At 51.6% G+C, this 285,196-nt stretch overlaps 2 protein-coding genes across 6 annotated transcripts; one reads left to right on the forward strand and one right to left on the reverse strand.

Moving 5' to 3' along the window:
* The first annotated feature begins 40,225 nt into the window (after positions 1–40,225).
* ZNF609 (zinc finger protein 609) lies at positions 40,226–161,846 on the forward strand. Of its 5 annotated transcripts, none has more exons than XM_073363228.1 (10): positions 40,226–40,397; positions 59,978–60,859; positions 125,482–125,707; positions 146,572–146,659; positions 147,958–150,307; positions 154,409–154,775; positions 155,568–155,743; positions 156,914–157,130; positions 157,706–157,784; positions 158,248–161,846. In XM_073363228.1, exons 2-9 carry the CDS (start codon positions 60,113–60,115, stop codon positions 157,777–157,779), a joined length of 4,245 nt encoding a protein of 1,414 aa, XP_073219329.1. In that variant the 5' UTR covers positions 40,226–40,397; positions 59,978–60,112; the 3' UTR covers positions 157,780–157,784; positions 158,248–161,846. The 5 variants fall into 5 exon arrangements, with proteins under 5 accessions (XP_073219329.1, XP_073219333.1, XP_073219332.1 ...); XM_073363229.1 differs by lacking the exon at positions 40,226–40,397 and adding an exon at positions 58,861–59,193; XM_073363232.1 differs by lacking the exon at positions 59,978–60,859.
* A 14,315-nt stretch (positions 161,847–176,161) lies between these two features.
* Positions 176,162–204,400, reverse strand: OAZ2 (ornithine decarboxylase antizyme 2). The gene is given in 6 exon segments (XM_073361542.1): positions 176,162–177,865; positions 180,441–180,526; positions 182,804–182,979; positions 193,883–193,954; positions 193,956–194,031; positions 204,060–204,400. Coding segments are annotated over 6 exon segments (885 nt in total). The 3' UTR covers positions 176,162–177,731.
* Positions 204,401–285,196: the final 80,796 nt, after the last annotated feature.

The raw sequence follows: 285,196 nt of genomic DNA on the forward strand, positions 1-285,196 counted from the left end.
GCTCCAGGCGCCTTTTCAACACGGCCTAAGTGTTACTGATTCCCAGCCGAACTTCCCCCCCCCACATTCCAACGACGACAGCGCTAACCCGGAGCGATGTCACTTCGCATCGCCACGCTGGGCAGAGCGGCAAATCCCCCGGGAGGAGCGCCAGAGTCCCAAGGTTCAGATGCATTCAGTTCATTATGCGGATAATGGTTAAGTTGCCCTGATCCTGCTGCTCTGTTTGTCTGTTACCACAACACACCGGGAGCCAGGAGGGCTTGGAGCATTCTCAGCAGAAGGCCCAGCGCATCACTTCAGTATTTGGGAGGTGAACAGCCGGAGCCATAGGCAGTCTCAGCTAGAAGGGAATTAGCTCAGGCGACATGCAAATGCCATCCTCAGCCTCGGCGCCATCTCCTGGCTCATCCTTTGCTGGGTTTGTGTTGTGTGTGTCACTCTGTGTCTGAGCTTCTGTGTCTGGTTGTTGTGGAGTCAAGTACATGTAGATCTCAGCCAAGGTGTCCAAGCTCTGCTCTGCCTGGAGCTGGCTCTGAGGTTACTGCAGGGAAGCTGCTATTCCCTAGGATGGGGAAAAACGGGGGCGTTTCTCCTTTCCTTCCGCAGCTGGTCCTGCCCAGCCTGTGAAATTCCCCCTTCCCATCCTGGCCTTGCTCACCCATTGGTAAAATCCCTCCAGCTGGACGTTGGCCCCAAGCCCTTCCTCCCGACCTGGCAGCCCTGCACCCTCATGCTAACTGCTTTCTTGGTAACTTGTTTCTCCTCCAGAGGCAGCTATGGCCTCCACTCCAGTCAGGGCCCCGGTTTGCTGGATGCTGCCCAAACCTCACCTGCTGCCTGCCCCAAAGTATCTGTGCTCTAAGATTAAGCCAAGCATCTCCAGGGACTGCAGAGATCTGAGCTGGAGGTGGAGGGGTGGATCAGAGGGGTTGAGAGGCAGTTGCTCTGTAGTGATTGGGGATAGACAGCTGATGGGCCTGTGAAAGGAGGAGAGACTCACCTGTACTGGCTGAGATATAGACTGCTCTGGTGGTAGGTGCAGGAGATCTGGTGCCCTGCAGTGCCCTGCACTGACTCTCTGGGTGTATGTGGTTAATACAGCTCTCACGAGGTGGTGTGGTGCTTCCAGAACAGGCCTAGACCAGCCCCCAGTGGACTACGTGCTGAGCAGCTCAAGCGTTGGTGAAGAACTCTGGGAGGCTATTCGGGGATGCAGCATGACTCCATGGGGAGCCGCCAAGCAGGCCCCGCTGCTGCTCTGGCCTATGCTGCTTCCCGCTGTGCTTGCCATTTATGAGTCCTTGAGTCTAGCGGTAAAGGTGGCAAATCGCCTCCCCGCTGGCTGTGCTGGGCTCTGGCCCCTATCCCTGGCTCTAGCTTGGGCAGGTCATGTGGTCTCTGGGTGCCTCTGCTTTCCTATTTGTAAAGTGGGGCTAGTGCCCCACTCAGGGGTGTGGGAAGGCTCAATGGGCCAGCAAGGGATCTCACAAACCAAGGGAAGCCAGCATGCCCTCTAGCCTGCGGCCTCAGCTGCACTGGAGTAGTGATGGGCATGGGCCGCGGTTCTGGGGTGAAGTGTGGACAGGCCGGTTTGCACCCCGTGAAGCCCTGGGCTCCCCAAGGCACTGACAGGGGCCAGCTTGTGTCCAGGGTGGACATGGGGCCCCTGCCTTGGGCCTCAGTCTGTGCTGGCCTCTTGACCATCCCTTGGGCGTGTCCATCCCATAGCAAGGATCTGACCTGCCCCTGCCCCACTATTGCCCTACAGGACTGTGCAAACTCCTCTAGGAGACAGTGCTCTGCCCTGATTCCCCCACCCCCATCTGGGGCGGGCACCTGGTCCCATCTGTACTTCACCAGCCTCACACACAACCCCCACCAGTGCTGCACCCGCAGCCGACTGAGTGTTACCTGGCAGCCAGCGAGTTCCCCCACAGCACAGCCTGCCCGCCCATCCCCAGCTCCTTGGTGAGGGCAGAAAGGGAGCCAAGGCTGGCATGAGGTTTGGGGGTGCTGCCTTGGGGTGGGGGTGCTGCTCATGGTTTTTCCATGCAAGCAGCCTATGCTCTCGCTCCCATCTAGTACCCCCAGGTCCGTGGTGCAGCCCAGCTCCTGCGTGGTGGCTGAATTTCGATGCTGAGGGAAGTGAGCCTTGTCTAGGCAGGTAATATACGTGCCAAGCCACGCCATCCAGCCCAGTGCAGGAAGTTAGAGCAGAACTGGGCACTATTTACTGCAAAGGCTGAAAGGTACTCGGGGAATGGAGCCAAGATTCCCAGCCCTTCCCCTCCCCAGGCCCCTCTTGGGCTGTGTGTTGGATGCTGGCCCCCCTTCTCCCCATACGTACAGAGCCGTGTGCCACCTGCAGCCTGTTCTCACACAGCTCCCCTGGGTCTGTGGAGATCCAGGTGAGAATCACCTCTTGGGGCCAGCTTCTGCTCTGCCCCACTCAGCGCCCCCAGCCTGGAGCCAGCAGAGGCACGGGAACAAATCAGAGCAGGACATGGAGTGTTCCTTGGATCTCTTCCTGGATTTGCTCGCCTTAGTCACAGCCGTCCGCTGCCCCAGGGAGCTGGGCTAATAGGAGATCAGGATCTTTCCATCTCCAGGACTGAATTTTCCCTATCTCCCTCCTGCACCCACTCACTTGGCTGCTATCTCCCCCCACCCCCATCCCTTCTCTAGTCTCAGCCATGCAAGAGCCTTCTCCTCTGCTGTTCTCCGGGGCAGCCTCCTTGAGTGCGCAGCCGTAGCAGCTCTCCCCCTTGTTTCAAATCTGCCCTGCAAGGCACCCCTCATGCCCTATCGAAGTCCCTCCCACAAGTTAATTTATTCATGATGTCCTTCATTTCCCCATGTTTTACAACGCACATGATCTTGTCTGAAGCCAGCTTGGCTCCAGTTTGTATGAAAGACCCTATAGCGAATAAAGTGCCTTTGCCTTCTTTATGTTACTGGTGGTGGTGTGGGAGCTGCAGTGCACTAGCATTTAGACAACCCCGGCTGTGATCAGCAACTCCTTGTGCCAGGCCCTGCGCCGATATGCAGCAGGTCCCTGGCCTCAAACACTTACAGTTTCAAGCGACAGGATGAGAGGAAAATGCCCAGAAACCAAAGGTGATGTGTCTAAGATCACAGTGGCAGAGCTCAAGATGGCTGTAGGTCACATGACTTCCAGTCCCCGACCTACCCCCTAGTAGTACCTACTGCTACTTCTAACTCCTTCTGGGCACCACTGGAATACCCATACACCTGCCTGGCCTCTGGGCCCCACTGTTATCTCACAGCCACAGGGACTAGCTCCCAGCTGGGTGGCAGCTTTCTGAGGCCGCATAGGCTGCTTGCCCCTTCTTATTGCATTGACCAGCTACTGTGCGATTGCAATAGATGCAACCTCTCTGGCTGGCGCATGCCCATTTCCTGCTGCCAGAAGTCCCTCACCCCACTGGCCTTTGACATTACAAGCCAGTGCTTGAGAGAGGGGGTTGGGGGTGAAAGTCCTTTGGGTGCGGTGGCGAAGAAAGGCCAAGCCAAAGTGAGAGGGAGCAGATATCAGGCACTGCTGAGCCGTGAGCCTGGCACCAGCCCCTGTAAGAAACACCCCTGGGACAGGAAGATCAAGGAGCCCCTGTGATGTGAAATTAACCCAAGGTCCTAGACTGACTCCCTGGAGCAGGTTAGACTGTGGGGGGCACAGTCCACTAACAACCCTTGATCTTCTAGTGCTTTCCAGCTATAGATGTCAAACGGCTTTACAGGTGGGGAAACTGAAACACAGAGCAGGAAAGTGGCTTGACCAGGCTCACCCAGCAGGCTAATGCAACAGCCAGGAATTGAACCCAGGCCAGGGCCCCACCCACTAAACCAAATTGTCTCCCCATCCAAATTGCCTCGTGGCTGCCAGCAGTTGCTGTTGAAGTGCTGGTCTTGTGCATGGTGCTGCATAAGACGTAGAAGAGGAGCCAGTGTTTCCCCCAAAACTTACAGACTTCACAGATGGCCAGCACAAAATACACTGCCAGCCCCAGGGAGAGACTGCACTGAGGGAGAAGGGCTGTGGGAAGGGGCTGCAGCGCGAAGGTGATGCTCCAAAACTTTGGCAAACTGAAGTACTAGCAACCAGAGCACAGTGTGTGCTGGGGGCGGGGAGGAGAGGAGAGTGTGATGCCTGAGGCCATCTACTTCCCTTGTTTGCATCAGGCTGCTGAGTTCCACCTCCTTGCTCTCCTGAGGGGCTCACCTTCCCTGGGGGCCCCTGCTCTGCCTCCGGGGTCAGCAGGGATAACAGTCCAGTGAGACTGAGTAACCCCTCTGGCTGAGGCTACAGCAGCCCTTGGGTGCTATGAGTATCTTCCAATTGCCTTGCCTTGCCTCCCCCATGTAACCAGGGAGGCACTGATTTCTCGTGCCTGGACACCTCCCCTTGGGGAAGGCTGGCAAGAAGCCAGGTCATTCAGGAGCCCCAAGAAGGTGGGAAATTGTTTTCTTCCCAGCTGTCTCCCAGTGGTCCTGTGGCGAGTCTGAGCTGGGGCTCACAATTGGAGAACTCAGCCATGGTGTGTGTGGGGTCCTGGGGGGGACTGGCCATGTTTGACCAGACACGTCAGGGAGAGATGAGTCCCCTCCTCAAGGGAGAGCAGGCTGGTCCCATTGGGCTGGCACTGAGCCCCCAGGTGTTGCGCCCAAGGGGCATCAACACACATGGGCTGTGCAGTACTCCGTGGCTTGGACTAGAGCAGAGAAGGGGCCTTCTGTTTGAACCAGACACACGGTCCACCAACCTGCACAGCTATCGCTCCTCTGCCTGATCCCTATACCCCCAGCAAGCCATCCTGCACCTCACCAGCATTGAAAGTGCATTGGAGAGGGCCGCATAGGTCTAGCAGGCCTTTGAATGGAGCCTTGGCACCACAAATGTCACCCCCAGATTGCTCCGCCGTCACCCAGCCTGCACGTTTAAAATCTCCCTGCGCTCATCTCCTTGGCCTTGTTTCTGGGGCACTGAGCAGGCCCTTTGCAGAAGCAGGGCAGTGGAGTTAACCCCTTGGGCGCTGGAACCCGCTGCACCCTGTCACCACGACATCTGTGGTTCCATTTTTCCAGGGCACCCACTATTTAGCAAAACACACATGAAGAAAAGAGGCATTGCCACATACACACGCGCACCCGCAGGCCACGTGTCGGCCAGCTGAGGGGGCCTTGCACTGGAGTGCCCTCTCCGCAGGGCTGCTGTCCCAGCTCAGTGTATAGGCTGAAGCTGTCGGCATCACTCTGTCAGTCCAGCCCATCTGCCAGGGAGATGGGCGCTCTGAGTGCTGCCTGCCTGCTCCGAGTTGAAGTGCCCATGTCCTGGCTGGAGCCGGCGGGTCTCTGCGGAGAGCGGATGAATCCGAGGAAAGGCCAAGGGTGATGAATCCACTTCACAGCGGTGAATGAAGCCAGCTCAGGGAGCGCTACTGTGTGCACAGGATTACGCAGGGCTCGGCGAGAACTGGCAGCACCGTCTGCTCCCTTTGGCATCCCTGTCACCCCCCGGCTCCAGCCTGCAGCGCGGCTCCGTGGGAGGCAACTGTACGAGAGCAGAGCAACACAGCTGCCGGGGCAGAGCAGCGAGGCTGCACACATCTGGCCTGGTACTTACTGCAGCAGAGCCCGGTGTGTGGCGGGGGTGTCTGTGTGAGTCTGTCAGTGTGTCTCTGTGCTCCTCTCCGGGTCTGGCTGTGCAGCCCTACCTGCCTGCAGGCAAGCGTGTGTCAGTTTCCCCCGAATGCGCATGTGTCCGCAGATAGTGACAGACTCGGCTTGCTTTTGGGTGGGTTCATTTTTGTGTGGCCAGGTTGTTAGCCTGACTCAGTACCATGCCAAGCGGCCTGGTGGGGGCAGCTGTTAGCCTGGCTCCTGCTCTCCACCCTGTCTGGCCTGCATGGCCCTACCAAGAGTTACACCTCCAGTGGCATAGGGTCCTCAGAGCACACAAGCCATCCCATGGCAAGGTGGAGTCCCTGGGGAAAGGCCCTGTCACTGTGTCTGGGCTGCGTCACACAGCTCAGCACTCTGTGGCCTCCAGAAGACAGAGGTGGCTCTGGTGATTTGGCCAGGTCATGTGGTAGATGCACAAAGGGCGTCTTACAGTACATCCCACCTGGAGGGGAGAGATGGTGACTCAGTGATGATGGCAAAGCCTGCTGCCACGTGCTCCAGACATTATTGTGGGGCAGTTCTCTGGCCTCTGTTATATCGGGGAGCACAATAGTCCCTTCCAGCCTTGGAATCTGGGAATCTGCTGCCTAGGATGGAGTCAAACAGCTTGTTCTGGGAGAACTGGATTGCCCCATGTGTGTCTGCCTCTATGCGTCTGTTTGCCTTCCCCCAAAAGTGTGTCTCTGCCTCTGTCTGCCTGTGTGTCTGTCTGTCTCTCTCTCTCGGTATTTGCGTGTCTCTGGCAGAATGACTGGTTTTGCCCAGGGCTCTGGTGCATGGAGTGCAGCCTGGTGGGTGACTGGCTCGGCCCCAAGGTGGGCACTACATGGAGAACCTGTCCCTGGGCCTTTCTAGGGCTGCGGCTGGAGCCACTGACGGGGCAGGAGGGAGACCAGCCTGCCCTGGGAGCCTGCGGAGGGAGCACACAGCCCCACCCCCACGCCCCCCGCTGTGTCTGCCCGTGCCTTGCTGCTGGCCCAGCACTCGCTTTCTCCTCCACCTGTTCAGGGACCCTTTATTGCTAGTGCTGCTGTGAGAGCACGAGCGAGCCCCGCTGCCACCACATCCTGGGAGAAAACGAGCTGAGCAGGGGAGGTTTGCAGGAGATCAGCCTATAAATTACTCCTGCTGCGCACACGGCTGCAGGTGCTTACTCGGCAGCTCTGATCTCCCTGGCCCTGCTGAGATCCTGTCTTCCCTCCCGCTAGGTCACCTCACTCCATTGCGCACTTGGACAGCTAGTGATTGTTCTCAGCCCTGGCACTGTGCTGCCTTTCCCCGTGGCCTGGGTTTGAGAAGGAGCCTGCCGGGCTGCTCCCTTCCCTGCAGCAGCTCCCCCTGCCAGTGAAAACCCAGCCACCCTTCCCACCCTCTGCTCGCCCTGCCAGGAGTGTCAGCGTGGCACTGATCTCTGCCTGCCCCAGCAATGGGCACAGGGGACTGGGGCAGGGCATTGGCTGGCACAGCCAAGGGCTTAGTCTGGGGAGGGTTGGAGGCTCTGGGTTAGAACGGGAGGTGGTCCAGGGAGAAAGTTCTACTGTAGCCCACGTGTTGTGTACCAAATAGTCCGCTAAAAACATGGCTCGGGAGCTGGGTCAGGGGCCCCAAGTATGGGGGGAGGGAATGCTTTGCATCTCAGCCCCATGCCCTTGCCGAGTGGCTATCCTCCCAGCAAGCCTCCCAGCCTGTGTAGAGAGTCTTGGGGAGCTGAGCTCACACTAGCGTGCTCAGAATAGCTCTGTGCACTTTGTGGCAGCAGCCGTGGCTCAGGCAAGTCACCCAAGCTCAGAGCCAGTGGGTAGGGTGGGCTTCACCTCAGGGGACTAGCCTGAGCCTCTGCCTGAGCTGCTCCTGTAAGTGCTCTAGTGTGAGCCCTGCTAGCATGAGTCTGGCTACCTGGGCTGGGAAGCTCGCTGCCAGCTGCCATGTCGACAGACCTCAAATGAGCGGGCAGCTCAGCTCTGCCAGGGCAGCCGCTCTCCGGTGTGCGATGTTCCGTTGTCCTGGGAGCCTCTTCAGGACACTTGCCTTTCATCCGGCCAGTTGGGTGGTGGGATCAGCACATTAACGAACATGAGCTACCCTGAAATGGACAATGTTGACTTTTAAGAAGTGGCATTTATGTTTCTGAGCTAACACTCCTCTGAGATGTGGGGAGGGGCGGGGGGCGTGGCTCACCCCTTTGGGAGTCACTGATTCAGACTCTCTTCAGACTCAGGCAGATATGGCTGTGTCAGTCATGTGCCATTCACATTTTCAGAGTTTTCTTTGTAACTGTGAGGGCTAAAAGCATAATATTTTAGTGAGAGCTGAGGGGCTTTAGCCTTGACGCTGCGGGGCCCCCAGGAATGGGACAGTCCTCAGGCATAGATGTCTCACTTTTCACTTCAGTGTGAAGTTAGTGTCAGACTGACAGCTCTGGGCAGGGAGCTCTTTACCCCTGAACACACATGCGCTCAGTTGTGATTTTACCACAGGGCTCAGGAGCCTGGGTCCCAGCTTCTGCAGTTACATGAGGCCACAAGAAACTCAGCTTCAAGTTTCTACTCCTGCTGGTTGTGGAGAAGAGGCTGAAAATGTGAGCCAAGTGCAACCTGAAGGCTCAGAAATCAGATGACAAAGAATGAGAACCCAGCACTGATTCATTAAAAAACAAATCACCTGGTTTTTAAGGCCCAACTGAAGATTTTTGAATGCATGTGGTTAGCAATACTATAGCAGGCCCAGCCTGGCAGGGACCTAACAACTCATCTCACCTCGACTGCAAAAAAGCCCTCAAAGGAAAACAACTTTCAGACCCTATTTTCCTGGGCTAGACTCAAGCTGGGACACTGGTGCCATCCACCTCTGCTCATAGCAATACATGTAAATTAGCCCCACTCCATGCCCCAAAGCCAGCTGGGAATTGTAAAAGCAATTAAGGGCTTATTTACACACAAATGTTGTACCATTGTGAAGGTAAAGTGTAGGTAAAGCCACACAGCCCCTCTTTAGATGCAACTGAGTGGGGAAGACCTCTCCACCATCCTTCTTCCACAGCCAGGTGATGATTCACAGAGGAGGGGCTGCTCCTGGCTAGCATCCCCCTCCCCCAGCGCGTGTGATGGATGGAGTAGTGATGGCACCGGTCACATCGGGATGGATGCAAACTGAGATATAGTCATCAGGTCCTGGGGGCTGGCAGAGGAGCTCCTAGCAAGCAGCATGGCCCAGTGGCTGTCTGCATTGCAGGGTGGGGCTGGCTGGCATGTAGCACTGGGGAAGCCCAGCAGTGGCTATTGAAATTAAGATTTCATTAAAAGAAACAAAGTTACATTCCAGCTTTGACTTGCAAGCACCTTCCGAGCATGGTCCAATGCAGCGTTGCCTCTGTGAGTCTGCACACAGGTCAGCACAGCCCACCCCCCAGACTCATCTAAGGCACCCAGTGGCATTACACCAGGGATGGATTTGTCCCAATAACTCTGAGAGATGGCTCCCAGTCATCTCAATGGGACACTGCTTTTGTTAACTCTGATGCCTAATGATGACAACTGAATGGATTGTCAATTATTTCACTGCTGATCATTTTAGCAGTAACATCTACCCCATCCCACCCCGGGTTACAAGAGCAGTGCCTGGCCTGAGTCCTGTCCTGCTAGGACCAGTCCTCTCCTGGCCTGCATTCCTGATGGGCTTGGCCTCCCCTTGAGCCAAGAACCAGCACGGGGGAGCGATGCATTGGGAGGACACGCTGAGTTGGGGAGGAAAAGCTAGCCCTGTGTGAGAGCACGAGGCCAGTGGCCTCCTGGAGAAAGGGCGAGGGAAAGGCTGGGGAGTTGGGCAGAATTTGGTTCTGATTGGACCTGAGCAGCTCAGCCCCTACTGCCCAGCCAGATTCCCCCTAGGCACTGAGCTGAGTGGGGCATGGGGCTGTTGCACTGGCTACTGCCAAGCACAGCTGGCTGCAAACAGCTGACCCCAGGGCAGTGCACCAGCTGGAGCTGGCTGCTTCACCTACACAGGGGACAGAGAAGGCCAAGGGGGCCTTGACCATTTGGAGGGGGAGCAACCCACCAGAGCCGGCTCCTCTCCAGGGATCGGGTGCCAATGCCCAGAGAGCAAAGCCAGCCCCAACGACTGCGGAGGGAAAACGCCTCACTGACTGAACAGCCACTTCCACCAGAAAACGGCTGTTTTCATTTAAAGTGGGGAGGGGGGGGGAGAAAAATCAAGGCCCCAGCCCAGGACAATCGCCCTTTTCAGAAACCAGAACAGAAGGGTGTTGTTCTGGGGAACTCCCCACAGATGCACTGACCCCCAGCGCACGCACAGGCCTAGCTGTAACAGAGCCTGTGCGTGCCACTCCCTTATCCTCTGTTTACCACACACCAGCCTTGTGAAGGGGACCAATTAACTCAATAGGCCACACTAGAGGGGAATGAGGCTGGATAAGCAACCCCTGGCCAGGGATGGAGCCCAGCTAAGAAGAAGCAGGCAGGGCTACAATGAAGCCAGGGAGAGGGAAGCAGAAGGGGCTGCAGCCAGTCTCTAGCTGTGGAAAGGGAGAGGAGGAACGATGACTTGCGGCCCTGGCCTTGGCGAAAGGGGATACCCAAAGGAGGATAGTGGCAAAGAACCTGATAGAAGTGAAGTACAAGTAGCCAGGGGACCAGCAGCCAGGCTTGGGACAGTGCAGACCATGGCTGCTGGTTGTAGGGTCCCTAGGCTGGAACCTGGAGTAGTGGCCAGGCCCAGGTTCCCCTACCAGTCACTGGGGAAGTGGTACAGACCGGGCAGTGGAGCAGCAGACTGCCTAGCACAGTCATCCAGTGGGACTTTGCCATCCTGGAAGGGGAAGATGAGGATGACTTGGCAGGAGGGCCAAGCTGCAGAGGGCAACCTGAGTGGCAGAGAAAGAGGCAGCAGGGTGTGCAAACGAGCAGCAGCAGGGGATGTTGGACATGAGTGGAGCTGATCCCCGGAGCAACCAGGAGCAGGTGCCTTTGTGGTGAGTGGGACCCTGGGACACTCTTCACTGAGTGTGTACGTGACACACCATATGGACTCCTGGGATGCAGCACTATCCAAACCTGATGCTTCATAGCATCGCTGGACAAAAGCAACCAGCACTTGTTGGTGACATACCTCCCCTTTGCCCTCCTCTAGTGCCTTTGGCACATGGATCTCAAAGCACTGACCCAACTGTCACAGCTCCCCACGAGGGGGTGAGTGAGAGTTATCATCCCACGTTATATATGGGGAAACTGAGACACAGGCAACTGAAGTGACTTGCCCAAGGTCACCTAGCAAGTCACTAGCAAAGCTATAAATAGACCCCCCAACTGTCCTGACTCCCTGTTATAACTACCACCCATCACTGCCTCTCATGGAATTCTGCAGGTAGAATTGTTTGCTGGGGTGATAGCGCCCTTCTCCGTTATCAGACAGGGCAAGCTTTGACAATGCCGTCCTTCTGTCTGGCCTGCCCCCTTCTGGGCCAAGATCCATCTGCCAGCAAGTGTCCCCCAGGGTGTTTAATCTGCCAACCCAGAGATCCTGGTTTATGCTCCCTCTGCATGAGACTCACTGCAAACAGGGAATTCATCCAGGTGCCTCATGCCCCAGCCAGGTGGCAGCAGTGGGTTACCTCTTAGCAGCTGAATTGTGCACAGCTCTGGCTCTTTACAATCCCCATAGAAAGAAAAGGAGTACTTGTGGCACCTTAGAGACTAACCAATTTATTTGAGTATCCGATGAAGTGAGCTGTAGCTCACGAAAGCTTATGCTCAAATAAATTGGTTAGTCTCTAAGGTGCCACAAGTACTCCTTTTCTTTTTGCGAATACAGACTAACAGGGCTGTTACTCTGAAATCCCCATAGAAAGAGCTGGGGCTTTCACCCCCACCCCTGTTTTGTCTGAGTACTGGGTATTCTTGTTTGCTGCTGGTTCCCCATTAGGTTCCCTTGGGGCGATATAGGGAAGATGTATAGGCCTGTGTGCCTGGGCTTCCTTTGATATTATACAAACACCTTAGGGCAGCCCCTTTGCACTGCACAAGATCTGCAGGAGCCTTTTCTCCTGCTAGCCCTGCTCAGTGCCAGCAATGTAGCTGCTTGGACCTTTCACTGCGTACCTGACTTGTGCAGTGATGACATCCTTCACTCTGCACTTTGCAGACTTGGTGAGAAAACCTCCATTGTGCATGCTGAGTATGGGGTGTAGGGTTGCCAACTCTGACTGAAGCTATTCTGGGAGATTTTTTTTCCCTAACATGATGTAATGTCATTTTCTTAAAATATCCTTTTAAAATCTCCCGGATTGCTTTCGATAGTCACCGGGAAATCAATGCGAATTCCGGGAGACTCCTGGAGGGTTGACAACCCTAGGTGTGACTCATCCGCAGCAGCCAAAGCTCATGAGATTGGCTTAAAAACCATGAGATTGTAAACAGTAATATGTCTGTGGTGCTTTTTGTTGACATGATGGGGTCTTGGTCTTCAGAGTTCACCTCTAAAGCTTTTCTCTGCAACCACAAAAGCCAGAAATTTACTTTTTCCTTCCCATGCAAGTTATGATTCTCATGGAATCCCATGACTCCAAGAAACACAACACATATTAGGAGACTCATGAGAGTTGGCAACACTAGGTATGTGATTTCTAAGGGCTTATACAACAGTGACAGTCAAGCCAGTTTCCTCTGCAGCAAGGAAGCACCAAATCTTGCCTTCCCATGCTCAGTGGCAGGACAGACTTTAAAAAGGTTGCAAAAATAATTTTTATAACAGGGAAAGTGTCAAGGGTATTTTTTCACTCCACTCACTTTGCATTCACTAACAGCAGAACCATTTTGCTTGAACTTTGCATTCCTCTTGGAGCAGAGACCAAGCCAGGATGACTAACACCAAAAGGGGAAGGTTTCAGAAAGTTATGAGTGGTGGAAAACAGAGGTTAAAATGGAAACTACTATGTTACCTTAACTACAGCAGTTAACATGGATTTAAAAAAAACCTGGAATATATTATAATATATAATTTAATAGCAGGGAGTGATGAGGCTGCTCAGGTTACAGAAATGCCAAAGTTAAGGCAGCACATTCAACCTTAACTCTGCCCCTTATACGTATGCATCACACTGCAGGCTAATTATATGGTCTGTGTCCCAAATAATACAATGTAAAGTCACACCATCTCTTCCACACTGTTCCATACGTGTGTAACTTCCTGCAATGTCGTTCCCATTGTCTTGCAGTGGCTCTCAGTTCTTTGTACTCTTTTGGTGCTTTACACGTTACGTTCCCATGGGAGTGGGATCATCACGCCAGTTCTGGCCCCTTTACTAGGGCTGAACAGAGGGCTGAACAGCACAGAGGACCAGTAAAAGCCCTGGCTCTAGCAGAGGGAGGATTGCTGCTGTGCAGGCCCTGGGGATCAGAAGGGACCCCTTCTCAAGCTCTGGCATGTCGGGACTAGCGCTGCATCATGTAGGGCTGTGCAGACTCAAAGCAGTGCTGGGGCCCCTATGGCAGCCCCAGGATGCTTCCCGAACTCCTTCAAACCCCAAGCACTCTCTTCAAATACCGGGGGGGGGGGGCTTTCCATTTCTCCAGAGCAGCCCAGGGAGGACTGTGGGGAATTAGCCTTAGAGATGCAGCACAGACTCCCCGCTCTGCACTTTAATAATGTTACTAGCGCCCCGGTACTTTGTATTTTCCTTAAAGCCTTTGCTAGGTGCAAGTCAGGGGATGAGGCAACTATCTAACTGCAACCATAAATGCACTATTGGTGCCATCATATTTTCACTAACACTCTGTGCTGATACTAATCTCTCTCCACTGCACATCTGCTGAATTAGCCATACTGCCTGCATTTCACAGCAGTGACTTTCACAGACGTCACATGACTGGTATGTGCAGAGTGGTCTGGACGCATGCCGGGTTGGAAGTAGACGCAGGTTCTGGAGAACCGTTCTTTGGGTTTGTTTAGAGTAGGGACAGTGGCCAACGGTAGGTGAGGGGGAGTTAAAACATGTTAAATCACCTTGACCTGTTCCCGAGTAAGGACACAGGTTAACACCTTGTACTTAGATTGTACACTCTTCCTTAGCACAATGGGGTCCTGGTTCATGACTAGGGCTTCTCGGCCGTACCACGATACAAATCATCATAATACTTCAGTTCAGCGGGGGGAGCCCCACCCCCAGGTGGGAACCTAGGGCTCTCCTCGATCGGTTAACACACTTTCAAATACAACTTGCCCTGTCTATGCTAGAATTTTCACAAGCATTAGCTAATTTTATTAAAAACAGCTTGTATCCTAGCCTGGACTGTAAGCTCCTTAGGAGTCAGCTCCTTGTGGCAGGGATACTCTGTCTTTGCCAGCACTGTGGGTCCCCGTTCCCTGGGTGCCACTGTAACATAGACGTTAAATCACCATTAACAGCCCACCTGAAGTGTGCACGTGCGTACACACATGTTCCCTCTCTGCGGGCACAGATGGGGATTCTGAATTCCCGGGGCCCAAACCTTTCCTTGTATTAACCCAGAGCAGTCCCTGGCTGAGGAGACCAACCCTTTCTCATCTGGGCAAGGATTTACTGGGCTGATTTCTGTTTAGATTTTTCCATCCAATTATACAATAAATAAAGCTCCTTAAGCCAGAGGGAAACGTGCTAACCCACAGCAGCATGTTATCTTTAGAACAACTTTATATCCAGGGGAGATTTATGGCCTTCCAAGAACTTCATCAGTCTTACATAAATGAGACCCCGCATGGCTTGCCCTGCATTAATGTTGTACCTCCTTCCCCGTTGTTTGGGTGAGCTCTGCAATGACTCACACCCCAGGTAATAGCGCTGCACTTGTACTTCGGAGGATATTTATGGCTGTAGCTCTGTGGTGCTCTATTCCTCTGGACAATCAGTTTGTCATTTTAGGCAAAGCCTGCCCCGAGACGCTAGGCAAGCCCTGTCATCAGCTTGGACTTGTAACATCAGCCTGGCCAAAGCCTGGATCCTCAGAAATGCCACAGGGTGGCTGGCCCTTTAAGGGGTGATGGGTCTCAGCCCCACCTGTTACATATTTAACTTGCCTCCCCAGGAGGGGAAAAGGGGTCATATAACTCAGGGAAGGGCCTAGGTAGTGACATCCTTGGGGACAACAGACAGTGGCACCGGGAGAAGGCTGTAGAGGACTGCAGAGAGCAAGGAGGCAGGTGTAGGAGACCTGGGAGAAAAGACTCCAGGCAGGAAGGCCTGGGAGTGGCTGCTGGGAAAGGAGCTGGGAGCACCCAAAGGAGCCCTGAGGGCTAGGGGAAAGACAAACTGGAGTCCAGACTCTTGGACCCTGTGAGGTGGGAGGGTCCCAGAGCCCTGGCTGCAGTTGGAGCCACAAAGGACAGGACAATTAAACAGCCCCTTAACCCGAGCCTGCTGACATGGGTCCAGCCATGGGTGTCCAGTTGCAGAATAGACACACCCATAGAGGGAACAAGCCTGTGTTGGGCCCTGGAAGGTGGATAAGATGGGGCCTAACAAGGAGTCTGCAGCTCCCAATTCAGTGATGAAAAAGGAACAGAGCAGAGTAAGGAAGTGACGGTAGTGAAGCCAGGAGAGTCAGTGAGGATCCACATGAGGACTCAGAAAAGCCGCACCTACCTAGGGGATCTCCCAAATCTGAAATGACATTAACTAAGGGAACAAGAATCATGGTGCGGGGGACCCATCTCAGCCTGGGTCTAGGTGTCCCAGAGAGCTAGAGGAGATCATGAGCACACGTGATCAGTGGCAGATGGGGGCTGGGGAGCAGCTGGCCATTGGCTCCTCTTTGTGGATGTCATGCCAATTTTAAGTTCCATGTGTCCCCCTCATGCCCAGATCCTGCCCGTGGGCTGGGGGGTTCAAGGCCTGGGAAAGGGGAGCAGGATAGAGAGGGCATCGACTGCACCTTGTCATTCCATGCACACAGAGGGAGTGCGAAGTGCTGCCAGACTGGCTCCTGCTTTGTACAGGTGTAAACTGCCCTGTGCTTTGAGTCCTGAAACTGGGTCCTGCCCATTCAGAAAGAAAGAAGAGTAAGAGGGTGGATTTCTACAGGCCAATGCCTGGGGCAGAGCTGGCCAGCAGGGGTGTCTAACGCGGGGAGGGGTGGGCGTGATTGTACGTGTGACACTGTGTGTGGGCTTTTTTGTTTTGTTTCAGAAAGGCCTAATCTAATCTTACAAGCCTTGTAGCTGGTGGGGATTGATTCTAGTGTTAAACTGCATCCAGACTAGGTGCTAAACGTAATGCCACCAGCGGGTAGGGAGAAACCTACCCTTGTAACTTGATTAATAAGAAAAATCAAATACCCTCTTTCCTAGTTGAGACATACCCTGGAGCAGCCTCCGTCCATCCTGAGCTGTGATAGCAAAACAAGGAAGCGCTCGCCAAAACAACCGGGATGGCTTAAGAGGAAATAATGCTCTAGCAGGGTATCACGAGCGGTTGGAATTCACTATTGGGGCTAGTGGAGTTGAACTGGCTCGTGGGACTGTTGTGTCCCTTCAGTCTCCTGGATCGACTCAGAACTTTTCATGTATGAGTTATGGTCCCTCTACTGTTGTCATTTAAGGCTTTTTCTAGACGAGGGGAAAGGTCAGGCTTAGTTAAGACAAGCTAGCGAAGGCTGAAATAAACTCAACTATGTGCAGGCATTAGCTCCACCTACTAAATTTAGCTAACGATGTTAGCCTGCATCTCAACTTGGAAAAGCAATTGTGTTTCAGTGGGACTTACTAGCTACGGTTCTCCTAGTATCACACAGTCCAATGGGTGGAAGCTGAAGCTAGACAAATTCCAATTGGAAATAATGCGTACATTTTTAACAGTGAGAGTAATTAACCATTGGCACAACTTATCAAAGGTTATGGTGGATTCTCCATCACTGACAATTTTTAAATGAGGCTTGGATGTTTGTCTAAAAGATCTGCTCTGGGAATTATCTGGGGGAAGTTCAGTGGCCCCCCGTGTTAGGAGGTCAGCCTAGATGATCACAATGGTCCCTTGTGGCCTTGAATCTAGCCTATGTAAAGGTTCAAGGAGATTCTCCTTTGGCTACTGGTAGAGGTGCTTTGGAAGCAAAAGCCCCTGTACGTTATCCCCACTTTCCCAGGGAAGTTATATTACTGGCCCCAGTTAGCATTTGCCTGGGGTCAGCAGCTTCTTACTGCCTCCTGCAGCATGCGCAGAGTTGCCCCGTCCCAAGCATCCAGCTTGCTGGTTCCACGGCTGGGGCAGCGTTCTGGTGACAGAGCTGTGCCTTTGCTGTGTGCCATGCAGCCATCGCAGGTAGGATGGCATTCACAGCGAGCGTGGGCTGATCCTCGCTGTGGCTGCCCAGGCAGCCAGGAGAACATGTTAGGGGATGGGTGGAACACAAAAGGCATTTCTCCTGCAACAGGAAAGGGGATGGAACATGGCCCGGGGAAGGTGCCCTGGCAGTTCGGGACCAGAGGCTGTGAGGGAAAGGAGCTGAGGGCCAGTTGGCTCCTCCGTTACTGGGAGGAGCTGCTCTAATGCTACAGGAAAGCCCTAGGGGCTGGGGCCATGGAAAGGAAGCTAAAGAGTGGGCTTGCTTGGTGGCGACAGCTGTTAGAGCAATGGGTGTATGAAACACACACTGTTCTGAGGAGTAATGGAGTGGTTTGAGGATCACTGTGTCCTTAGAAAGGAATGGTACCTGGGAAAGACACATTTCATAGAGAAGGACCCAGGAAGAAGGGGCTGGGAGAGGAACAAAAATAACTTGTGACTCTGACATATTAAATGACTCCTACCTTAAAAGCCAAACAGCTCTGGGCTGCAGCAATACAGACGCATATGAAAGGCTATGCAGGGACCCAGAGAAGGCAACAGGCATTTAGCAAGCAAAAGAATGACACAGAAACACACTTAAAGGCCCTAGAGAGAGGCCCAGAGCACACATCTGTAAACACCAGAGTTAAACAAGGAAGGGGACAGTTTACAGAAAATCAAAAGGTGAATGACACAGACAAGGCCATATGTGCAGTGTAGTTGTAGCCGTGTTAGTCTCAGGATATTAGAGACAAGGTGGGTGAGGTAACCTCTGTTATTTGACCAACTTCTGTTGATTAGAGAGAGAAGCTTTCGAGCCACACAGAGCTCTTCTTCAGGTCTGGTAAAGGTACCCCAAGCTTCACAGCTAAATGCAAGGTGGAAAAGATTGTTTAGCACAAGCAAAGTCAGGCATCAGTGTACAAAAGCATTGAGTACATTAGCTTTTTCCACATCCTCTGTCACTAGGTTGTCTCCCTCATTCATTAAGGGGCCCACACTTTCCTTGGCTTTTTTCTTGTTGCCAACATACCTGAAGAAACCCTTCTTGTTACTCTTGACATCTCTCGCTAGCTGCAGCTCCAGGTGCGATTTGGCCCTCCTGATTTCATTCCTACATGCCCGAGCAATATTTTTATACTCTTCCCTGGTCATATGTCCAATCTTCCACTTCTTGTAAGCTTCTTTTTTATGTTTAAGATCCGCTAGGATTTCACCGTTAAGCCCAGCTGGTCGCCTGCCATATTTACTATTCTTTCGACACAGCGGGATGGTTTGTCCCTGTAACCTCAACAGGGATTCCTTGAAATACAGCCAGCTCTCCTGGACATCTTTCCCCTTCATCCCCCGGGGATCCTACCCATCCGCTCCCTGAGGGAGTCGAAGTCTGCTTTTCTGAAGTCCAGGGTCTGTATCCTGCTGCTTACCTTACTTCCCTGTGTCAGGATCCTGAACTCAACCAACTCATGGTCACTGCCTCCCAGATTCCCATCCACTTTTGCTTCCCCCTCTAATTCTTCCCGGTTTGTGAGCAGCAGGTCAAGAAAAGCTCTCCCCCTAGTTGGCTCCTCTAGCACTTGCACCAGGAAATTGTCCCCTACGCTTTCCAAAAACTTCCTGGATTGTCTATGCACCGCTGTATTGCTCTCCCAGAAGATATCAGGAAAATTAAAGTCACCCATGAGAACCAGGGCGTGCGATCTAGTAGCTTCTGCGAGCTGCCGGAAGAAAGCCTCATCCACCTCATCCCCCTGGTCCGGTGGTCTATAGCAGACTCCCACCACTACATCACTCTTGTTGCTCACACTTCTAAACTTAATCCAGAGACACTCAGGTTTTTCTGCAGTTTCGTACCGGAGCTCTGAGCAGTCATACTGCTCCCTTACATACAGTACTACTCCCCCACCTTTTCTGCCCTGCCTGTCCTTCCTGAACAGTTTATAACCATCCATGACAGTACTCCAGTCATGTGAGTTATCCCACCAAGTCTCTGTTATTCCAATCAAGTCATAACTCCTTGACATCACCAGGACCTCCAGTTCTCCCTGCTTGTTTCCAAGGCGTTGTGCATTCGTATATAAGCACTTGAGATAACCTGCTGATTGCCCCTCATTCTCAGTGTGAGGCAGGAGCCCTCCCCTCACAGACATTCCTGCCTGTGCTTCCTCCCGGTATCCCGCTTTCCCACTTATCTCAGGGCTTTGGTCTCCTTCCCCCGGTGAACCTAGTTTAAAGCCCTCCTCACTAGGTTAGCCAGCCTGCTCACAAAGATGCTCTTCCCTCTCTTCGTGCAGGTCCTCAAAGAATCAATCCTGAAGCACTTACATGAGAGGAAAGTGATCAGGAACAGTCAGCATGGATTCACCAAGGGAAGGTCATGCCTGACTAATCTAATCGCCTTCTATGATGAGATTACTGGTTCTGTGGATGAAGGGAAAGCAGTGGATGTATTGTTTCTTGACTTTAGCAAAGCTTTTGACATGGTCTCCCACAGTATTCTTGTCAGCAAGTTAAAGAAGTATGGGCTGGATGAATGCACTATAAGGTGGGTAGAAAGTTGGCTAGATTGTCGGGCTCAACGGGTAGTGATCAATGGCTCCATGTCTAGTTGGCAGCCGGTGTCAAGTGGAGTGCCCCAGGGGTTGGTCCTGGGGCCGGTTTTGTTCAATATCTTCAAAAATGATCTGGAGGATGGTGTGGATTGCACTCAGCAAATTTGCGGATGATACTAAACTGGGAGGAGTGGTAGATACGCTGGAGGGCAGGGATAGGATACAGAGGGACCTAGACAAATTGGAGGATTGGGCCAAAAGAAATCTGATGAGGTTCAATAAGGATAAGTGCAGGGTCCTGCATTTAGGACGGAAGAACCCAATGCACAGCTACAGACTAGGGACCGAATGGCTAGGCAGCAGTTCTGCGGAAAAGGACCTAGGGGTGACAGTGGACGAGAAGCTGGATATGAGTCAGCAGTGTGCCCTTGTTGCCAAGAAGGCCAATGGCATTTTGGGATGTATAAGTAGGGGCATAGCGAGCAGATCGAGGGACGTGATCGTCCCCCTCTATTCGACATTGGTGAGGCCTCATCTGGAGTACTGTGTCCAGTTTTGGGCCCCACACTACAAGAAGGATGTGGATAAATTGGAGAGAGTCCAGCGAAGGGCAACAAAAATGATTAGGGGTCTGGAACACATGACTTATGAGAAGAGGCTGAGGGAACTGGGATTGTTTAGTCTACAGAAGAGAAGAATGAGGGGGGATTTGATAGCTGCTTTCAACTACCTGAGAGGTGGTTCCAGAGAGGATGGTTCTAGACTATTCTCAGTGGTAGAAGAGGACAGGACAAGGAGTAATGGTCTCAATTTGCAGTGGGGGAGGTTTAGGTTGGATATTAGGAAAAACTTTTTCACTAGGAGGGTGGTGAAACACTGGAATGCGTTACCTAGGGAGGTGGTGGAATCTCCTTCCTTAGAAGTTTTTAAGGTCAGGCTTGACAAAGCCCTGGCTGGGATGATTTTATTGGGGATTGGTCCTGCTCTGAGCTGGGGGTTGGACTAGATGACCTCCTGAGGTCCCTTCCAACCCTAATATTCTATGATTCTATGATCAGTGAAGCTGGGACACAAGCATAGAAAGAATCTTGCTTGTGCACAAATGTGTAAACCTTGCAAAAATGTGAAGATCAAGCAGGGGGCTGTATGGGTTAAATATGGCTGGAAGAGGTGGATTCCTCAAGAGATGTGTTCAGAAACACAGCTGCCAACTCGAAAGAATGGCTAATAACAATATGCCCCAATTGCTGCCTTGTGTCAGAGAAAAAGGAGTACAGGTGAAACTGCAAAGAGCTCAAAAAGTCTATGTCTTGAAATCCTCCAGGGGAAAACAAACTGCAGTCCTTCCTGGGCAAGGGCAGACTGTCACCAAGGTACAACGCAAACAGTGAAGCAAGAGCTGGCAGTAGGTAGCACCATGAGGAAAGCAGATAGACTTGGGTTTAAACATGGTCTAGTAAGAGGATGTTTGCCATAGATGGTCATCAGAATAACAATGCTGGAAGTAAACTCAAATCCCATGAAGAAGGGTTCCCACGAGAGAGGCAGTCCCTGGTGTCATACCAGATTCAGTGATGGAGCCACGGAGCCTGTTTCCCCATCAGAAATGTTCCATACACTTGAACATAGTGGGGGAGCTGCAGGGCGTGATTGCAGACAGCACCATGTTGAGAAGGAAGCCTGTCAGTTGGGTCTCCCATTCCTCAGGAACTGAAGTGGGGACTTTGTACGGGCCCCAAGGAATTGAACAAGAACGTAGGCAGGGAACATTTCCACTTGGAAGTGTGTGTTTGCTGAGAAGGCAGGAGCGAGGTTCTTCAGCAAGTCAGATGTCTGGGCAGGGTTTGGCAGATTCCTTCAGACACCGAGAGATCCCAGATGTACACTGTCAGATGCTTCTCAGAGTACATTCAGCCCTTGAAGTACCTCCACACACAAGGGCCCAACCACGAGAACCTCTCACGGGAGTGACGGTGCGCGTTGCTGATTTAGCCTGGGGCAGCACTACTACAGAGCAGCAGGGAAATTTGTGGAGTGGCTGAGAACATCAAGGAGAAACTAAACAAGGTCAATTGTCAATTTCAAACGACTGAAATCACCTACTTAGGGGGAAATTGATCTCTCAGGGCCTCATGATTCTAAGGGCTTGCCTACACCTCCAGCACTGCAGTGGCAAAGCTGCAGTGTTTAGTGAAGACGCTATTTACACTGATGGGAGAGCTTCTCCCGTGGGTGTAGGTACTCTACCTCCCTGACAGGCGGTAGCTAGGTTGATGGGAGAAGCCCTCTGTCTACACTGGGACTTGGGTCAGTATACCTGCGTCACTCAGGGGTGTGGATGCAGTTATACCAACATACGTTTGTAGTGTAGACTAGGGCTCCAGGTCAAGCAATAGCAAACATTGCAGAGCCCCAAAGATAAAGAAACTCAAAGACTGCAGGCATGTTGAATCAGCAGCAAATTCCCACTCCCTGTGCTGCTCAAACAACTCTAAGAAAACTCCTTCACAAATAACCAGAATGGGCATAGATACCAGAACATAAGAGCTCACGGAGCTGAACCGTGTACTGTCATCAACACCACTGCTGCACATCTTTGACCCACTGAAGTGATCGGATTTTCCACAGACACTTCGGAAAGGGCTGAAAGCTGCATTGCTACAGGGATGTTGTCACAGAGTGTGGGGGAGTCCGGGCCCTGCACCCCCACTTCCTGCAATTCACCATGACTCTCAGCCAGCCAGTAAAATGAAGGTTTATTGGACGACAGGAACACAGTCCCAAACAGAGCTTGTAGGTACAACCAGGACCCCTCAGTCAAGTCCTTCTGGGGAGCAGGGAGCTTAGATCCCAGTCCAGGGGCTCCCTCTGTTTCCCCAGCCAGCTCCAAACTGAAACTCCCTCCAGCCGTCTCGCACCCTCTCCCCCTGGTTCCTCCTCCAGCCTTTGTCCAGTTTCCTGGGCAGAAGGTGTCACCGGGCCCCAACCCCCCTCCTGGGCTCTCATGTTACATGCTCAGGTATCTTCCCTCAAGGGAAGTGAGCTGTAGCTCAGGAAAGCTTATGCTCAAATAAATTGGTTAGTCTCTAAGGTACCACAAGTACTCCTTTTCCATCCCTAATGCAGACAGTCCCAGTAAAACTCCCCTGCAACATTCCCAGGTCAATACTTCCCGCTCCCTGCTGCGTCACATCTCTCCCCACTTCTAGACTGAACTGAGCAGGGTCACTCTGACCAGTGACCTGGGGAAGTTCAAGGCCCCCTCTCTGGGGCAACGCATCTGCTATCATGTTGGCACTTCCCTTCACATGGACCACGTCCATATCATAATCCTGCAGGAGCAGGCTCCACCTCAGGTGCTTGGCATTGGCTCCTTTCATCTGCTGTAGCCAGGTCAGGGGAGAGTGGTCAGTGTACACGGTCAAGTGTTGACCAAATAGATATGGCTCTAGCTTCCTAAGGGCCCACACCATGGCCAGGCATTCCTTCTCGATGGCTGCATAGTTTTGCTCCCGGGGTAGGAGATTCTTGCTCAAGTACACAATGCCATGTCTCTCCCCCTTTTTATCCTCCTGCGTTAACACTGCCCCCAGCCCTGTGTGTGGGTCATTGGTGAACACCATAAAGGGCTTGTCAAAGTCTGGGTTTGCCAGAGCCTTCTGGCACTGCTCAGTCCAGACCACCTTGTCTGGCTTCCCCTTCTTGCATAGCTATGGCGCTAAAGTGGGGCACAAATCTTCGATAATACCCCGCCATCCCAATAAAGGCTTGGACCTGCTTTTTAGTTTGGGGAGCGGGCCAGTCTCTGATCACCTCCACTTTGGCTGGTTCTGGCTTTAGGCAGCTGCTCCCCACCCGGTGGCCCAGGTAGGATACTTCAGCCATCCCCACCTTGCACTTCTCCGCTTTTATGACCAGACCAGCCTCCTGGAGTTGGTTCAGCACTTTTCTAAGCTGAGACACATGGTCCTCCCAGGTCTGGCTAAAGACACAGATGTCATCAATATTTGCCATGGCAAAACTCTCCATCCCCCTCAGTAGCTGATCCACCAAGCGCTGGAAGGTGGCCAGTGCTCCTTTGAGGCAGAAAGGCAGGATCAGGAACTCATAGAGCCCCAGAGGGGTGATAAAGGCCGATTTCAGCCTGGCATCTGCATCCAGTGGCACTTGCCAGTAGCCCTTTGTAAGATCCATAGTGGTAAGGTAGCGAGCTCCTCCCAGCTTGTCTAGGAGCTCGTCAGGCCTGGGCATGGGGTAGGCATCAGATACAGTGATGGCACTGAGCTTCCGAAAGTCCACACAGAACGGGATAGACCTGTCCTTTTCGGGGACCAGCACCACCAGTGAGGCCCAAGGGCTGAAAGATGGCTGGATCACCCCCAAAGCCAGCATGTCCCTGACCTCTTTTTCCAGGTCCTGAGCAGTTTTCCCTGTGACTCAGAAGGGGGAGCATCTTATCGGTGGGTACAATCCTGTTTGCACCCAGTGAACAGTCAGATTAGTGAGTCCAGGGTGGGTGGAAAACAGTTATCGTTACAGATACAGCTCTGATCTCAGCTTGCTGGGCAGGGGTTAGCCGATCAGGGAGAGGAATTGTTTCCTGGGAGGAACCAGCTCCTGTCTCAGGGAATAGATCTACTAAAAGGTCATCTCCCTGCTCCTCCCAATGTCCACACACAGCCAACACCACATTCCCTCTGTCATAATATGGTTTCATCATATTCACATGGTACACCCGGTGGTGATGAGCCCGGTTAGACAGCTCCACCACATAGTTTACCTCATTTAATTGCTTGACCATCTTAAAAGGGCCTTCCCAAGTGGCCTGTAGTTTGTTTTTTCTCACTGGGATGAGAACCATCACCTGATCCCCAGTGGCTTAGGCGTGGGCCCATGCCATGTGGTCATACCAGACTTTCTGCTTCCTCTGGGCTCTGGCCAGATTCTTCTTGGCCAGGCCCATGAGCTCAGCAAGTCTTTCTCGGAAGGTTAAGACATACTCCACCACTGATTCTCCATCGGGAGTGGCCTTCCCCTCCCATTCATCTCTCATCAGGTCCAGGGGCCCCCTTACCCTCCTTCCATATAACAGTTTGAAAGGCGAAAACGTGGTAGACTCCTGGGGTACTTCCCTGTACGCAAACAGCAGGTGAGATAAGTACTTGTCCCAATCCTGCAGGTGCTGGTTCATAAAGGTTTTCAGCATCATCTTTAGCGTTCTGTTGAACCTCTCCACCAGCCCGTTGGATTGGTGTGGTATGCTGAGGCCCAGCTGTGCCGGACTCCACATTTCTCCCACAAACACTGGAGCAAGGCTGACATGAAGTTGGATCCTTGGTCCATCAAGACTTCTTTGGGGAACCCCGCTTGGCTGAAAATGGTCATCAGTGCTTCTGCCATGGTGTCTGCTTCAATGGATGATAAGGGCACTGCCTCGGGGTAGTGGGTGGCAAAATCTACCACCACCAGAATGTATTTCTTCCCCGACCAGGTCGTCTTGCTGAGAGGTCCCACTATGTCCATAGCCACCTTCTGGAAAGGCTCCTCTATGATGGGCAAAGGTCTCAAAGCCACTTTCCCCTTGTCCTGGGCCTTCCCCACCCTCTGACGGGGTCACAGGATCGGCAATACTATTGGACAGTGGTAAAGACCCCAGGCCAGTAAAAGTTCTGTAGCAGCCTCTGCCTGGTGCGCTGGATTCCCTGGTGCCCTGTGAGAGGGATGTCATGGGCCAGGTACAGTAGCTTGCGGTGATATTTCTGTGGGACCACCAGCTGCCTCCTGATCCCCCATGACTCCATTTCCCCTGGGGGAGCCCATACTTGGTAGAGGAACTCCTTCTCCCACAGGAACCTCTCCTGGCAACCTCTCCCTATGCTCTGTACCGCACTGAGGTCGGCCAGGTCCCTTAGCTTCTGCAAGGAAGGATCTTTCTGCAACTCGGCCTGGAACTCAGCAGCTAGGGAAGGAATGGAGACCTGCTCTCTCTCGCCGGCTGGGTTTGAAGCTGCAGCCTCCCTGAGCCTTGTCCCTGGGCACTCCCTCCCCACCAGGGTAGGGTCCTGCACCTCTGGTAAGGTACCCTTCCCAAGGTTAGGGTGCAGTGCCCCTCACCGGCTCTGGCTATGGGTCACGACCAGGGCATTCTGGGGCTTACTTGGCCAGTCCTCTAGGTCCCCCCCATCAACACTTCAGTGGGCAAATGGTGGTGCGCCCCCACATTCTTGGGGCCCTCCTTGGCCCCCCATTTCAGATGTACCCTCGCCACAGGCACCTTGAATGGGGTCCCACCCACCCCTGTCAGGATCAAGTAGGTGTTGGGCATCACCGATCTGGAGCCACCACCTTGGGCTGGGCCAGCGTCACCTCTGTGCCCGTATCCATTGACCTTCCTCCCAGGCACCTCCAGGGAAACAAGGCACTTGCCACCCTGTAAACGGAGAGCCTTGAGTCTGGAGCATCCAGCCCTCCAGAGGAGCTGGTCTGAGAAACTCCTCCCTCCTGAGCAGTCAGAAAGCTGTCAGCCCCGCTTCCCTGGGAAGCCTGCCCCTTGTCTGGCTGTGTCTCTACCCAGTTAACCCTGTGTGGGTTCGGTCTGCTCAGTCTGTCCTTGAGCTTGGGGCACTGGGTCCGTATGTGGCCTCTCTGGCCACAGTAATAGCAGCTCATGTCCTGTTGACATGAGCTGGTCAGTTGGTCCTGATGCTGGATATTCCCCTTGGGAAGGGGTTCTCCATATTCCCCCTTTGGGAGGTCCCATGGTGACTCTCTGCATCATGGTGGGCCTGTTCCTTTGGGGCTCCTCCCTGCCACTCCTTGACAGGCTCTTCACAAACTTGTCGACCAGCTGCCCTGCGCGTCTCGGGTTCCCTGGCTTTTTGTCCTCCAACCATAGCCTCAGGTCGGATGGGCACTGATCATACAGTTGCTCCAGTACAATTAGGTCAAGCAGGTCCTCCTTCATCCGGGATCCATCTGCCCACTTGTGGGCATATCCCTGCATTCGGATGGCCAGTTGTAGATATGTGACCTAAGGGGTTTTACGCTGACTTCGGAACCTTTCCCAGTACATCTTGGGAGTCAGCCCAAACTCACATAGCAAGGCCTTTTTGAATAGTTCATAGTCCCCTGCCTCCTCCCTTTCCATTTGGCTGTATATTGCCATGGCTTTGGGGTCCAGTAAGGGGGTGAGAAACCAGAGCCTGTCTGCTGGGTCAACCCTGTGCAGCTCACAGGCATTCTCAAAAGCATTCAGGAAGTCATCTATGTCCTCCCGCTCCTTACACTGGGCCAGGATACACTTGTCAAAGCTCAGCCTTACCAACTCCAGCTAATGCTGCCACTGCTTTTCCCATTCTTCTTGCTCCTCCAGCTCATGCTGTTGCTGCTTTTCATGATCTTCCAGCTCTCTGTTATAGCTCCCTCTCCCATTCCAGCCACCTCAGCTCCGGGATGGGGAGCTCTGCTGGGAGGATCCCCTGCTGGCTGCAGGGGTCACAGTGCCCTTGGTATTCACTGGGCTCCTTCCAGCCCTACCCTAGGCATAGGAAGGAGGGGTCTCGGGATGCCCTTGGTAGCAGTCTGACCCCTCCCAGCTGGGACAGACACTGGTGCACACCTTGTATTTGCCGGGCTGCTCCCCTCAGAGACAGGGATCGGTTCATCCGAGTGATCCTCCTCCTCCAGCTGGGCAATCATCTGTTCTTTGGTGAGCTACCCAATGTGCAGCCCCCTCTGCCTGCACAGCTCGACCAGGTCGCCCTTAAGGTGATGGTTATACATTTTCCTGTTGGCCACTCGCAGGCGTGTGTGCTCACAGCTCCCCACAGTTTCCAGGAGGAACCCCTAGTATGCCAACCCTTCTCCAGGTCACCACCTCTGCCCCAAGTCTGCTCACCACAGTCCCCAGGGGGACCCCGTTATTGCAACAGTCCTTCTCGCTGGTCACATACTCTTAGGGGTTAAGCATAGCTCCTCCGTCCCCCCAAAACTGCTCCTCTCTGAATCTTCAGCATAGCTGGTCCCCATCAATTCCCCTTCGTTTTACTGCTCTCCAGTCACTTACTGCAGGAAGCACCATCCACAGGGTGCAGTAGATCCCACCATTACCACCAGTTGTCACAGAGTGTGGGGGAGTCAGGGCCCTCCACCCCCACTTCCTGCGATTCACTGTGACTCTCAGCCAGCCAGTAAAACGGAAGGTTTATTGGATGACAGGAACACAGTCCCAAACAGAGCTTGTAGGTACAACCAGGACCCCTCAGTCAAGTTCTTCTGGGGGGCAGGGAGCTTAGACCCCAGTCCAGGGGCTCCCTCTGTTTCCCCAGCCAGCTCCAAACTGAAACTCCCTCCAGCAGTCTCACACCCTCTCCCCCTGGTTCCTCCTCCAGCCTTTGTCCAGTTTCCCAGGCAGAAGGTGTCACCAGGCCCCAACCCCTCTCCTGGGCTCTCATGTTACATGCTCAGGTATCTTCCCTCAAGGAAAGTCTCTCATCCCCAGTGCAGACAGTCCCAGTAAAACTCCCCTGCAACATTCCCAGGTCAATACTTCCTGCTCTCTGCTGCGTCACAGATGTGGGACTGAATGGCTGCCTAGGTACGGATGCTGCAAGAGTCTGAGGCAGAGAAAAGAAGAGGCATATGCAAAGTGAATGAGAGACAGTAGGGCCTTGCATATGGCTGTATAGAGTTTCATAACTTTCTCTATGGTCTAGCTTCAAGGATAAAATTGACCATAAGCCACTGATTGTAATCACATGAAAGGACTTGAGGAAGCAACACTTAAAACTTCAATTACTCTGAAAGCATGATATGGCCCTGAAGTTCCAGCCAAGGTCTTGCCTAGTAATTGCAGACACACTGTCAAGAGTGATGACACATAACTGGATCCTCTGGAACAGTGGTTCTCAACATGGAGTACACAGAGGTCTTCCAAGGGGTACATCAACTCATCCAGAGATTTGCCTAGTTTTACAACAGGCTATATGAAAAACACCAGTGAAGTCAGTACAAACTAAAATTTCATACAGCCAATGACTTGTTTATACCTCTCTATCTACTGTACACTGAAATGTAAGTAAAGTAGTTATATTCCAGTTGATTTATTTTATAATTCTATAGTAGAAATGAGAAAGTAAGCCATTTTTCAGTACTAGTGTACTGTGACACTTTTGTAGTTTTATGTCTGATTTTCTAAACAAGTAGTTTTTAAGTGAGGCGTAACTTGGGAGCGCACAAGACAAATCAGACTCGTGAAAGGGGTGCAGTAGTCTGGAAAGGTTGATAGCCACTGCTCTGGAACAAGCGGGAGAGAGAGGCAGCTAAGGAGTAAACCTTCCACCAATAACACAAAATAACGGATGGAGAAAACAACTACTGCTTACCTGCACGTTCCCGATAGTTGCCTCTAAGAGCCAGGCTCTCAGGCCAGACTACGCTTCCCATGACACCCTTCTCCAAGAAAGGAGACTTTGGTGCATTATTGGAGACGTCGTTTGACCAGAGAGCCTGGCTCATCACAGAGAATGGGAGCGTGAAGGACACAGCAGTGTTTCCAAATCAGAACAGAGTGGTTGGGGGTGGCATGGGGGGGTTGGCTGAAAGTTTTTGATATTTGAATTTTAACTGAAAAATATATTTTCCAGGGGAAAAACCCTCCATTTTCTGACCAGTTCTAACACTTAGCTCTAGTCAGCGGCAGACCCACACCTTTGTACCTTCTCTCATATGTTGTGTCTCCTGAGCCAGAGCCAATAAGGAATGAACATCTGCAAACCCACCTCATTGCCCTCCTTCAGTCTCTCCTTTGACAAGAGGCCAACAAAAACCCTGACAACCACTTGGGAGCCAGAGTGCTAAGATCACGGCCCAATATTGTCTCATTTCCTGGGGCTCCCCTGTCTGCTTGTCTCTACCATTACCTCTTTCTTATACTTTGTCCCTGCTCAAAGGGCTTATAATTTGCCTTTTTATTGTGTGTTCCTAGGTGCTACCACAATAAAAATTATCCATAAACAATAACACACCACTGCAGTATAGAAGAGTCTTTCTACGTAACAGCCACGTACCTATGGGATTACCAGCTATGGGAAACGACCAAATCATGACAAATAACTGACCATGGCAAAGAGATCAGGCAGAAGACATTTCCCACAGTTAAAGTACAGGCTGTTAGACTATGACAAGTTGGTCTCTAGCCGGAACAAGCTACCGTGAATGGAAAAAAAAAAAGTCACCTAATTGACATTCAGCTATCACACAAAGTGGAAACATTTTATGTGAATTGTAAACCTGTTAAAAAGTACCTGAGAAAGGAAATGAGCAGCTAGGAGTGAGGAGTGAAGTGAGAGCAGATACACTGAAAGAACAAAAAACTTCCTGGATTGGTTTGGTTTCAGACTGGGTGAAAGAGACTGAACAGGCTGTTAAAGGGGGTGGCCATGTCTAAAAGCACTTTGCAGAAGGCTGCTGCGCATCCAAGAAAGCTGAGTCCTGAGGATACTGTGATGACATGTTCAATTGCTGGGTTCAACCAGGCATTTAGAAAAAAATTGCAAAGGCTCCAAAGAGTTAAAGCTTCAGCAAGAAATGTAAATGCTCTGAGCCCCACAGACTGCGGGCCCCACCTTGCACCCAGACAGGGTCAGGAAGCAGTTGCAGGCAGGCAGAGAATACAGCAGCCAGGTTAGATCACAGCAGCACCATCAGTGCGGTGGGTAGTTTAAGCGATTTCTTGTTGCCAGTGAAATTAGCATGAAACCTGCCTCAGCCATGGTGGAAATACTACATGAGGTAGGCTGAGGGGGAGCTAGGCTAAGAACCCCAGCCCTTCAGTACCAACACCCTCAGGCCTCTACTACTTGAACTACATAGTTGATAGTAGTAGCAGCAGGTCCTTTATCCTCTGTGTGGATCCCTAGGATCCAGAGCAGCCCACCACCAGCTCAGAGGGGTGAGACCTAGAGAAAGGAGTCTAGTATCTGGATCAGGGTCTGTGTCCATTTGCAGGGAAGTAAAACATGACGAGCATTGTGAGCCCAGTTCAACAGCCTTGTTTCCCCATGCAGGGGAGGGAAAACAATTCAGCAGCAACGAAGGGGCACACAGGTCCTGAGTTAGGATCTGCTCTGTACGTGTGGCATCTCTGGATTAGCCCATCACTCTGGTATCTGAGCATCTTCTCCCAGGCATTGGCTGACAGAGACTGATTCTGGCACTGAGCTATGATGACTGGATTTGGTTTGTCTTTTCTTAAATGGAAGCAGGAGGCTCCAATTCCAGTATCACGCTCCAGGGTTTCCTTCTCTGTCTCTGGATCCTAATCCAGGCTTTGGATTTCTAGAATTTGTGCCTCTCTGTGCAGGTGAACGGGTCCCAATTTACTGTCTGCTTCTCCCTCTGGCTTTCCCTCTCTCTCTCTGCAGGCAAGTGGTTCTAGGTTCAGGTGCTGGGGTGTCCTTCTCTGCTGGTAGGCAGAGCTGTGCTAACTGGGGGTTCAGCATGCTTTGCTCATCTCTGAGTGAACCGAGACCCCATTATTGCCCTCCTTCCCCTGCAGAGGCAACTCTAATCCTAGTTGGCCAAGTTTCTAAAGTCCTTACATTCAACCTGACAGCATTTCTCTGTGATGCGATAACATTTGAACACTGCATCCAATCAATTCCAAAATTTCAGGAAATGTTCGAGGCATCAATGGTCAGAACTCAATTGATTTGGGGGGGAAAGCGGAAAACTGAAAGGGGGGAAATGGAGGAGGAACGGAGACACTGCGCAACCACAGACTTTACTATCTCTGCAATTGGCTATAGATCAAAGAACCATTAACACCACCACAACAATACCCTTGCTCAGCTCTGCTTATCCTCCCACTAGCTTAACATATTGACACCCTGACTGACTTTCCTCCCAAACAGATAGAAGAGCAATGGCAGGGAGGGAGAAAGGGGAATGGGGGAGCGTCCACAGCCCCTGGAATGTGAGGAGAGAATGGAGGACCCTGGTATGAGGGTGGGGGGTAGGGACGCAGAATTCCCAGAATGGGGGAGGGAAGAGATTGAGGGACTCTGGTACAGGGGGAAGGTGGGCACACAGAGCCTCTTGCCTGGGGGGGAGGTGGGAATGGGGGGAAGGGGGCAAAGAGGATTTGCATAGAGCCCCTGCTGCGGGTAAATGGGGGACAAAGAGCTCCTGGCATGAGGGGCAGAATGGAAGACACTAGAATGGGGCAGGGAGAGGCCAGGCCACTGAAGAGGAGGAGGGCGTGGGGAAATAAGAATGAGGGTGTACACAGAGATGCTAGTATGGGGGGAGAACAGGGGACCCTGGTATGGGAGTGGAGAATGGGGCAGACACAATGTCCAGCAGTGGGGATACTGGGGAGAGCTGCAGGGAGTCCCTGAAACAGAGGAGGCTAGTAGTGTGGCTTACAGTGAGTTTGTGGGGAATGGAGGGCTGCAAGGAGCCCCTGGGTATGCAATGAGCTATGCTGATACAGGCTGGGAAGAGCATGATCCCCTAATACGACCACCCCAGCACCACATTTTGTCTGTCTGTCTTCGGCTGGCAGCTCCAGATCCCCAGCGTAAAACTCCAGGCTCCGAGTCTGGCTCTTTCCGTGCACAGGTTGCACTGCGCTAGGCTCTGAATACTGCAGCCCTTCGAAGGCCGCCAGTGTGCTGAGCTGCAGGGATTCTCCCTGGGTGGGTGGCTGAGTCCTGGCCCTAGCACAGCAGTTCTCTCTCCATTCACTGCTCTTCAGCCTGGGCGGAGTAAGGCCCTTCCTGGGACAAAGGCCTGCTGACTTTGGGAGGGATTCGCTCTCCAGGTTTTCATCTTTGTGCTGGGCCATGAGTGCCCATGCTCCAGGGTGCACAGGTAGGCTGTGTGCAACGCTCCCTTCTCCCCCAGGCCTGGCAACGCCCTGCCCCAGCTCTCTGCTGGCACGAGATAATGCAAGCGCAGCACCTGGGGAGCCAGGCCAGGTGCACAGCTCTGACAGCCATAGTGGAATCAGTGCCCAAAGTGGGGCACTCAGGGGGCAGACCCCAGGGCGGGATTCTCTGGGCTGGCCCCTTCCCTCCTCAGGCCTTTCCACCAATCAGCCCCTGGGATTCTCCTCCCCCTACTCTGCATAGTCCTCAGGGATGGAGGATGGATTCCAGCAGCTCCCAGTCCATGGTGAGGGGAGAAGCCCAGCCCCCTTTTGTCTCAGAAACAGCTGGCAGACCTGCCCAATCACCCTTAGCTTGTTAAGGAGGCTTGCAGGTGATGCTGTAGCTCATGGGTGGGCAAACTTGTTGGCCCGAGGGTCACATCTGGGTGGGGAAATTGCATGCAGGGCCATGAATGTAGGGCTGGATAGGGGATTGGGGTGTGGGAGGGGGTGCAGTGTGCAAGAAGGGGCTCAGGGCAAGGGGTTGGGGCAGAGGAGGGGTGTGGAGTGTACGAGGGGGCACAGGGAAGGGGGTTGGAGTGCAGAAGGGGGTACAGAGTGCGGGAGGGGGCTCAGGACAGGGGTGCAGGGAGGAGTGCAGGAGGGGGCTCGGGACAGGAGGGGTATGGCAGGGAGCTCAGGGCAGGGATTTGGGGTGTGGGATGAAGGAGGGGTTCAAGGTGCAGGCTCTGGTCAGACACCACTTACCTGGAATGGCTCCAGGGTGGCAGCGGCACACACCACGTCCCTGCCGCCCCTGGGTCGGGGGGCAGAGTGCTCCGTGTGCTGCCTGGGTACCTCCCCTGGAGCTCCCATTGGCCGCGGTTCCCCGTTCCTGGCCAATGGGAGCTATGGGGGGCGGTGCCTGCAGGCAAGGGCAGTGTGTAGAGCGCTCTGCCCACCCTCCCACAGGGGATGCAGTGCCCACTGCTTCCGGGAGTAGCGTAGGGCCCACAGCATCATGGGGTGGTAATCCTGCAGGCTGGATCAGGCCCACAGGCAGCCCACCCCTCCTGTAGCTGCTGCTGGGGACCTCCCTCTGACAGGTTTCTCTACAGGGCTTCACCCCCTGTGAGGGCACCTGCTAGTGGCCATATCTGGGATTAGCTTCTTTCAGGCCTGACACCCCTTTCAGGCTGTCCCCCTTCACTCTCCAGGACTCTCAGTGCTCCAGCCAGGTTGCTCTACAATCCTCCTCCTCTGGGGTATCAGAGTCCCACTGGATCCGTTGTCCACATGCTCTTCCAGGCAGTTTTCTGGGCCAAGTTCAGGTCCTGCGCCACTTTCCCAGTGGCTGGTAGGGAACCTGGGTCTGCCCACTACTGCGGGTTCCAGCCCAGGACCCTGTGTCCAGCAACCGTGGACTGCTTGCTCCCAGACCCTTCGCTATTTCCCTGTACTCATTCCTATTTCCTTTCTCTATCTTCTGCACTCTGGGTTTACCAGCACAAACGCCTTCCTCCCATGGACTAACTGTAGCCTACCTTCCTTCTTTGACTCCTTCCAAACTCTGTAACCCCCAACAAACCTCTGTCCTCCCAGGGAGTGACTGCAGAATACTTCCCCTGTAACTCCCTCCTTTCTTTGCCAGTCATTTTATGGCACAGCAGTCTTAGCATGTAAAGCTATGACCAGCACTTGCCACAGTATTCACATAAACAAAAAAAATCTATTTGAAGGCTGGGTGAGAGAATAAAGTGCACTAATGCTTTCTTAATGCTACCCCACTTCCCCGGTGCCCTCACCAACCCTTTCAGACACTGTCCTTTCACCTTGAGTAGTCTCAGTTCTTCATAAAGAGTCCTTTCTGTGTTGTAATTCTCCCTCCATTGCAACAGCAGATGCTCAACTGCTTCTTGGATTTGCATGTATATCATAACCCATATTTGTGTTTGTTTAGTAAATACTAGTTACCATTCAGGTCACAGTGACCTGTTAGCCCTCTAAATAGAGTTACTTCGCTTCTTCTATTAAGTGTACCACTATGCTCAAGCGTAAGACATATTTTGTAGACTTTGTCCTTTTTTCTCTTTGGTCCATAGTTCTTGCCATTCCATCTTAGATTATCTCTTAACCAAACCTTTGAAGTCCTGTTTACTTGGTAGAATCTTTATAGCAGCTTCCTCATTTTTTAAGGCATTTTTTTGCTGCTATATCTGCCATTTCATTGCCTGGTATCCTGGCGTGCACCAGAATCCACACTATTATGACACGTATACCTAATTGTACTCTCTCTGTAGTTAACTACTATATTTCATTGACTAAGTCATTCCTGCTTTCTGAGGTGCCCTTTCTAATCATCATTATACCTGATAAGGAGTCAGATAGGACGGCAGTCATAGTTGGGCTTACTTTCCTTATGCAGGTTAATGCCAACAATATACCCATCAAGTCAGCTGTCAGAATGGCCACAAAACCAGACAGTTTCATAGATCTCTTAATTCGAGCTAGAGAGATGAAAGGCCAGTCCCACTCTACCTGCGTTAGTCTTGCTAGAGCGGTCATTATAGATTGCCATTTATAAATTCATAAATCTTAGTTGTCCTGTTTGATGGTTCTGCTCTTCCCTTTGTTTTATTGTATAATTCCAAATCCACAACTGGAGAGACAACTATCCAGCTATAGTTTCATTTCATTTCCCCTGACTAAGGATTTTAATTATTTCTAAACTTTCCTTTCTACCCAAGTCTTTTACCTGCTTTTGGTAACCCCCTTCTGGTCTCAGCTTCATCCCTTTATACAGGCCCAACCTGCTCTACACAGCTGAACTTCTTTTTTCATTAGGCTGTATTGAGCCTTGGGTCTCCTCCAGGTGCACCATATAAGGTTAATTGAGGGATTTTAACCTGCTTTGCCTTGTGTGGGGGTGCACATGGCATTATAGTAACCCACAAGGAAGCACATACTAGGGTGAGGCAGTTGTACGCTGCTGAGCAGGGCCTCACAGATACTCTGGTATCCTTATGCAGCAGGTGGCTTGAGAGCCTGCCACTGGACTTTGTGCTCTGGAACTTCCCCTCTCCTGGTGCCAGGATTCCCAATCCATGGACAAGGCACACCTCTTCCATGAGCTGTGTGCTGATCATGCTGGCTCCATGATTGGAGTTTTCACTCTATGTATGTGACTAATGTAATAGGAATGGCCATACTAGTTCAGACCAGGGTCCATGGAGTCTGGTGTTCTGGTCTCTGACAGCATCCAATACCAGCTGCTCCTGGGAAAGGCGTCAGAATCCTTGTAATGTGTAATTGGAGAATAGTCCACTCATAAGGAAAAACTACTAAGCCCTTCAGCCCCTAGTTGGCTTAGGCCCTAAACAGGAAGGTTTATATCCCTTATAATATTTGATCCCATCCAAACTGACTTTGAATGTTCTCACTAGCCATATAAGTGTCTAACAAGCTCTTTGTCTTACTGTGGCAGTGAGTTCCACAGATTAATTGTGTTGTATAAAAAATGTCTTTCCCCTTAACAGTCTTAAATTTTTGCCTCTTCACTTAATTGAATTTATCTTAGTTCTTGTATTATGAGAAAAGATAAATGGAAGTGCCCCATTTGCCTTCTCTAGTCATCATTTTATGGGCAACTATAATTTCACTTCTTATTTATCTTCTCCCATCAAAATAGTCCTAATCTTTCTGGTTTTTTTCACACAGGGGACATCTTTTCATGTGTCATCAGTGTTGTTGCCTACCCCAAGCTCTTTACATTTCTGCCATATTTATAATTTTGAGATAGGGTGAGCAGAACTGAAAACTAGTGAAAGTGAGTACATGCCATCAAATTACATTAAGAGGTTTTAAGGCCAGAAGGGATCATTATAACCATCTAATCTGGCATCTTGTACAGGGGTGGGCAAACTACAGCCCATGGGCTGGATCCGGCCCATCAGGGCCCCACAGGCCCCCTGTGGCCCTGCACCATTCCTAGAAGCAGCTGGCACCGTGTCCCTGCAGCCCCTGGAGTGTGTGTGTGAGTGGGGGGAGACAGAGGGCTCCGTGTGCTGCCCTTGCCGGCAGGCACTGCCCCCCACAGCTCCCCACCGCGGCCAAAAGGAGCTTCGGGGGAGGTACCCACAGGCTAGGGCAGTGTGGGAAGCCTTCTGCCCCCATCTCCCAGGGGCCGCAGGGATGTGGTGCTGGCTGCTTCCAGGAGCAGCGTGGGGCCAGGGCAGGCAGGGAGCCTGCCCTGGCCCTGGTGCATGCTGCTGCCACCCTGGAGCTGCTCCAGGTAAGTGGTATTGGGCTGGAGTCTGCACCCTGAACCCCTCCTGCACCCCGCACCCCAACCCCCTGCCCTGAGCTCCCTGCCACACTTCTCCTGCACCCCAACCCCCTGCCCTGAGCCCCCTGCTGCACCGCACACCCCTCCTGCAGCCCAACGCGCTGCCCTGAGCGCCCTGCTGCACCCTGCACCCCTCCTGCACCCCAACCCCCTGCCTCAAGCCCCCTCCCACACTCTGCACCCCTCCTCTGCCCCAACCCCATGCCCTGAGCCCCTTCCTGCACACTGCACCCCCTCCCATATTCCACACTCCAATCTCCTGCCCCAGCCCTACATTCATGGCCCTGCATGCAATTTCCCCACCCAGATGTGCCCCTTGGGCCAAAAAGTTTGCCCACCTCTGATCTTGCATTATGCAGCCAGAATGTAAAGTGATAAGTCACTCCTGTGCTACAGCCAATCCACAAACCAGGAACTGGTCTGGTGATTTTCAGGGCAGGTATTTAAGCCTCACAGGAGTAGCTCACTCTGCTTAATGTAATTCTAGCTTTTGGAATTCTCTCTGGCCTGGTAGTAGTAACAAATGCCCCAAGCCTTAGCCTGCTCTGGCCTTGCTCTTGCCCGGTTCCTAGTCCTGTTCCAGCCTTGCTCTCACTCAGACCTCGCTCCAATCCTGCTCTGGACTCCTGGCTCTGACCACTAGGACCAACTGGCACGGCTCTGACAATTAGGCATGATGATCCCTATTATGATTTCTGACACAGAGAATGTCACCACTAATTCCTGCAGCAAGACAAATAATCTGTGGTTGAACTAGAGCATGTGTTTCAGAAAGACTCCCAATTTTGAGGGAGACAATGTGGCCTAGTAACTAGAGAATAGAAGTTGGACATAGGAGACCTGGGTGTTATGTCTGGATCTGCTGCTGAGGTACTTTGGACAAGTCACTTCAACTCTCCATGCCTCAGTTTCCCCATCTGTAAAATGATACTGACTTCCTTTGTTATGTGCTTTGAGTTCTATGGATTAAAAATCTTATATATTATTTGATTTAAAGACTTCAAGTGATGGAGAATTGACTATATTCCTAGAATTTATTACATCACCACTACATTCCTAGATAATGTATAATCTGCTCCAATGCTTAATTACTCTCAGTCACTGCTAAAAATTTGCATTGTATTTCCAGTTTGAATTTTTGGGGGCTAAATTGAGAAGGGCTTCAAAAGCAAGGGCCAAACTGAGAGATAACATGAAGAGGGAGTGACACAGTCAAGGCAATGGACTAGAAAGATTATCTTGGTGGTAGCATTTAGAATGAACTTTATGGGGGCGAACTGGGAGTACTTAGATGAGTCTGGAACAAGGAGCTGCAATACCCAAGATGATCAGAGCTTGGCCAAGGATTTTGGCAGAATGGGCACAGAGGAAAGGTTGGATCTTGGTGATGTTACGCTGGAAGAAGCAGCATGGTTTAAACATGGCCTGGATGCGTGGGTCAAAAGAAATGGATGAGTCAAAGATGAAGCATCCTGAGTGACATGGAGGATGGTGGATGACACAGAGGATGGGTGGGTTTAGAGGAAGATCAGGAGATTGGTTCTGGGCATGTTAAGTTTCAGTGGGTGACTGGATATTCATGTGGAAAAGACATAAGAACAAGAGCGGTCACACTGGGTCAGACCAAAGGTCCATCTACCTCAGTACAGTGGCCAATGCCAGGTGCTCCAGAAGGAATGAACAGAACAGGTAATCTTCAAGTGATCCATTCCCTGTCACCCATCCCCAGCTTCTGGCAAACAGAGGATAGGGACACCATCTCTGCCCATCCTGCTTAATCGCTATTGATGGACCTATTTTCTATGAATTTATCTAGTTCTTTTTTGAGAACTGTTATAGTCTTGGCCTTTACAACATCCTTTGGCAAAGAGTTCCAAGGTTGATTGTCTGTTGTGTGAAGAAGTACTTCCTTTTGTTTGTTTTAAACCTGCTGCCTATTAATGTCATGTGGTGATCCCTGGTTCTTGTGCTATGAAAAGGAGACAGACCATGATTTTGGTTTGGATGAAGGAAGGCAGGTCCTGAGTAGTGATTTGTGAATCACCTGCATAAAGATCGCTTTGTTCTTCTTTGTTCTCTCTTGTAATTAGTTTACAATCTGTGACAGAACTACACCGCTTCCCCAGGACTACTTAATTTCCTTAGTAGCCTCTTCTGAGGAACTCTATCAGAAGCTTTTCGGAAGTCCAAATAAGATCCACTAGCTGTTCTGTATCCTCTGCTTTGTTGAGTCCTTCAACTAATTCTAATGGACTGGAGATGCTGATTTCCTTCAGAGAACTTCTTGTTATTTAGATTAAGTGTAGATTAAGGATAGGTATACACTAGAATCGTTACAGCGGCGCTGCTAATGCAAATGCTCTATGGCAACGGGAGAGAGAGCTCTCCTGTAGGCATGATTACTCCAGCTCCCTGAGTAGCTCTGATGCTCTCCCGCGGTTATAGCACTGTCCACACAGGCACTTAGGTGCGTGTAATTTATGTAACTCAGGGTGGTGGCTTTTCCACACTCCTGATTGACTTAAGTTATATTGAAGTAAGCGCTAGTGTAGACCTGCCCTAAGTAACTTGCTCCAGATCACACAAGAACTGTGAGGCTAAATTGGCACTTGAATGCGGGGGTCTCTCGCCTTGCCTTTTCCACCAGACCCCAGCCTTTCCACCCTGTCGTAGTTTTCTTGGCTTGGTCTGAATCAGTGGTGTAGCTAGGAGTGGAAATTTGGGTGAGCCATGACTTTCGGGTGGAGGGGCAATGCCAGACTGTGCTAGCTTAGCTTTTCCCCTGATGCCATGCCCTCTTCCTAGCCCTGGTGCCCCCAGACACAGGGCTTCACCTGCCAAGCTGGGCTCATGCATAGGGTGGCTCAGAAAATGGCAAGGCAGAGCTGCCGGAGCATAGTTTTCTGAAGGGCGGGTGCCTAGCTCCCTCCTGGAGTTCAGTGTCCGACTGACACTCCAGCCCGGCTGCTGTGGCAGCATTACGCCCTGCTCAGATTTGGGTGGGCCTGGATGCTAAGTGCATGGGCCAGCCCCCCGGAGGCTACGCCCCCGGTCTGGATTTCCCTTTCCAGCTCAGCAGCGGCGTCCCCCATGTCTGTGTGGACTCTCTGGAGCCCTTCCTGCTGAGGTTCATGCTTGTCAGAGGGTTTGTACCTCTGCCTGTCTCCCAGGGCTTGGCTCCGTGTGCTCTGGGTTTCCCTCTCCCCTGTCCTGTGGGATCCCGATCTCTGGGGCGGATCCCAGTCTGGGTCAGTGTTCCGGGTTTGCCCCTCTGGGGCTCCTCGTCCTCCTCTGCCTCCGTGCTCCCCGCCGGCGCCCGAGGGCGGTCTGTCTGCGCGGGGACCCCGCGCGCCGGGTTTTCGCTCCGCCCGGCTCAGTGAGTCACGGCGGCTCCGGATCCGGGCTCCGCGCTCCGGGTCCCCCGCCCCGTGCGCGCTGAGCCGAGCCCGGAGCGCGGCGGCCGCTGAGAGCCCCCGGCCGGAGGCGCGGAGCGGCCTGCACTGAGCGCGGCGCGGCGGGATGGCGGCGGCCCCGGGCCCGTAGCCGGCGGCGCTGGGAGCCCGGCGGCTCCATGGAGGAGACTTAGGGGAGCGCCCGGGACGGGACCGGAGCCGGGTGAGTCCGGGATCGGCCGCGGGGCCTGGCGGGGGAGGGGCTCCCGGAGCGTGACCCCCTCCCCCCCGGTGAGTCGGCGGGGGGGCCCGGAGCGTGACCCCCTCCCCCCCGGTGAGTCGGCGGGGGGGCCCGGAGCGTGACCCCCTCCCCCCCGGTGAGTCGGCGGGGGGGCCCGGAGCGTGACCCCCTCCCCCCCGGTGAGTCGGCGGGGGGGCCCGGAGCGTGACCCCCTCCCCCCCGGTGAGTCGGCGGGGGGGCCCGGAGCGTGACCCCCTCCCCCCCGGTGAGTCGGCGGGGGGGCCCGGAGCGTGACCCCCTCCCCCCCGGTGAGTCGGCGGGGGGGCCCGGAGCGTGACCCCCTCCCCCCCGGTGAGTCGGCGGGGGGAGGGGGGGCCCGGAGCGTGACCCCCTCCCCCCCGGTGAGTCGGCGGGGGGAGGGGGGGCCCGGAGCGTGACCCCCTCCCCCCCGGTGAGTCGGCGGGGGGAGGGGGGGCCCGGAGCGTGACCCCCTCCCCCCGAGTATGCCTCCCTGGGAGCGGTGGGGGGGCGGAGGGGAGGCTTAGGACCTCTCTCCCCTTGTGTCTGTTGTTGCTTGCAGGTCTCAGTGTGGTCTTGGTGGCTGGGCTGGGGGCAGCGGGGCCTGCGGGATCACAGGGGTGCGCTGTGCTGCGGATGTAATGGGGTGCTAGGGTCTGAGGGGTCACAGAGGTGGGTGATGTGGGGCAGGACCAGGGCAGACAGGGAGGAGGCACAAGGACAGATCTTTAGCTAGAGGCTGGGTGCCGTGTCCTGGCTGGATATGGGGCATGGGATGTTCAGCACCAAGTGTTAGGCATGTGGTCGCTTGGGCTGGAGAGGAGGCTGGAGCAGGTGGCTTAGGGGAACCGGGAAGGGATGAGGGCAGACACGAGTGGCAGGTTGGTTGGGAGAGTGATCTCAAATCACAGCAGTCAGGCCGCAGCGGGGTTAGTGTTCCCTTCCTCACCCATGTTCTTCACCCCTCTCCTCACGCTGACAGGAATTAAGAACTTGGGGAAACAAGTGAAGTGTCCCTTGGGGAGGTTTGTGGTGCCCTATGCCAACCTGTCTCCCGGCAGGCTCCTTCCTAGTCTCCGGGCATTGTGCTGGCACCGCGGCTTTCTACATTTCCTTTATTTGCAATGTGGGTTCGATCACTGTGCTTTCTGATGACTGATTTCCTTCTCTCCCCTTGGGCTTGTGCCTGACGAGGAGGAAGAACATCTGACCCGTGTGTGTGTGTGTTGTAGGGGTGTGTGAGAAAGAGACAGGCAGCAGCCCACAGCAGTTTCAGGTCCCCAGTGTTGGGCTCATAGAGGGTAAAAGGACAAAGCCCTCCTGGGGGATTTTCTCAGCACAGATCACAGAGAATTAAATCCTCCAAGAGACTCTTCACTGAAATGCAAACAGTCAATGTGGGAAGAAATCTTTCCATAAATCTCCCCACTGTATTTTCCACTGAATGCATCCGATAAAGTGAGCTGTAGCTCATGAAAGCTTATGCTCAAATAAATGTGTTAGTCTCTAAGGTGTCACAAGTCCTCCTTTTCTTTTTGCGGATACAGACTAACACGGCTGCTACTCTGAAACCTCTCCGAACACTGTCTCTCATGGGCGCCAGAGGCAGTGGCATCTATGGGTCACGATCTTAGGCAAGGCACTTCAGATCACCTTAACTATCCTTAATTAAAGGCACGTTTGATCGCGTTCCTTGATCCTCTGCTATCACTGCTAGGCTGTTCAGAGAAGTGCAAGTAACTATCCTTGGAGCCCTGGTGCTGTTGTTCGGAAGCCCTCTCCAAGAGCATGCTGGGCCACAGGATCAGCTTACCCTGCATGGCCTCCATCTGGAAGTGGGCAGGGGAATGCTGTGAGTGGTAGGTGCCTAGAATTGGACTGAGAGGGTGAATCTGTTTGACTTCAGTTGTCTGGTCTCTTTTTCAAAGGGAGCATGGTTCCTGGTTAGAGGAAGAGTTGGGACTGGAATGTAACCCATGCAGGGTTTATCTTGGCTGCTCTGGGGCCGGCTCCCAAGTGGGGGTTATTTTCATTCCTCGACTGCAGGAGAAATGGCACATGTCTCTGGGTGACACCAGTTTGGGCTGTGGTGAGGAACAAACTGGCTGTGCTGGGTGCCCACAGTAATTGGTCTGATTTTATCTGAGTGAGGCAGAGGGGTAAGAACTGTTGCTCCTGAGATAAAGCCAGGCTCTCTTGCCTGCCCATTGTATACACAGGGAAGGTCACGGGTTCAAGTCTTGTGTTTGAGAGTTGGCTCTGCTCCTTCTGGGGAGTCTCCCAGGAGGCCATTTTGTCCCTGTACCAGGCAGGCCATTGCCACGGGTTGAGAGATTGTACACCATTTTTTTGTAAGGGACAATGAACATCTCATGGGCATGCTTCCTCTCCGCCCCCCGAAGAGTAAGGATGACAGTGTCTGTGCTGAATCATCTGCTCTGCACAGCTGGCTGTTGTGTGGCCAGCCCTGCAATGGGAATAGAGCACTGTGGGGAACAGGAGATTCCCTTCCATAGTCTTGCCCATCTGGATGAATTTATGTAAACCTGTTTCTATGCTCTGTACAGTGACTCTGGCACAGGGTTATGCTGAATGGTTCTAGCTCTTTGTTTGCTCACAGTACTTGAAAAATCCAGTCCACTTATTTATTGATTAGCTTTCTTGTAGTGTGATTTAAAAGCAAAATGTTACCTGCTTCGGAATGAGAGCATTTTTGTAAAAGTAATGCTTCACCATTTTCTCCCCTCTTCCATCCTCAGACATTCATTTGCCTCCCAAAATCTCTGTGGTTGGGTATAAGATGTGGGAAGTGACCCATGTACACCCTTGAAATACTGCCACCTCTGGGGTGGAAAACAGCTGTTTAGGATTGCACAACATTGCTTTCCAACAGTTTAGGACAAGAATGCTGCATCAGTTAAAAACCACCAGAGGAAATCAGCAGGCAGGCTGTAATGACCTGGACTGGAGTTTAGCCAGGCCACATCGGGAATATCCCAAGCTGGATACTTTCTGTTGTTTGTTTGCATCTTGGATACACATCTTTATGTGACTGTTATTTGAACTGCTCTTTATTCAGTCTTACATGCTATATATATGAGCACGCATAGATATGTCTATCTTACACATGTGCACCTTCGTATTGCTCTTCCATTCATTTAGGAAATAAACACTGCTCTTTGCAGGCGGTGTCGCGAGATGGGGCCTGTGCTGCAGTGTGGATTAATGTCCCAGACAAGGGCAGCAGCAGTTGTGAATATAGCAAAAGGGACCACTCCTCTCATGGGATCACCAGATAGCAGGTCCCCTCAGGCTTCTCAGCCTGAATATTGGATGTGTGTGTGATGTACTCATTTTCCTATACTTCCTGGCTCCGGGGAGAAACCCACTCTGTCTTTGATGTATTTATTGCTCTTCAATCATTAATCTACCTAAAAATATGTTTTTTTATGAAAGACTAGGCAGAAACACCTAGTAGTGAAGTATAAACAGCCAGTAATCTAGCCTAACAAAGTGAATGCAATAAATGAACTTTGAGAGGTAAGGGCAGTGTTCATTAAGAATCTGATTTATTCTCTCTATGCGCATCTCTCTTCTGGGTGAGGGGTGATAGCAACATATCGGAGTATGCTGTCCAACCAGTACACTGGAAATTTTAATGTTACTCTGTTGAGATAGATGAAATTTAATTTGGTCCAGTTTTGCCCAAGAATATGCTTTCAGTGTCCAAGGTGCTTTTGACCAAATTCTCTGTATGCTGCAGTGCTCTTTTCCCTTTTAATACCCCTCCCTCCTGAAAACCTACCACTAAGGAAGTACTTACTTATGGGCAACCCTGCAATAACTGAGCTCTGTTGTTGGGCTGGTGTGGAGCTGTACGTTGTGTTACTCATTGGTGAGTGATACAGGTGTGACCGCTAAGAATGGGATTCTGTCCCTACGTGTAGAGCGGAGACAGGTCTCCTGGGGTGATATGAGGGCTGTAGTTGTGTGTTTTGGGTTCAGTTGTTGTGTGTAACTGTGACACACCAGGTGCTTTGGGTTGCCCACTGTGCTTCTGAGCAAATGTTAATCAGGGAACCAGACAGAGCAGAGCCAATTTATGTCTCTTTTGACCTTGCACTTTGGCAGACTTGAGCCAGGATTTCTGTAAATTCTTTAGGGCAGGGACTATGTCTCATTGTGTGTTTGCACAGTGCCTAGCACAATGGGTCTCTGATGCTGATTGGCGTCTCTGGGCACTAGTGTAATAGGAATATTAAATACACTGTATTAAGTCTCTTTGTCCCTCTGCTACTGAGTGTTATGTAAATAAGATGGTATTTATGGTTCCAGGTGCACTGTTTCTGGGATGCAACACATGGAGTGTGTGCACAGTTGCTTCCTTTAAGGCTTTTATGCCCCTGTCCTCATTGTGGTTGGATTATCTGGCATTAGAAACAGCCCTGCCCAGAGAAAATTATGGGCACATGTTTACACTGCGCAGACCACATGCCTGTTCAGTGACAAAGGGAGGTGAGGCCTGCTGGTGAGGGTTTTGCTGGGAGCAGTTGCTTGTACACACAGACGCACCCGCTTTGGCTGACCTGCAGAGCGGTGGTGCCGGAGGCCTGGGGCTGAGCAAGGTGAATGCTTGGCTGCAGTGGAGGGTATTCGGCTGAAATCCTTACACAGGAAATCTTTGTGTGGCTGTTGTCCCTAGTTTGGCTGATCAGTGTTTCCTTTATAAATTTGTAGATTACATGGGAACTCCCAGGTCAAGGGGAGATTTCAGGCATCTCTTTGGGGATTCACTGGAAGTTACGGACTGATGTTTTCCTAACCTTTGATCCATTCCTCCACTCCCATATTTAGTGCCCCTAAGAGCTTGTTACTACAAATGCAGCCAAGTTCCCCTCTGCTGCTCTCCTCTTATTCCCACAGATGCATGTAGGATCAGGAGCCCTGACTCCCACTCTTGTTCCTTTACCACCAGGCCACTGTTGTAATGTATGGCCTTCCTGTTTTACTGATATGTTTATGCACATTTAATGTAGATATCTAAGTATCATGCTGCTTGCATGTCCAGAAAGGAGTACACATTGCAAAAAGCTAAAGCAGCGTTAAGGTTTCAGATCTGAACACAAAGGAGCCAGGAAGTTCAGTTGCCAAAAGCAAAGTTAACTTAGCTGCATGCATATACTGTGTATTATGTTCTGCACCCAGGTCTAAGCAAGACTTGAAAATAGTATTTGTGGATGAGTCAAGGTTCATGCCTGAGAATCTTGACTTTTGTGTTTTAAATTGCTAAGTTTTTTGCATTTTATTTCTTTTTTTTATTTGGGGGAAAAAACCGCAAAGGACTCTTTGTGCCTTCCCTGCCTACAGCACGGCAGAGATGTGGATGATTTTGCAACATCAGATTTTAAGTACAACCAGTGGTGTACATTACTTCTATCTGGGACAATACATCTGTGCTGTTAAGTGGCTGGAAACTTTAATACATTTTATACAGTGCTTTTGTCACCTCTAACTTTGTAATTTAGTTATTTTGTCTTTGTGCGCATACAGCGATGTGGTTCTTATTGAAAACTGACCACCTGTGTAGCATGAGTGTGTGTAATGTGTTTATCTTTTTTGTTTTTAAAAATGAGATATTTTCCTGCTTGGGTAATTTAGGAGCATGGAAGGATTTTATGCAAAACTATCTCAGAATCTTATTTCTCTGATGAGACGAAAAGAATAGGCAGTTTTAGTCTCACAAGAACAGTCCTTTGCAAACTTTCAAATGAATGAAAATGGGGCATTACATAGTGCTACTGTGAATACTGCTGTAGAGTAGAATTTTGCTAATCTGAACAAGAATTGTTGGTTTCTCCACAAAGATTTAGTAACAAATACTGTAGTGAAATTTCTTGTTAGCAAGATTTCATTATTTTTGCAAAACCTAACATAGAACCTTTCCTAGCATTTGTAGTATCACCACGAGTAATTAAAGTGGAACTACAGCTAACAAAATAAATGAGCAAAGTACATTTCGATGCATTATCCTTGCTTTTTATTGTATTCCTTTACGTACTTGCTAATTCACAAAATTGTGTAACTTTTAGTGGGTCATTAGTGTGAATTAGCCAGGTTCTGATGTATATCATGGCTTTTCAAATGTGCTTTATTAATCTATAAAATACACCTATTTATTATCCCTCCCTAAAAAAAATCGCTGAAGGGGTTTTGTCGTCTAGTATTCCCTGGACTAGGATTTGTTCCTCCCTGTCTGTAGACCTCGCCTTGCAGTCTGATTGGCCTCTCCCAAACTGCTCCTGGGCTGATGCTTGACAACAAGAGAGATCATGAGTGCAGGTAATATACATTCTACTCCTGCAGATAAAGCCCTTGCTAGCTTTAGCCAAGGTGCACTAATTGGTTATTGAATGAGGGGAATTAAGGGCATTAGAAGATGAAGTGGCAGCCCCTTCATTTTTGGAATCGGAGACGTTTTCCTCTTCTGCTAAAGCATTTGAGGCTGCCAGTGCTGCGCATTTGTGGTCTCCCTAAGGAGGCCTAGAATTCTGCCTATCTGCTAGATTGAAAGGCCTGGGAGCAAGACAGGCAGACAGGCAATCCTGTGACCTATTGTGAGGGGTAGGCCATCAGGGCCGTGGAGAGGTCACTCCCAAGGGAGTCTGGGGCTTTTTGTGCTGCACTGTACTTGGCCTGTGCTACTTGACTCCCTGATGTTGGGATCAAAGCAGATTCGTGGCTGGAAGCCATTACTTTGCCAGTCACATGACTCATTTTGATCAGTCCAGTTATTCTCCCTGAATTTGGTGATGAGTTTTTGAAGTTAGAAATAAACTTCCCCTGTCATGTTTCCCTTCCCGCCAGTCAGTGCGGTAGAGCAAGTGCCCGTGCTGACCCCAAGCTGCTTTCTCCCTGAATGTGGTGCTCACTGAGGCATGCTTGCTTTATCCTGGGCCCTCCCTTCCCCCAACCCCTTTGGAGTCATCTGCTTGGGGAACAACTCCAGTAGCCACTTGGAAACACTCTAATTACTGCAGCTATTATAATCACTGCCCAGATCCATCTCCCCCACCCCTTTTGTCTTCCTTCCCCCTTCTCTCCCTCAGGCAGCAGGAGCTGAACTGGAATCTCAGAGCACAGCCAGCTTGAAGCAAGCCCTAGATCTTGCCAAGGCTGTTTTTCATGGTAATCTTGCTATTTGCCTGAAGAATCCCATAAATCAAAGGTGGGAACATTCGGTTACACCCAGTTCGTCCCCTTCCTGCTCCAATACCAGCCAGGGCAAAGTTGAACTGTAAAGTATGTGAATCCTTAAATTATGGCATTTGTTTGTCCAGATGTCTTGATGTCATTAGATGAGCAGGGAAAAACTGAGAGCTCTTTCTCCCAGAACATTGCCAGCTTCAGCACTGTCACTTGTGCCCACTGGCTTCATGTGGTCTTTTATTATCTCTCTGGAGCTTTTGTTTCCCCCATCCACTTGCTTGGGATTCTGGGGATCACCTCTGATCCCATTTATCACACTTCCCTTTCTCATTGACTTGTGACTCTTTCAAACAGTGCAACTAGATTGATTTTAAATCAATGCATTTACACCAATTCAGTTTTTCTAACAGACATTTTGTCTGTGTGAGAGAGAATGAAAAGTGAGTCTTGTCCCATATGTGCTTACCAAAAACTTCACTGATACACAACTGCCCGGTCCCAGTTGAGTGAGCTTGCCCAGATTTGGGGCTTGTTTCTTAGTTGTCGTTCAGGCTGAGTCCATAATGCAGCTCTTAACAGTGGCTTTGTAACCATGTAGAAGGCATTTGAGCTAAAAATATGTTACAGACAGCTTAGCGAGCAGGTTTTCATGACACCGTAGTACAATGCCTAAACCCTGTTTACATTAGTGCATCTGCACTATTGCTGGCAGTTCCTGTAATATGGGTACTAACTTTTCTAGTATAGAGTCAGTCACCGTAACAGGTTACAAGTTAACATTGTCTAGTTTGTGTTCACACAGCAGCTTTTGTGCCATCACTGCTGTATCTGTGTGTCTGCACCTACCACACTATCTAACTCTGCTTGTATCAGTATGTGTTGGGAAAACCTGGGCAGCCATCCATCTCATTGTGGTTGAGCAGAGGATAGAGTGCCTGGAGGGCACGCACATAAAGTACCCCGGGGGCTATCCCAGTGGTTCTCAACCAGGAGTCTGGGGCCCCCTTGCTGCGAGCAGCTTTCAAGGAGTCTGCCAAAATAAATCAGAGAGCAGAGCTGGCGTTAAGAACATAAGAACGGCCATACTGGGTCAGACCAAAGGTCCATCCAGCCCAGTATCCTGTCTACCGACGGTGGCCAATGGCCAGGTTCTCCAGAGGGAGTGAACCTAACGGGTAATGATCAAGTGATCTCTGTCCTGCCATCCATCTCCACCCTCTGACAAACAGAGGCTAGGGACACCATTTCTTACCCATCCTGGCTAATAGCCATTAATGGACTTAACCTCCATGAATTTATCCAGTTCTCTTTTAAACCCTGTTATAGTCCTAGCCTTCACAACTTCCTCTGGCAAGGAGTTCCACAGATTGACTGTGCGCTGAGTGAAGAACTTCCTTTTATTTGTTTAAACCTGCTGCCCATTAATTTCATTTGGTGGCCCCTAGTTCTTATATATGGGAACAAGTAAATAACTTTTCCTTATTCACTTTCTCCACACCACTCATGATTTTAGAAACCTCTATCATATCCCCCCTTAGTCTCCTCTTTTCCAAGCTGAAAAGTCCTAGCCTCTTTAATCTCGCTGGGGCCCAGGGTAGAAAGCTGAAGCCCGAGCCCTGCCACCCAAGGCGGAAAGCCAAAGCCAAAACCAAAACCTGAGCAACTTAGCTTTGCGGAACCCCCGGTAGCATGGGTCCCGGGCAGTTGCCCTGTTTGCTACCCCCAGCACTGAGCCTGGCTTTTAATCTACTGGATGTGCAGAAAACCAGTTGTTGTGGCCCAGGTGAACCATGGAATTTTTATAGCATGTTGGGGTTGGGGGAGCTCAGAGAGAAAAAGGTTGAGAACCTCTGGGCTGCCCCATTGTGCTTGTGTGGGGATAGAGCGCTCAGAAGGCGGGCACGCAGGGCAGCATGTGGGCAGGGCACTTGGGGGCATTTTCTTGGTTCTCATAGTTATAAAGGAAGACCAGCCAAATGAGGTACAGAGGACAGGCATGGCAAGAGGACACTGGTCTACATGGAAAAACAGAGTTACAGCTAGATGTCCATATACAAGCCTAGGCCTCTTGCTAGGGTTGCCATGATGGCTCACAAGGTGTTAGCCATCAGGTGTGCAGACACAATATTTAAAGTACAGCCATGGTAAAAGTTCATAGCATGGGTTGAGTGTTGGATTTAAGAACCAAGCCCTGTGGGAAGGAAACTGGCTCAGTAGTCCTCCACCCTGAAAACCTCTTCACCCATTGTCATTGGGCTTCTCTGTGAGGTTTCTTTGTCTGAGCTAAGGCCTAGAGGCATTGCAGGGGGTTGGGCGAGGGGGCAGAGGAAGTTTGTGTTTTAGCTTAATTGCAGCTTTGGGGCTTTGAACCTCAAGGCTGCTCTTAAAGTGCTTTACCATGATAAACTGGCAGGGACTTTAAAAGTCTGGCAAAATCCACTGCAGGACATTGGGGCCAGTGTATAATTTCTCCCAGATGAGGAGGCAGTGCCCTGCCAGAGGCCATGTTGTCTAGAGGTATGGTCACCTGCAGTCTATGATCACTTGCTCCTGACTGGCCTCAGTAATCCTCACAGCTCCCTCTGGGGGTTTGGTTACACTTACATTTTATAGCACCCTAACTTGCTAGCTCAGGGGTGTGAAAAATGACCCCCCCTGAGCGCAGCAAGTCAGAGCGCTTTAAAGAGCGAGTGTAAACAGGCTCGGAGCGCTGGGAGCTAATCCCCTCATGGAGGTGGATTACCAGGAGCTCTGAGAGAGCTCTCCCAGCACTCATGCGTGACTACACTCGCACCTCAAAGCGCTGCTGCAACAGCACTTTGAAGTTTCCAGTGTAGCCATGCCCTGAGGTTGAGAGCTATCACGCATCTCCGTTTGACAGGCAGGAAAACCGAGGCCTGAGAAGGGAAGTGACTTTTCCAGGGTGACAGGCTAGTGACTGTCAGAATGGGGTTAGATCACAGCTCTCCTGTGTACTAGGTCTGCCGGATCCACCTCTAGCTCACACTGCTAGTTAGCCTGTGTGGCTCTCCCACTGCGAAAGGGAGCCATTAATACAGTACCTGCTGACTTTGGTTGCAGGCATACCGTTGGCCCTCTTGTTTAATGCTAAGCTGACACTAGGTGTCTTGTTTGGTAGCTTGGGGTGTCTGCACACGGGAAGCACAGGTCACATCGCAACAGGAAAGGACCAGTTGTCTTGCCATGGGTACTAGTGAGCCAGCGTTAGTGGAGAGGGTCAGTGTTGCAGCAGCATCCAGCATGAGGTTCCCCCAAATCCCACCCTGCATTGCACAAGGTGAGGGGTTGACCGTCTCTTGTGTCTCCCCTGACACTAGGGCCAGTGAGCTGCATGTAGTTCGGGGTTGCTTTGGAGGCACTCTGGGTTAGGCATGGCCCCAGCAGCCGAGAGACTTCTGTTCTGGTTTTGACACTGGCTTGCAATGTGACAGAGGGCATGTCACTTAACGTCTGTGCCTGCATGTCTTCCTAGCTGTAAACTCATGATGGTGTTTACCAGTGCGGGGCGGTCTGCGGGCAGTAAGCAGTTAGAGTTTGAACAGCATTTTGGAAATGGACAGTACTAGAGAGATGTCCTTAGCCATCTCTGCAAATGGGCACATCCCTCCTTGCTTTGCTGCCTTCACTAGAACTACAAGGGGAGCAGGGAATCTTGGGAAGAGGTGAGAGGGGGCAGTATTTGGAAGGAGCACTTCTTTCAGCTAAAAACTGATTTAGAAAGAAAATGAAATGTTCACGAGAGTAGAGATGGAGTTTTTAGGCTCTCCTGGAGGATGTAGCATAGTGGCCTTCTGAATGCAGGGTTTGAAATATTCTCCTTCCACTTCTTTGGAGCCATAGCGTCAAATCTAGCCAGGTTGGCTCAACCCTTTGTTCTCCTACAGGTAATCTGTGTTGCATTTAAACAGCGAGGAGTCCGGTGGCACCTTAAAGACTAACACTTTTCAGACATGATATTTTAAATGGATGCCCCTCTTTGTGGATATTGGAGCTTATGATGCTTTTATTAAGAGCAGATGTTTGCCCCAGTGTTGTTGTTCTTTATACTGTTTGGCTCTCATCCTCCATCCTCCAGGCTACTGAGGTGGTGCTGTATAGATATAAAGTATATAATATAATTAATTCAATATTTGATGCCTGATTAATTGGAACATCTGCTGTAAAATTGATTAAATCTAAATATCATGTATGAGGATGATTCTTGCTCAGTTGTGTCAATATTAGCATAAATTCTGCTGGAGAATAAAATTAGTTAGTGCCAAGTAGTTAAAAGAAGTTTAGCTAGGTGTTAAATACATGTGAGATTCAAAACTCTGGTCTTCTACCACACAGATTGCCAGATAAGGCTTGAGAAGTGTATTTTGTTCCGTACGCAGGATGCTTTGGTCAAAAATTCCCGGGCTTAGGTGAAATCAAAGCCAAATAATTGCAAATCTAAAGAGCTGTAAATTCCAGTACCAACTTTTTGTTTGTTTGTTAAAAAAAGGAAATTCTTTGCCATGAACTCAGGTTAAAGGCAACATGGAGTGACCTGCTGAGGGTTAAAAGAAAAGTTTTTGTGCCAGTTTTTGCTACTTCCTAATAAATAAAGAAGGCCTGAAGGGGTAGGGTATATGTGTGGGTTTTTAACTCCTGCTTTAGTTCTTACCTCAGAAATATCAGCAATGTCAACACTGGTCTTCCTTTGTTTTGCTGGAGGATTTCTTGGGGGTTATATATTGGGAGTTCTTGGACCTTAACTGAAGGGATGAGGGGGGTGGGGATGTATGTTGCAATCTTTAAGCAAGAAAGTCTCTCTCCCCAATGTCTATTTGACATTGGCGTTAAGTAAAGTAATAAAAACAAGCATAGAGTTTTAAAATAATCTGACTAAGTTTTTTCTGAAGCTTAGACCGGACTGGTTCTGAAATCAGGCCAGGTCTGAAGGATGTATAGACTGTATGTTACTGTATTTGGTGTTTAGTAGGAAATTCCTCTTTGTATGGATGTAATTGAACATGGGCTGTCAGGAAAGGCTGTATTTCAAAGTTTTATAAGCCTGGGAGGCAGACTCAGGGTTGAGTTTTTAACCTTAACTCTGTATTTTCTGATTTAATGCTGAATTTCTCAGCTGAAAGTTGCATTAATTTTTTTGTTTGTGTATGTAAAACACTAGTTGATGTTCAGGGGAGCTGTAAGTTAAAACTTCCAGCTGACATCAGTGTGGACTTGGCTGTGGTTTCCTCCCCAAAGCAGCCTAGTGATCCACATGTAGACAAGGTCTTCTCAGAATGACTGTGCTAGTCTTTATCTCCCCACACACCTCCAATTGCTTCCAGTTATCTGCTGCTCCTTGTTAAAGGCCTGCTTATAACCAGAGGTGGAGAGAGACAGTAATGCCATATTCTGCACTTCTGTAGTGCCTTTCATTTCAGGATCTCCCAGTGTTACAAAGCAGATCCAAGAATGGCCTATGATCCAAACGCCATCCAAGGTCAGATTCCTCTTCTAATACAAAGGTGCAGCCTATGGAAAAGACAGGTCCTAGCATGCATTGTTGTACTTCTTGCCAAAGGATCCGGCTGCATTGCATGCTGGGAGCTGTAGTTTTCATGCAGGTGAACCTCCATATTAAAAGAGAAGGGTGGCTCCATTTTATTCAAAGTGGGTTCAGCCTTCTTGCTCCTGGCAGGTTGCCAGTGTGGCCCTTGGTTGGGCAGACTTTGGTGGCCCCTGGTCTTCTGCATCATGAGAAAAAGCAAGTGACCTGTTAGCTTCCCCTTCAAATCGTGCTTAATTCCAGAGTTAACAGCGTGTTTTGAAACCTGGACTTCAGCGTGTTTTGGAACATCTTGAACACCCACTGTGTGAATGTGATACAGGAAACCTACGCTAGTTGGGTGGCAGCTCGCAGGGGTGTCATGGTAAATCTCCTTTGTCTGCACCAGCCAGACTGATGTGTGGGGGAGAGCAGAACTCCCTCCCCTCCCCTGCACTGTTCTTGATCTGAAAGCAGCAAGTGAGTGAGGAAGCTCCTTTGTGCAGATTTCTCAGTCTCCTCTTGTGCGTGCCAGCTGGCTCTTGTTCAACATTTTTTTCATCGCTGGAGAGAGGGGGCAGGGAGAAAAGAACATCATAAAAAAAATCTACAAAAACGACATGGGAGTTACTTAAAAAAAAAAAATCCAACCCAAACAAGCCAGGCTGGGGGATTACAGAGGTAGCATTAGGAGTCGAGAGCAGAGAGCTAGCACTGCAGCTCTGGAAAGGAAGGCGAGTCCCCTCTTGAGTTTCTTTAGTCGTAAAAGGAAACAAAAAAGGATCTTGTGTGGAGGCAGCATATGGGGAAAGCTGTAGGCTGGCTGCCAGCACTAGATGGCGGGAGAAAGGGCCTGCAGTACAGCATCCTCTCACATTTCTGCATTGTCCCGCTTGGAAAACTGGGCACCCGTGGGGCTGGATGGGGTGGGTAGTTGTTCCGTGCAGCGAGCAGCAGTTCCTACTTCGTTCTGACTGAGATTTTGCTCTTCTGATTCCACTCCTCCCTCCAACCAGTGCTGGGATTGCCTCCCACTCCTATCACTGGGGGCTGCTCTGGAGCAGATGGGTGTGTTTGCTGTCTTGGACTGGGCCCAGTGAGGGCGAGCAGTTATTTGAAACCCTCCTCCACTTTGGTCTGCTGTAGAGTGGCAGCCGTCTGGCCAGAGGAAACACCTCGCACAAGAGATTTCCCGTCGTCTTTACTGTTCCTTGTTGCAGGCATTCCTGAAAGTTAATCAGGGTGAAAATTGCAGTCAGTCATGTCTGGAAGCCACCAGAGGCTAATCCCGGAGCGCTGCAGATTCGAGCACATGGGTAGGAGACAGTCTCTTTATGTGTGGGCTGACTGACTTGCTGCCAGCGGAATAGCTTGCTCCTGATTTTTGTCACCCTTGGGCGTTAAATCATTCCCTGTTTAGGCTTTTCTGCCTCTTGCTCCACTACAACAGCTCAGAAGGAATGCAGGCTCCTTGGATTTGCAGAGGATCCGCTGGGGTGTGTTCCAGCACAAAGAGCCCTGGCTAATGTGGTTTCCTAGGTCTCCGTCTGGCGCTGATGTGTTTGAAATGCTCTCTATCTGTTTGAATAGCTTTCTCTAGGTGTGTTTGCCAGTGGCTGTTAGCTCAGAAAGTGAACTTTCCGGTTTGTCTCTAATGCATTGGCTCCTTCCCAGTGCATAGATGTGGATTGTGGAGGTTCCAGCACCAAATGGAGCTGAATTATTTATGTCTGGTACTGTGTGTGTGCAGCATTCCCCCGTTGGATAACTGTCTCCCTGAAGAACCTCTGCTTCAGGCCCTCTCTTAAAATGCCTTGTTGGCAGGTTTCCAGCCTCACAGGTGACCGCATGCCTTTTCTGTTGTGTAGGGATCAAGCCTGCAATGGGAGGAGGTGAGGGGAAGACTAGATGTAACTGCATAAGCCTCTTCTCTGCTTTCTGTGGTTCTGTGATTTCCTTATGTCTCTTATCCTTCTCCCAGAGGAGGCAGAGTTTCTGATGGGTACCCTGAGGGGGAAACTTGCCAGGAACCAGAGAGCTGTGCATAATGGGCATCAGTGAATCAAGTATAATGAGAGTCTTCCTGAGTATGGAGGTGCAGCCTGTGATGAGTATAGGTCCCAGCATGCACTGCTTGCTCTGCCTCAGAGCGTGTGTTGTAGCCAGGATCTGTAGTCTGCACAGGATGCATTCTCTATGTCTGTAAAGGTGTCCACAGGGCCAGGCTGTGTTAGTGTCTCCTGATGTGTGTGCTGGAAATTCCCTATATCCTCTGGTTTAGTTATCAGCCAGCACAGTGTGAGGGGTGGACATGATCAGCGCCCCGTGAAATTCTCTGCTTTGTCTTGTTTACAGGGGTTTTCTCTTCTTTCTCTGTGCTGGGGGAGAAGTCCTGCCTTCAGTTACACTAGTACAATCTCACGGCGTCCCTTGGGTTGCATGGGTGAGGCAGAGGGCACAGTGTGAGTTGAGTAGTGTAGCTTGAAAAAGAGCATTTTCATGTGGGCAGACCTGCCCCTGCTGGGCACCAGCTCATCCGCTTTTGCAGGCTGCCATAGAAAAATCTCCCATGGCTCCTAGTTGCTTGGCTGCTGTGAGTCTTACTGAGCGCCTGACCCTTTGGGGGCTGCATGTGTGTTCATTCCAGCTCTGCGCTGAATCTGTGATACTCTTCTTAGGCTGGGAAGCCACATCGCTGAGCTGGCAGCTCTTCATCTGTGGGTTGCTCTGTTGGAGTGGGACCAAATCACTTACCATCTGATGGCTAAGGTTAAGTTGAAACCTGAAGGGTAGAAATTGCGGGGGGGGGGGGGGGGGGGGATTAGGACTGAATGATCGTGCTGAGATGGAGAGGGCTGCTTTAGTTTAGCTGTCAAGTCATTCTGTGTACGTAAGAGATGGTGGTGCAGGATAGCATAAAGGGATCTGAGGCTGAATTGCTCCCCTGGGGAGGAAGTAGGTTGTCTAGTTGCTGGCCCCACCCCCCTACCCGCAGTGGCTCTAAAACATCCCTGCTGATGGCTGCTGGGGGAGATTTTCTCGAGTGAGGGAGGTGTCTCTATCTCCCTTTCAGCGGGGCCCTTGCCTGGATAGCACTTGGAGTTGCTTTGCTTTTCCTACTTTGCCTCCACGATATTCCCTGCTGCAGTTTCAGCCTGTCCCTGCTTGTCCTGTCCATGGCGCACTCTAACCCCCTGTCTCCTTTTGCATCTCCTCTACAGGCTCTTACTTTCCAAACTTTTTCTCCATATCTCTTACTTTCCAAACCTTTTCTCATCCCTCTGGCTGCTTTCTCTGGGGACTTAGTGGACTTCCAGGACCCCTTTTCTGTTTGGTGGGGTGGGAGTTCGAGGACTGTTTACGGATGCTGGGCCTCTTTGCTCGGGTCTAGGCCAAAGCCCTGTTCCATCTCATCTGTTTTTCCTTTAAAAATACAGTTGAGAGGGCATAGAAATGAATCAGGCAGGAAGCTCTCTGATCCCATCATAGTGGCCAAGAGCAAAGCGCAAGCTATGGAATTGTGTATGCTTTGTCCTTATTGTAACATGGCCATGTGAACTGTAGGTCCCAGCATGCAATGCTCTCTCTTGGTTACATGGCCTTACCCTCGCATCAACATGGAGTGTTGCGTGCTGGGACTAGTAGTTTTTACAGGCTGCACCTTAGTATCAAAAGGAGGGGGGGACAGCTACTATGTGGTCTGTTGGACGTGAATCAGGTGCAATCCCTTGGAGTCCAGACAAACTGTTTAAGAGGCCATTGGTGTAGGGTAAATTTTGGGCACGCTGTTGGGGAGGCTGGTCTGTATTTCACCAATAGTGTCCCATAGCCATTGTTACCCAGCAAAACCTTGCTCTGCATGTGCGGTCTGCATGTGGGAGGAATGGAGGCTTTTGGGCAAAGGTCTGTTACTATATTTGTTATCTCTGAAGTGCCCTTGTGGGATACCGTGCCCCCAGTCCTTGGGCTGATCCCACCCCCACGAGGGGCCTTTGTGGCCTAAGAGCTTGGGCAGTCAAACTCATGATTGGCCTTGTGCATCTGGACAAAGAAATTGCCAAGGGGTGGCAGTACAAAGGCGATTCTCTGCACGTGGCGCCTGTAGCAGCCAGGAGCTGGGGCTGGGGGCTGGCAGGGAGGTTTTGTGCTGTTTTGGATGTGAAGAGGTTCTCCTTGTTTTGGAGGGAGGCTGCGGGGAGTGAGGTGAATTGATCATTGCACATTTCCGTCCCTCCCCCAAGCTGATCTGTGCAGGGAGCAGCCTGTTTGTGATCTCAGCTGGAGGAACAAAGCACAAATGGCACTATCTGGCAGGGATGGACCCGGAAAGTGGCTCTAGAGAGGCAGGTAGACCTGAGCAGCTGGTGGATTAGAGCTGAGGATGCTGACTGTTGTGCACGCTCCAAGCTGGGAAGTGGATTACCGGAGGGGGTGGGGGCGCTGGGGCAAGGGAAGAGGGAGGGAGGAACACACATGGCGGCTTTTGAAAGCTGTTAGTGACTCCAATGCTGCATGCAGCGTTCTCCTGATTCTGCACTTTCTCTGCCATTGAAATAAGAGGTCAGTGCTTTTCATTTCCAGCTCGTGTGTTAGCCCCTGGCTCCTGGGGTTAAAAATCTCTGTAATGACCTGTCAGAGAGTGGATTATTAGGTGTACAGAGCCAGGGATGCTGTGGGGAGCAGATGGAAAATGGTCTGGCTGCTGCAGCCCGTCTAATGAAAGAATCCTTGGCATTTTTACAGTGTTTGTGTCTCTGAAAACGCACCACGAAGCCACTTTCCAGGCTCCTGCCTGCTAGGGTTTAAAAGAGAATGTATTTTTTTAAGTCACCTGCTTTTGGAGTGTTGCTCAGAAATAATACTGTGAATCTGTGGGCCGTGTGCTCAGCAGCAGGAGGAGGACAATGGCACTTGAGAGCAGCCGCATTGAGAGGGGCGGCCAAGGGTTTCTCAGGAGAGCCTGGAGAGGGGTTTGTTGGGGCTGAGAGCCTGGCTGCTGGGAAGAATGCTGTTTCATGTGTTAATTATGTCTGGTAATGCAATTGCCACTAGCTACTTTCCATGAGTGACTCTGGGGCTTCTTCTCCCCATGCTACACGATTGCTTCCAGGGAAATGTGCAGTACAGAGGTCTGAGTGTCTGCCCTGGCTTTAGGGAGTTCTAGGGATGAGAGAGAGAATGCTAGGTCTGACTGGGGGGCAGCAGAGCGTGGGCATGTACAGTGACAGCTTCCTGCATGCCGTGCTGCCAGCACCCCTCAGACCTGATTTCAGCCCTGGGCTCCTATGCAGCGCTTCCCATGCCCCTCAGTCCTGACCTGCAATCCCACTGCTATTCCAGCCCTGAGCTCCCCCTACCTCTGCTGCAGTCCTGCCAATGCCCTTCAGTCCTGACCTGGAAGCCCCCACTCCCCTTCCGGCCTTGGGTCTCTCCTCATCAGTCAGTTGTGCTGGGTATTGTGTGGTGGCTTTCAAGTGTGGGAGCTCTAAAGTGAGCCGACAGGTTGTGATCTGTCACTGGAGATTGGAGGTGAGCTCTGGGGACAGAAAGCTAGTCCCTGCTGTTTGCCCTCTGGCTGATCCCGATGGCTCTCACCTGGCTTTAACACTGTGCTCATTCTGAGGCTAGATGTCGGATTCCCATCAGGGCACTAAACTTCCCTGGTAGGTGACTCTGGTCTCATGCTGCACAGTGTGTGTGGGGCGCACTGCTCCGATCAAGGCCCCTAAACCCTACCCCTGGTGGGAACAGGGGGGAAGGGTCTGCCTCCCTGCGTGCAGGGAGTGCTCAGTAATTCAGAGGGAAGTGGCAAGCAGGGAGCGAGAGAGTAATGTCTTGTTGAAGCTGAGAGCTGTGATCTGCCGGAGCCTGTATCGATTGAGGGAGCGGTGCCAGATAGCGGCTGCCACGGGGACAGCCAGGGTGCTAGGGCCTCTTCCGAAGAGCCCCGCGTTGGACCCTGCAAGGGGCCAGCAGGATGGCGTGATGGGGCTGTGTCAGCCAGAGGGCAGGCTGGTGAGTTTCATGTAGCAGGTCACTTTTCCCAGGCAGTGTCTGTCTGTGGTGGGGGCTAGAGGGATGGGGTGTTGCAGATTGTTCCCCACCCAGGCAGTGGGCTCCGGTCAACTTCAGTATCTAAAATTGTGTATGTTTGTGTGAGTGTTTCTTTGGGGGTGAAACAAGGTAGGGGTGGGCAGCTGTGCCTGTGGGCTCCCATGGGCTGCTAATAGAGCACAGGCCCCTGCTTCTGTCATTTTGTGTGTGTGTGTGTGTAAGAGAGAGATAGCGTGTGTGAGGGCGAGTTCAGCTCCCTGTGTCTGGTTTGTGTGTGTGTGTGTGTGTGAGTGAGTGACAGCGTGTGTGTGTGTGTGCGGGGGGAGGAAATTCAGGCTTCCTGTATCTGTGGTGGGGCAATGTGTTGTGTGAGACTGCGTGTGTGTGAGAGAGAGAGGGTGGGGGGTTCAGACTTTGCCTGACTGGTGGTGGTGGGGTGTGTGTGAGTGAGAAAGAGAGAGACAGCGTGTGTGTGGGTTCAGGCTCTGTGGTGGTGTGTGTGAGTGAGAGACAGCCTGTGTGTGTGTGTGTAGAGTTCAGGCTCAGTGTGTCTGTGGTTGTGTGTGTGTGTGTGAGAGAGAGAGAGAGATTGCGGGGAGTTCAGGATCCATGTGTCTGTGGTGGTGCACAGGTACCTGTTGGGCCCCTGTAGTGGTGAAGGTGCATATGCCTGTTCTAGGAAGATCACTCAAACAGGCTTCCCCGTGCTGCTCCGTGTAACACCTGTTCTTGCTCTCCCTTTCAGCGATGATGATGCCGTCACCTGGACAGACCCTGACCACTGGAGGCCTGAGGACATAGCTGCAGCTGCTGCCTGGGATCCAGAAGGCGTGGAGGCAGGGAAGAGCCTAGAACTTTGAGGTGGGCTGTGAACTCTAAGATGTCCTTGAGCAGCGGAGCTTCCGGAGGGAAAGGAGTGGACGCAAACCCTGTTGAGACGTACGACAGTGGGGATGAGTGGGACATTGGAGTAGGGAACCTCATCATTGACCTGGACGCTGACTTGGAGAAGGACCAGCAGAAACTGGAAATGTCAGGCTCCAAAGAGGTGGGGCTGCCGGCGCCCAACGCCGTGGCCACACTGCCTGATAACATCAAGTTTGTGACTCCGGTGCCGGGCCCTCAGGGCAAGGAGGGCAAGTCCAAATCCAAGAGGAGCAAGAGTGGCAAGGACAGTGGCAAGCCGGCCCAAGGAACCTCTCTGTTCACTCCTGGCGATGGGGCCAGCGGCAAGAAGGAGGTTCAGGGACGTTCTGGGGATGGCGCCAGTTCGGGTGGCCTGGTGGCTGCTGTCATCCCAAAGGGCACTGAGAAGTCGGCCAAGGCATCTCGCAGCGTGGCTAGCTCCAAAAAGGAGAAGGAGGGCAGCTCATCCAAGAGCAAGAAGGAAAGGAGTGAGGGTGTGGGGGCTCCATCAGAGAAGGAGCCCAGCGTGCTCCAGCCTCTCGCCCTGGCTGTGAGGGTGGGACAGTACGATGCAGGCCAAGGACCAGAACCTGCTGCAGCCGAGCAGCTCGGGAGTATAGCTATCGACACGGGAGCTGCGCTCAATCCTTTGGGAGTTAAATCGGAGATGGAGGATGGGGAAAGTGAGTGCCGGCAGCCAAAAAAGGTCAAAGCAGAGAAGGTAAGAGGCAGGCGAGTTGCTAGTCAGGAGGGGTGGAGGGACACTGCTGTGGAGAGTAGGCGGTGTATGCAGCCCCATGTCTGCTCCCCATTTCAGTGGAGCGGTGCTCTGTACACGTTCTGCCCCTAATGCTTTGCCAGGAGTAGGCTGCAGTGGGACTACTCCCCTTCAGCAGCAGGAGATGGAGGCAGTTGCTTCCAGTGGCCTCTAGAATGAATAGGACTTGCTGTGTGTGCTGCACTAGGTTCTGGTGAGTTGTAACGGGATGGACCTGAGAACAGCAAAACGTAGGCTGTATCTTGGGCAAGCTGCTTTCCAGCAAGATGCGTTGGGCCATGAAATGGCTCCCTGGGCCAGGGGTGGAACCCAGTTCTGGCCTCTTTAAGATGGACTGTACAGTAAAGAACTGTCCTTCCTTAGCCTCTGGGAGATGGGCCTCTCCAGATCCCCAGTCCACAGCTTTGAGTCATGAGTGTTTGAGATGAGGGAAGAGCATCTTACCATCCACTGGTCCTGTGTAGGATTGTTCCTGACAGTCAAGGTTTGGTGTACTTTGCGGCAAGCTGAGGAAGCCAGGGGACGTAGTTTGTGTTTTGTCAATGAGAAGGGGATACAACTCTTTGCTTCCCCCTTTGTGGGCAGGGCTGAAGGTGGCTTGAGCTCCTAGCTCCACAGCAATCCTCAACAGCCACGAACTGCATACCTGAACGCACCAGAGCCTGTGATCCTGGAGAGCTGTTCTCTGAAAATGGCTGCAGTTGAGGTCTGGAGCTAAGTGAGCTCTGCTGCTGATGGTACCACGTGGGTGCTGTGCTGCTCTGATCCTCCCCCGGATGAGCTTGGTTAATTGGTAACAAGGTATGCCAGCTTGTGGTGGCTTTGGCTTGCGGTGTTTGGGTGTCAGGCCCTGCGCTCTCCATTCTTCCTGTAGCTCCCAGCTGAGCAGGGCAAACGGACTGGCTCTCTAAGCTGCCCGATTGGCTGGGGGTGCTCTGTGCAGGCTCGCTCTGTGCAGGCTCACCCTGTGTTGAGCTGGTCCCAGCAGCTGATGTATAAATTGATTTCTCTATAATTACATCAGTTGTAGCAAGGGAGACAATGTCCATATATAAGAGTTAATAAGTATAGAATCTTTCCCAGGGTGTGGCAGAGAAGCTGGAGCTGTCCTGCTCCTGTCCCTGCAATGCCGGGTGGGGTGATGGGGCCTTGTTCTCCCTCTACCCAGGCCTGCAGTTTGTACATTGGCCTAGTGGTACCTGTTGTCATTGTCAGCGTGTGGGCATCAATATGTCTGTGGCTGTGGGCAGTTTTCCATGTTAAATGCTATTTCATATTGTCCTATCCCTTTGGCAGCTTGTAGGGATTGTCATGGGTGAGCTGGCACGGCTGTGCTGGGGGTGAGTGGGTATTGCTCACAAACTACCCCCTCCTCTTTCAGATCAGCCTTGGGTGCTAAGATTCTGTTGCTGCTCCTGGCAACAAACACGTCTGGCTCTGGAGCTAATCCGGCCACAAAGCGGGGCTGTGGAAAATGGCGGGCTTTCTTCCTGCGCAGCTCCATGATCCTGCTATCTTGGTCCTGCTTGTATAATCTTATATAGCTGTGACACCAGTGGGAAAGCTGCTTCCTTTGGCTGCCATGTGCAAGTAGTTTAGCTCACGAGTGGCCTTGTCCTTGCAGGTTTCAGGGTAACAGCCGTGTTAGTCTGTATTCGCAAAAAGAAAAGGAGTACTTGTGGCACCTTAGAGACTAACCAATTTATTTGAGCATAAGCTTTCGTGAGCTACAGCTCACTTCATCGGATGCAAGATCTCTGCTGCAGAGTGCAGGATGAGCTGATACAGCTCCTTGGAGGCATAAGACCATTCCAAGACCTGGCTCTAGATGCTTGTCTGCACTAGACAATTTGGACATTACCATCACTGCTGCAACCCTCTAGTACACCCATAAACTGTACATGGCCGCACACAAGCACTTGCTGTGGTGGTGGTCAAGCCTGTGCACCACCACTGGGCTTGTGCTGGCACTGAACATCCAGTGGAAGAAACTGAACATGTTGCAGATAGATCATATAAACCACACACTTCACGCGCCAGCCCCAGGGAGTGGTGCCATGGCTTGTGGACCAGGTGCAATGGTCCCAGGGGTGAGGCTCATGTTCTGTGGGGGAAGGCTAGGGCTGGGGGTCCTATGGGCAATGAAGGCCTTGAAAAGAGGGCTGCAGGCAGTATGGGAAGAACATGAGAGGGGGACTTCTCCTGAGAGAAGGGAGCGTGCCTGCAATGGATTAGCAGGGCCTCAGGAACTGGTGTCCTCAAAAGCTGCAAAGTTTTGCAGTAAAAGGGCTTGTTCCAAATCGGTGTCAGACTCTGTGGAGACCGAGTGGAGAGCAGAACTGACTGAGGGGGGAGGGTGTGTAGCAGTAACGGGTATGTGTTCCTGCCGGACCCCTGTGCAGCTCCCTGCATGGCAGGGGCAGGCTTGGGAATGTTATATTGCACACTGTGCAAGATCAAATGGGCCCAGGGGTGCTCTCCCAGCGTCCCGTGTGTCCCCACGAGCCGTCAATGTGGGACCTTTGTTTTTTCTCCTGTAAAGGAGGGGCCTGAATGTGCACAGCCCAGACAGGGTTGGGGTATGGTGTGCTGTTATGGTGTGCTCTGCCTGGGCAACAGCCAGAGTTCCTGGGGAGGCCTGGGCAGCTTGGGAAAAACATGGTTGTTCTTGGGGAGAGGGTTTACAGAATGGCTGTGCACAGTGAGAAATGGCCTGCAGGCTCTGAGGGGTAGTTTGCCGGGTGAGCTGCCCCCCAGTCACTGGGGATGGCTCCCTGTGCTGGGCTGGGGGCTGGGAAGGACAGTGAATGATGGATGTCTGTGTGGCGCTGCTCCCTCTGCCCTCCCTTTGCTCATCGCTCTATCCATGGCAGCCCCTTGCCACTTTCTCTCTGCCCCTGCTGCCGTGGCTGGCGGCTGCTCCAGTGCAGAGCTCGCTGTTCTGTCTGCACGGAGCCCAAATGGTAGGGTGAGGCGCACCCCGGCAGATGCTGCCTGCTGCCATTGTCAGCACAGCCCTCTGGAGCTGCCTCCTTCCTTCTGCTCCCTTCTTGGCGCGGGGGATGGAGAGGGAGGGGATATTGAGCATTAAACAAAAGCGCCTCCGAGCTCTGGGCTGCTGCCCCGGCTTTGTTTTGATTGAGAGCTTGTTGAGCAGGATGAGTGGCCAGATGTGATGCTGCTGCAACTGAAGAAAAGGCAAACATCAGCGACCAGGAAGTCAGCGCTAGAGAAAACCCCTCTCCATATTGTGTGTGGTGTGTGTCTAGGTGCGGGGCGGGGGCTCATCACCCTTCCCTTCAAGGCCTGTGGTTAGGGAGCTGCAGATGGATGTGCCCCCCCCCACAGGTGAGCCCCATGCTGTCAGTGCTCAGGTGGCATCTACACTAGCCTTCTCCCCGCAGGGTTCCCACATTACTGGTACTGAAGGGATGGGGAAATCTTACAGTGTGGGAGAAGCTGGAGTAGGCAAGGCCTATAATACGTCAGCCATTTGAACACATGGCTGAGGCTCAGCAGTGCCATCACACGATTCCCTCTTGCCGGCATGGGGCTCTTCCGTGTTCAGGGGCTGGGGTGGGAAGCTGAGTGCCCATCTTCCAGGAACAGCTAGCAGGGGTGCACGGGAGGGGACGTATCTCTGTTGGGTGAATTTCCCAGTTGTGCAGTTGGGAATGGGCTGGCAATATTAGCATTAGATGGTTAGCTGCAGTGGTGTTAAGAAGCTAGCTTGGAGCAGGCTTCTTGAGCCATGCTCAGTCTGCACCAGGACTTCTGTTCGTTGAACTGGCGGTCGCAGGCAGCTGCTCTGATACAGGCAGCTTTTCCTTCTAAAATATACACACAGGCAGAAAAGGTGGATCCTGAACACAGCTGTAAAGCTTTGTTCCTGTCTACACTGCCAGGAGTAGCCATTTTAAAGGAGGATGTAGCATAGATATTAGCAGCGCTGCTCACAGAAATGTTTCTGTAGATAAGCTCTTGCCCCAGAAATCCATAGCATGGTGTCTCGTACATTTGTCAGAAGGTGCCAAGTGTGGATGCAGATGCAGCTCGGTCACCACTGAGCTTGCTGGACCCGATTGAAAATATTGCATGAGCTCTAATGTGGACAGGGACTGACAGAGACTGGAAAAGAGCGAGAATCCCAAATCCTAGTCTCTTTTCCAGACTTCCTCCCCTAAAAATTCCCACCGTTGGTACCGGTTTTGTTAGCAACATGGACTGCTGGTGCTTTAACTCCCATGATCAGATCAGAGAAGCACCGCTAATCACTTCCAAGGAAGCAGCATAGTGCAGAAGGCTGTGGAGTTGTGTCTGGTGGTCCCTCAGCTCATCCTATCAGCAGGTGAAGGCCACTCCTGCCTTGGCCCTTTCTGCTGCTATATATCAGCAGTCTTCAACTACTCACCATCCTCTAGGTGTCTCCTGGTGCCCTTGAGACCTGCCCTGCTCTCCTTCACTAGCTGACAGCAGTGGCAGGAAAGCAGCGTAGCAGTCAAATACCTCTCAATAAGAGTTTCCAGGTTCCCTGTTCCAGCCAACTCCCCCTCCCCGTCTGTATGTCACCGGCAGGACTTGATGTTCCACTGCGTGTGGTGGGCTAGTTATTCCTCTGAACTGCGCTTGAGTTTGGGATGGTTCAAATGGCTTCTCTGCTCCGATCCCCACCGCTCCCCGGAGAACCAGGCTGGTAACAAAAGAAGCAAATGGGTTCTCTATCCTGCCGAGTACTAGGCTGCGGCTCCTCATCTGTGTCTGTTCTGCTCTGAGTCCTGGAGGCTGCTGTGTCTTTGTGGGTACTCTATAGCTAGCTGGGCTGGTTGCATATCCTGTGGATTCCAGAAAGCGCTCCGGAATGCACTCATGTTTAGCTTCTTGTTCCTGAGGCATCTTTATATTAAAAGAGCATTTCTAAGGGCTGTTAGCCATGCTCTGGTCTTGCTCAGTCCATCTAGCTCTGAATTTACTTAGTAACAATGCTGCAGTATATCGTTGATGTGATATACTTAACTTCTCCAAGGCATTTCACTTGGTATCGCATGACATTCTGATTAAAAAATTACACTGATATAAAATTAACATGGCATACGTTAAATGGACTAAAAACTGGCTGATAGGTTTCAAAATGTAACTGTAAACAGGAAATCATCATCGAGTGGATGTTTTTCTGTTGGGGTCCTGCAGAGATCAGTTCTTGGCCCTATGCTATTGAACATTTATCACTGAACTGGAAGAAAACCTGAAATCAGCGCTGATAAAGTTGGCAAATGACACACAAATTGGAGGAGTGGTAAATAATAAAGAGGACAGGTCACTGATACAGAGCAGTCTGGATCGTTTGGTAAACTGTGCACAAGCAAACAATATGCATTTGAATAGAGCCAAATGTATACATCTGGGAACAGAGACTGCAGGCCACACTTGCAGTATGGGAGCTCTCTCCTAAGAAGCAGGGACTCTGAAAAAGATTTTGGGGTCATGGTGGATAAGCTGCTGAACATGAGCTCCCAGCATGACACTGTGGCCAAAAGGGCTAATGTGATCCTGGGATGCATAAATGGGGAAACCTTGAGTAGGAGCAGAGAGGTTATTGTACCTCTGTATTTGGCACTGGTGCAACCGCCGCTGGAATCCTGTGTCCAGTTGTGGTGTCCACAATTCAAGAAGGATTTTGATAAATTGGAGAGGATTCAGAGAAGAGACAGGAGAACGATTAAAGGATTGGAAAACCTGCCTGATAGTGATAGACTGAGAGTTCAATCTATTTAGTGTAGCAAAGAGAAGGTGAAGGGGTGACTTCATCACAGTCTGTAAGTACGCACATGGGGAGCAAATATTTTACAATGGGCTCTTAGTCTAGCAGAGAAAGGTCTAACATGATCCAGTGGCTGGAAGTTGAATTCAAATTCAAACTGGAAATGAGTAGTTAACCACTGGAACAATTTACCAAGGGTCATGGTGAATTCTCTATCACTGGCAATTTTTAAATCAAGACGTGGCTCTTTTGCTAAAAGATGGTCCCTAAAAATTATTTAGAGGAAGTTCTCTGGCTTGTTCTATACATGAGGTCCGACTAGGTCATCACAATGGTCCTTTTGGCTTTGGAATCTTGAGTTTTTCTACGTGCTTTGCAAATTGCCCTGTGTAATGCAAAACTAAGACAAAAACAGAACAAAGCATGACTGCCCCGTGCTCGTTAATATGCACCGGACCCTCGCTAGAATGCGCGTCTATATAATTCGAATTCGAATTATAACGCAGTCGCAGCCATGGATCCCAAATTTAAGTACTGACAGTACAATTCTTTTGAGTATAGACATGATAAATCAACCGCTGAGCACTCTCCTGTCGACTCTAGTACTCCACCAGAATGAGGAGCGCAAGTGCAGTTGACGGGAGAGCGTCAGCTATTCAAGCTGAATATGCATATCTTAGATCGACCCCCTGCGGTACTGTAGACAAGCCCTAAGACGATTGCTCTAGGCCTAGAACGCCATACAGATGTAATGAATACAAATTTACAGGTACAGTATTAATCTTTAGAAAGATGTCAAAAATGTTGGGCAAAAGGAAGGCTTACTCGGTGCAGGAGAAATTGGACGCTATCGAACAACTTAGAAATGGCGAAACCCAGGCAAAGATTAGCCGTGATATTGGCATTAATGAGTCCACCTTTCGTGGATGGCTAAAGAATGCTGACAAGCTCAGAATTTACATTCATAACCTGGATGAAAAGCATGGGTTTCAAAGAAAACGAGCCTCTTTAGTGAATGATGCCGATCTTGATTCTGCAGTGTCCACGTGGTTTGTGCAAGAACAGCAGAAAGGCATTCCGATCTCTGGTTCGCTTATAGCTATGCAAGTGGAAAAATTTGACCTGGAACTTAATGGCAAATTCAGCAATTTTAAGGCGAGTTCGGGTTGGCTATGGCGATTTCAGAAAAGACACAGAATCTCGCAGATTGCAGTTTCGGGAGAAAAACAGTCTGCTGACGCCACGGCAGCACAGTCGTACCCTTCGAAGCTGAGGGAAATTTTACAGGCAGAGGGTTACTTGGAGGAACAGGTTTACAATGCAGATGAAACAGGAATTTATTATAAAATGTTGCCCGATAAAACCCTGGCTGTCAGAACAGATGAACGTAAGAAAGAAGGATATAAACAGGCAAAAGATCGCCTTACTTTGTTTTGTGTGAATGCAACAGGCAAGCATAAATTAAAACCATTGTGCATTGGAAAGTCTCGCATACCTCGGTGCTTTCATCACATAAATGTGAATTGCCTGCCGTTTTTGTACAAAAACTCTAAAAATTCCTGGATGGCGAGAGATTTTTGAACAATGGTTCTTCACCTAATTTGTCCCTTCTGTGCGAAAGCATTTGTGGGCAAAACACTTAGAAGAAAAGGCCATTCTTTTGCTAGACAACTGTCCAGCGCATCCTCCGGCCGAAAGACTCAGAACCTGTAATGGTAAAATACGGGTTGAATACTTACCTAAAAACACGACTTTCAAAATCCAGCCACTTGATGAAGCTATCGACGGAACTTGGTACGACAAGTGATAGAAGGCGAGTTGTCTGTCACTGATTTTCTGAAGAAGTTGACTATAAAAGACTTCTTTTACATGGGCGGCGATTCCTGGAATTTATCACATGCTGAAATGATGAACCGATGTTGGATGGTGGGACTGAGGGAGTCGTTTGGCCACCCGCTCCTGGAAGAAAATGAAGAAAGCAGATCATAGTCTGACGAGGAATTTGACTTCTTGGGATTTACAGAGGAGGAAGTTGGAAGAACAGACATGGAGTGGATGCAGAAGCTGTGCCAGCAACTGTCTGGGCTCGGGGTAACTGTTCTGCCACTAAATACCGAGTCCTGGATAAGAGGCGACGATGAAGCAGAAAAATTTTGTCCCGTTGCTGAAAGTGTAACGGATGACCAAATTCTTCAGGCAGTACGACCAAACAACATTCCAGAAGCTGAAGAATCGGCCTTCGCCGTGGAAGAAGAAGAGGAAGATGAAGTGGACGTCGTTCCAACGTCAGCTGCAACCATAGCTGGCTTAGAGACTGCTTTGAGATGGTTTGAGGCGCAAGACGTTGAGCCTATAAAAATTACGCAGCTGCGTAGCCTTTTGCAGTTTGCTAAGTGGTAGCGGCGCAGGAGCAAGAAGCAAAAGCAACTCACTGACTTTTTAAAGCAAAACTAGACTAATTTATTGTAATGTCGACATTAAATCTCTAATAAAGCAGCATTTTTTTTTCATTTATTGTTTCCTTCAAGTAGTTTATTTTCTAAGGTTTTCTGTACTTTATGGATGTGATATTTACTGTATACAGTAATTTCATTTTAACGCGGTCCCTGCTATAACGCGGTACTTGGCATGGATCCCAAATCCTGCGTTCTAGCAAGGGTCCGGTGTACCTTTGAGGGACCAGGTTAAGCAGATTAAAGTTAGGGAATTTGTAGCTCGGCCTGCATTGAATCAGGCTGTGTGCTGAGTCTCCTGCAGAAACCCCGAGTGGAGGATGGAGTGCGCCCTTTGAGTTTGGGATGCTCTCTTGCCAGCATCCACCAGCAGTTTGAATGAGGTACCCCCTGCTCATAATGTTGACTGAGACTTTGAAACCTGTTGGCACAAGCAGCCTTGTCACGTGATGGGCAGTGACTCATGGGCTGCTCTGTTAGGGGACACATGCAGCTCTCAGTTTAACAAACCCCTTGGAAACTTGAACCTCAACTCTCTTGAATATTTCCCCACATTGGACGTGTGCACTGGCATGTCACAGTCGGTTTGTTGTGGCTGAAGGGCAGTCCCCTTTGGCTGCGGGATGCTTGTTCACAATGGCTTAAGGGCACATGCTTGCGCCCAGAAGATCTGTTCTCATGATGACTTGGGAGTGCATCTTTGTCCCCAGGGGGAGAGGAGATTGGCCTTATAGACATTTGGGGTTTCTTAGTTATGCCTGTGGGCTTGGAGCTACTGGTGGTGGTTGGGGGAGCTTGCTCACCCTGCTGATGGGTTATTAAGTGATAGGTCTGATCTACCAAAAATGTAGACAAATGTGATGGCCTCCCTGGTAGGAGTGAAAGCCCTATTTTGAGTTCCCCAGGCTGTTTTTGTCCCTTGAGCTGTGCTTGGGGAGTGGGGCTGTGCTTCTGGGGACTGGGGACCAAGATTTTTCAGTCTGAGCCATTTCCCACTCTCTGCTTTGTGTAGATCTCTGCTCTCTTCTCAGGGAATGGCGGTTGGAACGGCTTTCACAAACCCAGCCAATCTGGCCAGGCAGGCAGGGCCAAAGGTTTCCGGGAGGCGTTGGGGAACATGTATCAGCAGCTGCTGGCTCGTCCCAGCTCCTCTCACTGTGGTTTCCCTCTTCTAACCACGGTTGAGTAAGCTACCTCCAGAGCTGCTGACAGGGCCGTGTTTGGAGGCCTTGGAAATTACACTGTTCATTTCCTTATCATCCCCTGACCTGCAGTGCAGAGCCTTCTGGTGCAGGAACAAGGGAAGAAAGCGGCATGCAGCCAACATGTGTCAGGAGCTACAAAGGAGGAAATTGGACTTGCTCACTTAAAACCATGGGGTTAGGCTTTGATTTTTGGCTCCCACTGAGAGGTTATTTCTATGTACTGCTTTTAAACCTCTGGATGTGGCAGGCTGCGGATTTCAGCAGATCCCACCTCTGGAGTTTTATAAGCAAGGAAGGCAGGGAAAATTGCATCTCTCCTGTTAATTTCCCAGTTGTGCAATTGGGAATGGGCTGGCAGTATGCGCATGGGGAAGGGTAAGTTAAAGGACCAGCTCATCTTAATACGCATTTATTCTTTACTGCTGTACTCAGTTAAACTGTTGTCAGCCCCTGCAGTATGGGGCTGCCTTTGCTGGAGCAGCAGCCTGCACCCCTCTGGGAACAGGGATTTGAGGATGCCCTTGAGGGTGCTGGCGCAGAGAACAAAGCTAACTGGCAATGCTGAGAAAAGGGATCAGTGTTTGCCAAGAGGGAGAGTGGAATGATGCATGCAATGGAGAGGAGGATAAAAGAGGCGTAAAAGCTCCTTGTGACTAAGTTTACGCTCTGGTTCCAAGCTGCTTCCTCTCCTTGGGGCAGCTGTAAATCTGCACCATTTGCATGCTCTGCAGCTCCCTGGAGGAGTTGTGATTAGAGATTTGAACGAAGGGTCCAGCTTCCTCGCGTGTGACCCAGCCTCTGACTCTCCACTTCAAGGGAGATTTCCCAGCCAGTGGGGACTGTTGGAGGTGGGTCAGATTGTGAGGCTGAATGGCCCCTCAGTGTTCTTTGCTTTACTTCCAGTCTGGTGGTGGCTGTGTGTTTGCTTAAGGACCCCATGCCATGCAGGGCACATCTATCTGACTGTTTCCCTAATGCAGTCAGCCCCTCCCATCCCTCCAGCACTGGGAACCCCAAAAGACTTCAGAATGAGACAGGTTGATCTTACAGTCCTGCGGGGGAGCAGGAGGAGTATGCCAGGTCTCATCTGCCAGTGACCAAATCTGCTCCTGGAGCCGTGCTCCTCAGGGACCTTGGAGTAGTTCCCACACTTACTAATGGAGCAGGTTTGATGTCATTTCAGCGACAGCCTCACCATTGGGTGCAATGAGCATGCTGGTTCACCTTTCTTGTTCTCAGCTGAGCCGATGGAAGGGCTGTGATTCTGTTTGGGCCATTGTTGCCAGGCTGGGTTGCAACATAAAGAGTGGTGCTGGTTTGGGGAACTTGTGATCTGATGACCTATAATCAAACAGCACCTGAGTGTTTGTGAGGCTGTGACAAGGTGTGTAGAATGGGGGAGGCTTCTTTGCTTCCTGTTAAACACTCGCTTATTCCAGGGAACAGACTCCTGTCTTCCCATGCTCTAACACAGAGCTACTCCCGCCACTGGGCCATGGGAACATACTACTTTCCTGCGTTCTCCATTCAACAGAGTGACTTACTGTGTATGTCTGGGAGGGTGGAACAGCAACGTAATGTACAATGCCTCTTGGGACTCTGCCGTCTCCGGTGTTGGAGACCAGGTACTTCAGAGGAGTGGTATGTTTGCTGGTGGGAGTGGGTGGCTTACCTCATGCTTGCTGACAGAGCAGGTCTCTGATGCTGGCTTTGGAAAGGACTGTGCCTCCTCCCAAACACCAAGCAGGTCTGAGGGACTGTGTCAGAAAGTGGCCACCCCATATTGACTTGGTGGGTGAGAGGAACCAATTCTCGAACACCAGAGCAGCCATGCTAGAGTAGATCCCAGCTCATTTTTGGGGATGGGGGAAGCTGCCACCTGGATCCCACTTCACAGAAAGGGGACTCTCCAGTGGGTCATGTTGGAAGGAGAAACCCCTTCCTTACCCAGGAGATACTTATCTGTCCTTTCATCCTCTGAGGCTGGTTCCTTTTTGGGCCAGGCTCCTCTTTCTCCAGGCTCACTGCAAGTACAAAGCCTACTGTGTCCCCTGATTCCAGGTGTTTGCCAGGCTTGTACTAATGCAATTCTATGGATCTTTCGCTCCAGGCCTCTCATCCCCAGACACCAGTGAAGAGGTGCTGTGGGAGAGCCTGGTGGGGAGGGGAAGGTGGACCTGGACTCTTTACTAGGGGAAGGAGAAGGCCACAAGCCCCTTCCATGTCTGGAGAAAGGTTGGTGCGTGGAGCACAGCTGGGAAGGAGGCAGGAGAGGTATAGGAGACCCCGTGACAGCTGGGTGTGGCTGTAGTGGTGGTGGGGAGAAGAGCTGTGCCAGGTCCCTCAAGGGGTGGAGGGGAGGGTACTCTCTGGTAGGGAGGTTGCAGTGCTGAGTTGGGGCCTCTTGCCCGTTTCTGTGGTAGCAGCACCCTGGGGATGGCCTTGCTGCATGGGGGGAGCTTGGAGTGGAGCTGCCTCAAGAGATGGAATAACGGCATGGGTGGCACGGCACAATATCCATCACAGGAACTAGTGCCTAGAAAAGCTCTCCTCTTCCACGGGGACTTGCCTGTTAGGGCCCCTGTTGAGGAAGAGGCAGAAGCCGTTGCAAGAGTGTTTGCTTTGGAAGGGATTGTGTTTGGCTTTTGGTGGATTGATGTTTGTATTGGCTTCTGTGGTCTCTGGGGGTGTGGGTGGGGTGCATGGAGCTGTGAGAGGGCCTGACTCTGCCGTTGCAGATAGATTTGCCTTGTGCAGTTGGTTCCTGTGTGTTTAGTTCTTGGCTGGCTTCTGTATTCCCATGTCCCTCCCAGAGTTCCCAGGGACTGCTGAGCTGACCAGAAGGGCTCTCCGCTTCCTCCCCCTTCCTGCTGCACTTGGCCATGGAGCTGCTTGTGACTGCTTTCTAAGCCAGTGGGAACTTAGTGCTGCATGGTTCTCTCCTTGGTGCATGGCTGGTCAGAAAGTTCTTCCTCCCACCTTTCCCCATCACAAGCAGGGTTCTCCTATCTCCCTGCTTCCTCCTAGTGCAGGGCCTGCTCCAGTTATTCTTACTCCGGTGAGCTGCCTTCCCCTCTTTCGGGAGCAGCGCCTCCCCCTTGTGGCACCCTTGGCTATGGCTTGCTCTGGAGTGAACTGGGTGGCTTGTTTGTGGCTGGTCGCCTTTCTCAGGCTAATCTCCTCTGCATAGCGCCTTGGCTGCTGGGGTGGCTGGGAAGCTGTGTCTTTTGGCTTTGCCTCAGCAAAACAGTCTGGGTGTAAAGTGTGCCCCCAGATGGGGCAGAGCAGGGAGATCTCTCCTGCTGACTCTTCAATGAGAGGAGGTGGTAGGGAACTCGGATTGTGGCTGAACGGCTTTATCAGCTGCCCCTCTCACCCCAGCTCCAGTGGCCAGGAACTGTGTTGTATCCCTGTGTTGGTAAAGGGTCGCTTGCTCCCTGGGTCTGGGTCCTGGAAAGGACTCGTTATCAGAGCTTCCAGGGACATGCTGGAAGTTAGAGCCGAGAGCACGTTAGCTTTGGGAGGTGCAGTGAACTCCACTCCTCATCCTGATCTGCACAACAGCCCCTTGGGGGTCTCCACGCCCTCTGCCGTGTGGACCCAGTGCTGGAAGAGCCTGTGCTGTGCATGTTCCCGAGCGTCTGTGTAAAAGAGGACGGGAGAAGGAGGTGTTATTTTTGTAACTGTTCCTGTCACTTGGTTGACTAACTGAGGGTGGAGGGGTGGGAGAGAGCGAGAAGGGGGAAAGCAGGTTGGAGACTGTGATCCAGGCCCTAGCCTTGAGATAGGGGAAGGCTGGACCAGGCTTGGCCTGTTAGGAGGCATAGGGAAGATCTGTTTGGAAGTCTGAAAGGTTCCTATAGGGAGAGGACTGGCTGCATGCCAAGGCACTCTTTGAGGTGGTAGCTGACTCAGAAATGAGCTGGCATGTGCCAGTGATGTCTCTCACGTCCTGGCTGCGAGGAGACAGGCAGATCTATAGGGTGCCTTGTAAGTAGAAGGGTGTTGTAGTGTTTAAAGGGCTGTTGGCTGGTCTGTGGCTCGGAGGGAGGAAGGGAACTGTATATATATCCTGGGGCCCAGAAGTGTGCTAACAGGAAGGCTGCTGCTTTGCTTAGCATTACCATTTCAAGGTCCAGGAACTGCTGAGGTATGTAATGTTTCATGGCCTTTCCAGGGCTGGCTGTTAATATTCCACTCTGCCCACAGGGCCAGGGAGCTGGGTTGAGCCGCTGCATCTCCGGGGCGGGGTGGGGAGGCCTCAAGCACTGAAAGAAACCAGCGTTTTCTATGTAACCCTGCTGTAACCAGCATCACTGGCCTGTGACTGCCAGCACTGAGAGCTGGAATGCCTGGCCTTGGGGAGTGTCGGCTCTGTTCTGGGGCACGAAGGGGCTGCTCTCTGCAGTCATCTCTGTGTCTGTGCTTCAGGGATGAGATCCTGCTTTTGACAGTACCTGTGGTGTTTGCAGGTTTGGCTTCTGGCCAGCAGGGGTCCTGACTATGTCCCGGACTCACTGGGTGACCTGGCATAAGTCACTCCCTCTCTGTGCTGGTTGCTATGCCTGTGATAATCATTTAATGATTGCAAGCCCTGTTGTCAGCCGTGCTCAGCAGTTCTCTCTTGGGGTGCTCCTCAGACAGCGGTGGAAAGTGACAAGACAGAGGTGAGCTGACTTGTCTCTGGGCACACGAGGTGCAAGGCCAAGCTGGGATCAGAACTCAGCACCGCCCATCTCCAGCCCTGTTTGCTGCACTCTGTGAGATGGACAGGGTCGCTGACCGCTTGCGCTCTGGTAGTGTCTTTCGGGTAAGGATTTGAGAATCCTGGATTGCCTCTGCTCTGGCAAGGACTGCCTGGTGCAGCTGGGGTTGGGTGTGGTTGTATAGCTGCAGAGGCTGGCGCAGTTACAGTGATGCTCGTGCAGGGTCCCATTGCCCTCCTTCCATTGAGGGATATAAATCTTCTTGGAGTGCTGCGATGTCTGGGTGCAAGTCTCTGCAGAGGCCTCTGTAGTGAAGATGCCAGCCCATGTGAGAGATTGGAGCAGAAGAGGAACATGTCAAACACTTGCAGGGGAAGCACCCTCGTCTCATTAGTGTCTTTGGGCTGCTCCGATCCCTGCAGCCAAACACCCTGGGAACAGAGAAGCCGCTGGATCCTTCTGCTGACGGTTCTGTCATTCAGCCTTTCTATCAAGTTGTTCCCACATCCCAACTCACTAGCAGGAAATGCCCGCTCCTGTCTGAAAAAGTGCTCCTGCCTGAGAAAGCGCTTCAGGATTTGTCCCTTGGTGAGGATCCAAGGCAGCCTGGAGATGGAGTCTGGCTTTCAGGCTTACCATGGCATCATGGTGAAAGCTGCCGTTAAGGCTGCAGCGGACTACTGTCCTGCGTGTTTGCCTGGCGAGAAGTACTGGTCCTCTTGGACGCTGCTTCTTGGCGGTGGAGTTCCTCTTCCCTTTGGCCCTCTGGATATTTTGGGGTGTAGGGTAGGTATTAAGTGAGTATGTTCTTTAGGCTGCTGAGCATTGGGAAACCAGTGCTCCACAGCCTGGGAAGACTCTGAATGGAGAGGAAGGGCCTGCAAGAACTAAGCAGTGTGTCTCAGCATGATCCGTCTCTAGGCTCTGGTAAAATGGTGAGCATCTGCCAAAGATGCTCCAATTGAACTAGGATCCTGAGCTAGTAGAAGGGGAACCAAGGGTGTGTTCTCAGGCAGGGAAACTGCCTCCTCATCCTGGGGCTGTACTTGCATTTGTGACTGCATCATTCAACCAGGCTCAGTCCTGCCCAGGCTTCACTTCGCTGGCGGTGTTTGATCATGGCACAGAGGATGTGGTGTGCTGGGGGAGCACTTTGGTTGTGATGAGCATTACACAGCATGTTCCAATATCACAAAGGGCTTGATAGCTTCCTGAACATACGCACGCAGCAGTATCAGAACTGAGGTCTTGTAATCTTCCTTATCACACGTCACCCCCATTCTAAGTCTGGCAGGAGGCAGTGCCCAGGGAGATATCTTAGGGTGTGTTGATAGGCCAGGGATTGGAGGAATCATTACCAACGGGGCCATTAAGAACTGTCTGTCTGGGGAATTGATGGTCTATTAAGGGAGACAGAAAGAGAATCTCTTTCCATTTGCCGTTTGTCCTAATAAGCATGCGCATGGGAGACACAGATGCCCAGCCTGTGTTTGGTTATTAAATCTCCCACTCAGTGCTGATATCTGATCTCTGAAATGCAGCATTTCTCAGTTTCTAGGAAATCAAATAAAGGAAAAACTACTTAGGAGGATTTTAATCAAAACTTGGCAGAAGAATTTAAGGAAATCCAAGAAAGCCTCTGACAGGCAGACTTCACATGACTGACTTAGATTGCGGATGAAAGGAAGTTCAGAAAGCGGTGTCAGGGCCTGGGCTTTAAGTGATTGGATGGGTGGGATTTCAGCTTCTGGCATGTTAATCTGATTAAGTTAGTGTTCCTTCCCCTGCTCGTCATGTGATAGAAACAAGAAAACAAGCCTTTTTCCAGAGCAGTGGAGACTGGCTGCCAGCTAGAAATCAGAGACAGAAGCCTAGTTCAGGAGTGTGGGCTTTGCACTGTTTGGGAGGCAGGGTAGGGGAGGATAAGTTGTGGGCATTTGCTAATAGCCTTCTGAGTCTGCCTGTACAGTCTCTTATTGATGTACCAAAATGGGATTCCTTCTCTAAATGCCTCTTCACCCAGGAGAGGGGTAAGGGAGTGGGGACTGCTCCTATATGCCAAAGAAACCTTTGCTAACTGATCTCTGCTCAGTACCTTTTCCTGTAAGGTGCTCAGCTACTATAATGATGGGCAGAAGTATAAACCCTGAAGATAGCATCCGTCCTTAACTTTCCAACTTGGCATCTGCGCTGGGGCTTATGAAAATATAAAGCAAGCTGTATAACATATGCAAAGACTCTTGCATATAAAAAATGCTTAGTTAGGTGACCGTATACTAGTCAAAGAAGTCTCAGTAAGTTACTATTGAAAGGGCAGTGGCTGAATATTTGAAAGAAGGCGGCTCAGGGCTTGAAATATTAGAGCGTTGGCGCTGCAGTGCAGACACTACCTACGCCAACAGAAGCGGTTCTCCTGTTGGCATAGGTAATCTACCTCCCTGAGAACTGGGAGCTAGGTTGAGAGAAGAATTCGTCTGGTGATCTAGTGCGGTCTACTCCAGGGGTTGGCTTAACTGTGTCGCTTTCACGCTCCTGAGCAATGTAGCTGGGTCCACCTAACTTCTTTGTGTAGACCAAGCCTCAGTAGGCTTGATCTGATTTTAAAAGAGGTCAGCAGGCTGCAGCCTGGTAATATACCTTGATGTTCATCTTACCATCTACATGCAATGAGTTGCTTTTTGCTGAATGAGGACAATGAGACTTGGGTTCCATGATGAGTTAAAACACGGAGTAGCTGACACAATGTGTAACTGGTGTAGTTCTGGGGCAGTGACGAGGGTATAATGATGGCTGCAATGGTGTTTCCCTTACTTATCTTTAAAGTAAATTGTATGCAAAAAAACCAGCAGTAAGGTTTTGCTTGCAGCCTCTCTGAAGTCAGGAAATGCAGAGTTAAGCTGACCACAGACAGCCTTAATTTCTCTGATCCCTTCCTTGTGTGCCTTTCAGCAGGATTTTCACTACAAGATCTCACAGCTTTAGGCTTGACTGCGCTTGGCAAGTACAGTGCAATGGAAAGGAACTGCACTTTTTACTGAACTAGACATATAGGTGTGTAGCATGCGTTCTTCCTACATGTTTTGTGCTCGTGAAGTCAAGTACTTTCTCCATGCCGTATGCCAAGGGGGCAGACTTAGAACTGCTATGGGGAGCTTGACTCTTTCCTGGCCTCTTCAGCCTTGCGCTATATACAGTAGTTCCTTTACACAGAGGCAGGGAAATTGCCACATCAAGTTACCCCAGGGCCTGTCTAGTCCAGAATTTGTCTTCCATAATAGTGATCAGAACCGAGCTTCAGAGGGCAGTGCTAATGCTGGACATTTAAGGAATTACCTGGAATTCTCTATTCGTATAGTGGTTGAGATATGGCCTAGAGGCTGAGGGTTCATGCCCCTTATACTTATCTAATGTGAATGTTCATAAATCTAATCCTTTATGTAATCCTGCTAACTAGAATGCAAACCAGTGCATGGGATATCTAAGGTAAGGCCTGTAGTTTCTTCCCTAGTGCTCAGACACAAAGCCGCAGGAGCACTCTTGGTAAGAAGATGCAGATAGGCACAGCAGGTGTCCAACTTGACTTCAGAATCCTGCACTCAGTGATATCTGGTGAGTACGTGGGAAGAGAATCCAATCCTCAGTTGTTCCCTGTTTCTGGCCTCATTACCTTACAGGGTCCTGCTCAGAACAAGGAGGAACATTATATGCTGGGACCTTAGGACCTATATGCTTAGGAAACTACACCTCCATAGTAAAGGTGAGGGGCCAGGTCCTATTGTAGAAATCTGTGCACAGTGCTGTAGTTACCCCTTTCTTAGATCATTGGGGATGGTGCGAGCAGATGACACAGCATGTGGCTCTTTCAGGTGGCTGTGAGCAGAAAATGGATACAGCGTGGTACCTCATTGCAAAATCATCAGGGCGGGAAACCAAGAGTGGTTGCCGTATCACATGGAGCTATTGTGCAGCATGCAGACCGGGAATGAGACTCTGATAAACTGTGTCTGCAGCAGCTTTAATCATAACACAACTGTGGATGAGTAGCATTTGTGTGCCCACGCCCTCATGCTGCCCAGCTGCATGGATCAGTGCACGGTGGGAAAATCTGGACAGCTGTGTTCTAGAGCCTTAGGAGCAAACAGAGCACTGTGAGGGCACCTTGTGCAGCAGCGCTGCGGATTATCCTGCTGCACGGAGGCCTGGGAGAAAGGACCAGCCAAGCTGGGCACACAGGCACCAGTAGGGGGTCCATCTGTGCTGCACAGAAGTGTTAGTCTGGTTCCAGGGCAAGTGCTGCTAGCTGCTATGGTTACCGAGCATGGGGTGAGAGGAGCGCAGAGTCACTAGCTGGTTACAAACTCAGGGATAATCTTGCACGTGCGGAGCCTACTCTGAGCTAGAGAACCCAGTGCAAGTCTGGTGTGAGGCACTGTGTGAAGGGAGCTGTGGGAAGTGTGGAGAGAGGTGTGGGAGAGCAGCCTGCCGCAATGGGAGTTGGCGGCGTGATCAGATGGGAGGAGATGGAACCTGGGTGAGATTCACAGCCAGCCCCGTACAGCTGGGCAACATGAGGCAGGGCCAGCAAGCGTAGTCAGGTGGCACTGGCATCCAGGGGATCCCTAGCGTGTTAACAGTTCTAACATGGAAATGTCTCTTCCCTAGCAAAGCCCTACTGCAATGTGGGGCAGGGTTTGAACTAGTAAACACAGCACTAGCCAGGAGAACGTGTGGGGTCTATAGCAGGGCCTAGTGAGAAGGCCATTAATGCTGCTGCCTGCCACCACACACACACAGGGGCTCTTGCATGGGGTGCATGAAGCTGCCCACAAGGACACTATGCCTGGACCCTAATCTGCGTCTCTGTTTTGTGAGTGTGCCGTGTCTGCCAGATGGCTGAGGTACCTCTCTGCCTTCTTTGGCTGCTGACTGTAGAACCCCTGCCCTGTTGCTGCAAGGAATCTTCTCTTCCTTTCCCCAACTGCTGTCAGGGGAAGCGTCTGCCTTTCCTCTCTCATTCACTCTTTGCTGCCAGGGGGAGGAGCTTCACTGAATCCTGCCCCGATTCTGCCTTCTGGAGTTAGGGAAGGGAGCTGTCTGTCCCTCTGATTGTGCAGAGTGGAAGCTCTCATCTCTCCCACCTGGCTTTTCCTTATTCCCACTCTTTCTCATGCTGTGACTTTTGTGGTCCTTCTCCCTGGCTCATGTTCCTAATTCTACAGCAGCAGTCCTGTTGAGCTTACAGGAATATGTGGCCTCTTTCACTCTTGATGCGCCTCAGTATTGGGACCTGCAGAAGTGAGAGATTCTTGTAAGTTTCATTTTGCAGCACAGCCCTCCCCCTCCTAAACAATGTCAGTAGAGTGCTCCCTCCCCAGAGTCTCCTGGGCGAGGGTGCTAGTGATGGGGATGTGTGTGGTCTTCTGTGTTCGTTTTCTCCCTCTCCCAGCCTCTGATTTTTGGGTCCACTTCCTGAGATTAGAGGCTCAGCACCTGCCTCTGGGCCTGTGCAGAGATTTCCCAAACTGAGGCAGAGTGAAATTGAACTGATTCTTGTCAGTTTCATGGCTGTCCCCTGGGTGGAAAAAGAGAAAACTAATAAGACTGTGAGTTTTCTCTCTGCTGCAGCTTGGGGGGAAGCCTATGAGCAGCAGCAAGGACAGTAGATCTGCAAGCTTGCAGGCTCAGGCTTTGTCTTCACTGCCCCACGGGTGCATGTTTGCAGCATGAGAATTGATATACGTTAAAATCTGAAGCAGAGACCAGACCCTTGTAGTGTTCACTGCAGGGTAGAAAGGTGAGGTTTGCTCTGCTCTCCCCCACCTGTGTTGACCGTCGCCTAGCTTACCTTGCAGTAAAACTGCAACCTTGTCTCCACTCCATTTTGACAGTGGGACAGCTAACAAGTATTAGTTATCCCATGGAAAAAAACACCTTGGTCATCCGTGAAGGCAGCACTGAAGGTTCCCTTTTGGGAGGATTTCTTTGCAGCCATAAGGACTAGGAATGGAATTTTTCCGTAAGGATTGAAAGCTTAGCTTCTGTGGAGCGGGTTGGTGCTCACCCAGGGATACTTCTTGCCTGCAGTGGGCAAGTGGAGTTTCCAGCCCTAGCCCAGGGTATTCACTCCTCACTTCAGAAGTGGTAATTCTTGGAAAGGCCTTTAGACTGGCTTGTTAAACGATGCGTCTGAAAAGCCCCGGTGTGCGCCCCAGCAGCGGAGCACATCGGACATGGGCGCCAGCGAGCTAGAGAAGCTGGCAGTGCTCCCTTATGGGATAGCTGCAGGCTGAAACGCAGCCCTCACAAGGAGAGGGTCCTGTATGCCGTGCACTGGGGAAAGAGGTTTGGAAGAGGTGGGGAGCAGAATGGGTAGCCTCACCATATGGATTGTTTGGGGTTTCCAGCTGGATCATAGAACAGGTTAAAGGGGAGCCCCTATCTGATCTGTTTGTTTTGGGGCAGGATTTTCCAGAAGCAAATTGATCTGTACTGGAATTGGGAAGTGATGCAGCTTTAATGTAAAATTTATTACCACTGGAAGGAAAGCTGTTCCAGTGCCCAGTGGAGTTTTCCATAGTTGGCTTGTTACTGGTGGCAGGGCCATCCTTACCCATATGTAAACTACGCAGCTGCATATAGCATGAGGAAATTTGGGGCACCAAATTGCCCCAAATGTCCTGGTACCCTACGCAGCTGCGTGCTGCTTCAGCGGCCAGCCTGATCCCCTGGCTGATTGAGCCAGCCAGGAAAGCTGCCCCCACCCTGCCTCTTCCCCAAACCCCCGCCCCTGCTGTGCCCCCACCCCACCCCGCCTCCACTCCACCCTTTTCCCAGAGTTACGTTCCGGGGTACTGCAGCAGGAGTCGGGCGCGCCCTGCGCTCACCGGGTGGTGGGAAGTGGAGCGATCCGGCTCCAACCCACTCTGCTCTGCTGGCTCCTGCTGTGGGGCGGTTTTTCCCCCTGCCCCTCAAGCCTGCTCCTGCCCCCCACAGACCTTGGGCGCAGGTGTCCCCCACCCACACCCTGCTCCCTCCAGTGTGGGGGCTGCGTAGGGCACCACAATGTCTAGGGACGGCCCTGACTAATGAGGTAAATGCTGTTTATTTTTCCTGGAGTGAAATTCAGATACCTGTTTAGCATGCTCATTAGGGCTTTTTGCAGTTTTTAGATTAAAATATTTCAGCTTTTGAGACACTGCTTCATCTTCTATTTCTGTTACACAGAGGTATATGACTATACTGTGTACAAAGTATCTGTATCAGCTGTACAAAGTTCTGCTCCCCTCTCCTGCCTCCCTCAGAGACAGACACTGTCTCTCCCAACTGGGGGAGAAGTCTCTTGTATATGTACACTGTTCATCAGCCCAGACAGGCAGGCTTTTGTGTCCATTGTTTGGTAGCTACTGGACAGTTTACAGGCTGGGACTTCGTAAAGTTAATCTTCCCTGAAGGAGGTAGCTTCTAAAGCAGAGGTGCCCAGCATTTGCCTATCAGAAGGACTCCATTTTCACCTTGCCAGGCAAGAGTGAGACTGCCTTCAACAGTGGTTTGAGCACTGGCCTGCTAAATCCAGGGTTGTGAGTTCAATCCCTGAGGGGGCCATTTAGGGATCGGGGCAAAAATTGGGGATTGGTCCTGCTTTGAGCAGGGGGTTGGACTAGATGACCTCCTGAGGTCCCTTCCAACCCTGATATTCTATGATTCTATACCCCTGTCTTTGAGATGCACCCCATGGGAACTACAAGTCCCAACATGCTGTGCTCCATTTTGATCTGAGGGGCAAAGTGTTAAAGTCACTGTGGAGCACTGCATGCTGGACCTTGTAGTCTGTATGCTGCCTCTCTCCACATTCAGCTTGACTCTGAAGGGTGGTTGTCAGAATGGTTCCATCTTACTCTGTAGATCTGCTCCCCATGTCTGTCTTTTCTGGTTGCCCTTTAGTGGCCAAAAATGAAATGTTTATTGCTTGTTGTTCCTGTTAGCCCTGCAGAGCTAGCACAGCTGAGACTGGAGCAGCTGGATTCGATTCCCTCTTTTGCATCAAGTGCCAATGGTGTGTGTTTTTGCAAGCCCAGTGATGACTCAGGGGTTGCACAGGTCTCACTGGGGATCTGTTGTAGTGTGCAGCACCTCTGTTACTGGAGATACTCTACCAGACAGAGAGAACCCCATGTGGCTCTCAAAGCCCAGAGGGAGTATGCGTATTTTTCCTTGTAAAGTGAACAGATTGGATGTGTAAGTGACTGAGACAATAAATACTGGCGACTTGCAGATTAGAATGACACTGTAAAGATGACAGGTTTCAGAGGAACAGCCGTGTTAGTCTGTATTCGCAAAAAGAAAAGGAGTACTTGTGGCACCTTAGAGACTAACCAATTTATTTGAGCATGAGCTTTCGTGAGCTACAGCTCACTTCATCAGATGTTTACCGTGGAAACTGCAGCAGACTTTATATACAGGATAGTCTTGGGCTAGGCAGAGTTTTACAGGCTGCGTGTAGCCCATAGATTGCTCTCCCACACTCCCATCTGCAACAATGTGCGTTACCTTCTAATTGCCTGCTGACTGGAAGTGAGTCATCCAGCAGCAGGTCTCCAGATTACATGGCCCTCAGTGCCAGTTACTGTCACCTCTTGGTATCTCAGAGAAATGCAGGATGGGCAGCCATTCCCACACACATCAGTGAGGAAGGACTAGGGAAAACTGCTTCTATTAGATGCAAATTGGCAGCACTGGGAGACCAAATCCTATTTCTCCTGACTAGTGAGGATGGATTAAAATCTTGGTTGCACTGATGACCAGAGCATGTCACCTGAGACCCACAAGGAGAGCTCTGTCTCCCTGCAAATGCCACCGGAGAGCAGACAAACGGGGTGCTTTGCCACCAGCCGCCATGTTGGTAGATTCCTTCCCAGGCTCTGCTCACCAGATGCTGCTCTGTGGGAAGGCTGCATGTGGTGAATTAAGCACAGCTACAGAGAGGCTTGTGATAACCCTGTTCTCTTGTTACCTACATTTGAGAGCCCGATTGTAACTGGGTGAATAACTGTGAAGTGGGTCGTTTTGTCTTGGAGTAATTCCAATCTTCTCTCTCGCTTCCTGTTTCCAGACTGAATTGATCAGGGTTCCTTTCTCCTCTTCAGCACCCCTCCCAAAGGGGAGCTGTTCTTCCCCACTGCAGGAATTCCACCTCCACAGAGTCTCCTCTGCCTGGTGGCTCTTGGCTAGTTGGGAAAGCACAGGCCTGGACAGAGTGGTTGGGCCTAGAAGAGGGAAGGCGCAAGGAGCTTGCCCAGCCTTGTATGTGACCCACCCTTGCCCATCAGCAGCTAGAAGCCCAGTGTACAGGAACTCCATTCTCCCCCACAGCCCTGCCCCAGGCACTAGGGATTCTCTCGTAACAGCCCCCTGGGCATTGGTCAGTATTTGATTTTGCCCTCCTGGGAGCTGGAAAACTTTCTTCCAGTGTCAGTGGAAGGGTTTGGTGAGCTCTCTCCCTGCCTGGGGTCCCAGAGCACCCTCTGTGCATGCCCAGGGCCACTGTGGTATTTCTGGACTGCCCCTGGTGTTTCTGGGGTGTGACCCAGGGAATTCCACGGGAGCCTCTGGCAGTTGATCCATTTCATTTTACTACTGGGAAGCCCAAACTGGTTGTAATGGGAACAGGAGCAGGGGCTGTGGGTTTCAAGGATGCAGTTTGCTGTGGAGAGCTGCCTTCCCAGCTGTTCTCTCTTGGGACCCCTGCAGTGCAATAGAAAGATTCCGACATGCACCCCTTTCCTGCCTGCCCCCGACCCCTGCTGCCTATGGGTTTGTGTTCAGTAATCCCCAGTAAACCGTTAATCTGTATCAGTACTGATAGGTATTAAAGTAGCACATAAAACTCAGAGCTTCATACCCAGCAGTGTCCCCATGCTCTCCAAAACAAGCAGTGTGGATGTGCCATCTTCTGAGGGGCTATCCTGTTCTGCCCCAACACCTGGAGAATGGTTAGGTCTCTGCCACCAGCAGATGGCTCAGCCACTGACTCTGGAGATGGCATCCCTTCCCAGTCCATAGACTCTGCCATGCCCAATTAGATTATTGGTCCATCTGGTTTTATGTTGGCCCTGGCCCCCCATGTGCTGGATCAGACGGATCACCCAGCCCAGTCCCCTGCTTCTGGCAGTGGCCAGTATCTTGTGCTTCTGAGGAAGGTGAGCCCCCAAAATACACCAGGCCAATTGCATGCTCCTCTCCGTGGGACTGAGTGGGGGACATCCTCGCTGGCAGGAGATCTGCTTCAGAATGTGAGCTGGAGGCTGGAGCCCGTGTCCGTGGTTTAGCTGACATTGCTGCAAATGTTGTGACCTGGATCTTAGTGCGTTTACTAACACTTTGGGCAGCCTAGTTCTTGGTAGCCTGGCCCTGGGCAAGGGGGGACAAATGTAATCCCCTCTTTGATCAGAGGAAACTGCCAGAAGGGAGAACTATAAAATGTAACTAACAAGAAATAAACCTAAAGCCATCCGCCCCTGCAAACCAGGATCCCCCCCAGCCCAACCCCCCTGCCTGCGCTCTGCTCTGTTGCTGGTTTTGTTGGTGTTTACAAGCTCAGTTCTAAGCTCCCCAGGGCAAGGACCTTGTTTCTCTTGCCTGTCCAGTGCCCTGACACATCTGTGTCACTCTGTATACAACCCGCTACAGTCGTATCCCAGCACTGCCCAGGAGGGTGGGGACTCTGCCCAGCAGGCTGCTGTGGCAGTCACTGGCCAGTAAATGAAGGCTGTTAGCACCTCAGAGAGTTGCCCCTCTGGTTGAGTTACTGGCCATGTGCTTTCCATGTGCATAGCATGCAGTGCATTTCGGTTCTTGTTGTTTTTGGTTCTCTCCCATCCCCCACAGCTTCTCCCCAAGTGCGTGGGTCACTGTCAGGGTTCGCCCACAGTTTTCTCATCAGCAAAGCCAAAGCTAATCCCTCCCTTAAATCCTTTAAGCTGTCAGCAAACAAACCCTTTCTTAAACTTCTGGCACGGCAAGCCCTCTGCGGGAAGGGAGCCTGGCTCACAAGACCCAGGTTTTGTTCAGCTCTTGGTCCCCGTTCCTGCCAGCACTTGAGCCTTGCTCCAGGCCATCTTGGCAGAGCTGGGTGTGAAGGGTTGGTCCGTTGCAGTATGGCCCAGGGCAATGTGCCACATGGAGAGATGCAGGCTCCTTATTGCCTAAGGACAAGTTACCCGAGCACCTCACTCTTCCAAGTAGAAGGGAAAGGCTAGCTCAGTGGTTTGAGCATTGGCCTGCTAAACCCAGGGTTGTGAGTTCAATCTTTGAGGGGGCCATTTAGGGATCTGGGGCAAAAATTGGGATTGGTCCTGCTTTGAGCAGGGGGTTGGACAAGATGACCTCCTGAGGTCCCTTCCAACCCTGATATTCTACGATTCTATGAAAGAGATTCCTAACAATGGTTAAATAGGGCTGAAGTCCCACCCTTTCTGGAAGCCTCAGAGCTCACTATTGCAGAGATTGAAGGGAGAAGCTCGCATTGCTGCTGCTCATGGTGTGTCTGTTCTGCCCAGCAAGGCAGCATGATCCACTCAGCAGAGGCATCACCTGGATGACTGCTCCCTACATCCAGTTGTGAGAGTAGCCAGATGTACAGCACACTTCACATGTGAAGAAGCTACTGGCATCGTATGCTGGCTAGGAAGCTCCTGGAGTGGCCTTCATGGATGCCTCCCCCACCCTTTAGATGTTACCAGCACCATTAGTGGAGCCCAACTCTGCAAGCCAGTGCTCTCTAAACCAAGATTGCTTTGTTCAGTAGCCATTGACTGAGATGGATGGATAGTTTGTCATCTTTCCTTGGCAGTTGTCCAACAGATCAAACAAGATTTGAAAGGAAATACTAAGCCCCAGTCCCTCCCCGCTCCAGCTGTTCATGAGAGCTAGGGAGAGGGCATGTGAAGAGGGATCAGGAGGGGGAAGTTTGGGAAAGCAGCTGACCGTTTTTTTTTGCACACTACCGATTTGTTGACTAAAAGTGCTGCAGAGGTGTAAATACTGCCCTGCTGACTCTGTTAGTAGCTGGAAGGTGGATTTTTATTATGCCTGTTACTGTCCCCTGCATGATGGGCACCTTAGTAATACGTGTCCCATGCCCCCCTTTGAGGGTTGAGCTGAGTGTCTGCTCTTCACACCAGGTATGCTGCTGCTTGGTTCCTTGCCTGGCTGCGTGACAGCAATGCCCATAAGGCGGCTCTCCTGGTGCCAGTCGTTCAGCTGAGGGCAGGGTGAGGTGGCATCCAATGGAGCAGTCCCTAGAGCAGCCTGCTTAGGCTGCGAGGGCAGTGCTGCTGTTAGTGGTGAGCCAGGTGTCGCTCGGGCTTGAGGTGACTGCTCTGGGCTCTGTAAGCACTCTCTGCCTGCATGGAGGCCAGGTGGGGCCGAGGAGTGGCTCTGGAATTCCCATTAGACATCCTCTCTCCTGGCAAGGAGGGCGAATGTGGAGTAGCCTCCCTGGGTGACTTTGTTAATGCAGAATGTCAGGCTTGCTCACCTGCCACAGGCAGGCAAAGGCTGAATAAAGCTAACTTTGTGCATCGCTGCTCTTCCGCAAAAGAGCTGGCTGATCTTGGCTCGTTGGTGCAGCTCTGCCGTTGGCATGGATCTCGTGGCGTGTGACAGATAATCAGCCTGGCTCGCAGCCCACCTATCAATATATGACCTGGGCTGGCACGTCTTCCTCACAAATCATCACCCTGCTGCTCTCAGTGTAATAATAACATTGTGATCTCCTGGGGCCTCTCATCCAAGGATTTCAGCGCCCTTTGCAAAGGTGCTGGAGCATTATTGTCCCTACTGGACACTGAACCACAGGAAGCTGGAGTTATTTACCAAGGTGTGTCATGACAGCCCTGACTTCTAGTCTCTGCTCCAGCCATAGAGCCTGCTGCTTCCCGGGGGTGTAAAGCCACAGTTTGTAGGGGGCTTGCCAAGGTGCTCAGGGCCCTGTACGGAGCAATAAAATACCCAGCCTCATGGAGGGAGCCCACCTCATTGAAGTGAAACCCACCTCCAAGAGAGTCTGAGCAGGAGGGTAAGAACTGAGGGACCATTGAGGTCCTTCTGAAGCCTGGTCTGTCTTTGAGGGGGCAGTGGGGTGAATAGAGGGGAGAGCTTCTGGAGGGGCTTTGTAGAAGTGAGGAGCAGTGGACTGAGGTGGATGTGAGGAGATGAAGGTTCATACCCTAGGATTTGGTACAGCAAAGGGGGAGAGTGGGGAAAAAGCAGGTGGTAAGTGAACATGGATACCCATGAGGTGGAGAAGGGAGGGTCGCTCCAGCATAGCCAGGGCCTACATGCTTATGTTAGGATTGTTTGTAGCCTGTTGGAAATGTCCTGGATAAATCCCCACCCATCTGGAGGCTGCCTGGGGTCCTCTGACTTTCTGCATTGGACAGGAACTTGGAGACTCTTGACTGGTTGGAAGGAGGCACAGATTGTCAATGGGTTTCTAGAACGTTAGAAAGTGGGGACTGTAGTAAACCCTCATCCACCTGGCCTGGCTGCCCTGTCTCCCTGGGAGAGTACAAGTGTCTTGCTTGATGGCACCACCGAGAAGAATTGGGGAACTCCTCCAGAGCTCAACAGGGCCAGTGACCCAACCAGAATCAATAGCTTAGTAGAGGTGAATCGCGATCGGTTAAACAAACCGTATGATGCTCCATAAATGAGAGGGGAAGGGGCTGCTGAGGATGTTTGGTGGCGGTTTCAGTGTAGCTATGCTGGTGGTGGTAGCTCTTCCCTAGTGCTTAGCTTTGGGAAATCTGAGCTCCCTGAACTACCGCCTCAGCACTGGGTTGGTTCTGAGCTCAGTCATTCTGCAGTGGTAGGCAGTGACCCAGCTGGGACGGATCTGGAAGGCTGGAGGTGGGATGATTGGGAACACTACAAGCTAAGTGTGTTTTCCCACTCCTGAAACAGGGAAATCAAGGGAGTAAAATGACCTGGCAGCTCCTTTACGGTTGCCAGTCAGGCTGTCCCTGCAGGCTTCTAGGGAAACAACCCTCACCTGCAGCATAGCTGAGCTCGGGCTTTTAACAGGCCACTTCCTGATCCAGACAGATTGGGGCACTTCTCAGAAGCTTGCCATGGGCCTAGTGCCTAGCTGCTTTCAGTGGTCCTGAGCCTACTTCCTCTGAGGTCAGTGCAAGCTTCGCCATTGACTCCAGCAGGAATGGGCTGGGGCCCAATGTTTAGCGGGCTCCACGAGGCTCCATGTACCATGTGTGCACCGTTGCTGTGAACTGCTAGGTCTGAAGGAATTAAGGAGAGTCCAGTGTAACACTTGGGTACCTTAGCTTTCTGTGCTTACCACTGAGGGCAGTGTGGAAATAATCAGTGAGCCAGGCTGAGCAGGTGGAGTGGTGTAAATATGGCATGTGCCGTCTCCCAGTGTTAATATAGGAGCATACATGCTTGCAATACCTAAATCGAATGGAGATGTAGCAGCTTTGACTTCCCCTTCATCTTGACAGGCCTGTGAATGAGTTGAAAGCCAGTTTATGTTGCTGATTGCACTCCTGTGGGATTTGTGGGGAGGGGGTGCAGTCAGGCCCTGAGCGTCCCAGGCACCCACACAACCTAAACAGAGCAAGAGTAGCCATGCCAGTCTCAGGGCATAAGTGAGAGAAGGCGAGTGAGGGTCTGCCTTTTATTGGACCATGGAGCTCTTCTCTGTGTAGCTCCAAAGCCTGTCTCTCACCAACAGAGGTCAGAGCAAGGACTGTCAGTGCTTTTGTACCAGAGTCACCCTGAAGGTCAGGAAGTGAGGCTGCCTGCACTAGGCTGGGGCATGGGAACACCACTGCAGAGAGACTTGGCTTTGCTGGGGAGGGAAGCTGTGTAGTGCTGGAGTGAGGAGTCACTTAGCCATGAGGGGGAGGGTTAGCTGAGGACACAGCAAGCCAGCTGTTGGACAATTACACAAATGTTTCCCTCATCTGTGTCTGACTTCCTTCCGCCTGGCTCTTCCTGCTGGGAATCTGACATGCAGTTACTGTGTGATTTCCCTTCTTTTAAGGTTTTCTCTCCAGCTGTCACTGCTGCTGTGAGAAGGCTTTTCCTTCGTGGTTAGCGATGCCAGGAACCTATTGGATGGTTTGGCCCCCACAGAGGCTGTATCCAATCAGAAACTGGTACTGCATTCCATCTTCTCCTCTCACAACAGCTTCCAGAGTGAGCTCTGGCCATGCAACTCCTTGTGGTGTGAGCTCAGCCGTGGGAATTGCAGCCCCTCACCGAGATCTGTCAGCTCTTATACAGAGTAACATGCTGGGCTTTAATCACTAGGATTGCAGCACCTTTCCTCCACGTTTCAGAGTAGCAGCCGTGTTAGTCTGTATTCGCAGAAAGAAAAGGAGTACTAGTGGCACCTTAGAGACTAACCAATTTATTTGAGCATAAGCTTTCGTGAGCTACAGCTCACTTCATCGGATGCTGTAGCTCACGAAAGCTTATGCTCAAATAAATTGGTTAGTCTCTAAGGTGCCACTAGTGCTCCTTTTCTTTCCTCCAAGGCCATTCCAGACGCAGGCCAGAGCCTTCAAACCTGGCGGCCTCAAGTGCATGTCTTGTTGAGTGCCTGCAGCTCCACTGTGAGACATAGCAGAGGGGCTCTGGGCCAAGCCCCCTGGACAGAAGTTAGTCATCCAGGTCCCCCATTCTCTAGAGCCACTGAGAGGCTGGGGCTTGGAGTGGCCCCAGCTGCGTGGCATGCTCGAGCCTGCACAGCTGAAGGGGAGGCGGTACACCTGGGCCCGGGGCGAATGCCTGAAATCCTGGCCCTGGGGGTGGAGCTGTTGTGCTGAAGACCTTTGGGAGTCCAGGGTAAAGGTAGCTGCTGTGTTTGGCCTGTGATTGTTTGTGAAAGAGGCAGGCCAGGCTCATTCTTGGTTGCATAGCAGCAGGAGGCTTTGTTCCCAGCTTTCTCCGCAGGCTGTCCCTGCCTGACCTGGGCATTGCTAATTGCTTGGTGAGTGTGAGTGTGTGTGAAGATGCTGTTTCCTGTGAGCGGAAGGGTCAGTCTGAGCAGACTTGCCGTGCCTCGCTGCTGGGGGTTGTGCCCCACTTGCCTCCGGTGCTTCTGAGAGTCCCGCTCGATAGGTTTCTGTGGGAGGAGGGTTGGGGGTTGATGGCTCTAAGCAGGAGGAGGAGGAGCCACTCCTGGTGCTCTTGATGTTGCGCTGGAAATGCTCTGGGAGTTCAGGTGCAGCGGGTGTTGCTCTGTCCAGCAGCAGCAGCAGCTGCTGCTGCTGTCCTTGGGGAGAGAGTAAATTGTTTCTCCTGCCTTGCTTGTGTCCCTTTCTCTCTGCCCTGGTGCCCTGTCCCTCCTCCCTCTCTCTTCCATTAATTGCTTCGTGATTGCTGATGCAATTAAAACAAGCTGTGTCTGCAGCCTCTGAGCTCTCCTGTCACGTCCCCCCTCTAGGCTTTTCATCTTCCTGTGAGGAATGGCAGAGCAGCTTATTCTCTGGAGGGGGTGGGGAAACCTGTGGCTGAGCCCTGCTCCTTGTGTGCCTGGGTTGAACGTGCTGTGTCCTGATCCCTCTTGAGCTGCAGCAGTACAGGCCACAGGACCGAGCCTCTGGCACAGTGCGTGTTAGTGATCTGCGATGCAGTGGAGAGGAGCGGGAAGGTGGAGTATCTGGCCTGCAGCTCCTGAATCATGAGGCTTTCTCCTGGCCAGAGGAAGGGTGGTCCTTACCCCACCTCCAAAGCAGGCAGCAGTGGGAGTATCTAGCTGGACTCCAGCCAGTGTCCAAGGGCGTGCTAGTTTTGTGCCCCTCCTGCGTCTGGAGGCAAGGGGGAGGGTGGGATCTCAGTGCGCCGGCAAAGGTGGTGTCTGTATTCTAACACAGCTCCTGGGAGAGACCCGGACCGGGCTGAGCTTCCAGAGTGGGATGTGTACATGTAACAAGCGCCGAGTGCGAAGTGGACATAAGCCTGGGCGTGATTCATCCTGTCGCCCTGGGTGGAGGGGCCCAGATGGAGGAAGGCCTGTGGCGATGCAAGAGGCCCTCAGACTCCACTTTGCCCGGGGAAGAGTAGGCCTGTAGCCAGGTAGGACAGCCCCAGCGTGTCATTAGGTACATGTCTGTGCTACCAACCTCCTTCCTGTCTTCCAGCCCTGGTGCCAGAAGTGGCATCTGCACTAGTGTAGACGAGGCTCTGGTGTCTTCAGTGCTACTATGAAACCACAGTGCTGGAAATGCTGCTCGTGCTGGTGCAGCTGCAAATTGGGTTCAATGCTGCGTGGGCTGGGGAGTTCAAGGGCTGTGAACAGGGCGGTTGCTGGTCTCCCGTCCCCGAGGGAAGTGAGTGCCTGCCAGGGCTAGGTGAGCTTTTGGCCAGAGGGAGAGACGCTTGAGGCCAGTTGCTCTGACTGCTGGAAGGGCAGGGAGTAAAGCTTTCCAGGCCTGGAGTGGCAGTGACTGCATTGTGGATTTTGTATTGCAGGCTGCTACACGGCTTCCTTTAACCTCCCTGTTTCATTTGTGTCACGGCCTTGCATGGGTCACTGCCTCTCCAACAGAACTGAGGCCTGGGGCTTTTCCCTTGTGCTTCAGCGGAGTGTGTCTTGCAGCCACTTTGAGCAGGGTCACTTGATAGCTGATAGGAGATCTTGCGAGGCTTGGTATCAGTCGGATAGCAGCCCAAGCTGGACACCTGGTGAGTCTTGGTCTGCCTTTCCAAGAAAGGAGAGTGAAAGGCAGGAACCATAGGATACTCCAGTCTACAAGAAGAGCACCCCATCTTATTAAGCTCCCAGAAAGGCAACTGCGGAGGCTGCTGGCACAGAGGCCAGCACAGGCTGTGGCTGTGGAGAGGCCAGTGCAGGTGTCAGGTAGCCAGTTTTATTTCCCCTTTCTATATGGGAATAGGGAAGCTGCTCCTGCCTGGCGAAGTAGACTTTTCTCTTCCCCCTGCCAGTCTACATCCCATCACTGCATTATATCCCTGCCTCTGCACATCTCCCCCTCCCCCCCCGATCTGGCCACACACCCCACACCTTGCAACCTTTCCTCCCTTCTTCTCCTGCCCTACTCCCCCTGCAGTACCTGCTCTATCTCTAGCAAGCTTACCATAGTTCAGACTTCCTCTCTTGCTCCTCCCCCTGCTGGAAGCCTGGCTCTCCCCATCCATAGCCTCGATCTCAGGGAAGTACCTCCTCCCACCCTGTGCTTACAGGTGGTCAGCAGAGGTAGTGAGTTGGCAGCATTAGGTTATTGCATCTCACCTCTCCCCTTCTGAATTCCCCTCCCTCTTCATGTCACTGTCATCCAACGCCCCATTGGCTCCTGTCCACTGTGGTGGTTGTAGCCACGTGGGTCCCAGGATACAGAGACACAGGGTGGGAGAGATAATATTTTTTATTGGACCATCTTCTGTTGGTGAGAGAGACAAGCTTTTGAGCTATTCAGAGCTCTTCCTTAGGTCTGGGAAACTTAAGCCATGTCTACACTACCAAATTGTCAACCTAAATTACATCGGCATACAGCTGCCGCATTTATTGCATTACTTCTATATGCACAGTATGTTTCTTGTGTTGTCAGTGCACGTCTTCACCAGGAGAGCTTGTATCGATGCTGAGAGCAGTGCACTGTGGGTAGCTATCCCACTGTGCAACTCACCCCCATCCAGTGCTGGGTGTTTTGGGAAGTTTTTGCAATGCCTCGTAGAGCCAAAATGAGTCATGCAGGGGTGACTGGGAGCATGGGTTCAACTTCCCACAATGCACTGTTCTGCATCCCATAATTTCGTCTGCATCCCATCGTATTTCACGCCTCTTTTCAAAATCTCTGCAAACCCTCACGTCCCTCCTTGCTGTCTGCCATCTGTGACAGAAGCCTGGATCCTGCACAGCTCTTCACCATTGTGATGAGCGTTGCGAGCCCAGAGTGCCTGATCACGCAGTAGTTGCAGAGCCGGAAGAGGAGCCGCTGGTAACATGGTGATTCCTTGGAGGGTAGATTGTGGGACGTAGAAAAAAACAATTCAAAGTTGTTGGTGGCATTCACAGAGCAGCTGCAGGCTGTGGAGGACCGGTTCTGGGCCCGAGAAACAAGCACTAACTGGTGGGATCGCATCATAATGCAGGCTTGGGATGACGAGTAGTGGCAGAACTTTTGGATGCGGAAGGCCAAGTTCCTGGATCTGTGTGCTGAGCTCAGCCCAGCCCCGAGAGCCACACTGACAGTGGAGAAGTGAGTGGCGATTGCACTGTGGAAACTTGCAAATGCCAGATTGGTACCAGTCAGTCAGCATCAACTTGGAGTTGGGAAGGCCACCACCGGGGCTGTTGGGATGCAAGTGTGCAGGGCCATTAATCGCCTGCTGCTACGCAGGACTGTAACTCTGGGCAATGTGCAGTACATGGTGGATGGCTTTGCAGCGAGGGGGTTCCTGAACTGTGGTGGGGTCATAGATGGCACGCATATCCCAACTTTAGCATCAAACCATCTTGCCACAGAGCAAGCACTGGTAGATCACTGGAAACGCTTTACTGACATCAGCGTGGGCTGGTCAGCGACGGTGCATGATGCGCTCATCTTTAAAAACACAGGACTGTTCAGAAAGCTGCAAGCAGGGACTTTCTTTCCCGACCGGCGGATTACCACTGGGAATGCTGAAATGCCAGTCGTGATCGTGGGAGACCCAGCCTCCCGCTTGCCCCCATGACTTGTGAAGCTGTACACCAGCCACCTGGACAGCAACAAGGAGTGCTTCAACTACAGGCTGAGTATGTGCAGAATGACACTTGCCCCTCAATATCCTCCACTCCCCTCTAGCCCCTCATCCTGTGGCCCCCACTTATCACTGCCGTGATGCTGCAGCCATCTCCTCTCAGGTTTACTCTAACTCCCCCACTCCCAGTCCAAACTCATTGATCTTGCCATCACTTCAGCCGTGTCAGCCTCCCCCCTTGAGTCAGGCACTTTAGGTGCAGGTGTCTTGTCTCTGCCTCAGAGGCCCTGCATCACAGCCTTTGCCTGCATCTTGGACCTGGTGTCCTGTCATGCTTGTTCACCCATTCGCTCGTAATGACCACTGCCTTGACACCCTCTATCACAGGTGTCTCTGCATCTCCTTCTGTGCTGCCCCCAGGCCTGGAATGCCCTCTCAAACCCTGTGCACCTCCCTCACTATCCTTAAACGTCTCCTCAAGCCTACTTCTGCCCTCTGACCTACAGGAAGGGCGGAAGTGGACACAGAAGGACTGACCCATGAAGATGTGCTCAAGGGTTACTGAGTGGCCTTGTTGGACCATGTGGGATTTAGACTGTACGCTTGTTGGGGCAGGGTCTGGCTCTACAAGTGTTGTGAAGTGCTTGGCAGGCTTCAGGACGTGGGATAAATAATTGCTTTGGCCCCACTCACAGAAGGATCTTGGCATGCTTTTCACACAGGTGACTGAAGCTTGTAGCCACCATGGGAGGTTGGACACTGCAGTGAAATGACTACTCTGAGATCACACAGTCACTGTCAGAGCTGAGAACAGAACTCAGGTTGCCCGACTCCCTGTGCTCTAACCACTGGATCACATGTCCTGTCAAACATAGGAAATGCCCGTAATGTTCAGATCTCTCCCCAGAACAATGCATTGACAGGTTTTTGCGTGTGTGCTTCGCACTAGCTTCGAAATAGTTATGAGCAGGGTGGATTGATTTAAATTAGTAATTTAAATCAACAAGCAGGAAACCTTGAATTAAATAATCAATTTTAATCCTGTTTTACTTTTGGACTTTATTTTTCTAAAGAGAGAGTGTTTCTCATTAGCTGGTCTGATCTGGGACTCTCTGCTAGTCAGGACGATGTTCTGTATCTATATAAATATATTTAAGCAATTATATAGCTGAACAAATTTTTTTTTCAGATTCTTAATCTTTACTTTGTCATGTTAGAAAATACTGAATGATGCACTTATATATTAGATGAGGATGACAAATTTTTTACCCATGATGTGTCTCATGTTGCATTTGGTTGGAAATTGGAACCAGTATTTTAAAATTGTTAAATAAAATTACCTTAAATATGTCAGATACATAAGAGGAAAAGTTTCAGAGTAGCAGCCGTGTTAGTCTGTATTTGCAAAAAAGAAAAGGAGTACTTGTGGCACCTTAGAGACTAACAAATTTATTTGAGCATAAGCTTTTGTGAGCTACATCCGATGAAGTGAGCTGTAGCTCACGACAGCTTATGCTCAAATAAATTTGTTAGTCTCTAAGGTGCCACAAGTACTCCTTTTCTTTTTATAAGAGGAAAAATATCAAAATTTGCTTTGCAGTTAAAAACTAAGCAAGTATTATTTGTAGTTAGTGAATTGAACTGATTGTTTCTGGTCGTCATGTCCTTCAAGATTTTAGAACTGGTAGATCTCATCCTCTCTCACCTAGTTTTTAGTCACAGATTAGAAGAGGAAGAAAAGCTTTTCTGCTTTTTCAACTTCCAGCTGGTTTCTTAACTTTGAATGAGCTAGTCATTGAACTGAGCTAGTTGAATATACTGACTGAGATGAAGAAAATGTTCTTCTCTGCACCTGCAGAAGAGGCTACTGCTGTCAAAAGCTGGGTTAGCCTTTCAACAAACTCTGGTTCTAGGTGCTTAACCAGTGACTTCAACCAGTTCTGTGGCTTGATGTTACTTAAAACTTCAGCAGCAAACATTTACTACTTGAATATTAAATTAAATTTAATTTCAGTTATGTTCATAGATATTAAATTTAGGGCTTAACATAGGTCATCATTATTTTAAGTTTAATTGTAAATAGGTTTATTTAAAAAAAGAAATGTATTTAATTGAATTTAAATCTGATTTAAATACAAATGATTTTTTTTAAAAGTCATGACTTTTCATCCATCCTGCTTGTGAGTAATGACAGACAAGAAGCCTGCTAAATCTGCTTCAGAACCTATATCCAATACAGCCACAGCAATGCAGACAAAGCAGCCCATTAGTAAATCTATACATGCATTTGTTACTATCTAGTGTCGATGGGTCCTTTTTAATCAGCAGAACAGTACTCTTAGCCACTAAGCCTCTCTCTGAAGCCATGATGGATGAGGGGCAGGGAGGGTGCAGTAGGAAAGTGGGAATACCCCACCACAGAATATCCCTTCCCTTGTGGGCTGGATAGAGCTGCTTTCTCTTAGGGCAGTGGTCCCCAAACTTTTCATTTCGTGCCTCCATTTGCCTCTGTCCGCGCCCCTCCCAGAGCCTTGGTTGGGAACCAGGAGTGGGATTGTGGCTCCCTAGTGTGGGTGAGGCACGGACAGAAGTAATGGTAATGGGGCCAAGGCTGGGAGGAAGGGCCGGGGCCAGGAGTGGATCTGTGGTCTGAGGGCAGGGCTGGGGCCAGAGCTGGGGTGGGAGGCGGAAGCTGTGGCTGGGCCACGGTTGTAGGCCGTGGCTGGGGGGGGAGACTGGAGAAGAGCTGGCAGCAGAGCAGGGCTTGGTGGCACTCGCTGTGCCCCCCCTTGAATGTCCCCTACACGGGAGTGCCCCACAGTTTGGGGACCTCTGACTTAGGGTATGTCTACACTTAAAACACTGCAGCACTTCAGTGTGGCCCCTACCTAGGTTGATGGAAGGGGTTCTCCTATCAGCGTGGAGAGGCAGTGACTAGGTTGCTGGAAGAATTCTGCCTACGGGGGACTTAGTTCAGTTTAACTACGTCATTCAGGTGTGTGGAATTTTCACACTCCTGACTGATGTCACTAAACTGACCTAATTTTCTAGTGTAGACCAACCCTTAGTCCGTTTCTACAGCAGGGCAATGACCCATCCCTGACAATCACCATCAACCCCCAGCCGCGAGGTGCTGCAAACCATCTACCAGTTGAAGGTGTTCTTCGTGCTGTTCCAGAGAGCGTGACTGAAGCCTTGGGACGCTGGCAGTCTCTTCTGTGCCAGTGCCGAGAACGGGTTTGTCTTGTTTGCACTAGCAGCGAGGGGTGGGTTTTTCAAAAGCATTCCGCTCCCGTTGGCTTCAGGGTTAGACCAGTGCTGAGCACTTTTGAAAACCCCACTCTGAATGGCCTTCAACTCCACGTGGGCTGGGGGCAAGGCAGTTCATTGCTGGCAACCGTTGTCAGTGCAGGCTCAAGTCCCTTGTGTAGCCAAGCACCGTCTGGTGCAAACTGGCTCTCATCCCAGCAAGCTGCCTGGTGGGATGGAACTACCTCTTGGCAGTCTTTGTGCCTTTCTATCTTAATCCAGACTCTGTGCCTCCTGTGGATTTTCAGTTAAACAAACCCTGCTGCCTCTTCCATTGAAAGGTTTGGCTGTTGAACTCCCTACTCCAGACCTATCCTGTGCTCCAGTTTCCTCCCCTGTGAAGCGAGGCCAGGGAAGCCAGTGGAGAACAGGGTTTGAGCTTAGACCATCTTCACCCTGGGTCCCCATGCAGGGTGAGCCCACTGGAGCTTGCCCCCAGGATGCAGGCACTTAGCACGCTCATGAGTGTCGTCAGCCTCTTGTGTTCAGTGTCTGTGGCTCATATGATAAGTGCCTGTCAGATTCTAAACTCCCTAGGGCAGGGCTCATGCCATCCTGTATGCTGCTGGCACCCTGATGATCTTTAGCCAAAGGTGATTGCTTTATGGTCCGAGAGAGGTTTAAAGTTCAAGTGCCTGGAGCCACAGCTTCAGCTCCTGGCAGGGTCCTTGCCCTTCACGCTTCTGGATAGAGAAACATACCCATGAAGCTTACAGTGTGGGCCTTGGAGAGGAGACCTTTGGTAATAAAGGTCCTGTCTGATTTGTAGGGGTATTAAAGATCCCAGAGCACTTCTGGGGGAAGGTTTCCTGTCCGAAACATCCTGCTATGGTGTGGGCTGGCTGCTATCCTCTACCCAGAGATGACTTCATTAGTGTGCTGCAAGCAGGTGATCCTCTGAAGGGGCTAGAGAAATGCAAGCTCTGATTTGGTCAGCTGTGTGGGGCTGGGGGTGGAGGGGCAGTATGTTTGCACCAGGGCTACGAGGCAGAAATGTTACACCTTTATCAGTGCCAGCCACCTCCAGGAGCGTTAGCCAAAGGCCTTTCTACACCGGGGTGCTGCACAGTCTTATGCGTGTGCCTGGTAGAGCTACCCAGTTAAAAGAATACGTTTTCTGGCTGGCTTAGTGGTCAGTGATCTGCACTGCCAAACTGAAGAGCTGGATTTGGTCCTTGGTGCCTTTGCCCAGAGGGCTCGGAGTGCTCTGTCAGGGCATCTGCCGGGGGTGTAAGGGGATCTTCAGTGCTTGATTCTGACTGGGGAGGGGCACTGCCCAGATTGCAGTGGGCTGTCCTCCCCGACAGGGTGTGACACTGGCCTGTGCCTAGCACAGAGGAGCCCTAGCTCCGACTAAACACGGGGAGGGGGGCGGGTTGCTGGTAGGGTTCTGCAACCACTGGCCTGTCCCAGTTGTCTGGGGTATTCTGAGATCTCTAGGCTTGAAAAAGCTTTTGTAAATGACATTGTTTGGAGGAAGCTCACAGAGGGAAGTATTCAATTATGGAATTATCCCAGAGCCAGTCAAAAGTATTAAGACTGGAGTCCAAAGAAGACCAGTCACAGAAACCACAATGGACCAAGCCAGGCCCTCAGTAGGGATCAAAGGACAATAAACATGTATGTGGGTCTCAGAGTTGCCCACGAAGCAAGGTAATATAGCTGCTTGTTTAGTTCTAGGGCAGTGAGTTTATCTATGGATGGAGTGTCCCATACTGTTACTCCAGAGGTTTATAGATGGGACAGGGGGATTATGCCACTGAGCAACAATAGAAAATCTCCCAGCCAAACCACTTTATAGGCACCCTCTACATACTCTGGTGCTGCAATCTCGAGTCCCATAGAAAAGCTTACAGACTAACTACCCAGGCTGTAACCCATTGCCTAAAAGGCAGGCCGGAGTGTTGGTTCAGAGCACTTGCTCTGAGGCCGGGGTTCTGCAGGCTTGGGGTGGTTGGTTCCCGGAGAGCACTGCTATGCTACTTTGTGAGAAGGGACCAGAACTTTCCAGCTCTGCTTAGGTGTGTTTTAAACTGGGCTGAGACTTTGGATCCAGGTGGACTGGTGAGCGTGGTGCTGGAAGATGGTGACTCAGCCTGGTTCTAGCCTAGTCCCCTGATCTAGAGCCACACTGAAGCATAGTTGCAGCACTGCGCTGTGAGGCCTGTGTAGACAAGGCCTAATCTTCCACATAGCCTCTTGGACAAGTTCTGTAAAACTGATTCTGTTCTTGGGAATAAATTCCCTGGCCTTCCTGGGGGTGGAGATGCTCTGGGCTGGGAGGTTTCAATATAGAGCTTTGTCTGCTGGTGGCAGTCACAGGTCTAAGGTCTTATGTACGAGGGGTACGAAATGAGGAAATAGGGGGTCCCTGGCAGGGGCATGGAGCCTTTCCCACCTCCAAGGAAGGATGGCTCTAAACCCCAGTGTGCCAGTTGGGAATGGGCCACCTGGCAAACATAAGAACGGCCATACTGGGTCAGACCAAAGGTCCATCTAGCCCAGTATCCTGTCTTCCGAAAGTGCCCCAGAGCGCATGAACGGAACAGGTAATCATCAAGTGATCCATCCCCAGTTGCCCATTCCTGGCTTCTGCCAGACAGAGGCTATAGATACTAATAGCCATTGGTGGACCTATCCTCCATGAACTTACCTAGTTCTTTTTTGAACCCTGTTATAGTCTTTGCCTTCACAACATCCTCTGGCAAGGAGTTCCACAGGTTGACTGTGTGTTGTGTGAAGAAGTACTGCCTTCTGTTTGTTTTAAATCTGCTGCCTATTAATAAGAGAAAGGAAGAGATTAACCCAGCAGTGAACTCTGCAGCTCACCTCAGGAAGGCAGGTGCTAGGTCAGAGCATGTGCATTAAACAGATTCCAGGTGCTTACTCCCTTGCAGGGCACATGGAAGTGCGGGGCAATTAGGCTTTGCCTGAATTGTAAGGGCTAGTCCATCATTCAGGCAGGACTGAATTCCTTGCTGCAGCCTCTGTTGCTAGCTCTGAGCCCTCAGTGTTTCAGGGTGAGTCTACAGGTTTAATTATCTGTGGAGCGACAATTAGCTTGGAAAGCCCTGGAGAGCCAGTACTGTCTCTCTGACCCTTCCCTCCACACCTCTCATTAAGGGAGGAAAGCCAAACTGAACTGAGCACAGGTATCTGGAGTGCGCATGTGGCAGGAGGGAAGCTGCAGGAGAAAACACACAACCAGCAGGTAATTAAACCAAACATTTGCTCCTTGTTGACTTTCTCTCTCTGAAAAGCTTCTTGTGTCAGTGGAGAGCAGCTGTGTGCAGAGCTGGCAGTCTCTGCGGGGGGCTGCTTCTGTGTGCAGTGGGGTGCTTCAGCAATCCAGCAAGTTGCTCTCACCTCTCTGGCACTGAGATAGTTCTGCCAGCCTGTGTGGGGTACTTGCAGTGCATCCTCCTGGTACTTCCTGGCTGTGCCAAGAGCCCTTGTGTTTACCCCACAGAATTGGATTTGGAACAGAGTGCTCCAAGAGCAGACGTGCCCAGATTCAGGGCTAGGTGCTCACAGACGTGCTACGTGGACATACTCGGTGCAGCCTCCTGGCGTCTCTGTGTACCTTTGGGCTTAATCTGAATTAAGCAGTGTGAGCTGAATGCAGTAGGTCTCTGGTAAGGAGAACAGCACCTGACCGATCAGTGTGTGCAGCAGGGAACGTGTTTTATACTAGTAGTGGGAAGGCTTGTCAGGCTTCCGTTTGACACCTTGGAGCTGGGTTTATAACTGGCCAGGGATAGATGAATTGCAGCTGATTTTACATGCAGAGCAATGTTTGGTAGGGTAGGGTCTCATACATTTTCCCCTCAGGCCACGTTCATTCAAATCAGCTCAGCCTGTGAAACCTATTGCACTTGAGGGGAGGCTCACCCTCTACAGGGCTGTTTGTCCAGCGGTCTGTTCCCTTGCACTCAAAAGACTATCTGTGTATCTTTGTCTGGCCGTCTTGTCTAACAATGGGACTGCTGCTTCCTGCTACGTTGGAAAAGAGATGATATTTTTGGTGTAAAGGTGCTTAGTTAGATGTGAAATGAATATTCAGGTTTCAACTGGGAAAAATTAACATTGAAAAACAGCTCAATGGGGTGCTGGGGGAAGTGTCAGACTTATTGGTTATTTATGTAGCAGAGTCCTTGTCTTATTTTAGGGAGTGATCGTTAGAAACTCGCTTGGTGAAGTTCCTTAGAACACAGCCACATTCCCTTTTTGGTTTGACTGTCAGCAGCATCACTATTGGTGCACCCTCTTCCACATCCATTACACGTGCTGTCTGAATGCATATGTACAGCCCCTGTGCTTGTCTTCCAAGGTGCTGTGGCTGCTGTTCAGGATGGCATGTAGCAGCTCTTTTTGTCTGCGGGAGTATCTACGCTGATTCCCTCTAGTTAAAATAGGAAGTAGCTGTACTATTGTGGGTACCACTGCGTGGTATTTCCTGTTCAGCGTGTCAGAGATCTCTGTGTAATGACTGGTAAATACTGATTCTTTGATGGCAACTACTTCCTGTCTCGTTAAAATTGGGTGTTAAGGGTTAGGCTTCAGCTCAGTGTGAAAGTAGAAGAGCTCTCATTTTGAAATGTTTGTTTACATTCTGTGACCCATGATTGTCCTTTGGGTGTCCCAATATACAGGTGGAGAAACCCTGGATTAGGGGGTGAAAAGCTGTAGGAAACTTTGATTTGGCTGGAACCAAACTCAAACTCTTAGTTGTGTAGGTATTAATGGAAGCTGTTCAATTGCCCACCTTTATTTGTGGCTAGTCCATCTAGATAAGCGACTTAAACTGGGTCCCTTGAAAAGAGCAGCCTGGAGAATTTTGCAAAGCAACTACTCTAGGATTTAATCCATTGATTTACAGCGCGCAGACAGCAAGGCACTGTGCCTGCTTAAAAGGCCTGTGCTTTTAATCTCAAGTCTGTTCTCTCCCCTTAGACCTGCTAGAAATGCATCCCCCTGATCTCCGCTCTTCCCCGCAGTCTGGTTGAGTAGGCAGTCTGCAGATAACAGGCCCTTGATAGGGTGAGAGCTACAGCCTGCCTTTGCTCTAGCTAATTTATTTCCACACTGACATTCAGCTTCCCTATTAGCAATTGATTCTGCACAGTTGGGCTAGTTGGACTATTGGTAGCTGTCAATTGTTAGCATTAACCCACTGAGTTGGCTGGACTAGTGAGACCTCCTTGAGTGCTGAGCAGTGTTTAGTTCCCTGCTCCTGGGATCTCTCTGCAGTGCCTAGGCACAAGCACCATGCTTGGTGATATTTTTGTGCCCAGTATTGCTGGCAGGGCAGGTAAAGGAGAGCCCTTTGCCAGGAGGAACACTGGGGGCCTGACTCTCGGATCTGCAAAAGTCCAAGTGCGAGGGAAGGTGTCTTGCCCTGCATTATAATTTGTGTTCTGTGTGCTACAGATTGGCTGTGTTTAATACCACAGCTCCAGGCAAAGCTATAATTATTGATTGGGGGTTTGCTAAATAGATTGGTACCGTAGGAGTGTTCATTGCAAAGCAGCATATCAAACCCCACCTCCCTTAGTGCTGGGGCCTGGCAAAACCTGTGTTCCTGTTTGTAACCTTCTGCCCGCACAGAGCTCTTCAGCCAGGGCAGCTAAGTGAAACCTGTGGAGTCCTGCTGAACATATCATGGCTTGCCTGCCCTGTCAGCTACTCTGGAGGCACCAAGAGGGATTTGATCTGAAAGGAAAAATGGAGAGCCTGGGCCAGACACTTGGCTCTCACCTCCTGAGTCTAAGATTTAAAGCCAAACTGATGTTACATGATATGAGTTTGCTGGTCTCAGCTTAGGCTCTGGTGGTCAAGTCTCTTGTGACTCCTGTCTGTTGATTTAAAGGTAGTCTGGGGCTCTGGGGCCAGAGGTATGGCAACATGTGTAGGATGCAGGCCTTGAGACTCCCCCCAAGCTCTGAGCACCTGGGCTGGGGTTAAAGGCAAAGAGGACACTATCTTCCACAAGATGATGTTCTGTTGCTGTGGGGGAACAGCCTCCTAGTTCAGAGGTGGGCAAACTAAGGCTGCGGGACCGTCCTGCCCGGCCCCTGAGCTCCCTGCCGGGGAGGCTAGCCCCCCTGGTCCCTCCCCCACTGTCCTCCCTCCCCCACAGCCACGCCACCGCTAAGGCAGCCCAGCTTGTGCCTGCCCACCTCCCAGGCTTTCCAGTAAGCCTGTCCTGCTGCTCTGAGTGGCCTGGTAAGGGGGTGGGGGGAGGGAGGGGTTGGATAAGGAGCAGGAGATCCCAGGGGGGGCAGGAAGTGGGAGGGGGCGGAAAGGGGGCAGGGACCAGGCTGTTTGGGGAGGCACAGCCTTCCCTACCTAGCCTTCCGTACTGTTTCACAACCTCGATGTGGCCCTCGGGCCAAAAAGTTTGCCCACCCCTGTCCTAGTTCATGTACACAAAAGAATGAAAATGTTGAATGCAGGCAGCAGCCAGCTGCAGTTGTAGGCAGAGAGTATGTGCAGTGTGTGAGCACGTGTCTTGTAACAGGAGGTAGGAGGTGCTGTCCTATGAGCATGGGGGACAGAGGCACATTGATCTGATTCAAGTAAAAAAAACCATCCAACCCTCCACCCTGAAGAAAATCACAGAATCATAGAATATCAGGGTTGGAAGGGACCTCAGGAGGTCATCTAGTCCAACCCCCTGCTCAAAGCAGGACCAATCCCCAATTAAATCATCCCAGCCAGGGCTTTGTCAAGCCTGACCTTAAAAACTTCTAAGGAAGGAGATTCTACCACCTCTCTAGGTAACGCATTCCAGTGCTTCACCACCCTCCTAGTGAAAAAGTTTTTCCTAATATCCAACCTAAACCTCCCCCACTGCAACTTGAGACCATTACTCCTTGTCCTGTCCTCTTCTACCACTGAGAATAGTCTAGAACCATCCTCTCTGGAACCTCCTCTCAGGTAGTTGAAAGCAGCTATCAAATCCCCCCTCATTCTTCTCTTCTGCAGACTAAACAATCCCAGTTCCCTCAGCCTCTCCTCATAAGTCATGTGTTCCAGACCCCTAATCATTTTTGTTGCCCTTCGCTGGACTCTCTCCAATTTATCCACATCCTTCTTGTAGTGTGGGGCCCAAAACTGGACACAGTACTCCAGATGAGGCCTCACCAATGTCGAATAGAGGGGGACGATCACGTCCCTCGATCTGCTCGCTATGCCCCTACTTATACATCCCAAAATGCCATTGGCCTTCTTGGCAACAAGGGCATACTGCTGACTCATATCCAGCTTCTCGTCCACTGTCACCCCTAGGTCCTTTTCCGCAGAACTGCTGCCTAGCCATTTGGTCCCTAGTCTGTAGCTGTGCATTGGGTTCTTCCGTCCTAAATGCAGGACCCTGCACTTATCCTTATTGAACCTCATCAGATTTCTTTTGGCCCAATCCTCCAATTTGTCTAGGTCCCTCTGTATCCTATCCCTGCCCTCCAGCGTATCTACCACTCCTCCCAGTTTAGTATCATCCGCAAATTTGCTGAGAGTGCAATCCACACCATCCTCCAGATCATTTGTGAAGATATTGAACAAAACCGGCCCCAGGACCGACCCCTGGGGCACTCCACTTGACACCGGCTGCCAACCAGACATGGAGCCATTGATCACTACCCGTTGAGCCTGACAATCTAGCCAACTTTCTACCCACCTTATAGTGCATTCATCCAGCCCATTCTTCTTTAACTTGCTGACAAGAATACTGTGGGAGACCATGTCAAAAGCTTTGCTAAAGTCAAGAAACAATACATCCACTGCTTTCCCTTCATCCACAGAACCAGTAATCTCATCATAGAAGGCGATTAGATTAGTCAGGCATGACCTTCCCTTGGTGAATCCATGCTGACTGTTCCTGATCACTTTCCTCTCATGTAAGTGCTTCAGGATTGATTCTTTGAGGACCTGCTCCATGATTTTTCCGGGGACTTGAGGTGAGGCTGACTGGCTTGTAGTTCCCAGGATCCTCCTTCTTCCCTTTTTTAAAGATTGGCACTACATTAGCCTTTTTCCAGTCATCTGGGACTTCCTCCGTTCGTCACAAGTTTTCAAAGATAATGGCAGAACTTCCTACCCAAATCGCTCATCCTGCAGCGCTGCAAACCTTCCACCTTTGGCAGACAGCAGCCAAAGCAGAATGCCAAACCAGCTGGCTTGCTATCCGAATGCTGCTGTGAGTGCAGCAATCTACAGCTGTATGGCCCCCTTCTCCCTTCGTCTCTGGTCATTTTATTTGAAAATGTATGCACCTCACACCCTCCACCTGACTCCTGTGGACACATGTCTGCCTGAGGAGATCAGTGTATTAGCTCAGGCATGGTGGGGGTGGATGAAGTGTGATCCCAAGATGTGCTAATTGGTGTGTAAAAATCATGTTCCTTTTTAAAAAAACATACATTCCTGAGCAGAGTCTGGACGAGGGACGGAGCTGCTGGAGTGCTGGCTGGAAGGCGTGTCTCAAGGGATATGAGAGAGAGGGGGGTGTAATGTGCAAAGTGTCAGGGAGGCTATTCCAGGTACAGGGTACTGCCTGAGAGAAGTAGTGAGTTGGTTGGAGAAGAACACAGCTATCTTGAATCCCAGCCCTCTGCTTGCGCTTAGAACACAGTTGCTCTTAGCTGTGTGTGTGCGCCGTATCTGGAAGCCACACTTGTGTGGGGTATGCACAGGACTCCCCAGTACATCATGTGATGCAGTTTATTTCTTGCTCACCCTCCTTCCCTAATCTCCCAGTCAATCAGACAGAGCTGGCTTTCTGACGGGAAACCAATAGAATCTCGCTTTGCAACTTGAGCAGAACCTACGGAGAGGAAGAGATAAGAGAGCAAGCGGGCAGCCTCCAAATACGCAGCCTGCAAGGACTGGAACGTGCATATCATACCAAAATTGGGCTCTTTAATATTTAATAGATGGAGGGAAGATGTCGTCTCTCGCCTGAGGGATAAATAGATCTGAAATGCCTTCACCGCTTATCATATCTGAAATACACACGTCTCCCTGCAGCTCAGAAATTATCTATCTCCTCGTTCCTAGCCATATATGTATATGGGGGGTGTGTGTGTGTGTGTAAAATACCTTTCGGTATGTTCATGCTGCACCTGCACAGTGTATTAAGAATTCTTTGTGCACAGGACCCAGAGGAAATTTCTCTAATCTGCTTATAGATCTGTAGTGTGGGTTTCACACACGGTGTCTGTGTGGGGAGGATGCTTCGCTGTCTAAGCTGTCAGGCTGAACGCGGATATCAGGGGATCTCCTGTTGCCCATTAAAGCCAAGTTTCCCCTCGTGGTTGTCATGTCACAGGGTCTCTGCCAGGTGACCCGGGAGACACAGCTTTGTTCATGAGGATTTATTTTAAATGTTTTTTTGTTAATGTTTTTCTATCCATTCTAAGAGGCATCAGTGATGAGCACCGGTACTTGGCACCTGATGCCTTAAAGCCACCAGTCTACAAACCCTTAAATACAGATTGTTTTAGCCAAGGGCTATCAGATTTCTTCAGTGGGGAAGCCGTATTTAAAATACCCTGCTAAACAGCCCTGCTTTGTAAAGTAAAATACTACGTCAGGTGAGGGATTTTCTTTTGTCCTCCTCTGCTTGGGGTTTATGCTCCCCATGTCCAACCCCAAAGGCATATTGCTTTACTGTGATACACAAAAGCAATTTCGATGGGGTTCTGGATCATGGTTATGATGTAACACTGAAACTCTGAGAGCGTTCCAGCAGAGAATGGTCTTGCAGAAAAGCTGGCAGACAGAGACTCAGGATTCCAGGATCAATTCCGAGCCCTGTGCATGAGTTTGGGTAAATCACATGATCACTCAGTTCTCCCTCCAGTAATAATCTTTCCCTGTCTCACAGGGAGGGTGAGGACAAATTCATTAGTGCCTGTGAGATGCTCAGCTGCTGTGGTGGGGGCTGGAGGGGCAGAGAAGCCCCAAGATACAAGTAAGACCATTCTGCTGGTGTATTTTAGGATTTGTGCATTGTTCTCTATAAATGATCAGGTGACGGGGGCTATTCCTTGGCCCAGCAGATTGCACGGCCATGAAGTTTTGCCTAACTTCCTTCTGAAATGCTCCCTTTCTTAATTCCACCCCATTTCTCCTATTTTAGCTCCTGCTCGCATCATCCTAAATAATTCCCTCTCCCCTCTGGTGTTTACATCCTTCCTGTGGTATAGGTTAGGATCACATCCCCACTTAACTGTTGCTTAACCAAAGTTATACATATTTATCTCCTTTCATCTTCGCTTCTAAGTCAATCTCTTCAGCATCCTCATTATCTTTGTTCCTCTTCTCTGAACTCCTTCGAATTTGTCAATATTTTAGGTAATGGGTCCAGAACTGAATGCAAGTGCGATCTCCTGAGAACCTTCCGGAGCAAGACTGCTTGTTCTGTGCTGTGCTGCTCAGATTACATTGGCCTCCTCCCCGGTCTGTCCCGACAGTGTTGCTTTCTAGGTTATTCCCACCCATTCAGTCTATTTCCCCTCAGATGTTAGTGAGTGGTTTAGACAGAACATCCTGTTATTTCCTGGCCTTGATCCCGGTCACTCTAGGTTTCAATAGACTCTGTCACTGTTGGCAAATCTTCGCCGATCAAATTGCGGTTGAGGAGTGATTGGCTTGGCTGAGGCTGGGTGAAGCACACAGTGGTACTCTTTGTCATCCCTGATCCTGGGGCCTCTCTGCTCTGGTCCAGTTGCCTGGTGCAAACTGCTCTAACTCAGGCCAGCTGCCTGCAGCCTCAGTGGTTTGTCGTGGGCTGGCAGAGAGGAGGGTTAAGGCACGGGGAAGTGCTAGGCATAGGGCTAGTCTACACTGGCAACGCTAAAGCAGGAGCGCTTTAACGTAGCTTGTGTGGTCGCGGCAGAGCGCTGGGAGAGAGCTCTCCCAGCGATCTTAAAAAACCCCACCTCCACGAGGGGCGTAGCTCCCAGCGCTGGAACACTGTCTACACTGGTGCTTTACAGCGCTGAAACTTGCTGCGCTCAGGGGTGTGTTTTTTCACACCCCTGAGGGAGAAAGTTGCAGCGCTGTAAATTCAAGCCCATAGTCTCTTCCCTGGCGTTAGAGCTACTGCCAGCAGCTCTGTGCCAGCTGAGGATCCCCCTTGGCAAGGGAGATGCTTGGGGGCTGCTTTGCACTTGTGGTGCTGCACAAAGGAGTCGGTGTACAGCCCAGGGCTGGGGTGTAGCATCACCTGCAGATGTCATTGACGTACAGTTTACTCCCCCTTTCAGATCAGGAATGCAAACAATAAGTACGATTGTCCCTAGCCCCAACTCCTGTGGTGCCCCATGTGATACCTCTCCCCATGCATGCCAATGTGCTGCTGCTCAACATTCGCCTTAATCCCGTCTCCTGTCTGGGCTGGGGCAGAGGGTTGGGTGCAGGGGCTAAGGGCTCTGGCTCAGGGTGCGGGCTCTAAGGTGGGGCTGGGGATGAGGGGCTTGGGATGCAGAGGGGTGCTCTGGAGCTACAACAGGAAGAGAGGACTCCCTCAGCTCTCTCTACCCCTGCAGCAGCACCCCCGTTCGGGTCGCCTCTCCCCCAGCTGCCATGGCAGGTCTGGCGGGATTGTGTTTGGCCCACCCCTCCCCCGGCCGCCGTGGCAGATATGGCCGGGTCTGGCTTCAGGTAGGTTCCCTGAGCGCTTTCGTGGTACTAATTAGGCTTCTGCACGGCTGTGCAGCTTACAGGGAACTTAGGTCGACAGACTCGGGCTAGTGAGGCTCATGGTCGTGCTCTAGAAATAGCTGTACAGACAGCGCTTTGCAGTTGTGGCTCGGACTCTGAGGCCTAGGGAATGGAGTGTCCTGCAGCAGAAGGGACCCTCCTTTGTTTGGTGCCTTGTAGCTGTAAATGCTCAGAACTTGTAAAGCCCACAGTTAATGCCCTCTTCTCCCACTAGCCGAGCAATGCTAGGATGAACCAGCTGTGCTGAGCAGCCTGTGTGTGTTGGAGCAGGCGGATCAGGGCAGAGAGAGAGAGGGTTGTCACATGTTCTCTGTACGATAATGGGACCCAGAGCTGTCTGTGAGAACAGAACTTCCAGCAAGCCCTCCCCTGGTCTAGGAGTTATATACGTTTGCCTGTGTGTCCTTTATACCCTGTTAATCCTGATGGAGATTTGCAGTTCAGTTTTGGACTCTTCATCTCCAAAGAGCCAGCCTATAGCCTTTTATAATCCTGCCTATACTTAGAAGGGTGCTTTGCTCTTACTGACTGCTGGAAGGTGAGCAGAGCCCAGAGCAAGGTATCTGCCAGAGGGGCGGTGCTTTCTGAGCAGGGCTTAGGAGGGGATTTGTGCAGGATGCTTTAATCATGGCAGGAAGGCTGCTCCTGGGGAAGAGCAGCTCTGTGTGTTTGCCTGTTAGCTCTTTAACTGAGGTCATCGTGGAAGCACTTACAGAGTGTAAGGGGATCGGGCTTTAACTTTCTATTCAAGCGTATTATCCTCCTCCTTAAAACAGAGATTAACTGCTTTCCTCCCAGCCTCCTGGGAGTTACAGGATTACCAGCATTTTTTCACTTGCTGACCAATTGATCTGCCTAAAGGAGATAGTGAGTCCTGTCGGGAAATGCAGCTTGTCCCTCCAGGTCAGAGGGACCCCAGTTCCTGGTGACAGTCCGTGCCTGCTGCTTCTGGAGTTAGCTTGATGACCAAAATTGTTGTTCACCATTTGTGTTAGAGCAGTTGCTAGGGGTTGGTGCTAAGCGTGGTACAAACATGGAATAAGAGAGTGTCCATGAAGAGCTTACAGTTCTAGTGACCTTGCAAGGTTTCAGCAATGCAGGGACTGTCTGGGCCATCTGGATGCCTGATCTTGAGGTTTGGGTTTATCTCTAGTTTGGCTGGTAACAAGCTTTGAATTCTTAGCCATTTCCGTTGGTGACCACAGGGCATTAGCACCCATCCAGCATGGTGTAGATGAGAGAGGCTGGATCAGTACAAGTGGAAGGATCAAACACCCTCTGGAAACCCACCCCTAACTTTCTGTAAGATCCCAAAACTACTGAAGCCATTGCAGGAGCAGTCAGTTTGGAGCTGGAGACATAGGCTAGAAGGTGCTTATAAAATTATCTAGAGCAGGGAGTTCCAGATGTTTTTTTCCAGAGGCCCCCCATGCAGCTGCGCTAAGCCCTGTGGCCCACTATTAATGCTTCTGGAGGAATGTTATTAATTTCATTATTACAGACATATGAACAATACATACCAGCAGGGGGCCAGTACTCACAGGTGTGTCTTTCCCCTTCCAGGCTGTGGCTTGAGGGCAGGTTCCACCCCGCCTCCCACAAAGCAGTGTACCCCATTGATGCCCAGCACCCCTTCCCTTGCAGAGCCAGGGACAAAAGCCCTGACCTCATACCCCCCCAAATCAAGCCAAAGCTCCATGTTCCCCTCTTACCATAAGCTAGCTCCCCCTGGCCTCCAACCCCTGGGGATGCTGGTAGGGGGTGGCTGAAGTCCCTTGGTGTTGCCTGTCACCAGTGGCAGGCATGGCGCATTCCACTCTGCCCTGGGACTCCCACAGCTCCAGCTCAGCCTGCATGGCCCGGTACTCCTGAAGCAGGTGGGGGAGTGCCCCCTCCAGCTGGGGAGAGATGGGGAGGGTAGAGAGAGGAGACAGAATCTGTTACCACAGTCAGAGCAGGGGTTCAGCCCATGAGGGCTCAGCCACACACCAGAGCAGCGGGGATGAAAGTGCAGGTGATGGTGTGAGACACTGACGAAAGAGCAAGTGAGGCTGGCGCATGGCGTGTGTGGAGGAAGTATGGGCTGGTTACACAACCAGGGCAAGCAGTTGGCATGTTGAGGGGGACCTTGAAGCTGAGGAGAGAAACTTCAGTGTGGTAGATTTGAATGGGGAGCCAGTGGAGGCATGTAAGAAGTGGAGAGGTGTGGTCGGAGCAGCAGGCGATGGGGATGATCTAAGTTGCGTGTTGGATGGCTGAGGAGATCAGAGGGGGCAGGGTGGGTGTTGGGGAGACTAGAGAGCCGGCAGGGGCTTGCATGAGTGTAACTGATCAGAGTTTACCAAGCGGTCCTGCTGTGGCTACACAAGCGGAAGTAGGCTCCAGCAGAAGTGATAGCAGACTGGCTGTGCAGGGCTGAGAAGGAGGGAACAGTTTTACAGTGTCTCTTTGCACTTCAAGGGTATGTGCTTGCTCCCTTGTCAATGGGAGGTGCTCAGCACCGTGAAGGATGAGTCCAAGGGAGCCCGGGTCTTGGAGTCTACATGTTGGGTAGCCCTGCATTGATGCTCGCAGCACTGCATCGTAGATGGCATGGAGTCGAGACCTTTGTTTCAAGAGCTTCTTCCTTTAGTGGTGTGTAGTGCGTGTGCCTGCGTGGGACTCCTCCCCCGTTGCCAAACCTGAGTGACTCTAGGAGCAGCAGTGCTGGGTTGAGTCTACTTTGCCCCCTTGCTGCTGCAGCCACACAGTAGTAAGGGAAAGTCAGAGAGCTCCCAGAATACGCAATGGAGCAGGTAACCACAGTAACCAGCAGCGGTGCCCTGTGTCCGCTAATAGGCCTGCTCTGCCTCCAGTGTCCCCACGTGGCCAAAGCACCAGGGCACAGCCTCCTTGCTGGGATGGCAGGAGGTATCTTTCCATTGCAGTTCGTGGCTGCTACATTGGAGCAGAATCCTTCGCATTTTAATTTGATAAGCAAGGGAAACCCCCGGCAGCAGATCAGAGTCTTGATGGCCCCTGGCACCAGGGAGAGGTGCTCCTGTCTCCCATCAGAAACAGTCCCTTGTTAAAACTCTCCTCAGAGCAACGTGAGTTCTTCACCAGCCCATCAACTGACTGTCTGCTTCACTGAGGGTGTGTGTCTGCATGGGGAGTTCTTCCTGATTAACTCCCTGGGTGGATGCTCTTAGCCCTGGTCTACACTGCTGGGGGTGGGGGGGAATCAACCTAAGATATGCAACTTCAGCTATGCAAATAGTGTAGCTGAAGTCGGCGTATCTTAGGTCAACTTACCTGGCCATGAGGACAGTGGCGAGTCAACTGCTGCCGCTCCCCCGTCGACTCCACTTCCGCCTCTTGCAAGCTGGAGTTCCAGAGTCAACAGGGAGCATGTTCGGGGATCGATCCCTGAGAGATCGATCACTACCTGCTTGAGTAGGGAAGACCTGCTCTTACTTCCCCACTCCTGCTGCTATTCTCAGCTTCCTCTCTCGCCTGGCAGGAGATCCCTTCTATTTTTAGGGTGATGGTGGCCTGATGGCTTGAGCTGGTGACATGGCATGAGCATTACTACCATGGGTTCTGTCCCTGGCTTTATTGCAGGCCCTTACTCTAGGGAAGAGTTTGTGCCTCGACAGAGTCTGTCATCTGGTGTTCTCAAAGCATTGCAAGCAGTGAGTTGAGCCTGTCTACAATGCAGGGGAGGAACTGGTCTTGACTTTCCAGCCCAGAAAGGGGAAGTGACTTTCTGAAGGTAACAGCAACTAAACTAGGGATATAGGAGATTCGCTTTGCCCTTAGTGTAGACAGGGTTTAGCACCATTTAAAAACATGTTAGCTGGTCCCTAGGGGAGCATAGTCAACTAGGACCAACCAGTATTTTTAGGAGTATTAAGCCCTGTCTGCACAAGATGTAAAGGTTTTGTTGTTTGAAAACATTGTTATGTTTAAACACATTTGTGAACTTCCTAGTCTAGCCTGGGATAGTGAGTCAGTGTCAGAGGCAGGGATAGAACCCAGATCTTCTGGTCCCCAGCCCTGTGTTCTTACCTTAATCCTAGCCTGTCTCTTTAATGGAATGTGTAACTTCTAGGAAGTCTCTGAACCTCTCTGCTCACACCCCTACCCCCATCCATTAGAAGGTGTGTCTGCGTGCTGGAAACCACCCCAGAGGATGGGCACTTTCACGTTGGTGTGTCCTAGACACTGTGTCCAAGGACAGGTAGTGTAGTACTGGGTGGGATCTGTCATATTGCCACCTCACTGACCAATCACAGACCAGCAGCTAGAGTAGAATTCGCTGCCTGTGTTAAATACTGAGCTGCTCAGGGGGTTCTGCTGCCTTTGCCAGGCTATTTCCTGTGATCTTTCAGAGGCTGCTCGTAGGTAGGCGATGGCCCTTCCCCCCTCCCCTTCTTGCAGGTTTGAAGGGCTCTGGTGTTCTTCAGCTAGGGGCAAGAGAAATCACTCGGTGGTACAAAGGGGCTGGAACGAGGAGCAACAGGATACAATGGAGAAATGTAGACTCTATATCAGGCAAATCTGCCTGCTGTGGGGATGGTCTCCCCACGGAAGGAGCTGGAGCCCCTCCCCAGGGGGGCTTGGAACAAAGCGAGAGAGACAGGCAGTGTAGGGCTGCAGGCACAATCCAGCACTGGACAGGGGCTGATACCTGGAGGATTGGGTAGGTCTTCCCTGTCTTCAGCTCCTGGAGTTGATTCTGGCAAGGGATAATTGTTAGATCCCAAATTAAGAGGAATCATTGGTGGCGGGGGTGGCTGTTCACATCCTCTGTTCACATCTGCTACACACCCTCAAGGGAAAGCTCCAGTGAAACTCGAACCCAGCACATGCGCTTGAAGAAGAGCTTCCAAGTCCATGTGGTTATGGTCATGGCCAGGGCTTCTGTGAGACTTGGCTGGCAAGATGGAGAAATGCTGTGAAGCTGTTGAAGCAGCTTCCCTGCTGGGCAGCAAGGGGTCACCTTGCCAGGCTGCTGAGTGCTGTCTGAGGTGAAGCAGGGATGTAGCTGTCACTGATTTAGAAGCATTTGATTCCTGATCCAGTCAAAAAGTCTTTCCACTGACTCCAGGATTGGACCCTTGGCAGCAGCCATTCAGCACTGCTGCCCACAGGAAGTTCAAACACCCGCTCCTGCCAGTTGCGCACTGGTTGGGTTGTAGTTAACAGATGTGTCCCCCAGTGTGACCATGGCGCTGTTCCCAGTTGCAACCAACCAGCACAGCAGTCCTGTGGCGTGATCCCTCGCCAGGACAGTGTGACGCTCACGCACACAAGTGAGATGGCATGTTGTGGAATTGCTAGGGAAGGCTTTGGCTTTTGTGGTTGCCTCATTTCCTGCTGTTGCTGCTAGGGCAGGTTTTCCAAGGTCTGATCCCAGCCTCCTGAAATGTCTTGCTGCTTCTGATGGCTAAGTACATTGGGTTCTGGTGAGCCTATTTTCCCCTGGTCTTGTGTTGCGCTGCTCATGGTATAGAGCTTGTAAGAGGGGCTTGGATTGTCTTCGCTAGTGTATCTTGGGGTGGTGGAGGGACTCTGCTTTCCCTTGGGAATGTGGAGCTGTTTCCTCATGGAGTAAGAGTAGGTTTCTTTGAGAGTAACTTCCTGTGTGTGTGAAGCAGATTTGGCCAGCTGCATCTGCACAGTACAGTCAAGCAGCTGCCTTTTCCTGGGACATGCACAGAGAGAATTCTGTCTGTAGAATGGGTGGCTGTGTTGTGTAACGGTTATCGTAGAGGCCTGAGAGTTGGGAGTCCTGTGTTCTATTCCTGACTGCCTCTGTCTTGCTGTGTGACCTGCGGCAACTTCCTCTTTGCCTCAGTTCTCCCATCTGTATAAGGGGATAATCCCATTCCCTCGTCTAAAGTCCTTTGAGATCCTAGGACCAGAATGCTACATGCTAATTGCAAGCTGTTTCTTTTTGTTACTAAGGTTGTTTGTGTGAAAAGCTAAGTCTGTCCTAAGATCTCATCCACTCCTGCTGCTCCTGACATGCTTGGAAGGGGTTGCTCTGCACAGGTTGGCAGAACAGGGCTCCAGGTGTGCGATAACTGTCCGTTGCAGCTGATCACTTAGAGATCTTGTCTCCAGAGGTGAGCTGGGGCTCTCAGATGAGCTCCCAGTGAACAGATGTGCAAGTCACCAAATTCACCAGGACCATAGACACAGCACTAATGGCCCTTCTTGTGGGCTGTCTCTGTAGAGACATCTTGGAGACTGACCCCTCCTCTGCAGGTGGCCTGTCTGGGTATGGGTAGTGGTGTGTGTAGCTACAGCCAGCAGGCAGTGCTGTCTGGGCTCGCACCAGTACTAGCTGGGTGAAGTGGAGGGTTATGACTCCCTTATGCAGAGTAAACAAGGGCAGGGGGTTGTAGAAAGAAGGACCCAGGGCACAGCAGAGTGAGCTCAGCAGTGGGTGGGGCTAGGGGATAGAGCTGGGGAAATGAATGGAGCGGGGGAAAGACCTTTCCCAAACTCTTCAAAAGCTGGTGAGCTAATTCTTGAGCTTCCCTCTGAAAAAGGCAGAGGATATGAGGAGTTGTCAGCCCCGTGGGGGATGGGAAATACAAGCTGCCTCTTGCAGGCAGGGCCCTATCATCATCCATCAGCTGCAGAGTTAATGGCCTTGTTGATGGGAGATGCTGTGAATCTTAAGCAGTCTGAGGGATTCTGGGGTGAGAACAGGCAGTGACAAGCACAGTGGGCAGACTTCATCCAGCAAAGCCTGTGCCACAAGAACAGACGCAGGAGCAGGGAGGCAGAGGCTGAGCCTAGGTTCTGTGATAAGGTTTTTCTTCCTCCCTCCCTCTGTTTGTAAGGGAAACAGCCAGGTTCCCAGGTGCAGTGCAAATCGTAACCATCTGGATTGGTGAGCTTAGCTTCTCCATTACAGCACGCTAAGGAATTTAGAGCTGGCACGAACACTGCTTATGCTCTACCTGCTGGGAAAGAAATCCTGACTGCTCCCCCTTCCTGTGTTCACTTCTCCTCCCTGCTCAATGCACTCGGAGCAGAACATGGCAGGAGCTGGAGCAAGAGCCCTGGGTTCTGTGGTTGCAGTGCTGGAGCTAGTTACCGGCACGCATTGAGCGGAGTGGATCAGATGTTGTGTTCTTATGTCTATCGTATTCATCTGGAGAGCAGTATTGAACTTTGCTCCATTTGTGGAGGTATTGGCATAAAAATGGCACTTTTTCTCTGACTCTTCCTTGCTCTGGTGTTTACTGCTTCTTACTACGGAAACTATGATTCGATTTCGGAGCAGCCACAGTGAAATCTGCAGGCATTACAGACTCTCTGTTAACAGGCTTTGTTGCTGTTCAGTCCAGTTTTTAAAAACTGCAGTGGAGCTCCAGCATTGCTCGTTACAGATGTAGCACAGTAAGGATATGCCTTGCATACTTGGAACATTTAAAAACTCCTGCCTAACATCAGAACTATGCATGCTTTTGGGGTCCATAGGAATGTCTGATCCTTTTTGGAATCTTGCTAAGTTCTAGGCTCATGGTTGTCTTGTGGCAGTGAGTTCCGCAGGTTAATGATGTGTTTTAGGTGTGTTTAAAATAAGAGGAATTTTTAAAAACACTTCCTTTCCTTTTCATTGAATGTCCCATTGCTTGTGTATTGAGAGACGGTAAACAGAAACACCCGATCTACCTTTTCTGTGCCCTTCATTATCTTGTATAACTTCTATGTTCCTTCTTATTCATCTTCTCTCTGAACTAAGCAGATCTACCTCTTTGGTCTCTCCTCGAAGGGCAGTCCCTCTAGGTCTCTACTACTCAGAAAATGATGACAGTAATTCACAGCACTGAAGCGTCTCCATTCTTATAGCAAGTAAATGATAAACTCTTTTGGTCGTGATAATTATATTTAAGGTTTCTGGCTTTATACTTAAGCTGGAATTTACTGAGAAGATCTTGCATTTGGGGAGGGAGGAGAAACTTGTAATTCTAAAACAATAGTTTAGAATAGTTTTCCAGGTATCACCTCCGCCATCATGTAGTCAGCAGGGTTTCCTGTCCTTGTGGATCATGCAGAACTTGTGTGGCTGAAGTCCCAGCATTCAGTGTGTGCAGATGGTATAGATCTGGGGATGTAAAATATATGTGCAGGAGGCTTGTGATCTGTGCTCGTGGTGCATAGGGCTCCATGAAGGCACAGGTGAAAGTGTTCACAGCTCTGGCTAATAGTGAGAGCTCTTTTCTCTCTAAATATCCATGTGTCAGAACTCTGCTGGCACTAAGCACCTCTGCAGGTGGGACAAGTCACTGCATTCTTCTGTGCCATGGTGCCCCAACAGGATTAGCATCAGTGATGATATTGCTGTTTTTGGCTGGGTCAAAATAGAACATTACACTTGTCAATCAGTCCGTGAGGTTTAACAGCCTCTGCATGCACGGCTTCCCAGGGCCACAGGTTAGCCTGCCTCCACGGTGAGTTCTGCAGTGATTGCACCACTGCTGTATAGTCAGGAGTGAAGTGTGCATGAGCACTCCCAGAAGACTCTGTACTTCACTGGCATTCTGTGGTGCTGACAAGCTTTGGTTGGCTGCTTTCTTGTTAGGATCTGGTGCTATTCAAGCTGCAGAAAAGATGTAGCCAGAAAACAGTAATGAGGATTTATGGAACTCACATTTAGCTCCATGTAGGGTGAGGTTCTTCTCCTGGAGTCTTTTAAATACTGCTTTGAATGATCTGTCATGTGCCTCCCAAGTGTGTCAGATGTTGTCCCTGGGGTCTGATTCCAGGGCTGCCTGGCAGAACCTGCTAGAGTGTGCTCTGGAGCACAAAGGCAGTGGAACAGGTGTCAGCATTGAGTCTTCTGAATGCTGAAGACCAACGTGCATTGACAATATCATGAGATATCTTCACGTTGTTGATAAGCAATATGGAGTTCAGGCTTGGAGTAGGCTCTGGTTCCCATTTGAGGTTACTGACGATGCCATCCACAGTGGGTGGAGCTGCAACCTCCCAGAAGACAGCAGTGTGTGGGAGATGCATATTGCCACACAGTGTGACTCTCTGGGCTCTGAAGTTCTCATGGTTGGCGATATCCACGGGGTCTATGGAGGAGTCCATGTGCCTGATGGCATGTGAGCTCAGAGTGGAAGCCTCAGAGTGCCTCGGTCTGGGTATCACTGGAGCAGTTGGTCAGTGGTAATTGCCACATGTCTGGAGATGTTTGAAACTCCTCTGACAGTGTGAAGGGATGCGAGCGCTGAGGCCCTCTCATCTCTGAGTCAAGATTCAGCAGTGCCATGCACAGTAAAAACACTGTTTTAGTGGTGCTCATTCAGTCTGGGCCATTACATGTGATGATGTTGGGATTCCGTAGAGGGGCTGTCTTGCTGAGCTATGGTTTAAGCTGCTTCTAGGCATTGTCATCCTGAACACTGACACTGACTCCTGAATCAGCACCTGGTGGGGAAGTGGCAAATATTCCAAGCTTCTGTGGGTTGGAGCATATGCGCTGTGCATTATATACATGTGGGCTGCCGGGCCTGGAATGGGTCATATGGTGAGTTCAGTCTCCCAGATTGTGTATCTGAAGCAGTGCACTTGTTCAGGCATGTGGTCTGGAGAGACTGTGTTCTCCATAGAGCACCATGTTATCTGGAACCTCAGGGTTCGGGGGGGGAGACGAGGGGTGCTCTATGTTGTGAGAGGCAGCGGTGTGCAAGTAGCTGGCCTTGCTGCAGATTGCTGCTCTGGCAGGACCGGATGGCTGTCCCTCCTGGTGATGGGTGGGATGATGGCAGTTCCAGCCTCCTGCCTGGAGAGAGCCTGCATCTGTAGCCTGACTTACTGCCTTTTGAATTGCAGCTTGCATTGTATTGATGGATTGTGGCATGTTATCGATGCCTCATGCTTGTGGGTCTGACACTCCAGCAGCACGGGCAGCGGGTGTCTCAAAGCCGCACTGTGTTCTCTGTGCTGACAAGCTGCTTGCCCTAAACCTCCCACTTCCAGACTCTTCACCTGAGTGTCACTGCACACCTACTGCTCCTCTCCTTTTCCTTGGCTCCGTGGCGCCCTGATCTTTTCTTTGCATGTGGCTGATCCCCTCCTCACTATGCCCACCCAAAACAAAGATTGTGGAGGTACAGTGATGTTTGCCACCATTCCATTGTTCACTGTGCTTGTGTGTTCCACCCTCCCCTACCCTGTGTCTGTCTGGTCTGTTTAGACAACACTGTCCCATTGTTTCCTTGGATTCCCTGGTCCGTCTGTCTCTATCCAGCTGCTGTCTCTTTTCTAATACTTAGTCCGTAAGCTCTTTGTAGCAAGGACTGTCTCTTTGTTCTGTGTTTGTACAGCATCTAGCACAGTGAAGTCCTTGTCCATGCCTGGGGCTCCTGGGTGCTAAATACAAATACTAAGTAATCCTGTACAGTTTAGGACAATCTCAGATCTTCGTTCTGGCCCTGTCCGTGTTAGGAGACTTGCAGATGTTGGCTAGCTAGTAGTGGTTAGTGTGAAGTGTCTCACTTGGCTCTTGCCATGTTCAATGCTCTTCTTGAAGTTGGAGGATTCTCTGAGGCTCTCTGTCGATGAGGAAGGTAGATCATGTTTAGAAATGTGTTAGCTAGCTCCTTTTACCTAACAGGTTTGACACACCAGTGTAGCCAGGGGGTTAACATGTTAGCTGGTGTAGTGCTGACCACAACCAGCTATCTCATTTGAAAATGTGCTAAACTCTGGGTACGCTAGTGTGTTAACACTACCTATGTTTCTGGTGTAGACATGGCCCAAGTTTCTTCACTGCCACTGCTTAATCATCTCCAGCGTCAGATGTCTCAGACCTGTTGCCCTGAAAAGTGCAGTCACACAGCTCACTTTCTGGTGTTACTTTAATGTCTGATGCTATCAAGAAATTTCCAAAATTGGCTTGGTGGTTTCTGTCTGGATCCATGTGATGTCGGGGTCAGGGGTTATAATCCAGCCTTGATGCCAATTCTATTTGATTTTTGTACCATGTATCTCTGTTTCTCTAGGTTTAACTAACTGCTGCTCTGTGTACTGATTAAGATGTGCTGGCCCTTTAATGTGAATTATCTTCAAGACACCACATGGTAGCATGGCTGCTGGAGGCATCTTGGCATGGGCTCAGGATGTCAGACAGCTGACTTCTGTGCAAGTCCAGAGGTGTCTGGCCCTCCCCATGTCAGCACCTGGCTGGGAGTTCCCCTTGCAGAGGGGTTTGGCGTGTTGTCTTTGTGGGGTGAGCAAGGCACCAGAAACACCACCACTTTGCACTGGTAGCATGTTTCCAGCAGCATGTCAGCTCTGAGCTCTAAGCCTGCTGCCGGAGAAAGGTTTCAAGATCACTCCTTAATTCCCCAGTCCTGTTCTAAGATCTCTCTGTGATCCTTGCAGCTTCTTGGGGCTGCATTTTCTTTCTTGTTTTCCCCATCCAGCAGCCTTTGTGTGGTTTTCTGGGTTAGCTGTGTTAGATTCTTATCTTAGTCACCAGAGTGTGCGTCCCTGATGTTGGAGAAGAGACAGGGCTCTGGTGTGATAAACACAAAGTGGGTTCTTCATTGCAGCTGCTGGACAGATACAGACTCTACCACTCTCTGACATGCACTGGGCAGTGAAACGTATGCTGCACAGCTATTACCCAGGGGCTGTCTAGTGCCTCGCCCCCGGGAGAGCAGTCATTCCGCCACAGATGTTAATAGCTTTAGCCTCAGGACCCCCAGCAGGCAAGGTAGTAGTAGCCTCGCTGTACAAAGGGGAACTGAGACAGGCAATGTTACATGGTTTGCCTGAGGTCACACGGGGAATCTGTGGCTGAGCTAGGAACTGAAGCCGGATGTGAGTCACATGCCGTGAAGCCTGCCTTAAAGGACCTGCAAGGTCTGCTGTCTGCATCCTCACTCAAAACTGCCAGGTGTCTGGAGGGGGCTTTAAAGTGGTTGCTTAAGGGGTGTGCGTGTTGGAGCGCTACCTAATGAGCATAATTCCTGCTGCAAGTCTCCCTGCCTCAACATCTGCTTCTAGAACCAGACTGGCTGGTGCTGAAGTGCTGGCCCTGTGGTGGGGGTTTGATGCGACTAGCTGAAGGGGAGAGAAGCTCTCAGCCCTGGCTTTACACGGACTGCTGCTTGCCGCTCACAGTAGGGCTGGCTCCAGCTGTATGTGGCTCTGAGCCTGGGAGGAGATTCATGGCCAGTGGCATCGCTGTGCTTAGGAGGAGGACACTGTAATTACTTCCCATGGTGAGACTAATGAGTCCCTGGCTTCTTCCTTTCGCAGATCAGTCTTTGTTCACAGGCTGTCCGCCTGCAGCTTGTGCAGTGACCAGCAGACCAAGCCTCTCACCTTGTGTTGGGCTCGATAAAAGAAGCAGGATGAAAAGCCCCATCACTGGGAGATAAAACACAGGTGTTAGGTGAATTCAGGGATTGATCTGTCTCGACCACTGGCCCACTTCTCAGCTCCGTTCCAAGTCTTCCCAGGACCTGGCTACCTGTCTGCCAATCTGTCTGCTGGGGGGAGGTGTTGTACTCTCTCTCCTTTGCCTTTGAGGTTTTTTTCTCTTTCTCTTTCTCTCTCTCTCTCTCTCTCTCTCCCCCCTTATCTAAAGTTGTTGCTCCTCCTGGTTTCCCTTTTCTCCGGACAGACAGCTGATAAATAAGACTTCATTGGTTCCAGTGCAGAGTGAAATATGAAATCCCATAAAGCCGCCTTGCTTATTAGATGGGTCTCAGTGAACTGCTTATTATGCACTGTGGCATAACGCAGATTACAAATGTGCCCAAACGATAATTAGCAGAGCTGGAACTGTAATTAAACACGCCTCTGCTGCACTGTGGTTTCTGTTGCAAAGTGGAAGGAAGCTGAACGGTTTCAAAACCCACAGGTGCCCTTCCTTTCCTCTGCCACACAAACAAGCGATCAGCCACTGCTCCCAGCGCTGACTAGCAAATGATACTCGGGGCTGAATGCTTCCCCACCTGACGCTCCATTTCTGCTAGTCCTGCTGCCATCAGCCAAGTTGTGTCAATTGCACATGGTTCCTCTCCAGCTATTTCACTGCAGGGGACTGGCGTTAATTTGTAAATGGATGGGAGTTGAAGGCAGTCTCTTTGCTTGTGCTAGGGGTTTGCTCAGGGAGAGGGGTTTTCTGGAGCTGTTTGCTTTCTTGGGCCCTAGCGGTTCCCAGGGACTCATTGTTTACATGGGATTTGCTGAGGTGCCTAGTGAGGCCCCCTTCTGCACATGTGGCTCGTATCTGCCCTGGTGAGGATCCGCGCCCCGTCTTGGGCAGAGGAAGTATGTGGAAGGCAAAATTCTTTCTTCTCTGATCCTTCAGGGAGAACAGGCCATGGGCAGCTCCAAAAGGGGCTTGGACAGCACAAGTGCAAGGTGTGGCAGTCTCTCCAAAGGGTTGCCTCAGAAATGAAGGCCAAGGATCTGGATCCTGAGGGATTTGGTGCTGTCAGCAGAAAGCCAGGCCTGCTGTCAGGAAAAGCCCACAGAAGAAACAGCATGCAGGCTCTGCCGCTGAGTGGGGAGAGACTGTAACTCAGTCACTGCGGAGGAAACCTTGGGGCTGTCTTTAATGCTTATCACACTGGATTCGCTTCGATGGGCTGTCCAGAGGAGAGGAGGACAAGGAGCTAACTGCAGGCCAGCGGCACTTTGCCCTGTCTGCTTTGGTAACATGGGCAATGGCAAATCCATCCACCCAGCTTCTGCCAGCATGTGGCAAACTACTACATTTTACCATGGTGCTTCCCACTGCCTTAGAACACCCCTTTGCCTCCTGCTTCTCCAGCATCGGTGGTAGGAAGCTTGGCCCCCTCCCCTGTTCAGCGTGCTGGTTGCTAATGGAGTTGCAAATGTCCCTGACGTGGGGCTTGGGTGTGGGAAGATGGGGGAACTCAGGCCCCACAGCAGAGGTTGTGTGGAGTGAGGCTGGGCCTGATTTGGCAGCCGAGGTTCAGTGTGTGGTCTTGCACTCCAGCTAACGGTTTCGTAAAAAGGCAGGCTTAGCAGAGGTCGCTGTCACAACAGGCAGCTAAGGATAATGTTTTGGCAGCTGTTCAGGGACCAGAATTTGTCTCAATGGGAGTCTGAACATTTTGTGGCTGTTGACAGTTGAGTGCCACAAATAGCGATGACTTTACAGTTGGAAATGCCAGTAGGGCCATCCCCAGCAGGCAGGGCACCTCCTGGCAAGCAGCTTGGAGACCTCCGCTTCCTGCCTCTCTGGGGCTGAGGACAGCAGGCCGCCAAGCTTCCCATGGTTCTAGCTCCAGGGCTGTGCCAAGCAGCAGGCTTGCAGAGGCATGTCCTGGCTAGCTCACTGCTGGATGCTGTGGAGGTCTGTCCCGACTCCCAGAATGACTTGTGTTGCAGTTTGTGAGCTTGCTGGTGACTTACATGGGGGTGGTTTTCTTAGTGTCTGCTGCTGCTTTTTGCTGCTCAGCATCTTATCAAGATCAGAAACCCTACTCCTGGGGAGGAGGTCAGAGCACAGCCCGACCAGCCAGCATGAGTAGTGCTGCAAATCCCCATTGCAAGGGTATGGTTGGGGGTCTGATTCAGTGTGGGTGGGAAGGCTGCTTTAGCTGGTGGAGGGTGAGAAAATGAGCTACGCTGTCTGGGCACTGGAGACACAGGCTGTATACCAAAGCATTCCATTGACTGGCAGTCTGGACAGGGCTCTGAAATGAACCAGCCCTTTGGCTTTTCTCCTCTGTCACATGGTGCTGGACCATAGAGCATCAGCTGGGGTGACTTTCTAATCTGCTCAGCCATCTGAGCAGGCTGCTTGCATAGCCGAGTGGCTGTGAGCCTGGTTTACTGAGCTGGGGATGGGGGTGGCGATGGCCACAGGGTTTGTCTGTGCTCCACCCAGTTCAGCTGACTTCTCTGCTTTCCATGCAGACCTACCCCAGCTCTGGCACTGAGGAAGTGACTTTCATGTGCAAGAAAAGCAAGATGGCTGGGTTTCCTCTTCATCATGAGAGACCCCCTGCGTCATCCCAGGGCTCTGGTGCATGGAAAGCAGAGGTGTAGGGGTTAGTCTCTAAACAGGCAGGGAGGTTGCTGGGGGTCGATCTGGTCTGGGGTAAAGCTGGGGAGAGGCCATTGGGATGGAACAGGTATCTGAAGGGTGCCAGCTGCCTCTCCTGCCCTGCCCCAGCCAGTCTGGCAGAATTCTGTGATTCCTTCCATCAGATCCAGGGCTGCTTTTCCGGGTGTTGATGTTCAGGCAATAGCCAAACCAGATCCGTCTCCAGGTAGATTGACTGACTGGCTACGGGAGACTGGGGATCCTGTTCTGGAAAGACTTTTTGTTGTTGAAAGCAGCCCAGCCAGAGGCTCTCTGGCAGGGCTGAGGTCCAGGAGGTCTCCAGCTGAGGAACAAGGGTGGGGCCTAGACTCTGTTTGTAAAATGCTGTTCTTGCAGTGAGCCATAGTTTATAGGCATATCAGGGCTGGAAAAGACTTATTAAATCCTACTCCTCTGATGGAGGCTGGATGGGCTGTGAACCTGCTCTGAGCAAATAGGCCAAATGGGACAGTGGCAGGAGGGGGGCGCCCTGATTTGTGTTCTCCAGGAAAGCGGGAGGGCCTTGCTGGTGTTTGCTTTCTCCTCGGTGCTCTCCCCAATGGTCACTGGTGTATTTCTCCTTCCCCGCAGATGGAGTCTCCAGTCTCCACACCTGCAGTTTTGCCCTTGCATCTCCTGGTCCCCGTTGTCAATAATGACATCTCATCACCATGCGAGCAGATCATGGTACGCACTCGCTCTGTGGGGGTGAACACCTGCGATGTGGCATTGGCTACCGAGCCGGAGTGTCTGGGCCCTTGTGAACCCGGCACCAGCGTCAACCTGGAGGGCATCGTCTGGCAGGAGACGGAAGATGGTAAGTGCCTTTGGAGAGCTTGTCTGTCCTCTTCCACAGTTGGATTGTTGTTTGTCATACTGTTGTATTCATTGCCAGGTGTGCACGCTGCCCCATCCCCAGCATTACCCTTCCAGGCCTAAGAGGGGTGGGATATTCTTGGAGGACTGTAGCTGGGATGGGAGGGGTTCAGAGGGCATGTCTCAAGGGTCACTTCAAAGTGTGAATCTATACAGCAAATCCAGTAACAGTAACAAGTTAGCCCATAGCCCAGACAGGATGGAAACACCCAGCACCCAGTAATGCTGTTGTCACATGAATTAAAGCAGATAAAGAAGGGAGCGCACCAGGCTCTCCCCCTTTCCAAACTGAGGTTTGTTCATGTTTGTTAATCTCTCCCAAGGGCACACGTAACCAGCGAGGTAGCAGGAGGCTCTTGCTAAGTAACTGATCCAGTCGAGCTCTCACAACAGGCCCTAGAGGAGATCAGGGTCCCAGGCCAAAGGAGCCTTTTTCTGATGGGTGCTGATCTGGTCTTGGGCACAAAGCCTGGCTTTGTGTTCGGAGTTCGTGAGGGTTGATGAGGTTTAGCTGCCATTGGACCCCTGCCAGCACCTCTGTCTCAGGTTATTTAGAGAGCTCAGGGCACAGATCTCTCGAGGTATGAGAGGCACAAACCTGTGCTCGTCCCTGAAGTTGAGACCAGTCATCGTCATGAGCTCTCTCCACAGCGCTGTGTGCCCCTTTAACTGCCTCTGTAGGAGTTCGTAAATCTGGAGGCTGCGTGGTGAGCATGGGCCAGAGCAGTGTGTGCACGGCATCCTGGCAGTGCTGTGGGTAAGTTCAGCTTCCCCGCAGCTGCCATTGTTTAATGGGGCAAGGAGGGTGCTCTAAAGGCAATGCAGAGGTGCTTAGGGAGGAGAGCTACTGGCAAGCCAAGGGAGTGGGTTTGGGCAAGCAGACCTTGTGAGACCAGGGTGTGCGTTCTCCCCAGGCCAGGTGCCAGGCTGGCTGAGTGATGGGATTGGCACCACCTTCTCGTTGTGATCTATTCCTAGTCTAGAATTACTACCTGTGTGCACAGGAGCCAGTCCTAAGGTACCTGCCCTTTTCCTGACTCCCTCTGAACTGCAGTGCTGGGGATTACTTTTCCAGGGTCAGTGTATTGAAAAGATCTGGAAGTAGATAGCCCACTGCTGTGTTTCCCTTGTATTTGCTTGGCCCGGGACATTCTGGATTTGCCTTTTTGAAAGTGGCCTTGTAGTTCATGAAATACAGGGGCCATTCGTGTGAACACCCACAAAATGAACATTGGGTGAATGTCACACAGCTAGTTACTGAAGGAAGCACCAGAATGTGGCTCCTGGTCAGAAACTCCTCAGGCTTCAAAATTGGGTTGGAGAGTACAGAAGACCATCCTTCCCTATGAGACTCCAACTGTCTCCTGCTTCCTGGGAGGCTGGAGGTACCAGGAGAATACCCTTTCATGTGGCACGTCTGGTCCCAGCTGGAACTGGGACGTGGGAACAGAACCCAGAGGGGTGGGGGGAGCACTTGGTGACAATCCGACGCCTCAGAGAAGCTCATTCCTAGAAATGGACACCCCTGCGTCTGCTCCTCCTTCACTAATGTGTGTTGGGGACGGGGAGAAGTGGCAGGGGCACACACTGTGCTCTTGTGATTGCTAGTACAGAAACTCCCTTTATTGGCTCAGATGATCATTACAGCTCAACTTAAACTTAAATCTCCATAGGCAGGGGTACGCTGCTGTCATTCAGCCAGAGGTTGCTTGTTGCAGTGTTGCAAGCAGAGGTTATAAACCATATCTACAGCTTGTGTGTAATTTTGCTGGAGTTCGTTGCTTTGTGTAGGTCTCCAGTACATAAAATGATACATGGGCAAAACCAGTTCTGTGCAGCCCTCAGTACTGTGTAAAGATCATGGGTTGGGCACAACTCCCCTACCATTTTTTAAATATGTGATTGGCCTGTGGCCAAACGGTGCAGCTACAACAGTGCAGCTGTGAGAATGGAGCATATTCCCACTGGGATGAGAGCGAGACCTGAAGCAGTTGGGAGAGGGGGAGCTTTCTGGGGTGTCACCTGAGAGCCTGTGTCCCAGTGGGGTCTGGCCAGAGCGGTAAGGCAGGAAACCGGCTGTTCCATGCCGCTCCGTCCCCTCCATTGCTCTCTGCTCAGTTGTGTGGTTGGAAACTTTCATCAGATTCGTGGCCAGCAAGGAATTGGAAGTGGCTTTCCCTGGTGTACCTGAGGAAGGAGGGAGCAAGTATGTTGCAAAAACCCTGGGGGATTCCTCCTTTCTCAGCTAGCGTTGCCGGTGGGGAGGAGGAAGCAGGTATTGGGGCCTGGATTGTGGAAGTCGGCGTGTGCTGGTGGAAGTCTGTGCTTGCAGCTGTCAGCCTGTGGCATAGCTGAAACTCACTGAGGGTGTGTGAGCCAGCCGTGCTGCTGGCTGCCCTTTCCACTCTGTGCTCCTAGGATTGGATTGGGGAGAACTGGAGGAAAACATAGGGCTTTATGCTGATGAGCCCTGCTCTTGGGGTAGTTTTAAAGCACTAGTCTCTGTTGAGTGTCCAATCAGCTGCCTGCCAAGGTCTCGCTCTGTGACGCAGACTTAGCAAACAGCCTTCGCTTCCCTCCAGTCTACTCCAGGAGTCTGTGAGCCACTGCCTGGTCCCCACGCATGGACTCTGTCGCTTTGGTCCCACGTATCTATGCTGCAGTCAGTGCCTCACATTTCAGACAAGCCGGCTGTGCCTGCAAGGGCTGGAAGAAAAGCAGCTTGGCTGCACTGTGTGTAAGATCTCTTCCCCCTCAACTGCCCCAAACTTATTTCCTGTCTGCCTGTAGGATTGTGACCCTCCCCCTAGAGTCCCAAAGTCAAGCTCCTGGTTCCTATTAGAGATGCAAAAGGTGAAATGGTTGTCTGGTTAACTAGTAAGCATTAGGTTTACCGTTAACCAACCTTAACCATTGACCCCGGCAGCCCCATGCCAGCTGGAGGGCCCCCAGCCCCGGCCATGCAGGGCTGGCCAGCTGGAGCAGCCCTGACTGCGCCAGGCCAGCCAGCCAGAGGGACCTCAGCCCCAGCCCCTGCCGCACTGGGCTGGTTGCAGGGACCTTGGTTTACGGTTAACCAGCTAAACAATATAATTTTAATAACTTAACCAATTAACTTTTTTTACCAATATTTACATTCCTAGTTCCTATAGAGGAGCAGGCATCTGTGCCAGCCCTATTGTCAGCCCCTCACTCGAGATGGACTCTTCATTCAGATCAGGGCCAAGAAGGGCTTGAAAAACCCACTCACCAGTGGCAAGTGGGAAGCCAAAGGCCATCGATTTCTGCCAAGTGTAAGGTTTCGTAGAAAAGAGAGAAATTAGGGATACTAGTAAAGAAAACCATTCTAGTGTGTCCTGATGGAGAGAGTTCCTGAGTCTGCAGACAGTGTCTCTGCTGCTTCTCAAAGCTTTCCCCAGGCTACAGCAGCATGAAGCTGACAAGACTGGTTAATCGGCTGCTGCTGTTGAGAGTCCTGTGAGGAACCATGAAACTGACAAATTGGATCTCCCAGTCTTGTGTCAGGAAAGCTGTGAGCAGAGGCAGCTCTGGAGCTATTCACAGGGGAGGGGAATATAAAAAGAGTCTGGAAGCAGGGATAAGTAGGGAGACCACCAGCTTCACAGCAGCAGCCAGGAGGTTGAGTGAGATTAAACCACCCTGCCCCATGAATAGTTAAGAGGCTTTGGGGTGGAGAAGGGACAGATGAAAGCTCCTGAATTCTTCCAGGAATCAGAGGAGCGGAACTTTATCAGACATCTGTTAGCAAGATGGACTACTTGAGCAGGATCCAAGGGCAGCAGCCTGGTAGGAATTTACCTGGTGTCTGGTAAAAGTGTTCAAGCCTGATTGCTACACACAGCTCTCAGAGACAGCTGCTGCAGCAGGCCGCCTGCTCCATACAGGAATTAGTTGAGGCATGGCGGCCACTTTCCACTGCACTAATTTCTAGTCCTCTCTGATTCAGGCTTAAACAACTCCGTTAGCCTCAGTGCCTGGTATTTCTTTTTCACCCCCCCTCTCTTCCATGCCTCTCCAGTCTGTGCAGTTCTGCAGCCTGTCTGCCTGTCCTTCCACATTATCCCTTTTTTGGCAAGTATTGTTTCAGATCTTGCCTTGGAGGCATTCTGCGATTCCTGCTGCTTCGCTATTTTTAGTCTGCAGTAATTCAATGAACTCGTGCAAAGATCCTTCTCAGCCTGGCTCCTGCTGTCAGGAGCGATGGCTTTGCTGCGAGGACTGTGTACCCGGTATTCAGGGCTCAAGTCCTGTTGTCTCCACTGGCCAGTCCCAGTCTTCAGTGCAGTGCTCCTGTCCTGTAACTAGCGGACTTAGTATAAGAGCTGACTCAAACCTCTTTGGATGAAGCTCTCCCTAAGAATACACCCACTCCACTTCTGTCTCCTTGCCCCTGCCCACAGTGAAAGGGTGTAGGGCAGGGGTGGGCAAACTCTTTGGCCTGAAGGTCACATCGGGGTTCCGAAACTGTATGGAGGGCTGGGTAGGGAAGGTTGTGCCTCCCCAAACAGCCTGTCCCCCACATCCTATCCACCCCCTCCCACTTCCTGCCCCCTGACTGCCCCCCTCCCAGAACCCCCGATCCATCCAACCCCCCCCTTCCTTGTCCCCTCCCAGGACCCCCCCACACCCCTAATCGGCCCCCCGCCCCCTGGGACACTGACCCCTATCCATACCCCCGCCCCCTGACAGGCCCCTTGGGACTCCCACACCTATCCAACCTCCCCCTGCTCACTGTCCCATGACTGCCCCCTGGGACTCCCTGCCCCTTATCCAACCCCCTCCCCACCCCTTTACCATGCCTCTCAGAGCAGCAGGGTGAGCTGAGGCTGTGGTGGATGGGGACAGCAGGGGAGGGGCTGAGGGCTAACCTCCCTGGCCGGGAGCTCAAGGGCCGGGTAGGACGGTCCCGCGGGCCATAGTTTGCCCACCTCTGGTATAGGGGCACTGCTTACAGCACTGCTGTAGGATTACGGCACACACCTTGCTTACGTGATGTGTGTGGCCAAGGCTTGCAAAATGCACCGCATGCCTCTCAAGTGACTGTTCCGTGACCCTAGATGTCCCCAGTGGGTAGAGGGAGCTCTTGTTCCCTGCTGGTGGATTGGGCAGCACCTCTCTCTCTCTTCCCCTTTTTATTTGCTTGATTAATTTTTCTCCACCTCCCTCCCCTGCTCTGTGTTTGGTGTCTCCTCTTCAGTCCATCTGCGCTGATGCTGCCCCTAGCCCTGCCCAAGCAGGACTCTCCCTCGTTGGCAGTTCACTTCCCTGCTTGGGAAGTAGCAGTAGCACCTGTGCTTAACTCCCAGTAGCCACTGCGGGGGGCGGTGCTTTTACTGAATGTCTGAAGCTACAGTGCCTGGCTTAAAATATCAGCCCCACAGTTAGCTGATTGCAGGAAGTGCGTGATGTCAGCTACATGGCTCTGTTGCAGGGAGAGGGGTTTGTTGCAACATATGAACTGGTGTTTCCAGCTTCCTTGCGCTGTTCCCTGAGTGGGGTTGATAGATTTGTATGTGTGTGGGCTGTTTTATGCTGGATAAAGACTAGTCTAACTAGGCACAGGACAGAAAGCTAAGCAGTTAGTCTGGGGAGAGATGGCCTCTGCTGACGTCCAGTGAGTGATACTAAGGCTGTTTCAGGCATTTAAACCCGAGACAGAGGTGGAGAGAAGCTCCTAGCAGGATCACTGCAGGCTGCTTCTGTACTTGGGGGGACGCAGCCAGATGTCTTCTTCCCATAGCAGCTACAGACATCGTTTGCTCTGAGTTCACTCCAGTCTTCCTGAAGAAGCTGTCGTGAGTTCCCAGCACTGTACGCTTGTGGATTCTGACCCACGCCTTTCTCAAAGGAGTCTCAGGGCTTGTCTACACTTGCAGCGCTGCAGCTGGGTTGCTGTAGCACTTCGTGAAGATGCTACCTACGCTGACGGGAGAGTCCTCCCATCTGCATAGCACCGTCTACCCCCGGGATTAGGTCGATGCAGTTTGGAGTGTAGACTCCGCCTTAGTCCAGGCCCCAGTGTGAGACAGGGCCATACTGTGCTCCCATGGAATGAGAGATGGGTGGAAGGCCCTGACCTGGTGTGTGACAAGTCCCTGGCCAACTGGCTTTGCGTCAGACATGCCCATACTCAGTAATCACTCCAACATAGGCCTTCCTGCACGCTCAAAGCTCCCACCCACATGTTCATCTCTCCCAGTCCTAGCTGCTTGACATCCTATTGTGCCAACCAGGCAGAGGTAATTGGGGCTCATCCAGTCACATAACTTCCTCCTTCCTTTCCTGGGGACTGTGTCTGCAGCCTGCCACCGAACTGTCTGGGGGCTGTGTGCGTGAACTCGTGGCTGGAACAGACTTTCTGTAGCACCATGCAGCCCAAAGGATCACTGGCACTGGGCGGATGATACCCGCCTGCCTTGGCCACCTCTGGGAAGGACAACATCAGGCATACAACAATGGAAGGAGGAGGGGATGTTTTGGCTAGAGCAGCCTCCCCTTCCAAGGGAGGGCATTGCCTCTCCCTGTCCTGTGGAGTCAAGAGGCTGCTTTTAAGCACTTATGGAACTCCTGTATCAGCCCAGAAGGGTAAAAGTTGGTGTCAGCCCCTGCTAGAAGGTGACCCTGGGGTTGCAGGGGCTCGGAAGGTTTCACAACTGATGTTTAGACATTCAGCCTTCCCCTCCAACCAGCACTGGCAGACACAGCCATCATGCTGTAGGAGAGCGGGCCCCAGGAGCCCTCTGAAAGAGCTAGAAGGAAACAAATGCCTGGCAAAGCAAAGTAGGGCCTAGATCAGGCCACTGAATGGCCCTAGTTTACTGGAAACTTGGAAACTTTTGGCTTTGTTTCATCCTTGTGATTTTAGCTTTGTGTGATGCAGCACTCTGCTCCCTGCTGTATGGCAGTGGTTGTACTTCCCGGGCCACTCAAGTCTGGGCGACCCCTCTTTGAGTGGCTGCTGCCCCTCCCTGCCTTTCTCGCTCGCCCTGGGAATGTGTTGTGTTAAATGCCTTTCATGGGAGCAGCTGTCTTGGCAGTTTCCCTAATTCTGTTAGGTGTGATTCCGATTTGCTGGAGCTATTAACAGATCTAATTATACTGGAAAGCAGTGCTCTGCTTGCTGCCTCATTAGCTGCTGGGTTTCCTTTCCCTCTTGCTTTAATTAACTTCACCTGGAGTGGAGTGCGCCAGCTGGGCAGAGCCTCCTGGCCCCACTTACCTGGATGTGATGGGCATGACCAAGCCAACTCCTGCAATTCCCCATCCCAGTGCCATGGCGACTTGCCGTGGAAACACCTCAGCCAATAGCAGCTTCATTTTGAGCCAAAACAAGCCATTGTCTGACATGCAAACCTTCATAGCAACGAGGCTCACCGCATGGCAACAGCAGCTGCTGCACAAAGGAGACTTAAGAGCTCTCTCCCCTGATCTGTTTGTTCTGAGGGGCAGGGTTGGGGCTGCTCAGGGAGGGATGTAGAGGGCATTGCCTTCTCCCTTGGCCCCCCATTTATTGTAGGTCGCAGTTCTGTTGATATTAGAAAGGAGGTGGCTCCAGCAGTACACCTGGGACCCAGGTTTGAATCCGTGCTGCTGCTCTTCCGGGGGCTCTGGTGGCAGGGCAGAGAGCTTTAGGGACCAGCAGCGCAGGCCGGTGCAGTCAGGAACACAGCTGCTTGCAGGGAGCTGTGAAAAGCTGCGGAACCCTTGCTCGGAGCAAATTGCAAGGATGTGTAAAAACATGTGTTGTTCTTCTGTACCCCCACCTCCTCTCTGCCCAGACACGCACCCTTCCCCCTCAGTACAGAACACGGCTCCTCCGAGCACCTTCCCACTCCTTGGTCTGACATGGCTGTCCAGCCCCACTGGCTTCCCTTTCTCCACTGCATCAAACTAGTGTCTTGGAGCCTTCCAGGCTCAGCGTACTGCTGCCCCGCATCTCCTAGTATTGCCTCCTACCCACCCACTCTGCTAGTGATGGCAGCCTCAACTTATCCCCTCCCCCAGTTGTCTGTCTCTGTGCTTTCTTGCCTGTTGCATCCTATGCATGGCACACCTCTCTGAGCTGGCCTGGATTCCATTCCCCTCACTTAGATCCCCCTGGGAGACCTGCTTCTGCAGTGCCTACAAGGTACCAGCTGGCTCCATCACGTGTCTCACCTGGCCAGCTCCTGTCTGTGGAGAGAGGGGCCAAGAGGGGCACACAACTGGTGTGGGAGACCGAGGAGAGGGAGAATGAGCTGAGAGTTGTGCAGCAAGGCGTGGTAATTGTGAACACAAACTAGCCATGTGCCTGTCCTCACCTTCCCCCGTATCACACAATCTGTGTGGTGGGCCTACCCTCAGCCTTGCTCTGTTTTTTGGTTTTGGGAGCTTTGCAGGGCCTGGGAGCATCTCCCTCTGTGTTTGGAAAGTGGCGAGCATGGAGTGGGAGCTGCTGCATTCGAGGCCCAGCATGGCATCCCCATTCTAATCCCGCGGTCCAGCAGAGATGCAGCACTTGCTCTCTGAGGAGCTGTGCTGTCCGAAGGGGAGATGGATCAAGGCAGGGGAAATGAAGCACAGAGCTGGGGGAGGGACTTCTTGAGAGTCACCCAGCCAGTGAGGAACAGAACCCAGGAGTCCAGGTCCCCTCTGTTAACTGCTAAGCATTGGATTACGTTTACTGGGTATCTTACAGGAAGATTCGTGGCCCTAAACTGTTGCCCTGGGTTCCTTAAGCTGTTGTCCCGTGCTTTTCCAGTGAGCTTGCCAGGCTGGGGACTCAGCTAAGCCACGCTGGGTTCCTCTCTGCTCCCACCTAGACTGGGTCGGCTGCTGTGGGATGGGAGCTGACACAGCCATTTGGAGCCTGCTGGGCCGCATCATGCTGCTGCTCTCTGCCCTGCCTGCAGGGCTGCGAGAAGCAGAAGGTTCTCGCTGTGGGTGGCAATGGAGGTGGCTTCAGGCACAGTGCTCTGAATGGGTAAATCCCTTCCTCAGGATGGAGCAGTTCAGCCTCGCCCCTGGCAGGGATGAGTGGCTTGTTTGTCCTTCCCCGAGCCTTCCTCTAGCCCCGACTTGTCCTCACCATGGCTGTCTGCACTAGGCAGGCGTGTGGCTGAGCCGAGTGCTCCTTGAAGTGAGGTTCAATCCCACCTTCTGAACTGGTGCTTGGCATGCACTGACCGGATTCCAGCACTGGCTCAGCTGCGCAGGGCACACATGCCCTTCGCCAGCGGTGGTGAGATGGAGCTCCCAAGGGTTGGGCACCAGAGAACAGCCTGTGCAGGCGGCTCCTCAGCAGGGAAGCTGACTTCTGAGCCCCCTGGCCCCATGATGACTAGCTGCAGGGGTCGGTAAGGGGTTTCCCTGCAGAAGGGAGGCTCTTGCAACCTTTCAGATCTGCCTGGTATTAAAGGCCTGATTTGTGGGCTTGAAGAATGGCAGAGGGACATGGGAGACCTCTTGCCTGGGCAGGCATGTGTGGAGAAAGGGACTCCTTTCCAGGAGGTCCCACGGGGATCAGAGCTTGGCCCAATGCTGTTTAACATCTTTATCAGTGACCTGGAAAAAACCCGGAGATCATCACTGATAAAGTTTGTGTGTGACCTACACACTGGGGGAGTGGTAAATAATGAAGTGACTAGTCACTGAGTGACCTGGATCATTTGCTAACCAGGGCGCAGGCAAACCATATGCATCTCAGTACAACATCTGGGACACAGACTGACTGGATGGGGACTCTGTCCTGGGAAGCAGGGACTCTGAAAAAGATCTGGGGGAAAAAGATCCCACTGAACATGAGCTCCCAATGTGACCAGCGTTGATGTCCCAGCAAAGGGGCCCAGTGAGGACCTGGTCTAAGCTGTCTCTCCAGGCAGGTGAGGGGCTAGAAGGGCTCTAGAGGGGTGGATTTGAACTTGGGTTTTCTTGAGACCCACTGAAGAAATAACCGCAGAGCCCCTCCCCTCAGTGGGCTTGAGAAGCGGCTGGCTGTGCTGGGTTACTGCTGTTGTGGGGTCTCTGGCTCTCCTCTGTGGGCGTTCACAGGTCCTGAGTGCTGGCCTTGATTGCTCTTTCCTTCTGATTCTGGTTAGTGCTGAGGTTGTGGGCACCTGAGTGTGTCTCATGTTCTTTGGGATGGGCAGAGCACGCCAGCCTGTGACCGAGGTGGGGCGAGCAGCCACCTCTTTCCTTTCTCGGGCTAGTGGTTAGCCCAGGAGACTCTCCTGTTTGTTAGTGGTGGTACAGTGGCACCAAGGCCCCAGCTGAGCTCCAGGCCCGTTGTGCTAGGTGCTGTGCAAACCTAGAGTAAGAGACAGGGCTCCCTAAAGAGCGAACACCCTAAATAGACACTGTGCAGCTGGGAGGAGGGGATGGAGGTGTAGAGAGGAAGGGACGTTCACCAGCTCACCCAGTCGGCCATGGCAGAGCTGGTACAGAACCCAAGGCTCTTGAGTTGGAATTCAGTGCCCCAGTGGGAGGGCTCCTTCTTAGGTGGGGTGTATGTCTTCACACATATATTGTAGGGTGCTCTGCTATTTCCTAGGCCCTAGATCTCATACCCAGATGCCAGCCTGGGCTGCCAGATGCTCTCAGCTGGCAGCAGGAGCTCTCTAGAGAGGCTAATGGATGCAGTAGCACAGGATGCCTGGACAGCTTTCTCTGGAAGGTTTTACAGCCCTTCCTAAGCTTGCGGTGACTGTACTGTGGGGCCAGGGTCATCTGTGTTTGTGTGTGTGAAATAGTGAGGGTTGGTTTGGGTTACGTGGCTTTCCGGAGAATCACGAGATTGGTCTTTTCTGGGTCAACTGGTGACAAATCGAGTACTTGCTTCACTCTGTATTGATCTTACTTAGAAATCCCCCTCCATCCTCTGACGCAGAGAAGGGGAGTGTCATGGTGACTAGAATCAAGCTGGCCTGGCCCCTAAGTCTCGCTGCCTCAGACCAAATTCCTCGGGAGGGTGTCTTTAGCCTGTGTACCTGCATATCCCTTGGTCCTGGAGTTCAGGGGAAGTCCTGGGGGTGGAGGCTCCTACAAGCACGCAGGACTGATGCTGCTGGTTTCTCCTTTTCACTTCCCATTCAGACACTTCCATGGCCTGAGACTTGGAGCAAAACTGGAAATAAGAGAAGCCAAGCAGCTAGCCCCTGAATGAACATGAACCCAGGGCCCACTCCCTCTGGTCCTGGTCCAGCAAGCTATCAAAGCCATGGGCCCATTCAGACAGTTACTGTTTGCAAGTTGTAAAATGATGGCTATGCTAAGTGAGAGCCGTCCCCCAGGGCTGATCCATCACTGTCATCTCACACCCAGAAATCTGCAACCCCAGGCCCAGACTCAGGTGACGAGAGATCAGTTCTGCTCTCAAAGATCATTGCAGGCAAATGGAACAATTTTCCAGGCGGGCATTGAGGCAAATTCAACTGTCAGCGCTCGTCTCGCTGGGTGCTGGAGCCCAGCTCTAATTAGCAAGCTTTCTTCTAGGATTATAAACGAAGCCGCTGCCTCTCTTAATCTACACTGCCTCTCCTGACCAACCAAGCGGGGAGAGGGCTCTGCACCTGGCTTGTTAAATGCAGGCCATGCTGGTGGGGCCCCTGCATATAGATCCCAGGAGGAAAAGACAAGTGGTGCCAGCTTCCACCTTGCCAGATGGGCAGCAGCTGTGTGCTGTAGGTGTTCTCTCCATCTCTCCTCTCTCCCTGACTCACCCCCGGCCTCCTCCACTCACCTATCATCTCACCCCATCCTCTGCCCTCACTTCCCACCAGGCCCTGCCCCCACACCTTCTGCCCCATCTCTGTCTCCTCTCCAGTTGCTTGAGTCAGGCCCATCTCTACTGCACACAGGATGTCACTCACTCTAAGGCCCTTCAATTGCTTAATTCTGCCCTGTAAACTCCCTGCCCCTCTGTGCTCAGCAAGGACACGGGCATTGCCTTGATCTCTCTGAGCTGCTGTCATGGTTACAGGAATAGCTGTGTCTCTGCTCTGTTCTGGTCTCCCTGAACGCACCCTTGGGTGTTTGGCCTCTATCCCAGACCTGTCTGAGTCTCTGGTTCTGCCGCTCACGCCAGGACCTGACTGCACAGACTGCACACCCTGCAGGCCCAGTGGAGTTTGGGCACCTCTGACTAGTGATGGTGGCCGACAACCTGCTGAAAACAAAGGAGTTTTATTTGCTAGGTTGTAGCAAAGCATCAGAGAGAGAGAGAAAACAAACACCCAAGGATTTTAAAACAACTGCCAGCCAACCTGCATATTTAACCATGTCTAATCTGCTTTCCCCACAAGATATGGGAGATTGGCTACAGGAACAGAATCGAGCCAGTGTGCATTGCTGTCACAAGTCCACATCCCCTGGCTTTTTGGGTCTCTGCCTGGTTCTCTCTCTGGCCCACCTCGCTCAAAATTTGAGGGCCAGCCAGGCTCGAGCCATGATGGCTATGCGCCCGGTCAGTCTCAGTGAGTACGGGCCTCCTCTCCCTTTCCTTGGGTGGGCAGGCTTTACTCCTGTCAGCCCCCTTGGGTGACAGAACCGTTCCCATGTGATACAGACAGACCACCCCTCCCCCACCCCCCGTGCTGCCGACCGACCCAGGGGCAACATTCGTTCATTACCAGAGAGCACCCGCATTGTCACAGCTGCTCTGTATGCTTCTAGCTAGCGGGTGTCCTGCCTCCTGCACAGGGTGTCTGTGTTACAAGGGGCTGTTGGCAGCTGTGGAGCTGGCGGCATAGCTGCCCCTAGCTGGGCAGGAGGCTGCACTGAGGTACCCTCCAGAGCAGGTTGCTCAGACTCCGATGCCGGGACCACATTGGCAGCTGGCCTGAAGCCCAAGCACACTTTTGCACCTCCAGCCACCTTGTGTAAGTGGCCCTAACTGCATTGGTCGGTATCTCCCCCGCTAGCTGCCTAGCGGCTGCTTGTTGGCTGAGTTCAGGGCAGTGAAGCTAAAACAGGGCCAAGAGAGAACAAAGGGTGAGCTCTGCAGGCAGCACTCTGCACTCTGATCCTTGGCACAAGTACAGGCCTCATCAGGCCATGCTCTGGGCACCCTGGGTGGAGGGTGAGAGCCCAGCCCTGTGTCTGTCATGCTGCCAGCACCGGCCTTAAACCAGCCTTGCCTGAGACATACCAGTGCTGGGGGGGGCCCACAGTGTGAGTACTTGGCTTTTCCTGCCATGCGGGCACCATGCCCCATGGAACACGAGTTCTGCTGTTTCGATGGCCAGAGGCTCTCTCGAGTGTATGTGCGGGTTGCCTGGGAAACCTCTGACGTCATTGCTAATAAATCCCAGCCGGTGCAGGTTGGGAATGTAACAGACGAATCGCAGGAGTGCTCTATTTTTGTTCCATAACTTAATGGAAGTTCCAGGAGGTCCAGTTTGCTGGGTTTGGCAGCCCCGCGCTATCTCCCTCCCTGGGGAGCAGGTGCCCCTGGAGCTGCCGCCTGGCCCCGGGGAGCATGATGTCATAGTACACAGGCACTTGTGTCAGAGAAGGTGGATGCAAAACATAGCTCAGCAGAAAACATGAGGCACTTCCTTCAGGGCTGAAATGTAGCCTGCCTTTGGGCTGGAGCGGGGCCTGGGTACGCAGCACCCAGCCCCCAGCATGGTGATTTCGTTTGTGCAGGTTGTTTCTCCTGTGCTCCAGGTGTGCATGGGTGGAAGGATGCAAACTGCCGACAGCCCCTCTTTATCAGGTCGCGAACCAAAAGTGGTCATGAGATGCTTCACAGAAGTGCCCCCCCCGACAGGGGCAGATTGGGCCTGGGAGGTCCGAGCACAGGACTGGGAGTCAGGAAGAGACTGTAAATCTCCTAGCTCTGCCACTGCCTCATTGGGTGAGCGTCAGCATTTCACTGCCCCTCTCAGTACCTCCGTTTCCCAGCGGCAGATTGGAGATAACTTGCTGTTTGAGGTCTGGGGAAGATGCAGGAGAAATGCCCAGTGTTGTTACACCACTTGGAGCTGCCATTTACACTTTTTCTTGCAGACTTGCCTTGTTCTGCTGCTTTTGTCTCCCCCAAGGGAGAAGCTTGCCCTAGAATCAATGCCTTATTTTCTAAGCAGATCCTAGACAGGGGTCTGTCCATTTCCCTTTGTTCTGGCGTTTCATTCTCCTGACAGACACAACCTTCCCCTCCCCTCCCCTCTCCTGGCACCAGCATTAGCACTTAGCATCTGGGAACCCCAGCTCTGTAAGCTCTGAACACTTTAAGCAAGATGGCTTTGGCTGGTGGTGTTCATTCCAGGGAGTGGTTCTGTGACCTCAGGAAGAGGCGAACAGGTGTCAAATAGATGCCTGTGAAAGCAGGAGCATCCCCTGTAATTCAAGCGTGATGCAGCCATCCCTGTGATGCTAAAGAAGAGCAGCTTGGAGGACAGCTGCCACTGAATGTAGACTTCGACTCAGTGACCACACAGCCTTTACCTTCTGTTCCCTGCCTGGCCTCATGGGCTTCTTGTCCTGGAGTCCACAGAAAAGCACTGATCTGGAGTAAAGAGGAGGCAGAGTCATGAATTGGAACCCACTTGAGATGCTGTCAGCCTGACTTGACATTTGAGTTCTCTGCCTCCTGGAGCATGAGGGAGGCTGGGTCGAAGTGGGGAAGGGGATGCAGCCGCTTCCGAGGGCAGGGAGCCAAGGGGCCGTGCCCAGGTTTGTGGCAGGGAGCCGTTGACTGCACAAGCATGTGCAGTGACTGCTCTGCACCCAGCCTAGGCCCGGGGAGCCTCTTGTGCGGAGATGGGGGTGTGCAGTGATGGGCGTGCCGTGGGGGAAAGGAGAGCAGTGTGACACTTCCTCTCTCTCTGCTGCCGTTCTCTGGCAAACAGCTGGGAGGGCTTTGGGTTACCACAGACGCCTTTTCACCTGCGCTCCCCAACCACTGAGCAGGAGGCGAGCACGTACAGACTAGTCAGCAGCCAGGTTCGCTGTTCCTGTGACCTGCCCTATGTTCTTGTCTGCAGCTGGATTGGGGCGGGGAATGCTGTGGCTGGCCTTATTCCACTCACAAATCGGCTCAGGTGTAGCTTACGCCCCCTATGTAGGGGAGGGCCTAGGAAACCAAAGCAACATCTCTGTGGGTTCATTTTCCTTGCAGCTGTGACCAGGCCTCCATCTGTATGGGTGAACAAATGGCTTCCCTGAAACGCCATGTGAGACTGTCCCCGTCTCCTGCAGAGACTGAGCCCTTGCCCTCTTGATCATCAATGAAGGCTCCTAGGGCTCACTGCTACACCTGTTCACAAGGGGCCGGCAGCTCTCCCACTGCATGGGCAGGGCACCTTCAGAGCTATGAGGAGGGAGCTCTGCTCCTCTGGCCCAGTCATCCCCAGGGAGAGCCACTTGAATGTCATGAGGCTCTCCGATGACTCTGGCCTCAGCCTGGAGCAGCGCTACAGATGGCTCTAGTTCACACTAAAGAGGGTGTGGTCCAGGGTGTGGAACGACTCTGAGGAGCGGGGCAGACAGGACAAAGAGAGAGGGCAGCATAGTGGGCGGGGGGGCAAAGGGAGGGGGCAGGGAGCAGCAGCCAGCAGCCCTGTGTGACTGGAGTAGGGCGAGATGACGCCATGAGGACCAGACAGGCAGCGAGATTCTGAGAACGGGGTGGACAAATCAAAGGGGAGAGCCAGGCAGGGCCCCAGGGCAGGGTGAAATTGGAGCCCTTGGGGTGGAGGGGGAGAGGCCTGCGTGAGCCACCCAGAGCAGAATAGCTCCGTTCCCCAAGGCCAGTGTCATGTCCAGGGCAGGTCCACACCTCCTGCCTGCATGGTCGTGTGCGTCACTGTCTCTCTCCATTGCATGGACAGGGCTCCACTGTGCCATCAGTGCATGAGCAGGGAACTGTGCTGGTCTCTGGGGGGGCGTTAGAGGGGGTTCCCACCCCCTGCACGCACTACCTTTGGAGTGGCCGTGCTGGCTCCACAGCTGGCCCTGGCCGCCCGCCCTTGGAGCAGAGGAACAAGCTGGAGGCCTGTAGCCAGTTTCTCCTGTTGTCAGGGCAAGGCAATGTCCTGACACCCCCTGCCCAAGTCAGGATGTGTGCTGTGGGAGGGGACTTGCTCTCTGCAGGCTGCGGGAGGGAACTGCCACTCAGTCTCTGCTCCACAAGGCCTGTGCTGTGGGGCCCCAGCAGACCTTCCTCTGCTCCTTCCCACCCCATTCAGGAGGAGGGGGCCTCTGAGCCCAGAGTCTGATCAGTGGAAGGAGCACTTACTCCCCGAGTAGGGACTGCAGTGCTGGGCTGGCCTCGTTCTGCTGCTTTCCCGGGGCATTGCCCTGAACCTACCCTCCATGTCCAGGAGCCAGTGGGGGGAGGTCTCAGTTCTGTAACCCCCCCCTCAAGCACCGTTCCTCTGCATCAGTGTGCAGGGAGCACTGTTCTGGCACTCGTGGCCTGGGCCCCTGCATTGGCTTCCCCCTGAGCTGCTCTTATTGGGCTGATTTTCCCCTCCCTCCCAACTGGGCCCACTCCAGGCACTCTGGAGGGGACAGGAGGTGGTCTGGAATTCCCACACCGCACTGGCATGTTCCCACTCCTGTCTCCCTTAGAAACACCAACAAACACCTCAGAGCTCCTGTGAGCCCCAGCATCCCCCTGGGGTGGGCTGCCGGGGAATGGCTCCCCGGCTGCTCTTGCCCTCATCCCATGGTGGATGGTGGCATGTGGATTTGCATCCTGCCTTTGCTGAGCCTTGCTTTGCCTGAGCAGCCCGTCTTCTTGGAGGATTACGCTGGAGACGTTAACGCCCAGGAGAGGGCAATTGAGAGCTGTGATGGCTGGGGGCACGTGAGTCCCAAACTGCCAACTGCAATCAGACTGCCCCATGGGGCCCCAGGGACACTGCCCTCGTTATCTGCTGGCTCGAGGGAACCTAACGAAGTAACCTCAGTGACGCTTTGCCATGGCGCTGTGCTGTGAGTTAGTGTGGAAGGCAGGGCGGGATTGATGGCACTGGTTCAGCATGCACGCTGAGCTCTCGTGCCATGGGGCCTATGGGTTGGATGCTGCTAACGAGTCATCCCTGGGGTTTACATTGTCCCAGCTGGTTGCCACTGGAGGAGTAGGGTAAGTTTTGTGCAGCTGGGTGCAGTGGATTAAATGTAGGGCAGTGTGTGTGAGAAGGGTTAATGGTAGCCCTCTGAGAGGGTGCCTTTGTGGAGGGAAAAGGGGCGGTTGCAGCCGCTGCTGAGGGCTCTGGCTTGCTTCAGCTCTCATCTCTCCCCTGTGATCATGGCAGCGGGAAAGCTGCCAGAATGTCCTTCCTAATCCACACACCAGCCAGCGCAGGGATGTGAGGAGCCCCTGGCGTCTTGTCACACAATTAACTTCTGACGTTCCACAGGAGAGCGGAGCAGGAAGCCAGTGCTTAGGCAGTAAGGGGCATGTTTTCTTCAAAGAGCTCTTGAGCTGGCGTGTGCTGAATGCCGGCTCCTCCTTAGGGACCTGTTGGGGTGGGAGGCAGAGAGTAGCTGATCCTGGCTCAGAGGGGCGTTCAGTTCCCTGGCTGATGAGAGGAGAGCTGGAAGGCTGCAGTGAGCACACCCTTGAATTCCAGACCAGCAAAAGGAGATCCCTGTAACTGTGACAGTGCTAGAGGTCATTCCCCCTCAGCCCTACCTCCAGCTGCCTCCACTTCTCTAAAGACACTTCCGGTGTCACGAAGGGCTCGTTAACATGGCATCAGGAGCTTGTCACACGAGGGGGCTGAAAGCAGGACTCCCTATGAGTCTCCACATGCTGATTGTGGTAAAGGGGATGCCTATGGGATTTAGGCCCCAAGCTCTGTGCCCGGGCTCTGTCCTTCCTCCTGTGCTTAGGGGTCACAGATCCAGGCAGCCATGCTGAGGCTCTCTGCCCACAGAGGGGCCAGGGGTTGAAATCATACATATAAGGCAGGGACACTGAAGTGTTTCTTGGCGTAACCCTGTAACAATGAACAGGTTAGGGGCCAGTGAGCGGCTGAAAATGGTGGTTCTAATCTCCATCCTTGGGCCACTAGCCCAAGACTTTGATAATGAACATGGGCTTCCCATGTGCGGTTCCCCACTTACACACTTTACTCTTGCGTTTGGCCGCGGGGCTGGGAAACTCAGCTGGGCAGTTTCACTCCCTCTTTCTAATCAGTTTCACTGCATGACTCTCAGACCTCACCAGGGTGGCTTTGAACATTGAGGGACCCCCTAATACCCCTCCTTTTCCATCGAGTATGGATCCCTCTTCCATTGAGCAGGATGGGCAAGGTAGAGTGGTTTTAGGCCTCATGTGGAGAACCCCTGTGTTAGCGCTGTGCTGTTCGTTGTCTAGTTTATAGGCTTTTCCCTGGCTCATGTCCTTCTAGTATCAGAGTGCCTCAGTGGCTAACCAGCACACCCTGGCAGTTCTCCTGGAAGGTGGGGAGGTCCCTATTCCGTTTGCTGTGCGATGGTCAGAGGTGTCATGCAGGAATTGATGGCAGAACCGGTCACTGAACTCGGAAGTTGAATCCCTTATGCAGATCTTTCCTCCACCTGCTGCTGCTTGCGTTGCCAGCGTGATGTGGGAAAGGTTTGAAAGAAAACTAAAAAATGGCTTTTCCTATTGCACCTCCAACCCTGGAGTCCTTTCTGTTCCTGGGCTCGGACTTTAGCTCTTTCCTTTCCCAGCTAAAATAAAGCCTGTATTTTGGGTCTCAGCTATGTGAATGTCCCTTGATTCACATAGTATTTCTCAGCTGTCTACCGGCACATTACAGCAAGGGAAATACGGACCAAGATTTATAAATGTGCTCCAGGCACAGCTGTTCAGGACTCGCCAAGCTCCATTCATCTTCTGATACTGTGTGGCTATATATCTAGCTGCATTCATGTGCCCTTGTAAATGAGATTTCTATCTCCCAAGTTCTACCTTGTGCAGATAAATGCGCTCCGTTCAATGGACTCTGCTCCTGTTCAAATTAGTTATGCAGTAATCGGAGCAGGCCATTGCTGGGAGGAAATATCCACTTGAGTTCTCTCTGCTAATGGCCCCAGATTATGTAGTGTAATTGCTTTCTTATAGAGGGACTTGCAGCCTGCTGGCCACAAGAGACCTGAGAAGGTGGGATAGCTGGAGTGGACTCCAGGCTGGGAGTGAAGCTAGCTGCCCTAATGCAGCATGCGGGGAGAGATTGGAAGGTGACTGAGCGGAGTGCTGGCAATCTGCAGCAAAGGCTGGGCAGCTCTTGCATCCCACAGTATTTCCTTCTCCTGCTGGCTCTGCACTGCCTTCTATTAGGGTGACCAGATGTCCCAATTTTATATGGAAAGTCCCAATATTTGGGGCTTTGTCTCATATAGGCGCCAATTACCCCCTCCCCTCCGCCCATCCTGATTTTTCACACTTGCTATCTGGTCACCCTACCTTGTACAGCCCCTTTTAGCCAAGGGGGGCTGAGCACTTTCCAGTGCTTAAGCCTCCCCATCACCCTCTGAAGTAGGTATCTCCATTTTATAGCTGGAGAGTCCCTCTGGAGCTGGGGCCAGGCAGCCCAGAGGTGCAGGACTGTCACCCAGTGGGGACCTCCCTGCCTTGGCTGCCTTTGAAACAGAAGGGCTCATGAAAACCTTCTGTGGCCAGTGTGGTCACACTGTGCCCATGTGATGGGCTCGGTCCAGCCAGCACTGCTGACCTGGCCTGGTTTAGGGGCAGCCCATGGCACACAATGAACTGCAGCTAAGGATGGGAAGCTGACCCTCTGCTGAATTTGGTGGCAGAGCATGATACCTAGTGGCCAGAAGACTGCGTTCACCAGCTGTTCACAATATCCCTCTTCCTTTCACTCCCTCAACCATTCACACGGTGGCGCCAGCCCCGAGAGAGCAACAACCAGGAGACGTTTAAAAATAACAAACGTTGGGTCTTCCTCTTTGCCTTCTGGTGTCTAAGCTATTAGGGGGTCACTTCCTATCTTTGCTCCTCTGCCGCAGGGCTAGTCTGCTGAGATTCTTGTGTATTCCCATGTCTCCGGGAGCTGGGACTTTCAGAAGCACCCTGTATATAGTGGGAGTTGTGCTAAGATGGTGTGTGCCTGTCTAGCGCTGTACCCCTTGGGCTGCACAATGGTGGCACCAACCTGCTGACGGCTCTGGTGTGGTTTGTCGGGTGTGGGGAGGAGGAGTCAGTGTGTTCCTAGTTGTGGGGCCTTGAGCGGGGGCCAGTAGGCTCAGGAGCTGCACTGCAGTCCTGTGTCACCACCACACTCATGCTGAGCCAATTGCTTCTCTGGGCTCTGCTCCCTCCCCAGGATGAGACCCTGCTCATTTTGTGTATATCTCCTGCCCCACCTCCCTATGGGGTCTCACCCCTTTGGTGGGGTCGCCTCCTCCCTGAGTCGTCAGCTCTGCTCTCAGCCACCTGCGGCCCCTAGGCTTTGCCATCACAGCTCCAGGGCAGGGCGGGAAGTGGGTGGGCCCTTGAGCTAACTTCACTGGTGGTGCAGCTGAGGCCCCTCTCCAGCAGGCCACCTGCTCCCCTCCCTGCTCTCTGCTGTTGAAAAGCCTGGGGTGGGCCCAAGCACCAAGGCGAGTGCCCCGTTGGGCGCCTTGCCCACTGCACTGCTGCCAAGCAGCCTTGGAGCAGCAGGGCACTCACTGGTCATGGCTGTGGGCGGGGCAGAGCTGGGCCCTGGCTCTGTGTTGATCCCAGCTCCCACCCAAAGCGCAGCCAGGCCCGTGGTGGTTGTGGAGCTGTTTGCCCCGGACCCCGCAGCGTGTAACCCCGGTTCCCAGTGGTGCTGAGGGTGACCCTGTCTCCTTGCCTTACAGGTATGTTGGTGGTTAACGTGACCTGGAGGAACAAGACATATGTGGGTACGCTGCTGGATTGCACGCAGCATGACTGGGCGCCCCCCAGGTAAGCGTTCGGGAGGCTCAGAGGCCGCTCCAGGGCCTCTCAACTGTAGAGTGTGCTCGCATCTCTCTGGGCTCCCCAGAAGGGCTCTGGAGCTGCAGTGTGCATGGGTCTCCATCCCAGCCTGTCTGCAGGGCCTTCAGGCAGACAGACAGTGAGCGTGGGCCAGGACTTCTCCTTTCAGCTGGCCCCACCTCTGCCACCATTTCGGGGACAAGAACAGAGGTTTCCTCTTCTGTCTCTGGACCACTGAAGCTAGGGTTGGCTCAAGCCATTCAACCTGTTCCTGAGGGGCCCTGTCCCCCGGCAGGCAGAGCTGGGCACTGGGGAGGCCCCTCCATCACGCACGTGGGGTGGTCTGACCCCCCCTTGGAAGTGCTCTGTGAGTAGCAGCAACACAGCTCTGCTAGCCATTTTGGGGAAAGCTCAGAGGCCCGCTCTGGGGGTTGCTTTTCCCCCTGTAGTCCCACTGGGTTTCAGGGGGAGACAGGGTGGTAGGTAAGTGACATACATGCCCAATGTTTCTCAGCAGGGAGGCTGGGAACCAAGGGTTTCCCCAAGTGCCCGGGCCCTCACTCACTGCCTGGCCTCCCTGCTGTGGACTTTCAGCCTTGATGGCCTGAGTGGAGGAGCTGGGGATAGACAGCCCTGTGTGTGAGGGCCGGGGACCGTCTGTCAGAAGAGGGGTCACTGGCTCAGCTATACCAGGCCAGGAGTGTGTCCCTCCCCTCCTGGCCTGGCTGGGACGGGCAGTGCTAAGCCAGGCATCATTCTTAGAGCATCTCCTGTCACTCACCAGTGCCCATGTTGCCTTGGGCTTGGGGGTGGGCCTCAGAGTCAGCTGTGTCTGACTGTCCTCGATGGGGGTCAGTAAATGGGGGAGCCCTTCCATTCCCCTACCTGGTTTCCTTCCTGTTTCATTGCTCCCTGTCTGAGCCAAGTGATTGTCTGGTGTCACATGGGCCAGGTATCTCCACTCCCCCGGGGCTGGCTCCCAAGCTGTCCTTGCTGGTGCTGGTTGCACTGCAGACCCCAAGGGTGGGAGCCGGCAGCCCGTTGACCTGTGTGTGGTTGTTGCCCCCATCTCAGCTCCCCCCCGCCCATGTACTGTAAGCCTCCTTTGCAGGGAGCACGGGGCATTGTGGGGTACAGGGGGAGCCTCCAGGGTGACTGCGCTGAGCAGAGACCGAGCTCCTGACACAGGATGCCCCCTGCTCTGGTCATGGCACTGGTGTGTTCTTGTGTGCCGTCCTGCATGCCGAGCTCCGGCTGGTCCTGACCGTGTGTGGTTTCCTCCCCAGGTTCTGCGACTCTCCCACCAGCGACCTGGAGATGCGGAACGGCCGGGGCAGAGGCAAGCGCATGCGCCCGAACAGCAACACGCCGGTGAACGAGACGGCCGCTGCCTCGGACAGCAAAGGGACCAGCAACAGTAGCAAGACACGGGCGGGGGCCAGCAGCAAAGGGCGCCGAGGGAGCCAGACCTCCTCGGATCACCGCCCCCCACCCGGTGGCACTGCCGAGGATGTGAAAGCCAGCCCCTCGTCAGTGACCAAGCGGAAAAGCAAGCCCCTTTCTGACATGGAGCTCAACTCGAGCTCGGAGGACTCCAAGGGCAGCAAGCGCATCCGCACCAACTCGATGGGCTCGGCTGCCGCACCCCCAGCCGGGGTCAAGGTAGAACCTGTGGGCCTGGACAGGAACTGCCCCTCCCCCATCCTCATCGACTGCCCTCACCCCAATTGTAACAAGAAGTACAAGCACATTAACGGGCTGAAGTACCACCAGGCCCACGCACACACGGACGACGACAGCAAGCCGGAGGCGGACGGGGACAGTGAGTGCGGCGAGGAGCCGCCCCTTCACACCGACGTCGGCAGCTGCAACGGCTCCCAAAAGGGCTCCCTCTCGCCGGCCCGATCGGCCACGCCCAAGGTGCGGCTGCTGGAGCCTCACAGCCCCTCCCCGTCCAGCAAGTTCAGCACCAAGGCCCCCTGCAAGAAGAAGCTGGGCGGAGAAGGTGACGTGGACCCCGGAGCCCTGTCCAACGACGGCTCCGAAGATGGCCCCTCGATGGCGGACGAGACAAGCAACGATGGCTTTGAGTCGCTAGAGAAGAGATGCCTTGACAAGGAGAAGTGCAAGAAGCCAGCTGGTGCTAAGCCAGACAAGCTCCCTTCCAAAAGCTTAAAGTCCGCCAGACCCATTGCTCCTGCTATTCCCCCACAGCAGATCTACACCTTCCAGACGGCCACCTTCACCGCAGCCAGCCCCGGCTCTTCTGCCGCCTTGACTGCCACCGTAGTCCAGGCCATGCCCAGCAGCCCCCAGCTCAAGCCCATCCAGCCAAAGCCCACGGTCATGGGGGAGCCCTTCACGGTCAACCCCGCCCTGACTCCTTCCAAGGACAAGAAGAAGAAGGACAAGAAGAAGAAGGAATCCAAAGAGGTCGAAAACCCCCTGACTCCTGGAAAAGTCTGCCGAGTGGAGGAGGGCAAAAGTCCCTTCCGAGGGGAATCTGGGGAGCTCGGGACCAAAGGGGAGGGCCTCCTGAATGGTTCGTCTGACCCGCACCAGAGCCGGCTCGCCAGCATCAAGGCTGAGGCAGATAAGATCTACAGTTTCACGGACAACGCACCGAGCCCGTCCATTGGGGGCGCCAGCAGGCTGGAGAATGCTGCTGCCACCGCCCCAGCTCAGCCCATGACCCCGCTGCACGTGGTTACCCAGAACGGGGCGGAGGCGGGCTCAGTGAAAACCAACAGCCCGGCCTATTCGGACATCTCGGATGCGGGGGAGGATGGGGAGGGCAAGCTGGAGAGCATGAAAGCCAAGGACCCTGAGCAGCTGGGCAAGGAAGGCGCAAAGAAAGCGCTTTTCCCTCCCCAGGCGCAGAGCAAGGACTCCCCCTACTACCAAGGCTTTGAAGCGTACTATTCCCCGGGCTACCCCCAGTCAAGCCCTGGGCCCATGAACCCCAGCAGCCAAGCTGCCGTGGAGAGCCAGCCCTTGAAGATGAAGAAGGACGAGGAGCAAGAGAGCCCGGAGGTGAAGGTGAAGAGCGAAGGCTGCGAGGAGAAGAAGGTGGAGCTCAGCAGCTCCAGCCAGCAGCCCTCGGTCATCCAGCAGCGCCCCAACATGTACATGCAGTCCCTCTACTACAACCAGTACGCCTACGTGCCCCCCTACGGCTACAGCGAGCAAGGCTACCATGCCCACCTGCTGAGCACCAGCCCGGCCTACCGGCAACAGTACGAGGAGCAGCAGAAGCAAAGGCAGAGCCTGGAGCAGCAGCAGCCCCGCGGGCTGGAGAAGAAAGCAGAGCTGGGCCTGAAGGAGAGGGAGGCAGCCCTCAAGGAGGACTGGAAGCAGAAGCCGTCCGTCCCTCCCACGCTCACAAAAGCCCCTAGCCTTACGGACCTGGTGAAATCGGGGCTGAGCAAGGCCAAGGAGCCGGGGGCTGCTGACATGGCCAAGTCAGTGATCATCCCCAAGCTGGAGGACTCCTCCAAGGTCCCCAGCCAGGTGGCCGAGGGACTCAAGGTGAAGCTGGCCGAGGCCAGCCACCTGGGGAAGGAGACGGCAGAGTCGAAAGCGGGCGCGGAGTGCGGCAGGCAGGCAGAGGTGGACCCCGTCCTGTGGTACAGACAGGTAAACGCTGCCGCCTGGGGACACACTGAGGGCAGCAAGATGCTGGCAGGGGGTGGAGTGATGGGCAGAGGGGTTAGGGCACGGATGGCCAGGGCAGTGCTTCCGTTCCATATCCTCCATACCACGGCCCCTCCCTGCAGCAGCTTGTCTCTCAGGCGAGGAAGGAAGGGAGCTCATCACAATGCAGTGGGGGGCAGCTGCCTGACTGGGGCCCCTCCCCTGCCAGGCCATGGGGGCCGTATCTCCCCTCTCCCTGGCTTTCAGGCTGTTTGGTGGGGTTGAACCTCCTCTGCCACTTGCCTCCCCTGCTGGAAAGGGTAGGATCTGATGAGAACCAGTCAAATGAAAGTCCCATTCAATTACATCATGTAATGGCAGGCAGCTAAAAAGTAAGGTGTGCTTATATACAAATGTGCTTATATACAGCTGCTAGAAGTCTAAACTATAAGATGGGTGAACTAGAGTGCCTCATATTAAATGGGGATATTGATATAATAGGCATCGCATAAACTTGGTGGATTGAGGATAATCAATGGGACACGGTAACACCAGGGTACAAGATATATTGGAAGGACAGAACAGGTCGTGCTGGTGGGGGAGTGGCACTATATATGAAAGAAAACGCAGAGTCAAATGAAGTAAAAATCTGAAATGAACCAAACTGTACCATAGAATCTCTATGGATAGTAATTTCATGCTTGAATAATAAGAATATAGCAGAAGGGATATGTTACCGACCACCTGACCAGGGTGGTGATAGTGACTATGAAATGCTCAGGGAGATTAGAGAGGCTATAAAATCAAAAAACTCAGTAATCATGGGGGATTTCAACTATCCTCATATTGACTGGGTACATGTCACCTCAGGACGGGATGCAGAGATAAAATTTCTTGACACCTTAAATGACTGCTTCTTGGAGCAGCTAGTCCTTGAACCCACAAGAGGAGAGGCAGTTCTTGATTTAGTCATAAGTGAAGCACAGGATCCGGTCCAAGAGGTGAATATAGCTGGACAGCTTGGTAATAGTGACCATAAAATAATTAAATTTAACATCCCTGTGGCGGGGAAAACACCACAGTGGCCCAGCACTGTAGCATTTAATTCAGAAAGGGGAACTACACAAAAATGAGGAAGTTAGTGAAACAGAAATTAAAAGGTACAGTGCCAAATGTGAAATCCTTGCAAGCTGCATGGAAACTTTTTAAAGACCCCATAATAGAGGCTCAACTTAAATGTATACCCCAAATTAAAAAGCATAGTAAAAGAACCAAAAAAGTGCCATTGTGGCTAAGCTACAAAGTAAAAGAAGCAGTGAGAGGCAAAAAGGCATCCTTTAAAAAGTGGAAAGTAAATCCTAGTGAGGAAAATAGAAAGGAGCATAAACTCTGGCAAATGAAGTGTAAAAATATAATTAGGAAGGCCAAAAAGAATTTGAAGAACAGCTAGCCAAAGACTCAAAAAGTAACAGCAAAAATGTTTTTAAGTATATCAGAAGCAAGAAGCCTGCTAAACAACCAGTGGGGCCACTGGACGATCAAGATCTAAAGGAGCACTCAAGGACGATAAGGGCATTGCAGAGAAACTAAATGAATTCTCTTTGCGTTGATCTTCACAGCTGAGGATGTGAAGGAGATTACCACACCTGAGCCTTTATTTTTAGGTAACAAAACTGAGGAACTGTCCCAGATTGAAGTGCCAATAGAGGAGGTTTTGGAACAAATTGATAAATTAAACAGAGATAAGTCACCAGGACCAGATGGTATTCACCCAAGAGTTCTAAAGGAACTCAAATGTGAAATTACCGAACTGCTCACTTTGGTATATAACCTATCACTTAAATCAGTATCTGTACCAGATGATTGGAGGATAGCTAATGTGACAGTAATTTTTAAAAAAGGGCTCCAGAGGTGACCCCGGCAGTTACAGGCCAGTAAGCCTAACTTCAGTACTGGGCAAATTGATTGAAACTACAGTAAAGAACAACGTGGTTTTTGTAAGGGGAAATCATACCTCACCAATCTCCTAAAATTCTTTGAGGGGGTCAACAAGCATGTGGACAAGGGTGATCCAGTAGAAATAGTGTACTTATATTTTCAGAAGCTTTTGACAAGGTCCCTCACCAAAGGCTCTTAAGCAAAATAAGCTGTCATGGGATAAGAGGGAAGGTCCTCTCGCCGATCAGTAGCTGGTTAAAAGACAGGAAATGAAGGGTAGGAATACCTGGTTAGTTTTCACAATGGAGAGAGTTAAATAGGGGTGTCCCACAGGGCTCTGTATTGGGGCAAGGGCTGTCAACATAGTCATAAATGATCTGGAAAAAGGGGTAAATAGTGAGGTGGCAAAATTTGGAGATGATACAAAACTACTCAAGATAGTTAAGTCCAAAACAGATTGCAAAGAGTTACAAAGGGATCTCACAAAACTGGGTACTGGGCAAGAAAATGGCACATGAAATTCAATGTTGATAAATGCAAAGTAATGCACATTGGAAAACATAATCCCAAGTCTACATATAAAATGATGGGGTCTAAATTAGCTGTTACCACTCAAGAAAGAGATCTTGGAGTCATTGTGGATAGTTCTCTGAAAACATCCATTCAATATGCAGCAGCAGTCAAAAAAGCAAACAGGATGTTGCGAATCATTAGGAAAAAGGGGTAGATAATAAGACAGAAAATATCATATGGCTTCTATATAAATCCATGGTACACCCACACCTTGAATATTGCATGCAGATGTGGTCACCCCATCTCAAAAAAGATATATTGAAATTGGAAAAGGTTCAGAAAGGGGCAACAAAAATGATTAGGGGCATAGAACAGCTTCCATATGAGGAGAGATTAACAAGACTGGAACTCTTCAGCTTGGAAAAGAGATGACTAAAGGGGAATATAATATAGGTTTATAATAGCATGACTGGTGTGGAGAAAGTAAATAAGGAAGTGTTATTTACTCCTCCTCATAACACAAGAACTAGGGGTCACCAAATGAAATTAATGGGCAGCAGGTTTAAAACAAACTAAAGGAAATATTTCTTCACACAACACACAGTCAACCTGTGGAACTCTTTGCCAGAGGATGTTGTAAAGGCCAAGACTGTAACAGTTCTCAAAAAAGAACTAGATAAGTTTACAGAGGATAGGTCCATCAATGGCTATTAGCCAGGATGGGCAGGGATGGTGTCCCTAGCCTCTGTTTGCCAGAAGCTGGGAATTGGCGATGGGATGGATCACTGGATGATTACCTGTTCTGTTCACTCCTTCTGGGGCACCTGGCATTGGCCACTGTCAGAAGACAGGATACTGGGCTAGATGGACTTTCGTCTGACCCTGTATGGCCGTTCTTATGTTCACTCCCCTCTGATTTGAATTGTTGCCACAAGCTTGGTCCCAGCTGGATTTACATCGGAAAAGCAGCTGGCCAAGGACCATGGGAACTGCTAGCTGGATCAGCAAAGCAAACCTGTGCGGTCCCTGAGGATGGGCTGGGGGCCACGGGTGCCAACAGACTAGTGCCAGGGCAGGAACGGCCGGGTCCCCTGCGGGGCTGCATGCTACGCTGGCCACCTGAGCCCCAAAGGGCTGGTGAGGTCGGAATTGGGACATGGGACTGGAGAGAAGCCGTCAGAGTCATCTGCCCTCTGGGGGAGACGGACAAGGCTGGTGGGGCATTCTCCTTCCACGCCCACTCTCCGCTCCCCTCTTCTGCCTCACCTTCTGCTCCCTTGCCCTTTAAGGCTCCTATCACTTTTCAGGCCAGCAGGCACCGGACATGTTGTGGGGGGAGAGCATTGGATGCCCACCCTCCGTGGTGGGTCAGTGGCTCTTGAAGTGAGAGGGAGCTGTGGTTGCCCTTGGTGCCAGGCCTGTCATTTTGCTGATGGTAGTGTGAGTGGCAAAGCGCTTTGCTGGGAGTGGGGGGAGACGCTGGCTCGGAGAGGCCACAGCCACCTTCCCTAGTCACCGTCTGGCCCGCAGCCTGCGGTGCCCGTTGCCGTCTGGCTCACCCGGGGGAGCAGCATGGTGGCGAATGCCGGGGCCACGGCCGCACGGTGCAGCGCTGGGATGCAGTGACTCTGACGAGCTCTTTGGTTGACGCAGGAAGCGGAGCCCAGGATGTGGACCTATGTTTATCCTGCCAAGTACTCGGAGCTCAAGAGCGAGGACGAGAGGTGGAAAGAGGAGAGGGACAGGAAGTTGAAGGAAGAAAGGAGCCGAAGCAAAGAGGCCGGCCCTAAGGAGGATGGGAAGGAGAGCACAAGCTCTGAATGCAAACTGACGTCCCCCGAGGAGTCCCGCATGGTGGGGAAAGACCCCAGACCCAGCGTCCACGTCCCCGTGTCTTCGCCCCTCACCCAGCATCAGTCCTACATCCCCTACATGCACGGCTACTCCTACAGCCAGTCGTACGACCCCAACCACCCCAGCTACCGGGGCATGCCAACCGTCATGATGCAGAACTACCCAGGTATGGGCGCAGCCGCTGGGCTGGGGGCTACCGGCTGGCCCCAGGCCCAGCCAGAGGAGTAGATTAGGCAGCAGGCCGGGGAGAGCTCACCCCATGGGGGAGGCTTGCGTCTCCTCCCCTGCCCTGGGCGTGTGTCTCGGGGCCTGAGTCAACCATTGAGGGGCTGGGTGCAGCGAGCTGAGTGGTGCTTGTACTGCAGTCCCACCACAATAAACCAGCCACCACAGCCTCAGACTGGTGCCTCTGGGAGGTCCCCAACGGCTGAGCTTGGCAGGGCTCCCGACAGCTGCTGCTCCCCGTGCGCAGGAACAGACCGGCAGCTCAGGGCAGGGCGGGAAGAGGCGGATTGCATCTGGCTGGAATGGCTGCAGAAGTGAATGCTGGCGCAGGACGGGCTTCGGCCCTTCTCCAGGGAGTCCTTGGCCCAGCCCCAGTAGCAGGGTGGCAGAGTGATGGTGCAGCAGCCCTCGGTAGCACCGCATGTGCTGCAGGGCAGGGGCTGCAGGCTGGTCCTCCAGCTGTCAGCCGGCCCGCTAGCTGGGTGGGCAGACATCCCTGGGCGCAGGAGGGCCATGCTGGCTCATGGTCCTAGTTACAGGTGGCCTGGGGGAGCGTCTCTGCTGAGCCCGTGTGCCTGATTCTCTGCCTTGGCGCAGTGCCGCGTGCTGCTGTCAGCCTGAGCTCAGATGGCAGGAGCGCCCTGCCCAGCAGACAGCCTGGGGGTGGGAGGCCTGTGGGGGGGCTGGTGCTGGCGTTCCCTCCCCCAGACTCTGACTGGCCTCTCCCCCACAGGATCCTACCTGCCCTCCAGCTATTCCTTCTCCCCATATGGCAGCAAGGCCTCTGGGAGTGAGGACGGTGACAAGGCGCGAGCCAGCCCCAGCGTGAGCTGCAAACCCAGCTCAGAGTCCAAGGCCCTGGACATCCTGCAGCAGCATGCCAGCCACTACAAGAGCAAGTCTCCCACGGTGAGGGTGGGACGGGGCTTCCCTGGGCTGGGGGCCTGATGGGAACAGGGGTCCAAGCGCTTCTGCCTGCAGCTGCCCTGAGAGTGAGACCCCCATTCAGTGCTTACTCCTGGCCCAGCTGTGGGGGGTGCTTATGGGGAGTTACTCTGGCACAGCCTGTCCCAGACACGCCACGGGGGACCCCTGGAAAGCCTGGGACCCCAGCGCTGCATGTGCTGGCCTCTGGCACCCTGGGCCGTAACCCCAGCCTGCAGGGCGGAAACCAAGGCCCAGGTCACCTAGTTAGTCAGTGACGGGGCTACTTTGTGCCGTGCACTAACCACCAGGCATGGCTTCCCCTCTGGCCCTGGAGGAGGCTGGGCCTGGGGCTGGGAGTCCCTGGGAATGCCCAGGTTTGTGGATTCCTCCTGGAAGACACGGGGAGACGTTCCTTTGGTGCAGCGCAGGCCAGAGGCTTCTCCCGCGACTTGTCCCACAGGGGCTGCGGGTTGGAGTCATTTACCTCCTAGGGACGGGCTTGCTGGGGCCTACAAGCCAACCGGTGAATGGAGGGCAGGTGGGAGCTGCATTAGTGCAACCTGCCAAATGTGCCTTTGCCATGGCGCTATATGGCCCACCTGCAACCCCTTCCCCTGCCACTGGGGGGAGCCACCCACCTCACTGCACAGCCCGTGGCATGAACCTGTCGGACAGGAAGTGGAGAATACTGTGCTTGAGTAGGGGGCTCTTTTGGGGAAGAATAGAATTGTCTCTGTTGGGCCAAAACACTGGGCTCTGCTGAGACAAGTGCCCAGTGGACTGGCAGCCCCCAGTGCCCCCTGGCAGCGCAGCGGGATCTTTGAGAGAAGTGCCCCAAATGAGTCCTTGTGTGGGGGGTCTCCCTGACGCGGCATGGGCCAGGCCGTGCCCCGGGTTGAGTGAGCTGGCTGAGCCTGGCCACATTGTCAGGGAGAGCCCTGGAGAGGGGTTTGGCTGCCGGCTTGGCCGTGCTTTTGGCCCTGGACTCAGCATTGGCTGCTCCAGCATGGCTGGTTGGAATCGTCTCCCCCAGGGTGCCCTGTCCGCTGTGCCGGCCCTTCTGATCTCACTGGCCGGGAGTCCTGCCGCTGCCGGCTTCCCCGGTCTGGGTTCCCCTGCCCTCCTCACCGGGGTCTGTGCTCTCCTCTCCAGATCAGCGAGAAGGCGTCTCAAGAGAGGGAGCGTGGCGGCTGCGGGGTGGTAGCTGGGGGTGGAGGCTGCAGCAGCGTTGGGGGAGCAGCAGGTGGAGAGAGGAGCGTAGATCGGCCCCGGACCTCCCCTTCCCAACGCCTGATGTCAACACACCACCACCACCACCACCTGGGGTACTCTCTGCTGCCAGCCCAGTACAACCTGCCCTATGCAACAGGTGAGAGCAGCCTGTCCGTCTCGTGCGGTGGCATGGGCAGCCCCTGCTGGACTGGAGTTGCGGCGCGGCTCCCAGCGGGATGGGGAGGCAAGCCGGCATGTCTGCCCCGGGGTGGAGCCCGGAGACGAGATGGGCTGGAGGGAGGATGGAAAGCTGGGAATACCGGGGTGGGGCAGTGGGTGTTAGTGGGCATGGCTGAGTGGAGCTGCAGCTAGGGCAGTGGGGTATGCAGATAGAAGCAGTGGGAGAGCGCCCCCGCCTGGTTGATCTCCGTGAAGCAGCGCATGGGGCTGACATTGAGCTGGGGAATGCAGTAGCACAGACCTCCCCTGGATGCACATGGTGAATAGCTCCTAGTGCGGGGCCCTGCCAGCCCAGGGCTGAAGCAGGCAGGGGGCTGCTCTCTGCTCCGCCCCAGAGCCGTCCCCATCCTCAAGCACAGTTCAGAGCAAGTGGCGATGACGGGAGGGTGGCTGAGCTGCCAGCTCCCCCCCTGGCACCGTCCCAGAGCTGCCACCTTCCCATGGCACCGCTGTAGGCACCAGGTCACCTTCTGGCTCTTCTTCTCGCTGCAGGTCTCTCTTCGACAGCCATCGTGGCCAGCCAGCAGGGCTCCGCTCCCTCCTTGTATCCGCCTCCCAGGAGGTGAGAATGGTAAGGCTGCTGCGCCACGCCTGCAAAGGGGGTGTGGGGAGAGAAAGGCCCAGGGCATGGGAGCGGGGGGAGAGCCTCCAGCCTCTGGACAAACATAACATCGCAGTGGAGCCTCCAAATCAGAGGGGCGGGGCAGGGGGGTAGAACCAGGCAAAGTGTGGGCAGGGGCTGTCCTAGGTCCTTTGCTCTGCCGGTGCCCCTCACTCCCGACCCGCGGCCCCTGCTAGCCCCGCCTGAGAGTTCCCTGGACAGCTGTTCCCGACTGCTAAGTAAACACTGTTACAGGGCCTGTGTGAGCAGCGGCTGTTTGCTTTGCCCACCCCTCTGGGTCCTGGGACACTGCAGCTGCCACAGGAGAAGGGAAGGAGGAAGAACCGTGTCCTGGTTCCTGCGGCTGGGGCGCCCCTTGGTGGATGTAGCAGCATGGGCACCGGAGTGATTTCTGCTTTGATTTTTCTGGCAGGACGCGCTGTGATTGGATAAAGGGGTCTGTACCAAGTCATGTGACTGGCTCACATGAGGAAGCGCTGGAAATTCCATTAGACATCAGTTGAATGGTGTTAATTGTTCTGTTTGACGTTCCTGCCCTAATCTGAGGCAGACTTTCCTCTTCCCGATGGGACACGCGGGTCCCCGCCCCCTCCACGCCCCTTTCCTTGTGAGCCGGGGAGCTGGAACCTACAGGAATATTTATTCTACTGCCCACCGTCCCTGGGAAGGGAAGCGACCTGCCTGCCTGGTGCATATGAAGAGGCAATGGAAGCACCGAGGGTTTCCGGTGGATTTGATTCAGTGTCCCTTTGGAGGTCACTGCTTCGCGAGGGTCTGAGCAGCACAGGACACGGGGTGGGGAGGGAGCACCAGCCGGGCCTGCTCAGCACGCAGCCCTCCCGCCAGCTGCACTTGGCTCCATGGGAGTGCAGCCCAGATCGCTACAGTCGAGTTGCCTGGACCCAGAGTCGCAGTCCCAGGGAAGAAAGTTTAGGTCTCTTTTCATTTGTAGTAGTGCTGATCAGGTACCAGCGAGGAGCGTGGGTGGATGGTTCAGTGCAGCGGGACGGGTGCGTGTCTCTGGTGAGCGAGCGAGCGCGCGTGCCCATGGACATGTCAGTGCAGTGTGGGGGTGGGCTCGGTGCACAGTGGGGGACAAGTAGCATCTGCAGCATGGGGAAGAGAGCACATGTCAGTGCAGCGGGGGGTGAGCGTGCGTCAGTGCAGCCTGGGGGGGCGTCAGTGCAGCACAGGGGAGGAGGGGGCTTATCAGTGCAGCGGGTGGCGGGTTCACACTTCAGCTGTGTACTCGGCCGGTGCCCACAGTGCCATGCCCTGTATTAAGCAGGTTTGTCAGTGTTCAGGCAGCGCAGAGAGGTGCTGGGTGCCCAGACTAGTCCAGCTGTGGGGTGAACAGGAGTCACCGGCTAAGAATCTGTTCTGCCCCCTCCGGGTGCTCTGCTGCTAGGGGTTTTCCCCTCAGGCTCCCAGTGCCCCTGCCAGCCCTGTCTCTTCTGCCTCCTTTCCACTCATCTTCCTCAGACCCGCTGCACTGGCAGCTGCCATCCCCCCGCCCCGCCTTCCCTGCTGGCAGGGGGCATGGGTTGCCATGGCTCAGGCTAACCCCAGTTTGTCACAAACAAGGCCCTTGGGTGGGCTCTCCCTCTGAGTCCTGTGAGCGTTCTGCCCCCCCGCTCCACCTGCAGGGTTGACCGGCTGCGTGGCCGTTCCTCCCAGCACAGACCTAGGGCCCCCCACGTTTGCATAGTCGTCAGTGCACGCGTGCGAGCACTGGCGGGGGCGTGCTAGGCCTGCTCTCGGCACCGCACCTGGGGCTGGGGGGACGGGAAGCTCTTCCAACCCTGGATGGAGTTGTCTCCTCCGGAGGCTGGCCAGTCTGTGCAGATGGGGGGCGGGTCTGCTCTGGGCTAGGGAAGCAGCCGGTGGTGGCCCCTGCATCTCTGCCCGGCTGCTGCAGGGGCCTCTGCCTTGGGCGCGCCAAACTCCAGTTCATTTGGTGGGTTTTTAATTTCGGATTTCTGAGCTGTGAGGGGCGTGGGAGGTGAGAGCGTGGAGCAGTGGGTCTGACGCGGCTGGGCGCGTCCCCCGGCCTCTGGGCGGGAGGGAGCCGGGGTGTGTGTGCTGTGAACCCCCCCACCCCATGGACGTAGGCAGTAGCTGTAGGACTGTTCATGCTTTGCCAGGCTCCATTAGCTGAACTGGTCCTTGCCCTCCCCCCTCAGCTGGCCTTGCTGATGTGCTGTGATGTGCTCCCTGGCCTACGGGCAGCATGGTGCTGCTGCACAGCCCAGGTGCTGCCGCGAGGGGCTGATCTCCAGGAGTTAGCAGCCACTCGAAGCTGATCCCCACCGGCCTATTTCCACCCGTCGAGGCGTGGGAGGTCCCCCAGCAGAGCAGGGGCTGGCTCGCTCCCCGCTGTTGGCTCACCCCCAGCCTGGCCCAGAGCCGCTGGGCGTTCTGGCTCTGCGCTGTGCAGTGTCTGGCGAGCTGTGTGTCGCCGTTGTCCCGGGCTGTGCGCCGCCCGCGGGCGCTGTACATACTGTAAAAAGGAATTGTTTGAAAGCTGTTGTTTTGGTTTTTGTTTCTTTCCCTGTGGGAGGAGCCCCTCCTCCCCCCGTGTGCAATCAAAGAGGAGCCACTGTTGAGTGTGTCGGCCCTGGTGTCCAATGAAGGCAGTGTGTCCGCGCAGCCCTGCCCCCTCCCGCAGCCGCCCTTCATTGGACTGATTCTTTTAACCTTTTCCTTTTGTCTGTCAAAGGAACCTGGGTGCTTGCTCCGCTTACAGCCAGGCTCTGTCTGCTGCATGGGAGGGGCCAGCCTAGCCTCCCTCATCTCCCGCAGGGCTCAGCCAAAGGGCCGAGGGTGGGGCGGTCTTTCCCAGGGTTCTCGGGAGTAGGAGGCTGGGAAATGCTGCGGTGCCCCCCAGCACCTCCAGGGGACACACAGCTCAGCTGCGGCCAGAGCAGAGAATCCACTTGCCACCACCCAGAGCAGCTGCCCTCTGGTCACCTGTCTGGTGTAATGGCATGGGGCCTAGGTGGGTTTCCTAGGGCCTGGTAGGATAGGGAGGTTCGGATTGGCTTCGAGGGTGGGAACTGCCTGCCTGGGGGACATAGGAGGCAGAGCCCCATCCCTCGGGGAGTCTTGGGCCGAGCCTTTCGCTCTGCCTGTGGCTGGGCAAGGGTCTCCCAAGCTGCTGGCATGAAGTGACATGCAGAGCCACCTGGGCCCCATGGAGCCCAATTCCCAGCGGGGGGCGGGGACCTATTTGTGTGTGTTGGTACCAACGAGGGGGTCAGATGGCTTCAGGTTCCTTATGGTGGGGCTGGGGGTTGGTCTCTTCCTGGTACCTTGGGGTGGCATCGCCAGCCTGCTCCCCAGCTGCCTGGCACCTTGGCTCTGGCAGCTGGGAGACCATCAGGCAGCCTTGCTGGGCCAAGGCACGCCTGGGGCTGGGCAGTGCCAGCCCCTGGCCCAGCTGCTCGGCGGTGGGGCTGGCAGAGAGGGCTCTGGCATGTTGAAAATGGGAGGGTTTGAGCTGCGGGGACAATTCAGCGCCCTGTGCCCAGCTGCTGCCAACCATTGTGGGCAAAGGGTTTCCCAGCCCCCCTTTCGGAAGTGCCACTTGGCTTCCGCCTGCCCATAGGTGGTAATTAAAGCTGCGGTGTAACCCGTAGTTTGGGGTTTGACAGTTTCAATGTTCCTGGTGGGCTCCTGCTGCAGGGGAGGGGGGTGGTCGGCTGGGTAGCACGCTGCAGTCCTGTCCCTTGTAGCAGCGTCTGTTCGGAGTTACTCCCCCACGCCGGAGCACTGTGAGCAGGGGGCCCAGCGGGGCGTTGATGTTCTAGCTCTTGTTTCCGTTGGAGTTGCTGTGTTGGGTTTAATTTCAGTCTTCCTGATTCTGCCCTTCTGTAAAGTGTACATTATTACCAAGCTCCTTGTTTTTTATATATATATATATAAATATATATATACACAACCTGCGCTCTCCCTGCCCGGGGCCAGTCAGGCAAGGAGAGAGAATAAATCTTTTTAAGAGACAATCACAAATATACGAGGGTTGCTTTTTCTTTCTGCCCATCCCCGCTCTCCCCTGTCCACCGCACTCCCACAGAGCTTGGGTGACATTTGCTGTTTGTAGCAAAACCTGCCCCCCATCCCCTGGCTGTTGCCCCATGCTCACAACCAGACCTGCCAGCAGTGCGCCTCCTGCAGGTGACCATAGGCAAGGCTGAAACCAGGAGCCCCATGGCTTTGGGCTTGCGAGGCGGGCAGGGACCTTGCCTCAGCTGGACGTTCCTGGCAGGATCCCCACGTTCCAAAGGGGTCGTGTGACCAAGCTAATCACCCCTGCATGGCGGCAGAGCCGGGCTGCTCCTAAGAAAATGTGCCTGGCCCCACGTCCAGCACGGCACGAGCAGAATGTGCCTGGCGGATTCCGGAGGCACCACTCATTTCCAAGGACCGTTGCCCACCTGCCTAGGACAAGCATGGCAGGCTCTCAGGCAACAGCAAAGGAGCCTGAGAGCCCTTGACCTGCAGACCCCAGCTGGAACTCCGCTCTCAGTCAGTCCTGGTCACGCAGAGGTGTGAAACAGAAGGAGACGGGGGGAATGGGTGCAGAACGTGCTGCTCTTGTAACTTCCATTTGAGCACCCTTCTGCCTAGCCGGAAGGGGGCCTGTGTGGAAGAGAAGGGCTGGGCCATGTGAATTCAGAAGAACAGCCGGATTCTCAAGGGCTTCAGCTGCTCCCTGAGGAGGCTGTGGCCGGCCCTTCCGGGCAGAGGCAGAGCAGGGCTGGATCTGAGTGGGGACAGAGATGCCTAAAGGGAAGTGGTCTTACAGCAGGTTTGGAACATGGACAGGTTTTGATCCCACTCCCCTGTCCAAGCCTGGAGGGCCCTGGGTACAGCTCGAATTGACCCATCTGCTACAGCTCCATGTGCTGAGGTGTTAGTTCTGTGTCCTTGGCTTGGGGCGTGGAAGGGGTGTTGGCTGGGAATGTGGCTGGAGCAAGAGAAGCAGAAAGCAGGGCTGGGGGATCTGAGAAGTCTGAAAGCTGGCCCAGAACCTGCCCAGTGCTAAACCTCTGCCCTCATGGAGGGGGCACAGTGTAGCCGAGCCAGGGACAGCTCCCCTCTGCTTTTAGCACCATGGGGTCCTGTGCTTCCCCTTCCTTTCACTCCATCACTATCAGTAAGGGGAGGGGGGGGGAACATATCCACATTGTCTCTGGTGGCTGGAGGAGCCGAGGGGCTCCAGGAGGGCTCTCAGGAGCAGAGGGGAGTGGCCGAGCATGACTAGGGAGGAGGGTCCATGGACTGGGGGGGCCTGGACGGAGACGCCCGGGTCACTGTGGGCAGAATGAAGCAGCTGAAACGGGGAAGGGCTGGTAGTGCTGGCAGAACAGGGGCTGGGGGCGTACATAGGGCTGTGGAGCTGAGCATAATGAGGTGTGAGCAGGGAGCCAGGGACAGGGGTGAAGTGATCAGATCAATGGGGCAGGGAGGTGACTGCCGTGCCTTGTACCAAGCACAGGCTCTGGGGCTGGTGGGGAGGCTGCAGTAACACAGGCTGGAGTATTTACCATCTGGAAGCTGCACACTGGACCCTTGTGGCAAAAGGAGCTGGATTTGACTGTCGCATGGGGTAAGGGAGGGTGCTGCAGGCCGCCCACCTGATATGGGCCTGAGCACAAGGCAGATGAGGGCTCTGGCAATGACAGAGTGGGATGGGGAGTAGGAGAGACCTGCAGATGGGCTTGGGCCATGCTGACGGTGAGGCAGGCAGGACGGGACATGGGGCCAAATTCGGATGTAGGGCTGGATGGGGGAAGAGGCTGCAGCGAGAAGAGGACCCCGCAGGAGAGCAGATGAGGAGCCTGCAACTGGGGGTGGGGCGGGGCGGGGCGGGGGGAGAGTTTGCAGAGCAAGGAGAACCAAGAGTGACAGGAGCCAGGGAGGGCAATGTCTCGGGGGGGGGGGGGGGGAGGTATGAGCGAGTCTCTCTCCTGCCACAGAGGGCAAGGAGCAAGAGGCTGGACTAGAGCTATCAGTAGCCTCAGGGAGAGTTCTTTCCACAGAGTGGAGAGGCTAGAGGCCAGGGTGAGGGGCTCCAGGATGGAGTGGGAGGAGAGGAACTTGTGGCAAGTGCTGCAAATGGCCTGTTAGAGGGGTTTTCAGGTGAAGGGGGGAAGGGGTTGGGGGACATACAAAGGTGTGTTTGCAGATTATGCAAGCTATCTCCCTGCAGATAAATGCTGGTGGCCCCTCCAGCCAGCAATCCCCAGGGACGGGCTGACAGACAGGCACAGAGCTGGGAGGCAGAAGATCTTAGGTCTGTCAGTTGGGACAAGTCATGCCCTTCTCTTACCTTAGTCAAGGAGACAATAGAGCATAGCTTGCCTAAAGCTAGCTCGCTTGGTGGCGACTGCGGTAGCAAGGCCTCTCAATAAACCGCACGCTTGTACACAGGAAGTGCTCCCTGCACCACAAAATGCAGCCACCTCTGGGTTGGACCAGCTTCTTTTTAACAGCTACCTGTGACGGGAATTGGGTATCTGACTGCAATGAGCCTGCTGCACAGCTGGGCCTCCCACTGAAGCAGGTGAGAGGTTCGGCTACTCATCCCTCCAACCCCTACCCGCTGGTAATTTTGCAGAGATTTAGACTGGAAGCCCAGCTGAAACTGTAGGACTGGAAGCAGCTGGTCTGGCCCAGGTTCAAGGGTTTATTGAGCGTAGTTTGGCAAACACATGGCATTCTTGCCCTAATAGCTGCCCAGATCCCTTAGCTTGGCATTTCATTTCTAAAGCATTAAATTGCTCCAGGGGCCCATGTCCCTGCGAAACGCTGGGAGGGCTTTCAGCTCACAGAAACCAAGGCAGCAGTTGGGGCCCAGGGGGGCCAGTGTCATTGGGGCTGGGACCACGGGAGGTCAGCACCATGGTGCTAGAGGTATGAGAGCTACATGCGCTGGTCTGTGTGTACCCCTGCGCGTTCTGCCATGCCGCAAGCATGGGGGTGCTGGAGCCCTGGAGTCCCGGACAGCCTAGGGCTGGGTGGGTGGGGGAGGTAACAGCCTTTATTGGCCCAGCTTCTGCTGGGGACATTGCCAAGCCGACCTGAGCACGAGCTGTGTCCCTCGGAGGCTAGGCCCTGTCACCAGCAGGCGTTGGGCCAGTAAAGGCTCTGACCTCACCCAGCTGGTCTGATCATGGCATTTGCATCAGAATCTCAGCTTTAATTTAAAAAAACCAAACAAAACATCAGGTCTAGCCGGTCTGTAAAGAAAAAACCGTCACTGACCGCGACCTAAGTGTACCCGAGGCCCGTGTAAACGCCTGCAGCGAAACGCTGGCTGAGCGGAGTGACCGGCCCGCCAGCTCATGCAAGGGGCCACATGTGGTAATTGTGCAGCTGTGAACTGTGGCGTTTCCCAGTGTTCGCTCCGAGTCCATTATGTCCCTGCACCTAGCATGAAGTGTACCACCAGGGCCAGGCCCTGCCTGCAGGTCTCTCTTCCTCTGCACCTTTCCCCACAAGGCAGAGCACCGTGGATCCCAGTGCAGGCCCTTTGCCCTGCTCCATGGGGCTAAGGGCCCAAGCAGTCAGGACTGGGGTGGGGGGGCACCAGAAGTGCAGATGGGGCATGTGGGCAGTTCGAGCAGCAGGTGTCGTGTAGGGCCCGGTGAATCTGACCTGCTGAAGCTGCCCACAATTACTTGGGACGCCGGGGGGGGGGGGGGGGGGTGGGAGGCGTGTGGGCTGGCGCTGGGCTGATGGGCCAGCTTTGCAATGGCTGGGGCCTCCGGAACGGGTGCATGCAGCTATAGAAAAAAAATCCCTTTTCACCCATAACCCTCCTAGAACGGTACGTCAGGGCGTAGTTTCAGCTGTGAGCCCGTAGGGGCTGGGGAGCTACACATGAACTGTGCCATGGAGCAGGGAGGGGGGCCATGTCCTGCTTTGCCGCAGGGCTGGGGGTTGCTATTAGCACTCTGCTGCTTCGTGGACACTGTGTCCCCGCTCTGGCCGCCTCCCACTGCTGCCACATGGCCTGTGGCCCAGCCCGGTGCAGTGCGGGCACCGTGCCCTGGGGCTGGGCTGGAAAGGGCCTGGCAAAATGGTCCCTGCCACCATCTGTCCTCAGGTCCCTCAGTCAGTCCCCGGGGGCTTTTGGGAGACAAATAAATCCTGGGTGCTGGGAGCCAGGTAGAGTTGCTCCCTGTGGTCCAGGGTCAGGCCACTGGGCCCCCTTGCCAAGTCCGCTGAAGACCTAGGGCTGGTGGGGCGGACGACAGCCATGCCGTTGCAGCCCTTTTCTGCCAGTGAGGCCACTCCCGGCGGGGCTGAGCACGGGGGCCATTGGCAGGGCAGGCTGGGAGACGAACCATAGGTGTGATGGAAGTTGAGCACCTGCCCCAGGCATGTCGCAGTGCTCATGTGCCCAGGTCCCATTGCGGCCCTGGTCTGAGCGCCCCTCCGGCCCATCCTCCACCCTCATGCTTTGCCAGGTGTTGGGCCCAACACACTGTGGGGAGGTGGAGGATGCACAGACCCGCCCTGGGCCGCTTGGTTTGTGCCCCAGTTCAGATGCCCACCCTGGTGCCACTATTTTCCCTGCGTCTCTAGGCTCCCTCCCCCGCCATGCGGTAGGGTGAGTGGTGCATGGACCTGTAATCACATGGGCTCTGCCTCCTACCCAGTCAGCGACGCCGGGTGCCATCCAGGGCCCTGTGGCTCTGCTCAGTGACTGGCCGGCCCACGGCCCAATGTGCTGTCCAGCCCCTGCTGACCCAGAGCACAGGCAGGACTCCGCCAGGCAGGAGTGCAAAGGTTAAGAGGGTTTGGTGACGTCTGCAGCAAGGCTTAGTGGGCTGGCAATCCCGTTAAAGGGATAGCACTGGCTGCGGCTCATCCATGGAAGAGGACATGGAGTAATTAAGGCGCTTACCTAGAATTGCGTAACGGGCTGAGGCCAGCCGCTCGCCCACCCGCCTACATCTGTCCGTGGCGCACAGCCCCGGACGCCCTCTGTGCTTCTCACTCCGGTTCAGCTGGCGCCATTGCAGCACTGGGAGGGAGGGCCTGTGCTTATGCCATACTTCACAGGGGCATCCAAGCCCTGCCCTGCTGGAGTTGGGGGTCAGCTCCCAGCAGGCAGCACCCCGGGTGCTCCTGCTGAAGGGAACCACGGAGCAGGCTGGAGGACGGTTTCAGCATGTTGAGGGGCAAGACCAGGGTGCTGCAGGGCAGGGCTCCCAGCCATGTGACCTGTGCATGGTCCTGACATGATTGCTGGGTGCCCCCTTGCGCCCCCTCCCCCTCAATGCATGCACATGGCTTACAGGTGGGGACAAAGGGAACGTTGCAGCCAGCAAGACAATGGAAAAACCGGCCAGTTGGCCACTCTGGGCAGCTGTGGAAGCACCAGCCTGGTCAGAGCAGTCCTGGGGTGTTCCTGCCCAGCCCCCATCCAGTGTGCCAAGCCAGCGGGCAGGGAGAAGGGCACCCAAGAATGGTTTCATCACAGCCCAACACAGAGGGTGAGGGTCGAGTCTGTGCCAGAGGACTAGAGGCTTCACTCTGCATGTTCTCCTCGCTGTGCCTTCAGGGCTCCCCCCACAGTGCCCCTTTGGCAGCATCTCTGAGCCTCTGCACCCCCCTCGCCCCTGTGTGCTGTAGGCTGGGCACCTTGCCCTCGCCCCTTGCTGGCGAGCTGGAGGTGTCACTCCCTGGGGTACGGGAGGGGATCGCCTGGCGGGCTGGCAGCGCGGCTCTAGCCGTGCGGCCTCCAATTGGTAGCCGCTCCCCAGGAGTGCTGGGGGAGGAGGACAGGCAGGGTTATTGTGACTTAACTCTGCCACTGCCCTTTATTCCTGTATCTTTGCTGCTCATGCCCCCGTGGGGGCAGCAGGGGTGTGCCAGCCCTCTCCCCCCCAGAGCGCCTGGTCACAGCTAGGGGTGCAGCCAGATAGATGTGCACCAGGTCCAGCGAGATATTAGCATCTAACGCCCAGTACCATGGTAGAGCTAGTGCCCTTAAAGAGAAGCACCCACCCCATGCTTCCGAGAGGTTAGGCTCAGCACACAGAGGAATACATGCAGAAAGCAAGCTCCTCACGCACGACACCACTTCCCAGCTGGGAACTATCACAACTGAACCCCGTTGGCACTTTTCACAGACCCTCAGGAGCCACTGCACCAGGTGGGCGAGGAGCAGCTGGATTCAGGACTCCACGCCACAGGTCCTGTAGCCAGGACGGTTTGGAGTGATCGTGGACCTGGGATTTCATCATGGAGCTTTAGGTGACCAAAGTTTGGCTGCTGTTGTTCCTACTAGTTCACCCTAGCAGCTCGTGTACTGCCTACCCAAGAACCCCACCAGGACCCAACCAGAGGGAAGCTCAGCAATCCTGAGTGAGCCTGGGGTGTGAAGAGAAGGACCCAAGCTGCAGCAGAGGAAGAGGCAGTAGAAGATGAAGTGCTGTTGCAATAAGCACCTTGGTTTGAGCAGTGGGAGGCGGATTAAAGCCACACAGGGGATCAACGAGCTCCTGTTTTCCCGGCAGTTGTTACTGGCTAGGACAAGCAGTCCTGTTCCTGCACACACTAACGGCAGCCACTCAGCCCTCAACTTCTGCACAGGACTGCCTTCCCTGCAGCTTCAGGACCTGACACTCCTGGCCCAGTCTACCTCCCCGTGATGTGCTGATGAGGTGAAGGACTCTGCAAGGGGAGGTTTTCCACTGGACAGGCCATTTCTCTGAAGGTCCCACCTTGCAGGAGTCTGAGTCTGGTGCCTGATGTCCCTCAGTGCTAATCAGGCACAACTCCCATAGCTCTTCCACTGCCAGACGCTGGAGGACGCTAAGGCATGCCAACATCCCCTTAGGAGCAGTGCTGCCCCACAGATTGGTGTCAGCACAGGCCAGCGAGTGAGGGCTGTTCTGAGGGCTTTAACTAGTGGCCCTAAATAGCCCCTGGGGCACGGGCAGGGGCAGTGCTGTCAGGATGCCAACAGGCTCACAGCGGTGGAACTAACATACTCCCAGGCTTCTCAGCGGAGGCCTCACAGAGCCAGGTGCACGGTGGATCAGTCACTATAGCCTGAAACTCACTAGCTCTGTGAGCAAAAGTCACCCTCGCTAGAAAAACAGTCGTCCCTGGAAAGACCGAGACTCCCTTCACTGCATGCTTCACAAGGAGCCCAAATAGCTCAAGGCACAGGGGGGACTTTAATACATTTCAAGCCCCACCCAGGGGCTGCAGTGGCCCTGGTCTGCCTTTCACCTGTCTCTGATCCCCTAGAATAGCTGCTGGCTGCAGTGAGACACTCAGGGGAAAGGTAACTCAGGCCGGCTTGAATCCATAGGCAGTCTTTTTCGCTTGGAGGCATAGAGCCTTTTGGGAGATAGCAGAGGAACCACCCTCACAGGCCTGCCGTGAAGTGTGGTGGTGCTGGGAGATGATCTGGAGACCAGACTCCCCCTGATACGATTGGGGCCAATATGGGCCCAGGAGGCTCAGCAGACCTGCCACCGCAGAGTTTTGCCAGGACTTTGGCTACCAGCATGACCAGTGCACAAGCAATGCGTGGTAAGGGGAGAAAAAAAACTCCTCCACCGCCCGAAACCAGCATAGATAGGGAAGGAAAATACTTTTCTCCCCTGTGCTGGTCTCCTGTCATTCGTGCTGCCTTGTCACTTTAACAAGCATAGTGTGAATTTGATACTCCCTAGAAAAAACAGCTGTAGACTGGAATTTTCAAGGGGCTCACTGAGCAGGAAGTGGGTGTCTAATTCTCCTAGTCCCCACCCCCAACTCCCCCTCCTTGATGCACTCCAAGTGCAGCCTGGGGCATGGAAAGGAAAGGCTGGTTAGTTCAACCATTTAACACTTGAGGGTTTTTTTTTTTTTTTTTGCTGACCCCCTTTTCACCAAATCACTTGTCAACTGGTGGGAGATGAGAAGCCGGCTCGCCTGGCGACAAAGCTACCGCCCCTGGGTGGAAGTGGTTTTATTTTGTCCCCGGGAGAGCTCTCTCCCCAGGAAAGAGCAGCCACTCAACGCCCCCTACAATGGCACGGCTGCAGCAGCTCAGCTCTGCCGAGTTAAGGAGCGCAGTGTAGACATAACAGTTTCAGAGTAACAGCCGTGTTAGTCTGTATCCGCAAAAAGAGGAGGAGGCCTTGGGGCACCTTAGAGACTAACAAATTGATTTGAGCATTAATTTGAGCCCTTTCGTGAGCTACAGCATCCGATGAAGTGAGCTGTAGCTCATGAAAGCTATCACCCTCTTGCAATCTCTCTCCCTTCGGGACAGCTCTCACTGTAGTCAGTTATATCAGCACCAACCCCCTTACTCCAGCCAAGCCCTCGCCCTCCCTGAGCATGAGATTTCTGGGTGTTGGAAGCTGGAGTGCTCACAGTCCTGCTATTTTTTGAATAGGACAATGGGAACAGGGAGAGGAGATGTGTTTCTGCATTGTAACACGATACCTGGGACCTCTTTAAACAGCCCTGCAGCTATGGAACTATCCGCGGTTAGAAGGGCAAGAGCCGATTCAGTTGAAAGCCTGTTTTGACTGGAGCCTGGTGAGCCATGAACCGTTGTGTACTGCAGCAACAGTCTCTTTATGTGTTTTGCTCTCAGAGAGCTGATGGGTTTGGAGTAGTTTTGAGGGCTGAACGCCTGTAGCTGTATTCCACAGAGTCTAGCATCAGCGCACATGGGCCAAGGAGGGGAGAAGCTCCAGACAACTCCATAGCCTGGTGGACAGTGGAAGACACCTCACTGTTAATCACAAGCACTTTCTGGAGTTATTCAGCAGCCAAAGATGGCATGCACCATGGGAGATGACACCAAGCACAGACCCTTTAGCTGGGCTGTAGCTGCTCCACAGATTGTTACTGTAAATGCAATTAGGATTTGGCCAAATTTAGCTTCAATTTAAATTGGAAAGGTGAAGGCAGGAAACTTCTACCCTTTACAGGAGAGGGGGCTCCTGATGCAGTCTTCCAGTAGTACGTAAGACAGGCCAGTCCCAGGGTACAAGTTATCTATAGTGCCACCCTACTGCCAGTTTTTGAAAAGCAGCAGCGCTAAACTCCCTTTCATACAGGTCATCTAAATTCACAGCTAGGTTACTGGCCTCGTTAGTGGGCCTGCATTGTAGCCCAAGGCTGTGCTGTGCATAGCCTATGTGAACAGCTAAGCTAGCTTCATGAAGCACCTCCTACCATGAAATGCACCTTTGGAATGGCTGCATTGCTGGATACAGACCAAGTGCCTGACACTCACTGAGGTGAGAAGTTCTTGCCATTTATGTTCCAACACCCCATTCCAATAGCAGCCAGCAGGGGTACGGCTCCTTACCCCTGAGAGCAGCTGTTAACCATGACCTATTGTCACAGTCATGCTGATTCAGTAAGCCTAATGAGTTACAAGCTGCTTTGTATTTACCTTCAGCTTGCAGAAAGACTATGAAGTACTATATTGAGAAGCTAGTATATAACCCTTTCCTTACATGCAACATGGTAATGTATATGCACAAGGGGACAAAGTTGCTCTTTAATTTGTCCAAAAATCCTGCTTTAGGTGTAAGGTTCTTAAATAGGTATGAATTCCATGTCCCTTGTTTCATCCAGGGCTGTGGCATGGAGGAATAAAGCCACAGCAGCTGTTTCCAGGCTTGATACAACCACACCAAGTGCTAGCAAGGATGTAGGACGGGAGTAGGAGTTATGAAACCTGCACATATTCTGCCTACACAGCTCAGTGCAGAGGGGCCAAGCTCCTGTAGACAGAACTTCATTTTCCTCCTACTGCAGGGGTTTAAGCTGGAGTTTAGCTGCATGAGCTGAAATGCTCCCCACGGCTAGTTTGTAACTATTCAGAGGATGGCGCAGCTAAATGCACAGGTAAATGAGCTCCCCTTTGCACAGCATCATTCCTTAGAAAGACTACTTTACTTTGCTAAGCTCCAAAAACACAGTGGTGCAATTTCTGCAAACCCTCTAATGTACTGTCCTCAGTCATTTCCTCCCAACAAGGGCCATGCACTGATCCTCTAAAGCCTAGCTCCAGGCCAAAGTCAATTATTTTTTTTAAATGAGGGGGAAAATTTCCCCCCACTGAATGCTCAACCAACCAACCCCACCTCCCTCCAAAAGCTTTATTTACGCTACATTTTGAAGTCAGTCAAATTCTGACAGTGAGGGGGAACTAGGGACACTTTCAGCAAGTTATGAATACTGAACCCCAGACAGCTTTACAACCTGAGCTCCAGCAGGCTGTTGCATGCCTGCTCAAGTTACTGACTGCTCACTGGGCAAGCTACTGCTGTGCAAAGATGCAGAGTATTCATAGATTCCAAGGTCAAAAAGGACCACTGCAATCATGTAGTCTGACCAGCCCCCTGCCCCTAGTATGATACAGGCCACAGGACTTCACTGAACATTAAACTGCCTCCTTACACTTCCCTCCACAGTAAACAGACAAGATGTGATCTTTGTCTAGTGATGCTGCTAGATGTTCCTGCTGGCTGCCGCTGGGCAGGGATACTGCAGGCAGGGCACCCCCAGGCATCACCACCATGCAGTAGTGTTTGCAAGGTAGCAGAAGCTAGTTCTTATTTCAGCCTCAGGTGGCATGTGCCAGTCAATCAACAGCCAGAACTTTACATGCAGGGAAGTCAAGCAGCTTGACCCTGAGGAAGCCGATCGTGGAATCTAGCAGCCCATCCATCCTTCCAGCTCTGTGTGATTTTACAAGCAACCCCAGTTTCTGGTCTTGTTTGTCACAAGGTGATTCAAAGCTGCCAGATACAAAAGCATGTTTTGCCTTGCCTAACAACCCAGGCCAGGGAAGTCTGATGGACCTGAGCCACCGAATTTTCCCACAGAACTGAATTTTCCCAAAGCGCAGTGGGCTTAGGCACACCTGTAAAACAGCACCCCACAACCACTACCCCCCTATTCCCTGCATGAGAGGTGCCCTCAGTCCATGGCTTTCAGCTGAGCTGTCCAGCCCTGAAAGCTCTTGGTTTAGAGCCAGTTACTATTGAATTGTCACAATACAAAGGTTGGGGAAACCATGCGGCAGCCTCTACGACCCAGATCATGTTTTGATAGCAGCTTAGAAATAAGGCACATTGAGCCCAAGCTGCAGGGAACCATTATTTCTCTTGGCTTGAAAGCTGGAAAAAGAAGGTACTGAATCACCACTAGCCTGAGGATTAAAGCCTACTAATCAGGGTGAATGCCTGCAGATTTATTCCTTTGCATGGGGGCGGGGAGCGAAAGAGAGAACAGACTCCAGCTTTCCCTCCCTGCTGTTTTTCTATGTTTTCTTCTCTAATAGATCTTTCCCTATGTTGTCATCACTCTCTTCTCTTTCCCCACAGTGTGTTCTCTACCTCCTCTCATGATTTCTCCCCATCTACATTCCCTAATTTCTACTGGACTTTTCTAGTTTAGCCCATTACACACACCCATTTCCCCTAGGATGTGGGCATTTTATCAGACACCTTTTCCAAAGGAGCAAGCAGAAGACAGATAGAAGAGGTTTGGTCCATGGGACTGTCCGGGAGCAACCCTCAAATCAAGTCTTCTGCCACCATTGTGTGAAAGGAGTTCTTCAAGACCCTGCTTAGCAGCTCCATGTTTTACCTCAGCCTCTGGCTAGGAGGTATGGCAAGGGTCAAACACCTACCAGTTACTGGAAGGAAGGCGGCCATCTTCCTCACTGCCCCGCACATCTCCAGGCTGCTGTGAGAATGGGAGGTCTCCACAACTCTACCCCTTTTCCCCTGGATTCTACTCTGAGTCCTCCTTCCCAGTCAACTTACTTATGCAGCTGCTCAGCTCCATGGTACATACATAGTGGATCATTTGCTGACTTCAAATCCCGGTCAGGAATCACCACAATTTCCATGCAAGGCATGGAAGTTAACGAAGCATGGCAGAGTGCTGTACAGATAGACACATGACTGATGCGCATTGTCAAAATGCTGCCTCAAAGCATCCCTGATTTGAATAGCCCCCCTCCCCCACACTGTGCCCCCCTCAAATAGCCCTCATATCTGGCTGCTCAGATTCGGCAGCCAGGCAATCCACCCTAGGGAAAACTTTTCACATTTAGCCTCACAAAATATTATGGAGCACGCACCAGGCTGCTATGACCATAGGAATATTTTCCTCATTTAGGTCTAACTTGCCATAAAGACAGCGCCAGTGTGTTTTTAATCTGCCAAAGGCACATTCTCTGGTCATTCTGCACCTGCTCAGCCTATTGTTGAATCGCTCCTTGCTGCTATCCAGGTTTCCTGTGTAAGGCTTCATGAGCTATGTGATTAAGGGATATGCTGGATCTTCCAGGATCACTATGGGCATTTCAACATCCCCCACTGGAATCTTCTGGTCTGGAAAGAAAGTTCCTGCTTGGAGCTTTCTGTACAGGTCAGTGCTCCTGAAGATGCGTTCGTCATGCATCTTTCCGGATCACCCCACACTGAGATCAGTGAAATGGCTACAGTGATCCACAAACACTTGCAATATCATAGAGAAGTACTCCATTCTATTGATGTACTCCATCACAAGATGGTCCAAGGCCAAAATTGGAATACACATGCAATCTATCACCCCTCCGCACTTAGGGAATCCCACTGCTGCAAAGCCATTCACTATCTCATGCACATAGCCAAGAGTCACAGTCCTTCATAGCAGGATGCGATTAATGGCTCTGCACACTTACGTTAATGCAGCCCCAATAGTCAACCTCCCAACTCCAAACTGATTTACAACCGACCAGTAGCGGTCTGCAGTCGCCAGCTTCCACACAGTGATCGCCACACACTTCTCCACGGAGAAAGCAGCTCTCATTTTGGTGTCCTTGTGCTGTGTACAGTTCCTGGAAGGTGGCTTTCTATATCCCAAACTTCTGCAGGCACTGCTCATCATCCCAGACTTGCATAGTGATCCAATCCCACCACTCATTGTTAGTTTCCCAAGCCCAAAAGCGATGGTCTACTGTATGCAACTGCTCAGTGAATGCTAAAAGTAACCTAGGGTTGTTTCTTTCCATTGCACACAGCAGGTAAGGCAACTCTGATTCCTATTCAGATTCAGAGCTCATTATAGACTGCATGACCAACCGCAATGTGCTGCTAACAGTGACCACAACAGTAGACAGCAATGCGGGATTCAGCCTTTCAGACAGAGATGGTATGTGCACAGTAAAGAGAGGCACTGAAAAATGTTGCAAAACACAGGTGGAAGTCCATGGAATGCTGGGATGGAAAGAACTGCATCATGGGACAGAGTCCAAACCCATGATGGACTGTGATCCACTCCACCTTCCTAGCTTCAGAAGGGGGTAAGTAGCACAGTGGGATAGCTACCCACAATGCACTGCTCTCACTGTCAATGCTAGAGCACCAACTGTGAAAGCACTCTGCTGACAAAAGGAGGGTTGTGTGAACATGCACAAGCGACAGAATTATACTGTTTTTTGAGTGTCAGCTTAACTTTTGTCAACAAAAGTCAGAGGAGACAAGGCCTTAAGGTGCAGTTTATCTTCCAGCTCTTTGAAGGTGATATTAGAACAATCACACATGGCCAAACATCACTGCTAACTGCTCCAAACTCGGATGCTGCACTATTCACACCTAATTGTTGGGTGACACCCATCCATCACAATATAACTTTGCATAGGAAGTTACCAAGCAATGTTATCAAGATTTAGAGAAAACCATCTAAGTAGCACGAAAAACAACAACATTTAAAAAGCTGCCACATCTCACACTATATGAATAAATGTAAGATACTTTTAACATTGGAGAATTTTAGGTTTTGCAGATTTCTCTCCAATCTCATTACTCAAGAAAATCTGCAAGACAAATACATTGTTGGTGTGCCAATACATACAGCAGGGAATTCCACTACATATTAAACTGCTCTGCCTGCTCATCCAGGAGATCAGCCAGTCAGTCTTAACAGGGACAGTGCAAGGTTAGTCCCTTCAGTATATTTCAGTGAGTTTAGTTTTGCAGCTCCTACCACTGTCTTGATGGGACTATTTCACAGCTTTGTAAGTTGCCCTGGAAGGAAATCTCATAAGACCAGACTAAACAGAATCATTTTACTGTAAAATATAGATTAGAGGATGATGGTTAAATACCTTTCAAAAGTCTCATATTCAGCTCAGCCCTGGCTACATTATAGAGATATGTGGAAGTATCCCCTACCCCTTGTCAATACTGAAACTCAGTCAATCCACACCCTGCCATGGGAGGCTTGGACATCCAAGCCAGCAACCAAATACTTCCATCTTGGGGGGAGGGGAATGAGGGAGACAGACACCAACTTTAAAATCATTTATTCACACACTAACAACATGTGACCCAACCCCTCCCCAAAATAAACAGTGACTATGAAAGTCTATGGAATGGCTTCAGCTTTCAGACAACATCCTCCACATAAACATGAAAGCAGAACAAAGCATACAAGGACAATGCAATGGATAAGGCAGCCAGGTCAGCAAGAGAGCTCACAATGCATCCCCAATGGAGGATTTATAAATATATATTTCTCATGTAGCAGTCAAAGAAAGATTAAAACCAAATGGCATCAACAGAAGAGCTTAACTCTTTTCTCGAACATTAGAAGTGATGCAGAAAGACACAAACGACAGCCAGCAGTTCCACCCTCCTCCCATCCTGTCCCATCCCCACTGACAGTCACAGGGAGGGAGAATTGCAGAATTGATCTGAGGAGGAAGGCAGTACAGATGGAGTCTCCTTCACCATCCTGGTCCCGCTGTGCTGCATTCCGCTCCCTTTGGGGTTTGATACAGAGCCTGTCTCAGCAGCGTTTGAAGTCTCCAAGGGCCTCTCTGTGGAGCTGGTAACAGAGGCATGGACCTCTGCTTTGAGATGAGGAAGATCATGAAGGAAGTGATGAATTAAAAACTAAAGCCTCCTTAACCAGTCTCACCAGAGACTTTAAAGCCAGTGACCCACATTCAGACCAGGATAGCTCACACCTTTCCTAAGGACTCCCAACCGCTCCACACAACTAACACACGAGCAGCCAAAGAGCTCACCTGAACCAGAGGTAGTGCTCCAATGCTCCTTTTATTCAATTTAGGGAGAGTACCACTGCAACACTGCCAGAGGCCTAGGCAAAGGCTCTTCTTCTAAAATAAAGCACCCGCTGGGTAAAGGTAACCTGAATGCTCCTTTGTTGAATGCTGCCATAGCGCAGTGCTGACCTTGAACAGAGTAAGACTGCTTAAACCAAAGCTGGAAGAGCAAGCTGGGGTAAGCTGTATATAGCATTGGTTACCCCAGTGCAGAAACATATAAGGTTTTAAATGTAGTGTCATTAAGAGTTAACTCAAGCACATCCCTTCTGTGTGTCTACACCCAAAACATGCCTTACATTTAAGAGTCTGAGTGAACATAAAAATAGACAAGTCTTTAAAATGTGTGCCACACATCCGGTGATCAGGAAAAAAAAAAAAAAACACTGATTGAAAACGTCAAGAAACTGATACTGCTTCTAGCCACGGCGTTCCCCCTGGCATGCCAGGCTTCCATTCACAGCCCAAGCATGAGGCACTGCTAGGCTAACAAGTATACCACACAACTGTATTTAAAGAGCTTCTATGTCAGTTCATAAACATCTTCCATTTACTATTTGGAGATTACGTGTGTGTGTATATATATAGATATATAGATATAGATATATAGTTCTCTATGTAACACATTTCAATAAAAAGTCAACTCTGAGGATATACAGGCCAATCTAACAATGAGAAATGCAGTTTCAGTCCAACAGAAGCTTGTTTTCCCTTTCCGCATGAAAGGAGATTTAACCCCTTCTCCTCTCAAAAGCATCTTCAGGTCACGCTGTCGTACTCCACAGGGGCTATTCTTCATCAGAGGAAGAGTTCTGATCCAGAGAGTACACCATGAACATCACGTCGGGTTGCGATGGAACGCAGGGGTGGCCAGGCCTCACAATCTCAAAGCCCAAGAAACTGAATGTCTTCAGAAGTGGAGCTACCCAAGGGGAGGGAAGAGAGAGATACTGTTAACCTCAGGAATGAAATGCCTTGTTAGCTGTATTCCCCAGCACAAAGTCCAGGTGGGGAATCAATATGCACATGGGCAAACTCCACATTTTCAGGGCTGCACTGCACATCAAAAAAGGAAGTTTTAGGTGGGCTGACCTTTTAAACTCAAAGATTCGTGGTTACCTTGTCCTTTCCCTATGTCTTTTTCTTCACCTGTATCTTGTCTGTTCTTTATGCTGTATCTCCATTTCCCTCCCCCTGCTTCCTCCACTCCTTTGGGTATCTTGTCTAGAGCTTATTGAGGCAGGGACTGTCCGAGTGTACAGTGCTTAGCACAACAAGGCCAGGATCCTGACTGGGGCCTCTAGATGCCAATGCAATACACAGTTGCAGAAAATGTGGACACCAAATAGGAAGATTGGTAAAAATCACAGCAGCACCTAAGCACCTCACAATGAACTAGCCCTTATCTCCCAGGGATGCTGTGAGAAACATTTACAGATGGGCAAGTGAGGCCCAGGAAGATTAAGTGACTTGCTCAAGGTTACACAGAGTCTATGGCAGTCACAAATTCCCCAGAGCTCCAAGTCCAGTGCTCTTAGACACAAGACCATCCTACATCTATTGGTAGAATCTGTAAAGTGTAGTATACACCCTAACAAAGTGTGACCTTCTTACATCACCTATGAAAGCAGTGGGTGTCGTACAAGAAATCCTTTTATCCTCTGCAGAAGGGGCATTGGGTCAGTCCCTGATCATTTTATCTCACATACTTAATATGTAACAAGGACAAGCCTCCCAACATCCGTTGTGGACTTTGTAAGCCACACATTCAATGCTAACAAATTCAGGTGTGCAGTGTTGTTGTAGTCATGTTGTTCCCAGGGTAACAAAGAGACAAGGTGGTGAGGTAATATATTTTATTGGATCAGCTTCTGTTACCCCACCCAACTTGTGTCTAACTTGCTTCTTCCAGCTGCCTGTAAGACACTATTGTGGACTCACTCCACACCACTAGGTACAATATTATTTGTAGACTAGACTTAATTGGGAGTCTGAATACATCTTCCCTGGCAGATGCAAATTTGAGCTGGGGAGCAATGGCATGAACTGTCAGTGCCAAAGGATTACATAAAAATAAGCTTAACCAGCCAACAGCATTCTTGCGGGGATGTGGGCACTTGACACACACTTGGTGGGCTTGACCATGGTGAAAGCCTTTGGGCCCAGATGATGAAGGTCACACTCACTCAGTAGCAGTTAGGGACTAATGATGGCAGCCAGTGCTAGAAGGGAGAGGGGAAGAGAACAAGGAAGTGTCCACTCATTGTGGCAGATTTGTTCTGTGTACTGAAGTATTTAGCAACTGGAATGTGAGCTCCAGATCATGAGGAAGAAAGGGTTTGAACACTGACAGTCAATTGTTTCAGGAGCAGGTAAGAAATTTCACTGCAAGGTAAAGTAATTTTAGTTGCCTTTGTACACATCTCCCAGAAACCAGCTATTACTGGCTGCCACAGTGGGTAACTCAAGTGTGCTGCCAGCTTTCTATTCATGAGAACAAAAATTTCTCACTTCCAGAAAGACACTGTCCAGCTAACCGATTTTTAAAAATATTTTCCTGTGTTTAGTGCAAGTGAGGAGCTCCTACCGATCTGAAGATAAAACAGTGATGCATGAAGACACAGAATAATCCTTTTTTTGAGAAGCAGAGGGCTAACATTAGATCCGTAAGAAGAATTTTGTTGCATCTATTAATCACTTCTACCATCACAAGGTTGTTTGATTACCAGATATTCACTCACATCTTGTCAAATTTAATACTGGCTTATTCATAACCTTGTGCTTTGCCATAAATTCCCTCAGGCTTCCTTGTTCTAATCACCTATCTGATACATCTATCTTTAGATACTAGCATATCCCTCTTAAGTCATGAGCACCTACAGGCAGGATAAGTATTACCCACAGGTCTGGAAGAAAACAGAAGTGCTGGGAGATCAACTGGTCAAACATCTGCTCAGAAACGATGAAAGGGATCAACACCAGGGCACAGAGCCAGGCGCAACCATCACTAAAAGTGTTTTAGTTCCCCCGTGGGGTAGGACAGCCACCCCACTACAAATCATGTGAACCTTGCAGTTTCATTTCTTGCTGAGAGGAAACATTAAATGAGTCCTGACTAAAGATATTAGAGATCCTGCATTGCTACTGAAGTAGTAGGGAAAGGGCACTTCTCTGCATGGCAGCCTTACTGTCCAACAGCTCAATTCCTACTGATGCAAGTTACTTTGGACATCCAGCCACAGAGACGTCCAATATCCCTTCTTTACAAGCAATAATCAGGCATTCATATAAGTCAACCAAAATAATTTCTGACTGGGCAAGTAATTTGCAAGAAAGCTAATTATGACAGTGCTTGTTGTGCAGAGATCAAAACAGGAAACTTCCTACCAGCGGAAGTGGCCTGGTGAAGCCCTGCAAAGGACAGTACTCTGCAGAGCAACAGCTGCTTCACTCTATTCTGAGGGAGGAAAAAACCACACAGAGGCGAAAGTTCTCACCTCTATCTTCTCTACTTTTTCTGAAGCAAATAAAGACGTAGTTTGCTTTCATTTTCTCTTCAGCAAATTCCAACAGCGCTAGCAATCTGTCAGGGAGGAGGAAAGGGCACATTAGTTACACCAAGCGATCAGTCCCAAGGAAGTGGCTGGGCGCTGTCAGCCTGACTTATGAGGAGGAATTGCTAAGGTGTTCTGAGGCACAAGAGATGCATCCACACTGACACATGGGAATTATGCACTTTGGTTAACACTGGAGGAAGAAATCTTGCAACAAAGCCCTGTTGAGGCAGGGCCTGTCTTTTTGTTGTTTTATTGCCCCTAGCTTAATGGGGTCCTGAGCCATAACTAGTCACCACAGTAATACACGTTAATAATATATGAGTCACTGAGTGAGTCTTCCAGCCCTTTCATTGCACATGAGGAAAGTGTTCAAGAATTTCCTTGGCACTAGACAGGGTGAGCTCTCCCACATTCATGCCAGTGCGCTAGGCATGGATATCTGTCCCACCATAACAACTGCTGAAGTCTGGGAGGTAGGCCTGATCTACATTGAAAAGTTGCATCAGCAAAGGTACCTCAGTCAGAGGGGTGAAAAAAAGCCAGCCCCTGACTGATGCAGCTATGCCAATCCCGCCCTGCCCATCCCCGGTGGACACAGCTGTGTCCATGGAAGAGGACATAGCTAACTTCATTCATGGAACTGGTGTTTCTACACCAACAGGAAAAGCCTTCTGTCCGGTGTAGGCTGCCTCTATGCTACGAGGGTTTGCCAGCACAGACATGCTGACATGGTTCAGACATGCCTTTAGTCTGAGCTGGCAGAGAAATGGTTGGTAACCAAGAGCTCCATATTTCAGAAGCAACAGTTCATAAAATGCTATTGATCTAACCTGTGCCCCACTTAACCTTTAAATGATTTGTTACGTTTCCCTTATAAAAAAGGAGCGGGGAGGAAGGGAAGGAGGCAAAGAGGAAAAATTGCCTAGGTGAGCCAGTGAGAATTTTTGCATATTGTTTCACAGAACAGGTCTCCTGCTCATGATGCAATTTTCCATCAATGCATCATGGCGAGGTGGCAGAAAACATCTGAAATATTTTCTACCAACTAGTAAAACATAAATTGCACTGATCCCAAGTACCACACCCCACTGATCAGTTTAGTCTGGGCTCTACCACCAGTCACTGACCTGGGACTTGAGTACAGTACCACAAGAACATTTACTAATAGGAATTTCAAGACCTAATTAAACAGCAGCCAGCAAGATTGAAGAACACCTAGGGATTGGAAGGGATTTTGTTAATATGATAATCATCGATTTTAATTATAACTTCCAAGGCTTATTTTACCTAACTAAAAATAATCTGTTACGAAATTGTGGTGACTTGGGCAGACAAATACCCTCAGAGAAGAATCAGTGCCTGGGGGAGTTGGGAGAGCTGGAATATTTATGAACTACAGAAAAATACAAGGATTTCTCCAGATCCTGTTTGTGCAATATGAAGTACAGTGCAGGTGTACACTGAATATTCTGCTAGCGTGTGTACCAACATATTTAGGTACCATATGAAGTTGGATCAAATTTTTAAAGGCACACAAATCTACATTTGGGATCAAACAAAAGAAGTGGAAAGGCAAATGACTATGGAAGGATATAGAGGTGAAAGGGAGATCCTGACATGTTGCCTGATAAGGGCCCAATGAAATTTACACACAACATTTATAATTAATCTGTGTTGTCCACTTCAACATGAAGTTATGGGATCTCAGAGTTCAGAGATACTTTAAAGGGTTCTGGGATGGCTACAGGAGAACAGACAGCTCCACTAAGAGCAGGCTAACTCAAACTGATGACAAAGGAAAATTATGCTTTGGAACAATGTAATTATCTGTAGGGAAATAAAAATGCTCACCCCCAAAAGCTTGTCTAATTGGTCAAGAGAAAAATTTGAGGAGATAACCCCTTCTCCATAAGCATTTAGTCACCAGCCCTTGCTAGAGGCAGATTACCAGAGCAAGATCACTACTGGTCTGACCTGGAATGGGAAATACTATGTACCAAATAATCACGTTGACCCTTTACACTATTTGAATTCTTATGCTAAAAAGGAGAAGGGCAAATGTCTCTTGATCCCCAGGGGGGAAGAAAAAAAATACACACAGAACCACAAAAATACGGAAGCTTTGGTGTAGAAGGGAATAATGGAATATTTATATTTACAATCTAAGAATGGAGGTATAGAATAAATCCCTTCCCCCTTTATCCTGTCAAAGCAATCCCCCGTGTCACATTGGCTACAAGCCATACCTTCTTCCACAGGCAGTTAACCCTGCATATGGCACTCACACAGCTTTAGGATCTTACCCTTCTTTGCTCCCGTCAGCTAATAAGCCATCAGGGATTTCCACAAAAAGGCTCTGATTGGAAAGCACTGCATCCCAGGAGGAGATCTTCACTTCCGTAATCTTGTACTGGAAGTGGACAATGTGAGGTTTCCCTTCATGCACTGGGACATCTTGGTTAACAGTGAGCTTCTCGTCCTTCAGATTTTGATGGGGGGAAAAAAGGGAAGAGTGAAATACAGTCTGAGCTACTAAAATAAATTCAGTTATTTCAATGTCCTTCAACACTAGGTAATGTCGGTGCCACCTGTGGGGTTCCATTTAGGAAAAAATACCTATGATTTAGAACAGTTTTACAAGCCATAGCCTGATTTGAAAATTTGTGTTAGTGCAATTTTAAATTAACATTTATAATGAACTAAAATAGAAATGCTTTTTTGGAACTGACTGAATGGGTCTTGCTTAAATTTTACAAATTGCTACAGAACAAAGAACAAAATACTAAAACTGTTTGGCTCCAAATTCTTTCCAGACAGGATTCCTTCCCCCCCCCCCCCACAAGACTTCACCACTCCCTTTAACTCTAAAAATAAACGCCTGACATGCTAGTACCCACCTGTGAGAACAGACACCCAGGATTACTAGTCACATTGAGACATTAAGGCCAAAGAGTTCTAAGGATCTACATTCATCTAGCACAGTGTAAGTAAGTGAATTAATTTGCCAAACTCCTTGGTAAACATGTGCTTAGTCCTAACTACAGAGAATTTGCTAGAAGATTCGAGTCTTCCACTGAAAAGTTGTATTAGCTATGATTGCGTGTGCCCAGACCATGACCAATCAAACATACGAGAGATCAATACTTTAGCTATGTTTAAAGCTCTCCTAGACACTTTAAAGCCTAAAAACACCTATCCAATGCTTTTGTAGAATATTCTATTTTCAATCTAGCCTAAAATATGAACTTCAGAAAGATGAACATTTAATAAAGGGTTTTTTCTACTCCTAAGAAATGCGAAGTAAAACGTGAAATTTTAATTAGGAAAGAATAATTAAAAACTCAGATACAAAACAGTCACTTTGGCAACTGACGCCTATAAATAGGTAAAGAACATGTAACTAAAAATCCACTATTTTTAGGGTGTTTTTTTTTTTAAAACATTGTCTGATCCTAGAGTAGACAGTGTGTTGTCATACCATAATGATCACCGTAAAGAGAACTCAAGTTTCCTCATTCAAATTCCCTCCAGTTCAATTATAACTTGTTTTGCTGATACCACGTGTTCAGAATTACATGCGTGAACAGCAGTAACGCCATTTCATTCCACAACAGGTTACACTGACCAATCTGTACAATTAACTATGTCCCAGAGAACACAGCTGTCTTCAGTTCCAATACTCACTTAGTAGTACAGGGTATCCACTAAGGTCTGACCAGTTCTGTGCCTAATGGCATTCCAAAGCATTTGCCCAAAGTCAGATTTACAGCTCCTAAATCTGAAGCTATTGCAGCCACTAGCCAATTCCAGTGCACATGGATCTGGTGGTCTCTCTTTGTTGGGGTTCTCTGAATTCATGTTCTTGCATAAAACATGAGTGAATGAACTCAAGAGCATTTCCCAGAACTTACTGCCAAAGCAGGAGGCATCAAATGAGTATTAAACAGCAGACAGAAGTCTTTAGCAGTCAAATTGAACTGAAGTGGTAATGAAAGGCAGGCTATCAGAACTCATGTTTAGTGACGTCTCACTGACAAAGATGTCAGGTCAGAAACACTATTTGGATGCATTCTACATTTCAAATGTATGTCCAAAAAGATGCCATTTCAAATATATCAGCTGCCAGTTACAGTTGTAAACAAAATGAATAACAGAATTTTAAATATTAATGGCCTATTTGTCTTAAGGACTTTCCTGCGGCTGAAAATTGACATTCATGGTTCCTCTCTATTACAGTTATAGTTACTGTAGCATGAAAGAGATGACAGTATTGCTTTCTTTGGATTTTGCTTAAGAAAAATCTCTGGGGAAACACCAAGAACAGCTTAAGTCATCCAAGACTAATGAAGTCAGAGATGCCAACAAGTAGAAAGACAGCATCAGTTTTGAAAGTGAGGCTATGGCAAGGCCTGGGAACACTGCATTGCTAAAAGACTCCTGCTAGCTGATCCAGGAGAACTGACTGGCTAGAAGGAAACAGCATCCAGCACTCCTCAACCAGAAGGTAGCATGCCTGGGAAGAACATTTGTGATACCACCCCTTACAAGAAAGAAAGGCTTTTATGAAGAGGAATGTTTCAATGGCAGGTTCTGTTCACCCTACAGCACGTTGGACTCACGTTCATCAGTGAGGTTCTACAACACAGCAGTGCTGCTTTCTACAGCACACTGAAACTCCTGGTGGTAGTGGGTCAAAAGTGGATTTTTTACTGAGTTACATATGTAATGATTATATTAATCACTTCCACTAGTCCTCAGGTTATTTTGATACTAACTTCAAAAACTCGCTTTGAGTCTTCGGTTTTACTCTGCCTTGCATTCTCAGCTTCAAACAGTTGCTTCGTGTGGACAATGCAGATGCGCTAGAAATCAGTGGGGAAGCTGGAGTTTTGACAAGTGAGCAGAGGGGCAGCTGGGGCTTTGGCCACTGGGAAGAGATGGGCATCTGTTTGGGGTTTTATTTAATGAAATTTATTTTGAAAGTGTTCCCACCTGAAGCATGTACACATGAACAACATTTAATAAAAAAATTGGAAGCAGTCTGCAAAGTAGGAAATCCTCCCAAGCTGTCACCCCACCTAATACTTTCCTAGCAAAAGACTGGGGGAAAGCGCTAGTTTTGCGACATGATTGAATGGTCAGCAAATTTGGGTTCTGAAAGACCCTCCTCTCCAAACTGTCTCAAGAACCCTCCCAACTAAGCCAGCTGACTCCACCCAAGTGCCTCAGCTGCTCTCAACTGATTCTCCTCACGTAAGAGATGGTCTCTGAGGGACAACCTGTATAACCCTAAATGGCTTAAAACCAACACTGTACTGTACCCAAACATTAACGGGAAGCTGTGTTGATTATGGAATACAGGCGTCACATGTGGTTTTCAAGCACCATCAAGAAAGCAAGCAGCTGATGGATTCATGTTAGTGCACAGCACCATCTGGAGCACATGATAGTGATCCAGTCTGGCAGTGACAAGGCATGGATTACCCTGGAGAGGTCCCACAACCACAAGGAATGGTCCTGGCCAAGGGTAGAAGGTAAAAAGCATTCTCAGCTAGTGAAGCTATTTTAAGCACCCAGGAGACAGAGGAATATTGGGGAATTCGGGAAGGTATCTTTCTCATCTCCCTTGCGCACAGGAGGAGATCGGATATTCAGTTTGTTTTTTAAATGGGAATTCAACTCCGTTCCCACCCAGCAACTCTCAACAGCAACCAGCTGCTCCATGGTCCCCAACCCTAATCACTTCTTCAACCCAACTGTCAGATAACCACTGTAGCCACACTTTTCTAAATAATCAGCTTTAAAATAGGATGGCACTGAAGTCATCATTAGGTTTCTGAGTCAACAATCCTTGGAGACAAATAGTGCCACTCACAGCTCTCAGGGTTATTGCTTCAGTTTGTCCAGTTACAGGCTCAGGAAGACAAAAACATTGCAAACGTGACTGATGGATATTATCTGTGCAACCCCAATGGCTAAAATCTCATCTGGAAAAGCATTTAGAATCTGCAGCCAACTTCTAATTTAGGGGGCAGACTCTAGGGACAAATCTGCTGCTGAATCACAGAAGGAGGAGGGGGAGGGGAAGGGGAAGGGGAAAAAAAAAAAAAGACTCCCAGACAGACTTATGCCCCCTCACTCCCTGATGGTATCAATGGATGATAGTGTAGAGTTAGAAAAGCAAACTTCGAGACCATTCAGTCAATCAACAAAGCGCATAGTTCTCTGAAGATGTAACTTGAAGTGAAAAAACCCACTGCCAATATCATAATTTATGCTGAAATCTTATTTTTAAAATGTCAGATTACTTCACCAAATCAGTACTAGAACTCCCACCTGCTGCTGATTCATTTTATTCTATTAGCCAGACCTAATACAGCGCACACAGCAATGCAACAGGAACACTGCTACAGACGAACACCATCTTGTGAAAACAGCCATTATAAAAAAAAAGTATTATGAGTAGCATGCATCTATTCTAGCCAATAAGCCCACATTACAGTGGCAACTATGCGGTTGACAACCAATTTTAAGTGCTAATATAGTTTAGAACCAACGAGGACTGGGATATTCTCCACCTCCACATAACTACGGAAGCCAAACTATGGTTCAGACTAATCTCCCCGGTAGCCAAGTTTTAACAGTTGCCAGAAAAAAAAACTGTCTGCATTCCTCAGCATGCCTGTGCTAGCCACCGTTCAGATGTCTTGCTAGCACAGTTTCAACCAAAGAATGGCCCAGGCCTAAGTGTTACAGTAAGGTGGATGCTACAGCTATAACGCAACTGCACTGAGCCTTTGTTTACAGATGGATTTGAGGAGTGTCAGCCTCAAGTTTACATCCTGACTAGTCAGCTTCTGCTCTAAGATGGTATTAAGATCAGATCACCGGTGTTTGATTCTATTAAAACTCAGAGGATTGTACTTGTTTATAATGTCCAATGCTGGATTAGGTAGCCTCTCACATCTAATCAGACTGTTTTGGGTTTGCTAACTTGAGCAAGAGAAGTTGCCATCTGTTCTGAACGCACAAAACACAGAATAGCAGTGCTGAAAAATGGGTTGACTTTTCCTGTGGGGAACAGGTTTATTCATTAGGTGTGAAGGGAGCTTGCATGGTTCCGCACACTCACTGTATTTACTATAGCTTCAAACCATCAACCTTAACAAAACTACTGGGGGTAACAGCTGTTGTGGCCAAGCCAGGTTATAACAGCTGGGACAGAGTCAGTTTTAAAAGTCATGCCTTAGCCCAAGGACAATCCTGAGCTACAGAAGTGTATTTTTAAAAAGAGATCATTAAAACTGTTTGGCTCTATGCATACTAGCCAATCAGATTCCTCAATAGGAGGTATACACAGTACTTTCATGGTGCTCTTGTTTCTGTAGCGCAGAAAGGGCCTTAGTTTCAGGAAGATCTTCTGTTTCCACTGTTATGCTTGAGGGTGAGATTAAAAAAAAGAAGACACAGAATGTTTCAGAAGGCAAAAAACTAGGACCAGGAAGGGAGAAAGCAGTGGGCTGGGACTGACAGATTGAAAAGGGAGGTCTATATATGCATCTACACAGAAAGGATGGCAGAGTGTTACAGGATAGGGGAAAAGCTGCCCGTATCTGTCCTGTCCTTTCTGCTCGGAGTAGATATGCATGTGTGAGGGTTCTCCCTCCCCCCAAACCTCATCACAGCTACTTAAGTTTCTTTCCTGCCAAAGAACCCCTATCCCCACACTCTATTGGAATAAACTGGGCCAGGTTATGACAATAGAGCAGCGTAACTACATGGATTAACCTTGGGCCTAATTCCCAAACAATTGGGGGAAACAAGTTTTATACAAGCCCTCTCTCAGGTGGCTGTTTCTTTATCGATGTATATTGAAATACAATTAAACCACTATCTCCCCAGCTCAAAAACATGGAGTCAGGAAGAAAAGTCGGTTTCCAGGAATGGGAAGCAGATCAGGAGACTTCTGAAATCTGCTCAAAGAAGTTCTATTTATGACCTAAAGTTTGGTTTCAGGTCAACTCAGCAGGATACATGCAAATGAGCGTTAGAGGAGAAGGTGTCAAGATAGTGACGTTTTTAAAGACAAAACCTTTACCTCATGTTATTACAGTCTTGAACTAAATCTCTCAGATTAGACGCTCAAGGACAAATTTCCATTTTAGTGAAAATTTACTGTGCACGAGACATCTAATCTGGTTATATTTCTTAATTAATCCAAGAGGAACAGCAGGAAGGACCATGTGTACTGACAGTTTATTGGGGAAAAAGGATGTTATGATCCACCAGAGCCAAATGACTTGAGAACCCCATGTGTGCAGTTTCCTCTTGGCATGTACAGCACCCGCAGCCTCCTGCCAAGTTTACCCACCCAGAGCACGTACTTCAGCACAAGTCCCTGTCTGCAATACAATACCAGCTCTGACCACAGACTATGTTGTGCAGTAAAGCTCTCTTAATTGAAGAGCTGAATATTTTAAGTTTCTTAACATAAAAAATGGCAATAAAGAAAGGCAACCCAACCCGTTCCATTTATAATACTGCTGGAAACAAATACCATGTGTTTAATATTCTAGTCTCAAATGTGGGGGGGGGGGGGGGGGGGGGGAGAAGGGGAGGGAGGGAGACAGATTCTAAGGAACAGATGCCCAGGATCAGAAGTTAACATTTCATTTACAGCTGCTTTGCACCAAACCAAGTGCCATACTGGAATAAATTATGTTAATAAGGAATTACTTGCTTTCAATGGAGGCCCTGTGACAACCCATAGGGGCAAAGATTAAATGGATTTTTGCCAACAGCACCCAAGGAATTAAACTTAATACAGGTACAAGAACTAGGGGTCACCAAATGAAATTAATAGGGAGCAAGTTTAAAACAAACAAAAGGAAGTATTTTTTCCACACAATGCAGTCAACCTGTGGAACTCTTTGCCAGAGGATGTCGTGAAGGCCAAGACCATAACACAGTTCAAAAAAGAACTAGGTAAGTTCATGGAGGATAGGTCCATTGATTAGCCAGGATGGGCAGAAATGATGTCCCTAGCCTCTGTTCGCCAGAAGCTGGGATTGGGCAACAGGGGATGATGAATCACTTGATGATTACCTGTTCTGTTCATTCCTTCTGGGCACCTGGCATTGGCCACTGTCGGAAGACAGGATCCTGGGCTAGATGGCCCTTTGGTCTGACCCAGTATGCCGGTTTTTATGTTATTTGGGACACTGTATTCTTAGACAGCAATTAATGCCAACACCCCTGCTGGAAATCTTTTCAGTGTCAGTGGTAGGCGAGAGCAATTCTAAACGAGAGGCCCCCCAAAGCCATTATATTTTTCAAAAGTGTCTTCTCCAGAGGGGACTTCATTCCAAGTGATTGTGTCAGTGGAATACACAAAAAAACTTGAGTCAGATTAGTGAATGAATGACAATGAGGTTGGCGAAGTGAACACTCTTCAGAGCCCCCGATCTCTACCCATTGTTTTCTAGGTGACTCAAGAATTCCTCCAAAGTCCACTACTGATGCCCTACCATTTTTCTCTTCCTCTCTCCAAACTGATATCAACTGTTACTCTTATGTTAACTATTTAAAGGTAGCTGCAATAGACATGGCCCACAGGAATCACTCATACCACTGGATTAATAATCCTAGCAAGGATTATGTTGCCTTCTCTGCAAGTACCAAAGGGCTATATAGCGTACCAAAGCTGACATTTATAGCACAGCACAGTGTTTAACCACAAAAAACTCCTCCTGCCAGAACAAAAAAGAAAAAACTAAAAAGTTCACTGTGCTCAAATTAAAAGAAAAGTCATCCCCAAAATAGGTCAGATAAAATGACTGAAGTGTCTTATACTCTCAAAGATTCCAGCAGGATATTTTTGTGACTGTGACGCTACAGGGCCTATTCCCTCCCACCCCCCCAGTCAAAGTAGATGTTGCCTAAAGAGTGCACAGTTAAATATCTGTCTAGCACAAAGGACAAATCAAACATTTCTGAATTGGTAGGCACAGCATGCCATCAGGGTTCCAATCACTAACAGATCCTTACTCCTTGGGCTGATGGGAGAGGTCTTGTGGCAGATTATCCCATGAAGGAGAAACATTTGTCACTCAAAGATAACCCCATTAAACTATTAAGGAGTGTGCTACTGATGGACTTTGTAGGAAGAGACAGACAATTCTCAATGGCTGGAAGCTGAAGGGAAAAAAACAGAACTGAGGGCAAAAAACAAAGAAAGGTACAGACGGATTTATGGCTGGACGGGACCTTGAGAGGTCATAAAGTTCAGTCCCCTATACTGAGGCAGGACCATGTATTGTAAACCTAGACCATCCTTGACTGGGTTTTGTCTATCCTGTTTAGAAACTTCCAGTGAAGGGGATTCCACAATCCCCTTTGGGAGCCTAATCCAGGATTTAACTATTCTTATTATTCAAAAATTTTCCCTCGTATCTAACCTAAAAATCTTGCTTGCTGCAGATGAAGCCCATTACTTCCTGTCCTACTTTCAGTGGACATGGAGAACAATTGTTTACACTCCTCTTTATAACAGTCCTTAACATATTTAAAGGCTTATTGGGTCCCACCTTGGTACGCTTTTCTCAAGACTAAACATGCCCAGTTTTTTCAGCCTCTCTCGATAGTCCAGAAGAGAGCAACAAAAATGATAAAAAGTTTAGAAAACCTGACCTATCTCCAATTAGTCCACATCTTTCCACTGGACACAGTACTTCATTTGAGGCCTCACCAGTGCTGAGTACAGTGGGACAGCTACCTCCTATGTCTTGCATTGAACACTCTTGTTAATACATGCCAGAATGATATTAGCCTTTTTCACAACTGTAACACATTGCTGACCCATTCAATTTGTGGCCCACTATAACACCCACGTCCTTTTCAGCAGTACTACAACCTAGCGAGTATTTCCCAATTTGTAGTTGCGCATTTGATTCTTTGTTTCCAAGTACTGTACTTTGCACTTGTTTTTACTGAATTTCCATCTTGCTGATTTCAGACCAATTCATCAGGGTCCTTTTGAATTCTAATCCTGTCCTCCGAAGTGCCTGTAACTCCTCCCAGCTCACTGTCATCTGCAGACTTTCTAAGCACACTCTCCACTTCATTATCTAAGGCAATAATGAAACCTCTGACTAGTACCAGACCCACGACTGCCCCCTGAGGGACCCCACTAGATATTATCCCCCAATTTGGTAGCAAACAATTGATAACTACTGTGAGTATGGTCTTTCCAAGCAGTAGTGCACCTACCTTATAGTAATTAAATCTAGACCACAATTCCTTAGTTTGCTTATGAGAATGTCATGTGGGACTGGGTCAAAAGCCTAACTAAAATCAAGATATATCACATCTACTGCTTCCCCCCATCCACTAGGCCAGTAACCCTGTCAAAGAAGGAAATTAGGTTGGTTTGGCATGATTTACTCTTGACAAATCCATGTTGGCTATTCCTTATAACCCTATTATCCTCTAAATGTTACAAATTGATTGTTTAATAACTTTTTCCAGGTACTGAAGTTAGGCTGACTGATTTATAATTCCCCAGGTCCTCCTTGTTCCCATTCTTAAAAAAGGAACTATGTGCAACCTTCTCTAGTATTCTGGGACCTAGACCGTCCTCCATGAGTTCTTGGAGAGAATCGCTAATGGTTCCGAAATTGCTTTAAAACAAAAGCTCCAGCTGAAGGCATTTTACTATGCGTTCTCCTCCTATATACATTTCAAACAATACCTATGGTAGGGGTTGAAAGTGGGGAAGCAGCCCGCACCCTTCCATACTGCTATCATCAGTAATCTCTAGGACACAGCATTCCTGTCTAACCTGTAAGACTGTCAGCCACTCCGGTTTAGCATTTTATCTTTTTGGTCCCTACTTCCTATTGTTCAGAAGATGTTTAGAAAGTTACTTCATGTGTTTACACACCAGCCTCATGGATACCCCAAGGAACACAGAGCTCTGGGAATAGTATTGGTGAGTTAATTATTCAAAGCAGACCAGCATGGAGAACTCACTTATTTCTCAATTAGTAGGTGGTATTTTTTTCTTTAAACAAAACCGCATTCAGGCCAGTGTTTCTACTTGATTAACTTGGCAGTGTCACTTAAGTTTAAGGGTCTTACCTTATTTATCTAGTCTAGTTACCTTATAACCAGTGCTTGAATTATAATGGAAAGAAGTAGGGTAGTCATTAATGGATGGTGCTGGATGCCACAGCAAGTGAGATGCCAGGGTATTCCTTGGCCTGCTCCTGTGCTGGCATCCTCTGCACTGCCAAGCCAAACTCAGCTGCACAAGACTGCCTTTCCCCCTCTGCCTTCACCATCCCCTGCTTTCTGCCCTGCCTCTTCTCCTAACCTCAACTGCCGTTCCTCCACCCCAAACTGCCCTACCCCTAACTCCACCATCACCCCTACCTGTTACTGCCAACCTTCTGCCCCGCCCTCTTCCCACAATCATAACTCCCCCTTCTGCGCCAACCAAAATCCCTTCTACCTGCCACTACCACTTACATCCCATCTGACTTTTGACCTCACCTACTGCCCTTGACTTCCCAAGGCTCTGCACCCACCCAACTGCTCCTAGCTCCCCAAGCTCTGTCTATGGATTCTCCATTCCACTTCGATTCCCCACTCCACCCATGCTTCTCCCAATGTGTAGCTCCTAAAAGGGACAGGATTTGACCTTTGCCCCCCTCATCTGCTGTGGTAGCAGCTCCCGTTTTCTGCTCTTTCCCTCTTGTAGGGTTCCTGGCTTGTGCAATTGCACCCATCCCCCTTTCCCATCTCTTCACAGCCCATGGCCAGAGGAGCGGTTGGGACAGGACTCGGCAGGCTTACTCTGATTTCTGCCAAGCAGCTGGCCAGGGTGCTGGACCGCACCTCTCGCTTCCTGCCAGGACGAAGGGGCTTCTCTAGAGGAGAGCGTTGGAGCCTGAGAGACCCCAGTGAAGCACTGAGCCTGGGCAGCAGGACCTGCTTTGTGTGCGGGGGGATCTCCTGCAAAGAGTGGTGGCACCGGGGCCCTGATCACCCAGGAAAGCCTCCCAGTCTCTTTCCAGACCATCCCCTTGTGGTGCCCCAGCTCCTGCTGCCATGAGGCAGGGGCACCTGCTGATCTCTCTGCAGCACCACGCCCTGCTCCTGGCTGCACAGGGAGAAGGGCCAAAACAGTACCCCCCCGCACCTTTGATTAAATCGGAAATAGGGTGGCCCCTAGAAGTAGTAAGGCAGCCCCAGCCCCCCAGTCTGAGCATTGCTTATAACAGAACAGTAGCATTTCTTTAAGTGCACAAGAGAACACAGAGCTCTCAGTTATAAAAAAAACAAACAGGCAATTCGTTCTCTACATATTGAGTCAGGCTCACCTTATATATCAGAGAAGGATCCCTGCCACACCCTCGCCCACCGGGGATCTTCGACAGTGGGTGAGGGGCATCAGGAGCACCACAGAGGCCCTGGAACAATGTGCCTGGAGCATGGTAGCTGGGGACTGTTACTCAAAGGTAAAATACTACTGCAAAAGAGAAAGAACAGCACAAAGTTATATTAGCAAATGTTTAGTGGTTCAGCTGTCAAGACTCCAAATGACAATTCGAGAACACTTGTGATAGAACGTCACTGACAAATTTCATGTTTCTAGCACTTGGATGTGTAAATCAAAGATACCTGAGCTCTGTTTTATCAGAAAAACTGTAGTGTTATTTGAAACTGAGGAGGGGCTTCTTGTAAAAGTTGGGAGTGTGCTCAGCATCCTCCCACCAATAAGGGAGGTTTGGAAAACTGCCAATAGCAGATGGCTGGAAAGGCAGGACCACATGAGTACACATTTTCTATAAACAAACACCTACAAATAAATAGGATCTAGAACAGGGAGGTTTAAATTTCACATTTTCAAAGAAGGAGGAGGAACGAGGGCGCTAATTCTCAAAACAGCATAAGTGCACTATAAAATGTTTAAGATGTTGACATTTTCATATTCCAATAAAGCCTCATGTGAGATCCAATGTCAGGCTGAAGGATACTTACAAAGTTTTCCACATGCACTTGTGCCCTAAATGTTGTTGATTTCTTGTGGGGCGAGCACAAGAGAGAGTAGAGAATTCAGAAGCTTACTTGGGTTAAGAAAGCTTCCCTTACAGTTCATGCTTTAATACATAGCCAGAGGGTCACTGAAGCAAAGACTAAGGGCATGGCTATACTACGAAGTTTACAACGGTGCACCTGCACCAATGCAGCTGTGCTGCTGTAAACTTTGTGTAGCTGCTCTAAGGCTATGTCTACACTAAAGCTTATATTGGCATAACTTATGTCGCATTTCGGAGCGTGAATATTAGCAGGAGAGCATCTCCTGTCAACTTAGCTACTGTCATTTGTGGAGGTGGTTTTATTATTCCAACGAGAGAGCTCTCTTCCTGTCGCCATAGAGCGTCTTCACCGGACACACTACAACATCACAGCATGTATAGGCATGGCCTAAGCCAGGGGTCTCAAACACATGGCCCGCGGAGTTATTTGCTGCGGCCTGCCAAGCTCCCTGCGTCCTCCGAGTTATTTCTGGCAGCCGCCAAGCTCCCCTCTCCCGCCACCCCCCTTTCCCCCACAGCGCGTCGCGTCTGCGCTCCTCTGCCTACCTTCTGGTGCTTCCTGCCGCTTAGCACTTGCCAGGAAGGATGGGGGAGGAGCGGGGAGCCACACGCTCAGGGAAGGAGGCGGAGAAGAGGTGGTGATTTGGGGAAGGGGCGGAGCCTCATGGAATGGGTGGAGTGGGGGCAGCATAGGTCAGTGATGCTGTCCTTGGGCCAACATACTAGTCCTCATGTGGCCCTCCTGGTGATCCGAGTTTGAGATCCCTGGCCTAAACCGACAGGAGAGCACTTTCCCATCAGCTTAACTACTCCAGCCCTTGCTACCGCCAACATAGCGCTATCCACACCAGCACTTATGTCACTGTAACTTATGTCGCTCAGAGGGGTGGTTCAGTCACACCCCTGAACGACATAAGCTGTAATACACAGACATAGCCTAAGTCTCTTTTACACTCCACCTGATATTCCAAGACCTCTAGCAAGTCAATGAGGGAAACTATTTTACTTCTGGAGCGTTGGTTCTTTCACTAGCACTGTAATAGCTCCTTTTACTGGGACACTGCTTAGCAACATTACACTAACAAAACCTGCAGAAACCATGCAAAGAAGCAGGTGGTCATTCTTTACGATTCCTGTTATGAAAAACCTCAGTATGAGGTTTATATATTATATATACGATTATATAAATACCACCTTCATAGTTCCACTTAAAACAATGGTGTTCTAAGTAGCTCTCAGAGAGGGATAGTCAGTAAGGTACACAACACATTAAAAACGCAAAAAGCAGCATCCACATTAAAGATCCTAAGTTTACAGCAGGTACTCCTGCACCTTTTGTACACTTTTTGTACAGATTAATCTAGTTGTAAAGTAATGTTTTCCAGAACTTTTTTCCCCTCTGTGATATGCAAGAATCATTTAAGTTTTCAAGGACTGAGTCCTGAATGATCCTCTACATCAGGGCTGCCCAAACCAGTTTGTTTGCATGAAAGGGGATTGTTTGAATACCAAGTGACTGATGAAACGTTTACAAAAGAGCCAAATTTTAACTTGTGAAGGCAACTGTAAACACTCTGGCAAAATACAGACTGAAACACTCTAGCTACAGTACTACTACAATACTGCAGAATTTAAATCTTCTTCCCCTCTGCCATTTCAAATATTCTAACATACAACATGCTTTGGCACTATTCTGAAGGGGCATTACTCCCTTTCAACAGACTGTCTGGTACTAGATAAAAAGCAGTGACGTATGGCAGGCTCCTCTACACACATGCCCAGTTGCGTTTTGTATTAAACCTGGTCCTTCCTCATGACCCACATCACCAGAGCAATCGATTGGTTGTCACCCCTCTCTAGTGGCTAATGGCATAGAGCTGCATGACAAGACGCTTTGCAGTGCACCCATTCCCTCCCACAAAGAAAGCTGTTGACAGCTTTGTTACCCCTCCCAAACACACACACACACACACCAGTGAACAGCGCAGCACTGAGAACTCCCCATTCAACTCATGATCATTGCTTCAAAAAGCTGAATAATGAAGCGAAGTGATGAAAACCAAATATTTTCACCTAAAGTAGCTCACATGAAACATTTCCTAATTTCATTTTTCTTGGTAAGTGTGGAATTTATTATACAGGGGATAGTTATACTTCCTAACCATAAGCTGTATTATGAATCCTTTATGCTATGCCAGGCCCTTCACTAGCATCCACAGCTTGGACCCAGAAAGCTCAGCCAAAGAGTTTACAGAACAGCAGTTTATTAGACCTCTTCCATTGCTATGTTTCCTTGGACCTGCATACTACTGCCACCCTCCATCCTCTCTATTTATGCCCCCAGAAAAAGACCCAAACCAATCTAGCCAGGGTCCAAAAGCTGTACCTCATGCTACATGCAGAGTTAGTACTATGGGGCAACTCAGCTCTCCTTGTAGGGGAAGTAGATGTGGAAGGAGCAGATTAAGAAGTATCTGCCCACTTTCACAAATCTGTACCAATGGCAGCCTTGGAAGGAACGGTATATAAATCTTAGCCTCAAACCATCTGAGAAACATACAGTCTTGCTCCTGGCACTTATGATCAACAATGTTTTTATATACTACTTAAACCTCTCACATTTCCCCTTTGCATTCATTTACTGTACACTATGAAGATTATCCTCTTCTCTATTGCTTCTGCCTTTCTCCTTCTCTTTTCCTGGTGCTAGCTCTTTTTTTGGTAAAAAGCTGCACTCCTTCAGTTACAACATACAGTTGTTTTTTAGTTAAAAGGCTTTAGGTCAATAAATAAAGACACTAGATTGTCTAAAAAGCATACATCATGTATTCTCTAACTCTTAAGTATAAACTTCCTTGTGTTAAGTCCCATGCCAAATACGAGCTATTTTCAAGCATGCATCTGTGTGTAGTGGACATCATTTTATCCTGCTAAACCTTTAGATATCCCAAATTACTGTCCCACTGGCATTTTGGCTACCAGTCTCCCCCAAGCTTCTTTGGCCTGGACAACAGGGAGGCATTTGGTGTGAGAGTTCATCAACTCCTGATCCCAGACTGAGTCAACTCCACAGTGTGTCTAGGGATCCATTGCACCAGAAGCATACGTGCCTAAGGGTATGTCTACACTACGAAATTAGGTTGATATTATGGAAGTCGATTTTTAGAAATCTGTTTTATACAATCAATTGCATATGTCCACACTAAGTGCATTAAGTCAGCGGAGTGTGTCCTCACTACTGGGGCTAGCATTGACTTACGGAGCAGTGCACTGTGGGTAGCTATCTCACAGTTCTCGCAGTCTCCACCGCCCACTGGAATTCTGAGTTAAGCTCCCAATGCCTGATGCAGCAAAAACATTGTTGCGGGTGGTTTTGGGTATGTCAGCCGCCTTCCCCACCATGAAAGCAACGGCAGACAATCGTTTCACGCCTTCTTTCCGTGCAGAGGCCATACCACGGCAAGCGTGCAGCCCGCTCAACTCAGTGATGCTGTCGCTGTTATGTCCCGGGTGCTGCTGGCAGTAGATGGTGCAGTAGGTCTGCTAACCATCGTCACCCACCGCTTCCGCTGCAACTCTGCTCTCCTGCAGCTTGGGGGATCCGTTCTGGTCCTCCTGGGTGCTGCTAACCGTTGTCATACACAGCTTCCACTGCAACTCTGCTCTCATGAATCCACCTCGCAGATCCTCTTGTCGCTCTCTATAAATATCTATTCTTGGGGCACCCGTCTTTAGCCACCGCCTCCACGGCAACTCTGCTCTCCTGCAGATGCCATACCATGGCAAGCATGGAGCCCACTCAGATCACCACGGCAGTTATGAGCATTGTAAACACCACGTGCATTATCCTGCAGTGTATGCAGGACCAGAACCTACAAAAGGAGGCGACGGCAGCGCGGTGATGAGAGTGATGAGAACATGGACACAGACTTCTCTCAAAGCATGGGCCCCGACAATTTGGACATCCTGGTGGCAATGGGGCAGGCTCATGCCACAGAACGCCGATTCCGGGCCCGGGAAACAAGCACAGACTGGTGGGACCACATAGTGTTGTGGGTCTAGGATGATTCCCAGTGGCTGTGAAACTTTCGCATGCGTAAGGGCACTTTCATGAAACTTCGTGACTTGCTTTTCCCTGCCCTGAAGTGCAATACCACCAAGATGAAAGCAGCCCTCACAGTTCAGAAGCAAGTGTCGATAGCCCTCTGGAATCAATTTGGAGTGGGCAAATTGACTGTGGGGGCTGCTGTGATCCAAGTAGCCAACGCAATCACTGAGCTGCTGCTATCAAGGGTAGTGACTCTGGGAAATGTGCAGGTCATAGTGGATGGCCTTGCTGCAATGGGATTCCCTAACTGTGGTGGGATGATAGACAGAACGCATATCCCTACCTTGGGACCAGACCACCTTGGCAGCAGGGGTACTTTTCAATGGTGTTGCAAGCACTGGTGGATCACAAGGGATGTTCCACTGACATCATCGTGGGATGACTGGGAAAGGTACATGACGCTCGCATCTTCAGGAACTCTGGTCTGTTTGAACAGCTGCAGGAAGGGACTTACTTCTCAGACCAGAAAATAACTGTTGGGGATGTTGAAATGCCTACAGTTATCCTTGGGGACCCAGCCTACTCCTTAATGCCGTGGCTCATGAAGCCATACAAAGGCACCCTGGACAGTAGTCAGGAGCTGTTCAACTATAGGCCGCACAAGAGCAGAATGGTGGTAGAATGTGCATTTGTACGTTTAAAAGCATGCTGGCGCAGTTTACTGACTCGGTTAGACCTCAGCGAAACCAATATTCCCATTGTTATCGCTGCTTGCTGTGTGCTCCACAATATCTGAGGGAGTAAGGGGGAGACGTTTATGGCGGGGTGGGAGGTTGAGGCAAATCACCTGGCCGCTGATTACACGCAGCCAGACACCAGGATGATTAGAAGAGCACAGCAGGGCACACTGCGCATCAGAGAAGCTTTGAAAACCAGTTTCATGACTGGCCAGACTACCGTGTGACAGTTCTGTTTGTTTCTCCTTGATGAAAACCCACCCACTTGGTTCACGCTACTTCTCTGTAAGCCAACTGCGTTCACGCTACTTCCCTGTAAGCCAACTGCACTCCCCCCTTCGATCACCACTTGCAGAGGCAATAAAGTCATTGTTGTTTCAAAATCATGCATTCTTTATTAATTCAATCACACAAATAGGGGAATAACTGCCAAGGTAGCCCAGGAGGGGTGGGGGAGGAGGGAAGCAACGGGTGGGGTGGTGGATGAGGAGAGGAGGGAAGGACAAGGCCACACTACACTTCAAAACTTATTGAATGCCAGCCTTCTGTTGCTTGGTGAGTCCTCTGGGGTGGAGTGGTTGAGTGCCCAGAGGCCCCCCACCCCACATTCTTGGGCATCTGGGTGAGGAGGCTATAGAACTTGGGTAGAGGGCGGGCAGTTATACAGGCAGCATGTCTGGGGCTGTGATCCGGAGCGACCGTTTGCCTCTTTGGTAGGCTTGCCTGAGCTCCTTAATTTTCACACAGCACTGCTGCGGGTCCCTGTTGTGGGTCCCTGTTGTAGCCTCTGTCCATCATGCCCTTGGAGATTTTGGCAAATATATTGGCATTTCATCTTTTGGAACGGAGTTCTGATAGCATGGATTCGTCTCCCCATACAGCGATTAGATTCAGTACCTCCCATTCGGTCCATGCTGGAGCTCTTTTGCTATTCTGGAACTGTATGGTCACCTGTGCTGATGAGCTCGCCACGCTGGACAAACAGGAAATGAAATTCAAAAGTTTCTGGGGCTTTTCCTGTGTACCTGGCTAATGCATCTGAGTTGAAAGTGCTGTACAGAGTGGTCACAATGGCCAATACTGTCGAATTGCATCCACACTACCCCAAATTCGACCCAGGGATGTCAATTTCAGCGCTAATCCCCTTGTCAGGGAGGAGTATAGAAATCGATTTTAAGATCCCTTTAAGTCAACAAAAATGGCTTTGTCGTGTGGATGGATGCAGGGTTAAATCATCTAACACTGCTAAATTCAACCTAAACTTGTAGTGTAGACCAGGGCTAAGTTGCTTTCTAATCCATGGCCATCACCAAGATATCTGTTTGGCTCTGGAATGTATAATATATATATATATATATATATATATATATCTCACATGGATTTCAAAATGGAAAAGATTCCATTTCAATTCCCACATCACTATGGTAGAATTAACCATGGAGATTTCTTTTAAACTGCACATAACAGGTTCTGAGTAGATATGGGAGTGTTCATTTTTGAACACGCTCCTAACAAAGAAGACAGGGTTGAGTAACGGACTAACTTAAGTCAGTTCATAAAGTGTCTTATTTGTCTCTAAATATTAAAAAGATATACCATGTTCATAGAATGTCTCTTCAAAACACATGACACAGAAAATAAGTCAGATGCATCCTCCAGTCCCTGTTATTGTCTGCACAATTCTGATAATCTTAAGAACCAATACACAGTTTATTCAGGACTCAAAACTATCAACCGATCCAAGCAATAAAATATCCTTGCTGAAAAAGAAACCACTACTCTTGAAGATATGGTTGGGCAAATGTATCACTACTGATTATGAACTTTTGTCAGCTGACAATATGATCAATCTTTATTCACTGGATGAGTAGAGCCCTGCAAATCTGTGGCACAGGGCTCTACAAATGAGGCTTGAAAATTGCTTCTCTTTAGAAGCTCCTTCAGAAGTTAAGAATTGCTCTGAGTTTCAGCTTTATTCACCAACTAACAAGTAAAATTTAACTAGGTCAACAAGAATTGCTAACTAAAAGATAATGCCTAGATCTGCATTATAATCTTCGCACCAGAAGTGGAAAAAAACTGCATAAAGGGAAGAGAATTAGTTTAAAAAAGAAAATAAAACAACACCATTTCATATCTAGTTTAGAATGCAATATGACCAGAAAAATGTATCATCTCACTAAAATCACTGGTTGAAATATACATACACTGTATTCTCCATATGTTCTCACCTAACATGCAGGAATAATCCATGCATAAAATAAGTTTATCCCAAATTTGCAGAGGAAAGAATTGCCTACTCTGAAGCAGCCCTAATTCTGTTTTGTAAAGCTGTGTTTTTTTAACATCAGCTCTTTTTTTAAGACTACCAAAGGCTTAATACTCTCTAGTTTTCATTACTTGCCAGGGGAGAGTCATATGACAGTCAACTCACTGTACACACTGTGTTGGGCAGAAGTAAAACTCATTCCTGTGTCACATTAATGCCTCTGTGGGAAGCCTCCACTTTTCCCACATCAACATAAGCAATCACCATTAGTGAAAGGTTTGAACACTTCCCTTTTTTCTCATACACATAAGATGCTCCCAGGAAACAGGAATACCCTCTCTGGTGATCCACAATGCCCACCCCATGACAGACAATACCACAAAAGCATTTTAAGGTGACTGAGGTTTAACAAGAAATCCAGAGATTCAAGTCTCAGGATACAAAAAGAATACTATACGGTAGTTTTATAAGGGATGTTCACCTAATGGAAGATCAATTTTTGAAAAACAGGAAAGACTAAGGGAAAGTGTTAAATAGTGGATACATCATTTTGTTTTCCACTTATCACTATCAGCTTCACATTAGTAAACACCTGTTTCTAGATATTACAGAGACTAAGTCATTCAGCTGTAAGAAACAGCTCTCATAAGAAAATTACTGAAGGGTAAATTCTGCTTCTGTAAGGAGTGGACAGGATCACCTACCAGATCAGAATTTCAGATTTAGGCATATTAACTTGCACACATATATCTCAGAGACACAAATTGGGTGAGGTAATGTCTTTTATTGGACCAACTTCTGTTGGTGAGAGACAAGATTTGGAGCTGACAAAGAGCTCGTCTCTCTCACCAACAGAAGTTGGTCCAATAAAAGATATTACCTCACTCACCTTGTCTCTAAAATCCTGGGACCAACACGACTACAGTAATACTGCATACACAAGTAACCTGACGTGCATGGGCACATTAGCCTGGCACACAAACGTATGCAGTAAAATTGCCTGGGCATGACTTTGAAAATATGGCCCTATAAATCTTTTCTAGATGTAGTTTTTATAATCCCTTGAACTGGGTTATATCTTCAGGACAGATAATGTATAAGCAGGATGACTATATAGGTAAATTACTGTGTTAAATTTTTTGAGTTAAGTTTAAAAGGAATGCGAGACATTAAGAAACACTAAGGAACAAGCCTTTAAAAATGTGTGAACAACAACATGACATTTCTCATGCCTTACATATGACTGAAAATAAAAGACTTACAATTAATTATTTCACTTTGTGAACACTCAAAAGCTAGACTAATTGTTCATGTCTAATTCTAGTGGATGCAAGCAAAGATCACCACCTCACTGCTGACCTGATTTCTAGGTCCCTGGATGGAATTACTTTATTGTTTACGTAACACTTAAAGGCCTTCAGGGTTTTTTCCAAAAGCCCTGTGATGAGAAGTCTCATATACAAAGTCATTTTGGTTTTATTACACTTTTTTATGTTTAGAAACCACTTATCCAGCCCCCCCCCCAATGTAATGGAAGAATACATACTAATACTGCAGAACACTTTAGTTTAGTATGGTGACAGGTTTCAGAGTGGTAGCTGTGTTAGTCTGTATCAGAAAAACAAGGAGAAGTTGTCCTTTTTTATTGGAATGCTCAGCTGCTTCCGGGAGTCTACTCTGATTTTACCAAAAAGCAGGGTATTGAATTGTAGTCAGATCATTTTCCTAAGATGTAAATTAGTGACACTTTATTATCAGTTTGCAGTCAGAGGCAGCAAAAAGGTGAGATCCCCTTAATACTGCTGACTCAGCATTCAGCTTAGGTAACAGCTAAGAATTACTTGAGGGGAACATTCAGAAACAAAAAGCCTTCCTGTTTTGCCAAATATCCAGTATATGTTTAAAAGCGCCTGTGACGTTTGGTTTCCAGTGAAAGCGATAAGCCGGCCCCCACAGACAGGCCATTCGAGCGGCGTTCCTGCTAGCCCCTTCCCAAACCTCAACCCGAAAGAGTTCACGCTTTGCTTGGGGGAAAGGCGAGTCTCTCTAACGCCTCTTTCAAAACCGGGGCACGATTCAGTTTGATGGCACCAATTCCAAGCCCCACCGAGAGGCCGAGCGCCGGGTACACTTCCCAACCTGGGCTCCCCCAAGCCAGATCCACCTCGCGAGCAAACCCACCCCTAAAACGCCCCCTCGATGTCAGGGCTCGGAAAGGCGGCCCTTCGCACCGCGGCCCAATGGCAAGCCCGGGCTCCGGCCCCTCAGCTCTAGCAGGCCCAGTCCGGCCCCCGCTGCGAGCCCGCACCCCGAGGAGGTGTCACGCTGCACAGGCGGGCTCCCCGGGCCCGCTGCTTCCTCCGCCGGGCCGGCGCTCCCCGGCGCAGGCCCCACCGGGGTTACCAGAGCCCGGGAACCCGCCGAGCTGGCGCGGAGGGCCCGGGCCTGTCCCGCAGGGCGCCCGCGGCCGGTACCTGTCCTGCGTGTTTATCATCCTCGGCGGCTCCGCGCGGCGCGGGCTCTGTGCGGCTCCTCCTCCTCCTGTGGGGCCGGCCGACGTGCCGGGCTGCTGTGTGCTCGCGCTGGGTCTCGGGCCGCTCCGCGCACAGGCCGCACGCCAGCTCCTCCCGCTCCGAGCGCCGAGCTCCGACTGAGCCGCGCGGCGCCGCGACCACGCCCCCCCGCCGCCTGGCCCCGCCCCCGCCGCCGGGGCGCCTGGGAAACCGCGGCCTAAACAAAGGCATCGCTGCGCTCTGCCCCCTCGTCCATCTTTTCCGTGTGCTGCGCACGCGCCGAGCTCCCCGGGCTGCTGCGCGCTGTGGGGGAGTTCAGCCAGTGTCCTCAGCGAGGGCGAGGGGCGGAGTCGGGGTGTGCGCGCGCGCCCTGCGCCACCGTGCCCGCCCGGGGGTGTAGCTCAGGTGCGTGAGCACCCAGCGCAGGCCCGAACCCCCAGGCTGGCTTTTTCCCAGTGAGGCTGCAAAACCAATGTTTGCGGGGTGCCGTGAGCTGCCTGCGGGGATACGAGCCCTCAGGGTTTGTGGCTTCACGTGTTGCTGCAGAATCACCAGGGCTAGGCACTTTGTAACCAATGGCAGCTGAGAGATGCTCATGTGATAACGTGACTCCAGGAGCTGGGGCTTAAGAACGCCAAATATCTAAAGCATAGGCAATGATGCGGTCCAGGGCCAGGCTTGCAGATGTGACCTACCTATATGACCAACTGTCTGCCCCCATTACTATGGGTTTTGAGCACTTCTCAACACCTGTGAGGTAGGGCACTGCTCCTATCCCCCTTGTACAGATGGAGAACTGAGCTCCAGAGACAGCAAGTGACTTGCCCTAGGTTGCACAAGAAGCCTGTTGCAGAACAAAGAAGCTGACCCAGGACTTCTGACGGCCAGACTAACATCCTAGCTGTTGGAGCACCTTTTCTCTGCTTTGTTCCAGCTTTCTAGTATTTGAAGAGATGAGTAAAAGTTATAGACCACATATTTTCTATTTGTGGCTGGTGTGTGCCCCACAGATAGCACTTGGGGCCTCTCTGACAGGTGTTCAGCCCTTAATGATTTGTGCTGAGCTCTGGTGAACCTGTCTGCTTCCTATCCTGGTTTTTTACTCTAATCGATGACAGAATTTGGGCTGCCAGCGCAACTGTGAGCTAGGCTTTCACACAAGCTAAGAAACTGATTCATCAATTTTCAGCCCAGAAGTGAGTATAGTGATCATCTTCTAGTCTGGCCCCTAGCATAACATGGTCCAGAGAACCTCACCCAGACTCCTGCATCAAGCATAGAACTTCTGGTTGAGCTGGAGTATTTTGTAAGCTGCAAGCTGCTCTACCCCAGCAGACCCATGCAGTTTATGGGGATTCAATTGCAGGTACAGGACCTAAAGCAATAAGATTTGAGTGTTACCAAGTCCCAAGACTCTCACCATATTTGCATCTTTTCTTCAAATCCCAGATGCTGGAAAGAAGAGATTGAGTGCGAATCACAGCTTTTGTTTAAAATCAAGAGTAAGCTTTCTAGCCTTCGTGTGAAAATAAATTCACTAATGTTTGCAAAGCACTCATATGCTATAGTCATGCATGCCATAGAAAAGCCCAGGATAGATCACTACTTTTGCATTCAGTGCACGGTTTGAATAGAGTGCAGTAAATGATGCATTGGGCCACGTATTGGATTATGAGGCGAAAATAAAATATTGAACAGCTACTCATTGAGTGAGCACCAAACATCCTGTGTGCTAGTGATGTAGGGGTCTGTGGAAAACAATATGTGATCATGTAATTAATGACTATCGTAATGCAACAGGGGACTGAAATAATGTTGCATGGGCAGCCTTCATTTTGGCATTTCCTAATTTAGGAGTGCTTGACTTTGCAACCATAATGTTTTTTTAAATTTGTGTGTGTGTGTGTGGGGGGGGGGGTGTTAACCCCATTCTTACAGCTTATGTATATATATTATGTACAACTGAGGACCATTAATGTAACCTGGGTAATAATTATAAAGTTAATGGTGACCCAGACAAAAGGTAACAAGCAAACTGGAAAAGGCCTAAACTGAATCTTGTGGGATTTCAGAGAAAGGTTCTTGATGCAGAGGTGGTGCTGAAGTCAGAGGTACAGACCTTGGCAGCAGAACTATGATGCGGTAGAAGCAGAGATGCCTTCATGAGTATTGAAGTGGTCCACCTTCAGAAGATGGAAAGTATCCAACCCTGTTGCTATCCCAAAATCACAAAGCAAGGCAGTAGCGGAGATGGGAATCAAATAGACTCCCAAGTGCTCAGAGCACGTGACAACTCAGACAATATCTACTGTACTGCTCCCAAAGGACTCCAGGTTCCCATAGCTGACTGCTGGGCCTGGGACCTGCTGGCTCCTCCCCAGCAGCACTTTTGCATTCACCCAGCAGGAAGTGACCAGCAACTGTGCAGGAAGTTGAAATCTAATCAGAGTCCTACTTCAAACAGAGCCCATTATGGCCCTCCCCGCTTCCTCCTCATTTAATGTCATGTCTGCAGCCGGAATGCTATTTATAATACTCAGGAAAAACAAACAGAGCCTTTCCCACGGTGCCTGCTTCTCACGCTGATTGTTATTGGGGAAGCTGGAATGTACTGGGTATTATTTTTGTATCCCCATGAGAAAAGGGCTTTACCGCATGTCACTCCGTGTTCCTATCCAGGCCAAGGGAAGCACACTAGGCATGCTGTCTCTTTTCTAGTTGTAGTTCTCAGGGGGTTTTACCAGCTGCCTCTCAGAAACTGGCTTAGAAGGACATGTGCATGGTTGCTTTGAAAGAGGGGGAGAGGGAGCACATTGTCTAGTTGTTAGAGCAGAAACATGGGAGTCAGGCCTTTTGGGCTGTTCCATGCTCTGGACAGGAGTGTGTTCCAGGGAGTAGAGCAGAAGAATGAGACTCACGCATCCTGGGTGCTCTGTTTAGAGAAAGGGACTGGGACCAGGTATGCCAAGGTTCTATTACTGTCTTTGCCATTGATTTGATATTTCTGACCTTTAGGTTACTTCATTTCTCTGGACTTCAGCTTCCCTATAAGTAAAAAGGGGATGACATGCCTCTCCCTCACAGGTGGCAGTTGGGAAGATTCATTAGTGCTTTAAGATCCTCAGCTGGGAGGTGCTAGAGAAGGGCAGCGATGGGAGGGGTCAGCCCAAAAGGCAGATGTGCCAAGCAATTCCTGAGAGAGGCTTGGAGTCTCTGCTTTAGATCTGTGTTCCCCTTTCCCATCAGAGGAGCCTATCCCCGTCCTAGAAACAAGGGCCAAAAAGGACAACAAAAGAAACCATGTAAACGAACCTAGAAAAACAAACCCAACTAAACAGCACAGGAAATCTGCTGTGCGCCCAGGTGCTGGGCGTGTAGCACCCACAGGGCGATGCACCAGCTCAGACTGGTTCAGCATACTGAGCAGGACAGGAGACTCCATGAAGTTCACAAGGGACTTTGCTACTGATTTTACATGGAAGGTGCCCAGATGCTGCAGGGATGACAGCAGTATAAAACCCTTAGATGGGGAGATGTATGGGATGATGAGAGAGGCTGGCTGGTTCAGGGGACTGGGAAGGGGCATATCGGCAAGACGTTCCCATCTGACACTGTTTAGGGGGCTGGGGTAGTCAACTCATTTCTCATCAGCCACCCAACAGGGTCAGGGGGAGCATCTTTTCGAGACTCCAGAGTGGGGACAGATTTGGCGCAGTGGTGAAACACTCTCCAGGCTAGTTCCTTCTGGACAAGTGTTCACACTGGAGCTAGGTGGCTCCAGAGACATAAAGGACAAAATGGGAAAAGCAACAGTCTTTCCCTTTGAGCTTGTGTTCAGACTGCAAGGGAGTGACTGGACTAATGCCCCATTAGCAGGGGAAGGGAAGGTGTACTGGAAATGGTAGGAGCTGTGGCAGCTGGGAGCAGCAGTCAGGGCTGTTGGTGGTGGAAGTCATGGGCTGTGCTGACTGGGAGCTGCTGGCTGGTTCTGGTCTGCTGAGAAGAGCTGTTAGTACCAGGGCTCTCAGGGCTAGCCCCACAGCCTGCTGAAATCAGGGGGGGCTGTCTGTTGATTTCCAGGGCTTTGGATTAGTCCCTTAGAGAGAGACAAGTAGGGAATGCATCTAGAGACACAGCCGCAGCAGCAAGTCCTTGTGTGTGTGTGTGTTGAGAGGTAGGAGTCTGGGTATGTTCCCTTTCATGTGGAAAGTCCCATGTTCCCTTTCATGTGGAAAGTCCCAGTTCCCAGACTGAGCAGGGGAAAACGAGGGTTGCTGCTGTTAACTGCTTAGAAGTGAAAGGGAAAGCTTATTTATAAATTGGGTTTTAGGAGATAAAACTTGTAGGTTTGGATTTCTCCACATCACACATCCCACCAAGCAGTGGCCCGGGCCCTTGGTGCTCTGCCCAGTAGTAATCCAGTCATTAGCACCATGTCCCACAGTGGTGCAGTCTCTAATAGTCCCACCCAGCAGCAATCCCCTCGTTGTGTCTGTGATGGTGATATTGTGACACTTTGGGGGGTTATTTGAGGTGTCCGGGATGAATTGCTGCCACCTGCTTACAGTGTGCGAGAGCTTTGTGGCCTCCAGGGAAAACCTTTCCCAACTACCCGGTGCTAGTAACACAAGCCATCTGTGAGCCCCATTGTTTCCTGTTAGCAATTTCCACACCCCACTTAGTTACACTTGGGTGCCCTTATCTCCTGGACATCCACAGCGGGCACCAATCTGCTGCCTCTCTAAAAACACCCCACTGGTTTTAACTTAGTTTAACATTCTCCTGAGCACAAGGCACTTAGACAGAGCTATTGTAAAACCAAATTGAAGTTTATTTTACAGAGCTTGAGAGAAAGATTCAAGTAAAAGCATTTGGAAACGTAAGGTTACAGGTAAAGGAAAAACATAAAACACAAACTATAACCTACATTTATTAACAAATTCCTTTCCTGTCTAATAAGGTCTCTCTCATCCACAGTTCAGTCTTTGCAGTGAGGGTCCAGTTTAAAGAGCTAGGATCCACCTTTTATGACACCCCACCCCACCGCTGGCAGAGTTTCTTCTCTTGGGCTGTTTCTTCTGCTCTTATACAGCTACAGTTTATTGTTTCTTAGCGCAGGGAGCCCCACTCTTCAAAGAGCTCTTCTGGGGTTTGTCTTTGTAAATGCCCCAGTCTCCACCTGGTCCAGATAGTAAATCAAGTGCTGTCTCCACGGATGTCCATTGTTCTCAACATTGATGGAGCTGTCCCTGAGACACCATGTCACAAATCTGTCCTTGGCAGTGTGCCCCCTTTAGGAGATGTGTGGAGTGCAAACATGTGGGTTCAATTATCTCCATCCTGTTAACAGCATAGATGCTGTTTCCGTGGGTGTGCCAGGGCTGGAGTACCCATTGGAAAAAAATAGTGGGTGCTCAGAACCCACCGGCGGCCCCACCAATCAGCTCTCCCGCTCCCCCCACAGCGGGCCCCACCGATCAGCTCCTCCCCCTCCCTGCCAGCGGGCCCCACCAATCAGCTCTCCCGCTCCCCCCCAGTGGGCCCCACAGATCAGGTCCTCCCCCTTCCCCCCAGCACCTCCAGCCTGCTGGTGGTCAGCTATTCAGGGGTGTGCAGGAGGCACGGGGGGGGGGGGAGGGAGGGAGGGGAGAAGTGGGGGCAGAAATAGCCAGAGAAGGGCAGTGTGAACTTGGGGGAGGAACGGGGCAGGAAGAGGCAGGGCCTGGGGCAGAGGTGGGGTGGAGCACCCCTGGGGAAATTAGAAAGTCGGTGCCTATGCATCCTAGCAAATTGACACTCAACTCTCCAGTCATGGCCTCCTGACTGTTTCTTCCCCTCTCAAGGTCCCAGGTGAAGAAAACAAAACAGTCCACGCAGCCAGCAAACCAAGGTTAAATAAAAGCATGAAAAAACCCATAGACAGGTTCAGTCACGATGGTGCCTCTCTTACTTCCGAGGGCCTTGGACGTATCACAGTCCCCTTCAGAGTTCACTAGTTTCCAGTACAAGTCTCAATCTCATTCCCCTTCTACGGCACAGAGACCCACTGGCGGGTCACTACTCTGTGTCAGCAAGGCCTATCAGGCCTGACAAACTCATTAAATCTAACGCATTGCAGTCATGGTATTTGCCTGTCAGAAGGTCATGTGAAGAATCAAATAGAAGTTTATATCACATGGTCACTGTAAGTGTTGGGTGGTGTATGCACGGGTGATCATTAAGAAGTTAAATGTATTTACTAAAAATATATTGAAAGCATGTGACCAGGCAGAGATGAAAACAAGTTTGTTCTAGACAAAGGAATGTTGATTTACCTGTCTGCATAGGTCTCCGATGTAAATCTAGCATCGTAAAAGCCAAACCATAATGGGAGCTGCATTTGTACGCAAGTCAGTAGGAAAAGCCAGGTTGACAGGAGCGGGCGGGATGTGAAATTGGCATGGGAAGACATCAAAGACTAAAACCACAAGGGGGTTGTCTTGTCTCTGAGGTCAAAGCAATCAGTTTGGGGGAATATAAGGAGAAGTAAGAAGGTATTTTGTTATTGATGTCACTGAGGAGCACTCTTGGCGGAGGGGAGTGATTCATGGCCATTATGTATCCTGGTTATAACTGAAAACAAGCAAGTTCTGCAGATAGACTTTGGGCATGAGGAACTGCTTTAGCCAAGGCCTCTGACCTGCTCTTAGAAGCATGTGTGATGGGGCAAGGCCAGATGGCTATGGAAAAGTAGTGGGAGATAGATATATTAGCTCCAGGCTAAACAAATCCCTGGTACCAGGATAAGTGAAATGGCAGCTGCTCCAGGTCAATTAAGACACTTGGGGCCAATTAAGAACTTTCCAGAAGGCAGAGAGAAGGCTAGGTTGATTGGGACACCTGAAGCCAATCAGGGGCTGGCTGAAACTAGTTAAAAGCCTCCCAGTCTGTCAGGTGGGTGTGCACGTCAGGAGCTGTGGGAGGAAGTTGTGCTGTTGGAGAGGCTGAGTAGTACACACCATATCAGGCACAAGGAAGGAGGCCCTGAGGTAAGGGTGAAGTGGAGCTTGAGGAAGTGAGGGCTGCTGTGGGGGAAGTAGCCCAGGGAATTGTATATGTCATGTTTCTAAAAGGTCAGCTACCACAGCTGATACTATTAGGGTCCCTGGGCTGGAGCCCGGAGTAGAGGGTGGGCCCAGGCTCCCCCCCCAACCTTTGCCCCCTGATTAATCATGGAGACTGGGAGACAACAGAGACTGTGAAAGGAAGGATAACTTCTCCTCATCTCCCTCACTGGCTTATGATGAAAATGGCTCAGTAGACTGTGACCCTTGTCTCTAGAGAGAGAAGGGTTACGTGCAGGGTCACAGTGAGCCTCTGAGGCTAGTGAAATCCTCCAGGAAACGCGGGACCCAGGGAGGCAAGGACAGAGCTTTGTCACATATGTTATACTTTGGGTGTATTTGTAATCAATTTTGTTTCCACTATCCTTACTTGGTATCACTTCCATCTCTGTTCCTTGTTAATTAACTTATTCTTGATTTTATTATAAATTAATCTCACTGATGTTAGAGGAAGTAAAGTGTGACTCCTCAGCTGAACCAAGCAGGCTCTTGTGTACACTGTCTCTTTGGAAGTAGCAAACGTGGTAGTTTTGGTGAGTGTCCTGTGATAGGGGCTGGATTCTACAGGGCAACACTCTTCAATGGGGTTTGGGGTGCATCTAAAGTTAACCTTTACTTTGCTTTGCAGGTTGATTGTCTGGGTGGCTAACAGACTGGCGTTCCCGGGAGCTGACACCCAGTTTAGCACAAGCAGGTCTTTCTCTCGCTGAGGAAGGGGAGGGGTTATAAAGTGACTCAAAATCCTGGGTGTCCTGAGAAAGAGTCACACCTTCTTAGCCTGGGGCTCTGTGTTCCTGGTCTGTGAGGGCAGGGGCTGTGCTTGACTAGCTGTCAGCCTCTCTCACTAGGAAGCACAACAGCCTGCTCCCTTCCCAGGGCTGCTCCCATCTGAGCTGAGTTTCCGCCATTTAACTTCTCCTCCAGTCCTGGCATGTTTTGCAGATGTGGAGGGGTGAGGCACCTCCCACCCACAGCTGCTCTTTAACCCCTTCCTTGCTGGTGCGGAGTATATATACACCCAAGCGGATCCCGCCTTGCCTCAGGTGAAGAGTCAACAGTTCTGCAGCAAATACTCAACATTTTCCATGTCTCAAACTCTTTCTTGTACAAACATCTCACGATAACCATGACAAACAGCTAGTTCTTAGCTTTTGGCAGAGATCCCCTTTGATGCAATATGTAGAAGATGGTAGGACGCAGGGTAATATACTTCCTGGATATGTCTGTCATGCCTTTCCCTGCCATTGATGTAGTAGGGCTAGCTACTGGCTATTCTGAATGCATTTGCTCTGGGCCCTCTTGCCTGTGTCCTCCAGGGGAAACCTTCCCCAACTACCAGCTGCTGGTAACACAAGTGCTCTGCTCTGGGCTCCCCGAGCCTGTAGGCTAGCAATTTCCATACCCCATTTCAGTACACTCCGGTATTCAGGCCCTGATCTCCGAGACATCCGCAGCCTGCACCTATCTGCTGCCTCCATAAAAACACCCCACTGGTTTTACTTTAACTCTCCTGAGCACAAGGCACTTAGCCAGGGCTATAGTAAAACTAAACTGAAGAATTTTCAAACAGCGCTTGAAAGAAAGATTTAAAGAAAAGCAAGTAAAAGCATTTGGAAACATAAGCGTAACCCTTTTGCCAAGTGGAGTCGGCAGCAATGAGGGCTGGGTTCAATATCTCGGGGTTCCCTTTTGTCAACACAACACAGAACCGGCTCGAGCTGCCACCCAGTAATCTGGGAAAATTACACACCACCCCAAGTGCCTTTAAGAGGCAACACTTCCTCACTCGCAAACACTGAGTCTGTGTGTGGAAAAGAAAACTTTTAATAAAAGAGGAAAGGAACACAACATTAATTTGGGAAAACACAAGCATGATTTGAAAACATGACCATGAGCAAAACATCCAGCCCAGAGTATTCTGGGCAGTGTCCTTTGCTCACTCTCACCCCTTGTGGTGTGAAAGTCCAACAAATAAGGACACCGCTCCCCCCTCTTTCCACCGCACCCCACTCACAGTTGCTGTCCTTGTTCAGCAATGACCCAGAGGTCAGAGATGCGTTTGCGTGAGTTCACCTCCCACCCCGGGTGGGTGAGGAAAGGCCCCGAGCAATGCCTCAGTTGCTGCTGCCACACTGTTCACTCTGCTGCTGGCTGCTCACTCCACCACCAGTCTCTCTACTGCAGCCTCTAGGAGGTCTTGAGATCCCACCACGCATCACAATTCTCAGCAATCTCAGTTCTCGGCGATTTCAGTGGTTGAGGGGGAGCCTCACAGCTAGTGCAGGGTGGGCAGTCTCGTTCACCAGAGACACTGTCCCATAAACAGGCCTACGGTTTAGCACTGAATCCATGATTTCAGCTCTACTGATCCACAACCGTAGGCGGAGCATAAGTCTTCAGTTTCGGAGGCTTACGTATGAGCCCCAGAAGCTCCCCAGGGGTGAGGGGCCACCGGTGCTTGGACTGTGGTTTCCCCTCTCCGCCCCCCGAGGCCCTGCCCTTGACCATCTTTCTCCGCCTCTTCCCCCGAGGCCTGCCCATTCCTCTCCGTGGCAGGAGGGGCAGGGCCGCTTGGGAAGAGGCCGAGACCCCCCATTTCTAAGGTTCGCTTCTGGTGCTCCAAAGGCGGCGGGTCAGTGCACCGCCAAAAGAAGGTCACCTGTGCTGCTTCTGGGGCATTTGCCCTCCTGCATGGCCAGCCTTTTTTGGGGGAGGCTTAGCCTCCCCCAGCCTCTTACATGTGCCCACAACAAAAGACTCTTCAGTGAGTCTTAATCAGGTCTGTCCTTAAATGGAGGAGGGAGGGGTGTCAATGGTGCCTAGGGCCCTTAGGCAGAGCCCATGCCGCTGGGCAAAAAACACCTGTTCCCATCCTCATCTCCACTGAGCTTTGACACCCCTACCCTCTGCTTAGCAAGTGCAGTTCAGCTGAGTGTGACCCCCTCAATCAGGGAATGCCAAGCACAGTTCTGCTGCCCTTTCTGTAGTCACACAAGGGTGACACTTTACTACTCTGCACCCAGTAATGAAATGACTAACAATCCAACCCCAGCCAAAAGTGATCATTTGGGCAAAGCTACTCCATCATGCTGTGCACCTAGGCAAAGTAGGCATGTCTATGCCAAGGTAAACACATCTCTAGATGTCAAGGGAGAGCACATTCAGACCCTGCTTATGTCAGGTTACAGGTAAAAGAAAAAAACAACCATAAACTAGAGCCTACACTTATTAACAAAAAGAACAGGAGGACTTGTGGCACCTTAGAGACTAACAAATTTGTTTGAGCTTAAGCTTTCGTGAGCTACAGCTCACTTCATCGGATCAAGTACTCCTTTTCCTTTTGCGGAAACAGACTAACACGGCTGCTACTCTGACACTTATTAACAAGTCCTTCAGAGAGCTCTTGTGGGCTTCGGTTGTCTGTGTAAATGCTCAAGGCTCCACCTGGTCCAGATGGTAAACCAAGTGCTGTCTCCACTGGTGTATATTGTTCTGTGTTGATTGAGTTAGCTCCTAGATCCTGCCTAGCCTCAGGTGACCAGTGTCACTTCAACAGGTTTGCTGCCTAATACTCTATATTTCACATAGCTCTTAAATCATTTCCCTTATGTAAGCGGGAGAATGGTCCCGCTACTGTGGGGAACTTTTCTGACTTATAAATTACCCAGTGGAATTGGCTAGTGAAATGATCTGAATCCTCGTTGCCACTCCCTTTACCCGGAGACCTGCCTGACCTCAAGGACTCCCCTTCCACTCTCCTGTGTGGCAGAGTCCTCATAACCCCAACAAGGCTTGGCCCAGGATTCCTGGGGTGCTCAACCCCGAACCTTATCGTGGTCAATTAGGGCAGGGGCTAGGGTATCCCCACTCTGGGGTACTCTCTCCACTCTGGACACGTCCCTGACCCACTGATCATTGCCTAGAGTTCAAAGCAAATACAATTTATTAAAGACCAATCAATTTGAAAAAAAAAATAAGGAAAAGAATGGGAAAGGTTAAAGGAAAACCCGTCACCCTGTTCTGTGGCACGGGGACATCGCAACCGGCCATCACTGGAATGTCAGGGCAGTTCACAGTCTGTCCCCCACATGTCCCAGGCCTCCTGCTCAGGCCCTGGCTGTGCTGCAGAATTGCTGCAGGTAGGACACTTGCTCTGGCAGTGGCCACATGCCTTCAGGCTCTAGGTGGCAGGACCCTTCTTCCCAGCATCGCCCCCGCAGCCTCTGTCGGGTTATGATCCCTCTTCCAGTTCAGTCTGCAAGGCAAGGGGCATCTTGGCTGGGGGCGTCTCCCTGCACTCAGCCCACCACTCAAGGTCCCTCTCACTCTCCCCAGCTGCTCATCACACCTAGCTCCAAACTGCTCCAGCCCCAGCTCCACTCTGCCTCGGCACTGCTGCTCCTCTGCCTCCAGCCCCCTGGGCTGCTCCTCTGCCTCCAGCCCCCTGAGCTGCTCCTCTGGCCCCTCTGGCTCTGGTTGCTGCAGCTCTGCTCCCAGCACAGGTCTGCTCCCTGGACTGCTCCCAGCACTGACCTTCTCCCTGGGCTGCTTCTGTGGTTCTCTCTGGCCAGCATGGCCTGGCTCCCCAGTTTAGCACAGACCCCTGCTCTCTCCTGTGCTCGGGCCCTCTGTTCCAGGCAATTCCAGCTCACAAGGAGGACGGGACCCATCCTGGCCTCCTGACTCTCTCATTAGCCTACCTGCCCTGTCAATCCGGCTGACCTGGAGCATTGGCCTCTCCCCATTGCTACTGGGGACTGTCAGTCTCAGGGTCCTGATTTCCCATTGACCCTTCCCCTTTCTTTTGGTACTGGGAGCTAGCCAACCAAAAAACTCCACTAAATTTCAGTAAGGGGCCAACAGTGCCCTTACACCTACAAACATCTTGCAATAATCACAACAGTCATCTAGTTCTTAGCTTTGGGCAGAGACCACAGATGATCCATTTCAGTGAGCTATTGAGAAGTTGGTCAGACATAAGGATAATATACCTGCCTGGGTATGTCTTTGTCACAGATATACAAGACAAGAGACACCCTAATTGAGGGTGGACTAACTGTACACAAAGGAAAGCATGGTCTGATCTATAGCACTCATAACTGGGAGCTCCAGAGATCGTATACCAGCTTTGTTCCTGGATCACTGTGTGGTGCTCAACAGGTCACGTAACCTGTGTGCCTCAGTTTCCCCATATGGAAAAAACAGGATAATGATGCTTACCTGTCTCGTGAGGGTAATTAGTTACTGTCCATACAGGCCCTTGAAAATGAAAAGTGCTAAGGAACTGCAAAGTATTACTACACTGCGGATGGTGCACAAATTCAGTATTTCCAATTAATCAGCATTAGATTAACAACCTCAATTAGCTCTGAGGATTTCAGTAGAGCTGTGTATCGTCACTCATGTTGGTTATATGTATGGCTCTGAAGGTTCACTGACAGAACTACATGAAGCTAGGAATCAAATATCGAACTTTCATGAGCTTTAATTCACCCATATTTAAAGAAAATTAGAGATTTTTCAGGATTTGTGAATCAGACATTAAGCCCTGCAAGCACAGATCTAATGAATGCACTAAGTCAAAAGCCTGCTGTATTTGAATGAATAGTCAGAGGAAAATTGAGTAACAAAAGTTTTGTTTCAATATATATCGAGCTCTGAGTTAAGTAGAGTTAATAAAAAATGCTTTAGAAGCCTAGAATCAGGAGGCAGGTAGAGAAGGAATACAGGAAGGATGCAAGAGATACAGAATAGCTTCTTCGTTCTGCAGTGTAGAGAAGGGACATTATTTCACTCTTCTGTATGAGTGGTACTTAATCTTAGTAAAAAAAAAAAAGCAGAGATCTGCAGTGTCATTCAAGCCCAGAGGTACGCTGGGAGGGAGAGCAGGGAGTCAGAATGTTTCATCCACTATTATACAGTGGACATACATGGAAGCACAGGACTTGATTCCATGGCAAATTGATTCGATAAGCCTATTCATTTTGCTTCAGGATTCCATGTATCCCCAATGAAATTTCCTTGAAGACACCATGAGCTGGATGCCGACACCCTTGAGTAGCACTTCACTTCACTGAAGTCAGTAGGACTGCCCGGGGAGTAAGATATGACTGAATGTGAGCAAGAGGAGCTCAGATTTGGCCCTTAGTGATTCAAGCCTAACTTCAGTACTAGGCAAATTGGATGAAACTATAGTAAAGAACAGAATTGTCGGACACAGAGAATAACACAATTTGTAGGAGAAGAGTCAGCTTGGCTTTTGTAAAGGGAAATCACATCTCACCAATCTATTAGAGTTCTTTGAGTGTGTGTGGACGAGAGTGCTCCAGTGGCTATAGTTTACTTGGACTTTCAGAAAGTCCCTCACCAAAGGCTCTTAAGCAGAGTAAGGAGTCATGGGATAAGAGGGAAGGTCCTCTCAAGGATCACTAAGTGGTTCAAAGATAGGAAACCAAGGGTAGGAATAAGTAGTCAGTTATCACAGTGGACAGAGATAAATAGTGGTGTCCCACAAGGGTCAGTACTAGGATGAATGCTCTTCAACATAATCATTCATGATCTGGAAAAGGTGAGGTGGCAAATTTGGAGACAGTACAAAATTACTCAAGATAATTAAGTCCAAAGCTGACTGCAAAGAGTTACAAAGGGATCTCACAAAACTGGGTGACTGGACAACAAAATGGCAGATGAAATTCATTAAGTGCAAAGTAATTCACATTGGAAAAAATAATTCCAGCTATACATACAAAATGATGGGCTCTAAATTATCTGTTACCATTCATGAAAACTCTCAGTCATTGTGGATAGTTCTCTGAAAACATCTGCTCAATGTGCAGCAGCAGTCAAAAAAGCTAACAGAATGTTAGGAACCATTAGGAAAGTGATAGATAATAAAACAGAAAATATTATAATGCTACTATATAAATCAGTGGTACGCTCACACATTGAATACTGAGTGCAGTTCTAGTCACCACATCTTGAAAAAGATAATAGCACTTGTCAAGGTTCCTTCCCCACTCTGAACTCTAGGGTACAGATGTGGGGACCTGTATGAAAACCTCCTAAACTTACTTTTACCAGCTTAGGTTAAAACTTCCCCAAGGTACAAACTGTTTTACCCTTGGACTTCCACTGCCACCACCAAACGTTTATCTGGGTGTATTGGGAAAACGTTGTTTGGAAACGTCTTTCCCCCCCAAAATCCTCCCAACCCTTGCACCCCACTTCCTGGGGAAGGTTTGGTAAAAATCCTCACCAATTTGCATAGGTGACCACAGACCCAAACCCTTGGATCTTAGAACAATGAAAAAAGCATTCAGTTCTTGAAAAGAAACATTTTAATAGAAGAAACAGTAAAAAGAATCACCTCTGTAAAATCAGGATGGTAAATATCTTACAGGGTAATTAGATTCAGAACATAGAGAATCCCTCTAGGCAAAACCTTAAGTTACAAAAAAGACACACAAACAGGAATATTCATTCTATTCAGCACAGCTATTTTCTCAGCCATTTAAAGAAATCATAATCTAATACATACCTAGCTAGATTATTTACTAAGTTCTAAGACTCCATTCCTGTTCTGTCCTCGGCAAAAGCATCACACAGACAGACACAGACCCTTTGTTTTTCTCCCTCCTCCCAGCTTTTGAAAGTATCTTGTCCCCTCATTGGTCATTTTGGTCAGGTGCCAGTGAGGTTATCCTAGCTTCTTAACCCTTAACAGGCGAGAGGATTTTTCCTCTGGCCAGGAGGGATTTTAAAGGGGTTTACCCTTCCCTTTATATTTATGACAGCACTGGAAAAGGTGTAGAGAAGGGCAACAAAAATGATGAGGGGATGAAACAGCTTCCATAGAAGGAGCGATTAAAAAGACTGGGACTGTTCAGCTTAGAAAAGGGAGGAGGAAGAGGGGATACGACAGAGGTCTATACAATCCTGACTGGTGCGGAGAAAGTGACTAAGGATGTGTTCTTTACCCCTTCACCTAAAACAACTAGGAACCACCCATGAAATTAATAGGCAGCAGGTTTAAGGATGTACCTCACACAACACACAGTCAACCTGTGGAACTAGTTGCCAGGGGTTGTTGTGAAGGTCAAAAGTACAACTGGGTTTCAAAGAAGAGGTAGATAAGTTCCTGGAGGATAGGTCCATTAACAGCTATTAGCCAAGACAGTCAGGGATGTAACCCCAGGCTCTGGGCGTCTCTAAGGGTATGTCTACACTACGAAATTAGGTCGAATTTATAGAAGTCTGTTTTTTAGAAATCGGTTTTATATATTCGAGTGTGTGTGTCCCCACAGAAAATGCTCTAAGTGCATTAACTCGGCAGAGTGCTTCCACAGTACCGAGGCTAGAGTCGACTTCCGGAGTGTTGCACTGTGGGTAGCTATCGCACAGTTCCTGCAGTCTCCACTGCCCATTGGAATTCTGGGTTGAGATCCCAATGCCTGATGGGGCTAAAACATTGTCGCGGGTGGTTCTGGGTACATATCGTCAGGCCCCCGTTCCCTCCCTCCCTCTGTGAAAGCAAGGGCAGGCAATCGTTTCGCACCTTTTTTCCTGAGTTACCTGTGCAGATGCCATACCACAGCAAGCATGGAGCCCGCTCAGCTCACTGTCACCGTATGTCTCCTGGGTGCTGGCAGACGTGGTACTGCATTGCTACACAGCAGCAGCAACCCATTGCCTTGTGGCAGCAGACGGTGCAAAGGACTGGTAGCCGTCATCGTCCTGTCCGAGGTGCTCCTGGTCGCCTGTGTGAGGTCGATCAGGAGCGCCTGGGCAGACTTGGGCGCAGGGACTAAATTTGGAGTGACTTGATCAAGTCATTCTCTTTAGTCCAGCAGTCAGTCCTATTGAACCATCTTATGGTGAGCAGGCAGGTGATACGGATTGCTAGCAGTCCTATTGCACCATCTTCTGCCGAGCAGCCATGAGATGAGGCTGGCATGCAGTCCTTCTGCACCGTCTGCTGCCAGCCAAAGATGTAAAAGATAGATGGAGTGGATCAAAACAAGAAATAGACCAGATTTGTTTAGTACTCATTTGCAACCCCCCCCCCACCCCCCGTCTAGGGGACTTCATTCCTCTAGGTCAAACTGCAGTCACTCACGGAGAAGGTGCAGTGAGGTAAATCTAGCCATGTATCAATCAGAGGCCAGACTAACCTCCTTGTTCCAATAAGAACAATAACTTAGGTGCACCATTTCTTATTGGAACCCGCCGTGAAGTCCTGCCTGAAATACTCCTTGATGTAAAGCCACCCCCTTTGTTGATTTTAGCTCCCTGTAAGCCAACCCTGTAAGCCGTGTTGTCAGTCACCCCTCCCTGCATCAGAGCAACGGCAAACAATCGTGCGTCTGAGTTGAGAGTGCTGTCCAGAGCAGTCACAATGGAGCACTCTGGGATAGCTCCCGGAGGCCAATACCATTGAATTGTGTCCACAGTACCCCAAATGCGACCCTGAAAGGCTGATTTAAGCGCTAATCCACTTGTCAGGGGTGGAGTAAGGAAATCGATTTTAAGAGCCCTTTAAGTCGAAATAAAGGGCTTCATCGTGTGGACAGGTGCAGGTTTACATCAATTTAACGCTGCTAAATTCGACCTAAAGTCCTAGTGTAGACCAGGGCTAGGTCTCTGACTGTCAGAAGCTGGGATTGGACAACAGGGGATGGATCACTTGAAATTGCTCTGTTCTGTTCATTCCCTCTGAAGCCTCTGGCACCGTCCACTGGGCTAGATGGACAATTGGTCTGACCCAGTATGGTCGTTTGTCATGGGGTACTCTCACTGCCACGGCACTTCCTCCTGTCTGCTCTAGGGATTAGCTCCTTCCATGTCGGACACCCACTTCTGTCACTTGTTTGTGCACCCTGCCACCCCTCCCCCTGCGCGACTCAGGGCGCTCTCTCTTCATGGCTTGGCCCTCAGGCCAGGTCACTGTGTGCTTTCCACAAAGTCCCACAGAATGAACCATCCCAGGTGGCTTCCAAATCTACTGCCCTGACTGTGCCACTTCCCCAGTGGATTGTAGGGGAACCAGTGTTCTCCCCAGGAATTGAAATGGGGGGGTTTAGGTCCGATGAGGGGTGAGACTGTGAGGGTGATGGTTGGCTGTATGGCACAATAGTAAAAACTGAAAAATGTTTGACTATTTTATGAGATTAACTCATGTTTTAAAATCATCACACCAATTAAAGTTGGCTACTCAAGCCTTCTATGAAGCACTGCATCTACATCCTTCTTGGTTTCCTGTTAAAATTTTGCACAACTCTGTTAATGAACTTCTTGAATGCAATGCATTCATCTTCGGTGGCTTCTCGTGTGTCTGGTACTTCCATTCCTTCAACTGATATGCTCATTAGTTCATTCACATGATCAGGCAGAAGGCGACTTCTTTCAGAACACAAAATTCTATTCAATGATGAAAAAGAACGCTCAACTGTAGCTGTTGTGACTGGGAGTAGCAAGAGATGAATTCCTACTTCTTTCATCCCAGGAAACATAAACACAAAGATCTGTTCAAGCCACTAGTGATGATAAAAAAGAAGTTGAAGTCAAATCTTCATTCGTCATAGGATATTCCACTCTGTGTTCAAATTCTCTATTCTGTCCTGAGTACATGGCAGCCCCATTGCTGGTAGTGCCTCACTCCACTCAGCTGTCGGTGTTTTATAGGACAGGGATCTGTAAAAGCTACATAGAGGCTGAGTAGAATCTAAAAATCACTGTTGTAGATTTTTAAGAATCAAGTCTGTACTTTTTCAGTTGTCTTAACAAACACTTCTTATCCTCTTCACTTAAGGATTCAATATAAATGCCTTCATTAGTCAACTTCTGGACTGAAGTCTTTGCTTCTTCCAGTACTTTTTCAATGGATAGCTCTCTGATCCAAATGTAGCTTCTATTGCTGGAGAAAGATCTACTACTGTTGTAGCAGATGCCTGGATGACATTGTTTAATGATCCAAGTGGTTTCAACAGTAGACTTACAAGAGAGAGAATGGCAATAGTCTTCTCTGAACGTAGTAGCAAAAGTAATCCACCAGCCTCACTACTTAGATCCATCCCATCTTGGTAGATACTTTCCAAAGCCAGTAATAATGGCTGGAGTAATTTTAAGACAACAGCCAAGGATTGCTCATGATAAAGCCAGCAGTCCTAGGCAGTCTTCCTTTTCACTACCCTTCTGGTGCCACTCCCTCAGTGGCTGGCAGGGGAACCCAGGCCCACCCTCTGTTCCAGGTTCTTGCTCAGGGACCCTCCAGCCAGCAGTCAAGGTCTATTCCCTCCTAGACTTCATTGCCTTCCCCTGAGCCCTGTCCTACTTTCTTAGCTCGCAATCCCCCTCAGGGTTTGCCAGCCCAAATGCACCTCCCTTCTCCCAAGCAGTGATTGCAGCCTTTTCCAGCAGCCCCTTCTGCTGCTAATTTCCTGTCTTTTTAGTCCCAGCCCAGATGGTTCCTCCTCAGCTTGGCTCCCTCAGGGGATTGCTTGGCCACCTGATTCCCCTCAGCTGTGGCTTGTTGGGTTCATTAGCCCCCCTCACTCTGCCTTAACCCTTTCCGGGCACATGTGGGGTAAACACCCCATCACAAGCATGTTGTGGTGAAGCTCCTTGGTGGCCAAGGGCTTTTGTTGTGATACTTACCCCATCCCAGCATGCTATGAAGCTAAGTTAGGATCTGTAAAAAATACTTGGGGATCCTGGCCTGGGAGGTGCTTTGCAAAGAAAATGTTATAACAGCAGTTTAGAGCCAGTGAGTGGTCAGCCCAGCTTTGGACAGAGCAACTCCAAAGAGAATCAACCTGAGAGCATCTCTCCCCAGCCTTCCCACAGCTTATTTATAATAGCTGAACATGTCACTGATACTGTCCACCAGTTCTGGAGAGATACAACCAAGCCTGTCTCCTAGCAACTGACACCCCCACAGCCAATCGCAGTGGAGGCTGCAAGGCAAGCAGAGGGTGTTACATGGTCCCTGCATCAGCAGGCTTGCCAGCTCTGGAAGTGCCGCCTCGGGGAGGTGTTTTGCCTGACAAGTTTTTGTCAGCATGTAGCTGTCACTGCAGCTTGTGTATCGTGTGTGACAGCCATGAACTCTGGGTGCTGCTCAAGCAGGAGCAAGCATGGAGTGAGGGGCAAGGAAAGGCACACACCAGCGCAAGGAGCAGAAGGCTGTGTCAGGGACACTGACCTAACCCACTGGTTGGGGCTGTGGCTGGGCCTGCATCCAGAAGAGCTTGCTTTCCCCATTCCCAGCGGATTCTGCACTGGCCAAAGGTGCTGAATGGCCATCTCTGGGGAGCCTCCCTGCAGCCTTGCTGCAGTGCCGGTGTATCCTGCCTGCTGGATACTGGCTGGAAGAGCTGTCCCTTGGGTAAGGCGAATCGGGGCAACCACTCCAGGCCCTGCTCTTTGGGGGCCCCCGTGCTTTGGGGGCCCTGCAATAAAATCATGAGGAGGTGGGCAGGGAGGTGAGGCAGGTGAGCAGGGTGAGGAGGCAAACAGGGCAAGGAGGCAAATGGGGAGGCAAGCTGCAGGTGGGAAGGTGGGGGCAAGGAGCCCACCTATCAGAACCTCCCCCTGCCCCCCAGTGTCTCCTGCCTGCTGGCAGGCCCTGCTGATCAGCGCCTCCCCCTCCCTCTCAGCGTCTACTGCCTGCCATGGATCAGATGTTTTGCTGTGTCAGGAGGTGCTGGCGGGAGGGGAAAGGAGCGAGGGTGCAGCACACTCAGGAAAGGGGGTGGAACTGGGTGGGGAGGGAGTGGGAAGAAGCAGGGGTCCTTGGTGGAATGGGGGCAGAGCCGGGGGGGAGCACCCCCTAGTAGCTTAGAAACTTGGCGCCTATGTCCTGGGCCCCACACCCCCTAGGGATGGCCCTGCTGGCCGGGGCCACAAGAGGGCACAGGAGAGGTGAATTCAAATCCCTGGGCTCACTCAGTCCTGGGCCTCTCCGCTGAGTCACTTAACCACTGGCTTGATTTCTCCATCTGTAAGATGGGGTGATAGATCTGTAGATCCTAAGGGCAGAAGGGACCATTGCGCTTACCTAGTCTGATGTCCTGTACAGCACAGGCCAGAGACCTGCCCCACAGTAATTCGGGGGGACTATCTTTTAGAAAAACATTGAATCCTGATTTAAAAAATTGTCAGTGATGGAGACTCCATCATGACCCTGGGTAAGTTGTTCCAAACAGCTGGGAGACAGAACCATACCACTGCTGGACTGGATCAGAGCAGGGTCCCTCTGGGCCAGTCTTCTGTCTCTGATAGGGTCCAGCACTAGATGCCCCCAAGGAAGGTGGGAGGACCCTTCACTGGATAATCATAGCATAACCTGCCCACGGGGACACTTTCTCACTAAGCTGAGGCTCTAATGGGGGATGGTTTACATCCCTCCTCGTTTCTTAGTCTTATTCTCATTACCCATATCAATGTCCAATCCTTTCTGGAACTGGACTTAGCTCTTGGCCTCAGTGCTGTCTTGTGGCAGTGAGTTCCGCCGGCTAATCATGCCTTGTGTAAAAAGGATTTCCCGTTAGTAGTGTTAGGTGCACTGCCTTTCAGTTTCACTGTTGTGTTATGAGACAGGGTGAGGAGATGTCCCCAATCTACCTTCTCTGCCCCATCCTTATTTCCTCTAGCATGCTTCCTCTTATTTGCCTCCTCTCTAAATGAAACAGTTCCTGACTTTTCAACCTCTCTTCCTACAGACCTCTCCTCTAACTCACAGGGATGCGAGGAAGCTTAATTCAACAATGTCTGTAGGGCTTGGTGAGATCCTTAGCTGTCATGGCATGCTCTATTTCTAATGTACTCACCATGGTCCCACTAGTAACCTCCCTCTTCTCCCAGTAACCTTTCTGGTCCTGCGGAATGAGCAGACAGACTGCAGGGGCAAATTTCTGAGCTGAACAGAGGTGTTATTCTTGGACTAAGCCTAGAGCCAGTGCTCAGGGGCTGTTATTTAGCATGAGTGCCTTGCTATTGGAAATATACATATAGTGCTGGAGTCTAAAATGGAGTTTGGCTTCTTTGCACCACTCAGGCGGCCCAAAGAGAATTTGGTCTGGGTTTGGCCTCAGTGATGCATGTTGTGATGGGATAAGGTCACAGAGACCCTCTTGGGACTGTCACCTGATGTGCTGAAATTACCTCTGAGCCCATTTTCCCTGCCAGCTTAGGACTCCAGAACCCTGCCATGTTGAGCAAGACACGCTAGTCTGCTGCAACACAGACCCAGGTCTGGGCCACACCCCCAAAGCTGAAGACTTAACCAAAAACAGCTCAGCAGGTTACCTGTCTCCAGCACCCAAACACCCATCTGCCAATGGAATCCAAACCCCAAAGAAATCCATTTTACTCTATATAAAGTTTATACAGGGTAAACTCATAAATTGTCCACCCTCTATAACACTGATAAAGAGATATGTACAGCTGTTTGTTCCCCCAGGTATTAATCCTTTCTCTGGGTTTATTAATAAACAAAATGATTTTATTAAGTATAAAAAGTAGGATTTAAGTGGTTTCAAGTAATAACAGACAGAACAAAGTAAGTCACTATCCAACATACAGCAAAAACACTCAAGTCTAAGCCTAACACATTAAGAAACTGATTACAGTTAATATCTCACCCTCAAAAATGTTCCAATGAGCTTCTTTCACAGACTAGAGGCCTTCCTAGTCTGGGCCCAATCCTTTCCCCTGGTACAGTCCTTGTTAGTTCCAGCAGACATCTCAGGTGGTAAGCTGGGCTTTTCTCATGACTGGCAGCCCCTTTTGTCCTGCTCCACCCGCTTTCATAGCTTTGGCACAAGGTGGGAATCTTTTGTCTCTCTGGGTCCCCACCCATCCTTCTAAATTGAAAAGTACCAGATTTAAGATGGATTTCATTATCAGGTGGCATGGCCACATGTCACTGTAAGACCCCTAGTTTCCATGCCCCATGGGCTGGCCCACAGGTATACAGGAAGGCTTTCAAGTAATTAAGGCCATTTACAACTGATTGTTTCTGGAGCACCTTAATGGCTTCCACTTAATATGTTTATACCAGTGATACAAGTTTATATCTTATTCTCCTAACTCCAGACATAGAAATAATACATGCAAACAAATAGGATGACCACACTCAGTTGATTACAAGCTTTCAAGTTGCAGTGGGGGAGGTCTAGATCGGATATTAGGAAAAACTTTTTCACTAAGAGGGTGGTGAAACACTGGAATGCGTTACCTAGGGAGGTGGTAGAATCTCCTTCCTTAGAGGTTTTTAAGGTCAGGCTTGACAAAGCCCTGGCTGGGATGATTTAACTGGGAATTGGTCCTGCTTCGAGCAGGGGGTTGGACTAGATGACCTTCTGGGGTCCCTTCCAACCCTGATATTCTATGATTCTAATGATACCATACAAGGGGTATTTAGCGTAAAGCATATTCCAGTTATGTCATATTCATAAGCATATTTTCATAAAGCATATGGAGTGCAATGTCACACATGTATTCCTGCCTTCCAGGCTGAATGGACACACTGTACCTGGGTGCAAACACAGGCCTAGCGAATACCCCGGCTAGCTCAGAACGTGGCCTCCCAGGCACCTGCTGAGCAACAAGAGCCATTGTGAGCACATCTGCCCAGTGTTCCAGCCATGGCCCTGGCCCCCATGGCTACCAGAATCCTGGTGCTCAGTGCGCTGGACCTGGGCTGTCTTGAGAATGCTCTCCATCTGCCAGAACTGTGCTCCTGGTGGGGAACAGGGAGCCGCCTCAAGAAAGGGATGGGTTGAGCAGGGCACTGTGCTCTCCCCAGGCCTACAGAGCACAATGGAACAGAAGATCAGGCCCCATTGGCCTTGCCAGAGCATTCCCACAGTACTAAACACACCGCTCGTCTGTCTGGGGAACCAGAGCCAGGTGTGTGCGCGCAGCCCTCAGGTACCACGGGCAGCGCAGCAACAAGAGTGATCAGCTGTGGGAGAGGGAAGTCTGAGGTATGTGATGCATGAGGAGGAATGGGGCGGTAGTGCGGAGGGAGCACGGAGGGATGCAGGAGGAGACTGGAGTGAATGGAGCAGGTAATCAGGCCGGGCATTGCTGCAGGAGGGTGTGTGTTGCGGAGTCAGTGTGGGGCCCAGGGGTCGCATGTATTGCCTGTGCTCTGACCAGCCCCAAGCCTCCTCGGCTGCTCAGCAGAGGCACTGTCTGCTGCTGATGCTGGTGTTGTTGCGCTATAGACACCAAGAACACACTCACGTGCCCATGGAAACACAGGCCTCTCCTCTGTCTGCTGCAGGGTGATCTCCACTTCTATCTTCAGGGTAGGCTGCAGCCAGCCACTAGCTGGCAACAAACTCACCCATCCCCAGGATGCTTGGAGATCCAACACCTCCCTCCTGTTTTCCCCACAAGCAATTCGATGGGGCCCTGCTCTCCTCCTTCGGATGAGTGCTGCTAACAGCACAGGGCTGGGGAAGATGCCGCAGCACCTGCTGTCACCAGGGCATATTCCTGTGCGTACGCCCTGCCTGCGCATTAGCCGGCAGGGGCAGAAGACCTTCAGCGAGATTCTCTCTGAGACTCCTTCGAAGACTCCCCTTGGCTCCTGTAATACAGAGACTGCCAAGGGGCACAGGGCTCTGGGATCCCTCCGCAGGGCCTGCAACTCTGGCTACGCACTGCCTGGGGTGCTCTTGCTCTAAGTTAGCAGAAGGGGTGGAGCAGAACAATCAGAGGGGCTGAAGCGGAACCTGCCTCCAGATGTCTTGGCGCTCATCCCAGCTGCCACGGCTCGGCAAGTGGCTCGGGCACCTCGCCGGAGAGAACTCCGCACACAGGCTTTTCCCACTGCAGAGCCGGCTCTTGGACAGGGCTGTTGCTTGTTCCAAAAGGATTGAAACGCTGCCCCCTCCCCACCCCCAACACTTCCGGAAGCCTTCGCCAAAGGCCTGGCAAGGCCAGCGAGCGACAGGAAGTGCAGCAGGTCGTGGGAACCAACGCTGAACAAGGAGCTCTCTGCAGCAGCATGAGCAAAGTCAGCACACAGCCGTCCCTTCCCACTCCCTCCCCGTCGCATTTGCCTTCCGCCCGCCCCAGCATTGGGAGGGCGAGGAAGTGAGAAACAATGCTGGGAGCCCAGGACGAACACACACACACACACACAAAGCCACCGCATGCGTGCACACACACACACACACACACACACTGAGCCACCATGCACATACGCAGAGACACACACACCCCGCGTGCACCCCCCCCGCATGCATGCACCCCCCCCCGCACATACAGCAACTGCACACACACACACAGAACCACCATGCACACATAGCCACCACACGTACACACACACACACAGAACCACCATGCACACACACACCGCCACACATGGCACACACACCACGCGCACACACACACACCGCCACACACACACAGCTCACACAGCCACATGCGCACATTTCATTTAAAGAATGGCAAGAGGAGCATTTCCCCCCCACTAGGATGCCATCGCTCTGAGGTCAGTTCCCCAGTTCACACCCTGTTTGGAAGCCTGTCCAGGGGTCAGAACCCTATGAATATTTGCCACGATGGACACCAGGGCCAAATGGCTCAAATAAATAAATACCCCCCCTTCCTTCCTCAAGCTTAAACCCTCTGATCACAACACCATCTCCAGCTGGAGAGACAACCCTCTGGAGTGAGCAAGCAGAGGTGAAATGTAGCACAGGCTGGATCAGAGGTCCCCAGGGGGAGACACAGACCGGGACTACACTGGGCAGAGTGGCACAGACGTTGGAGACCTTTGCTTCCTAACCTACAGTGTGTGCCGCCCTCGGAGTGGCAGGGCTGTGTGTCAGAGGCTCAGTGCACAGCAGACAGCACAGTGAGAACTGCTTAGCTTCTGGGCTTCAGCGTTTGAGCCTAGCCAGAGAGAAAGCCAAGGCAGCGCAACATTCAGGCATGAGTCCTTCCCCCACGTGTGCCGACCTCACTCAGACACTTCCCAAAGGCAGAGTTCTCGAGGGGTCTCCGAGGTGTTTAGGCACCAACTCCAGTTGAAATGGAGTGAGTGCCAGTGAAATCGGCGGAAGTTGGTGCCCAAATACCTGTGACTAGCTGGGCCTCAGTTCCTAGCTGTTACCCTAGGCCAATGGTTTTCAGACTGAGCTCTTGTCAGGGGTATGGGGGAAAACGCTTGCATCAAGGTTCCTTCCCCACTCTGAACTCTAGGGTACAGAGGTGGGGACCTGCATGAAAACCCCCTAAGGTTTTACCAGCTTAGGTTAAAACTTCCCCAAGGTACAAACTATTTTACCTTTTTCCCTTGGACTTTATCGCTGCTACCACCAAACGTCTAACAGATATATAACCGGGAAAGAGCTTGCGTGGAAATGTCTTTCCCTCTAAAATCCTCCCCAAACCCTACACCCCCTTTCCTGGGGAAGGCTTGATAAAAATCCTCACCAATTTGCATAGGTGAACACAGACCCAATCCCTTGGATCTTAAGAACAATGAAAAAGCAATAAGGTTCTTAAAAGAAGAATTTTAATAGAAGAAAAAGTAAAAGAATCACCTCTGTAAAATCAGGATGGTAAATACCTTCCAGGATAATTAGATTCAAAACATAGAGAATCCCTCTAGGCAAAACCTTAAGTTACAAAAAGACACAAAAACAGGAATCTACATTCCATTCAGCACAGCTTATTTTCTCAGCCATTTAAAGAAAACAGAATCTAACGCATATCTAGCTAGATTACTTACTAAGTTCTAAGACTCCATTCCTTTTCTGTTCCCAGTAAAAGCATCACACACACACACCCACAGAGCCTTTGTTTCTCTCCCCCTCCAGCTTTGAAAGTATCTTGTCTCCTCATTGGTCATTTTGGTCAGGTGCCAGCAAGCTTATCCTAGCTTCTTAACCCTTTACAGATGAAAGGGTTTTTCCTCTGGCCAGGTGGGATTTTAAAGGTGTTTACCCTTCCCTTTATATTTATGACAGCTTGCAATGGTGGATAACGCACTGCATTATCCCTTACAGACCTTTTCTCCCTCTTTTCATAGGTATGTTGTGACCCTATCTCAGATAGGGGGATGCTGTAGTCTATGTTATTTGAAAAGGGGGATGCAGTCTGAACAGTTTGAAATGCCCTAGACATAAGCAAACCATCATACTACAGCACCCCCTGGAAGTTGTTGCCTATTGCAGTGGTGCTCAGACTTTTCCAGTCGTGCCTCTGGCCTACCAATAACAGAATCTGTCCACCCCCACCTCCCCCATTACTGCACAGCCAAGGCTTCCTCAGCACCCGAGCTTGGGCTGAAGGCGGAGCTGGGGGCGGAACTGGGGATGGGGGGAGGAGCTAGGGCTAGAGGCAGAGCTGGTTTTGGAAGTGGAGAGGGAATAAAGGCAGAGCTGGGCTGGGGGCAGAGCAGGGCTGGAAGTGTGGTGTTCCCTCCCCGCTCCCCACACTTTGAGAACCACTGATCTATTGTAACATAGAATCATATAGAATCATAGAAGATTAGGGTTGGAAGAGACCTCAGGCGGTCATCTAGTCCAACCCCCTGCTCAAAGCAGAAGCAATCCCAACTAAATCATCCCAGCCAGGGCTTTGTCAAGCCTGTCCTTAAAAACCTCTACAGATGGAGATTCCACCACCTCCCTAGGGAACCCATTCCAGTGCTTCACCATCCTCCTAGTGAAATAGTGTTTCCTAATATTCAACCTAGACCTTCCCCACTGCGACTTGAGACCATTGCTCCTTGTTCTGTCATCTGCCAATCCCTTTTCACACATTTATTTGAGAAAGCAAAATTAAACATGAATTCCCTCAAAGGCTTCCATCATTAACATTCTGTTACACTCCCTTAGGGTCCATCTCATCATAGATGTAACTTAACACCAACTCTTTTTTTTTAAATTGACTTTTTTCTTAACTTGCTTGGCAACTGAGATCTTTTCCTCTGGGTTTTGTTTTTTCCCCACTTTCATGTTTTAGCTAATATCGTGTATTCCTGGCAGGCAGTTTGACGTAGTAGCGAGAGAGACTCTCGTGACCACAGAAGACCACCTGGCCCTTGGTTCTGCTGATGGGGTGGTGTTTTGAGAGTCTGTTCCCATCTATATCAGTATCTCTTTGGCCCATGTACTTTCCAAATATCTTGCTGATCAATTCTCAGTGGAGGTCCTCCACAACCATGTTTTTGTCTTGTGTTCATAGTGAGCAAGTGCATTTGCAGTTTCAATGAAACATAACCCCATCCATTGCTACATTAGAATAATGAGGGCTTATCTGGTCATGTAGTTTGCCTCCAAGTGCGTGATTTGTCCTGAGAAAACAGTTAGATGCCTACAGCGTCTCCAGGTTGTAGTGCTGGGAGGTCTTTAGCTTGTTGGCCATAGTAAGCCTTGGACTTTACACATCTTTCTTCCTTTTTGTCTGCTACAACTTCCATCACAGCTGGCTGTAGCAATACTGGGGCTGTAGGCACCACACCATGCGTGTGCCTCGACATCAAGGCTGCTATTAAGGAATTCTGTGGGAGGCTTTGTCCATTCCAGCGTGGCTTGCCATATATTTTCTTTGCTTTTTGCAGCTTTGAGGCTTAGGGTACGTCTATGCAGCAGCTGGAGGTGTAATTCCCTGCTCAGGAAGACATACACATGCTCAGTCTGTTTAAGCTAGGATCTAAAAATAGCAGTGTGGTCGCAGCGGGATAGATTAGCCACCCAAGTATGTACCCAGGGGGTTGAGTAGGATTGTACTCAACAGCTAGACTGAGCCACCACCCATGCTGCCACGACCACACTGCTATTTTTAGGTGCTAGCTCACGCAGAGCTAGTGTGGGTATGTCTACCCAAGCTGGAAACTACCCCTCCCTCCCCCAAGATGCTGTGCAGATATACCCTTAATGATTTTAACTATCCATTTGGCATGATCATTTGATGTGATATGGTGATGATATGACATGACTGAATTCTCATTGGCAGGTAAATTGCACAGTCACTGTAAGTAAACTGGGGTCCATTGTCTGAAATGACACTGTTTGGGTTACCACGCTGGCTGAAATGCTGCATTGTTTTGTCTTCAATAGCCGCTGCAGTAGCATCTGACTGTTTGTCTAGTTCCCAGAAGTCTGAATAGTCATCTACAACATGGGGGAGTCTGTGTGATTTGCAGTGAAAAAGGTTCATTCCTATTTTGCTCCAAGGTTTGTTGGGAATGGTCTGTATTTCATGGTCTCTTTTTGCTGCCTGGCCCGTGTTGCCTCACAGGTACCACATCTGCTCCTCAGGTCTTGGCTATCCTCAGTCATGTTGGGACAGTATACGGCATCTCTGGCTTTCCAGATGTAAGCAGAGTCAGGATGAGCTCCACCCTGACATCTGGTGGTGAGGTGTGGCAAGTTATGGAAAAGAACTTCAGGGGCCGATCTCATTTGCAAAGGCACACCCACCCCACCTAGAATGAGGCCATAGCTGCCCAAATGGTCACTTTGGCTGCTGTGGGATCCCCAGTGTCTCTGTTATTGGGGCAGGAAGAATAAATTGTTATTACCCTGATTATGGGAATCAAGGACAGTGGAACTGCACTTGGCCTTTTGTTATGATGGAGGGACTCGCCATCAACTAAGTAGCACCCCCTAGGCAAAGGACATGGGTTCCAAAACTCTGTGAATGGAGAGAGGTTGGGGACAGGTATTAATACTCGGTGGCATGGGCCCCCTGGTGAGGGCCTTATGAGCTAATTGCACTTCTTCCTCTCTCCACTGTGGAATATCAGAGCTAATTTTGATTCCATTAGGAATCTAGTTACAGATGCTGAGCTGAATTCACTTTGGGCTAATGGTGCACCAGCACTGAGGCTCCCCTACTACAAGCTAAAATCACAAAAGAGCTAAACTTACTAAGAGCTGAAATCACTGAGTGTTGTGTTAAGTACAACACAAGTTCAAGTACAAGTTCAGGGGGAGCCTGAAGATATATATGGTGGAGCAGTTTGCGGGACGGCGAGCAGAGCGGCTGGTGGAGCAGAGCAGTTTGTTGGATGCCTAGAGCAGCTCATGGGGTGGCTGGCAGAGCGGAGCCCCATGGAGAGGTGGGGCCATCAGCTTTGGACCACGTAAGGTGCCCCTTAATACCCTCCCCATCTCCACCCAGGTTGGGAGGTAAAACTCTGCAGATAAACTTTCGAACTCTGGGATTGTCCTGACCAGGGACGGAGACTTTTGGGTCGTTGGACTTTTGGGACTTTGGGTGATTTTGGGTTGCTGGACTCAAGAACCAAAGGGAAAGGACATGCCCCAAATTGCTTGGAGTGGGTTTTTTGCTCATGGGTTGTGTTATGAGTCCTGTTGGTGGTGGTTCCCCAACATAATGCCACATTGTTTCGCTCTGTTATTAAAAGGCTTTTTGCTACACTCAGACTAGGTGCTTGCGAGAGGAGAAGGATTGCCTCTTGGAGGCGCCCAGCGGGGGTGGTATATATTTGTCCCAGGTCACTGGGTGGGGGCTCGAGCCGGTTTGCATTGTGTTATTGGAATGGAACCCCTAGATACTGAACCCGGCCCTTGTTGCTGCCAACTCTGACAGGCAGAAGGGTTACACAGATATAGACTTCTATTCCAGAATGGCTCTGATGTCTGTTCTCAGTGACCAGGGTATTGTGATCTGACTGCCTCTATAGACACGGCTATCTTGGACCCTCAGCTCCCCTCCACAGTGCCGGTATTCTTGGGAGGTAGGTGGGGCCTCTCTCCCAGGGTCTGGCCATCCTGACAGAATGACGGAGGCGAGCACTGATAAGTCTTTGTCTTGTAGGTTTGTTCTTGGAGTCTTTCCAGCCACTGCCTTGAAGCTGGCACATGACTGGCTTGGTTGATGCTTTCTGTGTTCTTCCATGTTCTCTGTATTTCTCTCTATTTTCTATCAGAGCCCCTGTTCTTGTCCAGTTGCCGTATTTTCATACTGCAAGGTTGCTCTGGAGAAGCAGTCAGCTGGGTACACCTCACTCCCTTTCTTGACATGTACATCTGGGCTGAAACACTGCAGTTTCAATAGCAGGCGCTGAAGAGGTTTTGGGGCTGCTAGCAGTAGCTTTTTCCGAATGCTCTCTCTTGGTTTATGGTCATTTTCTACTCAAACGGTTTCCTGTCCTTGAACATTCAATACTGGTCAAACTTTTCACATGCAAAGACTAGTGCCAGACATCTTTCACTTTGGGCTTATCTTTGTTCCATTGGTGAGAGTGACTTGCTGCCAAAGCTACCAGCTGTCCCTTTTGGAGAAGTAATGTCCACACCCCATCCCACTGGCATCACCTTGTCTAGCTACCTCTTTATTCACGCTGTTGTATTTCAGGATGAGATGGTTGGTCACCAGTTCCTCAAGGTGTGTGATGGCTGCTTCTTGCTCAGGTGACCACGTCCAAAATGCATCTTGGTCCAGTAGACGCCTCAGGGGTTGGCGCACATCTGAGAGGCTTGGAAAGATTGTGTCAGAGAGTTTAGACTGAACTGATTCATTAACTTTAGGTTTGGGCATCTGCTGTATGGCTTTTACCTTTGCGGGGGTCAGGTCGTAGCCCATGGAGGGTCAGTGAAGGTCTGGAGTCAATCGTAATTTAATCTTGTTTTGATGCAGTTTTAGATTTACCTCCCTTGGCTCTTTCTTGCCGACAGAGGAGGCTTTGGTTGTGATCTGCCCCAGCTTCTGCCATGCGGTCTCTGCGGCTGTCCACCAGAATGTCATCAGCTGTGACGCCAGTCCCTGTGAGTTCTGTTACTACGTCTGGCTGGTAGCTTTGATATTCTTCTGCTGCAGGTTTGATCCCCGGTGGCATTTGCAGCATCTGTGTCTACCTGCTGGTGTCCTGGATGTGGTTAGCTAGCTGCTCTTCTTGCAATCTCTGTCTTTGGCATCAAGTCTTGAGAATATTTTGCCTTTGTACCTACATGGGGAACAAATATTTGATAATGGGATCTTCAGCCTACCAGAGAAAGTTATAACATGATCCAGTGGCTGGGAGTTGAAGCAAGACAAATTCAGACTAGAAATAAGGTGCAAATTTTTAGCATAAATTAACCACTGGAACAACTTACCAAGGGTCATGGTGGATTCTCCATCACTGACCATTTTAAAATCATGATTGGATGTTTCACTGAAAGCTCTGCTCTAGGGATTATTTTGGGGCAGGTCTCTGGCCTGTGCTGTGGAGGAGGTCAGACGAGATGATCACAACGGTCCCTTCTGGCCTTGGAATTTGTGAATCTATAAACCGGGGCAAGAGAAATAATAACAAAGCTTGCAGAGAAGAAAAGCAAAGGAAAAATGCACCATATTGAGGAAGCAAGCAATGAGTCCGAGGATGAAATTTTACATGTGTAGGATATCAATACCATAGGCACCGACTCTGTGGTGCTCTGGGGCTCAAGCACCTACCAAGAAAGAAATAGGGGGCATGGCTGGGAGCCCGGGGAGCGGAGCAAGCTTCCCGCAGGAAGTGGCCAGCCCTCGTCCCCCACAGGGGCCTGGGGCCCCATAGAGCATCCCCCCCCCAGGCCTGGGGCCAGCCTCCCGCCTGTGGAGGCCTGCCCCGCTCCCGCCCGCGGAGGCCTGGGGCCCCACACAGCCGCCCCAGGGGGCTGTGTAGGGCACCAAAATAGCTAGGGACAGCCCTGCGAGGCCCGGCTCACTGGTCGCACACGGGAGAAGGGGTGGAGAGGAGCACCCACTGGCAAAAACAAAAGTGAGCGCCTGTGATCAATACAGTGTAAAACAGCACAAATAAATGGTTTGTAAAGCTCTGACTAGCACCAGACGCAAAGACAAGGCAGCAGCACACAAACAAGCAGGAAACTGAATACCAGATAGGCGGTGGGGCATCAGTGAATGTGCGAGGCTACAAAGAATTCCTCTGCATTATGCAAGAGAAGATTGTGAAATTGCAACCAAGCAAAGCCACATAAAAATTATATGATGGTATGGTCATATACCACTGGGACAATGTAAATTACAAGCAGAATATCAAGGAAAAGGATACAGGCTGAAAAGTCAGGTAGTTCAAACAACCCAGAAGCCACTCCCTTCAGCTAAAACAAGTGAAGTCATGAGACCTGTAACACTAAACGTGGGACAAACAATTCTTGCAATAGCCATACAAGCAAAGCAGCAAACATACCCAGAGCAGACAATGCACTATGACTTCGTTGCAGCAAAGATTACCAGGATGTCTTTGAAGGACTGGGATGTTTTCCAGGTATGTTACCCTTAGAAAACATTCAGTCAGGATAGCCTCTTCCTCGCATTGCAGTAAGAGAAAAAACAATGGGAGCAATAAGCAAATGAAAAAGAAGACATAATCACTAAAGTCACCGAGCCCACAAGTTGGCTAAGATGGAGGGCAGCCATTGAGAAACCAGGCAAGGTGTGCATTTGCAGAGACCCAAGCTAGTTAAACAAAGCACTCAAAAAAGCTCATGGGAGCAAATGCCTACAATTGCCATGACCCGCACATCTTTTTCAGTCCCTGCTTCCCCCATCATGTAAGTGTGGCCTACATTCTTTGTTTCCAGCTGTATGCATTTACCGTTAGCCATATTGAAATACTTACTGTTTGCTTGAGCCTAAATTACCAAGAGATCCATATCACTCTGTCACTGACCAGTCCTCTTCAGTATTTACCACGCCCCCAACCTTTGTGTCATCTGTAAACTTTATCAGTGATGATTTTAGGTTTTTTTCCAGGTCATTGATAAAAATATGAAATAGCATAGGGCCTAGAACTGATCCCTGTGGGAACCCACTAGAAACAGCCTCACTCAATGATGATTTCCTGTTTGGAATGATATTTTGAGACCTATCAATCAGTCAGCTTTTAATCCAGTTAATGTGTGCCATGTTAATTTTGTATTGTTATAGTTTTTTAATCAAAATGTCATGTAGTACAAAGTGAAACTCCTTACAGAAGTCTCAGTATATTACATCATCACTATTACCTATATCAACTAAACTTGTAATCTCATCAAAAAAAGATATCAAGTTAGTTTGACAGGATCTATTTTCCATAAACTCATGTTGATTTGCATTAATTACATTACCCTCTTTTAATTCTTGATTAATCGAGTCCCATATCAGCCACTCCATTATCTCGCCTGGGATTGAGGTCAGGCTGACAGACCTATAACTTCTAGAACTCCCACACTGTTCCAAGACTTATTGAAAATCAAGTCCAGAGAGCTCGTCAGCCAGCTCTTTTAAAACTCTTGAATTAAACATATATATAAAATTCTGATTTGGCTCTCTGATATAAAAATGTCTAATTTAGCAGCTGCTGTTTAATATCCTCCAGAGATACTAGTGGAATGAAAAGCGTGTTCTCATCTCCATATGATGAGATGGCATCATCAAGTTTTTCCCAGATTCAGGACAGAAATACTGATTGAACACTTCAGCCTTTTCTGCATTACTGTGTGTGTGTCTGTCTGCTCCCCCTGTGGCACAGGTGTCAAGGGAATCTGAGGACTCTGAACCTTTGTGCTGGGGCAGTTTCTGAGCCTGTCCCTTGGCATTGACAAGGCTGCAGCCAGCAGAGCTGCCCTAGGTGGGGAAGCAGCTGGGGAATTGGGGCTGACTCTATGCCAGTCTCTTTCTTAGACCAAGTGTGTGTGTGTGGGGGATGTTTGGGGGGGGGGTGGGGGCGAGTGGGGATTGATCCTGGCTCCAGTCTCCCTTTTCCAGGGCGGCAATTCTGCCACTACCCAGACTTCTGAGATCCTTTTGCCCACATTGCTCCAGACCTGGCACAGAGGCTATGCTGTCCCCTGCCAGCCATGGGCTGGGGGCAGGCGCCCACACTGATTCTTGCACTGTCCCATGCTTTTACTCTGCAGGGTCATTGGCCCATCTCTGGGGATGCGGGGACTGATGAGTCCAGCAGCTCATGGATCTCTGCTGTGCTCTTGCCGAGAGGACCTAGAAGGCACATGCCCGCACGTGGGCATCCCAGGGCTCACGGTCCTCCCTGCCTGGATGTCTGTGAGGGGGGTGGGAGATGCTGTGGGCCCTGGTGCTACCACGTGCACGTGACACCCAGCTGTGTCTCCACCTCCCTGAGGCCATGTGGTACAGCTGTGGCCAGCAGAGGGGCATGGACGGAAGCGAGCCACGGGGGAGCTGGGCTGGGGGCAAGGTCAGTGGTTCGCAGCTGAGGCAGGCGCCTGCCCTTCGCTATTGCTCCTCGAGTCCTGTGGGATCCCCCACTGCTTGGGCAGGGCAGGGCATTGCAACAGCCGGGGGGCACCGGGCTTTTATCCCACTGGCTGTGGGAGCTCTGCAGAGAGATCCCGCCTCGGGCCTTCCAGCCAGGTCACTAGCTGGGGCTGCACCACATGGAGACTCCAGCGTGTCACACAGCACCGGCTCCCAGGCCACAACCCGGGGCAATTCCATTGTTAACCTAGGAAGCCCTAAACGGTTTGGATTCTGGGCTTCCTCTCCTCACGTGATCCCCAGGCTGTAGCGCTGGGGCCAGCAGCCTCTGTGGTTGAAGCACAAGGGGGCAGGAGGCAGGGAGAGCATCAATAGCAGGGTAGCCATATCTCCCCGGCTGCTACCCATGCTGGCGCTGCCAATAGCTTGATGAGAACTACCGCGAGTATGTGCTTGTGAGCAGGGGACTCGCTCCCTAGCTCCGAGCCAGAGAAGGGTCCTTGTCTCAGGGGCTCCCGACGTGCTGACACAGATACCGCGCCAGGCTTTTGTGAGCCCTACAGAGCGTGTGTATGTTTCAGCTCTCAGGCCCGTTCGACTGCCTTGGCCTCGAGTTTATAGCGTTGGCTCTGCTGACACTACTGGCCTGTTCCGACCCCGGTGTCACCCTCCCACCGAGCAGGAGGAGATGCCCAGGCCTTGCAGGGCAGCGTCTCAGCCAAGCATGAATCAGAGATGTGGAGTCTGGCTCTAGTCTGTGTGTAATGTGTTTTATTTAGACACATGCTCTAGTCCTGCAGTGAGATGGTCTCACGCAGCCTGTGGGGCGACCCATTTCCTGGGAATCTCAGCCCAGCCCAGCCCCAGGGCCTGTTTCCAGGGAACAACTGGCAAGCATCATCTCCAATCAGAGCCCCAGGCAGCGAGCAAGTTCCCCTGCCAATCACCCTGCTCCCAAAGCTGCCTCTATGGCAAATCATGGCATGATTCAAAACTAACAGCAACCCCACGTCTCCCCAACAGTCAAAACTTGTTTGCATGCTAATAAAAAGCACTTGGAAGTGTATATGTAACAGTGCCACCAGGTGACGCCTGCCATAGCAATTCACACACACAGAGCCCGGCTGTGAATCCCAAGCCCATTGCATGGAATGGTCAGAGCTACTCGTGCTGGGGAGGAAGAGGTGAAAGGCTCTGTCCCTGCCCCCTTCCCATCCGCTCCCTCCCCCAAGCTCCATCCTCCTCATGGTCATTCACATTCCCTCTGCAGCACGGGTCTGGGCTATGGGACAGGTGCTACTGAAACAGAGTTGTATTGACTACTTGACACTGGGCCGTGGCCCAGCTCTAGCCAGAGATCCCCTGATCTCAAATCCAACATGGGGAAATCTCAGAGCTCAGCATTATTGTGCGAGTCTGCTGCTCAGAGCACTGACGCCCCAACCCTCACACCGAGGCCCAGGCTGATGTTCCAGTATCCAGCCATTGCCAGCTGAAACCTATCTGCAGCCCTGGTATCCCAGCCTTGGGTTCCCTCTGTACAGCTCTGCCGAAGTCTCTTATTCATGACCTGAGGCTCCACCCCCACACTATCCCAGCCCTGGTCTTCCCCTCACCATCTGCTGATGCCCATCAGTCTTGACCCATAGCCCTTCTATTACTACCATTCCAGTCCTGGATTCTCCTGAGCAGAGCTGGCCTGCGCCCCTTCGTTCTGCAGGAGACCATGTAGCATTCTGACATATATCCTTTTCCCAGCTGCTGATGATTATTTATATAGTCAAAGTGCCTGGAAACCCCAGTCACGGACCAAGGCCCAAGTGTGCCAGGTGCTGTACAAACACAGACCAAAGAGACAGTCCCTGCCCCAAGGCACTTGCAAGCAAAGTATCCCGTACAACTAGAGACAACAACTGCGGACAGATGGGAGCCCTAGGACCCACTACTGGGTAGCCCGACAGGCTGTGGTCTCTGCACACCAGCCCTCATCCATTGTTTAGCAGGGATCATGGGAAAGGAGAGTTTTCAGGAGGGGTTTGAGGGAAAATAATGAGGTGGCTTTATGGAGGTTTATAGTCTCAAGCATTGGGGGCAGCCAGGGAGGTGGCAGCAAGGGGCATGTTTGAATATTTAACAAGTGGGTGGGGGCACCCCCATTGATCTTTCCCTGGGGTGGTTCCTGGCCAGGGCTCTGTGGGTGCTGCCAAAGTCTGAGCTGTGGGAACTGCAGCGAGGCCTGGGCATGTCCATGTGGGCACGTAATTCCTCCCTAGGCCTCCGTGTGCCAGCTGCACACAGTAACCGCCCCTGGCAGCATGTCATATTGACTGGCATCCCCTGGGGAAGAGCTCAGCAGCCCTGAGTCATTAGGCCCTAGGGACCCAGCTTGCCCCCTCAGCCGGTTCCCCCCGAATCTGTGCCCGGGAGGTGAAGCACCAAAGGCTGGAATCAGGAACCTGGCAGTGGAACGGAACGTGGGCAGGACACTGCAGCTTCCCTCTCTCAGCAGCAGGTGGCATTGTTGTCAATCATATTTCCCCAGCTTTGCCAGCTCTGCGCACTTGCCAGCCAAGAGCACACAGGTGCACATGGGCAGCTGGCCAGTCTGGTGCGGGGCCCTGCAGGCCGACCAGCTGGACTGTCTCTGCTCGGAGGCATGGGGGTGGGGGGTGTGTGCACAGATGCATGGCAGAGACAGACAGCCAAGCAGGGAGAGTTTCAGAGCATGGGGCTCCCAGCTGAGCGATGCCTGGCTGTTTTTAGAGCAGTGCCTGGCGCTGAAGGAAAAGACACAGGATTCCAATTTGGAGCCAGCTGCATTTCAGGGAGCTCCATGTCACCTGCTCTGTGCTACACACCCAGCACAGGGCCCATACGCATGGCCCAGGAGCTCTGCCAGTGCCCCTCAATCCCAGCCTGCAGCCCCGTTATTTCAACTCTTAGCTCCCTCCAGACACAGCTGTGCTGATGGCAGCCTTGTCACGTGGGCAAACCATGGGCCAGGCCTCAATGGGGACTCTGCAGCTCATGGCCGAGGTGGCGGAGGATCAGGCTGCAGCGGAGATTCTCATTTGAGGAGCTGCCCTGACAGCTCATCTTGTCACTGACTTTCCCGAGTGCCCCATCTCTGGCAGGGAGGGGAGAGCCAGTTCACCTCTGCCGCCTAGTGACCCATGAGAAGTTTGGCAAGATTTGCTAGGGCCAAAGCTTGTGGCCAGGTGATTCCCAGAGTGTGGAGGGTGTGTGTATATGCATGTGTGTGTGCGTGTGTGTCAGCCTTGCCCTGCCTGGAAATGAGAACACCACAGCAACAGACAAGCGGTCCAGTGAGCCCCAGAGAAGCTGGATCTGTGGGGAGGAGGTAGGGGCCTTGGGAAATGCTTAGCTTTCAAGAGAAGGTTAAGGGGTGACTTGAGAACAGTCTATAGGTATCTACACGGGCACAGGCCCCGACTTTCTTCTGGCCAGCTGGGTGCGTCACTCCGGCCCTGAGGCCCCACCCCCACTCCGTCCCTTCTCCCAAGGTCCCACCCTCACCCCACCTCTTCTGGCCCCTGCTCCACCCCCGTCCAGCGCACTCCGGGGTCCTGCTCCACCTCTTCCTGCCCCCACTCTGGCCTCTCCCCACAGCACCTCCAGCCTTCTGCTGAACAGCTGATTCGCAAGACCCGCTGAGCAGCTGCTCAGTGGGTGGCTGGTGGGTGCTGAGCACCCATTCTTTTTTTCTATGGGTGGTCCAGGGCTATGTGCATGGGGAACAAATATTTAATCTTCAATCTAGCCCAGGACTAACACCATCCAGTGGCAGGAAGCTGAAACTTGACAAATTCAGACTGGAAATAAAGTGAAGATTTTTAAAGGGAATTAACAATTGGAACAATTTCCCAAGGGTTCGTGGTTAATTCTCTGTCCTAGGGTGCAGTCTTTAAATCCCGGCTACATCTTTCTAAGAGATCTCCTTTAGCTCAGCCTGAAGCTGTGAGTTCAAGGCAGGAATCACTGGGTGAGGTTTTCTGGTCTTTGTTATGCAAGTCATTAGAAAAGAGGATCAGAACAGTCTCGTTCTGTCTTGGAATCGGTGAGTAATGCTGGTTGAAAAGTTTTGATCAATTTTTTTTTAAAACAAAAAATGCCTTTTTGGCCTAATCAAAAATTTTTCTACAAAGAAATTGATTGATATTTTTCAATTTTTTATAAAAGACTTCAAAACAAAATGCCCATGTTCCTCTTTGTTTTGAAACTAAAGGTTTCCCTTCATTTTTCAAAAAGCCAAGCATCAGGTTTTGATTTCGGGGATTTTCTCTCCCCACCTCCCATCAGAAAATGGGGAAAAAAAGGAAACCAAGTGACCAAAGGCAAGGAAGCCCCCCTCAAACCCTTAACATTTTCACAAACTGTCAGGATCCCAACAAGGGCAGTCATGCCGAAGGGTCAGAGCAGGAACAAACCAGACGCTGGGAGTTGCAGATGAATTGGTAGTTAGGTTTCAGGCCAGGGTCAGAGTCCGAATGAGGTTTCAGGTTCCACTTTGGGAGGTGAAGTCCAAATCAAACCAAGATCAAAGCCAGGAACGGGGATAGTCATGGTAGCTACAGGACATTTCCTGGGCTGCCCCTTGGGTTTATATAGGGTGGGGAGCCAAGCAGGAGCCAGGAGGCTGCTGCCTGTCAAACCCTCTGAGGTGGGACTTCCCATGGTCTGTGTCCACAGTGAGTCATGGGTAGAGGAGTGCGCCCAAAGTACAGCTGCTGCTGGGTGGCACCCTGGCAATGTCTGTTCCCTGGCAGCACTGTAAATCTGGGTTCTAGAGCCAAAGAACCTTGTTGAACAAACATTTTGAATTCAAAACAATAGGAGAAATTTTGCTTACATTTTCTTACAAAATTGTCACCAAAAAAATCAACAATTTTAATGAAAGATTTTGAATGAAACTATATTTAAATTCCCCCTGCCAAAATGTTTTGCAAATATCCAATTTGGTTTTTTGTCCCCAGATCCCCTGTGTGCGGCCGAAGGGATTTTCTGGTTTTAGCTCCAGTCTGCCACTAGTGGGCACCATGATGACATACATGTAGTGCAGACTCCTGCTCCCACAGTGCCAGAGGGCTCCCCTGCTTTTAATGGCAGGGGGCGCTCTGGGCATCCACTGAGCTCAAAGGGAGAAGCGCTGGGTCCTAGACTCCAGAACAAACACGTCAGTAACTTTGCCTCTTTCCCTTGCTTGTGGCTGGTGTAGGCATCCACCAAGGGACAAAATGAAGGGCCGGACTCAGGCAGCAGGGAGCAAAGGGGTGGTGGACAAAGGTCAGGGTGACAGTCACTCTGTAACTTTCCAACAAGGTGTGAATGGCCATCAGAGAATCAGTGGCCTCCTCGAGGAGGGCTGAGTAACAGCAACCCAGAGCGAGATGGGATCCAGCCCCTTCAGGGGTGGGTGGCTGGAAGTATCTGGGCAGAACTCATGCAGTGAGGTTTGCCTGAGTCTGCAGAGAGCCTGAATCAGTAGTTCTGAGATGCTTGACCTGCCCGGCCTGTCTCAGTCAGGGGCTGCGGACATGGCAATTCTGTGGCCATCAAATTTGACACTTTCCCAAGATGCCCCAGAATTCAACATTTTTTCTGTGGAATTTGCCTATTGGCTGCACCTGGCGTTTGGGTTTTGTGTCTCCCTGCCCTGCTGGGATCTACCTGCAGCTGCCTCTTGCTGTGCACCTTTCCCCACATGGGGGAGCTAGCTATACTCCCTGTGCTGCGCCAGGGGGCCAGAGCAAAGCCCAGCTGGCAGCCCAGGAGCGGAGGCCTACCAGGGGACAGCACAGCAGCCAAGATCCAGGGAGCCAGCAGCCCAGCTGCTGAAGCTGGCTACAGGCACCTTGTTCTCTTGCACATGTGGGGAAAGGAGGTTCTGGGCCTTGCCCCCTGGTCTGTCCCCATAGCTGAGGCTCAGGCAGTGGATCTCAGCCCCTTGGAGAGCCCAGCCCTAGGGTGAATCTGGCCACATGGCCCAGCCAGGGAGGATTTCTGCCTTAGGGGAAGCTGGGGGCTCCCTCCCCCCACCCCCAGCTGGACCTACCCGTCCCTTGGAGGCCACAGCCAGTGATTTGCCTCAAGCCATAAGGCATCTGGGAGTGTGTCAGGGATGGGCTGCCTGGGGGGAGCCTGCTCTCCTTCTTGGGACCTTGTCAGCCCCCAGCTCCCAACTCAGGGAGAGTTTAGGGAGGGGCTGAATATTTCACTGGAGAAAGAGACCTGTGTGACCTTCTCCGCCCACCCCACACCTGAGAGACCTGCCTCATCCCCAGGAGACCTGCTCCACCCCTGAGAGACCTGCCCCCAAGAAACCTGCCCTGCCCCTGAGAAACCTGCCCCGCCCCCGAGGGTCATTCCCCACCCCACCCCCAAAAGACCCGCCTCACCCTGAGAAACCTGCTCCACCAAAAAGCAGGGAAGAGAATTGAACTGAGGAGTGACACAAAGGGAAAGATCTGCCTAGGTGCCGTGTCTATGAAAACAGAGTCTTAGCTCAGGTTCCAGATCCTGGCACTGGGGGCCAGAGCACTCGCTTGCAGAACAGGCAAGGTCCCAGAGGAGCGGAGAAGGGCAAACATACTACCAATCTTTAAAAAAGGGGAACCAAGAGGACCTGGGGAATTATAGACCATTCAGTCTAACTTCAATACCTGGTCAAATACTGGAACAAATGAATTTGTAAGCACCTGGCGGATAATAGGTTTATAAGGTTTCAGAGTAACAGCCGTGTTAGTCTGTATTCGCAAAAAGAAAAGGAGGACTTGTGGCACCTTAGAGACTAACCAATTTATTAGAGCATAAGCTTTCGTGAGCTACAGCTCACTTCTTCAGATGCATATCGTGGAAACTGCAGCAGGCTTTATATATACACAGAGAATATGAAACAATACCTCCTCCCACCCCACTGTCCTGCTGGTAATAGCTTATCTAAAGTGATTTCCAGCACAAATCCAGGTTTTCTCATGCAAAAAGAAAAGGAGGACTTGTGGCACCTTAGAGACGCAAAAAGAAAACCTGGATTTGTCCCACCTGTTGATCACTTTAGATAAGCTATTACCAGCAGGACAGTGGGGTGGGAGGAGGTATTGTTTCATGATTTCTGTGTGTATATAAAGTCTGCTGCAGTTTCCACGGTAAACATCTGATGAAGTGAGCTGTAGCTCACGAAAGCTCATGCTCAAATAAATTGGTTAGTCTCTAAGGTGCCACAAGTACTCCTTTTCTTTTTACTGTTAAAAATGTACAGTGTTTCCAGTCTAAATTTGTCTAGCTTCAACTTCCAGCCTTTGGGTGTTGTTAGACCTTTCTGTGCTAGATTGAAGAGCCCCTGATCACATATTCGTTCCCCATTGAGGTACATATAGACTGTGACCAAGTCACCCCTTCACCTTCTCTGTGTTAAACTACACAGACTGAGCTCCTTGAGTCTAGCACTGTAAGGAAGGTTTTCTATTCCCTTAGTCACTCTCATGCCTCTTCTCTGAATCCTCTCCAATTTATCAACATCATTCTTGAATTGCGTGCATCACAGCTGGACACAGGATTCCAGCAGCGGGTGCACCAGTGCCAAATACAGGAGAAAAATAACTTTACTCCTACTCGAGCTTCCCGTGTTTATGCATCCCAGGATCGCATTACCTCTTTTGGCCACAGCATCGCACTGGGAGCTCATGTCCTGCTGATTACTCACCATGACCCTCTAGTCCTTTTCAGAGTCACTTCCTAGGATAGAGTCCCCCATCCTGTAAGTATGGCCTACATTTTTTGTTCCTACATGTATACCTTTGTGTTTAACCATATTAAAACGCATATGGTTTGCCTGCATCCACCTTACCAAGTGATTTAGATCACTTTGTATCACTGACCTGTCCTCTTCAGTATTTACCACTCCCTCAATTTTTGGGTCTTCTGCCAACTTTATCAGGGCTGATTTCAGGTTTTCGTCCAGGTCAGTGATAAAAATGCTAAATAGCGTAGGGCCAAGAACTGTTCCTGGCAGGCCCCTGTAGAAACACACAGTCCTCCCTTCCCTGTAGAGCCGCCGGCCCCTTATGCAGACAAGGCACAGGGGCGTATTACAGAAGTCTCTGTGTATGCAGAGCAGAGGCTGTCTGATTCTGGGTGTTATGGAAAAAAGAACCTGGGATTCCCGTTCCCTGCTCCTCCCAGGTCACGTAGCACCAGTGGCCCTGCTTCATGCATCTCTCAGCTCCGGTAACAAACCCACTCCTGCCCTAATACCAGGGGGGGATTGGCCCCTAGCACTTCAACCCCAACCCAGCAATCATCACAGGGCCTATGCGGCCTCTCTTCCCTTCTCTGTGTAGGGTGGCATCACCCCCAGTGCCACAGGAGCAGAAACTGGGGGAAGGAGCAGGAAGAACAGGACAATAGGCGATGGGAGAGCTGAGGAGGCAACGCTGGCTCTGAACAGCTCTGCAGCAAGGAGTGATTATTATTTATTGTTTGCATTGCAGCTTTGCCTGGGAGCCCCAGCCCTGGGCCAGGACCCCACGAGTACATCTATGCAGTGTTTCCCCCAGGAATTGAAATGGGGGTGTGTGTTCAAAAGTACAGGGGAGAGGGTGGGCAAGGACCGATAAGGGGTGAGACTGGTAGGGTGAAGGTGGACTGTATAACACCACAGTAAAAACTGAAAAATTATTCACAACCATTGTATTAGATTTAACTCATGTTTTAAAATCATCACACAAATTAAAGTTGGCTACACAAGCCTACTATAAAGCACTATATCTATAGCCTTCTTGGTTTCTTGAAATTTTGCACAATTCTGTTAATGAACTTCTCAAATGCACTGCATTCATTTTTGGTTGTTTCTGATGAGTCCGGTACTTCCAGTCCTTCATGATCTGCTCATGATCACGCAGAAGGCGACTTCTTTCAGAACAAAAAATCCTATTGAATGAGGAAAAAGAACGCTCAACTGTAGCTGTTGTGACTGGGGCTAGAAAGAGATGAATTCCTACTTCTTTCATCTCAGAAAACATAGCACAAAAATTGGGTCGAACCACTAGTGATGACAAAGAAGTTAAAGTCAAATCTTCATGTGTTCATCATATGATATTCTACTCTGTGTTCAAATTCTCTATTCTGTCCTGATCCCATGGTAGCCCCATTGCAGGTAGTGCCTCACTCCGCTCAGCTGTCAGTGTTTTATAAGACAGGCATCTGCAAAGGTTGATAGAATCCAGAAGTTGGTGTTGTAGAGATGTAAGAATCAAGTCTGTGTACTTTACTTTTTCAGCTGGCTTAAGAAACACTTTTTGTCCTCTTCATTAAGGAGTCAATATAAGCACCCTCATTAGTCAGCTTCTGAACTGAAGTACGTTTTCAATGGATATCTCTGATTGATCCAAGTGTAGCTTCTATTGCTGGACAGAGATCTACTACTGTTGTAGCAGATGCCTGGATAGCACAGTTTAATGACCCAAGTGGTTTCAACGATAGACTTACGAGAGAGAATGTCAAGTATCAGAGGGGTAACTGTGTTAGTCTGTAGCCACAAAAATAACAAGGAGTCTGGTGGCACCTTAAAGACTAACAGATTTATTTGGGCATAAGCTTTCGTGGGTAAAAAAAAAAAAGAGAGAGAGAGAGAATGGCGATTTTCTTCCCTGAATTTAGCAGCAAAAGTAGTCCACTGGCCTCATTACTTAAATCCATCCCATCACAGTAGATATGGTAGATTGTTTTCAAAGCCAATAATAATGGGTGCAGTAATTTTAAGACAACAGCCAAGGATCGCTCAGGAGAAAGCCAGCGGGTTTTCCCAGATTGGACTAATTTGAACTTCAGTCCCAGTGTATCTTCTATATTTTCCAAGACGTTCAGTCCTTTTGGACTCTTGCTGGGTCATTGGCTTAGAGAGGAGGGGCATTGCCTCTCCCATCCTCTCCCCCTGGGCTGCTGCTGCTGCTGTGCAGGGGACCCTCCTGGCCAGCCCACCCTACAGCGAGGAGCACCTGACCCCACTACCTCCATCCCTGGCTCTCCCCCGGCTGACCTTGCTTGCTGCTGCTGTGTCAGAGCCTGCTGCTACCGTCTGGGAGAAGGAAGAGGAGGACTTCTGCTGTGGAACATTGTGGAGGGGGTTTGTTCATGGACTGAGTGACTTTTTAACATCTTTGCTCCTGGGGTGGTGGTCACTCCTGCTGCTGTTGTGGGGAGCAAGTGGGAGGGGCATGGAACCCTCCCCAATCTGCTCCCTCCCTACCACCACCGCGGCCCCCTCCACCACCCCACTTACCATCCGGATCTGCTTTTTGCCCCTCGACATGGCTGTCTGCTTCACCCCTGTATCCATCTGGGACTGTTTGCAGCAGTGAGCAAAAAAGGTCTGAGTTCCACAGGCCCACAAGGGCACATGTGCCCCTCTCCCCCTTGGACTTACCCTCCCTTCCCCAGCTGCATTCGGCTGGTGGCCCCCCCCGTTTTACCCCCCCCCCAGCCTCCCTGTGGTAGTTTGCCCCTTCCCCCTTGCAGCCTGCCCGCCCTTGACCCTCAGGGAGCCTTCCTTTCTGTTGGTTTGCCTGCCCAAACTCAGCCTTTGTAAATTTACCTGCCCCAGCCCTTCAGTGTTTGCTACCTCGCCTGTCCCGCCCCAAACTCTGGGTATCAATTTAGTTGCCTGCCTTGACCTCACTGTTGCATTTCCCTCCTGTGATTTTCCTGCCCTGCCCCTGCCCCATTCTCAGCCTGCTCCCCTTTTCCCCCTACCTTCCCTTGCTCCCCCCAGCTCAGCCCATCTCACCTGTGCACCCATGCCCCCTCCCTAAGTGCTTGTGCCCCCTTTCAGTTGTGCCCCCAACTGTTCACAACCTTCCCAATGATATTGTAGTCCCTTCTCTTCCCAGTGCAGTCGGAGGAGCAGGTATCCCCACACTGCGCCAATATTTGCGCCCCCTTTCCCTTCCTCACTCGGCCCCCCCGTCCCTCCATCCCACTGAAGCCCTCCTCCCCTGCCTGCAGCCTAGCAGGGAGGAGTGGTTGACCTTTTCCCTTCCCCTTCACCTCTTCCATTGGCACCCTCTTCCCCTGCTCACAGCCTAGTGGGGAGGAGTGGTAGGCCTTTCTCCTGTTTCCCTTCCCACCTCCCTCCGGTGTTGCCCCTTGCCCCTTGATAGTATGGCAGGGGTAACTGTGGGTGGAACCCCTCCTGATGACTCTGTGACCCCCCCACCGCCAACTCCCCCATCTCTCCCAGCGGCGCACCTCTTGTCCGCCAGTCTGGACTCTGCTGCTGCCATGGCCACTACCCCTTCCACTTTGGGGAGAGCCCCCTCGTCAGGGAAAAAGGGCCAGGGGACTAAAAAGGGCAAGGGCCCTGCCCAGAAAGTGCAGACCCCTGTGGTTGGGGCCTGGTGCCCCATAGCGGCCACCTTAATCTGCCGCGGCTCCCCCCATCCCCTGCTGTTCCCTTCACCAGCTCTGGGGGCGTTTCACCCTTGGTCCCCAGGATGTACACCCAGGTGGCCACAGCTCCTCCACGTGCCACCACGTCATCTGCCCTGACCGCTGCCTCCAGCCCCATCCCTGGTGGCCAGGGTCCCTTCCCCACCCTGACCAGGAAGCATCGCATCCATTGCCTCCTGGTGCCCACCTCGCCCCATGTGGAGACCTGCGTGGAGACGTTGGCACGGATGGTGGGGCCCATGGCCATGGCGGGGGCCTCCAAGATGTACGGGAAGATTGTCTTCTTCCTGGCATCGGAGACTGCTGCCCAGGAGGTGGTGGAGAAGGGCCTGGTGGTGGGAGGCATTAATGTTCCCATTGATCCCCTGGACCTAGGTCTATGGGTGGTTTTCACCTCCATCCCACCCTTCCTGCCCAACACTGCCTTTTACCCTTCCTCTCCAACCTGGGGAAGCCCATTTCCGTTATCAGCCCTCTCCCACTGGGTTGTAAGGACCCCACCCTCCGTCACATCCTGTCCTTCCGCCAGCAGGTCCAGCTTCAACTTCCGCCAGCGGCGCGGGACAGGGCTCGAGGGCCCACTTTTTGGTGCCCTACCGGGGGCCCACTACCAGGTGCACTACTCCTCAGGGGAAGCCAGTTGTTACCTCTGCTGGGCAATGGGGCACGTCAGGAGGGACTGCCTCCTGGCCCGGCACAGGGGAGCACCTGGGACTCCCGAGACCTGGGAGGGCGTCGGCCCTGCAATCGCCAGTGACCCTGGTGGCCCAGCCCCCGTAGCTGCCCCTCCTCCTTTGGCCATCACCCCTGCTCAGGCAGCAGCCCCCCGTCATGCCCAGATGAGTGGGTGGGCCCCGCCTCTGTCATGTGTAGTCCGGCGGGGCCATTGCTGGGCGAGGGAGAGGGCCCACCATAGGGGGAGGTTTCCCTTCCCCCCACTGTATCCCCCGCTTGCCACCCTGACCTATGGCCCCATCGCCCTTGCCCCCTGGCCCCGCCCCTGCTGGCCAGCCCTCTACCTCCACCTTGGAGGGCTGGGTACTCATGCAGGGGAAGCGCGGCAAAAGGAAGGCTTGGGTTCAGAACCTCCCCCTCGATGCAGGGGGGAAGCCCCCCGCAAGACAATGAGGGGGACTGCTGCTGCCGAGCCTTCTGCTGCGCCCCCGATGGAGCCCAGTGGGTGGAGCTGGCCACGGACTCCATGGCAGCAGAGGGGGGCAGAACTGCCTCTCTCTCGGAGTCTCTCCCCCAGGAGGCCTCGGATGGGGACCCCATGGCCCCTTTGTCACCTGTGCCCCCTGTCGGCGCCGAGGGAATTGCTGCCTTGGTTGCTGGCGGGGAGGACACTGGAGCGGTTTGGGGGTGACTTCACCTCCATCTTCGAGGAGATCGAGGCCCTGGGTCTGACCCCAATCACCCAGGGGGAGGACGACCTTTGCCAGCGGGCTTCAATCTGGGCAGGGGCTTAGTCATGCCGCCCCCTCCTCCTCTTTCCCCTTTGCCCCAGGCTGCCGCTCTCTACCTTGGGACGCCCCTGGGTTCGTCCATCTGCCCGCAGACTGCGGCTGAGGGAGGGCCCTTTAGGATTTCCAAAAAGGCCTCACTACGCAGCTAGCCATACACCGGAGCTGTGGCGGCGGGAGGGGCCGGCCACCCCAAGGACAATCCTGGCCCAAATCGTAGGGCGGTAGCTGGGTGGTCAGGCTGTCCCCTGCTCGCCACCACGGCTACCGTGCCACATTCAGTCTGGGGGCTCGACAGCCCCTCCCTGAGCTGGACACTGCACCTCCAGTGCCGGTGTAGATGCCCTGAGACAAGGATCCCTGCCCAGGCCCGCAGCACCAGAAGTGGGAACAGAACCCAGATCTTCTGGGTGCGCTGCCTGGTGTTAAAGGGGCCCTGAGTGAGGCAGGACCCTCCTGGCAGGATACAGCTGCTGTCGTGTGAGGACTCGACATCTCTTATGCCAGCAGAAGCTGTTTGGCTCCAGCTGTTTGGTTCCCTCTGGGGCCTGACAGCCAGGCTGGGGTCCTGCCTCCAGAACTCCCACCCCAGTGGGGGAGACAGGGCACCCAGAGGGCAGTGATGAAGCTGCCCACATCAGAACAACTCGCCACAAGTGACAGCTAGTCACCAGTGATGTTGCTGATGAGAGAATTGGAAAATGCTGCCCCCTCCAGCCAGTGATGAGCTGCCAGAAGCTGAAGATCCGGTTCCTTCAGTCGCTCCGGGTCTGCGGCGGCACTTCGGCGGCAGGTTCTTCACTCGCTCCAGGTCTTCGGCGGCACCGAAGGACCTGCCACTGAAGTGCCGCTGAAGACCCGGCACGAGTGAAGGGCCTGTCTCCGAAATGCCGCCGAAGGCGTGCAGTGCCGCCGGGTGAGTACAAATTCACAGGGGGAGCCGAGAGCTTGGGCGGGACAGGAGGACAGGAGTCAGGGGAGCCGAGAGCTCGGGCGGGATGGGCGGGACAGGAGTTTGCCCATCCCTTTAACAATCGGTTCTCAACTGGCTGCAAAATTTAACAACCGGTTCTAAACCAGCTGAAAAATTTAACAACCGGTTCACGCGAACCGGTGCGAACCGGCTCCAGCTCACCACTGCCTCGAGCCCAGAGCTGGGCTCTATGGGGCTCAGGAAACTCAGCTCCCCAGTGCCCCGCACTGGGCTCTTTGGGACTAAGGAAACTCCAGCTCCCTGCCGCCCCATGCTGGGCTTTATGGGATTAAGGAAAACCCATCGCCTCCCTGTGTCACACTGGGCTCTATGGGGCTAAGGAGAACCCAGAGCCCCCTAGCGCCATGCTGGGCAATATGGGGTTAAGCAGACCCCAGGACCCCCACCCCCCAGCTCAACACTGGAGCTCAGCATACCAAGCAGACCCTGCTGTTTGTGGCTGACGATGGCTGATGCACAAAGGGATGTTCTGTGCCAAAGGCTGCTCCTCCTGGTCACGCCCTGGCCTCCGGCACCGCTGTGTGGCCTGGGGTGTTCCTGACCCCTTGGAGCCTCTGGGGATGAGTTCCCCATCCGGCAGGGCAGTTTCAGAGCTTGATTTGGCTCCTGCCTGGGTGCTGCTGAGCAGCCTCCAAGCCAGTGGGAGGGCTCTGGCTTTGCCAGCCCCATGGCATGGCAGTTGGCTGGCTGCCATGAGGAGCCCAGTCGGGAGGCAGGGGCAGAGCTGGGAGGGAAAAGCGCAGTGAGGTGCCCCCTCCTTTCCTGGCACGGCACATTACAATCACCGGTCACATCCAATCAGCCTCGCTCACGCTGAGGCCTCTCAGCCTGCTCAATATTTCATGGCCTGACTCCTGCCCGGCCTGCGGCTATCTGGCTTATGCTGCTGCCTCTCAGCCGAGCACCCAGCACCCCTGCGCACGCCCCCACCTCCCCCATTCTGCTGAACGCCCGCCAGCCAAACACTGATGGCCAATGGCCACTCCCTAGCGCACAGTCCCACAGCGGGGTGTGTGGAGACGCAGCCGTATGACTCGCTCTTATCCTTAGTATTGCTGCCCCATTGAGCTATACAGTGCCCCTGGCAAACTCCTCTCTGCAAACGGCAAGCACCCTGCCCATCCTCAGGACAATAGCGCTCAGCCCTGCCATGGCGCTTTGTATGGGAGCCACACAGAGGAACTTTACCATCGTGCACACCCTGCAATGCAGTGCCCCAAGGGACCGGCCCTGCCATGCAGGCTACCAGAGACTCCGAATCGTAACATGTGTGCGCAGTTCTGCTTTCATACCGCAGAGAGCAGTGGTGCCCAGACACACTGACTGACAGGCTGACCCCCCATAACCCCAATGGGTGTCTTCACAGCTGATAATCTGGGTGATCTCACACACACACAAACATACACACACAGAGCGTCTTCACAGCAGTTAACCACCCCAGTGTTCTCTCTCTCTCTCTGTCTCTCTCTCACACACACACGTGTGCACTGTGTCTTCACAGCAGTTAGCCCTGGTGGTCAGCACTGGGTCTCATCACCGGGCGTGAGCAGCCACACTACAGAGTCCTATCCCATTTATTGCCTCCTCACAGGTGCTGTGCTTTCCCATGTGTGTCGCTAGGACATCTGGGGGGCACATTCCATGGTCCTTGGTGATGCAGGGAGCTGAACTGCGCTACGATTCCTTCCCAGTGAACAGTGGGAGAATTTTTCTGTCCTTCTGGGCACAAGGGGGGATTGTGGGAAGGCAGAGGAGGACTGTCAGCACTTAGGTGATTCACCTCTGGCCTCGTTGCAAAGTGGGTTGGTTCCAGCCCAACTGAAGCTGCACCCATGCTCTGACCGCTGCGACCCCCAGCCAGGCCAGCTAGCCCAGGTTGATAACACCCCAAAACTCGGGTGAGAGGACAGGAGTGGGGCTCAGGGCAACACCTGGGGAAGAATCTGGGCTAACTCTTCAGTGAAAACACACACATGATACACACACACACACACACACACACGCCAGCTCAAAGCCATGTGCTTAGATTAATGAATTAACCCTCAATCCTCCTGTGAGGCAGGTAAGCTCATGTCATTATCCCCATGTCACTGACTGGGAAGTTGAGGCAGAGAAGTGGATTGCCTAAGAGCACAGAGGACAGGTGGCCAAGCCAGGATTAGAAGGCCAGAGCCTGCTCCTATGTCCAGTTCAGCTCTCTCTGTGGGGTGGGGGTGGGGGTGGGGGTGGGGGAGGGCATGGTAGCTATGTACCTCAGCCAGCAACACACCTGTGTCCAGATCAATCTAGGGAGGATTTTAGGGGGTGGAGTGTAACCACGGGTCCAGATTTGGCTGGGCCGGGGAGCTAACGCTCCTACCCTGGCAGTCTGTGTATTGGGATCTTCCAGGACCACAAATAGTTCAGGTCTCTCTTCGATCTTTGATCCCAAAGTTACCTGCTCCCCAGCACAGCCCTCTTGCTGGCACCAGCCTATAGCCTGGGCTTAATACTGACCCAGGGAGGCGAGCACAACCTACTGATTCCCCAGCATCTGTTCTGGGGGTCAGTGGGTTTCCTTGGAGGGCTCTATCCCTGCACTGGCCAGGCCTGGCCCTGTTTTAGCTTATGAGCACCAATGGGCACAGCTGGTGGCTACAGGCCAAACCCTGTCAGTGTCATACCCCATCACCATCACAGCCAGCATTCAACAGCAGAGGGCATAAGAGCACCTTACTCGGTGTAACCAGTGTGAGTGCACGGCCTGTCCCATAAGGGCTGGCCTGCAACAAGCGGCCCCAGCCTTTCCAATCCCATTCCTGCTCCAGGACTCTAGGGTGGGACATAGCAGAGGGCAGAGCACCCCAAAAACAAACGATCTCTGAGCAGGTTGACAAGGTCTTTTTCTTATCACATGCGCGCTCCTCAGCCTTGGGATATTAGTTTTCTGTGCAATTTCTTTTGGGAGGAGCTATTGCAAACAAACAGGGAGTTTGCTCTCTGCCTTGAGCTCTCTAACTAGAGTCAATTTTTGAGGCAGATTTATCAGCTGGGAACTGGGCACTGGGTTTGGGCTGAGAGGCCTGGGCAAGGGGGCTGCCACTTTTCCTGCCTGTGACCCCCTGTCTACCAGAACTGGTGTAGCTAGTGTAAATAAACCAGTCAGGCTGAGAACATGCCCAGACTTCACGTCATGGATTCTTCCCAGGGGAAGCCAACCTGCCAGGCCCTGAGATCTGCTCCCGCTTGGCGGAGTGCTGACCCTCAGGCCTGGGGGCTGCTTCACCATTGCCATGGCCCTGCTGTGGTCATTGGTTCCCGTGAAAAGTGGCTGTAGAACACTCCCATTTGGACTGCACAGCATGGCACCCACTCGGCACTATGTGAGCGGGTGTGGGCTCATCACCTCTAACACAGAGCTGTGGTCTGCACAGGCGACAAGTCCCAGCATGCAATGCTCCATCTGGGTCTGGATCCAAGCTGCATCCTTCTTTGCCTGAATGCCATGGTGGCAAATTGCCAGTGGTCCCTGTAGTCTCTGCAGGCTGGGTGGGTGCATGGACCCCCTTGCAGGAGCTTGCAGGCTGCAGAGCTGCTCACCCCGCATGGACTCTGTGGGCGTTCCCCCCTGCCTGAGGTTGCCTGGCTGCCCCCACAGGTTCTGCGTTGTTCTGTCCTGCTCCGTGTCCTCCTCTGGACAGTTTGCAGGGGAGGGAATCTGGTGTGGGAGAAGGGGGAAGTGAGTTGGGGGCTGGCAGGGGGGCTGGGCTGGGACAAACACTTTGGGCTCATGACAGCTTGGCTGTGGTTTATTTTCTGGCCACTTCAGGCAGTTATCTGCTGGGGGGAAGGGAGAGTGCTATCTGCACCCACTGTGATGGCCTGGGGGCTTGGCATGGTCACCACTGCCCCTTCCCTGGCATTCCAGAGCTGCCACATTCCAAAGGGAGGGACGGGGGTGCTGGAGGTGGCTGGCCTGGCTGCCAACACAGCACAGAGCCTGTGAGTCCTGGCACCCAACTCTTCTTGTTCTCAACAGGTTTTATTTCCAGGCTCGTAACTTCCCCCTAAAGGACTGGTGGAAAATACAATTAGAAACCAGCAAGACGAAGGTCGTGGCTGTGCCCTGCCTGGAATGCTGAGGCGCTGGGAGATGGGGGAGGAGAGAGAAGCAGAGAGCGCCAGAGCAGGGCACCCAGCCACATGGAGCTGGGTGTTCGTTTAACAGGACATGGCGAGCAAAGTAACCCCAGTTCAGCTCCTAATCCCGGAGCAGGAGGGGCTGTGCAAGATTCAGGTCCCAACATACGTACAGATCAAGACCCCTGTCTGGGATAAACTTCTCCACATACGCTGGGCTGCTGTCATTCTCCCATCAGAAGGCAGATTTTCCTGACCCCCGTCATTCTTGTGCCTTGTCTCTGAATCCTCCTGGGAGCTTCCTGTAACTGGGCAGGCCAGGGAGGGCTGACAACTCAGACCAGCCACTCAGGCCTGTCCCTAGCCCGGCTGGCTGGGGCCAGTGGGTGGGACTGTGCTAGAACCCATGTTGTTCTTTAATTAAAAAACGCCAGATGGATAAACAGGAGTGAGGTGTTTATCTAACCTGGGGGGGCTGCTGCCCTCTGGGCCGAGTCCCTGGCAGGACGTGCGACAGTCAGTGCTCAGCAGGGCTGGGAACTATCGGGTGTGGAGTGAGTGGGCGTGTGATGCTGGGGCACTGAGGGCGAGCGCAGACCTTGGGACCCTTTAACCAAGTGCTGATGCTAGAGAAACTGAGCCCCATACTTCCACAAGCTGCACCAGGCACACTGCAGGCCCCTCCGCTGGGCAGGGCACACAAGGTGTTAATGTACCCGCCTTTCACCTGTGGAGACCTGGGCTTTAAATCACAAGCACAAATCGGCTGGGTGGGTCTGTCAGCATGTCCCCATGGGCACAGCACAGCCGGGGGATCCCCAGATTGCAAGAGCGGTGTGCTGTGACTTGCAGAAGTGTGGGTGTGAGACAGAGAGCACGTGAGTGACAGCCCCTGAGCAGCCAGGCTGCTGTGAGTTACAGGACTGGGGTAGCAATGGCCTGTGAATTCCTGTCGAGGTGCATTGGCTGAGCTGTGTGGTCCCAAGGAACCCAGGGTTGGGATAGCCCGGGGGCTGCAGGTTGGGATTGAGGAGCATCGGCAGAACTAGGGAGAGACCAGGGCTGGAATAATTGGGGACTGTGGGTTGGTTTGAGGCGCATTGATAGATCTATGGGGGTGGGAGCCCAGGACAGGAGTAGCAGGGGATGTGGGTCAGGATTGAGGGGCATTGGCAGAGCTTGGGGGAGCCTGGGTGGGCAGAGCAGGGGGTGCGGGTCAGGATTGAGGGGCCCCGGTAGAGCCGGGGGGAAGCCCGGGTCGGGGGAGCAGGGCTGTGGGTCAGGACTGAAATGATCTGGCTTCGCAGGGTCGGGTCACATCCCTCCAGGTGGTCTGATCTGTCTGAAATGGCGCAGGCTGCTGTAAGGTTGCTGAGCTAGCAGACAACCCCCGCCTCGCCCCGGTCAGTGCCCGGTTCCCAGGCTGGGCGGAGGGAAAGCCATAGGCCTGGAGAGGGCCCTGGCAGGAGACCTGGGGCTGATCCCACTTGGGGCCGTCAGCCTGGCTCTCTTGGGGCATCTCTCACAACCACGAGGGCCCACCATCCCCCATGGGCATGCCACACAGCCACAGTGGCTCTGGGCCAGGGGCATTGGGGGAGGCTTCCTCTGACCCAGGCCACTGAGCAGCTGGGCCAGGGTGTGATCCCACACTCCTGCCCCCCGCCAGCTTCCCCGCTCCCTCCTCAATACCCCTCACTGCCCGTCCTCACACAACCCAGAGCTAGCTGGGGTCTGGCCCGCAGCCTCTCTGCTCCCTGCTGCAAGGATGCTGCTAGAGGTCCCTGGGGAGCTGAGTTTCCAAGGAGACAGCGGCCTGTTGGATCTGCCTTATATGGCCTGGGAAAGTTCCCCCGGCCGGCAGCCTCTGCCCTGGCTCCTGCACTAACCTCCCAGCTAAGAGTACCATGCTCCGAGCTCCCGTGCCCCCAGGAGTGAGTGTGGAGCCCTCTAACCTCCCATAATTGGAGGGGGTTGTTCAGGGGAGTGAGGGGACGGAGTGGAGCAAGTGTGCCGTTTGTGGCATGTTAGGGGGTGGGATGCACATGGGGCAGGGCAGCAGGTGTGGGGCTGGGGACACATGGCCTGGCATGTACACCAGGGGTAGGGTGTGTGTGGTGGATGTGAGTAGGTCAGGGGGCATGTGTGTGTGTGTAGGGGGGGGAAGGCCTCTAACATCTAAGGTGTGGGGCTCTGTGACGGAGGGGACTTGCTTCTTGTGAGCACCTCCTCTTGGCTGGGGGGGCATTCTGTCCTTTCTCTACTCCCAGCACCCTGTTTTCAGGCAGGTCTCTGGCCAAGTCACACACATGAAGGAACCCTTCCGGGATAACACAGTCCAACACATGGTCAGTCTTCTCCGGCGTCTTCAGCCCCATCTCTGGGCCTGTTTACATTCTAGCCCTTCTCTTGGGCTTTTAGTGCTGAGTCTTATCCCCTTCTTGGGACTTAGGCCACTTCTGCAGCACCTTTTGGGGGACCCACGCATTACTCCGGTCTACACCCAGGGTCCCTATAAATAGAAGCCACGTGCTGCTTCCCTTTAATAGTCACTGCTGCATTCCCTGGTCCGCATCCCACTGGCCCCATCACCCTCTTGTTTCTCTGTCCATTCCCTGTTTGCGCAGGGTCTTGCCCTGGCCTCTCTGCCAGGGAAGCCTCACAACCTTCCCGCCCTTCCTTGCCCTTCTGCTCCCAGCCAGCCACTGACCCTCTGTGTCCCGGCAGCTCCTTTTAACTGAGCCTGCTGAGCTCTGATTGGCTGCTTCCATGCAGCCTCTCTAGACAGGCCTGGAGGACCCACCTGCACTGCCCCCTTCCTGGGGCAGGGTGCAGTAGGACTGCAAGGCCTTCAGTGGGGGGCATCAAAGGGCCTGGTGTGCCCCATCACAGGCTCCGGCTCTGCTCCTCCTGGCTCATGGTGCACTGTGCAAGCCTGTTGCACAGAGACAGCCCCTGCCCCGAAGCCCCCTAGGGAGTGGATGTGATGGCTGCGGGAAGCAGTGGTGGTGGGGGAACATGGCCACGCAGCAGCTCCCACACGCAGGGGCTGGTGCTGCAGCCAGCGGGAGCATGTCAGGAGAGCTTGTGCAGGAGTGTTTGGAAGCCGCGGAGAGGCCTGTGGAAGAAGCCTGGTACGTGGCAAAGGCTGGCACTGCCCAGGTGGGCTGGAGGGTAAAGGTCAGGAACGTGGGCAGGCGAATTTGTGAGGGCCCTTAAAGCCGGGCCAAACATCACCTACCTGAGGTGGTGGCAGAGGAGAGGCTGGTTTGGGAGATGCTGTGGAGGAAAATGTGGCAGGGTGTGAGGGTCTGCTGGGAGGCGTGCCAGGCAGGAGCCCGGGGCACCAGGGAGAATTGGGGTGTAATCGCTTGCTCACATGCCTGCCTACACACACACACAGAGCTGGATTTTAGACTGCATGGGATCAGGAGGGGCAGCCGGACGGGGAAGGACGAGGCTCCAGTTTCGAGGAAGGCCTAGGGCACGCTGGGATTTTGGCTCTAGCCCCACAGGCTCCTCAAGGGGCTCTGGTCGTCCTGACGTCACGTGTGAAATCGTTCACTCCCAGCCGGACTGAGCAAAGGGAGACACTCTGGGAACTTCCTGGCCCGTAGGCAGGGGGTGGCAGGAAGGGAGAGAAACGAGGGGGTGGGAGTGAGGGACCGATGATGTGAATCAATAACAGGGCTGGGGGGAGGGGGGTGACCTAAATTTAGTAACAGCTAAAGAGCCTGGCTGCCGCCACAATGGAGAGCAGGAGAAGACGGCTGAACAAACACAGTGTCCCTGGTGGCAGCGTAGAGAGCAGCCCGGGGTGCCTGTGACCACCCCAACGTCAGGGTGGCCGGGGGCAGGACTCAATGGCAGCAGAGCCAGGCACCCCAGGGAGTTGCTCCCACTGAGGAGCTGGCTCGGATTCCACATTTTGAGCACAGTTGCAAGTGATTTGGGCTCTTCACCTGCGCTAGGTGTGAATCTGCAATGGAGTCACACGCCAGCGTCCAGAGGGAATGGCAGGGTTGGCTTAGGAGAGGCCCAGCTCTGGGATAGCAGGGGGCTGCGGGTTGGGATTGAGGGGCACAGGCAGAGCTATTGGTCCATGGCTGGGATAGCAGGCGCCAAACAGGCAGGGACCCTGCAGCGGTTCCTCAGGCTGGCAGGGCCACGGACTCACAAGGCTTGGGCAGCAGATCAGACTTTTGCATTTGCAAGGTTTGGGGTGTGTCTGGGCATCAGCTTCTGGGATCAGCCCACCACTGTGTGCTGTGGGTCCTCGGAGCATGGCTTTGGGACCTCCAGGAATGAGCAGTTGGACCCAGTAGCCCCCCTGGGGGGCTGCCCATTCAGTAGTGCTCATTTCAAAGCGGAGATTCCCAGTGCTTAAAGCATGAGGCAAAGCCCAGGTCAGAAAAGTGAAGGAGACGAAGTGGGGAGGCGAACTCTGATACTAATGGCAGCCACAGAGGGCACCTTCTACTGTCCCAGTGCAGCCAGGGGAGATGAGTTCAGGCAGCTGTCTTGGCCCCTGCAGGCTATCTGCCCCCTCTGAGCGGTGCAGCCCTGAGCCTGGTGTGGGGGCATATTGTTTGCTGACTTTGCTCATCCTGGAGTTGGAGTGAATCAGCTGTTACAAATGCAGGGGAAACAGACATAATACTCCCCACAGCACGATTAAGGGAACCCGGGAGTGACGAGAGCTGGTGTTTTGCCTTTGCATCATAGGCTTAATAGAAAGCAGGGGCGGGAATTGGAGAGACTGGCTGCATTAGCTCATAATCCTTTCCTGGGGGCTGGTGCAGGGTAGTTATCTATTCTGTGCTGTATTCTCCACGGCCTAGTTTTCAATGATTCAAGCAATGGAGTTCCCAGCCTGTCTATCCCTTGGGACACTGTTCCCTGGGCTGGGCGAGCGCACCAGCAGAGAAGATCTCTCAGTATTCAGCCTACATTTCCCTTTGCTTAATTCCATCCCTCTCCTGCGCAGTACACCCATTGCTCTGCTTGATCAGTTCTCTCTGCTTGGCATTTATGATCTGCAGGCCACTGGCATGTCCCACTTGGCCCAGTGATGTGACCTGCTTGCATAGGCCTGCCTTCAGCCCCCGGCCCCGGCAGCTCTGCTGCTTTTCTCTGAGCCTGCTCCCAGTTTGCCAACATCCTTCCGGGACTGAGGTGCTCACAGCTGAAGTGTGCTCTCCCCTCCCTGCTCATTGAGCTGATGCTGAGAGGACGGATCTAGACCCTTTCCTAACACCTCCTGCCTCTTGAACCTCTGCACGGGGGGGGGGCATTTTAAGAAAGGGATTGCTCTGTTGTGCATCTTTGTGCTGGTTAGTTATGTAGCTCTCCATCATGGCTCTGTGCTGAATAGTTACTGTAACTCATTTCCACTGCCAGGCAAATAGTTGCCATATTATTCATTAACTCAGGCAGTCACGTAACCATAGCATTGGACTAAATATTATTTGGCTTCATGGAGGCCCAGGCCTGACTGATTTCTGCTCGCTGCGCAGAAGTTATGCTCATAGCAGGGGTGTGAATGACAGGCGAGTTAGCACCATTCCAGCTGCAAGAGAGAGAGAGAGCTCTAATTGCTGAGATTAGCAAAGGCTTTTCAGCCCAGAGGAAAGGCAGCCCCAGCTCTGGCGGATCAGTGGCTGGAGTCGCCGGATTAGTTCCCGGGACTTGGGCTGGCTTGTTCTTTAATGTGGATGCCGTCCCGTCGTTGGTCTGTCTGGCAGATGATCTGCCAGCAGATTGTGCTTCCTACCAGCTTGGTCCTTGATCACAAAGGCTCAGCCAGTGCTTTATGCAAACACATTCTAGTCAATGGGCCATGTGGGAATGGGATGTCACAAGCAGCCGTGCCATGTAATCGCTGGTGCCTGGGCTGACTGGCATATTGACACTTCCCAGACAGGAGGAGGAATCGCTCTTTCTGCTTTACGGAAGATCGGTGGAGATCCCGTCATATGAGCAATGGAGTCAGTCCCTGGAGCCGGTGGGACGTTCCTGGGGCAAGTTCTTGTCCAGGCCGCTATTCGCGCTGGTGCTGGCAATGCTCCGGCTTCCCTTGGGTGCCCTGGTGCCTAACGGGGGCCCTGGGTCCCGTCCTGGCCAGTCAGATGACAGTAGGAGGAGCCTCCCCCAGGCTCTCCGCTTTCAGTCTCCTCTGGGCCGGGTTCCTTCCCAGCCACGTGCTGGACAGGACAGCACACATCAGCAGCCTGGAAGGACCCCCTGGGCTGGGGCTACTCACCAGGCTGCCCTGGGTACATGCTGGGCAGTGCTGCACCTGTCCCTGCCTGTTCCACTGGGGCCAGCGGGAACCCCGGCCGTGCTGGCCTCCTGCCAGCATTTTGATTCTGCTCTGCTCTCCAGCCATTCCTCCTCCCAGCCCTTTCTGCCCCCTCCTGGGGCAGATCTGCAGCAGCAGCATTGCTGGAAAGTGCAACCATGTGTCTTGATGGGCCAGATCCCTAAGCTGACCCTGTTACAGCCAGCAGGGCGTCAGGGCAGGAGGGATTCAGACTAAAGGAGCCAGATCCACCAGCCCCACACCCTGGCGCGTCCCCAGATGTGCTGCAGAGTCTCTTCTACCTCACCAAGCACGTGGCGGGAGTGCCCAGCCCAGGCCTGCAAGGGCAGGCAGAGGAGCTGGCCTGGTTCATTCTGCGAGTCATGAATTCATAATGATTGTTTCCCACGCAAGCCATGAATGTTGGATGGTGGCCACCGGCCTGACGCACCAGCACTCTGGGGTGAAGGAGAGTCCTCCGCTGCTACTGGCTGGTGGGCCAGCTGTGCCAGCACGCTGTGCTGTGGGCATGCCTCTGCAGCCAGGCCGGCTCTATGAAACCAGTACCCACTGAGCAGGGGCATCTGCCATGGGAGGCTTCTGCTGCTAACATTAGGCAGTGGATGAAATAGCTACAGAGAGACAGGGCCTAACCGACAGCCTGAGAGGAGAACATAGGCAGGGAGCCAGTGATGGGACTGGAGGAGGAGCAAGAGGGTGTCATGGGGCAGTGGGTGAGTAACCTGATCTGAGGACAGGAGGGTGTCTGGCTGCAGTAGGCATGATGGGGCAGGCAGAGACACCGCCCTGAGGGCAAGAACACATAAAGAACCGTCCCTTGGAGGCCAAGTGTATCTCACGGGCTGGATGGAAGCGCCTGTTGAAAGCAGACAGGGAGGAGTAAGCAGCCAGGGCATGGGAGAAGTAAACCCTGGCCCAACCCATGCTGGTAGGGCCTTTGGCTGAGGGCCCAAGTGCTGAGTGGGGGTGGGAGTGCATGCCCCACCCCAGCCATTTCCTGCCACTGTGGCTCCCATACTGCCATGGCGGGTGTCTTGGGGTGCCACACCCACCCACCGGACGGGCTCGTTAGTTGATAGGATGGCAGGGCAGCCCCGAGGTTTAGGGCAAGTTGTTAGACTTGCTGTGCTGTGCAGTACCAGCCCCAGCTGTCGGGATTGAGGGGTGATTTCCAGTTCTTGTGCTCTCCAGTCAGGCAACTGGCCAAGGCTCTCAACAGTGAGGAGAGATTTTGGGGGCCCAACCTGAGATCCCTTAAAAGGGCTTCACTTACAGAAAGTGCTGAGCGCTCGCCTCCCCTGGGAGCCAGGCCCAGGTGGCACCCAGCACCCATCCCCCTGGGAGCCAGGCCCATGGGCAGTGCCCAGCACCCATCCCCGCTGGGAGCCAGGCCCACGGGCGGCACCCAGCACCCGTTCCCCTGGGAGCCAGGCCCTTGGACCTTGCCTCAAGTTGGGCCCCCCCCAAAAATGAGACACCCAGAAAATCTTGGCTGTGCTGCACAAAGCATCAGGATCTCACTCTTTCTGTGGTCAGACAGAGTTTGCACTGAGCTCCCTCTAAGTTCTCATGCTAAGTTCTTATCCCTCCCAGGCCAGCAACAAAAGCCCTTCCCGCTCCTCGAAGTGGATCATCACAAATGAGGCTGGCTGCCCCTTCTAGTTCCTCAGGTGGTTGCCTGAGGCAGGGCCCTTGAAGCTGGGCCTGCTCTCCAGCAGCTGAGCCATTAGTGCCTTGAACTGCAGAAGCCCCTTGATCCTATGACCTCAGCCAGCTAACTGGCTGCTGGTGGAGGGAGAAGGTTTTTCCATATCTGTACCCAGCAGAAATGCTGAGAGGTCAAAGCACTCGGCATTTCTCCTTAGCTGAGTATCAATAATATTTTACAGTTGCTGTGTGGAGCGTCTTCCTGCTAATGAACCCAAAGCAGTTTACAGACTATACACCAGAATCACTTCTCCAACCACCAAAATGCAGCCACTTCTGGGGCAGAACATAGCAGCTGCTTAACAGCTCCCAGCAATGGTGCGTGGCTGTTTAGGTTGCAAGGATGTGAGTACTTTAGCTCCTGAGATTGCGGGGGGAATTTGGACCAGTGGACTAGAGTTAGCAATGTTGGGATCTGGCCAGGACTCCATGGCTAATAGCCATCCTTCCTTTCTCTTGTGCTGGGCAATGTTTCAAGAGTGCTTGGGGCCTGGGCTTAACACATTGGTTTGCACCTACATCAGCACAGCACCCCCGAGCGTCCTGCAGGATCAACACTGATTCTGAAGGAAGCAGCCACCTGCCAAGGACTCATCTTGCCAATGTTTGCACAGGGCGTGAACTGATCAGATTTGACGGTCGCCTACCAGGCTGTCCCCAGAGCTGTCCCTAAAACCCTGGCCCCTATTTACTGGGATGCAGGGGGGCAGGAGAGCTCTGTCCATGGAACCTGTATTCCTGGCTGACTCAGTACTTACTCACTGGCTTGTACCCCTCTCCTGGGGGCTCACTCCCTCTCCAAGTTGAGGTAAGGTCCTTCCCTGTTATAGGGAACAGCTCTTCGCTCTGTGTCTGTGTCTCCATGTCGCTCTCTCTCTGTGCCTTTCCTGGATGATCCCACAGGCTCAGAGAGCTGGTGTGTCTCCTGGGAAGGCTCCCATCAGGTGTTAGCAGCCAGCATCACCCCCTGCTGTCCTTTGTGCTGACTGAGAATCCTCGAGAGCCCAGGAAGAGGAGGCTGGTGGGCGTCTCCTCTTAAGCGATGCCAGTCTGCAGCATCGCTGCAAGGAGGCCCTGGAGACCGGTCGAGTTACTAATGCCCGATTAGCGCATTGTGCCACTTACCGTGAAGAGCACAAACTACGGGCAAGCAGGGGTACTTGGGGATGTTAACACACCTGGAGGTCCATCAATTACTGCGCCCAGAGCATGGCGCAGGGAGGGGCCAGGCCGAGCCATGTGTCCACACTTCCCCTGCTCATTAGCAGGAGGAGCTGAGCCAGGTGCATCTGGCTCTGGTGCTAAGGCTGTCCAGGTTTGCAAAGAGGGTGGGAGGAGGGCTGGGGGTGGGGGAGCGTGGTTCCTAGAGAGAGATGCATGTCCCTTTAATTGCACCAGCCCAAGGAAGTTTCATGTGAGCTGGAAACGCAGCTCTCCCTCGTGAAGTGAGGGCACTGGGAGTAGAGGCTAAGTGCTTCGCAGCCGCCTAACAGTTATGGGATGTGATGGCTGCAGCCAGGCGTGCAGGAAGAAGATTGCACTCTGATGCTGTCTTTGGGGTGGAGGAGGGGGAGGAGAGAGGTGAGTCTCTGCAGTAACGCACAGGAGCACAGCCAGAACCACAGCCAGGCCCTCTCCTACTTCCCATCCATGTTCACACACACGTGCGCCTTTCCCATCCGTTCGGCAGCACCTAGTCAATGGCTGTGCCACTGTGACCTCCCCAGGAGGAGCTGAGCATCCCACCACTGGGGCGGTGAGGTGCAGGGCTCGGTCCATGCCCATGGCGAAGGGTGAGGTTCCGTCTATCAGAGGAGACTCTGGCCAAATGAGGGGTGGTGTCAGAAGAAAGCCCTGCCTCCTCCCAATAAGAGCTGCCCTCCCAGTTTGCTGCACTTGACCCTGCTAATGCAACAAGAACAGCCACAGGGAAGGTGGGGGCTCAGCTCTCGGAGAAAACCATCAGGAACAGGCGCTGGGCACTTCCCACAGCCTTGTTCCTGGGCAGGGCTCTTCAGTTGGTGCTCTCCCCATCACAATTGGCAGACACCCCGTTCCCTCCATTAGCCACGCTCCCATCCCGAAAGCCATTACTGCCCTGCTGGGCCTAGGGGCGTGGACCTTTCCTATTGGTTTGTTTTTTAATCAACATCAACCTTACAGTCGTTCTGCAGTAGCCCCTATGAGTTCAGAAGGGTTCCCTGGGGGACAGGCTGGGGCCCATACTGATAGCTGTGTACAGCTCGGGTTACTCCCAAAATTATTGCCGCACACCAACAAAACAAAATATGCAGGAGTTGCCACAGGGCTGGGATTCCACCAGTTCTTGGGGGCTAAGACGGGTGGGGTTGGATGGGAGAACCCAGGGGAAAAGAATCAGTGCTCAGGGAAAGGCCCAGGGGTGTATAGGAAAGAGGGCTGCTGTGTGTAGGAGCCCTGCCTGGTCTGGAAGATGTGCGGTGAGTGAAGCAGGGGACTGCAGGAAGAGAAAGGATGATTGTGACATTCCCCTGGTGTTCCCCTGATCTGCTAGGTCACTCCAATCCTTGCCTCTGGGAGCCAGCCTTATCCTGCTCTGCTGTGAGAATCCACACTCCTGGGCTGTTCACACACAGCCTCTGGCATGTGAGATGCTCCTTGGATTGTGCAACCGAATGACACTAGCCAATATCTCCGGTCCCAGACACAACCCTAGGAACCTCCGTCTTGTAGTGTCCAGTTATGCCCGCTGGACACTGCAAGCTTATATGAGTTCAACAATTTAACAAAGAAATTGATATGTACCAGGCTTGTTATCTCTGACACGCTTCAAACCAAACACACTGCTTCAAGTAGAATAAACAAACAGATTTATTAACTATAAATATATATATATATATATAACTAACTATAACTTTTAAGTGATTATAAGTCAAAGCATAACAAGTTGTATTTGGTCAAATGAAATAAAAGCAAAACGCATTCTAAGCTGATCTTAACACTGTGAATGCCCTTACAAACTTAGATGCCTCTTACCACAGGCTGGCTGGTTTCCCTTCAGCCAGGCCCTTCCCTTTGATCAGCGCTTCAGTCACTTGGTGGTGATGTCTGTAGATGAAGGTGGAAGAGAGAGGAAGAGCATGGCAAATGTCTCTCCCTTGTATCATGTTATAGAATCATAGAATCATAGAATATCAGGGTTGGAAGGGACCTCAGGAGATCATCTAGTCCAACCCCCTGCTCAAAGCAGGACCAATCCCCAACTAAATCATCCCAGCCAGGGCTTTGTCAAGCCTGACCTTAAAAATATCTAAGGAAGGAGATTCCACCACCTCCCTAGGTAACGCATTCCAGTGTTTCATCACCCTCCTAGTGAAAAAGTTTTTCCTAATATCCAACCTAAACCTCCCCCACTGCAACTTGAGACCATTACTCCTTGTTCTGTCGTCAGCTACCACTGAGAACAGTCTAGATCCATCCTCTTTGGAACTCCCTTTCAGGTAGTTGAAAGCAGCTATCAAATCCCCCCTCATTCTTCTCTTCCGCAGACTAAACAATCCCAGTTCCCTCAGCCTCTCCTTATAAGTCATGTGTTCCAGTCCCCTAAGTATTTTTGTTGCCCTCCGCTGGACTCTTTCCAATTTTTCCACATCCTTCTTGTAGTGTGGGGCCCAAAACTGGACACAGTACTCCAGATGAGGCCTCACCAATGTCCTTTTTTCCCTCTTGGCTTTGGGCCCCCCTTCAGAGTCAGGTGAGCATTACCTCATCGCAGTCCCAAACTGACCAAAGGAAGAGTGACTCGAGAGTCCAACAGGCCGTTTGTTGTTGCTTTGGCCAGTGTCCTTTGGTCCTGTGAGGCTGGGCTGGGTTTGTCCCATACATGCCCTGATGAGGTATGAACTGCCCTTCTGCTTCTGGAGAGTTTTTGCCTGGGCTTGCTTTAAGCCATGAGGACACATTTTCAGCCTCATAACTATATACATGAAATTACAACCTATAACAACGATTACTGTAACAACAGTGCTCAGTACATCATGAGCCTTCCGAAGACACCCGGCATGGAAAACATTGCATTAGATACCACACAATCATATTATAAGGATGAACATGGGGATGTAGGGTGTTCCCATGAGGTACAGAATGTCACACCTCCCCCCTTAGTTTACTGCAAGAGGGTTAGTCACTAACAATCTTGAAGGCAGTGTGTGTTATAGTGTCCCAACGAGGTACAGAACGTCGAAATGGTCTCGTGGCTAAGGCACTGCAGAGGGACTAGGGCTTGTGGAGATACAAACTATCCCTGCTCTGAGGATGTCAGCACTGGAGCTGTGATTCCCCCCGCGAGCAGACCTACCCCTGCCCGTGCATGAAAACCAGAAGTGCAGCCGCAGTGGTGTGAGCGACCGGAGGGACCAGCCACCCGGGTCTGATCCTGTGCGAGGCCCTAGGCTGGTACTTGGGTTGCTAGCCCATCCCGCTGCTCAGCTGCTGCGGCTCTGTTGCATTAGTACACTAGCTGGATCCTAGCGAGTGCGGGTATGGCCAGCTGTGCTGGACATGACCCCTTCCAGCTGGAGGGTAGACATGCCGTTGGCTGGTTTCCAGGGAGCGGAGCCTGCTCCCCAGCTGCTCACCCAGCTGAGTGTGGGCATCTCGCTCCCTGCACAGCCCCAGAAGAGCGAAGGGGAGAGCACCCTCCTCTCCATGCTCACTGCCTCCCTGGCACAAACAGCGGGGCACCGCTCTCTGTGCAGGTGTGAAGGGCAATACAGGCCCAGGGTCATGGCTCTGCGAGTGCTTTGTTCACCCCTCTAAGCTTTGGCTGCCCTAAGCAAACTGGCAAGTGTCCATGTCTAGCACTCTGCAGGCACTCCAGCAAACAGTGGCTGGATGCTTGGCGGCACTAGCCATGCCCTGGAAGAGCCGGCCCCGACTCTGAGTCTTTGCCCTGGTATGTGTTGCTCTGCGAGGCACTCAGCACTCAGTTATCCAAGGCCATACGGTGGTGCAGATAAGGTGACCTCTGCTTCTCTAAGCCCCCAGCAGAGAAAGCGGAAACGGGGGGAGGGGAGAATGGCATGCCCACCCCGCTGCCAATGCTTAGTGATTCCAAGTTCCTTCCACCCACTGCCCCAAGTGCTGAGACAAGCCAGATGGGGCAGGAGTGATGGGCTTCCCCTTTTAAGGAAGCGAGGACCCAGGCAGGAGCTTTTCTCTGTCACACCGGGAATGCAGTCTGCTCTCCTCCAAAGGGAGAGCTGCTGTCACTGCAGAAAGGGGCCTCTGCACTCTCTTCACACCCCTCCGGTGCCTACCCCCAGCACTGTGTGCCACCCCGGGGAAACTGGGGTCTCCCTCATGACAGGGCAGCTGCGAGGAGGGCTGGGGGCTGCTGATGCAGCAGAAGGGAAGGGATTCATCTCTGTGTTCGAGAGGCCTGAGGAAGGCTCTGCTCGCGTTTAAAGTGAATTTCTTGCTAGTGAAAGTTGGTGGATTGATGGCCCTGGAACCTGATGCCCAGGTGAGCCCCAGAATAGGGACAGGCTGGGCGAGGACAGCGCAAGCCTCTTTCCTCCTGCTCTCCAGTGTGCTCCTGCCATGCTTGCACCCAGACAGTACGATGATGGGCATGGTGTAAAAACACAGCCAGCCAGATGAGATAGCTGGGTGGGTGATTTCAAGCCAAACGCAAAGGCTTACAAAATGTGGATAATGTTTAGGTGCTTGTCCAAACTGACCCCCAGCCTGGTGAGGTTCACACATCACTTACTTGTACTGAACCCACATAGCGCTGGAGATTTCCTCTGCAGCACTGTGAACATTTCATTTCCACACATGGCCCAGCTCTAGGGTTACTGCCTTTAGCTGGCAATCAGACCTCCAAGGCCCCACTCTCAACGCCGCCTCTTCCCCGTAAGGTTCCGCCCTTGCCCTCAAGGCCCCACCCCTGCCCTTTCCCCCAGGCCCCATCCCTGCTCCCCTCTTCCCCCCAAGGCCCTGCCCCCCATCGCTTGCACTGTCTTCACCAGCATGGCCAAGGCTACCTTCTCTGCCACCTGGGGGCTGCACAGGGCCACGCAGCCTGGCCCCAGAGGCAGCAGCTCCTACTCCTTTCTTCTGCTCAGGGTTCCCCTTTTCCACAGATAAAAAAAAACAACGGACATCAGGGCTTGTTAAATGGCACCTAGGCACACAAGCCGAAACCCAGACTGTCTGGGTGAATACCAGAAGGGTGGCAACCCTACCCCACTCTGCAGTCTTTGCTGTTGGCCCCACTGTGGAAGATCAGACTCACCAGCAGTGTGCCCCCTTGTGGCTGGGTGTGGGGTAGCAGGTTCTCCTGCTAGCACCCCCTGCTGAGGGTTGCTTTGGCCGTGCTGCGGTCTGCCTCCTCTCCTGACTTGGCCTTCCAGCCAGGTCACATTTTGGACCCAGCCCTTCTGGGTTAACAACATCCAACACACAATAGTCCAATGTCTTTACAAAAGGCTTTGGCTCCACCTTTGGGACCCAAGGTCCCCAAGCCCTTCTCTCAGGGCTCTCTGTTGTCCTTGTCCCCTTCTCAGGGGCCTCATTCCTTCCCCCATGGCCGACCGGAGAACCCAGGCCCATCATCTACACTGGGTTCCAGCCCGGGGACCCAGGTCTGCTTTGTCAGACTGCTTGCTGACTGTTGTCGCCTTGCACTTACAGTAGTCTCTTGCTCAGTCCTTCTCCCCACAAGCTCTCTAGGTTCACCGTTTCCTCAGGGCCATGTCTCACAGGGCTGTCCCTGGGAATCCCCCAGCAAAATCCAAAACAAAGAGTAAAACGTCAGCTCACTCTGCCACATCATGCTGCATCTTTTCCCCTGCTCTGTTCCGCAGCCAAACACTTCCCTGGACTCCCTCCCCGGAAGTCCATCTCCTGCCCTGTCTCATGGCTCAGCACCTGCGGGGCTGCTCTGCCTCTCTCCTGGCCTCTTGCCAGATGTCTCTACTTAGGAGAGGATCCAAGGACCAAACGTCCCCTAGGTTTCTCTTGACCCTGCAGGCCTCTCCATACTCTGTTCCCTGAGAGACGCTGCAGAGTTCCTTCTTCTCTCTCTTCAGCGCCCTTCTTCAGTCTCAAACACCCCTGAGGCTTTTCCATCACTGCCTCCAGCTTCCTCCTGGCTCAGGATAACCTGCCTGTGGCCCAGGTTGCCTGGCCTCCCAGGTGTCTCTCAGCCTTCAGCCCAAGAGAGGAAACTCCCAGTTACCTCTCACTTGGTGATCCTCCCTGACCACTTCTCTATTGCCCTCTGCTCCTTCCTTTATGCAGACCGAGCTCCATGCATTGGGTTTGATCACCAGTTGTGCCTAACACCCCTCCAGTTGCCGTCCAGTGACCTAATTGGGCTCAGGCTCCTGTTAACCATTTCATTGCTTGTAACCCACATCCCATCCCACCACTCTGGGAACCCCTGTAGGGGCTGGGCTACCCCAGGGGCCTTCGAGGGAGACCAGCAGAGCTGGTGTCTCTGATTTCAGCATACATACCTCACCTCCCCGTGATCTTGGAGGAGGGCCTGATCTGCCAGATGGGAAGGTTATTCACACCACAGGCTTTGCCAACTGCCTGGACCCTCAGCCACACGGGCTCTGCCGGGCCACCAATAGATGTTTGAGGACCCAGGCTCTCCCCCACAGACCCATGTGTCACTGTTGACACATGCAGCTCAGAGTGAGTCAGTGCTTTGAGCCTGGTACTACTGCCCAGAATGGACCCTGGGAAACGTGGGTGCTCCATTGTCACTGAGAATTTCTTCTCGGGCCCTGGGAACCTAGGAGCATGCAGGGATGCACTGGGAATGCACATCTGTGCCTATGGATGCGTTTGGTCTCCTGCAGGGAGACATCTGAAGAACAGGGCATCACCGGCTTCCTTGGGCCCGCAGGAAGGGAACTAGGGGCTCTCAGACCAGGAACACCTCTGCAGACGGTATCTCTCAGGTTACTAACCCCAGCTCAGAACAGGGTTTTCCGGCAGGCTCTGGGCTCTCTTGGCTCTGCCCAGAGGGCTGAGGAGAGCATTCCCTGGGCTCAGCCTCACCCCTGCTCTAGGGTGGATAGTTCATCTCCTCAGTGCCTTGTGTGTTTCAGTTCAGTTTCAGTGTTGTTATACTACCCTATATCAGTGCCACGGCTGGTCTGTTTCCTCCTGGCTGGGGGAGCTAGGAGCTCTGTGGAGTTTTGGACTTTGTTACAGATGTCGGTTCATAACTGGCTTCCCCTTCTAGCCAACGTGTCAACCAGCCATCACTGATTCCCAGCTGTAGGCCTCCTTACCCCAGGGAGTCATGTCCCAGCTGGCTAGCCCCAGTGGAAAGGCCTGGTCAATAATTACTAGTTTAGAATGGTGAGGAGTTTCTTAAATTCTTCACAGATAAGCTGCTAAGGCTTCTGGGGCTTTGGAGAGCAGGAAACACGAGTGCCTGAAGGAAGAGTGCCCCTGGCCTCCTGGAGTTAGCGTCTGGTGAGGGCGTTGATGGCAGAAACCAAGACATGGAGAGTCAGACCTAGTGGCTGCAGTGGCAGCCAGGCCAGGAACTGGAGCCAGAGTCAGGAGTCAAGAGCAGGTTGGGAACAAAGCAAGAGTAGGGCTGGGAGCTGGGCTGGAGCAGGAGAAGAGTTGGAATCCAAGCAGGGCTGGAGCAGGCTGAGGCCTGTGGAGTCTATCACCACTATCAGGAAGGGCGAGTTCCATGCAATGCCATGATGTTGGACAAACTGATCAGAGGCTCTTCCTCTGAGGCTTAGATACCTGCCCTGAGAGCCATGAGACCAGCTCCTGGCTTGTGGATGGGCTGGAATCCCGCACAGGAATGACTCATCCCCGCATGCGGCTTACTCAGCTCTAGGTCAGGGACGACTCCTCACCTCACGTCGGGGTTCTCTGAGAGCCACCACTTGTGGCTCTGATCCTGTTGCCTACGGCCTGTGGGCTGGCTGGAGCATACACCTGCGGGCTCCCAAACCATCCCTTCCTCGGGGCAGCGAGGGTGTCTCAGTTCCAGGATCACTAGGCCACATGTCACATTCCCGCCAGGTCCCTTTTAGGTGGAGGCTGCATTGTCAGGCCATGTGCGATCAATCTCCGGCTGGTTTCAGACTGGGGCCTGTTGGCCATTAGGTTCATGGGCATCCCTCAGCAGCGTTGGATCTGCTGGTGTTGGTTGTGTCCATGGTGACTAAGAGTGGTTGCTGGTGAGTCTGGAGTTACTCTACAGTGGTTCAAGTCATAACTAAAGGATAGGAGTCAGCACCAAGGGGTTCGCAGTGAAGTGCCCCTCCACCCCTCCAAGCTCTGTACCATCTCTCTTGTGACTCAGTGCATGTATAAGGCCTCTTGGTATGATATTTGCAAACACGGGGCAGGTTGTAATGAGCGCACAGATGGTACACAGTTGAAAATCTCTGCCCCGGTGCAGGACTTCTCTCAGGTTTCCCCATCAACTGCAACTTGTTGAGAAGACCAACGTGTGGGTGTGGCTGCTCACCACTTCAAGGACCCCAGAGCAGAAACGTGTCCTTTAAAAGATCATCCCTGTACACCAGGGATAAATGAACTCCTTTTGCAGCGGCATGCAGATCTGAGCCAAACAAAGCCATGCACAGTGAGAGAAAACAGTGCTTCTGGCATGAGCAATCGGCACCAACAGATCTGCCCTGCGCAAGCCAACTGGCCACTGATATCTCACTGGGTCCTGGCTCTTGTGCTATTAAATCAAAATTTGACACTGGGGCCCAAGTGAACATCGCTTCAGAGCACACATTGCACAAAGCCAGGCCTCGTTCCTAAGGAGCTTCTCTTGGGCTAAAGAGGGGGACAGCCTAAAGGACAAGGGGCTAGGAATCTAGGGAACAGGCAAAAGCAAATTGTACCAAGGCATGGACTCAGGAAACACCAGTTGTGGGCTAAAGGCAGATTCAGGCTTTTATCTTATTATATTGCGTAGATCCATTTTACTTCAACATGGTGGCTTGAGGCAGAATTTTTTGTTTCCAATTTCCTGATTAGAAAATTGAAAATTTCATCAAAATTCACATTCTCCTGGGGAGAAATATTTCATGGGAAAAACGTCAAGCACCTCTGTTGAGAGATTTATGCACCTTTCTTATCCTCTCCATGGAGACCAGATGAGATGCGCTGAGAGCTATGGGGCTAAGACCTCAGGGTTAACGTATCAGCTAGTTAATGGTCTTAGACTGGCCCTAAGGTAAAGATCCTCATTAAACCTTTGCCCCAGATTCAGACAGCAAAGTGTAGGATGGACCTTGAGGCATGACTGGTGTGAAGGGCTGGGAGATGTTGGACAGAGCTGCAGAGCATCTGGTCACTGACGGGCTCTGTGACGATCTACATGCTACAGTTAATCTGCCAATCTTCTATTTACACCTGCTCTGTTTAGTTCTCTGAATCACTGAAACCCAGGCTCTACGTGACCCAGGAGATGCTGTAGCTACAATGGGGAGCATTAGCTGCTCCGTGCAGAATGGGGAGCAGTGACTCAGAGTTGGTGGCTCTGAACAGAGAGAGACTTACTACAAACTGGGAGACCTAGAGAAAATATTGGATCCATTCTTCGGTCTGGGTAAGGTGCACTTTTGCAGCCTCTGCAGGTGGGGAAGGGCAGGCTTTAAGCCAGCCTGTTCCTGGGGATGGCCTCTGCCAGAAGATACATCACCCTCCAGGCAAAGCTGCTGCAGTATGGCCAGGATCCGTCCCACAGACTTACTAGATTCTCGGTCTGTGCCACGTAAGGCCATAGAAATGGTCATTTCCCACCATCTCCCCCTCACACCACTTTGCCTTCCTTCCCACACCTGTGTGTTTCACCTTGGTGTAGGAGCTGCACAACAGGGAAAAGCAGCTGTCATGCGGAGTCTTGATACTCTGTAGGAGGGGAGCTAGGTATGGCAATTACGTCCTCTTTCCCTCCTTTTTGGCCCTCCTGACCTGGCATGGCTGCACTCCCCCAGCCAGCTGCAGTGCAAAGCTCTCTCTGCTGTATGCAGGAGTCACCTCTCTGTCAAAGTGCAGAGAGCTCCTGTACCGTGCTGGGGCATTTCACCTTGTGGTACATTTGAAGAATTTCTTCAATAAGCCAAAGGCTCCTGAATGATTGTGTAACACTGCTGCAGAATCCCCTCCCAAACCCTCCGACTGCGGAACTTCCCCACCTGCCACCAAATCCGCCCCATCGTGACATTCCCCTGCTGCAAGATTCTTGCCCCAGTGGAGAATTCCCTCCTCTGTTGAACCCAGCCAGCCCACACCCCAATTCCCCTTCACCGCAGAATTTCGCCCGTGCTGCGGAACTCCATGCTCTCTCTGTGTGTATGCTGTGTGCTGTGAGTGCACCGTGTGTGTGTGAACGCCGTGCATGCACGCATGCTGTGTGTGCCTGGGTGTGTGCATGGTCAGGGAGGGCACTTCTGCTAGGGCAGATGAGCTCAGCTGAAGGAGCTAGGCTGTCCCTGGTGGTTTGCACCATGCGCTGACGTGATTCCTTCTGACAGCTCCTCCACACACCACCAGCAGAATGGCGAGTCTCCCTGAGAGTAGGGGCCAGGGCAGGGTGCATGGTGCACAGAGACCAAAGTGGGCGAGCCCCTGGGAGCGGCAGGATGGAGACCCCCTGTGCCAGCCTGTGCCGCAGCCACCCAGAGCACTGTCCTCTCGGGCTCTCCAGGAGCACAAAGGACAGAGCCCACCGTGTTCCTCATTCTCACTTCCCCTCCCCCCTCACATCACTCATCCCCAAATCGCCCCCTCCCAGACCATCCTCTCTCCCTCCTCTTCCTCTCAAAGTCTCATCCCAGGGAGACTCCCAGCCCTTGACCTCCCTCTGGGCATCTCTTCCACACTCTGTAACATCACTAACCCCTGTTCCTGGGCAAGCCAGCGGGCATTCTGCTAGGAGACAGGGCCAGGCCCACACCACCTCACGCCATGTGCTCTCCCTCCTTCCTGCCTCAGCTGCCCTGCTGATAGTGCAGTCCAGCCTCTAGAGCTGTGTTTTCCAGGCTCCCTTCATTGCTCCAGGCTGGGCCCTCCAGCTTGCACAGGGTTTGCTGCTGAATTGTAATGCAGCCAAGTCACAACCACTGCTTACCCAGCTTGGACGAGGGGCCTCGCTCTGAACGCAGGCCTCACTAGCCCCCCCTACCCTGGCCAGGTCCACTACTTCTCCTTCTTCTTCCTCACATTTCCCAGATCTGCCAACACTCTCCTCCAGGCCTCATCATCTTCTTCCTCCGCCACTCTGCCACCTACCCCGGCCCACTCAGGACACCACTGTGCAGATCAGCTTCCTGGTCTGTTGCTCACCCTCCTCCTTGGGCCCCTCGACTGGCTCCCCCTTCTCCAGCGCGTCTTGTCCTCCCCTGTGAGTCCCTTCTCAACTCTGCACCCCCTCCGCTGAGCCAGCAGTGCCATCACTTGTTCATCCCACCAGGGCCTTCACATCTTCTGCCTTATGCATGGAACTCTCTCCCCCTACTTGGCCAATAAAGCCACTACTGCCCTGCTCCGAATCCCCAGCAAGGCCCGAGGATAGCGGATCAGCAGGGAGCTCAGGTAGGTTTATTTATTTCACATTTTCAACGACTTCACGCTTCCTATGGTAACTGCATGCTCCCATCACTGCTGCCTCCCTCCCCTCCCCGTGTCTGCTACCTCTTTGCAGCGTCTGGTTGTTCTATATCCACTGGTAAGTTCTTCAGGGTGCACAGGAATGCTTAGGGTTCTTTAGTTCCTGGCCTCAGTCACCTGAGCTGGGGCAGGGTCACAGGACCAGCATCAGTCTCCCGTGGCTCCAGCGGCTACTTTTGTTTTTGGCAGATGAAATGCAAATAAAATAGTTTGTCAGCCCTGAATGATAGCCCCAGACGAACGCAGCCCCAGACACCAGACCCAGCCAGAGATGGCTACAGGGAGGCCAATGCCCGACCCCACCTTAAACATCAGAGGATCGTCTTGCTTCTCATTGGACACCTACCAAGACCTGCTCTCTGCGAGACTCAAAGGCCCTCTGCCCATCTGGCCAGTTCCTGTGCTCAGTCCTGCTCCGGCTGCAGTGGTTTGTTTAGCGCTGAGGTACAGCTGGGGTTAGGTGAGAGGAGCTCAGCTGAAGGAGCTGGGTGAGTGGGTGGGCCTGTGCCAGCACAGGGCCCTGTCAGCAGTGCTCTGGGTGTCCTCTAGAAACAGAGCCTGCGTCCTCCTTGGCTTTGCTTAGCTGCCTCTGTTCCTCCCGGATGCCTGGCCTTGGTATGGAGGGCCTTGCCATTCCCTTGGCCAGCTGCACCCACTTTCTATTTGGATCTAGCATTCTCTGCCCCAGCCGGGGGGCTCCTGTTTACCATTCTCCTCACAGGATTTCTCCTGTTCTAGTTTCCTGGTGAATAACACTTTTGTAAACTGCCTGGGCTAGGAGGGAGCTTTCTTTGGCTCAAGAAGAAGTTGACATGAAGGTTTTTGTCCAGCTGTCCATGACTCTCTGAACTGAGAGTCTAATAAAGCTGCGTGGGCCATGCTGCCGTATTCTAACATTTCTAAGTAGGGAGCCCATGAATCCGCCAGGGCTATTATTTTATCTAGTTCTTTGCCCTTTTCACTGACTTTTCTGCCTACCCACTCGCCTGCACATGGTAAGGGTCTGACACATTGCTCTTGAAATGGGATTGCAAAGAGTATTGCTGAAATGAACCACTCAGCAATTGTGGGCCATTATCTATTATTAACTCACGTGGGTTCGCTTGGGGAGCAAACGCTGCTTTACAGTACGCTATGACTGTGCTACTTGATGTGTTGTGCAATAGCTCTGTGTTAAAAAAAACAATTGAGAAGCAGTCCCCCCATAAGAGGTGATCTTTCCTGTTTAATTCAAATAAATCTATGCCAAGTTTGGACCAAGGGCAATTAGCAATTTCTGGTGACTTCCGTGGATCTTTTTCATTCTGATTCCTTTATTGGGCTCAGATTTCACCTGTGGATCCTTTCCTTCGATTGCATCTCAGGCTCTTGTCTCACATTTCTCAGTACTCAGCTGGACAGGGTGCTTTATACTTAGCATTTCTGACCTCGGGCCACGTGGTATCATGACACAGGGTCCTTGGTACGGAACTGCAGTAATTCCATCTCCACAGTCCCAATACTTTCTTATGCTTGGAGGTGCCTGGGCTTTTTCTGTTGTCTGTCCATCTAGAGTCACTCTCTCAAGCTGTGGTAAGGTTGGATTATTTTGTGTTTCTTGGCTGAGCTTCTCAAACTGTGTTTTGGAAACGAGTAACACTTGAGTCATTTTTACTTCAAACTCCTCCTCATACAGCTCCTGGCTTTCACTAGTGATAGATAGTCTTGGAAATGATATGAACCTCCTTTCTGGGCCTGTAGTTCACATTTAATGACTACTTGTGCAATTTCACGAGCATTATGCCTGCAAACTGCATGGAATTTAAAAAAAACAACCCATAATAGAGTCTCAAATTAAGTGTATACCTCAAATTAAAAACAAAAACAAAAAACAGTAAGAAGACCCAAAAAAATGAAATCATGGCTAAACAAAAGAGTAAAAGAGGCAGTTCGAGGCAAAAAGGCATCCTTTAAAAATTGGAAGTCAAATCCTACTGAGGAAAATAGAAAGGAACACAAACTCTGGCAAGTCAAGTGTAAAAGTATAATTAGGCAGGCCCAAAAAGGATTTGAAGAGCAATTAGTAAAAGACAAAAACTAACAGCAATAGTACATCAGAAGCAGGAAGCCGTCCAAACAGTCAGTGGGCCACTGGATGATCCAGGTGCTAAAGGAACACTTAAGGAAGACAAAGCCATTGCAGAGAAGCTAAATGAATTCTTTGTATCAGTCTTCACTGCAGATTCCCACACCTGCACCATTCTTTTTAGGTGACAAATCTGTGGAACTGTCCCAGACTGAGGAATCGATAGGGGAGATTTTAGAACAAATAGATAAATGAAATAGTAATAAGTCACCAGGACCAGCTGGTATTCACCCAAGAGTTCTGAAGGTACTCAAATATGAAATTGCAGAACTACTAACTGTGGTATATAACCTACCATTTAAATCACCTCTCTACCAAATGACTGGCGGATAGCTAATGTGATGCTGATTTTTAAAAAAGTCTCCAGAGGTGATGCTGGCAATTACAGGCTGGTAAGCCTAACTTCCATACCAGGCAAATTGGTTGAAACTATAGTAAAGAACAGAATTATCAGACACATAGATAAACACAATTTGGTGAAGAGTCAACATGGCTTTTGTAAAGGGAAATCATGCCTCACCAATCTACTAGAATTCTTAGAGGCGGTCAATAAGCATGTGGACAAGGGAGATCCTGTGAATACAGCATAGTTGGACTTTCAGAAAGTCTTTGACAAGGTCTCTCACCAAAGGCTCTTAAGCAAAGTAAGCTGTCATGGGATAAGAGGAAAGGTCCTCTCATGGATCAGTAACTGGTTAAAAGACAGGAAACAAAGGGTAGGAATAAATGGTCAGTTTTCACAGTGGGGAGATATAAATAGGCGTGTCCCCAGGGGTGAGTTCTGAGACTAGTGCAGTTCAACATATTCATAAATGATCTGGGAAAAGGGTAAACAGTGAGGTGGCAAAGTTTTCAGATGATACAAAATTACTCAAGATAGTTAAGCAGACTGCGAAGAGTTACAAAGGGATCTCACAAAACTGGGTGACTGGGCAACAAACTGGCAGATGAAATTCAGTGTTGATAAATGCAAAGTAATGCCCATTGGAAAACATCATCCCTTACAGCTTCCATATGAGGCGAGAGAAAAAAGACGGGGACTCTTCAGCTTGGAAAAGAAATGACGAAGGGGGTGTCATGAGATTCACTCCACTCACCACTGTGGCCTCCTTCTGGCTCATTTGGGGATTAGCCCACCACTGGTTTGACGACCCCTCTTGCGCTTTCTCAGGCTCCTTGTCTCAATCTTTCACTCGGCAGCATCTCTCATGTTCCACGAGCTGCTGTGCTTCCTCTCCGTGGCTTGGCCCCCCCAGCCAGGTCACGATAGTTTCCCCCTGTCACGGAGTCCCTGGGCAATGCTCTGGAACTGCTCCCCATGAAGCCAGTCAGGACTCTGGGGCAGTCGCCTTTCTGTGAGCAGCCTGTCTTCAGGACACACAGCTCACACTGCTTCCACCTCCGTGGGTCTGACCTCGGAGCATTCAGCATCTTCTGCCCCTCCGTGTGCTTCCCCCAGCGAGTCCGCTCAGGCAGGGCTCCTGGGGAAGCCAGAGGGTCCTGCTCCCCAACTTCGCAGTCAGACGTGACTCTCAGCCAGCCAGTAAAACAGAGGTTTATTAGATGACGGGAACATGGTCTAACACAGAGCTTGTAGGTTCAGAGAACAGGACCCCTCAGCTGGGTCCATTTTGGGGGGCAGTGAGCCAGACAACCACGTCTGCCCTTCACTCCATGTCCTAGCCAGCCCCAAACTGAAACTCCCTCCAGCCCCTCCTCCTCTGGGCTTTGTTCCTTTCCCGGGCCAGGAGGTCACCTGATTCCTTTGTTCTCCAACCCTTCAGCTTTCACCTTGCGGGGGGGAGGGGGGGAAGGGGAAGGGCCCAGACCATCAGTTGCCAGGAAACAGGATGTTGGCCATTCTCTGTGTCCAGACCCCTGCACACACCTGCCCTCTAGGGCTCTGCAATGATCATACACCCTTACCCCACCACCTAGATACTTAAGAACTGCCTAGGGGAAACTGAGGCACCCCCACAATATTCAGAGGAAACATTAAGAACAGTCCCACTTTGTCACACCCCCTCTTGGGGTATCAAAGTCTCTGTAAACAAACCGCCTCAGCCAGTCTTCAAAGTCCACTGCCCTGTCCATGCCATATCCCCAGTGGCCGGTAGGGAACCTACGCCTGCCTTCTACACTGGAATCACCCAATGAAATTAATAGGCAGTAGGTTTAAAACAAACAGAAGGAAGTACTTCTTCAGACAACGTACAGTCAACCTGTGGAACTCATTGCCAGGGGATGTTGTGAAGGCCAAAAGTATAACAGGGTTCAAAAATGAGCTAGATCAGTTCCTGGAGGATAGGTCCATCAATGACTATTAGCCAAGACAGTCAGGGATGTACCGGGGAGCATGGCAAGGCTGGAGGGTGGGGGAGAGACACTAGAAGACTGCCTTTTGTGGTTATGGACACAGAGAAGATCTCCCTGGTCACAATGCTGGGCTCCTCTGCAGCTTTTGACTCAGTGGCCACTGGGTGATGGGTAACCGCTCCTCATCTCTGAAGGCTCTCACTTGTGGGATCCTTTACTGTTTCCACTTCTCTTCAACATGTGCATGAGCCTGCTGGGAGCGACAGTGAGATGCCATGGACTCAGCTAGAGATCTCACTGGCAGCTGGAGCAACCACCGCTGAATGTCAGAATGCCTACAGGAAATCGGCTCTTGGACAAAGAGCAGCTGGCTCCAGCTGAACCCAGGCAAAACCAAGTGGTGTTAGTCAGAAAGGAGAATGCTTCGAAGAGCTGGCCAAGACGTTGTCTGTCTCATTTGCCATCCCAGTTGCACAGCCCCCGTTTCTCAGAGTGGGGTGAAGCCTCGGGATCCTGACTCCTCAATAAGTCTGGCTGACCAGGTGGCATCAGTTTCCCCAAATGGCTTCTTTCCCCTCCAGCTTACTAGGAATCTTTTCCCCTTCCTCCCTGATGAGGCCCTGGCCCCTGCGATCCAGGCACTGGGCTGGACCACTGTAACTCATTGTGTCTGAAGCTGAATGCTCCAATGATGCCCAGATTCCAGCTGGTACAGACTGCAGCTGTCCACTTGTCCATGATTAAGGCTGCTGTGAGAATATCAGGCCTGTATTCTCATCCCTCCACGGCTCCTGGTCAGCTTCTCATCCCAGTTTCAGGCCTTTGGTCCTAATTTTCAAAGCAATTAATGGCTCCAGCCCCAGCTACATCAAAGACTGAACATCTTTGAAACCCCATGATAGCTGCACTCCTCTGGGACAGTGCAGATGACAGCTCAGGATGAAGCACGTGAGAGCTGGGGACGAAAGATTCTCTGTCCAGAGGATCTGGCTCTGGAACAATCTTCTAGAGGAGATCAGGCAAGTCCAGAGCCTGGCTGTCTTTAGGAGACATGGCAAGGCCTTCCCCTTTGAGAAAGCCTTTCCACCATACGTAAGGTACAGGTATTTTTAGTAAAAGTCACGGACAGGACACGGGCAATAAACAATAAATCACGGAAGCTGGAGCCCTGCCACACGGAGCTGAAGCTGAAGCCCCGCCACGCCATGCAGGGCTGAAGCCACAGCCCCAGCTCTGCTGCACAGGGGCTGAATTATTGGAATTTTCAGGAAGTTGCGGAGGTCTCGTAAAGTCACGGAATCTGTCACCTCCACAACAGACTCGTAACTGTAACCGTAAGTAACGCTCACTATTCAAAAACTCCTTTTATCCCCAATCCTCTACCAACCTCACCCACAAAAAAAAACACCCTGCCCCGGCAGAGTTCTGACCCAAAAAGAGGGAGGTGCCAGAGATTCCATGAAGTCCACTAAGGGCTTTGCTATTGCTGTTGATTTTATGTGAAAGATGCTCAGACACTACAGCAGTTGACAGCAGTATAAAACCCTAAGAGAATAGACAGATAGAGGGGGTGTATGGGGATAGATCGATCGATAGATAGGTAGATAGATAGATATGCAGGAGCTCCTGGTTTGGAAATGCTGGGCTGTTTCTGTTGGATGAAGGGAACATCCTGCCTCCACAGCCCCCTGGAGACCAGCAGGGCTTCATCTCCTCGGGGTACGGTGCTGAGGTGGGAGAGACCCAGAGACGGGAGGAGGAGAGATGGAATGAGGAGAGATGGCTCTGGAAAGTTCCCTCTTCCATATGCTCGGTCTTTTCCCAGCATGCTTTGGGTTCTGGCAGCGCCTGCAGTCATGCAGTGCTGTGAAATATTCATCGGCTCGCTCTGCTTGGGACATGAAATCGCTCTAAATGCCTCTAAATATTTCATCCTGTGGGCTGGAGCAGCCTCCCACCACGCGGGCCTACTGGGGTGAGGCAGTGGGGATGGTGAGGCTGCCTGCTCTGCTGCTCACAGGCTGGCGAGGCAGCCAGGCTGGCCCAGCCACAGGGCAGGGGTGGGACAGTTCTAGGTTCACTAGATGGCTTCAAAGAGCAGACGCTGGGACGCGAAAGACCCAGGCCCAGTTGTACAGCTGTCACTGTCTCTCTCACATGCCCCTGGCCTCCCCCCCCTCAGCCCTCCCTTGCCTCCACCTCCTCTCCCTGTCTCTCACATGTTCCCTTTCCTCTGAGCTAGCTGTTCACTGGTGTTTCTCCTCCGCCCCCCTACCGCCTGGCCTTGCCATGCTTCCCATCTTGCTAACGCCTTGTGAAAGGAACATTTCTTGCCCATGTTTTCCATGTGAGCAATTATCCTCATTAAAAGTGCAGGATCAGGAGGACATGCGGAATATTCTGGCCTCCTTCTGTCTGCTGGGAGCATGGGGCCTGATCCCGCGCTCTATTGGCGCTCCCCACGGACATCCGAGGGGAAGAGGATTGTGGCATGGCTCCCACATGTCTGAGTCCTCCAGAGGGCACGGGGAGGGCTGAGGAAGCCAGCCAGCTAAGGCAGTATTGTCTGCAGTAAGCAGAGATGCTGTGTGCATCGTGCAGAGGTAAATGTGGAGTCACAGCAGGATTGTGTGCGGGATGTAGTTGCAGCTCTGTATGTATCATATGCACTAAGCAGAGATTCACTTACCTGATACGTGGTCGGCAGGGAATGAGGCTCAGCAGTCTGTGGGGTGGCAGGGTGGTTCCACTGGCCTCCCTGTGTGCTCGCCATGCACGGCGCTGGCTGTGAGACAGCCCCAGCAGTGACTGTCAGCTGAGTTGTGGGTTTGCTGTGTGGCCGGTTTGAGCACTCTGGTCTCTTTCCCCACTGATGGAATCTCACTGGCTGGTGACAGTCTGTCTGTGGTTCAGATTTACGTGATGGTTTGTTTGGATCTGGGGGCTCTATATGCCATATAGCACCACCTGGGGGTTGCCCTTGGCAGCCATGTCTTGGAGGGCAGGAGGCCCCAAAGGGTTAATCCTGAGGAATGCCTGCCCCTTGTGCTACACAGAGCCAGTTCCCCTTGCATGTGCCAGACTCTGGCTCCCACTCTGGAGGCCCGGCTGCCACGTGGCCTCCCTTTGGCTCTCTGCTGTTGACTATTTAAGGCAAACCTCCTTGCCTGATTTTAAACAAAGCCCAGCTCCTCTTGCTCTCCTGGTTTTAAATAACTCGCCTGGAGTAAACATTACAAGGCACGAGCCTATAAATCAGGCATTCCCAGGACCTGCCCAGCGGGGCGTGTGAGCAGGAGGGCAGCCCAGGCCTCCTGGGCTCCAGCACACTCAGCAGCTCTCGCGCACTTTCCGGAAGGGATGATGGGGCCTGCTGGGGTGGGGGGAAGGGAATGAGTTCCCATGGAAGGTAGAGCTGCTGACGGCTTAATGGGACAGAGGTGCTGGGTGTGTGGTAGGCATTGGGGTAGAAGTAACTGCTAGAATTAGGCTGCAAAGCAGTTTCCATTACAGCCCATGCTTTCTCTTGACATTCTCTGCTGGGACTGGAAGTT

This window comes from Lepidochelys kempii, chromosome 10, assembly GCF_965140265.1.
Source record: "Lepidochelys kempii isolate rLepKem1 chromosome 10, rLepKem1.hap2, whole genome shotgun sequence".
NCBI lineage: Eukaryota > Metazoa > Chordata > Testudines > Cheloniidae > Lepidochelys > Lepidochelys kempii.

Coding starts and splice junctions, on each gene's coding strand:
- ZNF609 (XM_073363228.1), top strand. CDS start 60,113: ATGTCCTTGAGCAGCGGAGCTTCCGGAGGGAAAGGAGTGGACGCAAAC. Junction 60,860..125,481: donor AAAAGGTCAAAGCAGAGAAG/GTAAGAGGCAGG, acceptor CCTTCCCCGCAG/ATGGAGTCTCCAGTCTCCAC. Junction 150,308..154,408: donor CCGTCCTGTGGTACAGACAG/GTAAACGCTGCC, acceptor TGGTTGACGCAG/GAAGCGGAGCCCAGGATGTG.